This window comes from Mauremys reevesii, linkage group 2, assembly GCF_016161935.1.
Source record: "Mauremys reevesii isolate NIE-2019 linkage group 2, ASM1616193v1, whole genome shotgun sequence".
Lineage (NCBI taxonomy): Eukaryota > Metazoa > Chordata > Testudines > Geoemydidae > Mauremys > Mauremys reevesii.
In genome coordinates this window covers 160,590,183-160,878,540 of record NC_052624.1, presented here as the reverse complement: position 1 = coordinate 160,878,540, position 288,358 = coordinate 160,590,183, and the positions used below count along the sequence as shown (strand labels likewise).

The window sequence follows — 288,358 nt, the reverse complement described above, 5'->3', positions numbered from 1 at the left end:
TGAATTTCCATGGGGCAGCGCTGCGCAACTTCCATGGATTTCTGATTTCATTTAGTGCCATTGGAAGTCTGTAGATGTGCAGTGATTAAATTCACTGGTGATTTGATGACCTTGGAAAAACTGCCATAATGCAGCTGACCTAGGGACCTAAAAGAGAAGTGTCAGTGCTTGGAGCACTGTTCAGAGTATTCTAAACTCGCTCCATTGCTTAACCCTTCGCATAGCAGCAAATCAGTAACTTCACATTGCTGTCACTTTGCGAATGACTGAAATTCTCCCTTGGCATTGTGCTGTAGCAAAGTGAAGTGATAATGGTGCAATATTAAGTCACCCAAGCTGCTATGGGCAGCCCGCTAGCAATGATCAGTGCTTCTTCCCCAGTGCAAGTGCACCGCATGTCCCAGTGGAGAGAGACACGCTCGCTGTTGGGATACATTGTGAGAGGAGCCGGTAGGGGGCAGGGGAAGGAGATGCAAAGGTATTTCTGAGGTGATCTCCCCAAAGCAGGAGCATTGTTGTTCTCTGGAATTCCTTGTGATTCCACACACTTGTCAATTCTGCAGTCATTTTGTGAACATTTTGACAAATGTTCCTCTTCTCTTTTCAACGCTCCCAAAATGACAGCGGGGAAGGGATTGCAGCACTTCGGCGTGGCTGAGAAACCTGCAGCCTCTTCATAAACCTCCTTAAAGAAAAGGTTACCTGCAACCTACCAAAAGGAGGAAACAGCCCTCCATGTGGTTTCATGCCACACTGCATATCCTGCTGCCATCCCTCCCTAGATAATGAGAAAAGAACAAAGCAGCAAGAGTGTATTTGGTTAGCTCCTCACTGGAGTTCCTTTCCTAAAATGGGGGGTGCTCTGAGCCCTGGGGTGACTGAGCAAGCAACCATGATCTGCCTTGATCTCCTGGTGCTTACATTAGAGATGCAGACAGCAGAGTTCAGTGACAACACGTGTAAATGCTATAGCTTGCCACGTTTCATCACACACATGTGCACCAGCAGCACAGTAAGCATGCACTGAAAGTCAGCCAAACTTCAGCTAATCAGAAATACACGGGGCTGCAGAGACAAAAATCATTTGGTTGCTTGTACAACCAAAGGCCCCGTGTCAAGACTCTAGGTTCCAGAGCACTGAGCAGTGCTGAACAAGGTACGCAGGAAATGCTGAAAAGAGGAGTCTTTATCCTAATGAGTAACAGAGAAGTGGTAGCCAGGAAGACCTAGGTTTCTGATCTGGGCTACTGTAGTTTGCTGGTTAAGCAGTGGCCCTATTAGGAAATATTAATGGAGTGTTAAACTATGAAAACCAAATGAACGCTTCTTTCCCGAAACAAAGATCTGGTGGCTGTACAGGTATTGGGGCGCAGTGCTTGTGTCATGTGGTGCTTTGCTTTGGAGGTCAACAGTTTACTAATATATTTAGCATCATAATAAGGAGCACCTGTATCGCACTTCTCACGTTTAAATTGCTTTGGAGACATGATCTTGTCGTCACCACGCCTCCCGGAGGACAGGATTATTACCCTCATTTTTCAGATGGGGTGAGTGGGTGGGTGGCAAACTGAGGTTCTAATTCAGATGGAATGGGCACGTGGAGCCAGTAGCCATGTGACAACGAAGTGGCTCTTTTGGTGATGAAGGATTTGCGGGATGAGTGAATTTGAGAGGGCAGCATTAGCGCAGTCGCGAGAACAAGGGCTGCGAACCCTCTGAGCTGGAGGGAAGGTGGTGAATGAAAGGGGAAAGCCAGCTCTGTGAATGAACAGAAATGCTCTGTGTGAGACGCCCCCGTGACGTCTGTTAGTCCTATGCACAGTGTGCTGGGGCTTTGGCCCTTTGCATGGATTTTTGATCAGTTTGCAAGTAGCTTGGCCTGGGGTTGTCATTTTGGTGTCAGGCATTTTGTGCAGTGTTTTATTTGTCAGCTTTTCTCTTTCCACAAACAGGCATCCTTGCTCCTGGGGCAATAAAAATGCCCCAATAAACCCAACAAGTGGAACACTGCATCCACAGCAGGGAGCAACTAACGAGTAATAATGAGGCTCCTTCCTGTTGCCTGCAGACAGAAATGCAGTTGAGGTGCTCGTTGCTCTGTCAGTGAGGGAAGCGGACTGTGCTGTCAGAGAGTAAGAGGAATCCCACGGCTGCATCACTAAGGAGACAGTCTGTGTTGGAGATGAGCTTGGAAGGAAGAGAAGCGACCTTTCCTTAAGGGAGTGCTGGATCTCTTCCAAAGACTCCATCTCACACCAGATCCCAAGGGGTCATTTTCTAACCCAAACTCAAGATGCTCTGTTCCAAAGGACCACCACTTCTTGTCTTGTATTGGCTGCTTCTAACCCACTCACTGTGCCGTGTCGAATACTCCCGAGAAGGACGCATACGCTAAAGCCAAACTCCAGTCCAAGCTGGTGGTGGAGTTTAGAAACCATTGACACCTGAGCTAGGGTTTCTGGTACTTCTGCTACATTTGGGAACTGGGAAGCCAAGTCTCTCACAGGCAGCTGCACTGGATATGCACCTTCCTAGGGCCAGCTGTATGGAGAGACATTCATTAGATCAAGTGGAAAAAATATCCTTGTATCACCAGCAAGTAGATTTAACCAATCTCTCTCTCTCTCTCCTCTGTTTTGTAAGGCGCTGATTATCATAGATTGTGACCCCATAGTATTTCCTCATTATTTTTTTCACTGAGCTCCATTTGAGAAAGCAAGAGGCTTGCTAACCGGTTCCTTCTTGATTAGCCTTGGATGTCCAACTCAAGCTGGAACATACATCTTGAAAAGGGCAGGGGTAAGTCCGCTGTCTCTGTGGCTGAGTAACCATTGCTGTCAGAGCTCTTGCATGTGTTACAAAGCAGATGCACATGTCGGTTTCAGAGAATCCGCAGCAAAGGGATTCCAGAGGCAAAGCCACAGCCCATAGATCCGTGAGCCGGGCCATGTAAATCAACCTGCCAGGGGAGCCTGCTTCACAACAAGACCCACCCAATGCTTGGAAAATGAGAGTCTTGTTCCAAGAGCCTTCTCAAGGAAAAGTGGAATCTCTTCTGGATGAGCCGAATGCCACAAGAATGTTGTCTTCATTAGGAAAGCAGAGTCTGTTACATCCCTGCAGTTTATGTGCAGGACGTGCCAGAGACCACGGGCACCATTAGGAGGCTTGGGCCTGTCTCCTAACCATGCATTCAGAGCGATGAATTTGGCTTCTCCAAGCAGTGCAGGGGCATCTGTGCTTTGCTGCACAGAGGGGCCTGCTCAGAGCTTGCCAGATAGCTGCACTTCTTGGCATGAATGTGCACAGCCTGGTAGCCACTTGTGTCAGTAACGAGGAGAAGATACTTGTCACATCATTTCATTAGCATGGAGGTTAGGGAAAGCCAAGGCACAGATGGGAAAGGCCATTTGCAGGAGCAGCCAGTGTGTGCTGCGTGTTGCTAGAGTCACTGGGGCCACGGGTCACTCCTTCATAGTGGAGATGCAGAAAACTGCTGCACTGTAGACCCTTTGGGGCCTGCTTTGTACTCCTGCATGCTGGTCCTTCAAAGGAGCCCAACACTAACAATGCCCCGGTGCCTCACCTCATGGAGTGGAAGTCTGCCTGGCGTAATAGGCTGGGTTTGACCGTGGGGGTGAGTACAAATGATACATTTACGTGGTTTCTCCATGTGTCCTGCTGCAGTTCTTTGTGTTGTGAAAGGAGGTGGTAACTTGGAAAGATATCTTGGGTGCCCACAGCTGCCTATTCCAATTGCCTACTGAGAGCCCATAGTGTGGTCCAGAAAGATTATCTCCGGCAATGTGTGTGCAAGAAAGGCACTAACTGTGGACATGCACCTTCACGTGCCTATTTCCTAAGTGATAACCAGGAAGCTGAAAATATATTCTGCTCAGTGCAGGAAATACCTCTCCCAATGCAGATCGGTCACTGGAAAATGTTATCCTTAGGATAGAGAATAGTACTGAATGCTGAAACGGCAATAATCCTACCATAACCTTATTCCTACCCACCCCTGCTCCATGCCAGACCCACGTCATGCTTTGCAGAGCTGATCTCCTAACTCACAGCTTTGGGGGCCTATCCATACAAATCTAGATTACTCGACTTTTTTGTAATGCCGGAGTGGGCAAGGAAGGCTAGAATTAAGATGATTTATTCTGACCTGCATACTGAACAGGCCAGAGAAATCCAGAACACAGGCCATAGACTAGATACTGCAGTAGCACCTTTATCTGTCTCATTATAAAACTCTCTTCTTCCTGGAATAGTCTGGATTCTTGGCGATAGGAACTATTTGGGGGAACTTCCATGGCCTGTGATATACAGGTCAGGCTAGATGATCACAATGGTGCCTTCTTGCCTTGGAATCTATGATTCTCTATTTAGATCTGGGCTTGCGTGCAAACTTTCCTGTCTCCTGTTCTCTTTCCTGTTCCTACTTCCCCTTCAGGAATCTGGAGTTTGAATGGTACTCTTTTGACAGTTACTAATATTAAAGACTTTTCCTCTTCCATCTTCTTAGTTCAACTAGGGTGACATGATGTTGTGAGCAAGCCATTGCTTTCACAGTTTATGATCTCAACCTGGCTCTCCCCGAGCTCTTGGGTTATTAATGTGGCAGTGAGGTTAATTTACTATGAGTTCCAGTGTAGGTTATCAATAAGTAATTGCCCCAGAAGGATGATGGGAAGTGAATATCTCATCTGACTGCCACTTTGCTGCTATCTAGGAAGTAATGACAAGTCTGGGTGAATCTTTCTTCTAAAATCCTTTGGAAACCACACCACAGCATCTCGTGTCTGATATTTATAATTGCACTAAACCAAAACAAGTTATGAACTATATATTGTGTATAACCAAACACATATGTGATGCCTTCACACAGCCATCTTCAGGGGTGGGTAAACACACAAAGACCAAATGTTCTCTTTAGTCATTGTCATTTAAGAAGTATAAAAATAGCTTTGATTTGGAAAGGATTGAATCTTGGTTTTTGGAAGCTGTTAACTATTTCAACATGTAATGAGGTGTGGGTTTAAATGGGAGTTTAGCTCAGCCAGAACAGACATTAGATCAGGGATCGCCAACGTTTGGCATGCGGCCCTCCAGGGTAAGCCCTATGGAGAGCCAGGCCAGTTTGTTTACTTGCCGCGTCCGCAGGTTTGGCCAAACGTGGCTCCCACTGGTTGCGGTTCGCCGCTCCAGGCCAATGGGGGCTGCGGGAAGCCACGGCCAGCACATCCCTTGTCCCGCGCCGCTTCCCACAGCCCCCATTGGCCTGGAGCAGCAAACCGCAGCCATTGGGAGCCGCGATCGGCCAAACCTGCGGACGCGGCAAGTAAACAAACCGGCCCAGCCCACCAGGGGGCTTACTCTGGAGGGCCACATGCCAAATGATGCTGATCCCTGCATTAGACAAAGCCTTAGTTCAGGGTAGAAGAGTCATTGTGAAACTGGGATGAATTCTAGGGCCATCGGGAGGCATAGGGGGTCATTTGAAACTATTCTTATTGGTTTAGACAGGGTGTCTGATGTTATGCACACAGGTTTACAGACCAGGGCTGGATTTGTTTTATAAGTAAAAAGTTGTTGTATGTTAGATTTCTGGGCAATTAATTCTGCATCAAAGGGATCTCTGGGCAAGCGTGTAGAGTCAGTGATGGTACTGAGTGATTCCATGGACTACTGAATTCAAGCTCTGTCTTGAGAACACCAAAGCCTCTCCTAGAGCGGCAGCAGAGGGATCTCAGGATAAACCCAAAGCTGCTTCAGAACAGGGTAGTCTGAAGCTCCTCTGCCTGGTGACTGAGTGGGGTTTAATAAATCAGTCCAATCCACAGTGGACTGGCTGAATCTGCCAATAGTGAAGGAAAGATGCTTTAGACAGAGGGGGATGAGCTGGGATCAGCTGTGAACTTTCTATGTGTTCTTGGTCTATGGGTGACTGGAAGGGAGATAATGGAAGAACCTGAAGAGAGACCTCTTAGAAGAGGCTAAAGATCTAATCATTGGGCAGCATAATGCGACAGCCTGTCCCTGGTGGCAAGCAGCCTCAGGGGCCCAGATTTCCCCTTTGAAGCCCTAGATATGCTAGAGTTTTCTCAAGTACTCGGCATTCAGTGTGCACCCACTGGGCCATACGCCTTGAAAGTTACCATGCCCCATGTTGTGATACTGGTGACAGCAGTGCTAGTGCTGCCAGCACTGAATGAATCAGCCAGTGGGTGATGCCCTCCCAATATCTGTAGCAAATAATTCAGACCCATCCCCAGCCATCCAGAAAGTGTGGCCTTCCATCAGCTTCTCCGGCACTGCGGGGCTGCAGTGTGCAGCTCTCATGCTGATCTGGCTTATTTTGCTCACATGGTCTTTGAACAAACTGCCGTTGAGAGACTTCTGTGAACCTGATCCATCCATTCAAAGACAACATGCTTCCTGGTGCAGCTGGAATGGGCTCCTAGCTTTCCCAGCACCACTGTGCTGCTAGCTTTGATGTGAATCCTGCATCCTGCCCCGGGGTCAGAAATCCTGCATCTTGGCAGGGGGTTAGACTAGGTGATCCTTATGGTCCCTCCTCTTATGGTGCTAACTGCATAACTGTTAGATCCAACTGCAGGTTTAACAGCTGTGCTCTCTGCTTCAGAGGTCTGGAGGAGACAGGCCCTGCCAAGGCCTCCCCATGATTCTTAGTTTAAAGAGCCAGCACGCTGCAGTTCCAGCAAGGCTGAGATGACATGTTTAACGTTTCTTGTTAAATGAACTTAATAAAATGTTAATATCAAGCTAAATGTTTATACGAGTCTTTCCCCCATATTAATACTTCCCAGACATTGCAGATGTAATTACTGATGATCCTTATTTAAAAATTAAATGCCCTGCTGCCCCTTTGCATTAGTACAACCCCTAACCACCCGGCCCAGAGTGTTTACACGTTCTTTGCTATTTCATATCTTTTCCTCTCACTCATCCTAAATGTTTATTTAATAATCCTGAAAGACCTTTTAAGCTTCCTAGGTTTAATGTTTGCTAAACACCCTGTCACTTCCACTTCTAGTGATAATTCCCTGGCTGCTGCAGAATAGCCGAGACTTTATGTTTTGTCTGAAAGCCCTTCAGAGAGAGATGGGAACGTCGCCTGCTGCAGAGCAGTTAGCTCCATCCACGCAGCCTCGGGAGCCCCCAGGTCAGTCATGAGGGACAAAATTAATGAGGAGGCTTAAAGATGCCAAATCAGCCCTGGATTAACAGCTCCAAGACACTTGGTTTAAATTCTGCGTGCCAGTTTTAGCTGGGAGCATGTGTGTGTGTGATTGGCTGATCCCATGACCCCAGTGCACGCTACAGGGTCCTTGTTCTGGCCATGGGGCTCGGCCCTGCTTAGGCATAGCATTCAGAAAGGAACACACTGGTCCTGGTGTACACATGTCCTTGGCGAACTGGCATTTGACTCCCACTCCCTATCTGACTGCCTCCCCTTATCCTCCCAGCCCACCTGCCCATGATTTCACCCTCGTTTCTGCCCTGGGCACAGTCAGTCCCCAAACAGGTGAGAGGCCCCTGTAAGTGGCTATAGCAGTGGCATTGGGGCAGCTGTCACTAAGGATTCTGAGATAAGTGTGGGAGCTAAGGGTCCCTGCTGCTTGTGGCTGGGTCATGATCATGACTCCCTTTGGAGGGGTGAGCTGGCAGGCAGGGTGGCATGGAGCAGCTGGGAGCTGGCCTGTGGGTGGGCCACAAGGCTGTTCCACTGTCCCATTGCAAAGAGCCCATTGCCCATCAATACAGCTGATGGGGCATTTTGGGCTAGGCCTAAAAAGCTAGCCGTGGTGCATCCGGGAGCCCTCACTCATGATGAGGAGTCAGTTTAGTGCTCAGTGTGCAATATTCTCAGGGACAGCTCTAGGCATTTTGCCACCCCAAGCACGGCAGGCAGGCTGCCTTCGGCGGCTTGCCCGCGGGATGTCCGCTGGTCCCGCGGCTTCGGCGGACCTCCTGCAGCCATGCCTGCGGGAGGTCCAGAAGCCGCGGGACCAGCGGACCTCCCGCAGGCAAGCCGCCGAAGGCACCCTGCCTGCCGCCCCTGCGGCGCCAGCAGAGTGCCCCCTGCGGCTTGCTGCCCCAAGCACGCGCTTGGCGTGCTGGGGCCTGGAGCCACCCCTGAATCTTCTAATGCCCCCGGGCCCATGGCTAGAGCCAGCACCATGTTCCCTATCAACTGGGCCACTGCCCCACCTGAACGCAGAGCTCACTATGGAGGGGCAGCAGCATGGCTGGAGTGAGAGGCATTGGCCAGACTGTGCGGAGGACCCAGAACTGTGGCAGCACAGAGCTGCATAAGCAGAGCTGTCCGTGGGGAGCTTGCACTGCACTGCACTGCCTGGCTCCAGCCTGCACTCTCAGACCTTCTGTGAAGGGCTGTCTGCTCCACACAGGTGAATAAAGGGTTAACAAGAGTCTGAGTTCTTAATGAGCCCACCTAGCTGCACCTGGAGAGTGACTCAGGCTTGATTTGTGATTAGATCCTGCTGAGGAGGGAGGGAAAGCTGCAGTCGGGAGCCAGGAGAGAGGTGGAAGGGGCTCTCTGGGAAGGCAGTTGGAAGAAGGCCTCAGGGATGGAATTAACCCCCTGTGGGAGGCCCTGGAGAGGGGACCAGGTACAAAAAGGCAGCCCTGAGGGGTTGGCATTCAGCAAAGAAAGGGGGAGCTGGGAAAGTCTAGGGAGAAGCTGGGGCCAGGGCACCAGAGGAGAGGTTGTGTTAAGCACAGTCCACAGGGAAGCAGCACAAGGGGCTTGGAGGTAGGAACTGGCCCAGGCAAACTGTAGCATGTCTGAAGCAGCAAACCTAGCTGGTTAGTATGGAGGGCAGAACCCAGAGAACAGAACTGGACTGGGTTCTCCTATAGACCCTGAGTAAGGACTATTGAGGCCTGGGTGGGGCTGAAAGATGGGCTGAGGAACAGCCGAAAGGGCGACAGAAGAATCTTTTATTGTGCTGGGCTCAGTTACCTTGGAAAGGCACTTGGGGCTAAAACAGAACCTGGCCGGAAGGCTTGGCCAGAAGAGGCAGGCCCACCATAGGACCAGAGTGACTCTCAGCAGGGGACGCTAGAGCGGAGACAGCTACCATGCCCAGCCACATGTGGATGCTCCAGCGGTGAGTCACTCTTGGGCACGGTCATTGTCGTCAACAGTAAAGTACAGTAAATCAAAGGGAGGAAGTAGTTACTCAGCTTGCACTGTCTCAAAAACCGAAGCAAAGTTCATAAAAATGGCCATACATGGTCAGGCCAATAGTCCCTCTAGCCCAGTATCCTGTCTTCCGACAGTGGCCAATGCCAGGTTCCCCAGAGGGAATGAACAGAACAGGGAATCATCAAGTGATCCATCCCATCGCCCGTTCCCAGCTTCTGGCAATCCGAGGTGTATGGACACCCAGAGCATGGAATTGCATCTCTGACCATCTTGACTAATAACCATTGATGGCCCTATCCTCCATGAACTTATCTATACTTTTTGCCTCCACAACAGCCCCTAGCAATGAGTGCCACAAGTTGACTCTGTGTTGTATGAAGATGTACTTCCTTATGTTAATTTTAAACCTGCTGCATATTAATTTCATTGGGTGACCCCTGGTCCTTGTGTTATATGAAGGGGTAAATAACACTTCCTTATTCTCTTTCTCCACACCATTCATGATTTTATAGACCTTTATCATATCCCCATTTAGTCATCTTTTCTAAGTTAACCAGTTCCGGTCTTTTTAATTTATCCTCATATGGAAGCTGTTCCACACTCCTAATAATTTTTGTTGCGCTTCTCTGTAATTTTTTTCCATTCCTAATATATCTTTTTTGAGATGGGGCAAGTGGAATGTCATGCAATATTCAAGGCATGGGTGTACTTTGGGTTTATATAGTGGCATTATGATATTTTGTCTGTTTCTTAGCGGTTCCTAACATTGTTAGCTTTTTTTGATTACTGCTGCATATTGAGCAGATGTTTTCAGAGAACTATCTGCAATGACTCAAAGATGTTTCTTGGTAGTGGTAACAGCTGATTTAGACCCCATCTTTTTGTATGTATAGCTGGGATTATGCTTGCCAATGTGCATTACTTTGCATTTATCAACATTGAATTTCATCTGCCATTTTTTTGCCTAGTCAGGCAGTCACCCAGTTTTGTAACTCTTTACAGTCTGCTTTGGACTTAACTATCTTGAGTAATTTTGTATTGTCTGCAAACTTTGCTACCTCACTGTTGCACCTTTTTCCAGAGCATTTATGAGTATGTTGAACAGCACTGGTACAGATTCTTGGGGGACCCTGCTATTTACCTCTCTCCACTGTGAAAACTGACCATTTATTCCTACCCTTTTCCTGTTTTTAACCAGTTACTGATCCATGAGAGGACTTTTCCTCTTATCCCATGACTGCTTACTTTGCTTAAGAGCCTTTGATGAGGCACCTTGTCAAAGGCTTTCTGAAAGTCCAAGTACACTATATTAACTGGATCACCCTTGTCCATATGTTTGTTGACCCCCTCAAAGAATTCTAATAATTTGTAAAGGGAAATCATGCCTCAAAAAAGATGTGTTGACTCTTCCCCAACACATTGTATTCATCTCCGTGTCTGATAATTCTGTTGTTCTTTACTATAGTTTCAACCACTTTGCCTGATACTGAAGTTAGGCTCACTGGCCTGTAATTTCCAGGATCACCTATGGAGCCTCTTAAAAAAAATTGGTGTTACATAAGCTATCCGCCAGTCATCTTCTACAGAAGCTGACTTAACTGGGGTGCTGGAACAATGTGTATAGTGGGGGTGCTGAGAGCCATGGAACCAAATTGTAAACCCTGTATATAATGATACCACTTCAAGTCAGGGGGTGCAGCAGCACCCCTAATTCCAGCACCTATGTTACATACCACACTTAATATCTACAATTTCATAACTAAGTTCCTGCAGAACTCTTGGGTGAATACCGTCTGGCCCTCATGACTTATTACTATTTAATTTATCAATTGGTTCTAAAACCTCCTCTATTGGCACTTCAGCCTGGGACAGTTCCTCAGATTTGTCACCTAAAAAGAACGGCTCAGGTTTGGGAATCTCCCCCCGCATCCTCTGCAGTGAAGACTGATGCAAAGAATTCTGCACAACAGCCCTGTCTTCTATGAGTGCTCCCTTAACATCTTTATTGTCCAGTGGCCTCACTGATTGTTGAGCAGGTTTCTTGCTTCCGATGTACTTTAAAAAATTGCTGTTAGTTTTTGTGTCTTTTGCTAGTTGCTCTTCAAATTCTTTGTTGGCCTGCCGAATTATTCTTTTACCATTGACTTGTCAGAGTTTATGCTCCTTTCTATTTTCTTCAGTAGGATTTGACCTCCAGTTTTTAAAAGAAGCCTTTTTATCCCTAACCACCTCTTTTACTCTGTTGTTTAGCCATCAGGGGCGGCTCTAGGTATTTTGCCGCCCCAAGCACGGCAGGCAGGCTGCCTTCGCTGGCTTGCCTGCGGGAGGACCCCAGTCCTGCGGATTCCGCGGCACACCTGTGGGAGGTCCGCTGAAGCCGCAGGACCAGTGGACCCTCTGCAGGCATGCCGCTGAAGGCAACCTGCCTGCCACCCTCACGGCGAGTGGCAGAGCGCCCCCCGTGGCTTGCCGCCCCAAGCACGCGCTTGGCATGCTGGGGCCTGGAGCTGCCCCAGTTAGCCATGGTGGCATTTGTTTAGCCCTCTTACTGTTTGTTTATTCGGGGTGCATGTATAGTTTGATCCTCTATTATGGTGTCTTTAAGATGTTTCCATGCAGCTTGCAGGCATTTCACTATTGTGACTATTTGTTTTAATTTCCATGTAACTAGCCTCCGCATTTTTGTGTCATTCCCCTTTCAGAAGATAAATGCTACTGTGTTTGGTTTCTGTGGTATTTTCCCGCATTCAAGGATGTTAAATTCAGTTACATTATGGTTGCATGACTGAGTGGTTCAGCTGCATTCACCTCTTGGACCAGATCCTGTGCATCACTTAGGACTAAATCAGGAATTGCTTCTCCCTTTGTGGGTTCTAGGACTAGCTGCTCCAAGAAGCTGTCATTAATGGTGTCTAGAAATGTTATCTCTGCATCCTGTCCTGAGGTGATGTGTACCTCACCAATATAAGGATAGTTGAAATCTGCCACTATTACTGAGTTTTCTGTTTTTGGAACCTCTCATCTCCCTGAGCATTTCACATCCCCTGTCAGATCCTGGTTAGGTGGGGTAGTATATTCTCACTGCTAGACTCTTATTCAAGCATGGAATTTCTATCCCTAGAGTTCCCCAGCTGCAGAAGCAGGGCTGTAGCCACCTCAGCTTCTGCTCCAAGCAGATGCGCTGCAGAATTCCTCTGGGCTCAGCTTGGAGCCTCAGCAGCACTCCATTGTTGCAGCAGGCTCTACCGCTGTCACACTGGACATTTTTCCCTGCTGTCCAGCTGGTCTCTCGTGAACTGTGCCAGGCAGCAGTTGGCTGGATCACCCAGGGCAGTGAGGAGACAAGGGTGGGATGTAGAGCTGTTATCACAGCACATTCCTTTCCCCTGTGTACAAGAGAAACAGCAGGAAGAGAGATTCCATTTCTCTTTCTACCCCAAAGGCACCCAGCCAGCATTCTGAGCATGCTGGCACTGATTTAAAGCTACCAAGCAGGGGCGTTACAAAGCAGAAATCAGCCAAAGCATCCACTTATCTCTGTCCTTCCCCATATCGCCCACCAATCAGCAGCTAGCAAAGCCAGTCGGCCCTCTCAACTGCCACAGCCCCCTGCAATGCTGCTCAGGTGGGTGGGCTTTGCAGTGTGCCCAGAAGATCAACAGGTCCGGGCCATTTTGCACCCGAAGGGGGACAGCTTGCCATGGGAACGGGGCCATGGCTCTCCCAGTAGCGGAGGGCTGGGACACTGCTTGGAGCTCCAGTGCGCACAAAAATGAGTTAGAATTAACCCAAGGTCAGACTTTGTTATAATCAAAACCAGCAACTAAGGGCTCAGATACCTGCTACGTTACCGTTGGTTAGAAGTGCTTGGGCATGGACAAAACCATGTTCTAGCCATCCCCAGAGACTATGAGGGAGAAGACTATGACCTGGAAAGCAGGTTAGCTGGTTCTTTTCATCCCTACCTCTTTGGAGTCTCTGCTTTGTGTTTAATAAAAGCCAAGTATTCTGCTAGTGTCCAAGTGGGTGGTTATACAACATCAGGGAGATGTGCCCTAAACCTGCTGAGCTCTCACGAGAGACTTACTCTGTTAATTCAGGGCTGGGGTTTTTTTCCCTTTGGTTTTTAATGTTCTGTTAAAAGAAAATTACTCCCCCCCATATCTAGTTGTGGAACACCCCAGAATGGCACTGGAGCAAGAGGACCTGATGGGAACTGACCTGATGCTCCAAGCGAACGTGCTGCAATGTAAAACTGGCACTGCCTGGATGCCTGGTGATGCACTAGCCTCTGAAGGAGCCACTTCTCCAGGGTGGGCAGGCCCGAGGTGCAGGAGGGGTCCCAAGCCTGAAGCTAGTTTGAATGGCAGTGGAATGTGGATCACCCACCTCCCAAACAGGGGGAAGGCAGCAGAAGCCCAGATGTTTTTCTCTGGGGAGAGGGTAAATGTACTAGAGATTCTCGCTACAAAGGTTCACCAGGACAATTCACCATGTCTGTTACATGGACAAGTTCTGTCACAATAAACTGTTCACACTGACTAATCCTTGGGTAGCTGGGGGGAGAATGGGTTCTGCTGCTCATTTTTGCTGGGTGGCTGACTCTGAATGGCTTGGCTGCTCTGCATTTCCTGCTAGCTGGAAGGCTCTTAGCAGCCTTTGTTAGAGCAGGACCCAGGGGCTTTTGACAGTCCCTCAGTTACACAGGGTGAGAGGCCGCTCCTGGGTACGGCAGGCTCCCTGGGGCTAGGGGCTGATCCACCTCCTGCACATCTCTTGTTCATGTGGAGGGAGACTTGTCCTGCTTTTATACATGCTCATATAGACATCTGAAAGCCAATAGTGCTTATACAATATATACAGCGAGAGAGAGAGTTAATGCTAAAAAGATGTCAGCCAGATAACCTAACCTTCCCAGTGCATTACCTCAGTTCCAAAGTTTTCCACAGGCCCCGGCCGTATTAATTTCAGCAAATTAATTTTCCTTCACAAAAGCTTTTGGTTAGTTTGGGATTAAGGCCTTTTTCAGAGTTCATTGTTTTTCCAAGCTGCCTTGTTTTGCCATAATGTTTAGATGCCTGGTTCTATAGGAATTTAATCTCCCAGCTCCTCCAGCAGTTCTGTTCTCTGCTTTAGTGCAAATTGATGATGGAAGATAGCAGTGGGCCTTTCTGCTTCTATTTAACATGTCAGCAGGAAAAGCCATCTGTTTGCAATTATGGGTTCGGCCGAGTTGAAGGATCAGCATGGCAGATTTTATAAAATGATAGGAAACCTTTATCAATTCATAACTCCTCGTGTCATACAGAGGGATATATTTCATTTGAAATAATTAGTCTTTTTTACAAAATTAAGGAATAAGCCATGAGATTAATATCCAGAGAGAATGCCCTGTGCTCTCCAAGTAGGGGTCATGCTGTCTCTGTCCAAGGGCTGTAGCAGTGGCTTTGGAAATGTTTTCTGATAGTTTTTGGTTTTGTACAGCACCCTTTAAAGCCCTGCTCCCTGGCGGAGGGTTGATGCCAAATGCATCAGGAACCTTCAAGATGCAGCGCAGAGAAGCCGGCCTAAGAACTGCTCCAACCCGCCAACACATCACCCTGGTGCACATGGGAGTGAACCAAAAGGCAGAGTGGGGCCAATGGCCAGAACCAGAGTGGCCTTCAAGAAACAAGTGTGGTTTTGAAACCAGGATGAGCCTGGGGTTTTGAGAGACGGAGCTTTTGTCTCCCCCCCGCCCCCAATGATTAAAACTGGGTGTTGGAGCAAGGTGCCAGATGGACAGCTCACCCCACCCCCTGGGAACAGGCAACAGCAATGCGAGATTCCTATCCCCTCCCTCCTGCTGCTCAGGTGAGAGAAGCCCAGTCTCCATGGTGCTTTCAGAGCATGGCTAGCCTATGCCGGTTGCAATGGGTGGGTTGTGTGCTGTGGGTGCTAGTCCGCGGGGTCATAGAATCATAGAGAGAGACCCCTGGGGTTAGCCAAGAGCCTGGTGGTTAGGGCATTCACCTGCAAGTGGGAGAGATGGATTCAAGCTCCTGTGGCTCAAACCCAGGAATCCCCCATCTAGGGTGACCAGATGTCCTGATTTTATAGGGACAGTCCTGATTTTTGGATCTTTTTCTTATATAGGCTCCTATTACCCCCCCACCCCGGTCCCGATTTTTCACATTTGCTGTCTGGTCACCCTACTCCCATCCCAGCTGAATGCCCTAACCACCGGACTGCTGGGTAGAAGGGATCACCTCCTCCTCCCGAGCTCTGTGAATCTCAACCTCTGGTTTCCAATTTCATTTCCTTTTTACTAAAACCCAAAAGGGTTAAAATGCCTGAAATCAAACAGAACATTGAGCCGAAATGAGGTTTTTCCAGACTTCTCAAGTCGCCAGAATTCTGGCACAGTTTGGGTTTCGGGCTCTCCCAAAGTGATTTTCAGAACTGTTGGCTCACTCAAAACAGAGTGATGCGCCCAGCTGTATTCCTCCCCTCTGCAGGTCATGCACTGCGGGGACTCACCCACTGGGCCATCAGGGAGCTCACTCTCCTGGTTAGTCTCCTCCCCTGCCCCCATTTCTAAGAGGGGTGGGGAGCTCTTGAGCCAGGCTGAGTAAAAGACTCTATATGCTCCCTCCCTATCCCACCAGTTCTTCTCCTGCTCTTTGAAGGCCATTCCCGGCTGGCTGCAGGCTGCCTTGTAAGTTTGCTCTATAGTATCTCACTGCCTCCCACAACTCATTTAGAACAAAGAGAATTAACTTGAGGGATATGGGGCCACAGGGGCCGTGGTGGCTCAGCTGTATTCAGCAGGAACTGTCTGTCTAATGCTGCTGTAAGCCAGAAATACTCTCCTTGCCTTTTTCCTAGACAATTCTCCGCACTGCTGCTTCCATTCCTTAAAGGAAGGAATTTCTGTTGCCTGCCAGGCTCTTGCTCTTAGTGGTTCTTGAGGGTACTTTTGAGGGTGTAGATTGCCACGGACTCGCAGGGGCGAAAGAAAATGCAGGCCTGTTATTTACCAGGCTGCACGTGGCAACAGACTATATTGGTAAGGGATGCAAGGAGAGTGTGAGTCACGATGCAAACTGCAGACACACACACACACACTAAACTTAATCAATTTAAAAGTTTTATTGGGGATAATTACAAGGGGTAAGGGAGCAGCGTATGATTAGCTAATAAAGTTAATGAAACTTAAAACACACAATGACTAAAATATCTATTAACAATATTTATAAACAAAGATGCAGCATTTAGTAATAACTGATACTTACAAATACAAACCAACGCATAACGACCGGCAAACGTAGAAGCTCTATTTGAAACACGTGAGCTGAGAGAGAGGCTTCGAGGTGATCAGGCTCGGTTACAGGTATACACAGGACACACGGGTATACACAGGATACACGGGTATACACAGGATTCGTTTTCTTTCTCCTCTCCCTGCCTGCACATGGCAGGCAGGCCATTAAGTACCCACTATGACATCATAGAAGTGTCATAGGGGACGGGGCCCAAAACCTGTTTGTGTTAGTTTCTGATTGGCACAAGCGAAGTTAACACCATGTAGGGGAGCAGGTGCCTTAAAGTCTGGCTTCGCCCCCAAAAGGTGAGGAAATGCATATTGCCTTAGAATGGGTTCAACACTGAATGACAAACGAAGAGGCCAGGGCAATACCGGTATGGGCAAGTTTTACAGGATGCAGACACAAACTCATCTCAACAGAGGGTACTCTCCAGATTCCTACATCATGGCAAAGCTCAACATTTGACTCCATGTTGTGGAGCCTCCTTTTCCAAAGTGGTTACTTGGACCAGTCCTTATACGTTATGCATGGTGGTCTGCAGTGGGGCCTCCTCAGTTCTAGCTAGAAGGGAAAGTCATGGTGTGTTGGATTGGACCATGTGTATGTGATTGCTCTGCCGTTGCTGAGTGACTGCATCTCCCTGGGGAGCTGACTCAGGTTGCCTGTGAGAGCTAAAGACCAAGCTCACCGTGCTTACAAACAGATGTAAAGGAATGCAGCATTAGGCTGTTAAAAATAATGTCTCCCCTGTTTCACGTCTGCAGGAGACGAGTATGCTAAGGAAGCCTCATGAAAGGCTAAAGTCAGACACCTGGGACCATGTGCATAATCAGATAAAATTGTATACTAAATCTGTGAGCGCCGATACTGCAGCCATGCTGTAAAGCAAGTCTTTGCCCAGTTTGGGCAAACAGGCCTTGGTTTCTGACTGCTATGGATTATAAGCCCCTCCTCTCGGGCGTCTGGGGATGGATTCCCTATGTGAAAGGCGCGTGCTGTCGCATGCAGAGGTCATCAGCCCAGGATAATACAAACTGCATCTTAGCTAAAAGCAGGGGGCATTAGGCAGCACTGTCTGGTCATATTTTTCCGTAGCTAAACAAAAGGTCGCACCGGGAATGGGCTATGCAGACCCTTCTTATGGGATTGGGTATAAAAACCTCTTAGCTTCCTGTCAGGGCTGGCTCCAGACCCCAGCGCGCCAAGCGCGCGCTTGGGGCGGCATTTTGCCGGCAGGGCAGCAGCCGGCTCCGGCGGATCTTCCGCAGTCATGTCTGCGGGAGGTCCACTGGAGCCGCGGGACCAGTGGACCTCCCGCAGGCATGACTGCGGAGGGTCCGCTGGTACCGCGGCTTCGGTGGACCTCCCGCAGGCATGACTGCGGAGGGTTCCCTGGTCCCGCGGCTCGGGTGGACTTCCCGCAGGCATGCCACCGGATGCTCCACCGGAGCCGCAGGACCAGCGGAACCTCCGCATGCATGTCTGCAAGAGGTCCCCCGGAGCCGCGGGACCGGCGACCACCAGAGCGCGCCCCGCGGCGCGCCGCCCTGCTTGGGGCGGCGGGATTCCTAGAGCCGCCCCTGCTTCCTGTGCTGCAAACTACAGCACTGCAGAGAATTCACCTTGTTTTCAAAGCTCTGAAATGCTGGGTACTCTGTGGGCTGCTGCAGCTACCTGACTACAGAGCTCATCTGTGCCACTGTTGCCAGCAGAAAGCTAGCTCTGCTCTGCTGTGCACTCAATGTAGGATGACCAGACAGCAAGTGTGAAAAAGTGGTATGGGGGTGGAGGGAGTAATTGGTGCCTATACAAGACAAAGCTCCAAATATCGGGACTGTCCCTATAAAATCAGGACATCTGGTCACTCTAGCTCAATGAGCACCGCTCATCTCAATGCATTCCCCTTTTCAGTGGGCTGCTTGGGTCTCCTCCCAGCAGGATTCCATCCAGGGGAGAAGAAACAAGAATCCTGCTTCTCAAAGAGAAGAGGAAACTCACTGCAGCGAGGGCTGGGGGAGAAGCAGCTTCACTGCCTGGCCGAGAGAGAAAGGAGAAGAGCTCACAGGACCCCCTCTGCTGGTGCAAAGGCTGCAAAGCTGGAGGGAGTTTGGTAAGAGGACAATGTCAGGCTGAGAAATCAGCTCTGGGATTCAGTAAGGAAGTTCTAGAAAATAGGGGCCATTCTCTCCTGGAAAAGGTGGGATTTTTAGGAGGCACATGGCAGCATCTGGGAGAGTGAGTGGATATCATTGCTTTGCCAAAGCACCAGTCCACTCTCAGGTTGTAAACCCTCAGCTAATGCCAGCACCACCTAGGGTGACCATAGATAGCAAGTGTGAAAAATTGGGACGGGGATGGGAGGTAAGAGGCCTCTACATAAGAAAAAGCCCCAAATCTCGGGTCTGTCCCTATAAAGTCGGGACATCTGGTCACTCTAGTACCACCACAAATGCTGTAACAAACTCCAGACAATCCCCTTCCACCTAGGAAAAGCCACATACGCAAACATACTAGCGAGAGGGACAGAGACATTAGAGGGGCAAAAGTCCTGGACTAATTGCCAAACTTCATGCCGCTTTGAGTGCTGCTGAAACAGATACAGTGCAGGGGAGCTGAGCCGCAGACTTCCAGAGCGCCATAGATCAGTCTCCAGAGCATCCAACCCTCCTCCACTTCTCCTTCGCTGAGAGGAACCCAGAGGAAAGTAACCACACTTCCCCTGGAGCCTGGGATCACGAACAGAGTGATCCTAGCACCCATCCAGCATCTGGGCCTGCCCACAGATCCTCAGCTCCTATTGAGACAGGCTAGGAAGCTCTTGGCACCTGCTGTTATACTCTGAGGGGCATCTGTCCCTGCAAACCCTCCTCATAACAAAGAGTGATATTGTTCATCGTACTAGCTGCAAGGACTGCATCAGCGTGTCCTTCATCCTGCAAGATAACCCTGTCTCCAAGTTGTTCCTACTTTCCAAGTCCTAGTGGCACATGCAAACCTTACATCATCTGCTTCTGTACCACCCAGGCGCTAACAATGCTACCGCAAAGACCTGTATAGATGTTACACCAGAAACCTGCTTCTCTGCTTGGATGCACACAAATGTTATACTAATTACCTTCACAGCAAATGGTACATAATGAAGGTGCGGCAAAATAAACTGTGCATCGCTTACTCCAGATACCTGCCCGTAGAGGTGTGCATGGGCCTGGGTAATGAACCAACACTGAACGTTGGCCTGAGTGGGCCTGCTCCCAGTGCAGGTGGGGGGCTCTGGGGATGAGGGTAAAGGATGTAGAGTCAGTGGGAAGAAGAACCAGGCACAGGGAAAAGTGACCGTGTGCTTTCTGTGACCAAATCTACCATCATCAGTGTTCTGCAAGATGGAGAGACGGTGGCAATTCCTGCTCCAGGGAGGATTTTTCATGCCCCGGTGGCTGCGGTGGTCAGTTCACATGTGTAATATGGAAGGGCCCATGGCTTTCATTGGCACAGGTAATGTGTGACTCACTCCAGCTGTGAAGCAGGTGGCTGCCGGGCCGCTTGCCACTGAGCCCTGTTGGTATGTTGGGGCGGGTGCGTGGGATGGGACCGCTGGGCTCCCCACGCTGAAGATGTTTGTTCCTAAAGGAGAAGGAATGTTCTGGCTTCATTTAAAACACCACAGCTGTTGGTCACGTTGAAAACATTTATTGTTACCAAAGCAAATTCAAAACATAAAAGAATTTTTTTTTAAAAAGTCTCAGACTTGAGCCCCATAGAGAAGTTCACATCCGCCTGTCTTCCAACTCCTGTGCAGCACTGTGAAGCAAGGGCTGGGGCTATAGGCTAAGCGTGCCGGAGATTCACCTGGGATAGCCCATCTCTCTGGCCAACTGGCCAACCCCACTGCTCTAGGTCTAAAGCAAGCGGTGTGCTCAGTCCATATACTCGACAGCCTTATGTAAAAGGGGGGAGTAGCCCTGCATGTCCATGCAGCGCAAGAGGTGCAAGAGGGCCCAGCTCTCAGACAGGACTGCTAGGTGCCACTGCAGTACAATGAGAAATAATATCGAGGAGAGGAAGATGTGGCTCCTGCCCCCAGGAGCGTAAAGCCGGACTAACCAGCCCCGATGATTCAGACACACAGTGCCTAGGGTGAATGGCAGGAGAGGGTCTGCCTGGCACCATTATGGGTCTGTGAGAGTGACTCTTGCATAGCAGAGTTAGCTGTGGTGGGCTGGCTGGAAGAGGTGAGATGTGAATGAAATGCGGGGTGGGGGGGAGCTGTGTGGGGGGAAAAGGCAGAAGAAGAGACTGGGAGATGGTACAAGGGGAGCAGGCAGTTAGAGCAGCAGCAGGAGGGAATGGGAGCAGAGTTGGGTGGCGGCATGTGCCTGGCACTCACTGGTGACTCCAGTCCGATGCCACAACATTCCTTCTGCAGCGCATCACTGGAGAAATGATGTATTTCTCCCCTGTGATTCTGGCACCCTGAATCCAAAGAGAGAGAGAGACAGAGAGAGAACCCCAGAGGTGCGAGAGGGCAGGAAGCACTAAGTCAAGCCTAGGATCTGGGGCCAGATGAAGGGCCAGAGGCACTGTGAAATAATTTGATACCCCAGAACAAGATGCGGCCTGAGGATGCCCAGCCCCAGCCCAGGCTGCAGTGGGTTCCTGACGTTGGTGGTTACATGAGACTTCGATAAGAAACATATTTCTAGGGCGATTTAGAATCTTTGTTTCCCATTAGCTTTGATCATGACAAAGGAGAGATGAAGCTCATAAAGTTCTCCTGTCTGAATGGGATTAATGGGAACCATCTTTCCATGCTTTTCTGAGGCTTCCCAACAGGCACCCCCAGTCGTTCAGCCAACTCCTGCTTGGCCTGATGCAGCTCTTTGGAGTGATGGGGAAAATAATTTCTCACACCACTTGGAGACAAAACCTGGATTTAATTTCAGTCTGAGCAGAGACTTGGCTTGGGCAGGCTTTGCAAGGAAACTTGAACTGCTTTTGTGTCTGTACAGGGCTGTGGCATTATCAGGTAGCAATGCTGGAGCCAGGAAATCCCCCTGGATGCTGCACCGAGAGGTTCATACAAACCGAGGCCAAAGCCAGTTCATTAGATTTCACACACATGAATGGGCTGATAAACTGCCAGCCCAGCTGTGTGGAGTGATGGAAATTCAGTGTTGGTTTCATGGACTTGTCTGCTGATTATTAATAAGCAATTAGTTTCCATAAGTACTCGACCGCAGGTTTCCTTTGTGGGTTATATCATTTCATGATGTATGACTGTAGAATCTAGTGACCTCAGCTGAGGTCAGGCCCTCACTGCGGCAGTCCCTGTCCTAGAAAGTTTAGTCCGTGCACAGTGTTACAGGAGTGCTCCCTAGCTGTGTATAGGTAAATAGTTCATGGGTAAGATGCCAGTAGATGGTGCTCAGGAATACGTCCCATAGTTGCTGGGTGTTGTAGGACTGATAAAACTTGTAGCTGTGCGCTGGCTCCCTGTGGCAGGGCTCAAGACCCAGGCGGTGCAAAGCACTGCCATCCAGAGCCAGTCGCATTTTACTCCCACTTTGCACAGGTGTAAATGACGAGACAAAGCAGAGGTGAATCAAGCTCTCTGGCCTGGTACTTGGGTGCTGCTGTTCTGAGCTCTGCCACTGATCCGCTGAGCAGCCTTGGGCATCTAGGGGAAGGGTGCTGGGGAAGTGAATTAACAGACTACACCCGCCCTACAGCTGAGGCTGCTGCTCTGACCTGCTCATGTATACAAAGGAAAATCACCCTCTTTTCAAGGCGCTGCCATGATGTGTCCATGTGTGTCTGTAGCCTGAGCTGCTCTCCCCGTCCCCACTTCTCTAACAAACCTCACCTGAGCTCAGGTTGGATCTCCAAATTGTTCCCACTTTCCAAGCCTAGTTGCAGAGCTCACCTTCTCCAGCTGCTGTAGCTAACATCTGTCTACCGGGGGACTTGGACAAGAGCAGCGAGTCGGAATAACCGTGAGTGTTGGTTGGGCTCATCTACGTATGGATACACCCGGCGCATGGGACACTCATCGGGGAAAGCAGCTCCTCATAACTCTTCCCAGGAGAGTGAGTTGGGGTTTGATTTCAGGACAAGGCTGTGTCCATGACAGGCTCTGGTTCACACATGCAGCGGGTAAACTCTCTAGGGCAGGGACAGTCTCTCTCGTTGCTGGCAGTCCTGTAATAAGCAGACCTATCAGGAGAGGGGTTGGTGTGAGTGGGTCCTGTGGCTGCATTTCACAGGACCGTGGTCGGAATGGATCTACTGTCCAAGTGCAATCCCTGGATGTTCCTGCTGAGAAATGGCAGAGGGCTGAGTCATAGGCTCAGAGCTTGGGGGATGTGGGGCGGATGCAATAGCAGAGGTGCTGCATGTCAGAACTGAGGTGCATTGGCAGAACTGGGGGTGGCGGTGAGGTTGAAACTAAGGCTGCAGTAGCAGGAAATGCTGCAGGTGAGGGTGCAGGTGAGCTGTTCTCATAGCACCTGCCCAGGCAGTGCTTTCGAGTGCCTGCCTTCAGCATCACTAGCCTCACTCCCGGTTCGATTGGCTGATACAAGTCGCTCTTCAAACAGGCTCGGAGAGCGGTTCCCAACCCTTACCGGTTCAGCACTTCAGAGCACAACCAGCAGCTGAAAGGAGCTCAGAGCTGGCAGGTTTAGATGTTGAATTCTGTTCCATTGAGGCTTAGTGGGTTCTTTGATCTTGATACCACCAACTCAGCCATGAATCATTCCCCTGTTCTCACGGCAAAGCTGTAAAGTCCCCAAGAGACAGAGCACGACACTGTGGTGTTCAGAGGGATGGGGGGACTTTACCACATCCTCCGGGCCTTCGTGTGCAGCTGGCAGGACTTCTCCTGGGGCACCAAACAAGTCACCTTAGGGCAGATTTTCATTTTTTTTACTATCACGTAAAGACATGAAAATAGTCAAAACAGAAGGTTCAAATTCCCTGAAAACTCCAGCCCCACATGGCTGAACAACCCCTAACCTGCTGCTATGGGCTGTGACTCCCAGGGACCTGTTCTCCCCACTTGCCACGCAGGTAACACCCATTGACTCGTCTCCTGCAGGATGCAGCGCTAGAATGAGGTTGTATGCCCTTTTATTAAACACACTCGGAGACCTGCCAGGCCTCTGCTTCCGTGCCGGTGTGCCCAGCCAGCATCACTCTGCTTCTCACTGCCAGCCCGCATTCACGAGGCACCTTGAGGGTCGTGTGGAGGAGTGTATGACCTAAGAGTTGCTTCCAGTATCCCCTTCAGAGTTCAACAGCATTATCTAGTAAGAGGGCACGGTAGTGACTCCATAGGTAAGTGCAGACCTTGCATTGTTTTCTGCCCACTTTGGCTTTTGACGGAAGGCAGCAATCTGTTGGCTAATTCATGGTGTTAAAGCAGGAGAAGAATTTTTAGTGGGAATTTGGAAACTAGAAGATCGACTCATTCATTTGGTGCCTAGGCTCCAGTTAGCTGGGTTTAATTGTCAACATGCCACTTCATGATCCTGTGCTCCCCTTTTTCTCATCACAGAAAATTTATGAGTGTTTCAAATCTCTCCCATCCACCCCCTCGGAGCACAGGGTGTTTTACACAGAAAGCTCATTCTAAAAAAAGATAGTAATCTCCATTTGCACCTTGCAACTATTGAGTGGTTTGTAACGGGGAAGAGTTAAGGCTGCTTGGGTGCGAGTCAGTGATAACCTTGAATGGTCTCTGTGTGTGTGAGGGCAGAGTGTTAAGACTGGTGTCAAGACGGCTTGTGTCCCTTTGGCTTGTGACTTCCTATAGTGTTTTACAATGTATTTAATGTAACAGTGTCTTGCACTTGTCAGCCCAGCCTGTTACCCAGGAAAGGTTTCATTTTGGAATAAGCATTAGAACTGCACACACTGGCTTGTAGGTTCTCGCTGATGTTCCTTAAGCAAACCTGCTTTCCAGAAGAAACCTGAAATCACCTGTTCAGATAAGAGCAAACAAGAGGGTGAGAATAAAGTGCAAGAGGAGAATGGGAGGCTGTGTAGTAGGATAGTTAAGGCAATGAACCAATTCAATTGACCGGAATTCAATTCCTATCTCTGCTGTGTCACCCTGGCTTTTTGCCTTCTGTCTCCTATCTTTTGTCAGTTTAGAGTTTTAGACTCAGCTCCTCAGTGCATGGACTGTCTTTTGCCTTCTTTGAGTAAAGAATGGAGCACTGAGCTGGGTTGGGACCTTTGGGCACTACCATACCAATGCTAATAGAAGAATGTGCTTGAGGCACTAGTGCCTCTTTGAGGCGTGATATTCCCCATGAGATCTCGGTGCCTGGTAGGGTGACCAGACAGCAAGTGTAAAAAAATCAGGATGGGGGGGGGGGGGTAATAGGAGCCTATATAAGAAAAAGCCCCGAAAATTGGGACTGTCCCTATAAAATCGGGACATCTGGCCACCCTAGTGCCTGGGGTGGGGGCAGATCCTCCTCTGATGCTGTTCCTATGCTGGTGCAGTTCTGCTGACTTCAGTGGAGTTACCCCAACTTGCTGTCTAAGTACTTCTATGGCCTCCACTGTAGCAGTGTCTGAGCAAGGAATTGAATTCACATCTCCTGCACCCTAGCGGAGCACCCTAACCACTAGATATTCCTTCCCTCAGGCCCCACTCTAAGTAAGAGAAGAGCTGGCCCCGTGCTCTTCTCTGGTGGGCTGCACAGAGGCTGAAGGGGGAGTCCATTCACACGTATGTGTGCAGCTCTCTGCACAATGAAAGGGGGTCAAGAAAAAGGGCCAGTGCCGGGGGGGTGGGGCAGGGGCAGGGAGAGCGGCATAGGGCTTTAGACAGGACCGGGTGGTGGGGGCCAGCTGAAACCAACGTGGGTGAAAAGCTCTGTGTGCTCACAGGTCGTACTGACCCCCTGCAGTATTGGGAGCCTCCTGTTGCTCCTGGGCAGCTACCTCTAGCTCGCACTGTGTGGGGTGAAGGAGAGAGCAAGGGTCTGTTGTAGGTGGTCACTGACCCAACCGGGCTCCTCTCCCTATGTCAGGACTGTGATGATCGCTGCAAATATCTGGCTGTGTCTGTGCTAAATCCACCCCTGCAGGGCCAGATGTAGCCGCTCGATCCATGTCCCTTGCGGATACCGCCCTCCCCACCCAGACATGGCCTTACTCTGTGTGGAGTGTGGAAGGGGGGCTCCTGGCAACTGTGAGTGCTGAGGCTGGGGGTGGGGGGCTTTCTTGTGTCATTCACACACCTCAGCCCTCCTACCTTGGTCTCTCCCTGCCCAGCTGACCGATTTGTTTACTCACTCCGATTTTCAGTCCCTGATGTTACCTGCCTCACGCTGGTAACAACTTTTATTTTGAATGTATGAGTTCATGCTCGTTAATCACTTCCAAATGCCCTTGTCTAAGGGCTATATTGTTTCAGCATTCAGCCACTAATTTTTGAAATCTCTGAAATAAGACTCTGTTTTCAAACATGTGCCGGAGAGTTGTTTCTTTCCACTATATTTTTAACATATACATGTGGTTTAATTCAACAAGAGAACTGAAGGGGACATTTTTCCATCAGGTTGTGTCCATCCTCCCCGCCCCTCCTTTCTTTAGTGTTGTCTCTGCCAAACTACCTGGCTGGATGCCACCAGCAGCCCAGTGGCTGGTACCAGATGTGACTGGAGGTTCGAGCATGCTTTCAGTATAGTCCAGAATTGCTGCCTTGCAATATCCGGATAAAAGCCCCAGATGGCCCATTCATGCTCACCTGTTGGCTAAGGACAAATGTGTCTTGGATACAGATATCAAAGAGAAACTAGGAAAGAGATTTGAAGCTGGGGGCACAAGTCTCAGCAGCTACGGAGCTCCAGGATACACCCTGCCTTCTGAGCTACCTGGCTAATACACAATTAGCTGCAAAACACACCCTGACAAACACCTCCACAGCCATATGTTGGGGATGGGTTTCAGTGGCTTTTGAGCAGCCTTAGTCAGGGACTCGCTATGAACAATGACAGCTGACAGCACTGGGCAGCTGCCTGCCCTACAAAGGGCAGATTAATTCTTATCCTTTTCATTTTCTGAGCACAGAATGAAGCCATGTTTTAGTGTTAAGTGCCTCCAGATTAAAAGTCTGAGCCATTTTTGCTTTCCCGTAAGGAAAGCATTGTGCAGGGGTTTGGGTCTGTGGGGTTGTCAGGTTTTTTGCAAGGTGGTAACCAAGTCACCATAAACAAATGAGGAGTCCTTGTGGCACCTTAGAGACTAACAAATTTATTTGGGCATAAGCTTTCATGGGCTAGAACCCACTTCTTCAGATGCATGAAGTGAAAAATACAGGAGCAGGTAAGGTGCCACAAGGACTCCTTGTTGTTTTTGCTGATACAGCTAACACAGCTACCCCTCTGAAACAAGTCACCTCCAAACACTCAGTGCTTCTCTCTGTTGCTCCAGTGCCTGCTGAACTCAATGGAGTAGCATGTATTTAAAGTCGGTGGCAGTGACAGAGAATCTAGCTCCAAGATTTTTGACACAGCTAGAGATTGCTGCCTTTGAAATGGTACCTCCAGACCAAAACCAGCTCCGGCTTTAATGCATTCAGGCAGACGTGGGAAATCACTGTACAGATTATCCATTTATATTGATAATTCAGAACAATGGATGATTACAACTCAGAGATATGCAGTACGGAAAGGATACCTGCTAGCTACCGCACCTCCAAGGCCTTGATTAGGTCTGCGCTCAGGATTCCCAACGAAACATTTTTCTGTGATTTAAGTTGCTTTTGTGTTGTTTAGCTTTGGTAGAACTCTTTAAAACCACTGAATGCTCTTTACTGTCTAGCAGATAAAATAATTATTCCAAACTCACAAGATTTCAGTCCGAAAGGGTTCTGTGCTCCAAGCACAAATGGCCAGTTTCAAAAATAAATAAGTAAATAAAACAGATTAAAAAAGAAAAGAAAAAGCCGTCAGAGGAGCATGTGGTAAAAATAGATTTTTGGGAAGGAGTTGTGCACAAATTCAACACTCAACTAGCTGGAACAGCTGCTCTTCTGACCTGACTTTGAGAAGAGATGGGAATTCTTCTTCATATCATGGCAGGTCCTAGTGACCTCAACCCAGGACGGGGCTCTGATGTAGCAAGAGACTGTCCCTCCCCCAAACAGTTAACAATCTAACAGGGAAGATGGACAAATGGGGGGAGAAGGGAAACTTTACTATCCTCATTTACAGATGGGGAAAGTGAAGCATAAGGGGATTAAGAGCCGGATTATCAGCAGAGTCTGGCATGCTGTGTGCTGAGCTGGCTGTAAGGAGCCCAATGGAAGTTGCTGGGAGCTGAGCACTTTGGAAAATCTGGACCCAATTGTGGGTGGGAAGCTCTGGGAAATCTACCCCCTGTGACTTGCCTATGGAGGCTGTAGCTGAGCTAGGCATTGAACCCAGAGGTCCTGATTCCCGGTTCAGCACCCTCACCACAAAACCCATTCCTTCTCCTTTACTGTGCAAAGCATCTCTGTCCCAGGCACTTGGAAGCAGGGCTGGCTTTAGCAAGTGCGGGCCGATTCGTGGGGCTTGTACTCTGGGGTTGCGGGGCTGCGGGGCTTGCCACACTCCAGGCCGGGGGGCTTGCCCTGCTCCGGCTGAGGTTGCGGGGCCACGGAACTTGCCCAGCTTGGGCCAGGGTTGCGGGGCCGCGGGACTTGCCGCGCTCCAGGCCGGAGGAGCGGGGCCACGGGACTTGTCGTGCTCCGGCTGGGGTCGCGGGGCTTGCAGTGCTCTGTCTGGGCTCGGGGCCCTCTTAGGCATGGGGCCCGATTCCGGGGAACTGGGGAAACGGCCTAAAGCCGGTCCTGCTTGGAAGTGTCTGGGCTCTTCTCTCCTGCACTAGGTGAGTGTGAAATGGATTTCCATTGGCCAAGAGCTATTGTTTCTATTAGAGACAGTGAACCTGGGGTGGTTAAATCCCATTGGACTGTGTCCTTCCTAGTGGCCTGGCTGTTCCCGGAGCTATCCACCTCTCTAGAACTCTTTGGATTACTGCACTCTACCCTGGCCAGTCATGCCACTCTCTGTAGCGGAAGCTTTGGAGTTACCTGCCCCTGGGACTGCTCCATTCTGTGGACAGGACCCATGTTAACAGGTATTCATACGCTGCCATAGTTGTGTCTCTCTCTGTGCTTCTCTATTTCAGAGCGCTTTAAAGGGGGCCCTTACATGGCACTGCCTGTGTGATTAAGGGCTATCCCCCTTCCCCTCAAGTAGCACAGAGTCAGAGAAGAAAAGCCCATTACTTCATCTCTAGTCCACCCCCTGGGAAAAGAGTACAATCAGAGGAAGGGACCTTGAGAGGTCATCTAGCCCAGTCCCCGGCACTCATGGCAGGACTATGTATTATCTAGACCATCCCTGTCAGGTGTTTGTCTAACCTGCTCTTAAAAATCCCCAATGATGGAGATTCCACAACTTCCCTAGACAATTTATTCCCGTGCTTAACTACCCTGACAGTTAGGAAGTTTTTCCTAATGTTCAATCTAGGATTCTTCTTTCAGTGATATTTACTTCTTCATTGCTGTAGTGCTGATAACCTCCAACCTGAGACCTGTTCCCTCAGGACTCTATTGACAATACATCCAATCATCCACTCTGACCTGGGGCTTTTGTTGATTCTGCTGTGTGGTAATTAACACTTTCAGAAACGTTGTTGTTTTTGTTGCAGGTTGGTGCTTTGCACTGGCCAGAGGGCTTGCATCAGGGTGCCTGAAGTCAGCACCTAGATACAGACCTGGGCATCTTCATGCATGCCCTGGTTTTGAGAGGGGCCGGGCAGCTCTGGTGGCAGGGCTGGCTCCAGGCACCAGCAGAGGAAGCACGTGCCTGGGGGGGCACATGCTAAAGGGGCGGCATTCTGTCCATTCTTGGGGTGGCACAGTCCGGGCGGCTTTTTTTTTTTTTTTTGCTTCAGCAGTTCGGGTGGCAGTCCGAGTGGCTTGTTTTGTTTTTGTTTTTTGCTTGGGGTGGCAAAAATGGTAGAGCCGGCCCTGTCTGGTGGGTGCGTCTGGAATGCAGAGCACATTTAAGTGCAGAGCTTTTACACGCCCAAGTCTGAATTTTTTGTCCATAGCACATTCCACAGAAGTAAAATCAATGGCGCTCAGCCCCTTTCTTCTGTGTTATTCCATGGAGCCAGATTACACTCAGCAGCAATGCTATTTTCCAGGGCACTGGTGTGGAGAATGCAGGCAGGAGACATTAGCTGGTTCGGATGGAAGGAATGCAGGTTCTGTGGGAAAAGCCACTCTGGCTCTGATAATGACACATGCAGCCAGAACACCTAGAGTGGCTGAATCTTTTCTCAGCTTTAATTTAGCTTTCCTTGTCTGGAGGAGCGAGATAAATCACTCTGCCAGAGCCTCAAGGCCCCTGCATGGTGTGGGAAAGATTCCCACCAGCACAGCTCAGGACAGCAGGAGGAGGGCTCAGGGCAGGCTCAGCACCAGCATGCTCAGTGCCATGAACATAGTCATTATACACTTCTTTTGTGAAGCGAATGCTGTGTGAGAGCAATATAGGCCTGGGCCCAGCTGTCAATGCTCAGCACAGGCCACGTAAACCCAGATTAAAATCAAGTAGCTGTGTGGAGTGTCTGGGGAGATGTTTCGGTACAGGGATCCCAGTGCTGTGCCTTCTGCATCGTTGGAGGTGGGGGGAGTCCTAGCACAGAGATACTCCTCCTCCTGGGGAAAATCCTTACCACATGCCAGCTCAAGGGGCAGGAAAGCACTGTCACTCATGATGTCTTAAGGGGCAGCTCAGAGCTGTGTGTGCTAAGCCACATCATGCACATTACATTCCCCTTCCTTGCCAGACAGCAACACGGCCAGGGCGAAGAGAAGGCCACAAGCTGCAGAAGTCAGATGTAATGAGGGCAGAGAGACACCAGAGGGCTTGGTGGCTGGAAATCTGACCCGGAGAAGACCCAGACTCTGACTAGGAGCCGACCACTGTTGAAGACCAAGTGGTCAGCCCAAGGGGAGCCCTGAAGTCCCCAAGCTAGGTAGAGAAAGGGGAGGAGGGTATTCAGTGAGGCGATGATGGACCTGACCCCTAAGGAGTTACTCACTCCAAGACAGAAGGGGCAGTGGGGGAAATCACGTGCTCTCTCTTTCTCCGTTCTCCTGCAGAGCCAATGTGTGGTGTGAATGGAGAAAGCAGATGCCACTTTCCAGGGGCTGGCTCATTTGTTGATTCCCCAATGTCTCCTCCTTCCTGGCTGGTGTCATGCAGGTTTGCTTCTCTGACCAGAGCCTCAGGACACTTCTGAGCTTTTCCCAGCTCTTCGATTATTTTACCAACACCTCCTTGCTGCCTCCACCTGGGATTTATTAGCCAGGAACATTAATAGAATCTGTCACTGAAAAGTATTTACACTAAAACACAGTGGAATCTCCTGGCAGGAATCTCTGCTCTTGAAGCCAAACGTACTGCTATGGCTTATATCATCCAATTGGTATTGAAATGAAAGCAGAACCTGGGTCTCCTGATGAATCTAACAGGGCCATGTGCCCTTTGAGGCTCCCCAGGAAATGGCTACAGAGCCTGCAAACAAGTTCTACTCATGCAGTGAACTCCTGGGCGGGATGGTCTCTGCTCCGTGCGCACAACAGACACTCTTGCTGTGTGTTCATGTGACTGTAGAATGGGCCTGGGTTGTGAGGGATCGGCGCTCACAGGAATCCTTTCAACCCAGCAGGGAACTGGAGGGTCTTCCACCTCCTCTGAACAGAAATGGGTCACAGCCCGAGCTGCTTGTGGAGATGGATGGGGCTGTCTCAAGGAAGCTGGTGTCAAGTTTGTGTATAAGACAGGGGTGAGTAGGGCCAATTTACACCAGGACAGGGGTCAAGATCCATGCTGAAAACGAGTGAGTTTGGAGCACAAATGGAAGAGCAGAGGGTAGGGTGCTCGTTACTGAGGTTGTGGGATGGAGGAGCAGGTCAGAAGGTCACGCACGGACTCGCCAGAGACTGCCTGTGCCTGTCTGCCTGCACAAAGTGGGGTATTTTTAAAGTCTTGGTTGTTCTCTCCTTTGATGGGTATGAAATTGTAAATGGAGCAAACAATGGACCAATTTGAAATGAGTTGTCCAACATGACAAGCCTGTCAAGTGCATTTCCCCCTCCACCTGCTTCTAGAGCATCACCAAAATATTACCCACAACGCCTGAGCAGTCAGCGCAGGCCCCAAGCGGTCAGAACTCCCTCTCAGGATCCGAGGTAATTCAATCCACTGGCTGAGCCCTGGGTGACTCCTGCCACTCTTAGCAAAACAGGTGGCAGCTCCGTAGCTTTTCAGACTCACTCAGCTCAGTCGCCGGCACTTGATGGATGCTGTGGTTCCTACAGCTGAGGAGACCTTTGGAAGCAGCACTTTTATTTGACAAGCACGTAACCCTTTGGGAGACTTAATCAGTGTTTCAGTGGCACACTGAATGGCTCTGCCAGTTCGGTCTGGCTCACACCAGCAGCTGGGCACCAAGTGGCAGTGAATGGTGAGCGAGCCGGCATCCTGGGTCCATGCTCAAGCTTTCCGGCTCTGGCTCAGCTTCGCCTCCTGCTTGAGGTCAGGAGTGAGAATGACCTTGGTGTTTCCCAGCTTGTTGCTCCCTGGCCTCGCGCCCTCATCCCCCTCGCTCACCAGCTGGGTGGGCTCAGGCAAACTCCAGCACGAGAATGGCTGGAGGCTCTCTGGGTGGAGATCCAGGCCTGGAAAAGCAGGTGATGATTCAGGCTAGGGACAAGAGGACCTGGGCAGGACCCGATGGGGGCTTTGGTCTGCATGATAAGGGCTGGTGCAGGAGAGAACTGAGGTGCCGTGGCACAGATTTCCACTTATTCTGGTCTGATCCTGAAGTCAATGGGGTTTAATGGTGCTCTGAGCTCTGCTAATCCTAATGCTACTGAGGTCATTAGTAAAAATCCTATTGACTTTAATAGGAGCAGGGCTCGGCCCTATGCCTGGGGCCTCAGGAGAGCACCTGCTTGCTGCATGTCTTGTAAGTGTTAGCAGTACTAACTGGCCAGGTGCACAATACGTTCCCACACTCCCATTATTGATCAAATGAGAAAGGAAAACAAAGGGTGGAGGAAGGGGTGGCTGCTGCCCTGCCAGGAAGGAGATTTACAACCTGCATGTGGGGAAGTCTACACCACGCAGAGGAAAGGAAAATTCAGCGGCCCTTAAGTGGCATTTATTTATTAAGATGAGAGTGGTTTTTGAGGGAGAGATTTATGGTGGAATCTGCCTGTAAAAGTGCTAGGAGTGAAATGTTGCTCAGAGCATGTGTGGTCTTCATATCCTTTCCCCCTCTTTGCTGAAACGAAGTCTGCGGCCATAAAACTGCCTTCCCGCCAGCTGGTCTTCATGAAGCCACTACTTGCGGTATTAATATGCATGAGAGAGGCTGCTCCAGCCCAGAGCTGGCAGTGTGTCCCAGCCTCTGATTTGGAGGTCAATCGAGTCAGCCTCCTTGCTGGTGACTCCTTCTGGTCATGCCTATGACACGCTCTAGACAGACAACATACTCTTCCACAGGGCAACATGAGAACCTTCACCCATTGCTTTTTACCAAGGAAGGGGGACGGGCATTCTCCAGCTCTGCCCTGGGGCTATTAAGGGTATGTCTACACATAGCCAGGAGCATGTCTCCAAACATGAGTTGACCTACATCCACTAGCTCTGCTCAAGCTAGAGTGCTAAAAATAGCAATGTGGCCACAGCAGCACAGGTGCTGTCTCAGGCTAGCCAGCTGAGAATGTACCTGAGGGGGTGGGCAGGATTGGACTCAGCCTGTGCCATCACGGCTACACTGTTGTTTTTATCGCGCTGGCTAGCGTCTATCTACCTGCACTGGGAAGCACCCTCCCAGCTGCTGGTAGTCTTTCCTTAGCCTGTATGTGTAATTGCTTTGTGATGGCAGCATGGAGTGGCCCCACAATTGATAACACAGACTGACTCTATCAGTCCACACTGTGACAAGTCTTCTGTGCGCTGCAGAAAGCCCCTGGGTTGGATCCCATTGGCAAAGGATGACAGCCTGGTGTAAGAAAACTGATAAAAATCCTGCTCTCCATAGTGCTCCTTTCACCTTCTTAAATTGCAGCTTCTCATGCATAATATGGCAATGAGCTAGTGGAGGTTCTTTCTAGCAGTAATCCTGACAACCTTCTTCATTACCCACTTCCAAAGGAATATATTTTTTGTGATGTAAACGGAGTTAGAGCCATAAATCCTCATGGACCAAGATGACAGCATGCGCCTCTGGAATCACTAGTTCCTTGTATATAATATGTCCAGCTTCTATATAACATTGATTTGCGATTTGCTGGGCATAATTGCTTCTGTTCAACATCACTGAGCTGTTTTCAATACACATCGTAATGCCATCCTCTTACAAGAAATACAGAGAGAAGTCAGAGTATGCATGACTCTCAGTCAATCAGCCAGCTTCCTATAACGAAGCCAAGTAGCATAAAGTAGAAAAGCGAAGTGGTACTTTTTGATCTTTTTCTTTGGTAATTTCAGTTGAGACTCATTGGAATCATTCGACAGTGACTGGTAGTTCTGTTCCCTTATGCAGGGCTCGGGCTCTGAGCAATGTGTGTTCTACCTTTTCTTTTTCTGTGGCTTGAGTTTGCTCTGCTGCTTTAGGGACTAAAGCCCCAGGCCATTGGAATAGGGCTGGCAGTATTTAACCACAGGTCTGGAAGAAAAGGCAGGAGGGGGAGGCAGTTTCTGGAACAAATGTATTTCCACATCACCAGGCCCAGACCCAACACCATCTTTGAGAGTGGGTTTCCTGCACCTTCCTAAAATCACTCTGCTATAAACTTGGCAGGAAAAGCTTCCTCCAGGTGTTGTGGATAGTCAGCTTCGGGTGAGCATGGCCTCCGCACAGACCCCTCGCTGCTCACCAGAGTTTGGTAGATTTTTGCCATTTCTGACATGCCATCCAGGAGCTCTCAGGCCCAAAGTCCACATATGGCTCCACCAGGGCAGTTCTTTCCCCATTCCCAATGGACTTTTCTGGCTTTACTGAGTCTTGTGGTGGATGCAAATGTAGCTGTCTGATTCATTCATGCTGAACCTCCCATTGAGGTAATTTAATATATTTCTGCCTGGTGCTATTTGGCAGGGGCTCCTGCGCTGGCGCAGTGCTCTAGACAGCACGGCATTCAAAGGTCAGCATCTCAACCTGCAGGCAGCTTGCCTGCCTTTCTGCCTCCTCGCTCTGGCATTTTAGCTTTGGGAGTCACTGTCCTGGGATTCTTACGGCTTGGGGTAAAGACCTCCAGCCCCCAGGATTTGCTTGTACATGCCCTTAAAGCACACGCCACCTGGAGCTGATGTTTGCTACCTGTGCCAACAGCCCAGCTTACCGACTGTGATGCTGGCACAGTGTGTCTGGAAACACCCCCTTCCAAAGGCGGTGCTACATTGCATTTTTACCCCACGTTAAGACATTTCTAACCCGTGCTCGGACCTAGGGCTCTGGTGTCCACACTGCAGTGCCCAGACCTGGGTCAAAGTAACCATGTCTCAGAGTCCCAAGTGCTCTCCCACCCTGGAATGTGGCCGCTCTAGCCATGGGACCTGGTGCACTGTGGGAAAAGTTTACTGCCCGCCCTGGGTCTGAGCCCTGGGTCAGCGCAATTGCAGTGTAGACGCAAGCGTGGGCTCATGTTGCAGTGTAGACATACTCAGCATCTCTCTCCCAAAAGAGGGGTGTGGCCCTGGACAACCCAGTGTGTGACAGCGAGTGAGGAGGAAAGAGCAATTGTTACGGAGAAGCAGGCCCAGCAGAGGCAGGTCTGGAGCAATGGAGCAGACCCCACAGCCAGACCTGCTCTTCAGGAGGACCACTGATCCCATCCAGGAGATGTGTGACTGCAGCTGCCACCAACAGGGAAACTGGCTCTGTTTGGACGAAAACGCCTATTGACCCACTTCCAGCGGAGGAGCCTCTTCCCTCCACATGCTCGGCCTGTCACACCCCCACTATCCTCAGCCAGCAGCTGGGACAGAGAAGCAGCCCCCACCTGTCTGTGCAGATCTCTCCTTTCTCCTCTGAGCTACTGGAAGGCCTCTGTGAAATCCATCAAATGTTAACTAATGATTTCCCCAAATGCGGGGCAAGCTGGTGCAACCATTGTAATCAGAATCGGAAGCCAGAATAAGCAAATTACCATTAGCTGCTGCTGGAGAAACAATAAACAAGGGGATTAAGTGGTCCTGTGTGGGGACAGCATGTCAGGCTCCAGGATTCCTTTGGGACATCTTGTAATGTGAGGCAGCTGGAATGGTTTAAAGTTCTAGTGGCAACTGTGAGACTTTGAGGCTTGACTGTGTTATTGATATTTGCAGGACCTGGGGTTCTGCTGCTTGCGTCCTTGCTCTGGACACAAAGGACCTGTCGACTGCATGGCTAGTGTGTGCGTGAAAAGACACGCATTGCAACTGGTGCTGTAGGAAGTCCAGGGTGTGCAGAGGAGCCAGCGTGGCGACGTTGGCCTGGTGCAGAGAGCTGTGTGGGCAGTGCAGTGAGGGTGGCGGTGACCCTCTGCATTTAGGGCTCAAAGTGCCTTGCAAAGGAGCTGGGGAGTGGCAGCGTCGTCTCTGATGTCACAGCTGGGGAAGGTGAGCACAGCAAGTCAGGGGTTCACCCAAGAAAGCGACGGTGCTACATGTGTAAGTGCTGGGCTCCAGCCACCAGACTGCAGATGCCTGGGGGTTGGGTGCAGAGAACCAGAAGGTGGGGGATGCCAGTGGCCTTGGGAAGGAGCAGTGGCACAGTGTGGGAATAGCGTGAGGTGTCCCGGAAAGTGCTTCTGGCAGCTCCATGGTGATAGTACATCAGGAGAAGGCAGAGTGTCTCCTGCTGGTCAGATGCACAAACCCAGCCACCTGCCCACAGTGTGTTAACGGAAATCTCTGGGCGGAGTGCTCTCAGTTCCAGTTATTGGTCTTGGGTCCTATGTGGCGCTTGTTCTCTCTGCAGGGGGAAATGTGTGTTTGCTGCCCAAGCTTAGCTTTGCTAGGGAGTTGAAATCATTATCTTGCAGTGTGGGTTTTGCTAGTGTTTCAAGCCTAGAACTATATTGCATTATAGTTATATTAACTCATCTGGCACTTGGCAGTTATTCCAGTGCAGCAGTGTCCTTCCAAGCCATTCAGATCTCTAATCAGTCACTCCAGCTGCCCAGCGTGGCTGATAGAAATGTGTTATTTTAGGCACAAAGAAAGAGTGTCCCCTTTCTCATCAGTGTGCTCTAATCTTGCACCCTGCAAAGTCCCCTGCTGGCCCTATGTGCAGGTCCTGATCCCTGGAGACTTCAGCGGGGAAGGCATAACAGGCTGGCTTATGATGTGAGCACTATGCTGTAAGAAGCTCCTGCCTGGAGAGCTCTCGCTAATGGGCCATGGTGGTTGTGCTAACATAGACGGAGTGTCCTTTCCTTGCACATGTGAACACGGCACCTCTGCCACAATGGTTGATGTTCCCCAGAAGATGCCTCAGCTGCTGTTTCTGTTGCTGCCAGCTATGCTCAAGGTCCGTATCCTCTGCTCCCACTACCACATTTATCAGCATGGTATTCTGTGGCTGCACACTCACCTCCTGGACTGTGAGCATTTGGCATGAGATGTGAAGGCACAGCTAGTGGGTCCTGTGCATGCTTTGGAGCATCTCATCTCAACAGGACAACAGGGGCCAAAGAAAACCAGACTGAGAGTGGTTGAAACTGAGACCTGCGAATGTTGCTCCTCGCTGTGTGTAGGAGGGATGTTCATTTCACTGAGTAGGATTCCAGGTGCCCACTGGGGTGGTAGCAGCAGAGAACCAGAGCTCCAGGCATTTCAGCAACAGCATGTACACTGAAGCACTCTGGGGAAAGAGCTGGACTGTGCTTTCCACTTCTGCCACCATCTCCACGTCCCCATCAGCAGCGGTGGGATACTGGTGCCATCTCATGGTGAAGGAAGGGAATGGGCTGTGGAGCAAGTACGGAGAGGAGAGAGGAGCCAGGAATGCCCTGCTGAGAACCTCTCTGAGAAAACAGCTCTCCAGGAGCTGAGGCAGCGATTAGCCTCTTGATAAGCCCTTGACAATGGTTAGCCCACTCCTCTTCAACACCTCCTTTTCCAAGTGCTCTGGGGATCTGCTGCCCCTGTGGCCTCCTTTTCTCTACCACCCTTACAGCAGAGCATCGAGCTGAGGGGCAAAGTTCGCTACATAACGGAGCTGGTGCCATGCGCTCACTCACCGAATGATCCTCCCCACATACCTGCAAGCCCAAAAGGAGCTGAGGCTAGCCCCACAGCTCTGAATCCAGCCCTTCCTCTTTCTGCAGTCACAGGATGCACAATACAGCACAATTCAGGAGAGATGTGGACAAATTGGAGAAAGTCCAGAGAAAAGCAACAAAAATGAGTCAAGGTCTAGAAAACATGACCTAGGAGGGAAGATTGGAAAAAATTGGGTTTGTTTAGTCTGGAGAAGAGACGCCTGAGAAGGGACATGATAACAGTTTTCAAGTACATAAAAGGTTGTTACAAGGAGGAGGGAGAAAAATTGTTCTCGTTAACCTCTGAGGATAGGACAAGAAGCAGCGGGCTTAAATTGCAGCAATTTCAATCTATTTTCAGCACCTTTGCTGTCATCCCGCTCTGGTCACTCAACTCCCATTACCGATTGGTCCTTGGCCCATTCTTCCTTCCTGGAGGAGAGCTGTATCTGTGCTGAATCTGACAAACCTACTGAGTTTTGGGAACCAGTCTATGACCTCCTGAGGTCTCTTCCAACCTCATCTTCTATGATTCTATGATTCATGGCCGTGTTCCCAGTGAGTACTGCATGTGCTCCCCAGAGATCTTATCCCGGGTGTATATGATAATCCCTGACTAAGAGATGGTTCCATATTTGCATAGCAGCATGTGGTCAAGGGAAGTGTGCAGGTGTGTCAGTGATCATGGCTGGGACTGGGGTGGGTCTGTCCTTAATGTCCCTTTGAGTTCTCTGACATGAAGCTCTCACATTGAAGACTCCATATCTCCAACCCCCTTAGTTCTCTGGTGTAAAACACGAGTGGAATGAGTCCAATTCTCACCTCCACTAATGTCCACTGCATTGGACCCGCTCACACGAGGTCTGCATTTGGTCCAAGGAATGGAAACCTCTCCATTCAGAGGGATTTCTTCTGTCCCTCCTGAAGCACTTTTAATGTTGCAGAAGCTCAAACTCTGTGTTACTTAGTTGATTTCCATAGGTTTCAGAGAGGGCACCTGCACTTTATTAAACCAGACCTGAAGAAGAGCTCTGTGTAAGCTGGAAAGCTTGTGTCTCCCACCAACAGAAGCCGGTCCAATAAAAGGTGTTCCCTCGCCCACCTTGTCCGTCTAACCCCCAGTACTGACATTTCTACCCTATGGGATTTGGCTGGATGATGTTAATGGGCTCCTTGCACGTTGGTGCAAAGCTCCTTCCTTGTGCTTTGTGCTCTTACACCCTCTGTTTGTGACCAGGCCTCACTCCACTTCAGGGTTAAGTGATCCCTAGGGGAATTGGGCAGGATCCCCTGGGAAAATAACATGAGGGGGAAAGGAGTCTGGGAGAGCTGGCTGTATTTTAAAGAATCCTTATTGAGGTTGCAGGAAAAAAACATCCCAATGTGTAGGAAGAATAGTAAATATGGCAGGCGACCAGCTTGGTATAACAGTGAAATCCTTGCTGATCTTAAACACAAAAAAGAAGCTTACAAGAAGTGGAAGATTGGACAATTGACCAGGGAGGAATATAAAAATATTGCTCAGGCATGCAGGAGTGAAATCAGGAAGGCCAAATCACACTTGGAGTTGCAAATAGCAAGAGATGTTAAGAGTAACAAGAAGGGTTTCTTCAGGTATGTTAGCAACAAGAAGAAAGTCAAGGAAAGTGTGGGCCCCTTACTGAATGAGGGAGGCAACCTAGGATATGGAAAAAGCTAATGTACTCAATGCTTTTTTTGCCTCTGTCTTCACAAACAAGGTCAGCTCCCAGACTACTGCACTGGGCAGCACAGTATGGGGAGGAGGTGACCAGCCCTCTGTGGAGAAAGAAGTGGGCACAGAGTCCTGCACTTAGGACAGAAGAATCCCATGCACTATTACAGACTAGGGACCGAATGGCTAGGAAGCAGTTCTGCAGAAAAGGACCTAGGGGTTACAGTGGACGAGAAGCTGGATATGAGTCAACAGTGTGCCCTTGTTGCCAAGAAGGCTAATGGCATTTTGGGCTGTATAAGTAGGAGCATTGCCAGCAGATTGAGGGATGTGATCATTCCCCTCTATTCGACATTGGTGAGGCCTCATCTGGAGTACTGTGTCCAGTTTTGGGCCCCACACTACAAGAAGGATGTGGAAAAATTGGAAAGAGTCCAGCAGAGGGCAACAAAAATGATTAGGGGGCTGGAACACATGACTTATGAGGAGAGGCTGAGGGAACTGGGATTGTTTAGTCTGTAGAAGAGAAGGATGAGGAGGGATTTGATAGCTGCTTTCAACTACCTGAAAGGGGGTTCCAAAGAGGATGGATCTAGACTGTTTTCAGTGGTAGAAGATGACAGAACAAGGAGTAATGGTCTCAAGTTGCAGTGGGGGAGGTTTAGGTTGGATATTAGGAAAAGCTTTTTTGCTCAGAGAGTGGTGAAGCACTGGAATGGGTTACCTAGGGAGGTGGTGGAATCTCCTTCCTTGGAGGTTTTTAAGGTCAGGCTTGACAAAGCCCTGGCTGGGATGATTTAGTTGGGAATTGGTCCTGCTTTGAGCAGGGGGTTGGACTAGATGACCTCCTGAGGTCCCTTCCAACCCTGATATTCTATGATTCTATGATGACTTGGGGGCCCCCAGAGGGGGCTATTTCTGTAGGCTGGGACAGTGTCAGCCTGTGGGTTTGGTACTGGTGCCACTTGCTTCTCATGGGCAGTACTAAGGATCTGTAGTTTGTATCAAGGGGGAACTGGACCCTTGATTTACCAGGTGGAAACTTTACTGTAACTTTAAATGAAAAATACGCAGCTTTCAATAAATCTTAGTCACACGCTGCCCGCTCGCACTACACTGCCAGGCTTCTAAGTGCTGAGTACACAGCGTAGAAGAGCTGCTGTGTGGTGCTAGCTCCTTTTATCATGTATGTTTACACTAACATGCCAGCTAATAACATGTCTGAAATGAAACAAAACCATCTGAAGGAGACTAAATGGAGGAACCAGCTGACCAGTTCAGTGAAGCTGTTTCCATTCTCTGAAAAAACCTCAAACCAAACACTCAGTGCGCTGTGGTGATTGAATCCAGACCCCGTTGATTTGGGAAGGAGAAAACACACTGACAGGTTAAAACAAATATTACAAGAGGGGAACTGTGGTCCGAAGGCCCTGATGGCTCAGGCTGAATGTGGCTTCTTCCTACAGCTCTGGTTAGAGGCGGTTTCTTCCCCAGCCTCTCCCACATGCAGGCTTGGAGCTGTAACACAGCAGCACTGCCATCTTTGGGGCTCTGCAGCAAATATCCTGAAGACCAACTGTCTTTTGAGTGATATTTAATTGGAGAGTTTGTTCCACTTTAGTGCAATCCCAGCAGAGATTTAGCACCAGGGTAGTAGGTACATATCTAGCAACGGAGTCTTTCCAGGTCTTGCTCTAGGAATCCGGCCCATGTAATCCCAGCACCATCTCCTTCATTGATTTTATGCTACTCCTCATTCTGGGCTAACTTCATTAGCTTCCTATCCATCCCCTCCATCTTAAGCCACCTACTGGGCTCCCTTTCCTCTGTCTCTTTTGCTAAAGATTTTCCCCGCTGGGCTTCCAATCTGCCTTCAAGACGGGCACCACCAGATATTGTTGTGTCCAGACTTGGGGTTTATTTTGCAGAGGGTTCCATGGAGCAGTGAGTGAAGCAGCTGTCCCAACCTGGGCCCAGGGGCCATGGCTGAAAAGGGCTCTGCTCTCCAAGTGAAAGCTGGATCCAAACTGAAGGAAAACAGATGGTTTCAAGTTCAAGCCCATAACATGGATGAAAAGTCAAACAGATGAGCAATGGGGCAGTCTTCAGCTCAGGCAGGGAGCCAAATTCAATGGTGTCCTTCCCAAATTGCACTGACAACTGGCAACCAGAGCGCTTGTCTGGCCCGGTTCAGAACTGGCTGGAGACATGGAGTATGATCTGGCAACAGGGATGGCTGTGGTGTCTTTGCCCTTCAACTCAATCTACTGCATCATCAGCTGTTCCTGTACAGCAAACCCCTTCCATGTATTGCTCTAGCATGGAGCCTCAGTCATGACTCTGTAGTTAAGTCTGACAGACCTTCTTTCTTCTAATTCTAAATCTGTTTAATTCTTTTTATCTCCCTCTGCAGCTCCAGCCCAGAACAAAACCATGCTCTTGCTGGGGAAGGTGGTACTCAGCGCAGTGCAATATATGTACAAGACTCACGCGATGACAAGAGGTTAGTTTTGCATAATTTTGGCCTCTGTTCAGACAGTTTTAGTTAGAATTAGAAATGCATGCGAGAGTATGGGACGGCTTATGCCAAGAATTTTTCTGTAGAAAGAGGATTGAAACAATGGGCCCATTTCAGGACTGAATGTCAGTGGAGCTGAGACACTGTCTAGGGAGATCAGATTCTGACAAGAAATGACTGGCTGTGTCTCTGGCTCTGTGCACTGTGTCCCGTGACCTCCTGCCAGGGGATGTGCTTCTGCTTTTCATTGTCTGATTGTACCAGAGCATTTTGCATTCATGTCTGAAAAATCAAAGTATTACAGATTGGGGAGAACACAAAGAAGGTGTTGCTGCAGTTAGGAGGGAAAGAGCCCGTTTAGGGACAGGGATGAGTCCCTCCATCAGCAGCCAGTGTCCTTAGAGTGTATTTCCTGGGACACTGAGAGGCCTGCGGTAAGGTGCAGGATGCTTGAAAGTGTTTTGCTCAATCTGGCTTCAAATGTAATTGGGGAATGGAACGTCGACCATGTCCTTCTGGAGACTCGTCCACATCTCATCGTCAAATAGCTTTTTCTTATATTTACAGCTCTGTCTAAATTCCCCTTGTCTCAGATTCATCCCATTATTTGTAGGTCTATAAAGCCCCCTGAGCTAAGCTGAATAGACAGAGAATTTGACTTCAAACCCTCTAGGGTAGAAGGCAGATTTCAGGAAGTTTTTGCTGGAACCACTGCCGTTTTTAGAGTTCCTCTGGGTCATGTGGGTGCACACACTCACACCCCCTTTAACTAACTGGGTACAGTCTGTACATTAATATGTTTGGCATTTGTGCTTTATAGAACAGAATGTATTTCCTGAAGAATTCATTTGGAGGGATGATTCCAGCTGAAATATTTCCCTCTTCCCCTCCCCTGCAGATGATCACTGCACGTATCTGCAGCCTCTCCAACATGCTAGACAATAGGTGCCCACATTGTAAAACCGACACTATCTGTGCTAAATAGGGTGGCTGCCCTGAATGATCTGTGAGTTCTGGGCTGATGTTAGAAGAAGATGTAAGTGCCCTGATGCTTTACCTCCATGGCACATTGCAAGGTGGTTCAGAGAGCCATGGAGCGTAAGACCAGAAGGGACCATGCTGATCATTTAGTCTGAGCTCCTGCAGAACACAGACCCTAGAATTTCACCCTGTGATTTCTGCCCCACACCCAGTAGTCCCGGCTGAGCGACAGCATCTCTTGTAGACACACAGCCAGTTGTGATGTAAATGTTTCAAGTGATGGAGAGTCCAGCACATCTCTAAGGAAGTCGTTTCAATGGTGAATTACCCTCACTTAAAAATCTGCGCCTTATGTCAGGCTCTAACTTCCAGCCATTGGATCTCCTTCTCTCTTTGTCAGCTAAACTACAGGGCTCCCTGCTCTCAGAAATCTTCTCCTCATGTAGGTATTTATGGACTGTGATCAAGTCACCTCTGAGCTGTCTCTTCAATAAGCCAAGTGTGACTGACAGCCATGTGATGGAAGGGAAATAGCTGCACTCCTCCCTCCCTCTGTTCCGACTCAGATACTCCCTTCACTTTGCAACACTGGGCTGGACGTGCTCAGCCTCGGCAGCTTCACTCTTAGCCAAAGCGACTGGTGAGTCCTTGAGAGCAACAGGGGCTGAGAACCCTCAGGAAAGCTACCTTGGGGCCTGTGCTTGGACATGCTCAGATTGAAGGTGCATTGGGACCGCAGTGTAGGAGAGTAATTAGCCCATTCCAAAATGGTTGGGGGGAGGGGCTACAATAGGTCAAATTCTCCCTGGTGCATGCCGGCACAGACTGGCTGTGATGCATCCCCTAAAGCCAAAGCGGGACATGCCCAGTGTCTTACATTACAATATACTTGAGGCAGTGCCATTTGTAACAACGATTATTTAAACTCAGCAGATCACAAATATAATCCATTGTACGTGTCCTGTGATCTCACCACAAGGCGCGTTCATAAAACCTACCACCACGATTTGACATTATTACACTATTCTGACCTGCAGGGAGACTTCGACCAAGCAGAGATGCCTCCTGCTGTGCTGCACAAATGGGTAGATTCAGCCTTGTCCTCAGCTTGTAGCTTCAGGAAAAGGGGTGTGATGGCTAGTGTACCCCATTGGCTCAGGGCCGCCCAGAGTGGGGGGACAAGTGGGGCAGTTTGCCCCGGATCCCGCAGGGGCCCCCACGAGAATATAGTATTGTATAGTATTGTAACTTTTTTTTATGGAAGGGGACCCAAAATTGCTTTGCCCCAGGCCCCCTGAATCCTCTGGGCGGCCCTGCATTGGCTGCTTCGCAGGTCTCTTGGGCAGAGGCTTTGGATGGCGCCAGATGAAACATTGGCATTAAAAGGACAGGCAAAGAAAGGAGCGATTTCAACATGCAAAGAGGTTAGTGTGATGCACCAGGCTCCTAGACCCCATGCTGCTGTCATACAGCTGGTACTCCTGCTGGGCTTTGGGTCAGGCCTCAAGGAAGAGGTGGATGGCTCTGTTCTGAAGAACACCAGACATCACACATGGGACACGTGACGCTGGCAGACCAGGTGCCAGCTCATGCCAGGTCCCCAGCCATGTCTCTACCGCACACTGACAAATCCATCGGTGGAGCGAGTCTGGCTCACCTGCGTGTTGATATTGCTACGATAGGTGTTAGGATTATAAGAATGTGTTTAGTATTTAGACTTTATCGAATGCTGGTGAGTGGCTGCCTGCATTGATCTCACTTGTAGCATCTGTATCCCAAATTGTACGGTAATCTCTGAGCATTTGTATTGTGAGCCTTGGTAGCTGTGTAAATCACTGGGCAGGAGAGGGATTAACGAGTATGAAATGCTGGTCTCCAACAGAAGGTGTCATGTCCTGCTCATGGACATCAGACCGACTAGTGTGGAACTTTAAAAAGGACAAAAGACTTCACTGTTTTCTCTCCCCCATCCATGAAGAGGGGATGTGCAAGTGAATTCCTCCCATTAACTGAGTTTGCAGCTCAGAGCAGAAGGAGGGAAGGGAATAAAAACCCCTAACAAGAAAGAAGTGGATATTTATGCTGCTTGGACTCTGAGAGGCAAGGATTACTAGGCATAAGCAAAAGATTCCCAGTGGTTAGCCTGGGTTAGATCCAAAGGACGTATAGAGCTTGCTTATTATAGAAGCTTTTATTACCTTTTGAAACTCATTGTGTATCTATGTTTACCCACTTGAACCCTGTAAATAACTCTCGTTTCCTTTTCCTATGCAATATATCTTTATATCGTTTATTACAGGACTGACTACAAGCATTGGCTTTGGCGTGAGCTCTGAGGTGCAACTGACCTGGGGCAAGTGACTGGCTCTTTAGGACTGAGAGTGACCTGCATTGCTGTGATCCTGGGTGCGAGGGACCATCTATCACAATGGCAGGCGCCCCTGGGTAGCGGACAGATTGGAGTACCCAAGGGAACTGTCTCTGATGCCAGGTTTAGGCTGTTACAGTGCCAAGAAGTTTACACTTGATATCTGGTTGGTGAAATCTAAGTATAGAACTCACTGCCAATTTGGGTTTTGTGCCTTGGGTCTTAAGTCTGCCCTGAATTTGGACTCATGCTCCTCCTGAGTCACTGAAGGACAGCTGACAACATGCAGCCAAGGTCCCCTAGCACATCTCTGCAGAAAGGATTAGGCTATTGTGAAGGCACTCAGAGAGGCGCTGGAGAGAGGTTCCAAGAAGAGTAAAATAATTGTTTAATTCAATGCAGAGCCTGGCTGTTTTTCTGCTTCCCACATGCCAAAGCAATTAGCGTGCACCGGGCTGCTCTCAGCAGCTCCCCGATGGTGGGGAAGACACGTGATAACTCGGGAGGAAGGCACAGGAAACTCTGTGTATTAGGGCAAGGTTATTTCATCTACAAGGAGCAAAGCGACTTACAACAAATTCCAATGAATGCAAACTTTTTAATGGAAGCTGTGGTGTGAAATGCAGCGACATGGTCGCAGGGCTTGACTGACCCCAGACATATGGGGACCGATGACACCCTACCTTCTGCAGCCCAGGGGTGCAGCATGGCCCTGCACCTCTCTGATCTCCCTATCCTGGGCAAGGGAACATCCCATGAGCACAGGTGACACCCTGTCACAGGGGGCACAGTCCCTGTAGGAGGGGTGCAGTGACCAGCTCGACAGGGCTGCCAGCTTAGCCTGAAAGGGGATGCACTTGTGGCTGATGAACTGAGCTGATGAGCTGGGGAAAGCAGCTGAGAGGGTAATATAGCACAAACAGGGCCCTAGGCAGGGGGAGCCTGGCCAGCTCTTTTTGGGCTGGAGTGATAATGCTCACTGCAGCGGGGCTCAGGCAGGGACAGCCAGAGGAGGCTGCCAGAAGGAAGCTGCCTGAGGCAAGAGGCTCCAGCAAAGTTGGGCGTTTGGTGCTAAGCCTCAGTTGGCAAGGACTGTGGAAAGGTCTAACTAGCTAAGCAGACACCAGGGAGTGGAGGACCTGGGGGTCTCCCTCTCCTCAGGGTCAGACGAGCACAAGGCTGTGGCACGCCCGGGACAAACCAGGGTGGAAAAGACTCAGGTGAGGCTGTTTCACGTTATTCCTTGTGGGCTGTCAGTTGACTGGGTGCGGGGGCTGAAGTGAGAACCCTGTGAGCCAGTAAAGGAGCCATCGGTGGGGTGGTATTTGAGTTGAAGGGACAGTGGATGTGGTGGCTGGTGGGACCTGCAGGCTGTGCCCCTGGCTCTCGGTTCTGTGCTGATAGGGGTGTGTTCCCCCCACCCTTTAGTTGTCTGGCTCTGGCTGTTGTTTGTTCTGCTCTAGAGAAAGAAGAGTGGCCTAGCGAGTGTGAGAGCCCCTAGTGGCTACAGACCAACAAGTGGGAGGTTCTCTAACAGGGACGGCTGCCCCATGTCCCATGCCCATCTGCGGAGTGCGTGATCCTTGCCTCCCTTCCCCTGCTGCTACAGGGGGTCCCCTTTGCTAATCAAGTTGTCACTGTAAAAGGTTCCCTCTGTGCCCGGGTGTTTCTGGAGAGGGTCACCTTCCTCCCAGGCCTCCTCCCTGCAAGCTGCTTATGGCAGAAAGCATGTGGTCTTGGTGCCGCTGTGCCGGGGGCAGAGGGTAGCAGAGTCAGTACTCACATCATCTGTGGCTGTAGCGGGCATTATTATTCCTTCCCAGCCATGTCATGGACTCACCACTCATGCAACCCCAGCTCGATTGTGAGGAGTTGAGCTGGAAGGATAAAGTCAGTGCAGAATCTGAGCTGCTCTAACTGCTTAATGCACTTCACATTGTTGTGTGCAGTGTCACTGTAGGCGTGTCAGTCCCAAGATGTTAGTTAGAGGGACAAGGTGGGTGAGGTAATATCTCTTATTGGACCAACTCTCACCAACAGATGTTAGTCCAGTAGAAAGTATTACCTCACCTGCCTTGTCTCTCTAACACTTCACAGCAAAGCGTCAGTCGGAGTTGTCAGAGCACCAGCCCTGGCTGACAGATGAACCTTGCTGCCACCTACACTGGAGGAACTCTGCAGCAGTCAGACTGGATTTATACTGGTGTAATGAAGAGCTGAGCACAGGTCAGAGTGTTGACGACATGGGATAATGCAGAGCGCTATTATTGTGATTTATATTGCAGTAGCAGCTTCCAGCCCCACTCCATGGTCCCACCGTGCTAGGTGGTGCACAGACCTAGCGAAAGACAGTACCTGTCCCACAGAGCTCAGCCATGCACAGAGGAGATTACATTGCCCACAATGCAGTAACCAGGGATTCCCAGTGGCTGAGGCACTGCTGAATTCCCACTGAAGGCTGCAGGCCCATCCCATCAGCCTTGTGCTGGCTGGCCCCTCTGTTCAGGGGTGAATCTCGCCCAGTATAACAAGGCTCGTTTTCAATAATAAGCCCTCCACTCTCTCCTTATGGCAAGGGCTTCTTGATTAGAAAATGGAATCCTGAATTAGCCATTTGTACAGATCCGAGCTGCTGCTGCAATCCCTTCTCTGTGCTGCCTGCAATTTGCACATCAATGCACTCTCCCTGGCAGGGTGAATTCAGAAAAGCCCCATTTGCACTTGAATATCCAGTTAACATATGGGTAGGCAGTTGATGTCTCAATCAATTTCCAAGGCTCACCACTGCAAGCACTGAAGTAAGTGTGTGTGTGTGTGTGTGTGTGTGTGTGTGTGTGTGTGAGAGGTGCTGTGCATAAAAGATGAAATTGCACAGGGTGGAATGTGTTAGAATTGGCACATTGGAAAAAGCACACTCTTCTGGAATGTGCAAACATCCCGCTCACATATAAAGTAATTAACTCTATTTATGTTCCTGAGATTGAGTCTAAACCCAGCCTCTGAAAGCAGCTCACTCACATTTAAGGCTTTATAATCATTATGCTAACATATTTCTTTTGAAAACATTTTCAGTTTCTTAAACAGAATATTTATAAAATATGGCATCAGTTACTACATAGTTCTTTATTCTTGCTGATTATACAGCCTCTAATTATACTTAATGCTGCCATGATATACAAATAAGAGGCTTAAGAAAAGCTCTGTGATTTGTCTGTGTTATTCTTTTCAAGTAGTAGATTGCAGAAATCTCTCTCTCTCTCCTGGAAGAGAATTAGGTTAGTTAGGCTGCCTAAACTACAGTACTCCATGCGCTCTCCTCACTCCAGCCAGCACCTCACCAACCACGTTGGTCAAGGCTAACAATTTATGACAGGTAACATTCAGCTTCATGTTATTTGGACTCCAAACGCTGTGTTTTCAGCCAGCTTTATGCAATCATTTAAAGACAGGGAAACGTTTTCCTGGATCCTTCTTACTGGCTGTAAAACAGCCATTGTTGGAATAACTGAACTCCTGTGGTTGGTCACTAATAAGAGTAACACAGGCTTACACTATAAATGGCAATACTGTTGTAGTTGTAGCCCTGTGACATCATTCATTTGCACTCCGTTAGCATCTCATAATGATGATGATCAGCTCCATTAGGGAGTCCAGGTTGGGGCCCCCAAATATCTAGAATTTGATGAATGCAAATCAGAGAGGGGGAGTGGGGTGGGGAAATTTTCTGTTGTCTTAAGTCAAAATGATGAAATCCCAGCCCTCCAAAGCCATCTATCATAAGTGATAAGAGCCCTGTTTGAATTAGACAGGACATTAAAAGTTGGCTGATGCGGACTGGGCCCTTAGGAAAACAAAAAATACTTGGCCTGGAATGTCTTGGCTCTTAACTTCTGTTACAATTTCCCTGGCTATTTAAACCTTATTGTTTGTATATAATTCCCTGTTTGCAAAACTGCTTATTATAGACTAGACAGGCCCCCTCCAGCGCCTCTGAGTTACAGCAGCCTGTTGAGCAAACTCATCTCTGGTATTGCAGAGACTCGCAGGGGGCCTGGGGAGATGGAGGGTAAAGTGTAAGTCAAACCTGCTGCTAGCAAGAACTGAGCTGAAAGGATTCTCACCAGTGGGGGAACCATGCAAAATCCGCTGCTCTCTCTCTGATCTGCTAGAGCAAACGGCAGCTGCCCTTTCTCAATAAGTGGAAAGAGTTTCTCAGGTGGCCTTGTCAGTGCTGGGAATTCCTTCCTACAGGGCTCCCTCACAGCTCCCTAGGGAGTGGCTTATTTCAAAAGGGTCGCCAGAGGTTTCAAAGTCAGGGCCCAGTCCTGCCGAAGCTGTGTGCAGCACTCCGGGCTGACTCCAGCAAGAGCAGGCACAGGCTGTAGGACTAAGAGCATGGTGTGATGGACCCCTGCATCCTGGAATTCAATGGGACCTTGTGTGGGTGCAGGGGCCTGTCCACATGGCTCTCCATGTAGGACTGAGTGCTTAGTTTAGAGTTGAGAGTCTCAGCCTCAGATCCCAGGGAGCAGCATGAAAAGGAAGCTCCGAAAGAAGCCAGAGGCCCCTACCCTGCAGAGGGAAGAGAACTTCATAGATACAGGTTAACAGCCCCTCCCTCCCCCATTCATTTTTCTTTCTGCCAAGGGAGTGGGAGAGGCAGCGGGTTGGGCACCTCATACACTGCAGGCTACCTGCTGAGTGCTCTGGACAAATTTCAGAATCGTTCTTTGCAAACCTGGGAGATGAATCCCTCTCTGATTAGTGGCCACCTTCCCCAGTGCCAAAGTCAGCAGTGAGCTCACAGCGGGGCCGTGTTGCTGCAGGAGGAAGGAGCTGCTGGAGCTTTATTTTCTCTGACTGAAATACAGTCCCTCCAGAAAACCTGGACCTATATTTGCAGCTTGGGCGACAGCAATGTTTTTCTTTCTCTCCCGCCGCCAAAGAACACTTTGGACTCAGCCCAAGGCCAATGTTGTTCCACCATGGATAGCCAGCCAAATCCCCTCCTCCTTCATGGGGTGGGACCCTGTCAGTGACAGTGGGGCCTGACAGGAGTCTCGCCTGCCTCCCATTAGCCAGGGCTGGCAAGCTAATCTGCTCAATGGCTCAGCGTTTGAGAGGAAGCGACTCTCACTTCTCATGACCAGAGGTGGGGGAAAGCTGACAGCGCTGAGGTTATAGATGACCTCCAAGCCCTGCCAAAAAGGCAGTGTTCCTGCGTGAGTTTTCTGCTGCAGAGTCCTTGGGGAAAGCTATTAACTCACCTTTCCTGAGGGTAAAGCACCGTTAGCCCCTAGGGAGGCAGGACTGTCTGGAGGAAGGTGCTCGCCAGTGACTCAAGAGCTGCGGGTTAACTCCTGGCATGGCTGGGCCAGACCTTTCAAAAGAAACCCACATGGGTACCGAGCTCTCGTGAAACCCTGGCCCCTGCTATTTCCTCACTGCAGCTCCTTCTGTATCAAACCACCCTGTGTCCAGTTAGACTGAGCTCTCTGGGATAGGGACGGTCTCTCGCTGCAGGTGGGATCGGTGCCAGCACACCAGGGCCCTGATCTGAGCTGGGGTCTCTGTTATGACTAATAGTGATTCATGTCACGCCATTATGGCGTGGGACTTGGAGGAACGGCTCAAGGGGAACAGAAACCTCTTCCCCCAAACAAACCCAGGGATGCACTTTCCCCATGGGGGCCGTGGCAGGGCCCAATCCTCTTCACCTTGAAACCATTCTGTGAAACCTCCCTCAGTCCAGTCCCTGTTGAGGTCCAAGGAGGTGGGAGGGTGCTCTGCAGCGCCTAGGATCAGCCCAACACTGTGACCAAGGGGAAGGGGTAGCACAGAGGGGACAAGGAACTTGCACAGATCAGGAAAACAAACCTTTGCTGCTTACAAACACATCTGTTGGAGTCTGTCCTTTACTAACAGTGACAAACTCCCTCCGAGAAGTGCCAAGGAGACAGCGTGTGCAAGGAAAGTTTGCAATAATAATTCTACTAACTATGCCCATATATTATATTAAACAATTCCCCCGTGGCCTCAGAAACCAGCTTGTTTCCCAAATTGTGGGGAGCAAGTCGTTCTTTAATCAAATATTGAACACAAGTCTGGCCAGGTCCCCAGCAGGCATGGCTGGAGCACAGAGGATATTGCTGGCACGGGGAGAGCTCACACTGGGTCACATTTGGAGTGGGTACAGATGGTGGGATCTCCTTTGACGACAATGGAGTTCCACCAATTTATACCAGCTGCAAATGTGGCCCCGTGGTTCTGTGCTCCTGGCCCCCTCTTTCCTTATTAGATGATTACCATGGTGCTGTCTTGCAGTGTGACTCAAAAGCACTTTGAATTTTAAAGAAATCGAATACTAGAACTGGGCAAAAAATGTCACAAAGATGAAAATTTGAAAATTGTTGCCAATTTTTGAAGAAACCCTTTTGTTTTGCAACCCGCTTGTAGATTAGCTAAAATTTTTCAAAGTTTGGGGGAAACATTTGTTCTAAATCTTTTTTCTGCCCTTTTTGACCTAAAGTTGGGTGCAGCACAACAACCAGTGGCTGAGCTAATAGCTTTCGTTAGCTGGTACTTCTGTCTCGGAGGGCTAGTCTACACTAGTCTACACCATAAGGGATAGCCAGTGATTTGAGCATTAGCCTGCTAAACCCAGGGTTGTGAGTTCAATCCTTGAGGGGGCCACTTAGGGATCTGGGGCAAAAATTGGTCCTGCTAGTGAAGGCAGGAGGCTGGACTCGATGACCTTTCAAGGTCCCTTCCAGTTCTAGGAGATTGGTATTGTTACTGGCTATGTTAATTGTGTAGTCGTGGCAGAGCGCTGGGGGAGAGATATCTCCCAGTGCTCTTAAAAAAAACCCACCTCCACGAGGGGTGTAGCTCCTAGCTCTTGTGCTTTACAGTGCTGAAACTTGCTGCACTCAGCGGTGTGTTTGTGTAGACAAGCCCTTAGTAAGACAACTGGGGCAGTCAGTAAACAGGTACTTCCAGATAGTGCCAGGAGGAGCTTGGAGATGTGTCCTGGCTACAGGAACTCTGCTAGCTCTCAATCCATGGCTGAGAGGGCAGAACAGGGTAGTTGATGCAATGAGGCCCAGTAAAGCCACTGCATCATCTTCTGAGTTTTGAAAGTGCCAAACCCATCATGCCTGTGTGGTATTGATGACAAATGCTCGACACTGGTGAGGGCTGCCTTTGTTACATGATCACACGGTGCCTAGCACAGTGGGACCTCGATCCCCAGACTGCGGCCTCTGGGTGCTACCACAATCCCAGTAATTACACTGACAGTCACGAGAGCTGGGCATGTGGTTGGAATGTTTCTTAAACAAAGAACAGCTTGTCCACCCAAACAAACATTGCGTGGAGAGCTGCTTAATTTGATTTTTCCAATGGAAAAAAGAGAACCAAAACATTTTTGGATCTCTGTTTTTATCCCCTCCCTGCTGCTTTTTTCCCCTCTCCCAGTGAACAGAATGGGGTGGGGGAGGCGAGGAGGAGAGGGGGGACAGAAAAGGAAAAAAACAAAAGCAAAAAAGAAACTGGAAACAAAGATTCTATTTCTGTTTTTTTTTTTTAAAAATCCAGTTGTTCAATGAAATTGAACTGAAAATACGTAGCATTTCTTAGTAAAAAACACTCCTCATTCAGGAAAGGTGCCTGATACCTGAACCGAGTGTGGCAGCTTTGTGTGGGTTGGTGCTGTGGGCATCTGCCGGTGACGGGCAGTAGTGACTGAATTTATTTGCTGGGGTCCTTTAAGAAAAGTTTTCCCTTTACCCTGATCCTGGGAGGATGCTGAGCACCATACAGATTGTGGGCCAGAGCTGCGTCAGCGCTGCCCTCCCTGGTGTGTGTATTGCTTTCCCAGAGAAGAAGCCAGGCTTTAGGCAAGGAGCACGTGTGAGCTGAGCAGTTACAGTGACTTCAGGTTGATTACACAGGTCGGATTAGGTGCACTGGAGATGGCATGGAGAGTTGGAATGATTGGGCGAGATGGGCCATCTGGCCGAGGACTCTGCCGTTTTAGCTCAATGAATGAACTAGATTTTTCTGCAGGTTCCATCTGCGAAGGTTTCAGGTGTGAACCTGGTGGCTGTATGACACCCACCTTTCTGCTGAGGCAGCCCCTAAAGTGAGACCCAGCGTCTCCTTCCTCTTCTCTTGCTCCTGCTCACATCACGTGCCTTGTGCACGTGAACAGCAGTGCAAGGGTTAAGAGACAAAGCCTGAGTGAAGCACTGAAATTTCACTGCATAATGGAACTCCCTTGAACTGGGTAAGCATCGACACAGCTCCCCTTGTTATGCTTGACAGATGTGCAACAATAGACAATGAGTCAAAGTTGGGAGCCAGAAAATAGCTAAGAAAAAATGTTGCTGAGAATTAGCTGCTTTGGCCGGGAGAGTGGAGCTCTCCTATAACAGTGCATTGTTCTCTGGGATATAAATCTCAATTGAAATATGAACACCAAGACATCTAAAACTTTTCTAACTAGAATGTGCATCAATAAAAACAGCCTCCTACTTATCAGCTTCACAGTGAGGCACCAAGCTGAAATCCCATGCTCCAAGGCCGGGTTAAGAGACTGACTTACAAATGGACCCTGTAATCCAGGCCAAGTACTGTACAGAGTAGAGCTAGGGAAAGCAGCTGATGCAGGCTGCTCAGCAGAGCAAGTGCTGGGCTGCTGGCTGACAGCCAGCATGTGTTCCAAAGGGGACCCGGTTAGTGGGGGACCTAGGCTTAGACGTGGGTGTCTGGAAGAACAGGGCCTTACGAACACAGTGTCCTTGATTGAGAGGTTCTGTATCAGTGTCATCACTGACCTGTTGTGTGGGCCAGAAACCCGAACTTCAGAGATAAAAATGGTCTCGTCATTAAAGTATCAGACGGGGGCGAGAAGGGCTGGATTCCTCTTCGTCCTGAGTGACCTGGGGCAAGTCATTTGATATCTGTGCCTCCGTTCTGTCTCTCTCAAACTGGGAGAGTGGCACTAGTACTTCCTTTCTGTTGCCCCTCTGCCTGGCCAGTCTACTCAGATTGTCACTCTTTGGGGCAGGGACAGGGACGCTGGCTGGGAGAGGGAAGCCCTCCTGTAGTAGTTTTGTTCTCTTGGTCAGGTGAAATATAAGCCCCAACTACTAAATAAGCTTTTCAGAGGGATATTTATAAATTGTTTTTCTTCCTCCCTTTGGCTGGGAGAAGGGACCCCTAATTTTGTCCCAAGAGGAGCAGAGGGTGTTTCCTGTAACTTGGGTCTTTCACGCAGGGCTGAGTGAATAATCAAGAACAAACTGGGCAGAATGTGAAATTCCCAAACACAGCCGTCCTCCAAAATGATTTGTGAATATTTTCAGGGAACAATTCTTGGTCTGTAGATCATTTGCACGTGGTTCATTGTGGCTATTCCCAGCTGACAACTGGGAATTCGCTAGGTGCTATTGTTTCTGTTCCTGATCGGATTGCTGGCATCCCTCACCAGCACACCTACTCATGTGGATTTGCCGGTGGTATATCTGCTTGTAAAATGTTGCGTTCACTTTCTGCAGATATTCCCGTGTTTGAGTGTGAACTGTGATTTCACTCTAATCAGACTCAAGCTTGTGAATGTTCAGTGGAGGCAAATGCGAGAGGGTCTCACTAGGGGGAAACTGGCTTTTTTTTATGTGACTAAATATTCACAAACGGTTTTTCCTTCAGTGCTCCCTTGGCTCCATTCACAATGGTGACAATACGCAGGTTGGTAATTGATTTAATAGGGGCATCTAAACGAGTACAACTGTCAAGATTTTCACAAGCTCCGGAGTCTGAGCACCTTGCTTGGTTGCTTGAAATCTGCTGGCTATTTCCAGAGCCCTCTCCCCTCTTTAAGATGAGGCAGTAGGTAGGTTTTCTTTGTCTATAATCAACCTCTCCCACTTCAAGCTTCTCCTGAGCAACTTCCAAATGTACATTCAGCTCCTGCTGTGCATGTTTAATGGCCATCGAGACACTTCTGGAAAGACTATGGGCAACTCCTGCTCATAAAGCCAGTTAAAAAAGTGACTTTCACCAGATAATTGAGATTTCTGCTTCCCCAGACAGAACGGTTTCCCTTTGAACACAATTCATTTGTAAACCTGACGGTCCCTCTCTTTAATTGATTAGCATCTAATAATACATGCTCTGTTTTCTCAAAGTAAAACTGACTTAATGGCAGGATACTTGTGTCACTTTTATGCAAGTATTAAATTGCAGTCTAGAAGCCAAATCCTCTGCTATTACAACATGGAATTAAGAGCAGGGCAGACAGCAGCAGGTAAATTATGAACAAGAGCCATTGTTTGCCTGCAGATATTAAAGTTTCTTCAGCTCAGTCCTAGAAAAGCACTGCTGTGCCTTCCAGAGCTAGATAAAAATTTAATCTGCTCCTAGTTTTAGCTTTAGGACGGGACCCAAGACAAACTCTATGCAGATCATCTTACTTTGCTCATGAATAGGAATAGCTACTCCAGCAGTGCACCTGTCCCTGGAAAAAGGTATTGGAAGAAGCCGGTGGAGCTACATAAAACCAACCACAATGCAGTTGCTGAACTAGACTAGAGGGCCTTTCTTCCTGGCTTACAGAGATCTCTCCACTCTCCCTCCTTGTGAGGGGTCCCCGTCCCTCCCTTCTCTGCTCCATCCACCAGCACAGCAGAGATGCGCCTGATGTGCACTATTGTCAGAGTCGAGGAAGGAGCCGACAGGATGCCACGTGTTAATGCATTGCATGTCCTAGGGAGGGTCCTGTGTTCTTTACACTCCGATCTCCTCACTGAGTGTCCTGGTCCCACATTCAACTCTGCAGGAATCATCTTGCCAAGAATGCAGAGAGGAGCGAGGTGGGTTGGGAGCCAGTGCAGAGTCACAGATTTTCTGTTTTCCCCCAAGATCTCAAGAGAGTCTCTGGTTTTGAGGGCTGAAACCCCAGCCACATCCATGGGCAGCCCCACCCATCCCAGAAACTTTGAGTTTCTAACACAAGCGAAAATGTGTGAATGTTGGTGGGAATTTCCCACATGGGAATAACATGGCCCGTAACATGCAAGATCTTTGGAGTAGGGACCTTGTCTTCCTACCTGTTTGCAAAGTCCCCTGCCCACCTGTGGAGCTGTGTGACTGACAGTGAGCAGCAGAGGAGTCTACTGAGCATAACCAAGTTGTGATCGCTGGCAGCTCGACATGGGCTGGGTCGGTGCACTGGTGACGGGGGGTGGGAGAGAATTGATTTTCAAATAAATACCTATAAATTATCAAGTTGGGTGCTGTGCCCTTTGGCAACCTGGCCCTAAGTGTCCCAATGGGAGCTGAGCACTGATGAAAATCTGCTCCTTGCTATTGAGGGGCCTAAGTGGGCACTGAACGCTTTTAAAAACTGTTTTTTCCTTTTGAAAACATTCCTGCGTTATCAATGTATACCACTGGGTGGCACATTTTGCACAAAAACAATCTTTTTAATTGGGGACATGTGCAGTCAGTGTGCTAGGAAATGGTCCTCCAGAATAATGTTCCTTGACAAATGCACCGTAATTTATATTGATTGTTTTGTTAATGTTTCAGTAACAATGTTTGTGTTGCATCAGCTCTGAGAGTGGTCTTGTGCTTTTTATTTTAAGGACATTATAAATATTGTAACCATGGCCTTGTTGATCCTGGTCCATCCAAATCCCTGGAGTTAAAACTTCCCAAGCTAAACCAAAGGAGATGCCCTGATTATCACGGGCAGAATGTTGGAGTGGATACCTGCAGTCTGGATGCTTCTAAAATTGCTTCTTTCTTCAACTCTGGGCCCTTTTTACAATCATCTCTCTTGACCGATTTTGTAAGATTGAATTTGCTTTAAATATTGGCTTGGTTTAAATAAGTCAGAAGGCTGGAAGCAGCTTTTGGGTTCCTAGCTGGTACAGGCTGAGAATTGTCATTGCTTTGGTGAGAATATGCCATCTGATTTGCTCACGTTTCTCATTGAACGGTGGTAGGCGAAGCACTCAAAAGATTCCATTTCAGTCCAATTACAGGGGAATCTCTTCACTGTGTAGCCAATCTGGAGCGCACAAGCTGGTTCATTATGTGTTTCTCTAATTGCTTGCTGCTTTTAGAGTTCTCTTTTTAGAGATGAAAAGGTAAAAGTTGGTCCCTAGAAAATTCAGAAATTGACGAGTCTCTGGGCTGTGAGGCATGGTGATGAGATGACTCTTTGATTCATAATTTGCAGACTAATAAACTAATTAAGAAGGAACAAAAAATAAAAGCTTTGCTTTTTTGTTTAGCTTCTTAAAATCTAAGTCAGTTAATTTTTGCTTTGTGGCTGTGAATGCTAATTGCATTGTAAGTGGAGACCTCCCTGTCAGCCAGTCAGAACCTTCAGTGATAGTAAATAAGGATTGGTTTCAGAGTAGCAGCCGTGTTAGTCTGTATTCGCAAAAAGAACAGGAGTACTTGTGGCGCCTTAGAGACTAACAAATTTATTTGAGCATAAGCTTTCGTGGGCATCCAGGTTGCATCCGATGAAGTGGGCTGTAGCCCACGAAAGCTTCTGCTCAAATAAGTTTGTTAGTCTCTAAGGTGCCACAAGTACTCCTGTTCTTTAAACAAGGATTGGTTGCGTATAAAGTGCCTTCCTCAGGAAGCATCTGAAACTTGGACACACCAGGAGATGCCTTTAAGGCACAAGGACCCCCAGGGAATGCACATTCAACAGACGGTAGGAAAAGATTTCTGTTGTCTTGCCTGGAATTTTGATCAAGATGACTCATCGCAGCATCAGGATAAGCAGAGGGATGCAAGAGAGCAAGGTCAAACCACATCGACTCACTGTGATCAGTGTCATTTTCAGGGGCCATAGAAATGATGTTGTAGATGCATCTGTTCAGTGCTGGTTCTGCCAGCCAGGGCAAGAGGCAGCCCCCTGTGGCACCAGCCTATGACCGACCACAAGCCATTCAGTCACTACATGTGACCATAGGCAGGCCGCTGTAGGGCAGTCAAGCCCACAGAGCTGGCTCCGTAGCCTAACTTCCTCAGATGTAAACTGAACGGAGTGAGGAGCTGAGGGTAAAGCCTGAAGCAGAATATGTAGAGCTGGAATTTTAGGGCAAGTTTTAATTAGATAATTGGATAAAATGGTAAACCCCAGGGAATGTTCCTCTCCCCCCACCCTTTTTTACTATAATCTCCATACTAGGGTCTGCTCTGCGATTGATACTTCGCTACCCCTTATGCAGTGGAGAGACGCATCACACCATCCCTTTTCCTAGGGCCTTGTGGTTATTTGCTTAGCACAGAGAAGGGCCTTTCTCACCTATGTGGGCACACTGAGGTTATTGTCGTTCATCATTTTACAGTACTTGAGTGCTTGAGGTACGCGCACATGCACACGCACAGCCCAGTCCCTGCCCTACAGACCTAGCTGCTGGGGAAGTACTACTATAACTGTGATAGGCACTACAGAGACCTGGCTGGCGTGTCCAATTGAGGGCTAAGTGAGGTGCTGTTTCACACACGGCAAGTGAGAGCTCCGACAACTCTCCAGGAAAGATCCTGGTCTGATTCTGCTCCCACTTTACACCAGCATTACAGTGCTGCAGTTCACTGATGATGGTCGGTCACTCCTGCTGTACACTGGTCTCACTGAAGAGAGAATCAAGCCCTTTCTCTTAATTCTGATCTAGTCACAGCACCTGCTTTGGGGCCGTGTACACGTTGTCTAAAGTCGTACGTTGCTGTAGCATTAAGCTGAGGTTCTTCACTAACTGCTTCCCCAGAGGCTGAAACCCAGGGTCTCAGAGTACTTCCCCTCTGATTTCAAGGTGGTTTGAAATTGTATCCAGGGCCTTGCCTTGGTTGGGAGCATGGCTCGCTGGAGGCTTCACAGACTTTAATTTTGCAGGTGGATGGGCTGGCTGAAGAGGTTTTGCATATTGGTGTTTAACTGACAGTGCAGCTAAAATGCCCCGGTGCTCTAGGAGACTTTGGATGGCTGGGAGGCTTCTAGGGACAGGGAAGGGACCTGCCTTTGTGTTTGCTAACTGCCTAGCTGAGCTGGGTGTGCTGTAGATAAACAATGCCAAGAGGTTTCTGTAATGTCAAGGTGGCATGGCAGGGCAGCGAGCCTGAGAAGGGTTGGGATGCAGCCTAGAAGGCGACATTCAGCACCTCTTGGGCGGATAGCCCGGTGCTGTTCTATTTGTAACTTACCGGGACTGCCGTAGATGTTCAATAAAGAATACCCTGATCATTGGCTGTAAATGAATTCTCAGATAAGTGTTACCCTGGGATACCCCATCTGCCTCCTTGCAGAGAGTGCCTTGAGCCACCTCCTTGTGTTTCTATCATGCAGCCATGCCAACTCGAGGATTAGTTTGCTTAATGATTTAGAAGTTCCCAGGGAGGCTTCCAAGGGAACAGTGTGAAGCAGTTGCAATTATCCAGCAAGCAACATTCCATTTTATGGTTTCAATTCTACCCAAAAGTGTAAGGAGGAAACTGGTACCATCTGTTTGAGTCTACAGGTCTCTCCTTAGTAAAGTTATTGTGACACTGGCAAAGCAGGTGCCAGCTCATGCCAAGGTCCCCAGGGCTCAGTGGAACACTGACAAATACATGGCTGGAATCCGTCTGGCTCACCTGGGTGTTAGTACTGTTAAAATAGGGATTAGAGATAAGAATATCAGAGGGGTAGCTGTGTTAGTCTGGTTCTGTAAAAGCAGCAAAGAATCCTGTGGCACCTTATAGACTAACAGACGTTTTGCAGCATGAGCTTTCGTGGGTGAATGCCCACTTCGTCGGATGCAAGAGTGGAAATTTCCAGGGGCAGGTAAATATAAGCAAGCAAGAAGCAAACTAGAGATAACGAGGTTAGATCAATCAGGGAGGATGAGGCCCTGTTCTAGCAGTTGAGGTGTGAAAACCAAGGGAGGAGAAACTGGTTCTGTAGTTGGCAAGCCAGTTGGCAAGCCAACTACAGAACCAGTTTCTCCTCCCTTGGTTTTCACACCTCAACTGCTAGAACAGGGCCTCATCCTCCCTGATTGATCTAATCTCGTTATCTCTAGCTTGCTTCTTGCTTGCTTATATTTACCTGCCCCTGGAAATTTCCACTCTTGCATCCGACGAAGTGGGCATTCACCCACGAAAGCTCATGCTGCAAAACGTCTGTTAGTCTATAAGGTGCCACAGGATTCGTTGCTGCTTTTAGAGATAAGAATGTGCTTAGTGTTTATTGAATGCTTGTGAGTTGCTGCTGGCATTGATCTCACTTATAACATCTCTATCTCCATTATAAAGGAATACTTGAGCATCCGTGTTGTGAGCCTCTAACTATGTAACTCACCAGACAGGAAATGCTGCTCTCCAACAGAACATAGGTCCTGTCCCACAAGGAAGGCCCATCCACACCAGACGGAGTGGAAGATTAAAGAGGACAAAAGACTGTTTACTGCCCCCAGCCACCTTTCCTGAAGAGGAGATGTGCAAGTGAATTCCTCTAGTCAGCTGAGTTAGCATTTCAGAGCAGAAGTGGGAAAGGGAATAAAACCCCCTAACCAGAAGGAACTGGATCTTTATGCTGCTTAGGCTCTGGGGAGCAAGGATTACCAGGAATAAGCAAAAGATCTCCCAGTGTATTGTCTGGGTTTGCCCTAAAGGATGTGTAGAGCTTGCTTGTTATAGAAGCATCTGTTACTTTTTGAAATTTAAGATTAGAAGTGTGTGTGTGTGTGTGTGTGTGTGTGTGTGCGCGCACACATATATTCTTATAAAATTGTGTGTTTACACCTGCTTTAACTTTGTAAATAACTCTCTGGTTGTCTTTGGTGTGCGCTCTACTGGGCAAGTGACTGACGCTGTGGGACTGGGAGTAACCTGAATATTGCTGTGATTCATGGTGCCTGGGAGCATCTGTCACAAAGGCAGGCTAACTGTGTGGAATACCCCATGTCTGACTCCATGTTAAGGCTGTTGTGTGGGTGACAGTGTACCCCATAAGGCTTTATGGAGGGTGCTTATAAAGGTATATATGATGTAACTGGAATAGTTTTGCTACATATGCCATGTAACATATCTATGTAAAGGTTATGATCTACTGGTTATGTTCATCCTAGTTGTATGCAGGCACCATTTGTGTGTTCAGAGTTATGAACACTGGCTGTATAATTGCTTGATTTCTAAGTAGCCTTAGTTAGAACATTTGGTCACTTCTTGGGAAAGGAATGTGCTCAATCAGGAAGCATTTAACAGACAAAAGAACTTGGAAGACTCCAATCAACATAAGAAGTCTACCTGAGGACATTCAAGGTAGCATGTGGGTAATGGCTGCTCCCTGCAAGTCCTGAGTCATGCATGGGCAGGTGACTTGCCCATGTGGTTCCAAATCTCCGTTTTGTGACTGGATTCTACACTGGGGGAGGACGGAGTCTCCACCCACGAGAGAGTCTATTTAAATCATTGGGAGACCTCTGCAGGTGGTCTTCAGATGGCTAAAGAAGGAGCCTCTCCACCCCCTCCCCCCAGGATACTGAAAGGAAACTGAAACAAAGGACAGTGTGCAAGGGGTGTGAGTGATTGCTGGACCCAGGGTAAAAGGAGATTAGCCTGTAAAAGGGAGCATTCTGGAACTGGTGAGGAACTTATCTGTATTTAGTCTGATTAGACATAGATTTGTGCATTTTATTTTCTTTTGCTTGGTGACTTACTTTGTTCTGTATGTTACTACTTGGAACCACTTAAATCCAACTTTCTGTATTTAATAACATCACTTTTTACTTTTTAATTAACTCAGAGTATGTATTAATACCTGGGGGGGGGCAAACAACTGTGCATATCTCTCTATCAGTGTTATAGAGGGTGGGCAATTTATGAGTTTATCCTGCATAAGCTTTATGCAGGGTAAAACGGATTTATTTGGATTTAGACCCCATTGGGAGTTGGGCATCTGAGTGCTAAAGACAAGCACACTTCTGTGAGCTGCTTTCAGGTAAACCTGCAGCTTTGGGGCAGGTAATTCAGACCCTGTGTTGTTGTTGGAGCAGAAAGGAGTGTCTGGCTCAGCAAAACAGGGTGCTGGAGTCCTGAGCTGGCAGGGAAAACAGGAATAGAAGTAGTCTTGGCACATCGGGTGGCAGCTCCCAAGGGGGTTTCTGTGATCCAACCCGTCACAGTGTGCCTTAGAATTTCACGCTCAATAACTGGCTGGTGAAATCTAAGTACAGAGCCCACAGCCAGTGTGGGGTTTGTGCCAGGGTTCCTTGCAGTCTGCCCTGAGGTTGGTCCTTGTGCTCTTGAGCCACTGCAGGACAGCTCAGGTCTGACTAGTTTTGACGGGAGTTCTAGATTGGAATGGGGTTTTGATGCCTAAATAGGCTATTTCCTTCAATATCCTCCGTGATTATTGCTGAATGTGCTGATCTCCAAGTGCCCCTCAGCATACACGGAGGGGTTGGGCGTGGGCTCCTGCCAGACCCAGGTATTTCCCCATGTCCTGAGAGGGACTGGCAGTATAATTAGTATGTGATTCAGGCAAGGGGCTGTTTGTGTTGCTTCATTTTCTGATGGTGACGCTCTGATCTGCATGGCTAAAAGCCGTAGAACTGAGTGAAAGCAGCAGCCGGAACTGAAGCCTGGTCATCCTCTCTCCACCCGAGATGCTGACAGCACATGCTGTTAAAGATGTGCAAGGGACAGCACATGAAGCAAGGAGTTGATCACAAATTCTTTCTATGCCCCTGAAGCTGACAGTGGCTCTTTTCCTGGACCCCTTCTGATGCTCCATGTTCTCCCAGCTGCTCTCATTGTCCGGCCTGTAAGGAGAAAGTTGTCTCAGTGCGTTTGTGCCCAAAACTCTGTGTCTGACAATGGGGGTGGGCCCCTGTCAGTTCAGACTCCTGTGCATTACAGAGAATTGTGCAGTTGCATAACTGGGGCCGGCTGCAGGGCCCTTTGTATCTTAATTCAAAGCCAGCTTGCCGGAGGTTCTTCCCAGAGCAGCAATGCCCTTTCTCAAGCCCAGGGGGCAGCCTGAGCGAGCTAGTTGGAGAAAAAGCGAGACTAATGAAATAAAGGAAGATCTAATTATCCGTGAGGAAAGCCGGCTCCTGAGGTGGGCTGGGATCTTGATTATCTGTTGGCTCCAATGCGCTGTTTCCATTTATCCTGTCTCTGATATAAATGAGTTCTTAATTTCTTCTTTTGCAGAAAGCAGGTTATCATACCCACATTCATTAAGTAGTGCTTAATGACCGTCTAAATTAGCAAACTGATCCATGGCATCCTAATACTGAAGTTAAGAGTCTAATTCGGAACGTAGTACATTCCCTGTCACCCATCCTGGTTTTAGATCTTTTAATGGCAAGCCTCTTTCCCAAAACACCATCCTTTCCAAGTTTCCTTCTCATCTGGGTCATGTTGCTCTACTTTGCAGGTGGCTCAGTACAGAACCTGCATATTTTTTTTTTTTTTGTCAAAGCTGAAGTGTCTTTGAAATATGACTTTCCTCATTACCTTCCATGTTAGATGCAGACTTTAAAGAGCTACTGACGCCTCATGGAAAACAGAAAAACATTCTGTTCAGGAACACTTCTGCCTGGCTGTCTTACCTGCTCTCCTCTTTGCTCATGTTCAGTTGCAAGGGGCACGACGATAAATATACAGAGATAAACATCAAAATGAGAAACCTTGGAAACCAAATGGGAGTTGAGTTGTTTGTTCACCATGGAGCAGCTGTGGAAAGGGAAAGGTAGTTTGTCCGCCGGTATCTCAGTTCTATGGCTACTGTGGATTGCACGAGGACCTGAGTTGGTAGCTGTGCACTCTGGGCAGTGCTACTGAAGGGGGATCATGTAGCATTTAATTACCTTTCCTGGGCCACTTGTTAGCTCTTAAAAATAGTTATGGCAGCTTGCGAGGCACTGGGAAAAGTCCAGGGTTCAATGGAACAGAAATGTAAGGTAAGCATTACAAGGGGAATATAGGCTAGGCAGTGCTATACTGGTACTCAGGAGACCTGGCTTCTACCTAGCTCACCATGGAGGAGCTGCTTCCTTCCCTTGTGCCTCAGTTTTCCCATCTGTAAAGCGGGACTAAGGATGCAGACCTCCTTTGGGAAGCACTTTGAGATTCACCGATGACATGTTATATACGGGCATGGTGGTGGTAACTGCTATATCAGACTCGGGCCATCTAGGCCAGGAACCTGGCTCATGACCATGGCTAGTACACCTCTACCCCAATATAACACGGTCCTCTGGAGCCAAAAATCCCTCCTGCGTTATAAGTGCTACCTCATTATATCAGGGTAGCGGCAGCAGGGCTTCGACAGTGATTTTAAAGGGCCCGGGGCTCCCTGCAGCAGCCGGAGCCCCGGGCCCTTTAAATCACCGGCCGAGCCCTGCTGCCGGAGCCCCGGGGTTACCGCGCTATATGCGAACCCATGTTATATCAGGTCGTGTTATATCGGGGTAGAGGTGTACTAGGTGCTTCAATGGAAGGGTCAGGACACCCTGAAATGGGTAATTAGGGAAGACCCTGCCCCTAAGGAGTTGCTTTCTAAAGCTCATATCCCCTGAAGCATGAGGCATCCTTTCCCAACTGTATACAGCCTGTCTAACGTAACTGGGGCTGTTCTTATTATCCATAGATAGGTCCATGCTAGCTTGGACATAACATCCTTGGAGGGCACAGGAACAGAAAGGGGCCTAGGACCATAAGGTCTTGGCTAAAATAGGCAGACTCATTTGCCAGTAGCTGCTGTCTCCAAGCATCTGAAGCAAAAGGTCCTATTTTGTTCCCCTATAAATCCTGAATTGGTTTGAGGACTCTTAATCTCATTTTTGCACATCTTGTTAAGTTGTGCAACTTGTTCCAAGATCTGTCCTCAAACAACGTATTTATCGTGGCATAAGAAACTTTTTTTAAAAGTGGAAATGTGGGGATGAAGAGAAATTATTTAGGGAGGTACATGGAGCTGTGGGATGGAATTAAGAAAGGGAACATTTAGGCAGAATACAAAGAAAACCACAAGAGAATCCAACCACTAATTGCCTGGGGTTAGGAAGAGACTTTCCTCTTAGGCATGCCATTGTATAACTGTCCATTCTGATCATTTTACACCTCATTCTAGCCATAGGTGGAGACAGGATACTGAACTGGATGGACTGTTGTTCTGGTCCTGATCCACAGCAATTCCTATGTCCCTGACAGAGCTAAAATCTTGCTTAGCAATCTTCCACAGAGTCTTTGTCTGGTTTAATTGTAGGTCTCTCAAGTGATAAAGCACTAAATGTGCTGTAGGGAGCAATCCTATACTGCCCTCCCTAGGATGGACAAAATGTGATCTATATGAAGGGACGATCTCCAATGTTTATTTATTGTTCTCTTTGCTTTTGCAGTGAAACCAGAAAAAGAAAAGTTTTTGCCCAAGACACATTATTCTGCAACTCCAGGAAAGTCTAATGGGTGCTGCTTAGTGCAATAGACAGATGAGAGAGAGAGTCATTCTTGGAAATCAAGGTTGGGAAGGCACCAGGACAGTATAAGGAAGTTGCATTGTCTGTCTCTGCAGCGTATCTGGATAACCTGCAGACTTAGGTTTGCAGTGCAGCCAGTTTCTGAACAAAACATTCCTTTGCCACTGAGTTAAGCTTTGCAGTAAGTTTCCCAGGCAAGTGACACAGCTGCCGTGTTCTCAGTACAAAACATTTGTTGCCATAGCCCTAGGCCATTCATTAGATGGAGAATTATTTTGGCACCAAAATACGATACTTGACTTTCCTCTGAAACTACATCTTACCTGTGCTTGTCATAATAGGAAAACTGAAAATGCAAAAGGCAGTTGGGAGATTGTTACCAGCTGAGTGTTGCCAGTGCTACATCCCTGCTAATAGCATTTTTAAAATTAGCCTCTGCTACAGAAATTCTTCAGTGCACTATTAACAAGGCATACGGAAAAGAAATGCAGACATTTGACAAAGGACAATTAGGTTTTACAGCTCCTGTGTGTAAGAAGCTGGCGGAAGGCAGGTGGGTGAGTGAAGATGTGAGATTCAATCTCATTGCAGATCAATCAGTGCAAAAATGTGAAAAATGCTTCCTCTCATTACTCGGGCAAATTGAAACAAACGACGTGTAGGTCAAAGCAAATGCATACCTAGCAAACAAGGCAAGCCAATTTAGCAGAGAGGGCTAAATGGGAGGCTGATCTGAAACTGGGCTTTCATAAGCTCAGGAGGAGAAACCAATTGGGCCTGACTTAATGCAAATCATAGCTGGTATTTATCTGGAAATGCTGCTCCAGGAGATGCCCTCTGGAATTGATAGGATTAGTTTCTGGCAGTCTTGGAATAAATAGGAATTCCAGGCTTGACTCACTCGATGTTAATAAGCACATTTTTTTTTCTTACTACTGCAGGCTTGAAGTTCCTTGAAACTGAAAATGATGCACATCTACTATATTGCACATAGCAATTCAGCAGCATGCCAGATGAATGGGCTTAGATATAGCTGAGCAATAACCAGTCCTCTTGGTAGCCAACTGATAGTGATATAATTAGCAAAGCCATTAATCCTTGCTCAGCGTTACTATAAACGTCATGTAATTTATATCAAGGCAGACAAATAGCATGTCGCATTCTGGGGGGCAGTTAGTATGGAAGATGCTAAATAAAACTCTTTCTGCTACTGATTTGTACCATATGGCCACAATACAGAACCCACAGAAAAGGCACTTGTTCCCTTGGGCAGAGAAACTAATTGCAATTGTACCACAGAAACACACGGTGACTGCTCTGACTCCTCATTCATGCAAATATCTTCATTGTCACCTTGTCTTGCCACTTCTTGTTTGTCTTTGGATGTGTCTGTTTCATCCTTTCATAATTGGACCGAGACCTCTTTTGGGTCAGTCTCTTTGCTTCACTCTGTCAGTGCAGCGCCCAGGCCATTGGGCCCTGACCCCTGAATGGAGCTTTTTGGCACTACTGCAACATGAATAAATGACAGCTACATTGATGTAGCTAACACAACAGTGCAAATAACTAGAGTGAGGCAAATAATTTTATTTTTGCTTCACAGTCAATTTGGAAAAATAAAAAAAATCTGTTTGGGACAACCTGAAAATAATTTTTAATAAACTTTTCATGAATTGAAAAGTTGATTATTTTTATGGTTTTGACCATCTAAAACATTTTTGATTCTTTTTAAGACGGAAGGAAATTTTGAAACAGTTGTTTAGAGTAAAAAAGTCAATGTTTTTTGTTTTTCCTAAATCTTTGAGGGTTTTTCCAACCAAAACAACTTGGCACAACAGACACATCTGCAAAATATTTAGCTGTCACTGAAGCTTCATTGGTGTGTGTGTGTTTTGGTTTTTTTTCTTTTTCCTGGAAGAAAAAATTTCAGTCAACTGTGCAGGTAACAGCCATAAAACCAGAACACTTCATCCTGATGACTGACACAGGGCCGTAGTTTACCAGGTTTCTGTTGCATAGCAATAATTAAATGACCCAACTCTCACCTCTCCCTTTCTCTAATGTCGTTTGATAAGGGTGTTCAGGCCAATCAGAGGGGCCTCTTGGTAACAGTCAGCCCCTGCTGCTGTTCGGATTCTGGGACAAGGCTGGTTATGAGAGACACAAAGGGGGGGGGGAATATCTTTTATTGAACCAATTTCTGTTGGTGAGAGACAAGATTTTGAGCTTACACAGCGCTCTTCTTCAGGTCTGGGACATGTACTCACTGTCACTGCTAAATACAAGGTGGAACAGATTGACATGTGTGTTAAACTACTTATGCTAAACAAAGGACTTTTCAAGATGAAGTGGCCCCCAACACCCCATCAGTCATAGGGGGGAAAGGTGGGATGGGAAGGATGATTATTGGCTATTGCTCGTTAATCTCTTCTCCATGGAGCTAGGAAGCCCTGATCCACTGGATTAAACTGTCACATCGCCATCCAGCATGTGCCACAAGGCGTAGACTGAAGACACCAGCTGGGTGTCAGACTGAGGCTGGTTCTGGAGGGGCTGCACTCTCTCCCTTGTTCCAAGAGGCTGCCCTGAGTCAGTCCTAGGGTGACCAGACAGCAAGTGTGAAAAATCGGGACGGGGGTAGGGGGTTATAGGATCCTGTATAAGAAAAAGACCCCCAAATTGGGACTGTCCCTATAAAATGGGGACATCTGGGCACATGAGTCAGTCCAGTACAGACAGCACTTGCACTGAGCCCCCCACATGCCAAGTGCTACACTTCTCCTTCCCAGGCAGGGCACCCGCAGCCCCCCAGCAGCAGAGGGGGCTTGGGATTAGGGCCCTCGCCCTGAAGAGCCGCCTGTGTGTGCTGGTCCCATGGCAGTTCCTGTGGCTGGCCCCTTTAGCAGGACTGGTGCTATTCTCGCTAGTTCTATAGCCTAGCAGAGACCCATTTGAATAATTCACATCTGAGCTTGGGCTGGGCCCACCCTCCTTTTATGTCTCAAACACCCAGGGCAGGTCGGTAGCGCAGCCATGCACCTGCTCTCATCGGCGTGTGACTCCTCATCCTGCTGGGCTTATTCCTCATATTTCTGGAGTTGTGACAGCAGCAGTATCCCTGCACAGTGAGCCCACAGCAGAAGGGCAGCTATGGGCTCGTGACCTACCGGGCCATCGCAGCGCTGGTCCTCTGAGACCGGGCCCGGCACTACAGCTGTTTGTGCATATTGGGCTTGTGCTGCCAGCAGGTTTGCTCCCGTCTTTGCTGAATCCCTCCCAGCCCCCACCTCCAAAAAGGAGACCAAGGAGCCGTGTTGGTGGTGACTGGCTGGCCCAGCAAGCCGTGTTCAGGAGGAGAAAGCAGAGCTTCTAGGCCAGTCCCTTCGGCTCCTGGGACAATCCCAGACTGAATGGTGGCTGGGGAGACTCCAGTGACTGCAAGGAGCTACTGAGCTGTATGGCAGCCTGTCTGCTGCCGGGGCACGAGCCTTCGCATACCTTGGCCGTGGCCTTTCAGGGGCGTCTCTAGGGCACAGCTGCATCATGCTGTCCCCTTCAGGCTGCACAGCGGGGGCGCCGGGTGCCCTTTCAGGAGCTGTGGTACAAAAGCGAAGTGTGAGCTGTCCGCCGGGCTGCACGGGAAGCCACGCACTCGCCTGGCACTCGGTTTCTCCTTTCCTGCGGGAGGTGCCCAGGCCCCGCCCCTTCACCCAGCTGGCTCCCGTGTCTCACGAAGGAGGGGTCACATCATGATTGGCACCCGGATTTAACGACAAACCCACCCTCTCTCCGTGGCCGTGCCCCAGCAGCAGGCCAGCGCTCGGCCTCTCGGCTGCTGCTTACTCAACAGGAAGCCCTGGGGTCAGAGGCAGAGGATCTCCCCTTGGTTTAGCCAGAGGCTTCCCCACTCCGGGCGTCAGAGCAGTGCCTTTATTCACCAGTCTGTAACTGCAAGTCGTGCTAAAGGTCCCCCTACCCCCTTTGGCGATAGTCACTTGAAATTGGAAGTGACTTCACTTTGGGTGAGCTCGGTTGCTCCCCTTAGTGTTCACACTCCCCATGAAGATTCAAGAGGCTGATGAGTTTTGATGGTGCTGATTCATAGACTTTAAACCTTGGGGATCATTTATAATCCTCTGAGCTGCATAACACAGGATTTCACTCAGTGATTCCTGCCTCAAGTCCAGCAACTTGTGGGTGCTTGTGCATGCTAGTGTCCCCAGAAAGCACAAGCCACATGTACCTGGAACCCAGCTTTTCAGTGTGTGGGCACTTGCTTGCTCAATCAATAACAGAACTCCTCTGGAGCTTTTCATCTCTAGATCCCAAAGTGCCTGACGGAGGTCGGTAAACAGCACCACCTCCATCTTACAGATGCGGAGATGGGCATATAACGGCATGTCACCCATCTAGCCACTCACAACTAACAAACCCAGTCTGGAGAGTTACTGCTCGGCACTAGTCACATAGGACACCTTGCACTCGGTGCACAGAGACTAATGCATTGCAGAAGACTTAATTCACCGTATAATTATGAATGCATCTGAGAAATTCACAGCCTGGTCACGGACACCCAGCCAGCAGAGAGAGTGACTCTATTCTATTTTACTCTCACTGCCTAGGCACTTCCCGGAGGAGACAACACTCTGTCTGCCCTAAGGAGCTCCTTGTCTAAAGACAGATAAGTGAACAAATAGAGAGCAGGCAGGGGAAAACAGCAACAGCTACCCAGGGGAGGGGGTAGGATATGTACATTGTACAATCTCAATGAACAAGCTTCTTGCAGGTACCACAACAGAGGCAGGTGTTCAGAAAGGACCAGAATGCATTACATAAATTACTCATTTGCTTCAGGTCTATTTAAAAGGCAGAAAATATTGCTGTTTCTTTTTGCATCTGTCCTATCCCCCCAGTGTTGATACAGGGTTTATACCATTCTGATATTTGTTTAGATTTATACCCTTGTGAAAAATTACCTCTCCTAGGCTGTAGACTCTCTCCTGATCACATTGCAGGTAGATCAGGGTCTGATCTCCCCATTGCTGCAGCTATTCCTGACTGATATCATGGCTCCCTTTGCTCCATTGCTGAATTCTTCTGGGACTTACAAAATTGTCCCTAGTAGTTACTTTGGATTCTTCCTTCCCAAACTGCTCTGTGAATAGCTCCTCCTTGTCATCTAGCCACACAGCTTCCCATTTCTCTAAGTGAGGTAGAGGAAAGCAGGGCCTTGCTAGTGGAGGCAATTTAATTAAATAAGCATGTGCTGTGTTGAGGACTGTGTTGGTGCCATTAGGCATATCCCTAGATAACTCAGGAGGGTAGAAAAACACAGTGTTAATGAAGCTTTTCTGTACCAGGCCTAAATGGACCAAAGTTATTTTATGCTGGTCTAAGAGTCCCTTTATGTTAAACTCTAGTTGAATTCCTAAGTCAGCATTAGAAATGAAATGATGCTCCTTGTTCATCAGTGTAAGACAGAGAGAAGATAGCCCCCCTTTACTATCTCCTTTTTATTTAGAAGAGAGGAGGGGAGGAGGAGGTAATAAATTCAAAGTAAAAAGGTAGTAACAGCCTTGTTAAATGAATGAAGTTAATTGTTTGCTGTTGATGATTTCTGTTTGATGTAATGTAACTGTTACAAATATTAAAGTGCCTATTATGGGAGGGGAGGAGAGGAGGGGGGGGTGGGGGGCAGGGGGGGTATGAGAATGCCTTGTTGAAATCATGTATAAGAAGTACACACACACACACAGTGCAGGATTAGTATTAGGATTAGCTGTGTGCAGGATGCTCCTTACACCTTACTCAAATAAAAATTTCTGCTCTGCATTCTTCTGGTGTGATAATTAGTGCGACGCGGCCGGCGGCAAACCAACGACCTTTGCCTGCTGCCTCAGGCCTTTTGCGGCAACAGTGGGCGCCCTGGGTGGGCTCGAGGGCAAAATTATGCCTTGCGGACCTCCCCTGCCGGCCGAGCCAGCGACAGCCGAGCCGATGCAGCCGCGGGCGGTTTACCGGGGCGGGGGGGGACGTGGCGGAGACGACCCAGACGGCACAACGGTGCAACGCACTCAGATAGATAGTGGCGAAGCAGCGCGGTGGAGAAGAAGGTCCGGAAGGTCCTGTTGGAAAGGTAGAGGTTTGTTAAGTTGTGTTAACCTTTTGTTTGCCTGACCTGGGCTGGGGACGCCAGGATAGATAGGGGGGGGCAGGGGGAGGGAGCAGGCAGGGGGCACAGGTATGCCCCAGCAAGAAATTGGTTTGGAGCAAATTTTGGATCAAAGGGTAAATTAAAAATGGATAAAACTAGTAAGGTAAAGGTTACAGTAGACTGACTTACTTATCCATCAACTATGAGACCAGGAAGAGGAACCAGGAATTAATCTTGAATACAACATTTTCCTTCAATTTTGTTTGTTAGCTTTTGGGTAGCTTTGTTAAGAAACTTTGTGTAAAGAGCTCTTGTAAAAATCCCCCCATAGGCATATGCCCCAGGAGTGCCCCAGGGCTGAGGTGGTGTGAGTGTGGTGTGTGTGTGTGTGTGTGTGTGTGTGTGTGGTGTGTGTATTAACCTGGTTGAAAGAAGCCTATGAATGATCCTGACTAGCACTACGCTAAGCCCAGTAATTAGTCTAACGCAAGCCCAGTAATTAGTGGACTTAGCAGAGATCCACTACATCCGGGACGAGGCTGGCTGCAGCGTCCTAGCAGGAAACCGCCCATCTTCTCCCCTACCCCCTGAGAGAGACCTCCCCCCTGTGAGAGAGATTCTTAGGGACCCCCTCTTCTTGTGTGTAGTAAGTGGGAAAAGGGGGGTGGACAGTCAAGGGATAATCCACTCCCTAATACCTCACCCCTAAGCTAAACATACTTACGCATAGTATATGTGAAACAGCTTATGGTCCTGGAATATTTACACGTGGAAAATCCAAAATCCATCTGTCCATTAGAAGGTATCCACAATCTAGATTCTAGATAAGATCATATATCATATCTTCAGGAGCTTTTAATTAAGGAAAGCCTTTGACACGGTGTGAGCAATGGAACTAGGAATTTTGAAACTCAGCTAAGCTGGAGAGAAAAGGAAGAGCTAAAGCCCAGGAAGCCCAGAGATAAGAGAGAAGAAAAGAAAAACTGCTTTATCCCCACTGAGAAAAAATATAATATAAAGCTAGATAATTAAAATATATATTACAGAACTGTATGAAGTATTTGCAAAGGCTAAAGAACTGTTTTGCAACAAAGCTTAACTGTTCAGTGAGATTTCCCAGAGTGAGTATGGCTTGGTGACCTGAAGAGACACTGCTGAAGAGAGAAGAGGGAGAGAAGGAAGAACAGAGAACCCAAAGAAAAGAGCTCTCCCAGAGTGGAGAAGCTTGTATATAGTTGGTATATGTTGTCCACTAATTTCCCTTCTCTTCTATTTCCCCTTCTCAGAGATTATATCTATATATATGTGTGTCTAATATGTAAGTTGGTAAGAAATTGGTAGGTTTTGGGGAGGGTTTGTGGGTCCTCTGTTTGCTGTGGGGTTTTAAATTAGTAACAGATTTGTTTACAGTTTGGTTGTAGATATTTGTTACAGAGCCCTATAGAGTTTTACAGAATTATTTGTTTTATTTTGTTTATGTGTGTTATTTGTTTTTTTTTGTTATTGGTTGTTTATATGTTGTTTGATGCATGATTAGGTATGCTGTTACTTGTAAGATTAAGCAGTGAGGTTCTGGAGCCTGAAGTAGAGACATGAGAACTGGACAACTGGAGACCCCCAGTTGGAGCAGAAAGAACAAATAGAGCAGTTAAAGAGGAATTGAGCAATTAGAGCATAGATCAAATAAAGAGATGAACTAGAGAAGCGCTCAGGGGCAAGTTGCAGGCTTTGAGACAGGATTTCCGCAGGAAAAAGGGCTCAGTGGCAAGTAGTAGTCCTTCAGGGGAAGGAAGAATTTAACTATTTGTGCTGCCAATACACCGTAATAGCAGGCTGTTTGCTATAAAGAATAGTATGTGTTTTACATAAAGTGAAATGTGTTTTTGGAAATTAAAGGGCTTTGTGTTTTGCCCAGGTGGTGGTGTGGTGTTAGTCAAAGGACGGGAAAGGAGGAGAAAAAGGACCATTGGTGATGCTAAAACCAAAAGGACCAGAAAGGTGGAACTTGGGGGCAGTGGGTGAAAGTAGAAAGTGGAAAAAGGTGGAGGCAGGTAGAAAAAGGATGGAGGCAAACAAAGAATGAGGAGAAGAAAGAGGATGGAAAACTAAGTTAGGAGAGATTGGAAAACGTGGAAGAAACTTTGAGGGTCTAGGGGAAGAAAGGGATTTATATTTATAAACACGGGGATTTCAAATACCCAGGAGGATACTTGTAATAGTGATTTAAGTTGAGAAAAGTGGTTAAGTTGGAAGGTGTGTGTGAGTGATGAAAAGTTAAAAAAAATAAAGAAAGTGTCTGTGAAATGTTGAAAAAGTAAATTCAAAATGTGAGCAAAAAAATTTAATTCTTGTTCAATGTAAATTGTTATGTTTATAGGCAAAGAAATTATTAGATTGCATATTTTTGGTTATGAATTATTATTAGGTTTTAATCAAATGTGTATGGTGAGGTCTAAATAAGTATGTAATTAGTTTAGTTTCAAGTAAAACTATAGCTGGTGAAAAAGTCTAGATGTGTTAAAGCAGTGGTAAAAAAGTTAAAGCATGAGTTAAAAAAGGTGTATGACTATATAGAATGTGAATGAGAAAAAGTATATCTTGAGATTGCCTAACCTATGAAACATATATTATATATAAAAATAATATGTTTTGTTTGTTTTGCCTTGAACAGTATTGTTATGTTCACTTAATTGATGAAGAATTGATTAGAAGAATTTCACTTTCTTTGTCTTTCAGATTGAACAGTCAACTAATGCTTGATGCAAGATGCTCAGTGAACATTGGCTTTGATATTTTGTGGTTGGAATAATCTTGTTTTTTATGAATTGATTGGTTTTGTTTTGTTGTGTTTACAAAGTTATTGTGTAAATTGGGAAAAAATTTGAATACAGATAAATTGTTTAAATACAAATAAATACAAAAAAGATTGGAAAACAGGGAAAAATAAAAAATTAGAAGAAAATGTAATTTAAATAAGTTTGGAAAATAAACTTAGTTCTTAAGATTAAATATGGAGTTAACCTAAGTAAAAAAATTTTATTTGGATCTTGGAAGGCTAAGTCAACCCACTCCCCAGAGGTGGGGGGAATTGGGAAACTATTTTTCAGATTTTCTATGAGAGGGCTGGCTATCAGTGGAACTGTGTTTAACCTAACTTGTTGTCCCAAAGCTCTGGAAAAGTTATTTTAGTAAAAGGATAGATGTGACAAAACTTAATAAGGCTTATTAATGTACTGTATAGTAAAGACACAAACTTGTAAGGTTAAAGAAAAATAATGTATAAAGGCAATTGTAATAAGTAGTTGTAAGAAAAAAGAGTAACAGAAGAAGAAGAGAAGTTTCCTAAGTAGGTTAAAAAAGCTCTAACAGGGTTTAAAGATAGAAACTGGCAAACTTTCAGAGAACTGCTGATGCTGACAGCAAGAAGAACTATTAAAAGCAAGAAGGGGGCTGCTGTAACACAGCACACTGCTAGCAAAAAATTCAACACATGAGAATGAAGCATAATTGACACTCTGTTTTCACAAAGATGGACAATACAGGCAACAGCTGAGAATGGCACTTCCAGGAACCAACAGGTAAGTAAAGAATTAATGTCCAAAATTTGCAAAAAGAAAGCTTGGCTCTGCTGGAATAGGGGTGACCACCAAGCAAAAGACCCAGCAACAGATGCTTTGAAAGACCTGAATTAATTTCCTGACCACACCAAGTGACCATGTAGGATGTCCTGTGTGAAGAATACCTGAATTACAGGAAAACTGGTTTTGAGACTGCAGTATTACCTGAGAACAGGGTTGGTTAGATTAGTTGGTTTGACTGCCCTTGGTGAGCCTTGTGTTTTGGTATTTTGGCCCAGCATGTTGTGCTCACAAGGGGCCTGATTAGATTGATTAGAGCCTCCAGAAGGCTGCTAATTGAGGCTGCCATTAGATTAGTACAATTGCTCTCTCTCAATGTTATTAATTATATAGCAAAAATTTGAAATATTCAAAAGAGCCTGGGTGTAATAGATAAGCAAGCCACCTAAATTCTAATCTAAGCTGGGAAGCAACAAAGAAATTATCTAAAAAGTTGGGAACAACTTAACTTTTCAAATCATACTAGCAGTTATTTCACTGAGAAGCTGTTGCCAGCAGATCTGAGACACCATCAGAAAGGGTTTGAAGGTATTGCAGTGATATTATTTAGGAGGATCTTGAGCAGAAGGATGGGGCCCTCACACTACTGAGATGGATCAATGGACCGATCTGGGTGCTTGGAGTTGCCCATGGACCCTTGGACACTTGAATGATCTGATGACACTCACAATACGGGACCAGCGGAATGACGACAGATGGGTGGAAGTAGATACTCCTTCCAGGCATCCTCCATAGGGGGGGGAAGATGAAAAGGAATGTGGTGGCCCCCCTACTCCTTTTAGGTGTTGTTTGTGGAGAAGTATGAGAAGTGAGATCCCAGCTCCTGAGTTTTTGTTCAGTAGGGAGGAGTGATGTTATGCCAATCCATTAGTTTTATTCTGTTATAATTCAAAAGATAGAAAATGTTAGCCTAATGTACTCATTCTGTATTAGGAAACAATGGATTAAAGAAGCCTTTGGTAACTGTTATGTTAAACTCAAATTTAAGTTTTAAGACAAAAGAGAGGTCTAATGTTATTAAACTCTGTTTAAATTAACAAGTCAGCATTTAGAATTGTTTAAGTAAAACTGTTTTTTAGTTTAGTGCTGAGTGAGGAGGAAGAGGTCCTTTACTATCTCCTGTTTAGTTTAGGTAGGAGGAGGTATGAGATAAATTGTTTGCTGTCAAAAATGATTTAATCTGTTTGATGTAAATGTGTTTGAAATGTAGTTGTAAATTGTATGGATTGAAAGGTGTGATAGGATGTTTGGTTAAGAATAGAGGGGGTAGGTGGGGATGGGATGTTTGGAGAAGGAATGTAATTGGCAATGTAGGTGTGGGAACCTGTGATATGGATGAGGTAGGAAGAAGGGAAGTACAGACCTTACTGGATGTCTGTATTGAAAATTCTCCACCACTGTGTCCTAACCTGCAACTTACTTACGCTACTTCGAGTCACCTTGTGCATCCCTAAAGCTTTTGTGCCGGGCCCAACTGTTAAAGCAAGAGAGATGCTTTCAGCAGTGGGCTAAAGCTCACACGACCCAGCAGGCTTTCTGAATCACTTGTAACATCTCATACCTGCACTGTCTCTGTAGTGTGTGGGTTTCCCCTCTCTGGGCCAGACGCAGGGCTTCGCTCACAATAGGTATTATTACAGTAGAAATGAGCGTGCGCTTTCTTGGGGTGGGCGAGGATTGAATTTTCCAAAGCTGCACAGTGATGAGGTGAGGGGAACTGGCTGTGGGTGATAAATATTTCAAGAGGTACCTACACAGTACAGTCAAGGAGAAAATTCCCAATGAAATATATTGATGCAAAGAAAGAGTTGTTGAGGCCGGTTCAGAACAAAGCCGTTTTCTGGTGCTTTATAGAAGGTGCTCCCTGGGGGTTCTGTGCTATGGCTCTGAGGCCCACTTGAGCTGGTGTTGCTTAACGACACCGCTAATGTAATAAGATAAAACAATTCAGCAGGTTCTTGTCTGGTGATGCACAAACTGGAGGTTTTCAGGCTGTCGGCCAAACTCCTTTTCAGCCCCACAGGAACTGTGTATCCATCTAACTGCATTTTTCCTGGCTTCATTGTAATGATTTCCTAAATGAAAATGTAACATGTTGCCATCCATGAGATCAGCTGCCCCCGCCTCCACCCTCTGCAGCCTGGGAATTGCATTAACCTCATCCCTTTCCAGAGAGTCCTGATGGGCGATAACTGAGTCTCCCCCAGAGCTTGGCAGCATGGGGTCCACCAGAGGTCAGGGTGGACTCAGCATCTATGTACAACCTCTAGGGTCCATCGTGACATGGCATGAAGTATGATGCACTGACCACACCCATCTAGCAGACTTCCCACCTTGCTCTTCCCAGGAGAGCCTGGCTCTGGCTGAACCCAGGAAGGGATGAAATGAAGTGAGCTAGGGAAAGGCACCACCCCGGTCAGAGCGTGCGCCCCTTGAAGAAGGGATTGTCTTGTTCAAGGTGTGTAGAGCACCCTGCACCTTGGGGCCCTGAGCTTGCCCGGGGTCTCCAGACACCGTAACATAAATAACAATCACTGAGCACACCCAGAGCTGCCGATAGAAGGTTTGGGCTCCGGTGAAAACTTTTTTTGGGGCCCCCCAGCAAGGGCAGACTGGCTAAACAGGGCCGACGAGAGGGGTGGGGGAAGCCAGGGAAGCTGTGCCTGGAATTTTTTCAGGTCCCCCAGCAAGGGTGAACCGCCTAAACAGGCCCCCTTCCAGAGCGCCGGGCCCCGGTAATTTGTACCGGCTCCCCCCCGCCCCTCTCATCGGCCCTGAGCACACCTGCCTCTGCAGTAATTCAGACAGTTCCTGGCTTGGGGAGATGCTGGACTTGACCACTCAAGCACCAAAAGAGCCTTCTGACATCTCTGCTGCACTCACTCCTCTCCATGGTCTGGCTGTTCTGTCTGTCTTCCATTATTGTAACTTACGCTGCCTGGGCCAAGATAAGACATTCCCGAAGAAGCCTCAGCTGCTCCCCCAGGTGCTGGCATGTCACCTAAGCAGGGTGTCCCAACAATCTGCCATAGCATGCTGGTGCTCTGCAACCTGCGCTGACGTCTTCCTCACAACTGGATCTACTTCGAGCTGGGGTCCTGGAGCTACGGGTGCAGGGGGTGCAGCAGCAGCACCCCCTGGCTCGAAGGGTTTGCAGTTTGGTTCAGTGACTCTCAGTGCCCCCACTACGCACATTGTTCCAATGCCCCTGACTTTGAGGTTCTGGGGCAGGCTCAGAAACCTCCTGTCCTTCAGGGGCCCACTGTGGCAGCTGTGATCATCCAGGGGCCAGATGCAAAGTCCTACCACCTGGGTGTTTTGACACAGATACAAGCAGGTGTTTGTTCTCCAGTGAAGCTGTGGGGTGGGAGATGACACCATTATGGGATGTGATCTGGGGCTGACCCCTTTGGGCAATGCCTTCAGCAACAGCACCAGGTGTGTTGGCATGGGGCGTGCAGGCAGTGTGACTCCTGGGCAGCTCCCAGAATGCTCCGTACATCCGATGGTGGCAGGGGCCTCTTGGCCAGTGCTCTGCAGGGTCTGATTAAGTGGCTTTGGCAGTGCAAACGAGCCCCATGGGGTGAACAAACCAATCAGGACGTTGCTCCTAGTTTTGCTTTCCCCTCTCTGCTCATGTGCCTGGGGCTTGCTGCCCTGCACTGGACTGGAGTGATGAGGCACCTTGTCATGTGGTGGGAAGCTCTGACAGCTGGGAGGGGCATTTTATAAAACCCCCTCTTAAATCGTCCCCTTTTCCCCAGTTCCCGCTGAACCAAATGGACATTTCTCTGCTACTTCCTTTGTGCTGGGGAGTTACACATATCAGAGCTTTAAAGGGGGAGTTGAGGGGCGTGTGTGTGTGTGTATGAGTGTGTGTGTGCTTTCTCAGAAACTGGCCTCCTCTGCTCAAAGAGAAGCCTGGTCTACACTACGCGTTTAAACCGGTTTTAGGAGCGTAAAACCGATTTAACGCCACAACCGTCCACACTAAGAGGCCCTTTATATCGGTATAAAGGGCTCTTTAAACCGGTTTCTGTACTCCTCCCTAACGAGAGGAGTAGGGCTAATATCGGTATTACCATATCGGATTGGGGTTAGTGTGGCCACAGATCGACGGTATTGGCCTCCGGTCAGTATCCCACAGTGCACCACTGACCGCTCTGGACAGCAATCTGAACTCGGATGCAGTGGCCAGGTAGACAGGAAAAGCCCCGCGAACTTTTGAATATTTCCTGTTTGCCCAGCGTGGAGCTCTGATCAGCACGGGTGCTGATGCAGTTAAAAATCAAAATAAAGAAAGAGCTCCCGCATGGACGATGCGGACGTGATCGCTGTAAGGGCAGGCAAATCTGTTCTATCAGTGCTCCGTTACAGAAGACGAAATTCAAAATCATTTTTTAAATATCTCCAGACAGATGCCATAGCAGGGACTCAGCGCACTGCTGCGTGACAAGCGTAACGGAAAGCCCAAGAATCAAATGGACGCTCATGGACTGGAGGACTCAAGCTATCCCACAGTTCCTGCAGTCTCTGAAAAGCATTTGCATTCTTGGCTGAGCTCCAAATGCTTCTAGGGTCAAAAACAGTGTCCGCGGTGGGTCAGGGCATAGCTTGGCAATTTACGCACCCCCCCACCCACCCCCAGAAGTGAAAGGGAAAACAATCCTCTCTTGACTCTTTTACATGTCACCCTATCTTTACTGAATGCTGCAGATAGATGCGATGCTGCAGCACTCAACACCAACATCCTTGCTCCCCCCACGCTATGGCTGGCTGATGGTACAATACGACTGGTATCTGTCCTCGTCATCAGCCTATTGGCACATGGGGCAGTGCAAAAGGACTGGTAACCATGATGACTAGCATCTGTGAGGTCGATCAAGGGCGCCTGGTCCTAATTTTTCCTGGTAGATGGTCCAATATGGCTGATAACCATCGTCGTCATAGCAACAGGGGGCTGAGCTCCATCAGCCCCCACCCTTCATGTGTAAAGAAAAGATTCAAGTGCCCCTGAACTAGCAGAGGGATGCTGGGCTCCTCTCCTACACACTCCTTACTGTCCTGTCTGGACTATCATAGCAGCTGGAGGCTGCCTTCCACTCATATCTCACTAACAAGTCACTGTGTCTTATTCCTGCATTCTTTATTACTTCATCACACAAGTGGGGGGACAATGCTACGGTAGCCCAGGAAGGCTGAGGGAAGAATGGAATCAACAGGTGGGGTTGTTGCAGGAGCACCCCCTGTGAATAGAATACAGCTCATAATTTCTGCAGGATCTGACACAGAGCAGCTGTGCTCTCTGATACAGTGGTTCTCTAGTACACTTGCCCATATTCTAGGCAGGACTGATTCTATTTTTAGATACCAAAAAGGAGGGATTGACTCAGGGAGTCATTCCCAATTTTGGCTTTTGCGCCCCTGGCTAAGAGCAGCCAGGGGCACTTATGACAGCAGCAAATGGAACAGTGCAAAAGGACTGGTAGCCAAGATCATCTTATTACCAATTTATGGTATGGTAGATGGTACAATATGGCTGATAACCATCTCTGCTATCATGCAAAAGCAAAAGCATGTTGCTGTGTAGCGCTGCTGAATCGCCTCTGTGAGCGGCATCTAGTACACATACGGTGACAGTCACAAAAGGCGAAACAGGCTCCATGATTGCCATGCTATGGCATCTTCCAGGGCAATCCAGGGAAAAAAGGCATTAAATGCTTGTCTGCCGTTGCTTTCCCAGCGGAAGGAGTGACTGACGACATTTACCCAGAACCACCCGCGACAATGATTTTTGCCGCATTAGGCACTGGGATCTCAATCCGGAAATTCAAAGGGGCGGGGGAGGCTGCGGGAACTATGGGATAGCTATGGAGTAGCTACCCACAGTGCAATGCTCCAGAAATCAACGCTAGCCTCGGACCGTGGACGCACACCACCGATTTAATGTGTTTAGTGTGGCCGCGCACACTCGATTTTATACAATCTGTTTGGTTAAACCGGTTTATGTAAATTCGGAATAATCCCGTAGTGTTGACGTACCCAGAGAGACCCAATCACTGTGGAGCAAAGGGCTCCGCTGCACAGGTGCAGGGGTTTCGAGCTCCAGTCCTGGGCAAAGTTCAATGAAAAGCCCTTTCTACTTCATTTGCTGTGACAAGCTAAGGCGGGCGAGTGCCCGCTGCCTCTTTGGGGGAAGCCCCTCTGGGAGGACAAACTGAATCCTCAGCACTTTCCAAATGTTACTAAATACCAAAAGCACTACACAGTGTCAAATAAACTCTGCTGACATTTCCAGTGTGCCAGCGTAGCCTGGCTGCCGGCGTTCCCTGATTACAATGCCAGGACTGCTTTGCGAGAACAAAGCAGGCCGACTATTTAAATGCTAATTGAGCTGAAGAACCTTATGAAAACTTTCCGAGAATTCGAGCTCCTGACTTGTGAGTTAGCTGAGATTCCCTGCCAGCTCCTCCTGCAGCCCTCTGCTCTGTGACTTCTCCTTCGCCTTGGAACAGGGAGCTCTGTTTTGCAGAGCTGTGTGTGTGTCTGTTGCTGCTACTGGCGAATTAATGTTTAAAAGCAACCCCCAGTGCAATATAAAAGCCAATTATAGGGAAGGTAAATCATTTAAAAGGAAAAGCTTTAAGTCTTAAATGTAATAAAAAAATCAGGATTAGCAATTAATCCGGGAGCTGCCATTTGAACATCCTGGAGCTAGAGATGGGCTGGAAGCTCCACCATCAGGAACTCTGGGGCGGCTTCACATCTTTCCCAGGCTCTGCGTAAGGCTGAGCCAAACTCCTGGATCAAAGCTCTCCCATGGGCAGAGGGCTCTTGAAATACCTTGGTTCTGGGTTTCAGCTTGGCCCTTCCTTTCTGCTGTTGCTGGGGCAGGTTATGCCTGCCCTGAAGCCCTGAAATCAGAGTTCAAATTGCTGGAAGAGACAGTTAAGTTAAAAACCATGACAGTTAAACAAACACCCAGGTAACTCCATTGCTCACTGGTTTACAAGTTGGAGTGGCTCCTACAGCAACTGGAGAATGCTCCGGCTTCTGATGTTTTCACATCACTTCTCTCCATCCCATGTCTGAGCAGCACAACGAGCCCAAACTCATGAACCAGGAACTCCACCAGCTCCCTACCTGCTTCCATTCTGAATTCAGAGTCGTCCTACGTCTCCATCCATGCCCCATCTGTGCCACATTGCACAGGGCTGCAGCAGCTAGGCAGGTGCAGGGGAATGCTCTCATGGGAAAAAGAGGTCAAGATTTTCTACTGGCAGAAACGCTTAGAGGTCAGACTAAGCCCCAAACCCGGCCACATATAGACATGTCTTCACCAGGGTGATTAACACCAGCTCCTCTTGCCGTGGGATCCAGGGAGGAAGAAACAAAGAGACCACGGAGAGATGGGCAGCACAGTGTTACTCTGCTATCTCCAGCTGTTTGCTTCTTAGAACCCAAGGCAATAGATGGCTTAGAAAGGCCTCTGCCAGTCACAGACCTGCAGCCATGTCAGTGCACCAAACCTCAGTGGCCTCTTGGCAGGTCCTCTGTGCATTGCTACCAAAGGAACATCCCCTCTCCATCTTTTGCCTGTGATGTTTATGGGCACCTTTCCAGAGTTCTGTGGCAGGCAGGGAAGGGGAGGAAGCTGCCTGTGGAAAGTCTGCGGTGCTGCAATATGGAAATGAAACCAGACCTTCCATCCATCCTCTTGTTTGGCTTTTGACTTGTAATGAAAATAATTTTCTTTTTTTGACGTGATGTTAAGGGAGACTATAAATAACTCTTAGGAAAGAGCAAATAAAACACCTTGAAAGAGTATAAAATATTTATTAATTTGTAAGTAATTTATAAAATGTTTTGCCTAGATGTGCCCATTGCAGGAGTAAATCTGAGAGCTGAAGACATCTATTGTTGCTGTGAGTTATGTAACCCTAGAACTAGTTAAAAGTTGGGAAGAGCTTTAACGTCTCCCCTGCTGCCACCCCCTCTATAAGGTGCCACCAAGACCCTTTGTTGCTTTTTGCAGATCCAGACTAACACGGCTACCCCTCTGATACAAATATTTTGTCTGATCTGCCCTTCTCAGCACTAAAGTAGCTGAGGCCTTAGGAGGCAGTTCTAAAGAGCTTGTGTCAATTTCAAAGGCTTAGGTGCATGGCTTAAATACTCTTTAACAGTTTTTTAATAGCCAAAGAGCCAAGCTGGATCATGAAGTAGAACAGCTCAAATAGTTTGTAAAACTGCTGTCAAGCAGCCTGCCAGCAGTCTTTCCACTTCAGACAGTCTTTTCCCAGTGTTTGGGGGCAGGGCTGTGCTTTTAAAGAGATTTCCGCATCTTCCTTTCCCTGCCTTCCCCTGCCCCCGTCTAAGGATAGCAGTGTGACCGTGGTTAACAAGCAGGTGCAGGAGACAGGAGCAGACAGCTGCTCTTGCCCTGGCCAAGATCTCTGGAATGGTCAGTGAGGCATATTTAATAGAAACCAATTACACTAAATAAACATGAAGTTCCTAGATTCACTTTTTGTTAGGAAACCTAAGTGCTCCCACGTTGTCATAACCATCGGTTATAGCTCAGCCGTGAATCCTTGGAAAGCTTCAAACCCAGCTTCCCAGTCAGTAATTTGCTCTTACTCACTTATTTATGTAACACATTGTTTGCAAGAGAAGAGATTGCCTGGTAGACAACATTTCTCTCATACTCCGACCGATGAGCCTGTTTGCCAGAATACAGGTGGGGGCTGTAGGTTAACCTGGATTACTGAAGTGCTTTAGGGGGGCAGGGAAAGAAGCAACTACAGATTTACCTGGCAGCAAGAGGGCAGGAGTCAAGGCTTATTTGTTCATTCCAGTCTGAAAACTGAAAATGCTGCTAAATATCCTCCAGCGTCCCTAGGGGCTACGTTGCTTTATGGGCTTTAGAAGCACTGACCACCTTTAAAAGAGCTCTCCTAGACCGGTGGTTCTCAACCAGGGGTCCGGGCCCCTGAGGGGGTTGCAAGCAGGTTTCAGGGGGGCCGCCAAGCATGGCTGGCATTAGAAGCGGTAGGGCCCAGGGAAGAAAGCTGAAGCCTCGCCACGCAGGACTGCAGCCCGGGGCCCTGAGCCCCACCACCCAGGGCTGAGCAACTTAGCTTCACAGTGCTGCCTGTGGCATGGGACACCGGGCAATTGCCCGGCTTGCTACCTCTTAATGCCAACCCTGGCTTTTAGATGCAGAAAAACAGTTGTGGCACAGCTGGGCGGTGGAGTTTTTATAGCATGTTGGGGGGTGGTGTGGGGGGTTTCAGAAAGAAAAAAGTTGAGAACCCCAATCCAAGACACCCACCCCTTTAAGGGAAGGGAAGTAGGAGATGCCCTCAGCAGGTGTGATAGAGAAGAGAGAATTACCTAGATGGATTGACTTTCTCCTGGGAATTTCTATCAAATCTATCACAGGCAGTAAATATCCAGGCATAGGAACACCCTGCCCATTGATTAACTCCCCCCAAAGCAATAACAGGCACAGCAGCAACACCCTGGTGCATTGGCCCCTGAGCTATTGTGCTGTTGTCCATTGTCTTTTCCTTAATCTGTGACATTTCTAACCTTCCCCCTATGATGAACGAGTGTGTGAGTGTGTGTGTGTTTGCACTTAACTCATGTGTCAGTCCTTTCTTGAAATACAATGTTTGTAGTTTAAGCATCTTCATTAGTTTTTCAGCCCTGTGTTAATGGGACTCTTCCACTTCACTGCCCTGCCGAGGCAACATGGCTGGGTGGGGGCTTCTGAAAAGATGTATCATCCACCCAATGGTGACTCCAGGGAATGCTGCTAACAAAGGTTTTTTGCCATACTCATACTGGCATCTTCCTCAGAGATGCCCCAGACAATCCTTTCATTATTTCTTATTTTTAATCAATGCTTGTTCCTTGTCCCATCCCGTGTCTCTCACTCCATGGACAGGACACCAGTTGGGGTTTAATAAAGACTTTTCAAAGTGTAGTGGAAAGAGATGCATAAACAGTAAAATAACTTAATAAATTGGTGTTTTGGTTTATGATTAGCAGGGATCCCAAGAAGGTGATATCTGATGTTACTGACTACAATATTGTATATGATTCAGAAATAGCACTTTTAAACCGAGTGAATGAATTCATCCAAACAGCATAGAACTCCTCCAGTCCCTAAATTCTCTAAAATAGGTGAGCTAACAAGCCTCTGTTCAGCCGTAATGGATAACTTTGTCTAGCCCTGCTAGCAGAAGTGGTATTTTACAAAACAGTTTGTACAGAAATGAATGATGATGCTCTCCAAATAAATAATCATATTAATAGTGACTATCTGGAGAGCTCTCATTTAACATACAAATCAAAACAGTAGTGGAATTTCAATAGTTCAAAAAATGTTTTTTTGAACTCACCAAAGTAATGTGTCTATGGAACACAAAAAGAATTATTATGCCATCAAAGAGAATATTTATGAGCATCTGAGAAGGCGCTGGAATAAACAACAGTTTAGAGGACCCAGCCTCGCCTCTGTAATCCTCATCACAAAACCAAACACATGCAGTGTCTGATTAAAGCAGATGAGGCTCCAGTTGCGGGGGGAAGGAGTTTGAAATGCTCCCCTATTTGGTCACCTGTTTGGGGGACCATCTGCTGTCCCAGGAATGGTGGATGTTGCTGTACCTAAAACCTTACAATTTCAAGGAGCTACAGCTTTGTGTCTTCAGCTCTGAAGTGCAGGGAGACCAAGCAGGCCAGTGCTCGCTTACAGACAGCCCCCTAACCTGAAGCAAATACTCACCAGCAACTGCACACCGCACAACAGAAACACTAACTCAGGAACCAACCCCTGAAACAAACCCCGTTGTTGACTCTGTCCACATATCTATTCAGGGGACACCATCATAGGACCCAGCCACATCAGCCACACCATCAGGGGCTCGTTCACCTGCACATCTACCAATGTGATATATGACATCATGTGCCAGCAATGCCTCTCTGCCATGTACATTGGCCAAACCAAACAGTCTCTACGCAAAAGAATAAATAGACACAAATCTGTCATCAGGAATCGTAACATTCAAAAACCAGTAGGAGAACACTTCAATCTCCCTGAACATTCAATAACAAATTTAAAAGTGGCCATTCTTCAACAAAAAAGCTTCAAAGAGAAACTGCAGAACTGGAATTAATTTGCAAACTGAACACCATCAGATTAGGCCTGAATAAAGACTGGGAGTGGCTGGGTCACTACAAAAAATAATTTTCCCTCTGTTGATATTCACCCCTTCTTGTCAGCTGTTGGGAATGGGCCACATCCACCCTAATTGAATTGGCCTCGTTAGCACTGACCCCTCACTTGGTAAGGCAACTCCCATCTTTTCATGTGCTGTATATTTATACCTGCTTACTGTATTTTCCACTCCATGCATCTGATGAAGTGGGTTATATCCCATGAAAGCTTATACCCAAATAAATTTGTTAGTCTCTAAGGTGCCACAAGGACTCCTTGTTGTTTTTTCAAGGATTTTGTATCCACTCTCCTAACTGCATTTCTGGGCTGTGTGGTTTGGCGTGACCACAGTTTATCTTGAAGGTAAAGCATGTTCTCTCCCCTGGTGCCAGGTAGGCATGAAAAGCAAACGGGCTGCAACTCAGCCCAGAGAAGATGGGAATGATACTCGTTGAAAGAGGTACAAGAACTGCCTTCTCTGCATCATCAGATGAGGGTGTCTGGGGGACCTCGATCCTACTGGACTCGTTGCTGGTCATGGGTTTTCTGATGACAGCAGTGTTTCTCGATGACAGCCAACCAGGGCTGCATACATTCCTCTCTTTTGGGGATTTGCAACAGCCGGCCAGGGTTGTTTCAGCTTCCAACTAGTCTATAGCAATGCACTGTACTTCAGGCCAGGCTGGAAGCTTCAGCGTCAGGCCAGGCTGGAAGCTTCAGCGTCTGCCCATCTCCGGAGCGAGGAAAGCTGCCTCAAGCATGACACTTGTGCTCCAGTCTGTGCCCTGACTTCCTGTGTGCTCCCAAGAGCTGAGTGCTCTGGGACTCACCCTGCTCCACTCCCTGGGCTCCATCATGGCAGCTAAGATCAGTTTGGAGGCTCTTGTTGTGGTCCATGCTGTATGTTGGACAGCAGAGTTTTCAAGGGGGATGGGGGGTGGTGCTACTATCCAAGGCAATCCATAATAGCCAGAACATAGTGAGCTGCAAAACAGCACAGGAAGCTTTCTGGTTTTTGGCTAGTGCTTTAGTTTTGTTTGTGTTTGGTTAATTTGTAAATATATTACAGAGCCCCCCGGAATGGGCACTCTGAAGCCACTGTCCTTGTGTGAGGATAAATAGAGACAAACACCAGCTGCCTGACCGCTACAGCAGCAAGGGAATTACAGAGAATAAAAACTTTCTGTTCCCTGCTTTCTAGTGTATAATGGGACTGAGGTAAGTGTTTGCATCCTGTCGGCCTATTCAGTGAATAATACAGCCCCTGAGATGAGCCCCTTGTAGTGCTGCTGGGAAAGCTACTGCTCTGCAAGCCAGAAGGACAGAGATTGGAAACAGGTTTCAGAGGGGCAGCCCTGTTAGTCTGTATCAGCAAAAAGAACGAGGAGCCCTTGTGGCACCTTAGAGACAAATTTATTTGGGCATAAGCTTTCATGGGCTACAGCCCACTTCATCAGATGCATGCAGTGGAAAATACAGTAGGAAGATATATATACAGAGAACGTGAAAAAATGGGTGTTGCTATACCACCTCTTATGAGACTAATTGATTAAGGTGGGCTATTAGCAGGAGAAAAAAATGTTTTGTAGTGATGATCAGGATGGCCCATTTCAAACAGTTGACAAGAAGGTGTGAGTAACAGTATGGGGAAAATTAGCATGGGGAAATAGTTTAGTTTGTGTAATGATTCATTCACTCCCAGTCTTTATTCAAGCCTAATTTAATGGTGTCCAGTTTGCAAATTAATTCCAGTTCTGCAGTTTCTCATTAGAGTCTGTTTTTGAAGTTTTTTTTGTTGAATAATTGCGACTTTAGGTCTGTAATAGAGTGACCAGGGAGGTTGAAGTGTTCTCCGACTGGTTTTTGAATGTTATAATTCTTGATGTTTGATTTGTGTCCATTTATTCTTTTGCATAGAGACTGTCTGGTTTGGCCAATGTACATGGCAGAGGGGCATTGCTGGCACATGATGGCATATATCACATTGGTAGATGTGCAGGTGAACGAGCCTCTGATAGTGTGGCTGATATGATTAGGTCCTATGATGGTGTCCCTTGAATAGATATGTGGACAGAGTTGGCATTGGGCTTTGTTGCAAGGATAGGTTCCTGGGTTAGTGTTTTTGTTCTGTGGTGTGTGGTTGCTGGTGAGTATTTGCTTCAGGTTGGGGGGCTGTCTATAAAAGCAGACTGGCCTGTCTCCCAAGATCTGGGAGAGTGAGGGATCATCTTTCAGGATAGGTTGTAGATCCTTGATGAAGCTCTGGAGAGGTTTTAGTTGGGGGCTGAATGTGATGGCTAGTGGTGTTACTTTCTTTGTTGGGCCTGTCCTGTAGTAGGTGATTTCTGGGTACTCTTATGGCTCTGTTAATCTGTTTCTTCACTACATCATTCATCATCATCATCCATGCCCGTCAGCAGGTGGATATTGTAGTTGTAAGAACGCTTGATAGAGATCTTGTAGGTGTTTGTCTCTGTCTGAGGGGTTGGAGCAAATGCGGTTGTAGCTTAGAGCTTGGCTGTAGACTATGGATCGCATGATGTGGTCTGGATGAAAGCTGGAGGCATGTAGGTAAGTATAGCGGTCAGTAGGTTTCCGGTATAGGGTGGTGTTTATGTGACCATTGCTTATTAGCACTGTAGTGTCCAAGAAGTGGACTGGTTGATGGTGGGATGGAAATTGTTGAAATCATGGTGGAATTCCTCATGGGCTTTTTTTCCATGGGTCCAGATGATGAAGATGTCATCAATGTAGGGCAAATAGAGTAGGGGTGTTAAGGGACGAGAGCTAAGGAAGCGTTGTTCTAAGTCAGCCATAAAAATGTTGGCATACGGTGGGGTTATGCGGGTACCCATAGCAGTGCCGCTGACTTGAAGGTATACATTGTCCCCAAATGTGAAATAGTTGTGGGTGAGGACAAGATTAGAAAGGGCTTCCTAGCCTGGACTCCCTGAGCCAGCATATCCCTGAGATTCTGGAGAAAGGAATAGCAGGGCTCATGGGGCAGGGTGAACCAGTCCAGGTAAACAAAGACCTGGCCCAAACTGTGACCGTAAATGTAGAGTGACCCTAAAGCTGTTGCCAAGGTCTGTAAAAGTCCCTGTCACCTTTTGTTGCTTTCCGGTTTTATAGCTCTCTGCCTGCCCTGGATTCACATGGCAGAGGAAATGCCAAATTCCCCCCTGTGAAGGCTCTGGTCCGAGTATGCCAGCCTGGCTAGAGCTAGGAAAACCTGAGTGGAGAGATACTGATCCCCGTTTCCAAACCGATTGGTCCAGCAAAGCATCACATGAACAGCTAAAGTTTAGGAGACGTTCCCGAAGTGAATCTCTCTCCTCAGCTTCTCTTGGGGGTGTGTGACAATGATTCTATCCCATCCTGATGCACATTTGGGGTTTTGAGCTGGTAGAGGGGCATGGCATGTCCTTGATTTCATCTCATTCAAATAGCCCTAATAACATGAGAGCATTAGGGCAGAGAAATGACAAATGGGAGTTCTCTTTTCTTACTCTAGAGCTGTGTTGTAAGCACTCGAGTTCAGGAATTTGTGTACAATCACTGGATTGTGCCACAGAGTCATGCTGCCCTCACTTCTGGACTTAGATGACAAAAATGTTTTTCCTTTAACAAATGTTTAATTGCTCTCAGATGCTATTTTGTTTTGGTTTAACATGTTCTGTTGTTTGCCCAGTGGTGCACACATGTGCAATGGCATATTGATAACCTCACCCTGAGCAAGTTCAGCAGAACTCTGCACCACCCTACCTATCCATCCTCCGTCAAGCTTCAAGTGTCCATTGTCCTGCCAGTGCTCCCAGCCTGGTGCACCTGTTTATCAGCTTATTGCACAACCATCTCTGTCTTCTTCCACACGGCCCCCTAGGCATGGTGTGAGCTCCCTAAGCTTGTCCAGGCAGCCCCCACGCTGCCCAGAGTGACCCACTTCTGCCATGCTGCCTACAGTGAGTCACATTGTCTTGTATTTAAATAGCCTGCTATTGTCTCCCTTCCTCTGTCTGTTTGGCTGTCTCTTCTTGGGGTGTGAGCAACTTGAGTGGCAACTGTCTTCCTAAAATTGGGAAGCGTGGGACCCAGGGGTGCTACGACAGACTCCTCCCATTACTAATAGCGTCCGTCGTATGCTGTAGTAGGGTTATTTTCAGTGTACTAGTATTTTTTCTTTCTCTGTTTATATGCATAATGTGAGTGTATAATGTAGATATACACCATATGTGAACAGCCTTCAGACAATCTTGTACATTGCAGTTATTGTAACAACACAGCCTGTGACTGATTTGTGTGTGTGTATGATCCATAAAGCCACCACCCTATCTTCCAAGCAACCCCTCAAACCTCACTGCAACCGGGACGCATCTGGTAAGCAGCCAGCTGGTGATGGCTGGGCATGTAATGAATTGCGATTGCTGCTCCCACCTGGCAAAGAATGGAGCACGTCCCATTACTTTTGTTATCCTGTCTCTCCCCCTGCCAGTCCGGCCAAATTTGTGTCTGTTAGACTGGAGGCTCTTCGGGGTGGGCACTGTCACTTACTGTATGTGCTTAGCACAATGGGGTCTGACCTGGCTTGCAGCAGGGCGCTGCTGGGATGTAAGACCTGCTTTCTACAGTAAACTCCATCTATCAGAATAAGTGTGTCATCTGTAATGTCTGCAGCTGGAAGTAAGTCTGCTCCTCCTTTCCCAGCCTTTGATAACTACCCTAACTGTCAGGGTGGTGAAGCACTGGATGGTTTAGCACTTTGATAACTACCTGAACTGGCAGGGTGGTTAAGAGCAGGTTAGACAAACACCTGTCAGGGATGGTCTAGATAATATGTAGTCCTGCCATGAGTGCCGGGGATGGGACTGGACAACCTCTCCAGGTCCCTTCCAGTCCTACACTTGTATGAGTCTATGATACCCATCTCAGTCTGTACCCTTTAAATCAGACTCGTACATCCTTTTACTAACACCATAAGAAATATAATTTCAAGGTGCTTTTGACTTAGTCTCTGCTCTGTGTGAGTCAGTCTCTTCTCTCCTCCCCCCCAACCTGTCACGTTCACCCCAATACCCCTTATCTGTGGGACATAGAATTCAGTTCTTTTGAGGCTCTGGATAATAGTAGATTGACTGAAACCAATGCAGACTTGCACAGGGCCAGAGGACCAATCAGAGCTGTTGGGGGCGGAGCCTGGTCTCTTGCAGATAATTACTAAGTGCATTTCCAGCACAGTGGGTCTGGGCTGCTGAAAGATCTGGTCGCAGAGCGGGGAAAGCTGTAATCGTAACTCCAGAGTGCTTCTATCTCAGCAGCATCACTGGCACAGCTCTGTTATCCTCTAGCGCCAGCCCAGCCAGCAATAGAAAGGTACTGCCCGCATCCCTCCTTGTTTTGCTTATTGTTTGAATCTGTCTAGCTTGTCGTTAGAAAAGTTTAGGGGGAAATCAGAGCTGTTTAATAGCAGAATGTTTGTTTGTGTGAAGGGAGGAAGATGGTTTCAGAAACTTCTCAGGCTCAGGAACCAGGTTTGTTTATATTGCTGTTATTTCAGGGTCCTTGTGTGTACCAGTGCCACGGTATCCATTGCATGGAGAGCTGCAAGGGGGGGGTGTGTGTGTATAAATGGGGCAAGGATTCTTGAACCAGCCATTGGACTACTGAGGATTCTGTGCCAGGTGTGTGTAGGTAGTACATACGCCATCATACCTGCAGGAGGGGGTGGCAGGGGACCAGAATACATTATCAGTATTACCCACCCCACTTCTCCCTGTCAGCCTTTTAAAATACTTCCCCTGTTATTGTTAATAAGCATTGCATTTTGTTGGTTAATCGGGGCCGAAGGCTTCAAAGGCCTCAGAGTCAGACCAGCCTACCAGCTGCAGAGGCTTTCACCAGATTGACTCCTCTAGGTTGACCCAAACACCACGGGAAGTTACGTTCCGAGGGCCGTGAGTCTTGACAGCCAGTGCTGGTACCTGTAGGAAAATAACTTAGTTCTCCCCATTGCAGGCAAGTCTGGAAAACTTTCCAACCTGGCGCTGGTTCGATAAAGTGAAGGCACATTTCTAGAAATCCCATCGTTCCTGTAAAGATTGGAGCCGCCTTTCCATGGGGCAGCTCTGACCAAACTCATCACAGCAGCTCAGGTTGCAGAGACCAGTCTTGTGAAAGCAACTCCAGGTCTTTACAGGTTGTCATGCTAGTGGAAGTGAGCGGAATTAATGGCTCATTGGGGCTGACCGCACGCATTTCACCGTATTAATCTGTATGTGAGAGTATGAAACAAAAGCCAAATCCTTGGATAGTACAAGCTGGGTTATCAGTGGTTCAGGCTGAGCAAAACATTTGATTCTGATGAGACATTGGAATTGTTGGTGATCTGTCTCCACTGAATGAAAATACCTGACCTGATCCATGGCCAGTCATCCCCTGAGTGTAAATGTGTTCTCAACCTTACCCACAAGCCGGTGCCCCCCTCCTCCGATGCTGGAGTAACATAGCGCATGGGGTCAGGTAGGAGCGTGTTTTGTAAAGCTGCGCTGTGGCAGTTAAAAATCTGCAGTTTGCCCTTTCTGTGTGTGACTATGCAGCTGACTCTCCCATGAACACGTGTTATCTGTCCGCAAAACAAAACAGCCAGCCCTGAAATACAATTCCAGACACAAACAGGGCTTTAAAGCACATAATGAGCTCACAGGCCCCCTGTGTCCCTACTTGATGGGCACTAAATGAGTTGCTAGACAAGGTACGGTGGGGTAAAAGATTTATGCCAAGCAGGATTCCTGCTTTAAGGCTCTTTGTTTTCATGCAGCAGATCAACAGTATCCTAGGGCTTCTGCTCCCAGCTCCCCTGTGCTGGCTGTGGACTAGAAATGCTTGTGATTTGATACAGAATTTTAGAAGAGCTGGTTTGAAAAAGGTTCGCAGACAATGACTCATTCTCTATAGCAAGGGGATGGGGCAAGGGGAAGAGAGGAGCCTCTGAAAATGAAAAATGGATCTCTCCCTCATTTTATTGGAAATAGTAAAAACAATAAATCATTGTTAAAAATAGTAAATAGCAGGGCACGGTCAGAGAAAGCCGATCTGGAAAGCTATCCCCTGCAGCAGTCCCTGCAGTGCATGTACCAGGTCTGTGTTCGGTGTCCCAGGCAGCAGGGCTTCCACCACTTCCCTTGGGAGACATCCCTGCAGTCTGAGCTCTCTCACCATCAGGGAGCTGGTCCTGGTAATCAGACTTGTATTTCCCTCCTCTTAGTCTCATGTGATCAGTCCTACTCCTCTTTCAGTCCCTCCTGCTCAGACATTTGCACCGCACCTCTGCATACACCTTCCTCCAACTCAGCACTCACTTGTCTTAGCTATAGACATAGTTATGTCAAATATTTCCTCAACTCAAACCGTCCCACCCCTTGGTCATTTCTGGCCTTCCCTGGACTTCGGATTAACAAAGTGGCCGGATACGACACAGTGTGGTGGGTACAGTCTCACCAGTGTACTGAACACAGCGTGCTCCCCTCCTAGCACTTGTCTGCCCCATGGGGCAGACAGCTAGTCCTGATAACGTCTCCTGATCCTGTTTATTTGTAGCTGGTTGTGCTCTGTTGATTAGCCCACCTGAAAAGAGAACTGGGTTGTCTATAAACAGGAGTGTTATTAATACTTCCTGGGACCAGGTGTAGTTTGCTGCTTCCAGCTAGTAATGGAATTGACCCAGCCAGATGGACCCTGCTGACGTAGCATCCTACCACCACCACCAGAGTTCTCTCAGGATGGTTTTACAGCCCTGTCTTATGCTAAACTGCTTCCATCCTGCCTGCTGGCCCCAGAGATTCAGATTAATGGCTCCTCATTCCTCTGTACCCGCTACCAATCTCTCTGTGAACTTGTCATCCCTGCCTGCAGGACTCTGGCTGATTTAAACTACCCCATTCCCCCAACCAAAGTGCAATGGTCAAATGTAGATGATCATCACAGACATAATTTTTTTAAAGGTTTGTCCTTGTGTAACAAGCAAACTGGAGCCTTTTTTAGTCCATTAATTTCTAATTATGTTTTGTTTCCATTATTAAATACTTTCAGGGTCAGGAGGACTCCAGGAAGGCAGGGTATTTAATTTAAACTGGTCAGGAGGACTCCAGGAAGGCAGGGTATTTAATTTAAACTGGCCAGGAGTTCTTTTGAGAGTATAGAGGACAGTGTGTATGGTCCAGGGGTTAGGGAATTGGGACTCCTGGGTTCTATTTTTGTCTGTGGTCACCATGTCCCAGACTGTCACACTTGGGTGTCCAACGTTCGGTACCAAAACTCTGATAGTTAAACTCTGTGATGGAGTGTGCACCCCACAGAGCCCTGGCAGGATTAACAAGGGCCCGAGTGGCCAAGTGGGCACCTCGAGTCACCTGAGAGGAAGGCCAGGGTTAGCTGAGTGTGAAGCCCAGCTGGGGAAGTGCTGGGCCAGCACTATAAAGCCAAGGTCCCTGAAGAGAGGTCACAGAGGGAGCAGACAGCAGAAGGGGGCACCTGGTGTTGTGAGAGCCACTTTCCCAAACCTAGACACAAGGAGGTGCCCTGGTGGTGAGTGGAAACCCCATTGCAGGCTCTAAATAAAAATGAGGCCTGAGATCCAGCAGTGTCATGCGTGCTCAGCACCTGTGAAAATCAGCCCAGTTACTGTGAGCCTAATTAAGGATTTAGAGGCCTGATTAGAACTAGCCAAGTTTGAAGACTTTGGTCCTAACTTGCAGTGTCTCAATTTCCCCCTCTGTGTAATGGGTATAGTTCTACACAGGGTGCTAACTAACAGGGGGTAGGGGATGGAGTCTTAATTAATATTTGCAAAGTGTGAAGACCCCCTTTGCTGACAGGTGCAGAGGCTGGGCACATTGATTAACAGGCATGCAGATTACTGAAAGGAAGGGCCGCAGCGTAACAAACAGAAGGCTGAAGTTTTCTCACCTGGGGTAGAGAATCTTTTTCTCTGATCTGAATATTTATCTTATTCCTTTTTATTCTTTATCATCCACTAAGGGAAGTTGAAGATGACCTGGCCACATGCCAGGACTTTTGGGCACAGCGTGGGTGCAGCTCAGGAGATGCTTTGGCTCCATGTAACTTAGTATCTTTGTCCCCTTCATTTAAGTTTTCTCTAGGGCTTTTCAGGGCATCTCCTTGGTGCCCCAGCGAGCTCAGTGGGATTCAGATGGCTTTTGGAGGCTACAAACCAGATTCTCCTTATTCAAAGGGCTGCATACTGCTGTAATGGAGGGATGCAGCTAGTCTGTGGTGAGAGAGGACTTTAGGAGGCCTTGAACCAGTATTTCCAGACATCGTGCAGTAACAAAATGCACCGGCCACGCAGGTCACATGTTAGAGAAACGACCCTGAGATCAGGAGAGCACTCGACATGTTCTCACACTCGATTGCACAAAGTGATTTTGTCTGCAGTTATTCTCAATGTGGAGACAGCTCCAGTGACCAAGGGCATCTGTGCCAGACAGTGGTCCTGAAATGTACCTCTGGGAGCTGAACACACCTGGAAACATCCTGCACCAGTCTAGCACTGGTTGAATACTAGGGATTCTGGTATAAAATGGGAGCAAGCACTTGTTCCCAAAGACCCACTGGGCCTGCCAACCCTTACCCTGCTTAGATGTCTTTCTATAATGGGTTTCTGCATTATGGTCACAAACCAGGAGAGCACTTGAGCAGGTGCTTAACTTTAAGCATATATATATAAGCAAACTGAAGTCAATTAAACACATGCTTAAAGTGAAGCATGTGCTTAAGTGCTTTCCTGAGTCAAGGCCTAACACTAGGATTTCAATAAGAGGGAAGTGAGTTTCATGAGGTTAGAACGTGTGATTGTACCAAAGCACTGAGCATTGCCTGGCTGCACAAGCGGTGGTGATGGGACATCTTCAGAGCGTGCGACTGGGTACCACACTGTTGTTACTTTTCTGAGCTGTAACACGAGCTCAGACTATATCCACCTGGAAGGGGACTTGTTGCTTCCAGTCTGTGCCACTTGGGAGGAGCAAGTTTGTTTTAGCATCTTTAAGACCGGAGTAGAGCTGGTTTTCCAAGGGTGATGTTGAACCCAGGAGTCTGACTCCATAATCAATGTGTTCCCTGCACAGGGTCACTCAGGAGTGGAGGCCAGGCAGCCTCAGGCCCAGCTGGTGATGTCGGCACTCTGCCTCCCAGATTGTGCTGGTGAACATGAATACTGCAAGGGCCCTCAGAGGGGAGGGGAGCAGAAACAGCATCGTGCTATGTAGGAACCTGCCTCTGGATGCACAATGGGCAGTAATGACAAACAGTCACAGGGGTCACTTCTCCAGCTCAGGGTGGGTCCCCGCTGTCGGTGGGTCAGAGCTGCCCTGACAGGCTCTGCTTTTTTGGCAATGCTTGTCTAGCTTGTCAGGCCAGTCACCCTCAATTCAGTGAGGCTTATCCTGGTCCCTCCTCTCCCAGGCAGAACTTCCCTGGGCGGGTGGTCAAGCCCTGGCCAATGGGGTTAGCTCCAAATGGGCCTTGCTTAATTAACTTGGCCACTGAAGCTGCTCTCTCCTCACTCATACGTGGCTGCTGGTCTGGGAGAGCCAGTCTCTGATCAAAGTATTTCACCTGCTCAAGGAAAGGCAGGTTAGAAAGAGCAGGCATTGCACCTGGTCTGTCTGCATGGGCCATTGAGCTTCCCCACTTAATTCCTAGAGCAGATCGGTCAGAAAAACAGCCAGTCTTGAGTTTAAAATGTCCAGTGATGGAGAATCCATCACAGCCCTTGGTAAATTGTTCCCATGGTTAATTATTCTCACTGTTAAAAATTTACGCTGAATTTGTCTAGCTTCAGTTTCCAGCCCTTGGATCGTGTCACACTGGTCTCTGAAGAGCCCGTTACTGAATATTTGTTCCCCATGTAAGGACTTACAGACTGTGATCACGTCACCCCTTGACCTTCTTTTTGTTAGGCTCTTGCATGTTAGCACGAGATGCCTTCCCCCTTCGGTCACCTTGTAACAGACGCTCATGCAGGAACTTCTGTTTTCGCAGCCTTTGCCATTCATTCTGCTGACAGTGGGATTTCTCTGAGTTGAAGGTGTGCACACTTCTACCTGCCACCAGCTCTGCCCTTCTGTGTTATCGAACACAGACAGAAAGCTCTTGTTCAGAGAGGACCGGGGGAGCCATCTCCCTTCTAGGAACCACACCGTTTACTTACCCGTTTATTAATTAGAAGGAAATAAAGTTGCTGGGAATGATCAAATTTTGAGAAAGACCTTGGGCTCTGAAATGCTCCCAGAGGAGCGATGCCTAATCTCTCCCTAATTGTATTGGTGTTTAATTTGTTGCTGTTTTTACTGTAATGTTCGCATTTTTCCAGATAGTTTGTTTTGTTTCATTAACTATAGATGGTTGGAGAGGAATATTCTTGATATTAACACTTGCCTGTTGTGTAATATTAACATCTTGTAGCAGCTTCATGTGCTGGCAGGAGAAGAAGCAGGCTCAGCTGGTTTGGCTCTTGTGCTTTCCATGTAGAGTGCATGCGAATTCGTACGCACGGTGCGGCGCTCTGGGCACGTGATAGCCAGCGCCAGTGTTTTGCTCTGATCTTTGCAGGGGCACAGGGATCTGCTCACACGGTGCACTGCAGGATCAGTGCCATAGAAAGTCTGTGTTTCCAGCGGTGGCTGTGTGACACACAGGGTCCGGGGAGCTAAGTATAGTCCTGACAGCCTGCTATAAAGACCTGGGGACTGAGTGGCACAGAGACAATAGGTGCTGATTGCTGCCTTAGATCAGCCACGTTTACCTGAAGCCAGGTCATGTGACTGGAGTCAGGAAACACATCCAGTGTCAAAGCCAGATCCTTTCCTGGTGTAAAGCGGCGTAGCTCCATTGAAATGCAATCGGTTTCCTACCAGCTCAGGCTCCAGCCATCGACTCCTGGCCAGCACTCCTGTATGTCAGAGCTTAACTGTGTGTGTGTGTGTGTGTGTGTGTGTGTGTGTGTGTGTGTGTGTGACACAGGACCCTGGGGTGCAGCCTGGAACTCTGGGACCATGGTACCCTCTTTACTCCCTATTCTGGGTTTTCTCTCACAATGCCTTACCAGTGGCAAGCAGCAACCCCCCCCCAGGTGCTGTTACCACTCAGTACAACCATGTGTGGAGCTCCCAGAGCTACTCATGAATCTCAGAGAAAGGCACCAGCCAAATCCCCCCAGCTCCCAGCCTTGTACCCTAAGAATATACCATCTTGCACTGCTTACGACCCTTTCTTGAGCAATGCACGTTTATTAATTGGTTTACCACTGCATCAATGAAAAGTGGATATACACCAGCCTTTGTAAACCTAGCAGATTTACCAGACACTTCGGGCAAACTCACTGGTAAAGATAAACAGTAAAACAAGTTTATAGATTTTAAGTGATTATAAGTGATAGGCAAAAAGTCAGAGTGGTTACCAAAAAATAAAATAAAATGTAAGTTTGCAGTCTAAACCATAACCCTTATCACACTAGACAGTATTGAGATTAAGCAATGTTCTCACCCCACTGGATCTTACAGTCCTTAATATACAGGTATCTCCCTTAAACCTGGGCCACTCTCCTCTGTTGAAATCACCAGTCTTCTGAGCATCCTTGTTGCTTGCAGCATAGGTGTGGGGAAGAGAAAAGGCCAAGCATGGGGCCCCTGTGTTAGTCCCATGTGCTTGGAGAACATAAGTCCAGGCATGACTGGGGGGGGGGCAAGGTTGAGCAATTCCCCAGATGTGGCCTTGTGCAAGTGAGTTATTGAATTGTAGCTCCCTTGCTGGACAATGGTTGTTGGTGGTTGTTTGACACCCGCCCGGGTGTTGGTTAGCTCCCTTGTCCTTGTGTCTGGAAATCTAATATCTGGGAGATTCCCTAACTCCCAGCATATTTTAGTGACAACCATACAACATATTCTCATAACTTCCTATGCATTAATGATATACATATTTATACGGAACAGTGGTTTTCAGCAGATCATAACCTTTCCCCTGATACCTCACATGGCATGCTTTATATGCAGTATCACAATTATATACAGATGAGGAATATGGGGCTTACAGGATGCTCCTCCAAGGTATAGAGTGTCACAGGGGGGGTTCAGAAATATCCAAACTTTGCGAGACCTGGGTGCAAATCCCACAATTTATCTTCCATGTCTGTTGCTCAAAGGCTGGTTCCTAGTGGATACGTATCACTAAGCCTGCCATGCAGCTAAACATTGGGGAACATTTTCAAAAGCGCTGAAGTCATTTAGGAGCCTGGCACCTTTGACAATGTTACACATGTGATGGTTTTATTGCAGCAGGCCCTAGAGGCCACAGCCCCGTTGTACCAGGCACAGTCTAAGCGCACACCATAAAGTTAATCCCTGCATTCAAAGGAGCTGACTGTCCTGCTCAAGAGATCCAGAAATGCTGCATATCCAGACTCAAGTGAGTGGGCAGAGCTGAGTGTGGGAAGCCTATCACCATTCTGTGCTTGGTCCTATTCAATGTCATTGGTCCTTCATTTTCATGATTAAGTGACACCATCTTTTAACCAATTCCTGATCCATGAGAGGACCTTCCCTCTTATTCTATGATGGCTTGCTTTGCTTAAGAGCCTTTGGTGAGGGACCTTGTCAAAGGCTTTCCCAAAGTCCAAGTACACTATATCCACTGGATCACCCTTGTCCATATGCTGGTTGGCTCCCTCCAAAAGATAATGAGACATCACTGGTGCCCCATGTGGGCTGGGGAAATGCCTTGATTTATGAGAATGCTGCTTGATAACCCTGAGCTTTGAGGCATAAGCAAAGGCACATCATTCAATCCACAAAAACAACAAGGAGTCCGGTGGCACCTTAACGGCTAACAGATTTATTTGGGCATAAGCTTTCGTGGGTAAAAAAACCCCACTTCTTCAGATGCATGGAGTGAAAATTACAGAGGCTGGCATTATATAATGGCACATGAAGAGAAGGGAGTTACCTCACAAGTGGAGAACCAATCCAGGAGCCCCAGCTCTTCTGTTAGTGCATCCCTTGCCCAACATAGCCCTTGTGCTGATAGTAAAGGAGCTGTCAAGCCGGGCCTTTCTACCAAAGTGATAAAATGGTGCAGGATCCATGTACAGGATATGATGGCTGCAGGGTATGTATACATCTACAGGATACATGGAAGCCCTGAGGCAGCCCTCCCAGCAAAGATATAAAGCAGTCATGTAATGTGGAAGTTGAGAGAGGCCTGTATTTCAAACCCAGGGGATGTACTGTATGACTCCAACTTTCTTATGGCTTTAAGTCTGCAGGGAGAAGACTAGATGACAGGGAAATCAAGAGGGAAATGGCATTTATCCTCCCTCCAGTACTTGAGAAGCGCAGAGCTGAGCCAGTCTCCAAACAGTTCACAAATGCCGACACTTCAAAGGACTTGTTTTAATCCATTTCGCCAGTGAACTGACAGAGAGCAGGTCTAGAAATCCACACAAGAGGCTTCACAAAGGATTTTAAAGAACCTAATTTAAAAGCGCAGAGAGAGAGAGAGAGAGAGAGAGAGAAATATTAGGTTTTTTAAAAGAATTTTTTTTTCCAAAGCAAAGATAGATTAGTCTGACTTCTTAATAGGGAAATGGGGCATCAAATGTGGTTAAGCCAGGTCCTGCTTTTTGCCAATAAGCATTTATTGGTGGAATGATTCCTGGATGGAGGGGAGAATGAATGAACCACTCTGGTTTATATCAGCAGCTTGACTTGAAGCTGGGAAGGTGTCATCCCCCTCTCCCTGATGTTTGCTTTTAAAAGTATGTCTATTACTGAAGGCTAGCTATGGGTTGAGGGCTGCAAATCCCTAGTGAACTGGGAGCTCTGCTGGAACAACTGGCAGAAGCTGCTGTTCCCAGTTATTGCAAAAGTCTGATTTGCCCTTCAAGAACACTGGACACTTTGCAGCTGGTGAGAAAGGACAACACAGTAGGGTGACCAGATGTCCCGATTTTATAGGGACAGTCCTGATTTTGGGGTCTTTTTCTTATATAGGCTCCTATTACCCCCCCACCCCCGTCCCGATTTTTCACATTTGCTGTCTGGTCACCCTACAACACTGGGATGTTTAAAAACACCCTGAAAAATGCAACAACAGATGCAAAAACCAGCAATTGTCTCCTAGCTCCCAGCACTCCCAGCTCTGCAATGTTACAATGAAAGAAAATGGAAAAGCTCTGAATAGTGCATATTCTACACCCAGAGCAGCTTGTCAGAAACCCCAGAAATAGAAGGGAAACTAACACCCACTGCTTTTAAAGCAGTAAATTAATCAACCAATTGAAATCCTGCTGAATAGGCTGCTGCAAACCCTCCATCGTTTGAAATATACCAAGCACATGTGAACAGACTGCTCACTAGTAAACAAAACAAAAACTTACAGGGTTTTTTGAAGGAACTTGGTATGATGAGCAGTATGTTCAGCATGGTGCAGCCTGACCAGCCAGCCTGGCTGTGTGACGCTGTGAATGAGAACTGAGGGGAGGGAGATCGTAGCACAGGCAGCATTGGATTTAATGTTACCTTGCAATCTTTTCTGAGGACCGGCTGCTTTAAGGGATTCTGCATATCTCTCTGCCGTGTGAAAACAAACGGGAGACAATGTCGGAGGATCAACTAAAATAGGAGATAGTGTGTGTGTGTGTACTTTGAAATATTTTATGGTGGCGAGAGCTCCATTGTCCAGTTATGGAATATGGGAATTGCCATATAGGGTCAAAACCCAGATCCATCTATTCCAGTGTCCTCTCTCTGGCCAGCCCCAGCAATATCAGAGGAAGATGGCAGTGCGCAGATGTGCATTAACCTGCTCTGCATCAAAGTCTTATCCCCAGTGGTTAGTCTAGCTTGAGTCTGAAATACCTGGTTTTATCTCCTTTGTAAATTTTATGTTAGCATCAACTCTTTTAAATTGCATATTTGTGTTTCCCATATTAATATCCAGTCCCTCTTTAAATCTGTCTGGTTCTTGGCCTCAACAAACATAATGTGGCAGTGAGTTCCAATGTTTAATTACACTTCAGGTAAAAAAAAAATCTTTTAAGAGGTGGCAAACTCAAAACTGACAATTTCACTGAATTGTCCCTTATTCTTGTGTTCTGAGGGAGCCCCCAATCTCCCTTCTCTATCCCATTCATTCTTTTAAATACTTTTATCAGTCATGTCTCCCTGTATTTATCTTCTTTCTGAGGTAAACAATCCCAATCTTTTCAATCTCTCTTCATTTGAGACTTTTTCCATTCCCTAATCATTCTTGCTGCCTTCCACTGACCCCCCCTGCTCCCCATTTCTGCAGTATCTTTTTTGAGGCAGGGTGAACAATACTGCACACAGTATTCCCGAAAGGCCACCCAGTTTGCTTATATAATGGCATTATAAGATTCTCTGTATTATCCTCCATCTTAATTCCTTATGCAGCCTAACATCTTGTTTGCGTTTTTAAAAAAAAAAATTAATACAACCTCACTGCACATTGAGCAGAGGTCTTCCATAAGGTGTCCACAGTTTTACTTAATTTTCTGTCAGAAAACATTGTGATGGACAATATTCAGCAAGTCCAAGTCTTTGAAGTTTGTAAGCCACATCTTGTAACTTCTCCCAAACATATTTTTTTCTCTCATATGATGAAAGCAATGCTTGCATTTAGTTTGCATCTTAGGAGAAGATTTTGATCCAGTTGTGGATGCTGCAAAAGCATTTCCCACTGGCTCAGGGATTTTCTGAGGAAGTAACACAATTGGGAACTTGAACTGTCATGGATAACAAACTTCACTTAACCAAAATGATCCCCTCGTCTAAAATTGACACATGGTTGTGAACTCTCCTAACCCTTCACCTTGTCACAATGGAGAATGAAGAAATGGCAGCTGTTTCCAAAATAGGCCTACAAAGGCATAAAGTTAGTTATTGTAGATCTGACTATTGGAAAATATCAAGCAATTAGACAATTTTATGACATTATTTCCGGCCACTGGAGATGCTGCATGGTACTGGTAATTATAACAACAACAGTTAATCATTCTAATTCTCCAATGTGGCAGCTGTAGCTCAAATCTGACAGGGCTTTAAGTTGTGTTGATGATGGAATTGTTAATTTCTCTTGGCTGTTTTTTTTCCTCTCTCTTTAATCTTCCGTATTTTTGTTGCAGTTCTAACCACTTTGCTGACATTTCAAGCCTTCAACAGTCTAGGAATCTGCTCTCTGAGAGGCCCCACTTCCTGCTGATTTACTCGCCTCACTAGACCTTGCACTCATTCTCAAACCACTGTTGCATGGTACCATTGGCTGTCTTACATTGGCAGTAGAGCATGCACTTGCAGTTGGGCTCCAGAATATGGATAAGGCTGTTGGGAGCTCTGTGACGAGAGCTGCATGCAAACAGTGCATAATGCTGACAAGTTTTATTGGTCTTACAAGGCAAAACCTGGGCAGTAACTATGCTATGTATTCTCAAGCAGCATCTGCTGGCAACTTAACTATTTACCTATGTACAAGACATCTCAGGTGCTCTTGTAACATCTCTCTTCCTGTAATGGAAACTGAGTAATGTCAATTAACGATATAGCCTTTGAAATTATGAGGCTACTTTACTAGTCTTCCATTTGGTGTTGCTTTAAATTGAATCCCTTCTTTCTCTTGCTGTTTGCCCTATGGCTGTCAACTCATGAGGGTGACCATCAGCTACTCCTTGCCACTTGTCCTTGTCATTCCATTTCAGTCTTAAAACATTAAAGACACGTTTGTTCTGCAGATGCGATGGTGCTTGAGAAATTCCTTAGTTTGGGGTTTTATTATAACTTGGGGGGCGGGGGGGCTATTCTAGATCTCAGGGCTTCTCAGACTTTTTTTTGACCATAGAACCAAGATCCCCTGCTCTCATCTGAGTGAGTACAGCCCTGTATGACTTGTTGAAAACAGATGTTGTATCTTACTGTAGCTTTAGTTTTTAATTACCTTCCCACCATCCTCAAGCACTTTGGCAGGAATGTCTGAAACAGTAAAATGATGATAAACCGAATCAGACTGTGTAAAGAAATTCTAGTGTCACAGAGGTGACCTCTCAAGGGCATACTTAGCACTCAGCATGGTGTGGGCATGGTGCTGGGCATTTTGCAGCTTATCAAGGGATGTCTAATACTTTGCATTCGGTAGCACCTTTCACCCGAGGAACTCAAATAACATAATAAAAATTAATGAACTAGACTCCGACCCATCCATTGGTAGGGGGAAGGGATGGTGGTGTTATCCTAGGAAAAGAAGCATGGAAAGACCGTGTGCCTTGCTGAAGTGCACCCATAAATCATGGCAGTGGTGGAATAGAACCCAGGAGCCTTGGCTCTAAGCACATAAGACAACTACTGCCTCTCTGACCCACAGACGCAGGAAATAAAAATTAGTGATTTTTAAAAAGAGCAATAATCAAGGGACAATGTTTGGAAAGAAGGGGATGCTGGGATGTAAGCGCCTTATGCTTTGTGGGAAAGCACCTTGTTGCCTGCTGTTGCTGATGAGACTAATATACAGATTACATGATAACATAGAGAGGTTTAATGAAATCTGCTGGCCCCTTTTAGACCATGTGGAGACAGCACATGGAATTATATTAAAAGAACAAAGACTGAGATGCTCAAAGCTGACTAGGAGATTTAGGCACACAGCAGTAGTGGTAATGGGGGGTTCTTTCTCTAAACCCTTTAGCCAGCTATGAAAATCTCAGCTATTACCTCTAAGGTTCTGCTGTGTAGTGAAGGCTGGGAAAGTTACCTGTCCTATACTGCTCTGACTAGCTGGGGAACGGGGCCAGAGCCCCCCCACACTCTGTCAGCATCTCAAACTGCCTCCCAGTAGAGAAGTGGGAGCGGAATTGTTCTGATCCTTGTGAAAAGGGACAAGAGAGAATCTCGATGCACTGAGATACAGAATGGGAAGAGACTTCACACATACAGAATGGGAAGAGATTGTCTAGGAAGGAGTACAGCAGAAAGGGATCTAGGGGTTATAGTGGACCACAAGCTAAATGAGAGTCAACAGTGTGATGCTGTTGCAAAAAAAGCAAACGTGATTCTGGGATGCATTAACAGGTGTGTTGTGAGCAAGACACGAGAAGTCATTCTTCCGCTCTACTCTGCGCTGGTTAGGCCTCAACTGGAGTATTGTGTCCAGTTCTGGGCACCACATTTCAAGAAAGATGTGGAGAAATTGGAGAGGGTCCAGAGAAGAGCCTCAAGAACAATTAAAGGTCTTGAGAACATGACCTATGAAGGAAGGCTGAAAGAATTGGGTTTGTTTAGTTTGGAAAAGAGAAGACTGAGAGGGGACATGATAGCAGTTTTCAGGTATCTAAAAGGGTGTCATAAGGAGGAGGGAGAAAACTTGTTCACCTTAGCCTCTAAGGATAGAACAAGAAGCAATGGGCTTAAACTGCAGCAAGGGAGGTTTAGGTTGGACATTAGGAAAAAGTTCTTAACTGTCAGGGTGGTTAAACACTGGAATAAATTGCTTAGGGAGGTTGTGGAATCTCCATCTCTGGAGATATTTAAGAGTAGTTTAGATAAATGTCTGTCAGGGATGGTCTAGACAGTATTTGGTCCTGCCATGAGGGCAGGGGACTGGACTCGATGACCTCTCAAGGTCCCTTCCAGCCCTACAATCTATGAGAAGGGTGACTGTGATCTGCAATGATCTGCTCTCCAGGGTGGGAGGAGAGAGAAATTCCCAGTGGGCTCTCACTGACATGGTTCACACTGTGGGCCAGATCCTGCTTCCTAACGTACCTGACCTGATTCCAGTGCCGTTGATTGCCTGAATAGAACACGCAGGATTTGACCTTTTCTCTCTATTTGAGGATGACAGAATTTGATTATAATTCTACAGCAAGGCCTTGCAAGCCCTGTTGGTATTACAGTTGCACGAGGGACCCCCTCTCCCCACGGAGATCAGGGCCCTGTTGTGTTGGGTGCTGCACAAACGTGGCACTTCCAGTCTAAACAGCCAAGACAAAGGAGAGGATGAAAGGAGAATGATACTCCCTGCCTTACAAAGAGGAACTGGGGCCCTGAGAGGTTAAGTGACTCACCCAGGTCCCAGAAGACATCTGTGGAGCAGCCAGTAACTGATCCCAGGTCTGTTCAGTGTCTCGGCCACAAAGGCCATCCCCATCACTCTTCTGGTGTGGGGACCAAGGGTAACTCGGAACCATACAGGAGAGAGAGCAGCCCCCGTGCCTTCCCGAGCAGCCCCACACTTCTGGTGCCATCTGTGAGTGGAATTCACCCAGACAGAGTGACCACACAAGGCCTCAGCAACACTCATTGGCTAATTGACACTTGCCTGACTGCCTGGCAGGGCCATGCACATCATGGCTAATACATTCATATTTAATGAATAAAGGCTCAAGGGAGCTTTTCATTATGAGCATTTCCTGGTCATGCTCCTTCATAATCCTAGATGGAATTGGGTTACATTTCTCTTCTCATGTATAAATGTGTTTTCTCTGAGTCATAAAGTGCAGAGATTAACTCATAAACTCATCCCATTCTCATTATAACGTATGGTGGGCAGTGATGTGACTCTGTATTTTGGATTCCCCTGGCCGACGCTGCTCTGTAGCCAGCACAATGCATCAGAGAGGGCTGCGATGTGTAATTCCATCCAGCCTTTTGTGAGGAGCAAATAAAACTCGACATCCCCTACAAAACGCTGCGGTGTGTCTGTCAGATCTTCAGGTGGCATAAATAATCCTGGTGCCATTGACTGGAATGGAGCGGGGCCAGGTTACGGTAGCAGCTGAGTTAGCCTTCCGTGTATGGGATGGTGAAAGAAACTTCACTGTGCTTCTGTATGGGTGGCCAGGGTATTTAGGGATTATTATTTTTTTTAAATTACTGTAATTCAGATGTTCACCCTTTTAATTTTCTGTGGTACAACATTGGATTGTTCTGTTAAACCCACCCCGTTTGAGAAGGGGACACTGGGTAATAGCTATAGCCGGCTTTACACGTAGTGCTGGTATCCATGTGCTGATGCATGCGATGTGCTGTGATGCCACTTATGGTTATGGGGGTGGAACTAGGAGTGCTGCTGGAACTAGGGGTGCTGGGGGTGCGGCAGCACCCCCTGGTTTGAAGTGGCTTCCATCACATGCAGGGTTTACAGTTGGGTTCAATGGCTCTCGTCCCCCATTATTCCAGCGCCCCTGGAACTAACTGTCCCCCATGTCTGGCTGTCGGCGAGTTGGTGGCTAGAGCACCTCAGCCGCGCAGGGTAGCGTGTTTGGGGGAAGATCACTGTGATTGCTGCTGCTGACGGGCTCTGTATTACACACACAGCTAGTCTGTGCAGAAACAGCCTCTTGTCTCCCAGCACCCCCCAGCCTGCTGGTGTCTCACCCACCTGCTTGGTTTTGTCTTTTAGAATGTAAGATCTTTGGGACAGGGATTTCCATTTACTGCAAGTTTGTACAGCACCTACCACAGGGGCCCCCGACCCTGGTTGAGGCCTCTGGGTTTGACGGGAATACGAATGTTAAATAAGGAAGGGGGACTAGCTATGTGCACGTGGAGAACTCAGCTGTTTGGGTTGGAGTGGCATACAGCTCTTCTCTGCACAAGGACTGAGCTTGCCCTCACCTGCAGGGTTTGTAATACACTGTGACTCATTACAGGCAAAAGGAAAAAAAAAAGCAGCCATAAACTGAGCTTTCTCTTTGATCTGTATCGCTAACTAAGCAGCCGACTCCTTGGGATTTACCGCAATCAGAATGAAGTAAAATAGATCATGGCAGAGGAGATATAATAATGGAAATAACCCTTAAGCAAACCCAGTGTTCATTACCAAACACAGAAGAGCATGGAATTCTCTCTGCACTTTGCTTAAAGCAGGAAGAGAAGGAAATTAGACACACGACTCCTTCTAGAATAAAACATCATGGATACAGGCTCTCTCTTTCCTGGAAGGCATCTACCGATGGGAAAATCCGAAGTTTTGTTAGTGACCCTTCTGGCTGCAGCAGGTGATCAGTATAATGTAAAATGGAGTATCAGTCTGGTGTCTGTGGATCCATAGATAATTTTGGAGTGTGTTGTGTACATGTACCTACTATCCATGCTATGTGAGCCCTCGGCTCTGCTACTTGCTGCCGGCAGTGCGACATGGAGAGCACCTTCTAAATGAATTATCAGCAGAAGTCCCACTGAAATAAGCAGGGCCATTCGCTCCAGTGAGGGGAGGGAAAATCTGGCCACTCTTTGAGCACCATTCAATTCTAGCTGTAGCTAGAGCCCTCCCAACAGTCCCTGTTATACTCGAGTCCCTTTGCTGGTCTTGTGAACTCCTCTGGCGATGGAGTTTTTAGCTGCCATAATACACCAGCTAAAATATTGAAATAAACAGGGATCATCTCTCAGTTGTACATCTGCCAAAGTGACCAGGTGCTGAGGGTGTTTCCCAAAAGAAATGCTTTTGATTTATCCAGCTAGGCTTATATGGGAGGTTTTTATCCAGGAATCCAATATTAAAATAATCTCCCAAACACTACTAGTCACGTTCGTTCTCCAGAGGATTCTTCATCTAAGCTCATTGCCACCTAACATGGCTTTGCCTCTTGGGTTTCTGAACTGATGCTGATTGGGGATGACAAGCTCTGATTATGCAAACTACCAGAGGCTGAGTTGTGTTTTAATGGTAGGCACAGAATTCAGCTTGATTCACTTCCTACCGTTTTAAACATTATTAGGGATCCACAGGAAAAAGTAGGTCCCGTTTCTCCAAAAATAAACATTGCATCCTGAGGGTAATGGTACTGAAATTCTCACACATGAAATATTTACAGACATTTCCTTTTAACGTATGTTCTTTGCAGCAGGGAGAACCTGTCCTGTGTGCCCCGCCTGAGACAGATGAGATTCCAGGGGCTGGGGCAGCCACAAAGGGAGAGGTCTAGACAGCACGGAGAGGAAGGTGTTCTGGTTACTGCAGCCTGGCAGCAAGGAACTCAAATTCCAGGGAGGCTTTTACAAGACTATTTATGCCTCTATTCATGAGAAACCACTGTTACCATAGCAACTGACACGTCACATGACAAGCGTAGTTTGGCTGTAGCTGAACTACAAAGCCCCTTCATGCTGTAAGCGCACATTCCCCGCAAGCGGAGAACTTTGGTTTGGTTCCTTCAGCACCGGGGTGTCCCTTTCCCAGTGGCTGCCAGGGTGTCACGCTGGCCTCCATGGCGGCATTGGGGAGAGATTGGCAGCAGGGAAAGGTGGATGCACGTGACTGGATTTTTAGTAGAGTTCAGCATGTTGCTGCATGGTGGGTGCTGAGCTGTCTTGAAAATCTGTCCACAAGAGTCACCGTGGGAGCTGCTGGGAAATCTGGCCTTTGGGGCACAGGCAGCGGGAGGCTGCTCTTAATGAAGAGGGTGGCACAAAACAGGATGCAAGTGAGAAGGAGAGAAAGGGAGGAAATAAAGGGCAAGGACTTTCTACCATGGTTTCATTACTAGGGTGTCAGATCAGCTCGTCTTCCCAAGGGGTGTGGGGCTTGCCAGGTTTCAGTACAAGTGGAATGCATTACTGCAGGGACAGAGCCAGGCGCTGGGCCGGAATGCACAAACAGCAATACCCTTCCCTTATACTAATCAGTCCTCCTCTCCCAGCACTTTAAGTGTACCAGTGTGTCTGTGTTCCTTTCCTCTGCCATTTAACTGCATCAAGCCAAATCCTAAGCAGAGCGCGCCGCCTGTCTCAGCCTTGAGAGCAGTTTGAGGTTTGCTCCTCTTGGTCATAAGCGTCTTCATTCTTTCCTGCTTGGACAATGCACGCGTGAGGCATCAGTGGGGATTTCAGCATGGCTCTGGAGTTTTATGCACTGACATGTTGCCCCCTCTCCTGTGCTCCCAGTGAGCTTGTAAAGCTGTCATTGTAGCCAAGGACTGCTTTATTATTGTATCCTGTCTGGTGAGCTGCATGCACAGATTGGACTCTATTAGCTAGGCTCATATATCACAACCCCCCTCCCCCCCTTGGAGTGCAAAGGGGCTCTTGTATTGCAAATACACCCTAGTAAATGGGGGAAAAGATCATGGATCATTTTCCTGGGGATTTAACATGGGCGGCCACAGATTTTTAGTTCATGTTTGCTGAACCCGCTGGGAAAATCCATTCCTGTGCAGATGGCCAACGTGGGGCTGAGGCATCAGCCCTAGTTTGTGGGCTCAAGTGGGGCTTAAGTAGTGCACAGAACTTGTACTTTCTGTCTGCATGGAGGTGCAACTGACCATCCCCCTTTTTCTTTTAATCTTAATACTGGCATTTCCACGGTGGTGTTTCTTCTAGATCTAGGCAGTTGTTGGTTGCCTCCCAACATCCATAGTTGTTTTTGTTTACAACAAAACCAACAATAATATTAGCCACAGTGGTGAGAAGCAAAGTAAAATACACGCCTCAGTCACATGTTTTTGCCAGTGTTACAGTTGCATTCTTCTGCAGTTTGTGTACCAGCACCCTGGCGGCAGAGATTCCTCTGAGCCAAGCTCCTCTCACTGACTGACAAGAGGAGCATTCACAGTCAGGAAGAGGGGTTGGAAGCTGTAGTGCATCGGGCCCCATCCCTGCTGGTACCACTGACACACGTAAAACAAACATCCAGTAAGAGAGATGAGCTGCGAATGGGCAGTGGTCAGAAATCGCTTGGAATGGATCCGTTTGTAGTCACAGGTACCCCAGTGGGAGTGGCCGTGTGTTGCCGAACATGCTGTTAGTGGCCGTGCTATGAGCTGTGCATGTTTGCTCACCCACAGGGAGCCAACTGTTTGCCTTCCTAGTGGAAATCCTGAATAGTCCTGTTGGGAGAGAGAAAGAACTGTGGTAACTGTAGGTTAACCTCCGGCTGTGTAGTAACAATATGCTATTCAATTCAGTGGAGTGATTTGCCATACCCAAACAGACCATTGGTCCATCAAATCGGGTATCTTGCTTTTGGCTGTGGGCAATGCCCACTGCTTGCAAGGAAGACAGATCTTCCCACCTGGCTTGGTGCACAATTCTGCTCTGGGGCAGGTGCCTGGGATTCCTTCCTGTCCCCTGCAGGGATTAGTTTATATCCTGAGACATGGAATCTGATTATCCTTAGTTCCATAACACAAACTTCAGTACAATAGCCATACAATTATTAGGCCACTATTCAAAATATATTTTTATTCAAGATAGCAAATGTTTGCAATTAAGATTTGACATACGCTGTCTAGATTATTTAAATATGTCAGTTAGTTGGACACACTTTGGTGCTATTTTATGTACACACACACACACACACAGATTGTGCCACTTTAAAAGGAACTGGATTCCCTGGAATTTTGTTAAAAGTCAGCTATAGAGTTTGAACTCAACGACCTTGCACGGAAATAAATGTCACAGCCTGGCAATCTGCTCTGTGTGAACAGTTCTTTCCTTTATATGTTCTAAATTTACCTGCCTCTAATTTTATCAATTGACCCTTTGTTCCTGTATTATATGAGGCAGTGAGTAAAGGAGGCACTGCTTAGTTTTTACTACCATTCGTAATCGTAAATCTCCCAGTCATGCACTCACTATGTCGTCCTTTTGCCATTCCACACCACACACTGCTATTTAGGGGATGCGCGCACACGCATGCACACACACTCCATGAACTTTTGGTTTCACTCCTATTCTGTCTGGAAGGCATAATCTACAGGAGTGACTCCTGCTCCTCTTTGGCTCAGGCACTGTGCATTTTATTTTACATACACAAATTGTTACTTCCTTGGTTCTCGCTCTTTGTAGAACTAGGTAAAAGGTTGGAAGGTGCATTTGGCTATTATCCTAAATCCTCATTTATTAGTATCACTGGAATTCAGTGGGAGGCTGACAAATCGCCTGCTTGGCTAATCCCCACTCTCAGTACAGTAGCATGTTAAACCAGTCACTTTCTTTGGGGATCTTGCAGAATAATAGGGCCCCCTCCCTGTCTGATATGGCATTCCTAGTCCTGTGCTAGGTGAGATGTTCTCCTAGCAATTCTTTATTCACAATGAGCCAGACCCATCCCATGTGTGACTCTATCAAAGGTGGAGGAGTTACAGGAGGGGGACACTTGGTCTCTGCTCTCCACGAAGAATAGGAACACAGGAATTGCTAGATTGGATCAGATCCGTGGCCCATGTCGCCGGGTATCCTGTCTGTGACAGCAGCAAAGAATCCTGTGGCACCTTATAGACTAACAGACGTTTTGCAGCATGAGCTTTCGTGGGTGAATGCCCACTTGGTCGGATGCAAGAGTGGAAATTTCCAGGGACAGGTAAATATAAGCAAGCAAGAAGCAAGCTAGAGATAACGAGGTTAGATCAATCAGGGAGGATGATTTAATTAAATTAATTTAATTTAATTTAAACATCAGTTTAGGATTAAACAAAGACTGTGAATGGCTTGCCAACTACAGAACCAGTTTCTCCTCCCTTGGTTTTCACACCTCAACTGCTAGAACAGGGCCTCATCCTCCCTGATTGAACTAACCTCGTTATCTCTAGCTTGCTTCTTGCTTGCTTATATTTACCTGCCCCTGGAAATTTCCACTCTTGCATCCGACGAAGTGGGCATTCACCCACGAAAGCTCATGCTGCAAAACGTCTGTTAGTCTATAAGGTGCCACAGGATTCTTTGCTGCTTTTACAGAACCAGACTAACACAGCTACCTCTCTGATACTGTCTGTGACAGTGACCCATTGCAGATGCTTCAGAGAAAGGCTGTGAAAACCCGACAGTTGCAGCTATGGGATAATTCTTCTTTCTTCCCCCACACCCCAGTCCTTGTCTCTAATATTTAGAGATTGGTTTAAACCCTGAAGCAGGAAGTTTAATATTCCTTGACATTTTTTGTCATTGTTAAAGATGACCGGATATCTATGTAACTACCCAGTCCCTTGCTGAATGTTGATAAGCATGTAGCAGTGGCTTGGTGCAAAGGAGTAGTTTGGCGGCTTGTGTTAGTCAGTTTGTCCAGGATTCAATATTTTTGGAAGTTCAGTACAAGCCCATTGTAAATATTGAAACTTCATCCCCTCCCACTCTGCTGCATTCCCGTCTCAGCCTTTGAGATGTTTTGACACATGCAGCTCAGCTGTGCGGGAGACGCACGCAGAATCCCTCCTGCTCCCTGGCTTGTGCCACACTCTCTCGCTCAGAAATATGCGAATATTTGTCAAAATGCATCGAAAGCTGAAAACAGGAGTGAAGCCAATTGAGTCTGAAGAGAATGTGACAGTTCAGGGAGAGGGGGGATAAACCCCAGTTTGGGTGGCAGAGCTTTGAGGAAATGAGAGGGAAAGGCCAGCAGAGGGAGACCACCCAGCCCTGGAAGTGTGGAGGGGAGCAGGGGGCCAGCTTCAGAGAGTGAGGAAGTTCTCCCTGCTCCCAGCAGCATTTACTGGCTCTGAAAGCCAGTCTGAGTAGGAGCTCCTCGGCTAGGAGGGGGGCGTCTGCAATGCAGCACTTCAGGAATGAGTAGGGAGGTGTGGGATTAGCCATAGTGAATCACATCGCTGGTCCAGAGAGGCCAGGGTCCTGGCTGCGGCTGGTAGCTGGTGCTTCAGAGGAATTTCACCTGGCTAGCTGGGCACTGCTGAGATGCCCTGGGGCGAGTCCCTGCCTGGCCTGAGACTGGCTTAGCCTTTCCTTGCTTGCAAAGGGAAGGGTTTTCAGGAATGCCTTCTCCACCAGACTTGCAGGTGCCTCCCCTCCTCGAGGCTGGCTTCTCCTTGAGGGCCACAAGCAGCCAAGACGTGTCTATTTGCGTAAGACTTTTTAAATATTTCATTTAAATACTTTTATCAAAACTGCTGCGACGAGTCATTCAGCCATGTAGCACCCTAGATATCGAGTGACTAATATATTACTGCAACCCCACCACGTCACTCCCGTCCCCTCTGCCCAGGGGCTTTGCTGTGCTGCTCGACTGAAAGCTCTAAGGCAGGGACTGTGCCACCTTATTTGCACCGTCAGGCGCCTAGCACACTTTGGGGCACTGTACATGCGAAAAGAGCCATTACTACAGTCACAGCTCAGCAACAGCAAAGACATTCTGCAGGGCGGCCAGCTGGCATGATTGACTCAGATCCGCTGGCATGCAGCATGTAGATCCTCAAACAGCAGGAAGCTCTCTGCCCATGAAGCTGTGTCCACCCCAGCCACAAGGGCTCCCTTAGCAGCCTTGGCGGATGTCTGGACCCAGGGTGGGCTGCATTGTGTGACAGCTGATTTTGAACCATAAAAAATAAAATACTGCAATTATGACTCTCGGCCGGTTTCCTTTGTGCAATAGTGAGGGTTGCATGCTCTGCCCTGCGTGCTGCCCTGCCAGTGTGCAAGGGGATACTGCTGGGATAGGAGTCTATGATTTCAAATGCCGGTCATAAGAATGTTTTACCACTGTCCTTACAGGGACCAGCGTGCACTGGAAGCATTAACCTTCCAGACAACTGTTAGGTGGCACTCTGTGCACTGCAGTAGACAGCTCTGAGCCTGGACTCCTCTGCTCAGAATCCCTTTGGAGAAGGGAACAAGTGAACGTATTCCAAATTTAGTTTCTGGCAAGTCAGCATCCTGTGGTCAGGGGGTTTCTGTAATGGCAAAGCCCAGCAGGTTTGGAACTGCTGCCATCCAATTCTCCATAGATTGGGGTCAAAACCAGCCCCTCCTGGAGATGGTGACCCCAAGCTGGACTCACACCAGCACTACCCAGCTCGGAGGTCAGGCCATGCATTTCATAGGAGAAATTCTTGAGCCCCGGCTTCAGTCTTGCTCTCTGTGTCAGGCGAGAAGGCCTCACTTCAGCAATCACCCCTCTGCTTTTTGCACCCTTTCCCCTGAGCTCCTCTTATCAGTAGGATCTTAGTTTTGCTTTATTCATTGTAATGGTGGTTTCCAACATTTTATGGGGAGTGGGAATCCACTGCCCAGGGCTCCACCCGACAAACCCCTTCTCCTCTCCAGCGTTCATCAGCCTGGAGTTCTGAGAGCCCGCTGCAGTCTGTACTGCAAGCCTGCTAACTCCGTTAGCATTGCCCTACTGCCAGCGGGAGGTGCTAGAGCTCACATTAGCAACGCGAGGTCGGATGTTTCTCTGCTCTCCATTTCCTTCTGCTTATTTGGTCCTTCTCCCACTTTGTTATGCTGGTGACCTCGCCACGCGATCTCCACACACACAAACCCTGTTGTTCCCTTGCACTGCTGAAACACCACCTACCCCATGGCAGTAAAAACATACAAAAAACATTAACTCATGAAATGGGCCCAGCCATCCATCACGCTGACTAGTCTGCGAAAGGAGCCACTTCAAAAGGCAATAGTTTGCATTTCTTCAAATGCCTTGTTATAACTGTAGCATATGCAGACAATTGCTGAAAGCACATTCATTATTAATACAGGAATTTTTTACTCTTGATTGCAAAATAAACTAAACAACTTGAGAAAGCAGGCTGTGTTACTCATGATCATGAGTCACAAAAGAACACAAATAATTCCTAACACCGATCAGAATCCTGGCCCTTAATTTCTGGATTGTTGCTCCCATTTGTCATTCATCCCAATGCTCACTTGTCACCTATCCTTTGAATGTAACCATTGGATATCTCTGGCCTTTATTTCTGGAGAAGGTGGATAAGGTGTCTGAGAATAAATTGGATAAGGGACTGAAAAGTGAGGATCCCTTCCCCCAACTGGAGCAAACACAAGAAGGGACAACTTTGTGCTTTATCTTGTTAGTGCTCTTTGTCGTTGATCAAATGAGATGAAAAATTCAGCCAGTGCAGCAGTTCTAATTACACGTCCTCGAGCAGGTGATCAAGTGGGTGACTTTAATTATGAGGCCTGGAAATGTGCTAGCAGTACAAGGCTTTCTGAATTCCAGCTTAACGCCGCCGTGGCCAGTGCCACCTGTAAGTAACCATGAGCCGCAGGATGCGTGCTGGTTTTGAGAAAAAACGTGCCAAAGTGTGTGCCAAGTCCAAACTGCTGCCCTTCCTTCCAGGCTTAGACAATTGCGATTAGAAAAGCGTTGTTCACTTTGAGTGGAGAGAATAAATGTGTAGCTCAGAACTACTTACCCTTCCAGAGCTGATGTGCACAGGCATGAGGTCTGGGACTGGAGCTAGCCAATCAAACTGATCCCTGCTATCCCACTGGTCTGTGATTTTCATCCTTTTATCTAGATAATGAAACAGTTTTGCATGTACAGTTAGCTGCTCTGCAGTCACCCATCACAGGTATATTATCTTTTTTGGCATTCGCTGTAGCTTTTACACTTGTACCTGTGCAGTGTGTTCTAGGATTTGGACAACAGTGGCTAAGGGACTCAGCTTTGATCTCAAAAATGTGTATCTTTCATTTCCAGTCTCCACCTAGTACTCCTCCCCCGCCTCCCTCCTTCGGCATTGTTCTAAGTGCATTCGGATTTACCTTTGTGGGCATTATCAAACAGAGTGTAGAAGTAGCCTTCTGAAAGTAGCAAGGCCACAAACTGACTGTCTCTAAAAGCATGATCTTTGTACTAAAGTTTGTGTGTATTTTTAAAATCCCTATGACGTTAGTTGTTTTCTGCTGATTGTTGTCTGCCAAAATGTAGAAATAACAAATCACGAAACCCAAAATGTGAACTGTGAAATAAAAGAGAGAATGTGTATGAAAACAGTTTCTGGAGGTGTAGAGTTGCCGAAGCTGGTGGGTAGAATGGTAGCCATATGGCACAAGATATTTAAAATAGTCTCTCATGACACAATTTACTATTGCTGAGGATGCTGAACTGACATGCAGAGAGGATACTGATCCAGAAAGGGGAGGTTTGGCACTGAAAAAAGGAAATCTTCAATAAATAATAAGCCTCTGTGAAATAGCAGCAGACAAAATGACCATTGTTTGCAGTGGAGACGGGGAAAGAGAACGATGAGTTTGAAATATTTAGAACTTGCAGCGCACTCTAAGTGCTTTCGCTCAGCTGAATGGTTTGAGTCCAGCTGGCAGAGACAGTGGCTGTGCATTAATTCTTCAAGCCTTTTAAGAAGGTGCAGAAATTGAATCCCTTCATGTCTCAGCTTCTGCGTTTCTTATCAAGCACCCAAAGTGCAAACGTTGTTTTGCAACAATATTATCTAGGAGGCTGACTGCTTGCTGGCAGAGGTGGAAGAGGGAATGTCCAGGTTACTTTTTGCATGCTTCTTGATAGTAGGTTCTGAGATACCTTCCAAAAGCAATTCTGCAGCCATGTATCTTTTTAAAAATCCAGGTTAGTTACTGAAGATGAGCCAAGGACTAACCAATTGTGGGCTCAATAATTGCTAAGGTACGTCTATACAAGGACAGCAGACCTGTGGCATGGCAGTGGCTGGCTTGAGTCAGCTGACACGGGTTGGGGGGCTAAAAATCGCTGTGTAGACATTTGGACTTGGACTGAAGCCTGAGTTTGGGGACCCTCCACCCTCCCAGTGCTCGGATTGGTGCCTGAGCCCAAATGTCTACACAGTGATTTTTTTCAGCCCCTGAACCTAAGCCCGAGTCAGCTGACCCAGGCCAGCCATGAGTTTGGTTTTTTCCTTGTGCAGCCATATCCTTAGATTTTTCAAGACAAAGAGCATTAAAGTGGAATTAAGTGATTAGAAGTGTCTGATTGCTTTTGAACTCCCTGCACCTACAGGTGTCATAAAGGGAGTTAATAAATGCACTGCTTGTATTTAACTCACAAAAGCAATAAACCAGAGAGCCCCTGTGGCAAAATCAGATGGGAGAAAGCTTGGAACTTGCTTTTTTCCATGGGCAGAAAAGGAGTTTGGATTAGGGTTGAATAGAATCATAGAACTGTAGGGCTGAAAGGGACCTCGAGAAGTGGGTGCTCGACACATCCCCCCCCCCCGGCCCTGCCCTTGCCCTGTCTCTTCCCGCTCCTGCACTGCCCTCGCCCCACCCCCATTCCACCCCTTCCCCAAAGTCCCTGCCCACCCTGCCTTTTTTCACCTCAGCCCCACCCCCTTCCCACCCCCATTCCGACCCCTTCCCCCAAGTCCCCGTCCCTGCCCTGCCTCTTCTCCGCCTCCTCCCCAGAGCGTGCCGCGTCCCCGCTCCTCCCCCACCTTCCTGGAAAGTCCTAAGCGCCGCCAAACAGCTGTTAGGTGGCGGGGGGGAGGAAGCACTGGGAGGGGGAGGAGCAGGGACGTGGCACGCTGGGGAGGATGGGGGGGAGAAGGAGGTGAGGAGGGCGGAGCTTGGCTGCTGGTGGGTGCGGAGCACCTGTTCATTTTTCTCTGTGGGTGCTCCAGCCCCAGAGCACCCAGGGAGTCGGCGCCTACGGCCAGGACCAAGTAAACCCAGACCATCCCTGACAGGTGTTTGTCCAGCCTGTTCTTAAAACCTGCAATGATAGGGATTCCGCCACCTCCTTTGGAAGCCTGATCCAGAGCTTAACTACCCTGAGAGTTAGAAAGTTTTTCCTAACATCTAACCTCAATGCAGATTAAGCCCATTACTTCTTGTCCGACCTTCATGGACATGAAGAACAATTGATCCCCATCCCCAGGTCCCCCTTCAGCCTTCTTTTCTCAGAACTAAACATGCCCAGTTTCCTCAAACTTTTCTCACAGGTCAGGTTTTCTAAACCTTTGATCACTTTTGTTGCTCTCCTCTGAACTCTCCAATTTGTCCACATCTTGCCTAAAGGGTGGTGCTCAGAACAGGACACAGAACTCTAGCTGAGGCCTCATCAGTGCTGAGTGGAGCAAGGCAATTACCTCCCTTGTCTGATATATGACACTCCTGTTTTAACACCCCAGAATGATAATAGCCCTTTTTCCATCTGCATCATGTTGTTGACTCGTATTCAGTTTGTGATCCACTGTAACCCCCAGAGCCTTTTCCCCAGTACGACCAACTAGCCAGGTAGTCCCCATTTTGTAGTTGTGTGTTTGATTTTTCCTTCCTATGTGAAGTGCTTTGCACTTGTCTTTATTGAATTTCATCTTGTTGAATTCAGACCAATTCTCCAATTTGTCAAGGTCTTTTTGAATTCTAATCCTGTTCTTCAAAGTGCTTGTAACCCCTCCCAGCTTTGAGTCATCTGCAAATTTTGTAACCCTACTTTCCACTCCATTATCCAAGTCGTTAATGAAAATATTGAGTAGTACCGGACCCAAGACTGACCCCTGTGGGACCCCACTAAATATACGCCCTCCTCGTTTGACAGCAAACCATTGATAACTATTCTTTGAGTACAGTCTTTCAACTAGTTGTGCACCCACCTGATAGTAATTTCATCTAGACTGCATTAACCTCATTTGCTTATGAGACAGTCATGTGGGACTGTGTCAAAAACCTTATTGAAATCAAGATGTATGACATCTACGGCTTCCCCCCATCCACTAGGCCAGTGACCCTGTCAAAGAAGGAAATGAGGCTGGTTTGACATGATTTGTTCTTGACAAATCCATGCTGGCTGTTCCTTATAATGCTATTATCCTCCAGGTGCTTAGAAATTATTTGTTTAATAATTTGTTCCAGTATCTTTCTAGGTATTGACGTTAGACTGACTGGTCTATAATTCTCCGGGTCCTCTTTGTTCCCCTTCTCCAGTCTTCTGGAACCTCACCAGTCCTACAGGAGTTCTCTAAGATAATTGCTAATGGTTCTGAGATTTCTTCATCTAGTTCCTTAAGCTCTCTAGGATGAATTTCATTAAGCCATGCTGAATGGTATACATCTAACTTATCTAAATATCCTTTAACCTGTTCTTTCCCTGTTTTGGCTTGCATTCCTTCCCCCTTGTTAATCTGTGTGTTGAGTATCTGGTCATCTTCGCCTTTGTAGTGAAGACTGAAGCAAAATGGGCAATGAACACCTCAACTTTTTGTTGTCCCCAGTTATTAGCTCTCCTTCCCTGCTAAGAAGAGAACCTAAACTGTCCTTCGTCTTTCTCGCACCTACTTTATTTAAAGAACCTCTTCTTATTGCTTAAATAATGAAGTATCTTGCCCTGTTCTTGGGATTTGTACCTAGAATATGCCTATTAAAGATTAAAGACCTTGTACATTATCTACAGATGCTGTGATTGGGATAGCTACAGTGATACAGCTGCTTATTGACCGACCCTTCTAGAAGGATGCAGGAAGCTTCCCCTCTTGGTTCTATGCATCATGGCAGGGCCTAAAAACGTTCCAAATACCTGAGGGTGATATAGACTGACTGCCCTACGGTGTGAGTGTGTAGGACCCAGCCCACTTGGGGCCTGTGGCCATGACACTAGCACAAAAATAATCATTGCTGGATTTAGGTAGCTGCACTGAGAACTTCAGGGTGCAAAATTTGGAGGCAGATTCATTTTAGCAGCATGGAAACTTCTCAAAAGTCAGTGCTCATTTAAAAAAACACTGCCCTGCCCCTACGCTGTTCCCTGGAAGTCACGGTGCATAACTGCAGCCCAGGAGAGTCTCTGCCTTCATTGCCTAGGGAAACACAGGGTCAATATATATATAAAATACTCCCGTGAGGCAGCTTAGCTCTGCAGTAAGCAAGAGGGAACCAGTTCAGAGCACAGGCAGTGCTTCTGCCTCCATGCTCCAGAGACCAACCTCTGGGGCAGCTTCGAAACACAGCAGGAGTTCTGCCAGCAGGAGCATCTGAGAAGGAGGCTCTGAATCATTGCCTTCTCTAGATAGCCCCTCGGCCCCACCCCATGTATTCCCTGGGACCCATCATCTCCAGAGAGGGTTGTCAGGTGCCTGGTCAAAAAGGGACCCTTTTAAAAGTCTGGTCAGCAGTGCAGCGGAGGCTTGGGGCTAAACTCCCTACCTGCCCTGGTTCCGTGCAGCTCCTGGAAGCAGCCGCCAGGTCCCTGCGGCGCATGGGCAGCCAGAGAGGGTCCACACGCTGGATGGAGCAAGTGGAGGGCGGGGCAGGGGTCAGGCCTCAGGGCAGGAGTGTTGGGTTTTGTGTGATTAGAAAGTTGGCGACCCTCCCTCCAGAAGTGCCCTAGTGCTGAGTGGGCTGCACGCTTCCCAATAGTGCCGTCACCAAGCTCTGCTTGTGAGATCACCTTCTGCAAGGTGCAGGCACGTTGGGAATGTCCTCTTCCACCAGGGCTGGCCAGATTAGGGCTGCTTCAGCTTTTGGAACAGGAGAAGCCATCGTTAAAAACAAGGCAACTTTCTTCACTTCCCATGAGCCTGGTGCCCGCCCACACCACTGCTGGCCCCGACAGTCTGTTCTGTGAGAACATGGCATTGCCCTTAGGGAGAAACACAACAAAGGTAAAGGAAGTAGGAAGGCAGCTGCACCATACAGCAGCCAAATGTAAAATGGCCACGTTAGGGATGCAGCTGTTTGTATCAGCCAAATTTAAAGAGCCAGTCCTCAGAAAGGCATGCTGGGAATAAGAAGGCAACACCACCCCTCCCCTCCAGACCCTGAGTAACAGCCAGGGAGTTCCTGAGAAAGCTGCTTCTGAGAGAGATGGTGCTTTTGTGGTACATGCTGCAGTGCTGACTTGGTGTGGTAGGAAATGTCTTAGCAACTTACAAGGGAAACTTGAATAAGTACCTTTGCAAGTGTGTTCCCTGAGACTAGCGTTGTACCAACGTTTTAGCCTTTACTTCAGGCTAGCAGTAGCCTCTTCTCTTTTAACCTGTTCACACTACAGACTAGAAATGGTGAGAGAACTTTTGTGAAAAATGCAATTTCAATGAAAGTGTGTGTGTGTGAGAGAGAGAGATTGTATTGATTTGATGAAATTTTGTTTGCAAAAATAATGGGGAAAATAAAAATTCAAAAATGCCAAAATGAGACCACTTTTATATGTTTGGAATGAATGGGTTGATTTATCATTTCAAAATTTACTTTATTTTATTTTAAGAGTAAAAAAAAACATTTTGATTGACTCAAAATTATTTTTGAAATTTTGTTTTGTAAACAATGTTGTGGGAGAGAAAATCCATTTTGTGACTGTTCTGTAAAGGAACTGATGAGTGGGATTTGCCTAGAGACAAAAATAAGCAAGGCCAAATAATTTATTTTAATAGGGATCTGGACTAGGTTCCCAGTAAACAATTCATAGCCCATCAAACCTTGTGATCATCCTATTATCTTAAGTTGTATTAAGGAGTGGCCAGTGCTCTCAGTCTGTATTATTGCTTCCAGGACGCATTAGGTGGAAAGCAAGAACTTTTAAATGTTACTGTTTATGCTGACCCTTACATCTCCATGTATCACTGATCTGGGGTCCTATTACCATAGGACTCAATACTCTCATATAGGAGTTGAAAACCTAGTAACCCGGAATGACTGGATCAGCGTCCCCAGCTCTTTGCAATTGTTACCTCCAGTTCCCATCACCAGTCTGGCTTTAGGTTTAATTTAACAGAACAGAAAATATTATTTTATTTCATTGTACATATAGCAGGGCAGGAAGAGGAGAACTTGAATCTAGTTTTCCGTAAAGATCAAAGTTCTGTTTAATAGCAAAGCTTCAGTATTCCTCTGTTTAGCTTTTGCACCCAGACAAATGATTCAGAATGAGAAGTTGTCAGATGGAGAAGTGTTCTGGGATTCATGGGTGGCCCTCCACAGGGAGCACCCAGCGCTGGCTGGTGTGTCGTTCATTCTATTGCTTTTCTTATCACCCTGTGAAATACTAAATCCTGATTAATTTGAGCTGAAATAAATGCCCTGAGTGTGATTATGGTCTCTCACCTGTTTTATATCAATCTATTGACTTAAGTGAAGTTACTCCTGATTTACGCAGGTGTAAGTGAAAGGAGAATCAGGCCTTTTATGTAATTTGTGTGTGTTTAGGAGGGGATCTGAAAGTGAATCCAGCTTGGAGTAGGAGTGATGACAGATCTTCCTGAGTACACATCCATCTATCATCTTATCCTATGATCTTATATGCATACCCAGCACAGCACCTGCTAATAGGACCATTCTGGACCTGAGTCCAGTCCCTTATACTCCAAAGTGCAGCATGCACTGTTTACAGGATCTTGCCGGTCTGCTTGGGAAGCACAGGGACCAGTCTGTTATGGGTTTGTAAAGGGGAATATCTAGGACAGGTAGAGTGATGCTTTGATGCCGGATAGAAGCCACATTCTTGCTTGGGGGTGGGTGTGCGGACTGGTTCGGGTGGAAATAGGAGCCACTGTCACACTAGTCTCTCAAGTTAGACTCACCCCAGATGTTTATTGTGGTCCCCCCAAAAGTCAGTTTTTAAATTCTTTGGCTGCTGAGCTACTTGTGTCACCCAGAAACAGAAATATCTGACCTGCCACTGTGGAGACAGCTTGGGAGGTGTTCTCAGCCCATTCAGAATGAGCATGTGGTCCTGTGAAGGAGTTTCTCTTGCATGATTCAGAGCCCATAAAGGGACAGCATTCACCCAGGCTTGGGGAAACCCTTACTGATGTTTCAGGAGCAATAGATTCTCTTGTCCAGGAGAAAGACATCCTGGATAATCTGATTGATTGTCTTCCCTCTCCCGTCCCTCATATTCTCCCTTCCCTATTCTAACAGCCTGTATTTTTAGTACTATCCGCTTGGGTCTGTATGTTGTTACTGAACAGGTGAGTGGGTGTCTTGTGTATGGTAATATGCAAAAGAAAGCTCAATCAAAATACTGCCTTAGCACCAAGTGAAGTTTGCATTTATGCCATAGTTTGTTGCTGAGGAGAAATCCAGTTGAAAATGAATGTTTATTTCTGCTGTCGTTCGGCAAACTACAACAGAAATAAAGTGATACTATGTCTGCAGCTGTTGCTCTAGGTACAGTACCTTTTAGCTATTGACCATTTTTTGCAAGATTTATGTGGGATAGATAAAGGACTCTGTTTTCTCCTTGTCAGTGCTTGATACTTGAATTTAAATCTGTCCTCAATCTGTCTGGCTTCATAGTGGTGTTTTTGTGAGGATTATTTATTTAAATGGGTACAGGTAATGCAGTGTTTTCTATGGAAATCTTCCTTTAATGGAGGTAGCTCACATTCTAATATATAAGATCCCTTTGCTGAGATGACTATTTTTTTCTCAGACACTTTGTAATAAATTGCACCCTAAACAGTTATTGTTGCCAAAAGCTTCCTAATTTTTTTTTAATTGCAGAGGCTTTACGTATGACTGAGTCTTCTGCATGCTTTAGTCTAATACAAAGACTTCAAGAGATGGCATAAAGGAGGCTTTGGTTCCATTTATTCTCCTCTACCCTCTAATCTCTCTGTCCCTCACTCTTCTTCCTCTTTAACATTGTGTCTCTATTAAAAAGCAATAAAGCCCTTTAAAATGCAAAGGCAGTCAGCGAGCCCTCAGGGCAGCATTCTTAGTGTGATTAGGGCACTGGGTTCTCTCTGCTCCCTGTCACTGTGACCTTGGGAGCCTGCACCCGGCTTTGCCTGCCAGTGCACAGACTAGCTGTGGGCTCCCCCTCCCCTCCCTGGTGGGAGCCATCGCTGTGGATAGTGTTTTCATGTGACTGCATCTACTGCTTCCCAGCATTAGAGAGACTCGACTGAACCAAGGTGAAATGCTGAGCCCTGAATTGTGCCTGGGGAGAGAGACAATGGCAGGCCCCATCCATGCTACTGAAAGAGGTCTGAGCAATTTGGTGTCCCTCTGCTCTGCTGTTGGAAGCTGAGAGTGGGTAAGTCCTTAGAAGCTACCTGCTGGGAGGCTGGAAACATGGAGGCTTGGGCAAAGTGCACTGTGATTCCTTCAGGAGGGGAAGCCAGGACAAGAATGATCTCTGTATGTATAAATATCTTTTGTCTGTGTGTTCCGTTCTATGCATCCGAGGAAGTGAGCTGTAGCCCACGAAAGCTTATGCTGAAATAAATTTTAGTCTCTAAGGTGCCACAAGTACTCTTGTTCTTTTTGCGGATACAGACTAACACGGCTGCTACTCTGAAACCTGGATTAAATGTTCCCCAGGAGTGTGGGGGGAGGCTGGTCCTGTGAGCAATTGGAGCAGGAAAATGTACCGAATGCACCTGTGCCTCCAAGAGGCTTGCTGTGCAATGGAGTAGGGCGACCACGTGTCCTGATTTTATAGGGACAGTCCTGATATTTGGGGCTTCATCTTGTATAGATGCCCATCACCCCCTACCCCATCCTGCTTTTCACACTGGCTGTCTGGTCACCCTCCGTGAGAGAAGTGGTATCAGTAAGCGACAGGTGTTCAGTTTTTCAGTAATGAATTGTGGCTAATCAGTAAAAGAGATGTGAAGCCTCTTATAATACTCCCCACAGATTTAATGTCTTCAGCTCAGCCACATCCAGCTGGCATGCAGGAGCTCTCCCACGCTGAGTGAGGCTGGGCTGAGTCAGTGTGTGGAGGGGAGCTCTCTAGGGGAAATCCAGGGTCTTGCAGGTGTGCTGCGTGCTGCAGTGGGTGGCACTCGTGCCCCTGAGTCAGTGCTGAGTCAGTGCCCAGAAGGGAGAGCTCAGCAATGCTGTCTTGCTCAAGGTCCTGGCCTTTGCACACCCCAGGTCAATAAGGATCCCATGGTACACCTGACCAGAGCAGGGGTGTTAACTCGGGTGGTCTGACATAGGGAGTCAAAATATAATGACTTAAATCCCTGTGGCATTTTAATTGGAGAAGTTATTGTTTGTTTTGGTACCAGTGGTCCTTGGGGTGTCGCAGGACTGGGCCTTTCCTGCCCTGCCCTGTTAACATAGCATTCCTGTGTGATGATAAACAATTGCCATATTTCACTCCAGAAGAGGCTGCACCTTCATGGCTGATGAAGTGGTCCCTGTATAGAAAATGCACATTTTCGGTTAGTTTGCATGGCATTTCGGGATCCGCTGGTACCAAAGGTATTACAAAAACACACAACATGTTGGCAATGCTTTGGTTGTGCATGGTCTGTAACTACGTCCCTGATGTATTTTAGCACACATTATGAGAAGTGGCTCTATTAGTTAGTTTGAACAGGACCACACATGAATCTTTCCATAATGCCTGTAATATGTAACATTCTGCTTACATATTCCCAGCATAATAACTGGACCCACCCACCGAGATGTATTAGATCAATGTGCAATAACAGTAGCACATGAAATGTAGCTAATGGATGATATTGACCTGTAACAATCTTACTCACACCTCTTCAGGTCTCAGGCCTGTAGAGTCAATACACAGAGAGCCACTGTATATATGGAAAACATTAGGTTCTCTTCCTTTAATGGGAATCATACAGGTTTATCCATAAAGGACTGAGGTTGTGCTTTATGTGCTTTAAAATAGGCTTAGGATCTGTTTTTCATAATGTAAAGGGATGAGCTAATGCTGCGGCTCCACCTCATGTGCCCTACAGTGGTTAGCTGTTGCAGGGTTCCTATGATGTTAGAGTACATACCACTTGTAAGCAAACTAGAATTAACACCCTTAGCTACTTGATTTCTGGCTTGAGATCCTTAAATTTGATGCAAAACTAATCTGTTAGATTTAAGTGAGACTATTTTCTTGCATTTTCAGTCTGTGCTTGACAGGATTTCACAATGAAATTTTTGGGTACCTGAAATACCTGCTGGAATATTGGGAATAGTTTCTCAATACATCATTTTCCAGAGAATAAAAATGGAGGTGAAACCTAGAGCAGGTAGCAAAAGTGAGTGAGCATACTGTGAAACCCAGTAATTAGCTATCAGAAACACAGCTTTCTGCACATGGTAATTTTTCTGCCTACACTGTTCTGTAGCCTTTTATTTTCCACATTATTTATTTTCCATCACAATCAATTGACTTAGATCAGTGCTAAAGAAGCTGTATTGTTTACCACCTTAGACTGCACATGGGGTTGTTGTGACTGATATACAAATAGAAAATGGATCTTGATCAGGACACAGATTTGTATATGCTGCTTCTAAAGTTATTTCTGCTGCTCTGTTGCTTTGCTAGGGTTCACTTCCTTGCCAGCCTTGCTCTTCCTGACTTGTACCTTGGATATCTTTTCATAACCTTTGATTTCTGCAGTCACTTCCATAATGAGAAAGGAGTGTGCAGTGGATTTAGAGATTCCTATTAGCCAGGTCACTCATTTAATCTATTTTTGTGAATTTCCTTATAGTAAATTGCAGGGAATACAAAAATATTTAAATAGCTCTCTGAGAACAGCAAAACCTAGTAAATCACCAGGGCTGTTTCCCTTGGGGTCTGGAATACAGCTGCAAAACACTATCATGTCAAACTGCATGTCCATCACATTTTATAATAAAATTACATGTTCAGATAATCATTGATTAACTGTTTATAAACTAACAGGTGTTATAAGCATGTTTCAGGTATGAGTAATACATGTTATAAATGGTTATGCACATGAGTATTTATATATTTGGAGGATAATTAAGATGGAAAAGAGTTTGCAATCTTAATTCATACACTTAAAATAGTAAAACAGAGCTGTGAGGAGGTAGTCTGCTACTGAGGGCAGTAAAGCCTAATGGGCAGCCCGCCCTGGTGCCTGACTTAGACTTTTAAGGGTTTGGAAGGTCTCATAAATACATATGGAGACCTAAGGGTCCGGGGAAGGAATCTGAGACTGGAAGCAGAGAAGGCAGGGCAAGGCTTCTTTGTCACACAACCAGTTGGGAAAATATTGGGAGAAGGGGAGCAGCGTAAAAGCTGGTGCTGCCTCCTCCCTCCCAGCAGACAGATACTGACAGGAGAAGGCTGGGCTGCTGACCCCTTCAGATTGGAAGGCTAATCGGGGAGGGTGCTCAGCTGAAGAGAGCTGGCTAAAGCCTTGCAACTGAGTAAGCTAAGGCAAAGTGGCAGGGAATGAATACAAACCCAGTCCCAGAGAGAGGGCTGAGGGGGAGCACCTGTTTAAGGGAGAGAGATACTGACTTGCAGTACAAAGGGCAGAGAGCTGCTGGCAGTACAATCCAGCTGCTACAGGGAAGAGCTGAGACTGGCTTTTAGGAAATGCTTCTGTAGCTGGCCCCAGAAGAAGCTGAGGAACCACCAATTCAAGGCAGGGGCTGCAGATCTTGTGAAGATGCTGATGACTGAGGTACAGGCAGGAGCAGCCCAGAGAAAATTGGGGAAGGATGGAAGGAATGGTCCTTAGCTGCCTAAACAGGGTCCCTGGGCTGGAACCCAAGGAATAGAGGGCTGGGCGTGGGTCCCTCTATCTCTTCCCCACCTCCACCCCAGGCAGAGCTGGTGCTAGGCATAAGCTTACTTAGGGCATGTCTACACTGGCACTTTACAGCACTGCAACTTTCTCACTCAAGGATGTGAAAAAACACCCCTCTGAGTGCTGCAAGTTTCAGCTCCGTAAAGCACCAGTGGAGACAGTGCACCAGCGTTGGGAGCTATGCCCCTCATGGCGGTAGGTTTCCCAGTGCTGTGCTGCGACTACACAAGCCATGTTAAAGCACTTTAGCATTGCTAGTGAAGACGTGCCCCAAGCAGCTCAAGGGGTCCCCTATTAATTATTAGTATGTGGTGTGTGTGTGTGTGTGGTGGTGGTGGGGTGACTGGTTTCCCCACCTGGAACTGGGGTACCACTGAGCCCTCTCACCCACCCATCCAGGCTCCCTCTCACACTGTGATGCTCACAAGCTGCATTTCTGCTCCTGGTCCTACACTTCCACCAGCATTCACACAGGTAGGGGCACACCCAGCTGCAGTTACATGCAGGCTCTCTGACCATCCACTGCATGAACCAACAGTAGAAAGGCTGCAGCCAAGGTAACTCTCAGCTCCCCAGGCACGCATTCCCTCTGGATCATAAACCCCAAATTATACTGTCTTGCACTGCACAGGGATTTGTACAGTGTAAGCTCGTAGTTTACCCCGCTACGATTTCCCATGCATTTCACTGGTTTAGATAAAGCAAAAAGAAGTTTATTAACTACAGAAGATCCCTTTTAAGTTATTATAAGGGATAGCAAACAGATCAAAGCAGATTGCCTAGCAAATAAACAAAAATGCAAACTAAGCTTAAGACACTAGTTAGATTGCCTATTAATTAGCAGTTCTTTTTCGAGTGCTTGCTCATGTCCAGTCCATATTAGGTGTGCATGCTCGCCAGATGCACTGGTGCTGGAAGTTTTTTCCCTCCACAGTATCTGTAGGCTACCGGCTCTGGTGCCCTCTGGAGTGGAGTGCATGTGCTGCAGTATATGGGGCACTGCCAGCTCCCCCCACCCTCAGTTCCTTCTTGCCACCAGTGATGGTGCTGGAACATCTGCTGCTTTGGCTAGCGTTGGTTTTGTTCTCCGTTCTTGCGAACATTATAAAACCTATAATATAGTTGTATATAGTTAGTAGTCGAATTAGTTACCCTTAGTAGTAGTTCTTAAAGTCTTCATTTGTCCCGAACGGGACTCAGCTGGGGGATGGGGCATTCCCTGGTCCTGAGGATTTAAGCCTTGTGATCATTGCAAACAGCCCGGGCCCATCAGAGATCCACATAGTAGCTGCCTGAGGTGGTTGGGCAAAGGACACATAAGCGACAAGTGTTGTATTTGTAAGTCCTTCAAACCCAGGCTGAAAAAGGAGCGTGACAACCGCCTGAAAGCACCCCTGATGGAGTCGGCACTCACTCCGGCACTGGAGCAATGGTCTGACTCCACACTGAGCACCACGGCGTCGGTGCGCAGTGTTTCACCAGCGCCATCCATGAGCCGGCACCGATCCCCCTCCATAGCTCCAGCCAAGATGCCGAAGAAGACAGTGAGGGGAAGATCTCCTACTTCCCGCAAGGGAAAGGAGAGGGCTGGGGGCGAGTCAAGACCTGTATTGGGCAGCTCAACGCCCCCTTCTGGAAGTCAGGCCCCAGCTCAGGTTGAGCCGTGCGGTGCAGCCCATCCCATACCTTGCCTGTGCCTCTGGATAGCAGTGCAGGCCTCTGTCAGCTTCAGGTGCCATCGATGCCCAAAGCCCTACAGGCAGCTCAGGCAATCCTGACCCTTTGCCCCAAACCCTCAGTTTGTGGCAAAACACTGACATCGCAAGATGGAGTTCAGAGTCAGGTGGTCTGGTCACAGCCCCTTGCATACCTTGCTGAGTCATAGCAGCCATTACTTACAAGCATCTGGAGCATTCTCAGGAAGGCTCACCTGGTGCAGGATAATCTTCTCTTAAGGCCTATTGTTCCCACTAATGGCCAATTACCCCAAATAGGCCCTTCCCCACCCACAACCTAGACTGAAAGCATCTTGCCTAGTGAGCATCACTCAGATGTAACTACATGTGAAATACAGATATATAGTCAATATTCATAACTTCAGATTCAAAAATGATACATGCACACAAACAGGCTAACTGTATTCAGCAAATCATAACTTTTCCAATGACATCTTACATGACCCATCTTGCATAAAATCCATCATAATTATGCCATAATCATATCTCATATAATAATATCACTATGAAGAATATGGGGTGCAGTGTCATGGGGGGAATATTCCTGCGTAGGGCTCCCAATGGGGTAGTGTCGGCCCTGCCCCAGGCCAAGAAGAGAGAGGCTGGGGTCAAAAAGAAAAGACGTGAAGAACAGAAAGGGCCAGATAGAGGCTGGGAGATGGGCTGAATGGGATGGGCTTGACAGGAGGGATGGGCTGAATGGGAGCTGGCCGGAGGGAGAGGCTGCCCACATCAGGAGACTTTTGTGGTACTAGGATAATTGCAGGTGGTGCTGTGCTGAGAAAATCCCTGTAACGTTGTACCTGGCCACTAGGATGCGCTCTGGAGGCAAGAGGCATGATGACACATGGTAAAAATCCATATATCTAAAATGGGAGGTGCAGTGGGTCAATTCCCTGTCTTGTCCTGACTTTGGAGACAAATCTTCAAGTCCTGCTCACACCCCAAGGAAGAGGGACTTTGGATCACTTAAAGGATCCATCAGTCCTAAGTAGGTCTTGAACACATGCCTCCTGTGTTGTTGTGTCTCTAGGTGTTTCTTAGAAATGTTTTCACAGCACTTCTGGTCATCAGACTGAAACATGTCACCATACACTGCAGCAAGCAGAGCAAGGTGTGTGTGGGTACGGGTGGGTCTTTTGTAATTAATTCCATGTCTGGCTTTTCATTGTGGAAATCCGGAAATAATACCAGCAATAATTAATTATGTTTATTAAAAAGGCAAATGTTTTTAGGTCTGGATTTTCTTTTACAGGCTGAGAACATTTTATTTGCTTTCTGCTGTTTCCTTTGAGTCCTTTATTATTATTATATTTATTACATTGTAATGGAAACCAGAAGGCCAAGCCCATAGTGGGACTCTATTGTATTACAGGGTATCATGGTTCTTGTCCTAAAGTTTATTTATGATCCAATGTAAGAAAGACAGCAAGTAAATGTAACAGACAGTTAGAAGGTGGAGAAGGGAGGGTATCAGCAATAAGAACGTGTATTTACATAGGCTAGTTGTGTGCATAACTTGATGGTTCCAAATCATTCAAGAATAGAAATAAATAGATTATCCGCAGTCCCTGCTGGATGCACAACTCACCATTTATTTGAGAATTGCATACAATGGTATCTAGCTGGGGTTGCCAACGTTCTCCATACTTACAGAATTTAAGATGCTACAGCTTTGTTCGCTTGTAATGACATTTTGGAGAACATCCAACTTCCTCGGAATGTTGGTTTGCTCCACTCTTCATGGATCATTGTGAAATTTAACTATTCTATATTGTCCGTGGTATGTGCTAGCACTGAAAATAATCATTCGTTCTGTTCTGTTGTCTGTTTGTATCACTGTAAGCAGATGAAGTCGTCTGATATTGACCAGGAATTATTCACTGAAAGCTATTGCAAAGTGTGCAGTGCTCAGCTAATATCAGAATCTCAGAGGGTGGCACATTATGAGGTAAGATCTTTGTTACTCAGAGCCTGAATTTGTTAGAATGAAGTTTTGCAATGGCTATAATATATTGCTGGAAACTGCAGAATTCTTCTGTTATGGTGGAATCACTTTTTGGGCTATCATTGAATATTGATACAGAAATGTAGAGACTATTCTTTAAAATTCCCATGCTTAGAGAACAGCAAAACAAGTCCCTGCGCTACATCCACTCAATATATGGCCTGGACTTGATTTTCTAAGTTTTTTCTTTGGCACTTAGGAATGTCTGGTAATGCTACCCCAATGTATGGAACATTTGTTGTTCTGCTTGGTCTCATTACGTTAATACCTTGTGGATAAAACGTGTCCTTTATAAGATTATTGAACCAATCCATCATAGAAAGGCAATGCATGAAAAGAAGAAACCTTTGCAGCTGATTTTGTAACTGGCCAAGTAGTATTTAAAATGGGACAATGCAATCAAAAATGTAAATGCAGAACAACGGGGTTTAAATTAAAAATAATTTTATTGCTGGTTATATTGCTCTCTCATTGTGTATCCAATGGTTAAATAACGCCATTGTAACATTGCCTGCTGCATCTCTTCATGCTGCTGTCTAAACTTGCAAAGTCAGTTCTGCAATTTGAAGACTATATTGAAAAACTAGGTTTCAAAAAGAATGTAGTTAGTGAGCTCAATTAAGAGTTCAGCAATTTGAACTCAAGTTTTCATATTAAATGTGCTGTGCTATCCATTGCTGCGAAGAAATTTCTAATTTTGCAGCAAATAGATTAATATTTGAATGTATTTAAGCACTTAAGAGGTAGGCAAGCTATAAACAATTAGGAAGGATATATCATTAGAGATGTTAGAACAGCAATTAACAGCACTGCACATCATCAAAACAAAATTAAATAAATTCCCATTAAACAGGGAGGGAATAGCAGAAGGATATCTCATTGTATAATGCTAGTAAGAGGAAAATAATACAGTACATACCCCGCCTTGACATCAGAGACCAGAGCATACACTCTTTGAGCTGTAGGGAATATGCTGCATGGAATTCCGGAGGAAAGAGGTGTAAATGATTATAAATGTGAGGCTGGCTTGGTGTCAGTCAGATATATGGGAGTCAGAAATGAATACTGTACGCAGATTGCTGGTGTGGCTACTGTGTGGGGCTGTGCTGGGATCAATGGAAGGTGAACGCATTAGCACTAGAGGACAGGCTGTGGAGTATTAATCACAAATGGACTTCAGTCATACTCTCTCATATCCACCCCGGCTGTGCTGTTAGTAATCAGTGACAGGAGTGAATCTGAAATGGGACCCGTCTTTCCCAAACTAGAACACTGGAAAGCTCTAGGGGGAAGGGAATTTTTACAGGCAGCTTGAGGATGGGGGCTCTTTTGTGCATGGGTTTTAATGATTTAGTGAACATGAAACTCAACGCAAAACTCAGCTGATGCCATCAAGGTTTGCATTGTTTTCAACAAAATGACAATTCTGTCAATCCTCAGGACCCATCGGAACAGATTGCTTTGCCCAAACCTCAGCTCTGGTTTACATGAATGTTTTGCCATGGGTGTAAATTTGACAGAGAATTTGTCCCACTGTTGGCAGTGGAAACAGACAAAAGCCTTGATTGGTGCATGGTAGACGAGGACATGTCGTTAATAAATAAGGACAATAATAACAGCACATATTTATTTATAAGGAACTTGTCAAAAGAGCCTAGCCCTGGCCTGTATATACTACCTTGGCTTCCCTAGAGATTGAAACGGACATTCCCAGCAGCTACTGCCAACTCTAAGGCAGCAACCTTCCCGCTCTTGATAATGCTGAAAGAGGAAGCCAAATTTCAGTCCGCAGGAGACGGAGGCACTAGTGCAGAAAATAGGAACTGTTACCTGTGAGCAATGGGGTATGCTAGCAGCCTCGTTTCGTCTGTCCGTGTAATTGCTGGTGCAAGCTGAGTTGTTAATTCACAGCAGATGTTTTGGAAATGGGGAAAACAACCTGGTTTTATGTTGTATATTTCTGGAGCGATGTGTCAGGCTAGTTTGTCATACCTATGCAATCCCAGCAGACACTGCTGACATCAGGCACAGCAGCTCCAGTATGTAACCATGCCTACCAGGCTCTGTGACGCAATGCGTGCAGTGAGCTGGAAATCTGAGGGGACAAGCCAAACATGCCCGTCCACCTCAAGAAATTGGAGTGGCAAAGACCCAACCTGGAGCTTCCTTCCGGTACAGCAAAGATGTTGAGCTGCTTGCGAGAAGCAGGTGCTGTGCTAATGGCGCCAATAGCTAGGAGAGATCTTCAGCTTGCTCCCCCAGCATATTGGAGCCAGCAGACTACCCTTCATCCACCTCAATATTTGTTCCTCTTCCTCTTCGGCTGGCTCTGAGCTGCTCTTCCAACAGACACAGCAGTGTTTGTTCTCCTGGCAGCCCAGACCCCTTCTGTCTTTGTTTCTTTGCGCTCCAGTGTAGAATGTTACCTTCTGACACAGCCCGTATAAAACACAATGCCTCCCAGGTATTTGGGTGCTTTTGAATATGGGAGAGACCATGTCTGCTCCATAGACCGTTCTATTCCCTGGATTAACCTACTGCTGAGTGCAGGCGGGAGAACATAAGCCCTGTAGTGTAGCTCTTGGTGATACCTCCATTCTGAGACAATCTTTTAGACCAAGCAATACTGGCACAGATGGCTCTTCCGGGAATGTTGCTACGGGGAATGGAAATGGCAGGGGGAAGAGGCATAGCTGTGCAATTGATTCATTTTATTTGATTTTTACCTTCTGGTTGTATCTTGCATTTGTCTTTGATATTAAAAAAAAACACTTAAAAAATCTCTTGGATTCTGTACGCTGTGAAGTGCGGCACACGTACCCTTTGGCCATGTTGTACCTGCTGTGGTCTCCGCTGCCATTGCAGGAGATGGATTCTTTGATGCAAAATTTCGGAAGGAATTTTCTGGGACAGATTTTAGTTTTTCTCCTACATTTGTAGCTATTGAACAAAGACCATTTATGTCCCAATTTAGAAGAAACTCCAAAAACAGCCTTTGCTCCAAGAGCATACTCCCTGCAGAGCTGGTATTTTTAAAGAAAAACCCTCTTTTCCTGTGGAAATAGCCGTCTGTCTGTCACTAAAGTCTCATGTTTCAGCCCCATAAGAAAAGATTAATTGTGCAAAAATGGGTTATGACCTTCCCAGGGCTCATCCCTGTTCCCTTTAAGATACCATACGTGGTGCCAGTGAGCCAGATTTTCATAAGTTCTCAACACCCAGCAGCCAGGGGTGGCTCCAGGCACCAGAGCAGCAAGCACATGCCTAGGGCAGGAAGCCAGGGAGGTGCTGCTGGTCCCTGTTAGGGCGGCAGTCAGGCTGCTTTCAGCAGCATGCCTGCGGGAGGTCCACTGGTCCCACAGCTTCGCCGGCAATTCGGTGGTGGGTACGCCGAAGCTGCGGGACCGGCGGACCTCCCGCAGAAACGCTGCCGAATCGGCATGACCAGCGGACCACCCGGAGGCGCGCTGCTGAAAGCTGCCTGACTGCCGTGCTTGGGGCCAGGGCCGGCTCCAGACCCCAGCGCATCAAGCGCGCGCTTGGGGCGGCGTCCCGTGGGAGGGCGGCAGGCAGCTCCGGTGGACCTCCTGCAGACGTGCCTGCGGAGGGTCCGCTGGTCCCGCGGCTCCGGTGGACCTCCCGCAGACGTGCCTGTGGGAGGTCCACCGCAGCCGCAGGACCAGCGGACCCTCCGCAGGCACGTCTGCAGGAGATTCACCGCAGCCACGGGACCAGCGACCGCCAGAGTGCCCCCTGCGGCGTGCCACCATGCTTGGGGCAGCGGAAATCCTAGAGCCGCCCCTGCTTGGGGCCGCAAAACACGCCCCTGCCAGCATCTCCCACAATGGGAGCTGAGCCCATTTTGAAATCAAGCCCCAACTCTGGAGGCTGAGCATGTCTGACAATCTGGCGACGAGTCTTGTACTGCAGCGTGTCCAGGATCAAACTTGCGCGTGTTCTTGGGCTTTGGAGATTGGATAGTTTGCTAACTCTCTCACTGAGTATTTTTCTCTCTGTACTGTAGACTCGTCTTGTAACTCTTAGACTGACTCACAGGCAAGTTCATCACTGATCTTTGCCGCGTTAACTTGCTTTCTGTGGAGTCTGATTCTTTGGAAAACAGATGCAATGGAGAACTGCTTCTATCCCAGACGTCTATAGGAAATCTTCATACATCTATCTCCTTCTCTTTCCCAATATACAATGGCTGTGGTTTAATGAAACCTGAGCAAATAATTTGTAGTGAATAATTTATTGCATGAACTTAGCTTCTTTTTTTTGTTCTGAGATGGAGCGAGCAGTGTGTGACTTACCCAGAGATCTCAGTCATTCAGAATGATTGAACACCTCATTTCTGTGAATAATTCTGAGTTTCCGATAGCTGAGTTGGGATGGTTCGTTTTTAATTGGACGCTGGAGTCACAAGGTGTTTGTTGCCTGGCTGGATGAACACGTCAGGTTTCCAGTGAGAGTATTTGCCTTTTACAAGTTCAAAATTCGCTTTCCACAAATATTCTCTAATATGTTCATTCAGCAGCTATCACAATGGAGCCCTATCCTTACCCAACCCTAGATGCTGCTGTAAAATAAATGATAAATAATGACATTTAAAGTTCACGGTTTCCTACAACGAATAAATGTATGGTCAAATACATACCAATAAATCTCAATGCCAATAAATGTATGGTCAAATATTGTTTTGGTCAGAACTGAAACTTTTCACAGAAAAAAGTAAATTCAGACAAAAAAAACTCCTGCAGGAAATGTTGAAACTAAAATTTTTGTTTCATTTCCACTTCAAATGATGCTTTGTTTTTGATTTTTAAGAAGCTGAAACAAAATGACATTTTGATACAACGTCTTTCTAAAGCATTATTCAAAATGAAATGGAAATGACCATTTTACTTTGAATTGTCCATTTGAAATAACTGTTCATTTCAAATTGGTCTGAAACTTCCTACAGGAAAACTGAGATTTGTTTCAACTGATTTCAATTTCTATGATTCTCTCCCTTCCATCCCCCCCAAAAAACTTCTCCTAGGGGAAAAAAAAATCTATTTTTCTAACCAGTTCTAGTAATAAATTTGTTCACTAAAATGTTCCGAGAAAACACACACGGGGGGGGGTTAGGTAGGGGATCAAATCTTCCCCTAGCACAGTGGGGCCCTGATTCTGATTGGGCTCTTTTGGATCTGACTGCAGCACAAATAAACAGAAACAGCAGGGGTCTGAACACAGCCATCGCACACTCTAATGGTCAATGGAGTGATATTTGCAGGGTTTTCTGAGGCGTGCACCAAGCTCAGTTTTTCAGTGGAAATACCCAGAAAGGGCCTTAAATGGACACAACAATGAATTTTCTGTGCCCAAACCACGTTTCATTTGTCTGTCTTTGTGTCAGGTCTTATAGGAACCGGGTCCCTGCACAACCATGAGACAAGGCTGTTTATAACCATATGCACGTCTCTGCATGGGATAATAATGTCTAGGCATGGATGCCAATATGCAGAGAAGAGATTTGGACCAAAGCTACATCTGGTTCCCTGGAGAGCTACGGAGGGTTAGCAGCAGCCTGCAGTCTCCTCTAGCTCTGTAATAGGATTAGGACCCTGATGGGCCTTGGGCTGAACTGAAGCACTGGCACATAGGATGGTCTTGTGCTGCTCTGTCCTTCATTTTTTTGTTTGTTTTGAGGCTCCCGGTGTGTGGGTCAGCTGCTGTTGCAATGCAGTGTGGGTGTGGCTGCAGTGGCCAAAGGTGGTGGTTTGTTTTGGAAGACGGAGTGATTGCAGAGGAAGGTAGAACAGACTGGGGCAGGCTGCATTTTACAGCTGGCTCCCATTGCTGTTCTGTAACGTTCAAATAAAAATAATCCAATTGTTCCTTTCACAAGCTGTCTGTGCCTTAATAATCACAACCCCACATCCACCACTTGGAAGCATGGCAGGATGACTTCACAGCTCCTGATATTTGGGGGCTTGATCCTTCTCCAGTCATTGTCTTCAATAGTGCAAGATCAGGTTCTGGGCATGTAATTCTGCATATACCACACCCCCAAGTTAGATCCAGGCATCTGATGGTTTGGTTTATAGCCACTAACACGTTACAATTTATTTTGAGTAGCCTCTTCCATGCAAAGATCTAGATTATATGTAGATAGAGAGAGACAGAGAAACCTTGACACTACCACCATATGATCTATCCTTGAGCGCTGACGTTAGTGCAGTGGGAATAGTCTGCACCTCTAGGCCATGGAGTGAAATCTCAGCTGCACTCTGCATATAAAATTAGACATTTCTCTGTGAGAAAATGGGGGAGAGAGGGGAAGGCATATGAAATGAGGAGGTTTTAATCTTGCCAAACAGGAATAGTCAGTTTCACTTAGTTTCTCTTCTCCATCTCTGAGACATCAGCAATAACTCTTTTATTTCTTGCTTTCTTTCACACTATTTTGCCAGGGAATAAAAAAAGCCCGAACAACTTGTTGACAATTCTGCAGATACTGAGCGATATTATTTCCAAGGGCAAGAGTAGTAGGAAAAATGACAAAAGAATCTGAATGTTTGCAGCATATCTTCACTTGCAAATAGACATGCAACAAAAAGTGCGCTCATTTTGTCTGTTACAATTCTCTCCCCTCTGCTGCTCTGTGTCTCCCATATACAGCTCCTGTACCTCAGCTCTCGTCTGCATTAAAATCCACAAATACCATCTCCTTTCTCTAACGCTGCTTTTAATCCAGGATGCAGCTCATGAGCGCACTGAAGTGTGTAGCCGGAGTTGGGGTATTTGCTTGCAATGAAGCTGCATTTATCCAAATGCAGAAAATAGGCTAGCAAGGTCCATTCACATTGTGGTGTTGAGCTGCACAGGATGTTGCTTTAGAGATGTCAATTAGTTTACAAATGGAGATAAGAAGATGATGAGTAGGGTGACCAGATGTCCCGATTTTATGTGGACAGTCCTGATATTCAGGGCTTGGACTTATATAGGTGCCTATTACCCCCGACCCCTGTCCCGATTTTTCATACTTGCTATCTGTGATGAGTCATCTGAATACCACTTACCAAAACTGAGGGAGACCAAGCATTTGAATTACAACTAGAATTGTAATCCCAAGATGATAGCTTTAGGGACACTTGTGTGAACTCTTTCCATTACAATACGTTATCAGAGAAATCTGGTCTCTTCCATTTTCTGTCATTGTTACCGTTTGTGCCACTGCAATGAATTATCCAAATCTGGATGCCTGATAAATTCACTGCTCGGTAACAACATGCTGCACTGCTTTGATCTGACAAGCATTCTGCATTGTGGTTGGCTCACCTGTTTTTCTCTCTGTGGGAGAATCAAGGAAGAAACAGAATGACTGGATAAGCAGATGAAGAAACACTAAATAGGACAAAGTAGTACAGTGCACGCCAGGTGTTTTCAGGCTGTCTGCAGCATGTGGTGACAAAGGAGCCCATGCACATTAGAAAATAGAAAGCAAAATTCCTAGAGAAAGGGGGTGGGAGTAAAAGGATAGAAACCTCACGTTCACTAAAATCATTATGCATATGGGGTGTAATCTCGGTTGGTTTTGGATAAAACCAGGCTGGCTTACATATATGATGGCATTTGACCTGCATGGGGTTCAGCCCCTCCTCCTCCTCCTATCTACTTCTAGGTATTAGGAGTTTCTTGCACCTTCCTCTGAAGCATCGGGTGCTGGACAATATTGGAGACAGGGCACTGGGCTAGACGGGCCATGAATCTGCTCCTGTGTTCCTAACTCTGATGTGAAGTGCGAGTGCTGAGCGCCCACCCAGTGCAGAGCTCCTACTCTGCATGGCATTTACGTAATGGAATGTCAGAGAGACTTGGAAAGTCTTTTAACACGCAGTGGGTTTTCAATGGCATGTTTTAAGGACACCTTTCTTCACTGGGCTTGTTTCTCGGCTGGACGTAAAGCCAAGCGACTTCTAAAGGCAGGTGACCTTTTCATCCAGCTCTGACTGCACTGAATACTCAGTGGCCTTCAAGCACAATTTGAAATGGTGGGATTGATTTATATATATATATATATATATATATAAAAAATCTGTGGGTGGGGAAAAATGCAGAAGTAGGTGGCCTGAGTAGGTAACCCTGAGCACAGAGCCCTTTGCAAGGCCTGGCTCTGCCCCTTGGAGATCCTGGGGATTCAGAGCAGAAGAACTGTGCTACATGAACAATGTGCTAAATCGTGTTCCCAAGGCTTTTGTCAACAAAGCTTCGCTATTAAAATGTCTTTCTCCCTTCAAAGGTGCAATTGCTTTTCCGTCTGTGCCAGAAACCACTTTGCAGGGAAATCCTTGTGAAACTCTCCTGTAAGCGAAGTCCATTGCAGCTATGGGGTCACTTGATTCTCTGGTTAATGCACACAGAGGTCACTGCAATGTACTAGTGAGGGGTGAATACAAAACACACACCATGCTGGAAGGGAGGCTGAGGGGAGGGGAGCGGAGGTAGGAAGAGAGGTTTTTACCCCTAGCCTGGAGAATGATGCTGGAAGGATGTGGGGATAGCAGTTGGAGATGGGCGTTTTGTAGCTGAGCTCCCTGAACAAATGTGGCACCGGGGGCCAGGTGAAACCTCTGCATGCAGAGTAGTCATGGCCCACTCATGGAGAGATACTGTGGGGATGAGGGCCACGTAAGTACCTAGATTGATGCATTGTTCAGCTGAACATGGCTATCGGGGCTTGGAGGAAGCAAGAAATGACTCAAAGCTGATGCAAGGGTCAGAAAAGCTTGTTTTTTATTTTTCCTTTGTGTGCTTCTGCTGCTCAGCTGTGCTACTTACATGACAAGCTCGACAAGCAGCATCCCTGTTGTATGTCTGTACAGCACAAGCCATCACAGGGCTCTGGGCGCTACAGCAAGACAAATAGTAGTAATAATCCTGGGTGAAGTCTCCTTGTGCGCTCCTGAGTCAGACCCATCTTGAAGCCAGAGGAACTGGAAATCTCAGAGAAACTCCCCTCATGTGATTTCCAAACCAAAGAGTTTGGGATAAATGCAGATGAACGCTGGTTTACCTGAATGAATCTCTTGGAGTTTTCTCCTCCAATGTCATTTAAATCCATGTTTAGAGCAGGCGCTCTCTCTCTGGTTCTTTGTCTCACCTTCCCTCTGAGTAACGAGCCCATTTGCCCTTAGATAGCTGCTAGCTCTCACAGCTCGCATCTGTAATGCAGCTCTTCCTTCCAGCTGTCTCCGTGCAGAGAGCTGCAGCAGTTCCTTTGGGGGATTTACACTGTAAATTAAATATCGGCTTTTTCGAGAAGTCCTGGTGAGTTTTCAGCTCCATACAGAAGCACTTGCAGCCGTTTGAAAGACATTCACATTTATTTGCAAGTTTATCCTTGAAAATCCCGCAGTAAAATTACTGAATATGCAGTCGCCTTCAGATTCCACCTTGAGCTGCATATTCATTAATCAAAAAGAACAGGAGTACTTGTGGCACCTTAGAGACTAACACATTTATTTCAGCATAAGCCCGCAAAAGCTTATGCTCAAATAAATCTGTTAGTCTCTAAGGTGCCACAAGTTCTCCTGTTCTTTTTGCGGATACAGACTAACACGGCTGCTACTCTGAAACCTGTCATATTTGTTACTGCATTTGCTCTTGAAGCAGCTATAACACTTTTCTTCAGTGTAAACTTTATGGCTTCAGGTGCTTGAACAATATTTTATTTTTTTATCTAAAATAAAGAAATATGTTGGGTTTTTAAGAGAAGCCCAGGAAGGTGCAGTTGGAATGTGGTGTTATTGACTCCCCTCATAAACAAGGCAATGAATAACCAAATGTTTGCTATGGAGACCGAAATGTGGGGAATAGCAGAGACAAGCTGATTACAATTCTGATGTTGAGAAAACTAAGGGAAAGAAAGAAAGTACCATGTCCTTTGGCTTGGGCTCTAGGAACTGAGGGCTCTTTGGAATCTCTTGCCTTGTCATAGACAAGTGATTCTCATGAACGGTATTGACAGCCTCATCAATATTCTTTTTCCGTGGATAGATTGAATGCTCCTAATGTTAACCTGCTGCCACTCAGGCTGTCCAGTTGTAGGGAATTTTGTGCCAAATGTCTCCTGTCTGAAGGAATAATAGGCATTGTTTACTATCAGTACAGTAAAAGACCACAATGTGTTTGCCCAGAAAAGCAATCCTGTATCTGAAATATTAATGTGGAGGAAGAGCACACATGCCATTCAATAAATGCTAGGACCGAAGGTGCTAGGATAGACTTTGAGCATCTGAAGAGAGCTCCTATATGTGATGCTACAGGCTAGAATGTATACCTGCAAAATCATTTTTCTCTCTCCTATTACCTGTTCCTTGACTTCCAATCCACAGCAGGGAAGTCATTCATTAAATGCCCTGTGCTTCTGATTTTCTCCGTGGGCTAATTTTCCTTTGACATATCGTCGAGCGTCTCTATCCCAAAAGCAGTTTTTCACTGACGGATTAAGATTATGCTGCCGTTACTGCGCTAGGCATGCTTATTGCTAAAGGCTCCAAGTGGGTCTTTAGCTTCCATTCCTAAGGAGCGAATATATAGCAACACAGCAGAGATTTGGAAAATGTATGGCAATAAAACAGTCATCCTGAAAGATTGTGCAACATGAGGGACAAATTACTGATCAAGCTGTGGAGCAGAATGGGCAGAGTTGAGCAGGAAACTGACGGCAGAATAATCTGAAATGACTGTGTCATACAGATCCAGATACTGTATATTCAGACCTCCTCATCATCTCAAGAGGCTGAAGGCCCCTGAGCAGTTGTGCTGTACTAACTACAAGTCATTTTCAGTGGCAGAACCATACCTAATGCACTGACCTTACTACCCCTATGTCCCACGGGTGCAGACCCCTGCAGCAAGGACTGAGCATGGGAGGCGAAGTTCAACACTTCTGCATATTTTGAATATTTTTTGTGTTAATGTTACAAGGAGCAGTAAAGAAAAATAAACTGATGTGCATGAGAATGTGTGCATGGTCCTGCATTAGCCTTTGTGTACACGTATGTGTGTCATGCTCAGATACCACAACAAAACAACCACTTTCTAAAGTACAGTTTAACAGCAGAAGGGAAAATTGGTCTAGGTAAATATAGCCTTGTATGTTGTACTAAAGAAACACATCGACAGATAGTTTAGGATGAGATGGTTACTACCTCGCTTTTTCCCATTTTCTGCATACAGTAAGTAGAGTCACTAGGATAGCATTAACCACTAGATCACATTGCTCTCTATAAAACCAATTTAGATTAAACTGGTTCTTTACAAGACTACTTATTAGCACATTGTTGTCAACATTAATGGCCAAACATAATGTCTAATGCACTCCCAGTGCCAAAATCTATTGTTGAGGAGAAGTAGCAGCAACAGCAGAATAGACAGAGCCTGATCTAATTTGACTTTATTCCAGGACTCCTTTCAAACAACATCACATTTCTGGAGGAAAATAGTTTAAGCTATAGAGGTTTCTTTCAGAAAACCAGAGAAATACACCAAGGGTGAGACCCCGAAGTTCGTGTTCCGCTGACGCTAACAGTGATTGAAAGTCAGTAGGGATGCCAGCATTGTTACCAGCAATACATGTATATTGCTCTTGAATTAATAGTGAGCATAATTAAGATGATAAATCAGTTAGTCAGGACAGATCCAGTGAGGCGTGAGGGGACACTCGTTTCTTTCAAAGTCTTCATTGTTGCTTTTCACTAAGGTTTTTAAGCTTGCAACTTTCACTTTTGATTTAGATTTCAGGTATTGGTGAGATGAAGGATTAGCTGTCTCCATGAGTTCTGACAAAATCCACCCACACTTTGTGCACTGGGGCCCTACTGAAACTGTCACACTGACATACTTTTACAACAATTTGGTTCAAATACACGATACTAAATAAAACCTACACAGCAATATGTGTGTGTGTGTGTGTGTGTGTGTGTGTATATATATAATAGAATCATAGAATAGGGTTGGAAGGGACCTCAGGAGGTCATCTAGTCCAACCCCCTCCTCAAAGCAGGACCAATCCCCAACTAAATCATCCCAGCCAGGGCTTAGTCAAGTCTGACCTTGAAAACCTCTAAGGAAGGAGATTCCACCACCTCCCTAGGTAACTCATTCCACTGCTTTTCCAATTTGGTATTGCAATTCCAGTATCAGTAGTTAAGTTAATACACACCTTGAAAGTCTACAGTCATCCTGTTAACTGACTCTGGGCTCAGATGCACCAGCTATATCTGCTCAAAATACTTGTTTGTGATATCTCAGTGGGCTTTGCTTTTAAAAGGAACATGTAGGAAGAGCTGTAGGTTACACAAATCCAAAGTTGAAGCAAAACTTCCATCAAGGTGGCAATTAGCAATGTGAAAGTATGTGCTGATGCAGATTTGCCTGCACTGTATCTTCATGCTCCCTGGGTTGGCCTGCCATTGCTCACAGGCCTAGTGATGTAGCATTGTGCCTGACAAGGAACAAATAGCATATGTTTGTTAATACACTTTCCCTCTGTCACACCTTGCTGAAATTTGCAGCCAAGGTAGAATGGCCCATAGGGAGGAGCATTCCTTTCCCTCCTAGGAGCATTCCCTGCATGCGCTGGATGAGGCATGTTGTCAGCAGGTGGCATAGAGAAGCTTGTGCAATGCTGACCTGTTCTGTGGCTAGACAGGAGACGTCAGTATGTAGGGCGGGTCTGTCAATGGGGCACCTTTGATGAGCACTACAGAGGGGAGAGATCAAATGAGTAGAATTGTTAAAGAAAGCCACATTGGCTTTTTAAGGGAAGAAATATTTAAAAGGGCAGGGTACACAGAATGCGATATGCATGGAAGCCGTGCAGGATAGCTCCTCTCTTGGGTGATGACAGCAGCAGCTGCCATGAGGCTAAAACTTCTAATTCGACAAAAAATAAATAGAACTACTGTAGGTCTGCAGGCTTAAAGAATTTAAAATGCCACTGAGACGTTGATAAAGGGCTTGGGTGCAATCAGAAAGTTTGTGGCTGACAAACCACACATATAAAAGTTGCAGTGAGAAGCAGATATTCCACAGCGACTCTTCCCCTGCTCTAAGTGATTTTCTCCCTGTGCTTGGAGCTGCACGGAAAATCGTCCTGAAATACAGATTGAAGCACAAACTTCCCATTTTTAATATCAACCCATGTGCAAGATTTGCCTGGAGCAAAGGACCAGAGAAGGTCTGAAGGGGAAAGAGGTCTTTAAATGTACTCAGTCTCATAGCCAAAAAATCCTCTGGTCTGCTCTGCTAGCATATGGCACCAGTCACAGCGCTCAGTCTCTCTGGTAATACAACTGTGTTCAAGCCTCATGGAGTGTAGAATGAAACATTTCCCTCCTTGCAGGATATGTTCAGTTTGTGGTGTTAGATAGGAGGTACTTGGACTGCAGGTATCACTGAGGTTAAAGATTTCCTCTTAGAATGTGTGACTCCTAAAACAGAAAGTTCATACCTTGGGGTTCCAAATTTTCCAACCTGTAAATCAATACGCAGAACACGATGGGCCAAAGCTGCTCCCTTTTAACTCCAATGGGCGTTTTGCCATTGGCTTCAGTGGGACCAGGATTTGGACCATAGTGTGGATATTCTAAATATGGAAGAAATCCTATAGAGAAACAAGAACAGCATGGATTCCCGAGAGCCTCACTCCTCTCTCCCACCACTGGACACACTGGTGTAATTCCATTGCCTTCATTGGCCCTAATCCTGATTTAAACTAGTGAAGTGAAGAAAGAAAGAGGAAAAGCTGGTAGGGTTTGCAAAACTTTCCCAGCCAGAACCATGTAACCAGACAGCTCCTGCAAAGGTTAGGAGATCCGGTCTTGCCTGACCTTGTGCGTAACTCTCATTGGCATGAGGAGAAGATGTGTGTGTATCCAGAGAGAAGTCTCTCTTCTTGCATACATAGCTACTCGCCAGGCAGAGGGATGTCAAAAGGGCATAGTGGGGTCTGACAACAAGAACGCTGATACTAGAATTGATGTACAGTAGTCAGAGTACTATAAAGACATCAATCCGTGAATCCTAACACACTGGTACAAATTATTATCCACATTGTACCAATAGGGAAACTGAAGCACAAAGTGGTTAGGTGACTTGACCAAGTTGACACAGTTGGGAGCAGAACTCCGTTATTCCTGGATTGCATGTGGAGTCCACCAGATAACAGCTCTTAGCTAGAGCCACAGAATGAACTCTGCAAGGGTAGGAAGTATGTCAGTGCTTTAAACAAGATGCAAGTCTCTCTGCAGTGTCATCCTTATACAGGGGTGAAAGTAACTTAAAGGACTTACCGGTACTCCAGAGTCCTGAAGAGGGGGAGGGGCCTCAACCAGAAGAGGCGTGGCCTCTATTGGAAGAGGTGGGGCCTTTAAATCCCGGGGCTTTTAAATCAGGATTTAAAGGGCTTGGGGATTCGGCTGAAGCTAGGAGCCGGGCCCTTTAAATCACCCCCAGAGCTACCAGCTGCAGAGGCGACTGGGAGCCCTGGGGTTTGGGCAGGGTTGAAAGTAATTTACATTTCTTACCCATATGGTCCAATCGCAAGCAACCCACCTCTCCTACGTACTTCATGGATCCCTCCCATTGCATGACAGATAGAGAAAATAAAGCTACTATTACTACTACCAGTACTGTCTGTAATAAAACTTTACTATTGGAATAAGCCTGAAAAAGTGAAAACTCACTGTCACATTTTTCGCCGTGTCTTCCCTCCTCCTCCAGCCAGGCTGCCGACACTAGGCTCTGTGCTTTCTCCCTGCCTGGCACTCAGCAGCTGCAGGGGCTTCCCTCTAGCTTGCAGCAGGGAGACTGGCTAAGGGAGGGAGAAGCCTGCCTCCTGCATAAGAACAGTTTAAACTCAGCCCATTCCTGCGCAGTTCAGTAACATTTCAAAGAGGATCTGCAAGCAGTTTGGACATCACAACCATGATCCTCTGATGGGGAGGGAATGGGATAGATTTGAACTTGGAAATGGCTCCTGATTTTGTTTTTTGTATATAGGAGATCCCCCTCATCCCAGGGAAAGAAAAGAACTGCCCCTGCCATGGTCACACACACCCTCCCCCTCCCCCCCCCCCAACAACAACAACTGGGAATGAAATTAACAAGGATGCCAGAAATGGCTCCTAACTCTGGGGATTGAACTGCGCAGGGAACAGCTGAGTTTAAACTCTTCTTATGCAGCAGGCATTTCAGCCAGTCTCCCTACTGCAAGCTAGAGCCTAGAGGAGAACCCCTGCTGGGGGTGGGGTGGGGGAGGAATGCAGAGCCTTTTCTGCAGTCTGGCTGGAGGAGGGGGAGGGAGGAGACGAGAAACCAATGTGACAGTGAGTTTTCCCGTTCTACCTGCTTTTATTAGCTCTGGATTTAAGCTATGCAGCCAAATGCTTGTATTTGTTGTGTATCGGCGAGATCCTCTCATCCCGGGGGCAGACAAGGACTGCCCCTGCCATGGTCAAACAAACCCTCCCCCCAAATACTGTGAGTGAAATTAACAAGGATGCCAGAAATCACTCCTAACCCCCAGGGGCTGAACCACTCAGGGAACAGCTGAGTTTAAACTATTCTTATGCAGGGGGCAGGCTTCTCCCTCCCTCAGGCAGTCTCCTTTTCTTACCGGTCCTCCGTAACCGCCCATACCGGCTTACTTTCACCTCTGTCCTTATATATGGTGTATGTGTGTGTGTGTGGGAGCTGCTATGTCCTGAGGGACTTCATCCTGAGTGACATGCTGAAGGTCTCATGCTGCCAGAATTAAAACGTCCTTGACATTTCTAAAGAGTATAGATGATCATTTCCTAACTCCAAAAGTGTTGCATCCACCACAGGGAAGTCTGTATTGGACCCTGTCTTGACAGATAAGGAGGGATTGATTGTAGAACTAAAAATTACTGATTGTGTACGTGCAAGTGTTCATGACTTAACCATTCTGTTTGCACAGAACAAATGTAAAGTCCAAACCAATAAATATATACTTGGTGCTTTGAAAGGACCAATTTCACAACGCTGAAAACAATTGTAAGCAAAATGAGATGGGAGAAGGAATTGAAACTGAAAAAGTGAAGAACATTTCCCTAGCTGCTCAAAAAGCCACAATTGAGAAAGAAGGCTGTGGTAGTTAAAATAGCAACCTGGCTTAGCGAGGAAATGAAAGCTGCTATAACATTTATAGATATACAAGTAAAATATGGGGGGAAAGAAGTTGATAGCAGTGAATATAAACTAGAAGCTAGGAACTGATGCCAAAAGGACACCAGGAGAAATCTATAGCTCGTATGGTTAAAGACAATAAGAAGCCATTTCCATTTACCAAGGATCATGGTGGATTCTCCATCACTGATCCATTTTAAATTAAAATTGAATGTTTTTCTAAAAGATATATGCCTTAGGAATTATTTTGGGGAAGTTCTATGTCCTGTTTTGTACAGACTAGATCGGGGTAGGCAACCTATGGCACGCGTGCCGAAGGCGGCACGTAAGCTGATTTTCAGTGGCACTCACACTGCCTGGGTCCTGGCCACCCGTTCTGGGGGCTCTGCATTTTAATTTAATTTTAAATGAAGTTTCTTAAACATTTTAAAAACCTTAATTACTTTACTTACAGCAATAGTTTAGTTATATATTATAGACTTATAGAAAGAGTCTATAGACTTCTAAAAATGTTAAAATGTATTACTGGCACATGAAACCTTAAATTAGAGTGAATAAATGAAGACTTGGCACACCACTTCTCAAAGGTTGCCGACCCCTGGACTAGATGGTCACAGTGGTCCCTTCTGTCTTTGGAATCCATGAATGTCTAAATCTATTAATTCTTTAAGTGTATTAGGAATAAAAGGAACCAAAACAAACCGTTCCTGGATGGGAATGGTAGAATTGTCAATAACAATGCTGAAAAGGCAGGAGTGTTCCACACATATTTCTGTTCTGCATTTGGGAAAAGGCCAGATGATGTATTCATCATATGATGCTGATGAAATACTTTCCATTCCAAGAGTAACTCAGTATGATATTACACAGCATCTTCTCAAGTCAGACATTTTTAAATAATCAGGTCTGGATAACTTGCATCCAACAATTTTAAAGGAGCTGACTCAGGTGCTGTGTAGATTATGAATGTTGATGTTCAATAAAAGTCTTGAAACACCGGGGAAGTTCCAGACGTCTTGGAGAAACTAATGTTGTGCCAATATTTAATACGGCTAAACTGGACAACCCAGGAATGATAAACATACCAGCGTGACACAGATCCCAGATAACATAATGGAATGGCTGATAATGGGGGTACGTCTACACTACGGGATTATTCCGAATTTGCATAAACCGGTTTTGTAAAACAGAATTTATAAAATCGGGTGGAGCGCGGCCATACTAAGCACATTAAATCGGTGGTGTGCGTCCATGGTCCGTGGCTAGCGTCGATTTCTGGAGCGTTGCACTGTGGGTAGCTATTCCCTAGCTATCCCATAGTTCCCGCAGCCTCCCCCGCCCCTTGGAACTTCCGGGTTGAGATCCCAGTGCCTGATGGGGCAAAAATCATTGTCGCGGGTGGTTCTGGGTAAATGTCGTCAGTCACTCCTTCGTCTGGGAAAGCAACGGCAGACAAGCATTTCGCGACTTTTTCCCCTGGATTGCCCTGGCAGATGCCATAGCATGGCAATCATGGAGCTTGTTTTGCCGTTTGTGACTCTCACCGTATGTGTACTAGATGCCGCTCACAGAGGCGGTTCAGCAGCGCTACACAGAAGCATGCTTTTGCTTTTGCATGACAGCAGAGATGGCTACTAGCCATATTGCACCATCCAAACCCTTCCATAAATTGGAACTGAGGATGATCATGGCTACCAGTCCTTTTGTACCATTTGCTGCTAGTGCCCCTGGCCAATCAGCCAGCGCAAAAGCCAAGATTGGTTACTAGCCATATTGCACCTTCCATCGTTTTGTACCATTAGCTGCTGTCATAAGTGCCCCTGGCCGATCAGCCAGGGGCAAAGCAAAATTGGGAATGACTCCCTGAGTCAATCCCTCCTTTTTGGTATCTAAAAATAGAATCAGTGCTGCCTAATATAGGCAAGTGTGCTAGAGAACCACCGTATCATAGAACCAGAGAGCACAGCTGCTCTGTGTCAGAGCCTGCAGAAATTATTATCTGTATGCTATTCACAGGGGGTGCTCCTGTAACAACCCCACCTGTTGATTCCATTCTTCCCCCAGCCTTTCTTGGCTACCGTAGCATTGTCCCCCCACTTGTGTGATGAATTAATAAAGAATGCAGGAATAAGACACACTGACTTGTTAGTGAGAAATGAGTGGAAGGCAGCCTCCAGCTGCTATGATAGTCCGGACAGGACATTAAGCAGTGTGTAGGAGAGAAGCCCAGCATCCCACTGCTAGTCCAGGGGCAACTGAATCTTTTCTTTACACATGAAGGGTGGGGGCTGATGGAGCTCAGCCCCCTGTTGCTATGATGAGGATGGTTACCAGCCATATTGCACCATCCATCCACCAGAAAAAATTAGGGCCAATAGGCTGATGACGAGGACGGTTACCAGTCCTTTTGTACCATCAGCTGAGGCTGATGATGAGGATGGATTTCCATCTTTTTGTATGATCAGCTTATGCTGATGATGAGGATGGATTGCCATCGTATTGTACCATCAGCCGCCCATGGCGGGGGGGAGCAAGGATGTTGGTGTTGAGTGCTGCACTATCGCGTCTATCTGCAGCATTCAGTAAAGATAGGGTGACATGTAAAAGAGTCAGAGGATTGTTTTACCTTTCGCTTCTGGGGTGGGTGGGGTGGGTGAGTAGATTGCCAAGCTATGCCCTGACCCGCGGACACTGTGTTTGACCCTAGAAGCATTTGGAGCTCAGCCAAGAATGCAAATAATTTTCGGAGGCTGCAGGAACTGTGGGATAGCTTCAGTCCTCCAGTCCATGCGCATCCATTTGATTCTTTGGCTTTCCGTTACGCTTGTCACGCTGCAGTGCGCTGAGTCCCTGCTATGGCGTCTGTCTGGAGATTTTTAAAAAAGGATTCTGAATTTCATCTTCTGTAACGGAGCGCTGATAGAACGGATTTGCCTGCCCTTACAGCGATCACATCCGCATGGTCCATGCGGGAGCTCTTTTTTTATTTTGATTTCGGACTGCATCGCCACCCGTGCTGATCGGAGCTCCACGCTGGGCAAACAGGAAATATTCAAAAGTTCGCGGGGCTTTTCCTGTTTACCTGACCACTGCATCCGAGTTCAGATTGCGGTCCAGAGCGGTCACTGGTGCACTGTGGGATAGCTCCCGGAGGCCAATACCGTCGATCAGCGTCCACACTAACCCTAATCCGATATGTTAATACCGATACTAGCGCATTCTCTCGGTAGGGAGGAGTACATAAACCTGTTTAAAGAGCCATTAAAATCGATATAAGGTGCCTCCTAGTGTGGACGGTTTTGGCGTTAAATCGGTTTTACGCTCCTAAAACCGATTTAAACGCCTAGTGTAGACCAGGCCTGGGACTCAATTTAGTAAAGAATTGAAGGAGGGTAATATAATTTATGCCAGTCCACATGGGTTTGTGGAAAATAGATCTTGTCAAACTAACTTAATATCTTTGATGCTCAAGTAGGAGTAAGGACATTATTTTAGCTGGGTATTTGGCACTGATGTTGCTGTGCCCCATTTGGGTGTTCAAGAAATCCCTTGCAGGATTGGGAGATATTTCGCACTGTCAGGTCAGTTTAAATCGGTGGAGTAAAGTAGCAATGGATCACATTCCTGTTCCTGGCTTGTGGCATGCTGATTGGCTGGAAGAAAGCTTGTTGTGTGCTGCAGCCAATTAGACCATGGAAATAAGGGTTTGAGTATTTTTTTAAAAAATGTACAGAACATCACTCCCATCACCCCTCCACCCAGTATAAACAAAACAAACCATTACCCCAAACAGAGGTCTGACATGCCAGAGACTCCATGAAATCCAGTAGGGACATGGCTGTTGCTATTGATTTTGCACAGAAAGTGCCCAGATACTATGGTGATGGGCGGCAGGATAAAACTCTAAGACCGATCGATCAATAGAACTTTCGTCAACAAAAAGCAAAATAGCTCCTGTCCCAGGTCCCTCCCAGCATCAGAGACAAAATGTTTCCTATCTGAACAAGCAGAGCTACTCTGCCTGAAACGACCATTGTCTTTAATTTCCTGGGACCTGCTTGCTGCTATTATCCAGCAGAGAATGTAATTGTATAATCTCACCTATGGTGCTGCACTCTCTCAAAATAAAAGCCTGTTGCAGAACTGTGATTTATAACGCCAGCCTCAAGAGGATGAGTCTGGCTTTGTGCTGCAAGTTTGGCTCCTGTTTGTCCTACATTAAATAATCACTGCTGTTTTGCTTCTGTATCACCTTTTCTGTATTAAAGAAATTTAAAGTAGGTAGAGAATTATCTATCTGGACAGGTATTTATTTGATCTAATCTAATCTATTTGGTTCTATGGCTCTTATTGCCGTAGTACCCGAACTCTGACCTAGCAGATCTCTGCAGTTGCAGAAGGAAAACAGCCCCTTTCCTAGCTCATTTCATTGGAGAAAGTTGTCTTTAAACTGCATTGCATTAAGTGGAGTTTTTTTCCCATTTGAAGATGGTTCCTTTAGTACAGAGACTAGAAATACAAATGTCTAGTGCATAACACTTGATTAAACCACTGAAGAAGTATTCAGACACAGAGAAACACAGCGCAGTCTGAGGACAACTTTTGGGACTACAGGAGATGAATCAGTAGATTTCTTCTGGATGAGGATTCTTGTTCCCGAGCTGGTAGTCTGATAGATGTGCCTGTTTTTATTTTTTAGAGTGAATAAATGAATCAGGGGTCCAGGCCTAGGTCCCATTTTATCCAAATACCTCCAAATTCAGGTAAATGGTTCTGGTTTAGGCTCTTTTCCCCTGACATCTACAAGAACTTGGTTGCAAACTGTCAGATGAGGCAGAGTTATATCAACCTACCATGGTTCTCATTTAGTTTGGAGTGATCTCCTACAGCATCTTTGTACACAGAACTGACTCAAAGTATGTAACGAGGAGGAAATGGGGCACTTTGTATGTATTTATTAGCATCGACAGTACTCACTGCTGTAGTATCTGAATGTCTTCATGCCCCTTTGTTCTCTGAAACGTGGTGAAGGGATAGAAACTGTTCAACTGGGCCCCCAAGTTCGATTCAAAACACTTTTGTCCTGAAGAAATTTGTTCTGCTCAGTGGCATTTTAAGTTCTTTGCAGAGCACAGTACAGCAGAGAAGCTGTCAGCCAGTGCCATATCACCACCTCTCTTAACACTTACCCTTCCCAACACCTCCAAGCTGCAGATTTCAAGTCTGCAGCTTGGAAGGACCAGCAGGACTGTTTGCAAGCAGGATGTTGTAAATAATCACTTTGCTCTTGACAGGTTGTTAAGGTGATAAATACACATGTAAATGCAGGAAGTACCACAGATAAAGTGGGTTGACAAATCTGCCCCACTATCTCCTAGCCCTTACAGTAAATGAGAGGCTTACTAAATACCTGCAAAGGTTTGGGATAGGTCCTGAGTTCTAGGCTAGCAGCAAAGCTCTGCTGGATAATATTAGCTGCAGTTCATTTATGTGAGGGATCTTAATTGATCTAGATTTTGAAGTTACGCCTAGAGCCTATAATCTCCCTTTTTCAGCACGTATAAATCTAAAGATATAATAAAGGTGTTTTACATAGAGATGGAGCTTTGGTTGCCTTTTAATGATGATGTTTTGAGATCACTTATTGCACAGCACTTTGTCTCATCTAGAAAAGAACACTTAAAATGATTTACTAAAATCTTGTCTTTTAATCTTTAAAAATAATTTTTCTGTACTGCATATAAACTGAGCCAGATAGCAGAATTTAGCTACATACAGCTAGACTGCACAAAGCGTAGAACTAAACAGACCAAAATAGAAAAGCCACATTGTCCTAGTAAGAATGCTTTGCACTCACAGCTCTTTCCATGTGATGATGACAAAGTGTTCTAAATAACAAATTTTACAATGGATGTAACAGTCTATATTAGGGGTTAGGCTGAAACCTCCATGGGGGCAGATTTTCCCACACCTACTACTGCCGGGTTCTTATACCTTCCTCTCAAGCCTCTGGTGCTGGGCATCGTCAGAGAGAGGGTGCTGAATTACACCTCTACCCCAATATAACGCGACCCGATATAACACGAATGCGGATATAACGTGGTAAAGCAGTGCTGTGGGGGAGAGGGGGAGGCTGCACACTCTGGCAGATCAAAGCAAGTTCGATATAATGTGGTAAGATTTTTTGGCTCCTGAGGACAGCGTTATATCGGGGTGGAGGTGTAGCTGGATTTGGAGTCTGATCTAAGCTGGCAGGGTCTGTGTTCCTAACACGGGATCAAACCTCGCCACTCCCAAGTGAGGCTGGTGAGAATCAATATCCCCATTTAGAGCAGGGGAGCTGAGGCGTTCCCAAGGTCACCCAGGGAGTGTGTGGTACAGCTGTGATGGAACTCAGAATTCTGAGAGTGAAGTCCCAGGTTTTAACCACAGGAACTACCTGGCTGCATCACATCTGTACAGTATGACGCTGGCCAAGCCCCTTGGGGTTGGACCCCATGAGGAGCAGAGTCCTCTCTGTACCCGGTGACTTCAGGCCATTAACTGCTAGGTGCATCCCTGCCCTAGCTGTGAAATGGGGATATTCTCCTCCTGACGGGGGATGTGAGGGTTCATCGATTAATTACTTAACATCTTCAGAGCGTCATAACAACACTGGGCCTGATTTTCTTTTGTTCGTACCACTCTCAGTGCAAAGGGGTCTGACAGTGGCTGTGCATTACACTCATGCTCACTGGCAGTCCTCTTTTAAACTGCCAGTGCAGTGCAAAGCACCTGTGCCCCACAGTGCAGCTGAGAACAAGGCCCATTCAATGCTATGTACTGCGTCCAAATGCGAAGTATCAGTGTCACTCTCAATACAGTCGAACCCATTTATCTCGACCTCGGTTAACTTGCCAATCCTGTTAAGTCGACGTTTTAGAAGTGGAACCGCCAAACTCCCTCTTTGTCTTATGGGTTTCTCATCCGTTATGTCGATTCTTTAATCTCGCCGAACCCTAATATCTCGAGCCCGGCTCCCTGCGTCCCCGACCCACCGTGTCCCCAGCCACCTGCTCCCCAGCTTTCCAGCCGCGTGGTTCCCCAGCCGCCCGCTCCCCGCGTCCCCAGCCGCCCAGCTCCCCGCGTCCCCGACCCACCGTGTCCCCAGCCGCCCGCTCCCGGCTCCCCAGCCGCACGGTTCCCAGCCGCCCGCTCCCGCGTCCCCAGCCGCCCGGCTCCCCGCGTCCCCGACCCACCGTGTCCCCTGCCCCCCGCTCCCCGGCTCCCCAGCCCCGCGGTTCCCACGCCGCCCGCTCCCCAGCCGCGCGGTTCCCCAGCCGCCCGCTCCCCGCGTCCCCAGCCGCCCGGCTCCCGCGTCCCGACCCACCATGTCCCCAGCCGCCCGCTCCCGGCTCCCAGCCGCGCGGTTCCCAGCCGCCCGCTCTCGCGTCCCCAGCCGCCCGGCTCCCGCGTCCCGACCCACCGTGTCCCCAGCCGCCCGCTCCCGGCTCCCCAGCCGCGCGGTTCCCAGCCGCCCGCTCCCGCGTCCCCAGCCGCCCGGCTCCCGCGTCCCGACCCACCGTGTCCCCAGCCGCCCGCTCCCGGCTCCCAGCCGCGCGGTTCCCCAGCCGCCCGCTCCCACGTCCCCAGCCGCCTGGCTCCCCGCGTCCCCGACCCACCGTGTCCCCAGCCGCCCGCCCCCCGCGTCCCCAGCCGCCCGGCTCCCCGCGTCCCTTGCCGCCCGCTCCCCGGCTCCCCAGCCCCGCGGTTCCCCGCGTACCCGCCCGCCCGGCCCCGCTTGCCCAGTCCCCGCTTCGCCTGCCGCCCGCCCGGCCCCGCATACCCAGTCCCGCCGCTGCCCGCCCGTCCGCCCGGCCCGCCGCGCCACCCGCCCGGCCCCGCATACCCGGTCCCGCCGCCTGCCGCCCGCCCGCCCGGCCCGCTTACCCAGTCCCGCCGCCGCCGCCCGTCCGCCGGCCCGCCGCGCCCGCCCCGCCCGCCCCGCATACCGGTCCCCGCCGCCTGCCGTCCGCCCGCCCGGCCCGCATACCCGGTCCCCGCTTCGCCTGCCGCCCGCCCGGCCCCGCTTACCCGGTCCCCGCTTCGCCGCCCGGCCCCGCTTCGCCGGTCCCCCCCGCAAAAAGCAACAAAGCATTTTAGACTTTGTAAAGAAACCATAGTAACCGCGTGTACGATACTTTTCAGAGCTGTGTCAGAGTGAAATGACTCGCAAATTTAATTTTGACACTGGTTAGCTTTTTGTAAAAACGAACTACACCCCGCACGTTTTTTGTGATTTTGTGATTTTGTGAGCGATCTTTGTGTTTGCAATGTTGGAGAATATAATAAAGGTTTGTATCGAGAATCAACGGTGGTTTGTATTGTCTACTGGTAAACAAAAAAAACTGCGCTCCAAAAAAACTGAATGCAAAGACCTACGAGAAGGTCTCCAAAGCCATGATACAGACATGTAAACTTTTATTCTTAATATACTGGTAAATCTCTGCTGTTAGTTGGTGCACATATGCCTTTTGTTGTTAGCAAACATGTATGTACATTTTTATAGCATGCCGATCGCTTCATCAAACAAATCGCGGCAACGCTGTTGTGTAAAAAAACCTCCAAAAACATGTGCATGTACATTCTCATTTATTAATGCACATCATGTACATAAAGAAATTTCAAGCACATGTTAATGTATTGCCGCCATATTGGTTTTTGTTTATCTCAATCATCGGTTATCTCGACGCTTTTTGGCAAACCCCTAGGCCAGCGACATAACAGGGTTCAACTGTACTTCCTGCCCAGTTCGGGCCCAATCCAAAGCCCACTGAAATCATTGAGAGCCTTTGCACTGACTTTACTGAGCGCTGGAGCAGGCCCCAGGTTTCCAGTTATGCAGATCTCTAGTGAGTGAAACACAAAGAAAAGTTCATATGCTATTGCTACAAGTTCAAGGAAAAAACTCGGTGGGACCAGTGACATATGGGACTGACTTGCTCAGCTCAATCCTTTAAAATTCAAATGGATTAACTCTGTCATTTTTAAATTGCTTAATCATGTGTCTTGATTTTTAATCTTTGATAGTACAGGCATTTGGATTTTCCTCTATTTCGCTCTAACCACACTGGTTTTAGACAGATTTGAGATCTGTCAGGGAAAATCCATTTTCTGAAGCCTTATAAGAAGAGGAGGTGGGGAAAGATATGTGACACTATTTATCTGCACTGATTTGTTCCATCTTTTTATTTGTTTGTTTTGATTTATTGCATGATCCTGCTTAAAATGCACAGTCACATTTACGCATACAAATTTAGCTCCACGTTCACACCATGGAAAAACTGTTCCACCACTCTTTAATGGTAATTTATTTTTTTAAAATTGCAAATCTGTGATCTGAAATTATAATATAGTGGTGCGGTTGTTCTGCAGGGCACTCAAAAATGGAGATTCAGAGCAAACTTGTTTGCATAATAATAGCTGCTGTGCATGTCTGGATTTTGTCTGCGTGTCTGTTAGCTGCAGATTTCTCCCCTTAGATCTACAGGAAGACAAGGACTCTGATTCTGATTAAGCGATGCCCTAAAAACTTGACTGCAGCAATTTAGGGTTCTTGCTGTGGAAGCTTTAATCCTTCTTTATATATTAAAAATCACAGGGTTTTTACTAATATGAGGAGTACATTTAATTTTCCCTTTTCAGCTGTCCAGAACACAGTGTGGAACTAGCATTTACTAGCTCCCTCCTATGAGGTTGGAAAAAGAATTATCCCACCTAGGCACCTCCAAACGTTTCTGTCTCTTCTGCACAAAAACAAGCCCTTTGAAAACTTTGCTGCAGCATGAATAATTTGGGAATGCTGGGTGCCTGCTCAGCAGATCCTGCTGGGGTGGACCGACGTTCCTTGCTCTGGGTTAACACAGGATTTCAAGGAGACGCATATTTGATGTATGACTTTGCCGGAAGAACTTGATAATGTAGGAGATTTATTAAAGCATTACATAAAGTGTGTTCTCTGTCACAAATTAGACAGCTCTTCTGCATCCCTGCTGTAGAGTCTCTCTCTTTGAAGGCCTTGGGGTTCTGTCAGACATAAAAATAAATGTGGGAAGGAGCCTTGTCTCTAGCAGAATTGCGAGCACTAAGGGGCAAGGGGCTTAATTAACCAAGAGGGAGGTTGGTACTGGCCACTCCTAGAAGCATGAACCAAATGCAGTTTGAATCACAGTAATGACTTTGCTTAAAATGCAGAATTGTTAATGCAAGAAATAGCATGAAACTGACCCTCAATGCAATTTCAAGTAATTGTTATTTCCAGTTTTCTTTTTGCCTCAATGGCACTTTTCTTGTAACTGAAACTGAAATAACCAGGTCTGGAGTTTAACTGCTCTCAGTGTTGTTTATTTTCAGCCACTAAAAACTGGAATATTTATATTGCTAAATACTTGCCATCAGAGGATGTTATTTAATTATTTTGTATATATAACACAATGCTGATGCTACTCTCTCTCTTCCTGAGCTAACCTAAGACAGTTGGTAGAGATACTGTCGCTTACAGACAGCCCCCCAACCTGAAGCAAATACTCACCAGCAACCACACACCACACAACAAAAACGCCAACCCAGAACCTGTCCTTGCAACAAAGCCAATTGCCAACTCTGTCCACATATCTATTCAAGGGACACCATAGGACCTAATCACATCAGCCACACCATCAGGGGCTTGTTCACCTGCACATCTACCAATGTGACATGTGCCAGCAATGCCCCTCTGCCATGTACATTGGCCAAACCGGACAGTCTCTACACAAAAGAATAAATCAGACGTCAAGAATTATAACATTCAAAAACCAGTCGGAGAACACTTCAACCTCCCTGGTCACTCGATTACAGACCTAAAGTCGCAAAAAAACTTGAAAAACAGACTCCAACGAGAAACTGCAGAACTGGAATTAATTTGCAAACTGGACACCATTAAATTAGGCTTGAATAAAGAATGAGAGTGGATGGGTCATTACACAAAGTAAAAACTATTTCCCCATGCTAATTTTTCCCCTATTGTTACTCATACCTTCTTGTCAACTGTTGGAAATGGGCCATCCTGATTATCACTACAAAAGATTTTTTTCTCCTGCTGATAATAGCCCACCTTAATGGATTACTCTCGTTATAGTTGGTATGACAACACCCATTTTTTCATGTTCTTTGTGTATATATATATCTTCCTACTGTATTTTCCACTCCATGCATCTGATGAAGTGGGTTTTAGCCCACAAAAGCTTATGCTCAAATAAATTTGTTAGTCTCTAAGGTGCCACAAGGACTCCTCGTTCTTTTTGCTGTTACAGACTAACACGGCTGCTACTCTGAAACCTGTCACAGTGACTAATCGCTATTATCTCTCTCTCTCTCTCTAACCATCTGATCTTTGCCATGGGCCTATTATCATAGTATTTAGGCACCCTGTCACCTCCGGTCTGTGTCTTAGCTGGTCAGCATGCTGGTTTCCTGGTGCCACTGGCACGTGTACTGTATTGTTCACTTGCATTTGACTGACCTGAGGACCAAGCAGGTCCTTCACCCTTCAGCACTCGTCCTGATTTCTCATTCTGTTTCCTGCCTGAGAGCATGAAGCACAGGTAGTGCTGGGGCCAGCTCCAGGCACCAGTGCAGCAAGCAGGAGCTTGGGGCGGCCAAGGGGAAGGGGCGGCACGTCGGGCTCTTAGGCGGTGGTTGCTGCTGTGTTTATGCACATATTGATTGATTCCTGGCTCGACTCTTTGGGAAAGTTACTGAGCAAGCAAAGCAACTGTCCTAAATATTCTTGGGGGAGGGAAAACAGCCCCCAAGTTGCTAACCTGGGAAGAGTTCATTCCTTGGAAGTGTATTTTATTGTGGAGCAATTAGTGCCCCACATGGAACTTGGGCCTGTGGGCGATGGGCGTCTCTCTTCTTTAAGTCCACAGATCTTTTATTCCCACTTCCTAATAGGTTGATGGCTGTTATCAAACAAAACAGAGCATTAGCACTTGGGAGCGGGGGGTGGGAGGGTTGTTTTTTTAATAACTATGGAATTAACTTGGGCCTTTTTCCTGCCAGTGGAGCTTAGTTCCAGGAACAATCAACCTCCCAGATTTTCAGAGTATTGGGCAAGGTTTATCTGAGACTACCACTAAAAAAAAGGAGAGGAGGAGAATCAGGATTTCTCTGCTAGCTCAGACCAAGGTCCATCTAGTCCAGTATGCTGTTTCTGGCAGTGGACACCACCGGATGCTTCAGAGGAAGGCATAAAAGCTCTATAATGCACAATTATCTGATAATTTGCCCATAGGGGAAGTTTTGCCCTAACCCTATGCAGTTATTGATTTACTTATTTCCTGAAGCATTAGGTTTTATATCCCTTATACATTTTTATCCTATCTTAAGTACAGCAATTGTGGAAGTTCCAGTTGTTCATATAAATGTTGAATCCTTTGTTATTAAATCTTTCCTGGGATGGAAATCTTTCTTTGCCTCTAATAATTTGTGTTGCCATTCTCTGAACCTTTTCCGTTTCTGCTCGATCTTCATGGAGCTGGGCAACCAGGACTGAAGGCAGCATTCAAGATGAAGTTGTACCATTTATCTCTATATCTGATGGCTTTACAATATCTCCAGGATTACACTCTGTTCCGCAGTCATGGTGAAAGCTCTGTGAAATGTTCTCTGCATGTAGGAGTTACTCACTAAGGGTTTCCCCCTCTCGCATTCCAGGATTGATATTTATCAAGGGGGCTGATAAATCTCATTCAAGTTTTGGTTTTCTCTGCTGTCCAGTAAGAATGTTTTGCTTGTTGCCTCACCAGTTTTTGCTCTTCCTTCACAGAGTCGGAAACATGCGAGCAAAGTGAGACTTTACTACATGCTACATCCCATAGATGGAGGCTGCCCGGCCAAGAAGCTCCGATCAGAAAACGTGAGTATGTTTCAGAGCCCTATTCTGCGCTGCTTTGTGAATCTGTGACCCTGTGCAAAGGCATGTACCACCTGTGACAGCATCAGATAATCACATACCCAGAGGTACCAGTTGGGGTAGCTGAAATGCTAAGTTACTGAAAACAGTTTTCCATAAATGATACAGAAAATATGACATGCGTCAGTAGCAGTAATTGAATTTTTAGTTTTTACTTGTCTTTGTTGTAGAAAAGACAGAAAAAAAGGTAGTCTCGTGACACAAATCTAGTATGCATTCAGTCCATTCAGAGCCAGACCAAACTGTCTGAAAGACATTTAGTTTGTTCCTATTGGAATCCAGGACCCGCCCGCTGCTAAAAGACCTCCCCCGAGCCTAAGGGGAGGATCCACAGGACCTGGGAACTAAATGATTATGGGGGACAACTAATGAGATAACAGGGACAGGAGTGAGATCAAAGAGTCAACGAAGGGAACATTTAGTCTGTTGGCTGGTGAACTGCAGTGGAAACGACTGAAAGGCTAATGACTACGTGGATGATTGCACTTTCAGTCAAGTTCCCTTTCAATTTGGGGTAGTAAAAACTGCTCTTTAATTGTGGTGGTTAAAGTTCTGTAACTGTTCCACTGGAAGTCTGGATTGAAGTCATTTCAAGTTCCATACATTCAGATGATATTTGTGCACAACTTTCTTACCCCATGGTAGAAAACATCAGGGAGAGAACCAGTGACAGCAGAGGGAAGCACTTTGTTAGAGAGGCAGCTAGAGAGCGATTCATGGGGGGAGAGTAACTAGTCAAAGGAAAATGAGGAAGGAAGAAATACACGTCAGTGAGCAATTTCCATTCTAGTGTGTCCTGTAACCCTGATTCCACTCTTCCTTATGGCCTTTGAATGTATCAACTTCAATTTCTTGGCAATTCTCTGTGTACTTGGCTGTGACAGCTGCTCTCTTTGCCCATCTCAAGATCCTTTCACTTAGGTCCATTTTGTATTGCCCTCATTGATATCTCTCTCTTCCTGGTTTAGATCACTTGGCACGAACAGTTCAGTGTGGGAGATTTAATATTCATGGGAGCTGGGCAGCAAAAGCCATGGTCATCACACTAAAAATATTTCTTACTGTGAAACAATCCGCTCTTCAGATCTGGGTCTTGTTCAAAGCTCCTTCCTGGGGTCTCTCACTTCATCCCTTGGTGCCTCCAACCTGCTTTCTAATTCCATCCAACCCTTCCTTGCACATTGCTCAGCATCCAGACACTCACCCTTTTTGCTTCTGGAGCCCATTTGACTTCCTGTTTTCTCCTGCTAATAAGAAACCAGCCTGAGTTTGCTCTGACAGCTCTGTGCCTGCCCTTCACCTGCACACCCAGCGAGTGTATATGCTCTGTGGCTATGTAATACATCATATCCCCCATCTGTCCATTAGGTGATCGCCATGTGACAATTTTGCTTCCTTTCTATATCCTTTGGCTCTCCCAAGCTCAGAGTGTTGTTCCAGCACAACAGAGCCTGTTTCAGTCTGTTATGATTGTCCTCTCCCTGGCCTTCCAAGGAGGAATATGCTTTGCTTGTCCCTGCTCAGATATTATCCAGTCCTTTGTATTCATGTGTAGCCAACAGAGTTGAGATATTTAGACCGTTTCTTGAAGGCAGCATAATAACATCATACTGCTCATTTCAGCTTGATGGTAGTGTTATTGAAGCCACGGCATAGTGACTTTAATGAATATTAAAAATGCAGTTACTTGAATATGATGTTACTGCAGCCCAGTTATGTTTCTCTGTAAAAACATATGTTACCAAAAAGGTTACCTTGGCCTCCTTGCAGAGAAAATGGTATATTTATGTGACTCTAGAGTGTATCCTACCACTTGTAAACTTTTAACTATGAAAGTAAATGCTTGTCTTCCAAAGGTTTCAAGGAAGCAATGCCTGTTTCAGCTGTACATTTCTGATGACACAGGCCTTTCCAACTGTACATGATCAACATCGTTTTCCAGCTGACCTTTAAATAACAAGGAGGATAATATTTGCCATTATCTCATGCTTATGAAAATATGCTCCATTCCTTAAGCGGCCATTAAGCCTTCATCCTAAAAAGCACTGAATTTACACAACCCAATTATTAGGCAGCCTTTTGTTATTTTAATTTTTTTGTAAAACAAACCTGATGCCTTTGGCATACTGACTGGTTGTTGACCTTTTCTTTTAAATGTGTGCTTAACATTTCAGACGAAAGTAATTTGAGAAGGTCGCAGGCTGGGACCAGGTCACAATTTGAGAAGGTCACAGGCTCTGAAATTTGAAGTCAATCATGACTTGACTTGGCAAATTTAGTTTTCATCAGGATTTCCCTATCACCTGTAAATAGGGAATGGGGCCTGTTTAAGACTGATAGAGACTATGGAATCTTTTTGTACGCTTTGGGGCAGAGGTTGGGATGGGGAGAAATCCATTCGTACTTTCTTCCTGGTCCCGTTTGTACTATTAGGTACTGTTAAGAAGTATAGCAGCCCTAGTCGGCGACCACACTTATTGAAGGGGAGGAGAGATGCTATTAAAGCATGAATTGCCTGAGGGAGCATAAGAAATGATATCAAAACATATATTGCAAAGAGTACTATATGCCTTGTAAGGAATGCTACAGACAGTTAAACAAAGGAGCTAATACTGTTGGTATCTGTGAAAGAAGTATAAAGGATATAGGCTTCTTTGTTTTGAAGCTCATATTCTGAATCAGCAGATAAGTTATCAGTACATCATTTTTGTACTATAAATATTTTTTTTCGTTCCCGGTGAAAGCTTTAATAGATGCTTTAATTCACATGTGGAATAATTATACACAAATTAAAGAAAAATGCTCGGTTTTAAAGCCTAAATACTTCTAATAATGTGCATATCTTGTACCCGAGCAGTGCTTTTAACTGAAATTTCCAACTAGCTATAAACTGCTTGGCGTAAAGGAATTGGTGTTGGGTGACTACAATTTCTTCTTTTGCCACAATAGAGCAAAGAAGTGCAGAGATGTTGCCATCCTGTGTTACCACACTCTACTTCTACAGCGTTTCTAAAGCAAGGTCCCTGTGTGCATCCCCCTCCATTCCTGTCTGAGCGGAATCCTCTTGTTAGTTCGTCACATGGCACAAAGTCGTCATGCATGCGGCTCCCCCTCATCAGGGTTGTCATTTCTGAGTTTAGTCTACTGCAGTTCTGAGCTGTGGGGCTGCTACCTCCATAACTGGAGGCAAGAAAGTTCCTGAAACCTAAGTCAGACTACTGCAAGGTCTGCATGTCTGCAGCCTGCAATTGTGCCTTCGGTGGATATGGCTAAGGGCATGATCCTATCATACTCTTGTATATACACCCCTGTGTTGTTAAATGATAAAATGCCCAAATGAACTAGTGCCTGGGTGGTGTCCTGGCTGTGATGATTAGATGCATCTCGTGGTTATTGCTAAGTGGTCCAGGGTTCTTTCTCATGGATGGACTCCTTAATAATCACACACGTGATGTAAACTTTCTGGATGGGGTTTTCAAAAGTACTTAAGTATCAGAGGGGTAGCCGTGTTAGTCTGGATCTGTAAAAGCAGCAAAGAATCCTGTGGCACCTTATAGACTAACAGACGTTTTGGAGCATGAGCTTTCGTGGGTGAATACCCACTTGGTCGGATGCATGTCTTAAGTGAGATATTAACATGAAGTTTATACTTAGGCACTGCCTTTTTGTTCTGTCTTTGTACAGTGCCTAGCACTATGGGATCTTGGGCCATGACTGGGACTCCTAGACACTACAATAATATAGATAATAATAATAAGATGTATTGACTTTCAGTTGGACTTGTGTCCCTATGTTACTTAGGCATTCTTGGAAAAAACAAAAAAACCAAAGTCAGTCTCTTTCTCCCTTTCTGCCTCTCTCTTTCTCTCTACTTACACATGATGGGGGATGGGGTGGGATTGCGTGTTACAAAACCAGCTTTCCTTCTAGAATTCTTTTCTTAAATGATGTTGAAAATATTACTTGGGTGGCAACCAACCATTCTCAGCTGACTTACAAAACTACTGATATCTCTGTGGGAAAATGACTTAATAAAACATAGAGGGGAAAATAAGCTTCTATTTTAACAGTCGGTAGGTGCAGGAAGAGTTCAGAAGTCAGGTTGGAAGGCTGGGTTGGAACCCAGGTCCAGTTGTCAGAGGAAGTTTCTGTCTCTCTCCTGGTGGTGGGAGCCAGCCTGGATGGCATCAGATGAGCAGACAAAGACTAACCCAGGACTGGGAACATTATTAAACCCAAGAATATTGACCTGGGAGTCAACAGGCTTTACACCCATGAGACTCACAACTTACGGGGCGGGGAGAGAACCCAATTAAAGGCAGCGACCAAGGCCCCCTTCCTCATCACTCTGGGTTTTATACTTTCTCAGCCCACCAAAAACTACCCAGACTGCCTATAGCAGCCCTTTCTATTTTAGCCTGAACAATATCAGCTTATAAATAAAGCTGCTTTGGACACAGCCTCAGAAGATGCTCCAGTGTCCTGTTTTGATAATGGATGCTGCATTTGACACCACGTTTCTCTGTGACATGAGGGATCTATTATCGACCACCTGACCAGGACAGTGATAGTGACTATGAAATGCTAAGGGAGATTAGAGAGGCTATCAAAATAAAGAACTCAATAATAGTGGGGGATTTCAATTATCCCCATATTGGCTGGGTACATGTCACCTGAGGACGAAATGCAGAGACAGAATTTCTCGATACTTTAAATGATTGCTTCTTGGAGCAGCTAGTACAGGAACCCACAAGGGGAGAGGCAATTCTTGATTTAGTCCTGAGTGGGGTGCAGGATCTGGTCCAAGAAGTAACTGTAACAGGACTGCTTGGAAATAGTGACCATAATATAATGACATTTAACATTCCTGTGGTGGGAAGAACACCTCAACAGCCCAACGCCGTGGCATTTAATTTCAGAAAGGGGAACTATGCAAAAATGAGGTGATTAGTTAAACAGAAAATAAAAGGTACAGTGACTAGAGTGAAATCCCTGCAAGATGCATGGACGCTTTTCAAAGACACCATAATAGAGGCCCAACTTAAATGTATATCCCAAATTAAAATACACAGTAAAAGAACTAAAAAATAGCCACCGTGGCTTAACAACCATGTAAAAGAAGCAGTGAGAGATAAAAAGGCATCTTTTAAAAAGTGGAAGTCAAATCCTAGTGAGGTAAATAGAAAGGAGCATAAACACTGCCAAATTAAGTGTAAAAATGTAATAAGAAACACCAAAAAGGAGTTTCAAGAACAGCTAGCCAAAAATTCAAAAGGTAATAATTTTTTTTTAAGTACATCAGAAGTAGGAAGCCTTCTAAACAACTGGTGGGGCCCTGGACGATGGAGATACAAAAGGAGCACTTAAAGATGATAAAGTCATTGCGGAGAAACTAAATGAATTCTTTGCTGCAGTCTTCACAGCTGAGGATGTTAGGGAGATTCCCAAACCTGAGCCATCCTTTATAGGTAACAAGTCTGAAGAATTGTCACAGATTGAAGTGTCATTAGAGGAGGTTTTGGAATTAATTGATAAACTTAACAGTAACAAGTCACCAGGACCAGATGACATTCACCCAAGAGTTCTGAAAGAATTCAAATGTGAAGTTGCGGAACTATTAACTATGGTTTGTAATCTGTCCTTTAAATCGGCTTCTGTACCCGACGACTGGAAGATAGCTAAGGTAATGCCAATATTTAAAAAGGGCTCTAGAGGTGATCCTGGCAATTACAGACCGGTAAGTCTAACGTCAGTACCAGGCAAATTAGTTGAAACAATAGTAAAGAATAAAATTGTCAGATACATAGACGAACATAAATTGTTGGGCAAAAGTCAACATGGTTTCTGTAAAGGGAAATCATGTCTTACTTATCTATTAGGGTCTCTGAAGGGGTCAACAAACATGTGGACAAGGGGGATCCAGTGTACTTAGATTTCCAGAAAGCCTTTGACAAGGTCCCTCACCAAAGGCTCTTGCATAAATTAAGTTGTCATGGGATAAGAGGGTTTAAGAGAAGGCACCCAGCTGGGTTTAAGAGAAGGTACCTGGACTGTGTGAAAAGGAGACAGATAATGTCAGGGGAGAGCTGCCTGAGGAGGAGAGGAGAGAATCAGAGACAGGAAAACATCAGGGGAGAGCAGCTGGAGACAGAGAAGGGCGGGGGCTGCCTGACCAGGAGAGGAGAGAGGCAGGAGCAGCACAGGAGAGCTGGACCAGAGAGCTGCTGGGGAGAACAAAAGGTGAAGACTGTTGTTGGTGAGGACTGGCCCCGGCTGGGGAAACCCACTGAGTCATAGGAGAGCTCATGCAGAGGCTCCTGGGGACATGGAGAAGAGCCAGCCTAGTTAAGGGAAGCTGAGCCCAAAACAAGAGGGTTGATGCTGGAGGGTGGCTCCCAGGAGCAGGGGTTGGATTCACAACCAGTGATGCCTGGGTGCGTAGAACGCTGTGGGAAGGCCCTTTGCAGCAGGCCTGAGTAGAGGGCTGTGCGAAATGGAGCCCAAGGAGAAGGGGTTGGTCCTGGAGGGAGGTTCCCTGAGCAGGAGTAGGACTTTCTGGTGAGGAGGCCTGTGGGGTGGATCAGTGCAGGGAGCCCTCGTTCAGGGGACCTGACCTGGGGCCAAGGGAGAAGAGGAACGATGGGAAAGAAGTGGATCTGGGAATGCTCACATGGATGGCCTAGATAGTGAGGCCCAGGAACAGGTCCAAGAGTGGCACCAGGCTGGAGACAGATTCTTGGGAGGGTGATCTGGAAATGATGTCCCTGACAGTGGTAGGGATAACTGTGGCGAGTCGGTTGTCCTTTAGGGTTTGGGGAAGACTGGTTTTATCATGAGGGTTCTGCAGATTATTTCTTGTGTACCTGAATAAATTATGTCTAAGGGTGGGGTTTCAAATGGACACAGACTGTGTTCCTTTATATGAGTGAATGAAGGGGAAACTGAGGCAGGCATACTGGTGGTACCATGGACTGCCACAGGGGTCCACTCAAGGTGAGGCTGCCCTGCTACAGATCCATTGTTACAGTAGTGCTAACTACATCTGAGTTTACTCTCATTTGGTAACTGGCCCTTTGTCACAAGGGGCAGATCCTCTGTGTGAGATTCTTGCCACTGTGCATTCCCTTTCTCCTAGAGCAGTGGTTCCCAAACTCCTGGAGTTTCACAAAATTTTATAGGGGGTTCTCGGGGAAAAAAATTCCCTAATGGCGGACAGAGCTCTCGCTAGGGACTCCTTATAAGAAATGGAAAGGGGGATGGATATTTTTGCTATTTTTAAAATTAAACAGGCAGCTAGTATTGTTTTTAAAATTATTATGAAGAACAAGTTTAAGCTTTGTTGTAATGTGCATTGTTTGTCTGGAGTGCTCAAGACCTGAATGCTTGTGTAGGAGGAACTCTTTGAGTTGGCTTCTTAAATACCTTCATGCTGTTTCACATCTGATGCTCCTTGATGAAACATAGGAGACTTGTCTTACAGGCTTATTCAAAGTGGTACAAGCTACGAAAGTGAAATCTTGGAAGAGTGTTGCCGTTTTCATAATGTAATAAAATACTGTAATGATAAATAATAATTAATAATAGTGTGTAATAAGCATGTCATAAAAACAAATTTTATGTTTCCAAGATCACTGCTTTCATAATTTATACTCAGGTAAAGGAGAAAATCCCTGGAAATACTCATTTTTAGGAGGGGGTTTGCAAGACTTGACATTTTAGTGAAAGGAGTTCACAGTTGTTAAAGTTTGAATATGTCCTAGAGAATATGGTGACTGTTCTGACCTGTGGCTTGGAAGTTGGACATAGTCGTTCAGCTATAGCAAAGTCATGGGTCCAAGGCTCTCACACACAGATATTCTAGGATCGGCAAGTGCAGAGTTCAGTCTCCCTGCATTGTGTGTTGGCCCTTCGAGCAGGTGGTACAATAAACTTGGAGAAGGTTCTGAGCTGTTTCAGTTGGGAGACTTGATCCTGGAGACAGGGCGGGGACTGAAAGTGGAAAAAACTGGCAGCCTGGAATGAAGCGAGAGAAGCCTGTGAATGAGTCAAAAGCTGGACACCAATTTGAAAAGGGTGATTTCCCGGCTTTACGTTTCCTAGCTTGGGGACAAGCTCCATCATCTCTGTTCCCCTTTCAAGCCATGAAACAAAGAAACACAGACATTGAAAAGACTCGTTCCTTTCACTATATTCTCCAGTGCTTTGTCATGCTAGTTTTAAATAGATGCTTGGGAAGCCTGGTAGCTACGTCTTTGACTGAAGCCAAAAGCAGGGATCCAAGCTTTAAGCCTAAGGGCAAATCCGTTATTTCCCTCCTGAATTAGGAGAGAGTTATGCCATTGTCAGAGCTGCAGAACTTGGATTATTTTATTTTGTGGACTATGGCCCTTAGTCTAACATTGTTCATTCAAAGTAATGTGCTGGATGTAAGATATTCTGAGGTGCAACAAATCTTTCAGCAGCAGATACAAATCACCATAAATCAGTACTTGCATTTTGCTTAGATGATGATAAAAGCACAGGCTGAAATGAAGGCGATTCAAACCTTACACTTAGCATTATGGAAAATAGCTTTTTAACAGCAGCACTTTCTTGATGCACAGAAATGAACTCCTATTTAAGATGCTTCTCATTGCTTTTGGAGCAGTGTTTTGTATTGTTATATTTCAGGGGGTCATATTATCTTTTATTCTTAGTGAAGACAGGAGGTTCACATTGATTGAATACATTTCTTTGTTTTTCCCTAACATTGCTTAAGGGACATCCAGCAAAGGACTGCAGCTGCATAGTCTCTTGTAAGGATTGTGCCATTTAGCAACTTGTTAACAGGCATCTGAATAACTAAAGTTAATTCTGTTGGATGTACAAGATTCATTTTGAAGTTTATAATGTTATTAAAAGAAGCCCTATGAATTAGCAGCATGGCTAGGCATGAATACAAACTCACAGGAAGATGAACGGTCTTGTCATTGGCGAAAGTGTAACAGAATGAAATCTCAAGTAATCTTTCCGGGGTTAGAAATAAAATATATTCTGCTCTCAATTTATGTAAGGGTGATAGGGCTCACGCCTGAAGACAAAGCGCTTTGTGATGAGTTCCTTTCTGGCGGGATTATTTCATCTTTGGGCTGGCAAAACCAATTTGGATTTTGTGAAACAGCAAAGCGTGGCTCTCTCTGGAAAGGGGGATATTTTCAGGGTCAGTAGCTGACGTCACATGTTAAACTCTGCTCATCATGTCAGAGCTTTGCTGGTCTTACCCATCAAGACTTGGGTGGAGCCACAGTTGGAGGGAGGGTCCACCTGGAGATTTTTTCAAATTAAAGGGTGAAAATGTTCTTTTAAGATGGCTCAAAGATCCATGTTGCAACATGCATGTAACAATTAAGGTCCTAGTCTGGGCACTTGCTCAGTCCCATTTGCATTGCTGGCTTTTTGTTTTGCATTTTTATTTCAGTGAGGCTCCGGAAGACAGCCCTGAGCACTGATGATGTTTCAGGCAGGGCCAGGGGAAATCTAAGTAAAGGCACTCGCTGGTGGGTTGATGCCAGGGCTGGAGGCTTGAACTCTCAGCTTCGAATGAGAAGCTACAGAATCTACCTCCATTGGTCCCTGCCCAGAGCGGCAAACTCTCATGTTTTTATCACCAATCTTACAATATACAAGGGTTTTCTTGAAGCCCCAGCTCCTGGAAATGTAGTGACATGAGAATCTCAGATTCAGGTAAACTAAGCTTCTAGTCTTCGTGGTTGTGGAGAAAAGCTAGAAAATATGACCCTGAGTGTACCCCAAAGGTTCAAAACCCAGAAAGCAAGAACAAATGAATCCCAAAGGTTTCTAAATCTTACAATCTTTAAGCCAGTTTCAAGATTTTGGGGCCTAACTTGAGACTTTTGAACAGTAGGGGTTGGCTATAGTACAACACAACGCTTTCCAGAGAGGATCCAACAACTGTACCCTCACAGGAATCCATGTTCTTAAAAACACTTTACAAAGAAGTATGGCGGCCTAGAAACTCACGAGGTTGTCAAGGAGAACCTAGAGGGAAGACGCTTCCTGCCACCAAGGCTGGCATGACAGAGCTTCCAACAGAGACCAAGACCTTATTTGCACAAAACGTGTACCAGTTAAATAAACGGATTTTAGTTAAGCTGGTTCCACCCCTTGTGTGGACATTATTTGGGTTTAAGAATAGCTTACTGCAGTTTAGCTTAACTTTGTTCCCAGTTGACTTAAGCTCAACTGAAATCAGTGTGTCCACACAAAGGTTTGTTCCTGTTTAGCAGAATTGGTTTAAATTCACACCTTAGTTTAAAGCACTGCAACTCTCTGTGTAGACAAGACTATAGATGGGTGTTTCCATGAGACTTACCCAAACTGTAGTGCTGGTATATGCTGTGCCTTCATTCGCAGAAGAAGACTATCTCCTGAACAATGGCAGTGCCATACTGTGAGCAGACCAGCAGGTGTGGGGTGTGCACGTGTGTGTGTGGGTATGTGTGTGTTTCACCCTTGCTGATGTGAGATGTACATCCTGGAAGGGGCAGATTGCCTTTCCCTAAGCAGGATGTCACCTTTGCAGAGCATCTAAACTCCCCTGGCCTGCATTCCTTCCTAAACCCAGCCTTTGGCAAGGCAGTCCATTGGAACGTTGCCAAAACCCCAGACTGGCTTATTAATAGCATTTGTCCAGGTTGTCTTGATATACAAGGAATGTTATTTTACCAGTTGGTTACACAATGCTGTCATCTTCATGTCACTCAACCAGTGACGAAAGGAACCTAGATCAGGTCTCTATAGGCCATCTGTTTACACACAGAACCATCTCCCGACAAAGTGACAAAAGGAATAATTACTCCTCAGGGTTAGAGCAAGGCTCTGAGCATCTGGACACTTTTGTGCAGGGAATTTACCCTTAGGGAAGAAATAAGGAAGGCAATGCTACTGACAAAATGCTGCAGACTTGTATATTTAATTAATAATGCTTTAGCCAAAACATTTCCCCTACTGCTGGTGCTTATTAGCATTATAAACATAAGAAAAATGGATAGAGGGAATTAACAGGGAAGGTGTGTTTGCATTATGCATGGATGTTGAGACTTTCAAAGCCAACTAGGGATTTAGCTATGAAACTCCCATTTGAAATTAATGGGAGCTGTGTGACTGAATTCCCCAGTAGGCTTTGAAACTCTCAACCAGAAACTTTAGTGGCCAGTAGAAAAAAGAGGAATAGTTTGAGTGATCTGAGAATCAGTGAAAAAGAAAGAGCTGACGTTGTAAATACAGTATAAGTAAGATGCATAAGTCTGAGGCGTTTTTTTTAAACTGTGCACCATTCATAAAAGCAGGTTGAAATGAAACAATGTCACTGAAGCGCAGAGGCAAGGTGGGTGAGGTACCATCTTTTATTGGATACCATATCACCCATAGGCAAACACTTTTCACAAAATGTTCACTCCATATCTTGTCTCTCAGTCCTCATCCTCAAAGCAAAACTGCACAACGCCATCAAAAGATGAGCCTGGAAACTTAAATTCATAACTTTGCTAGACGCTAAAAATCATGGCCTTAATAAGGACACTGGAATTATGGTTTATTACAACAATCTGTAACCACTAAGCCCCCTTTTTTTTGTCCTGTGACTGCAGAGGTGTTAATGGACCACTTTTGGTCCTTCAGAATATGTGTTAACTACTTGTGCTAAACTATCTTTTTCACCTCAGCTGTGACACTTTTATACTTTCTCCAGGCCTGAAGCTCTGTGTGGCTCAAAAGCTTCTCTTTCACCAACAGAAGTTAGTCGGATAAAAGATATTACCTCACCCACCTTGTGTCTCTAATATGCTGAGACCAACACGGCTACAACAACACTGCAAACAAATTAAAGCACACATGCACACAGATCCAGGTTCATAAACACCTCAGTATATAAGGTTGTCAGACAAGAACTCAGGTGGTGGTTCTTTATGTATTGCAGCCACTGATGATCAATGAATTCTGAGCATTTTTCACTGTGCACTTGACTTTCAAGTAATTCCTCTTTGAAGACATGTAAAATATCTTGAATCCCATTTCACAGAAGTGTGAGTTGCACTCAGAATAGAAAATATCAGAGGGGTAGCCGACGAAGTGGGTATTCACCCACGAAAGCTCATGCTCCAAAACGTCTGTTAGTCTATAAGGTGCCACAGGACTCAGAATAGAAAATATACTTCTGTGGGATTTCCCCCAGGGGCTACAACTGATTTAGATTAATTAAGGAAAAAATCAGCAAAGGAATGAAAATTAGGCTACGTCTACACGAGCACTTTTGTTGGCAAAAAACTTTTGTCCATCGGGGTGTGAAAAAAACACCCTCCTCCCCCGACTGACATCAGTTTCACTGACAAAAGCGCTGGTGTGGATAGCGCTATGTTGGAGGGAGATGCTCTCCTTCTGATATAGCTACCACCACTCACTGGGGGTGACAGGAGAGCTCTCTCCCATTGGCACAAAGCGGCTGCACTGGAGACATTACAACAGCAGAGCTGCAGTGGTATAGCTGTGCTGCAGTAAGGTCTGTAGTGTAGACACAGTCCTTTTTCCAATGGCTCTTTGTGATGAAAAGGAACATGATAGATGGACTAGGTGTGAGCTGCACGAACACTTTGCTGTTCCCTGCTGCTGTCATTCCTCTGACCTAATCCACAAGTGTTTGGATGGACGGTGAACATTTCTAGTGTTGAAAATTGACCTGTTTTTTTGCCTTTGTAGCGGGTTGTGACAAAATGCACATGCTGCTGTCTTACTGACTGTAGATGAAAACATAGTCATTTACAGTAGGTTTCCAACATCCCAAGTTTCCCTACAGCACAAACTTAAATATTCTAGCAAAATCACCAGCACTGCATGGCAAACATATTGCAAGGAGGAATTAATCATCTGAATTTAATCAGTGCATAATGCCAGTAGGTCTGGATAGAACAGAACTGCATGGCTCTTGAAAATGGCTGATTTATATTTTGGTAACGCTTTGCTTGACAAGAGGTGAGCTAGAAGCTAGGCTAGCAAGATGTGTTGTGTGGAGGGGCATGCTGGGTGGGACAGAAATGGATCCCTATTTAGGTTAATTAATAAACCCTGCACACTCTCATGCCCTTAACAATACTATTAATGGGTCATTGTGGTGTACTGGCAGAAGTAAATATTTCTGCCAGGCAAGAGAACTACACCCAGTGGTAACATCACAACTTAAAAATAACTCTGTTATTGAACGCTTCAATCAGACTGTTTCTTCTGTTAATACTGTTCCAGTACTGTGCACCTTGGAGCAGCACAAGATCATCTAGATTGGAGATGGAAAAATCTTATTTGGCTACAGTTGCTGTAAAGTATCCTCCTGCAGGATTGTCCCCGATAGTATTAAATATCAAAAACAATTGGACTCCGCCACTTTCTTTGGAAGACTAATCTGCAGCCCTCATAGAAATGTTTCCAGATATTAAGCCTGCATTTTTCTTTTCCTTAATTTCACCCTCCATTAAAAGTATTTAATGCAGTGGCTTGATGCAGTTAACAAATGCGGGCTTTGTATTCCTTAGACAGTATATAAGGAAGAGATTTTCAAAGTCACAAAAGGGAATTAGGCACGCAACTCCCACTGATTTTCAGTTGGCTTCTAACTGCCCCTTGTGCCTTTGAAAAACTCTCCTCTCTCCTCACTTCTCACCCTCCCAAGAGTAGCGACACTTGCAGCCACAAATGGCTTTTTTCTGTGTTTAAAGGAGCAATCTCAGTAAAAATCACCCCTATGCAGATGATCAGCTCAAGGCTAATACACCAGTTAAATGTCATTCAACCCAGAGAGTGAAGTGGAACTAGAATGGTCTTGCTCTGGCCCTTTGCACCAGTGTGAATGTCACACTAGACGGTTAAAAATTGGGGATAATAATAAACACTTCCATGTAGTTCTATCATGAGTACGCTCCACAGCATAAAGCAAGCAGAGAGTTTAGTTGTGGGGACCGGCTGTCCCTTGTTTTGGCATACAAGAGTGGTGGTGCATCCAAATAAAATGCTATTGTTGGGCTTTTCTTTGGCAATGTTAGAGTGGGATTGAAAGTAGGGCAGGCAGTGGGACCTTGGTCAATACCTTGACGGTGCTGCTATATTAGGAGTTCTGTAATAAAAGAAGATAAGGACAGAGGTTGAAACCTTCCTCCTTTTTAATGAACCCATCCAACACACTCCACAGGACAGAAATTGCTAAAATCCAGACTGTTTCACTGCAGCTCATAAGTGAGACTCTTGTCAATGATGACTATGTACCATCCGCTGTAGGAACAGTAGGGTAAAAAAGTGAACAATGCTGTCTCCAGATGGCTCATTGCTAGAGGGATTTTTACTGTGGGTTGGGGGCCAAACCTGACCAGCTTGCAGAGTGAATGAGCCTAGATAATAAATGCACACACACTGCTAATCTGAGAAAACACACACATTTGGAAAACAGCATATTCAAGGGGGCAATTGGTCAAGTTGCCTCCAGGAGCAGGCTAAAGCTGTAAGTCTTTCGAGTTCTAATCAGAGAGTCTTCATTTGAAATAAATGAAAAGATTGCATTATAGTCCGTGCAGATCACAGGCAAGCAATGTTCTTTTCTTTAGGAACACTAATAAGTGGCTTTAGTATATTTCATGCCTCGTTCAGATCTTTTATTGTCAAGCAGCCTTATTTATCTGTCTCTCTCCCGCTCCATGTGTTTGAACTGTTCTTGTCTTGGATCCCAACATTTCAGTGATCTAGATAGCAGCCATTAGTTTTTGTCAAAGTATCTGTTCATATTCAGTGTCTATATAATCACAGGGAATGAAAATGCCACTTAATGCAAGAGAGAGACCTAAGCCCATGAGGTGTCTGGAGAACTTGGCACACATCCCCTAACATATTACTGCATTGGCAGCATTGCCTAATGATTCATGGGGTGAAAGAATACACATTTGCATATGGTTTGATTCTGGGCACCCTGTTTTGTTATGACTTCACTGTGAACAGCTGTGCATGCATACTCGCAGGAACACAGGGTAGCTGGAAGAGACGTGTGGTTTAAACAATGGCTTTCTACTGATTTCAGGTGGGATAAACAAAAGTAAGAGGCAGAGTCCCTGGCTGTTGGAAAGTTCTTGCTCCAAATAGGGCCAGAAAAGAGTTCTGATCCTATTTAGGCACTTCAATAAGCAGCCAACCCAGCATGCTGAGCTCTTCTGAAAATCTGTCCAACCGGGTACAGCTCTAAATGCACTCATCACGTTTCCTTGTGGTGCTGACTCAAATATCCATTATGACTAATACTTACGACAAATGCAGCCCTTTCGCCCTGTTTGTAAATTGTTGACAACGAGCCCAGTAGCTATGAAAGTGTTTGTTGTTTAGCCTTTGGGTTTTTTGGGAACTTTTTTCTCCACTCATTCACCAGTACTGATGGACAATTATTCCCTACCCTCAACTCACATGATATTGGCTCTGCTCCCTGGTGTTAAACCTACCGTCTCCTTTAAATACACTGAAGAGAAATTGTGTGTGTGTGAAATATCAGTTGAGAGACTGAAAAATCAGAGTAGGTGAGTACTGCACTTGAAAAGTGATGCAGCAATAATGCCAGTTGGGACACACTTTCTGTGAGGGCTTCAGGTGCAGCCTGCTAAGAACCATAGGACCAAAAAATAATAATTAAAAAAAGGTGTTCAGAGATATCCTGGTGATCAGTGCCTGAATAAGAAACAAGGTGGGTAGAGATGGATGTTTGGGAACTGTTAAATGCTTAATTCTCACAGTTTATAAGCAGAAGATTCTCCGGCACAGATGTCTAGCAAAGTTATGAATTTAAGTTTCCAGGTTCGTCTTTTATAATGGTAAACATTCAGAGCGCACTAAAGCCTATATGGCAGTTGAGGAATGCTAGTATTCCTCAACTGCCATGCAGTCTGACTGGCCCTCAGCACTAGCTGGTGCCCCACATGGCCAGATGTGTGAAACTGGTGACTGAAGGGATCACCACATGGAAAGTAAAGGGACTGGCTTACCTGGGAAAGAAATGTAAAGAAATGGAAAAGCTGGACATCACAATAATGGGACTAAGTGAGATGTTCTGGAGAGGTCAAGATGACTTTGTCATAAGCATTACGAGTGGCAAAGAATACAGAGTTATTAGTGCAGGTGGATGGCAAAGTAGGAAAGAAATGGTAATTATAGTAGGTAGGATGTAGCTGGAAGGATCGAATAAGTAAATCTATCTGAACAGTAATGATAATTGTGATAAAAGCACATCCAAAAGATATTATTGAACTACAGATTCTGATGACGTCCAACAGTTCTGTGAAAACATTGAAGAAGCAATGGAAATGAGTGATGGGAAAAAAAAAGACAGAGTGGTAATTCTTATGGGAGACTGGAACACAAAAGTAGGAAGAGGTAGGATATCTGTGACAGTTGGCACATTAGACCTTAGTGGAACAAATGATAGAGGAGAAAGATTTATGGAATTTTGTGAGAAAGATGACCTCATTATCTGCATTACTCATGTTGAAGAGAACCTATTGCAATCAACCATAGTTATAGAAATGGTGTTAGGAAGGTTAAGGTTATGCCAAGTGCAAATTGTGGATCAGATTAGAGATTGGTATTGATGAGACTGATATTAAACTGAAAAAATTTATGGAAAGCCAAACACTATCTAGGGAACCTTGAAGCTCTGGGGAATCAGAAGATACAAAGTCATTACCAAGAAGAAGTGTTGCATATCATTGGTGAAAACAAAGACTCTGTGACTTGAGTACATCTGCAAGATGCTATCAGAGAAGCTGCAGATAAATGTATGGGAAGAAGTTACTAGCTAAGAAAACCCTCTGGATACCAGATGAAATTATTGTTCTGATGGACAAAAGAAGAACAGTAAAAGCACAAAGATCAATAACAGAAAGAGAGGAATATTGAAGACTAAATAGAATGATAAAGAATAAATGCAGATTAGCAAAGTCCGAATGTTTGAATGAGAAATGTAAAGACATTGAACAATTGGATAAAGAGAAGGAACAAGTGAGGTATCAAAAGGTAAGAAACGTTAATTACAGAAAAAAAGATGATCAATATGACACTTAAGGACAAAAATGGGCAATATTTGATGGATCCTAAATACAAGAATGAGAGATAGGGAGAATATATCAAAGAACTATGTAGTGGTAGGCCTGAAAAATCTCAATTTAGAGATCAGTCAAGTAAACCTGCCAATAATGGATGAAGAAATCAAGGCAGCAGTGACTTCTGAATGGAAAAGTGCTAGATTGTGCTTGAATACTGGCTGAATTGTTAAAAAGCATAGAGGATGAAGGCTGAAAGCCCTGTCAGAGGTAATGAAGAATATGTTTAAGACAGGAGAATTGCCAGGAGATTTTACAACCCCACTCTATCCATATCCCCCCAAAAAGAACACTTCTGCAGTCTTTACAATTCATAATCAGCCTGGTATCACATGACTCTCCTATATTTTTGCAAGTTGTTCAAGACTGAATACCCGGAAAGATTGATACAAAAATAAGCGAAAAACAATATAGCTTCAAACATAGAAAAGGCAGGATAAATATCATTATGAACTTGAAGCTCATATTAGAAAGATCAGTTGAAATGAGGAAAACAATATATTTGTGTTCATTGACTTCCAAAAAGCATTTGCCAGAATTCACAATTCCAAATTGCTTCATATATTAAGATCTGTAAGGACTGATGGCTACAAACTCCAAATAATAAAACAATTATTCTGGAATCAGAAGGTGATTATAATGGGAGATGAAAATGAAAATCTAATAGAGATCAAGAGAGGAGTGAGATAAGGTTGTATAATGTCACTAATTCAACATTTATAGTGAGTGATTAATCGAAAAAACAGAAGACAGTATTAAGATGAATGGAAAATAGGTGAATAACATTCACTATGCAGATGACACTGTTGTCGTCTGATTCAGAAGATGGTCTGATGAAGTTAGTGGAGATTATATATCCTTTAGTGTTGAATGTGGACAAGACAAAACTATGGTGGTATGCAAGGATCTTGGGAAAACATGCAAAATTCCAATGAACAACATAGCTGTACAGCAAGTGAAAAATTATTGCTACTTAAGAAGCATCATTACAGAAGATGGAAGATTGGGTGCTGAAATCAGAACCAGAACAGGGAGAGTGAAAGAGACATTTTGGAAGTATAAATATCTGATTAGAAGTGACACAAAACTGAAGACTAAATTCTGACTCTTAAATTTACATTTGATCTATGTTAAATTATGGCTGTGAAACATGGACATTCAAACAAAGAAACTACAATCTTTCAAAGTACAGTGTTATAGAAGAATTCTGAAAGTATCACGGCGAGACCGTGTAATCAGCACAAAAGTATTGGAGATGACTGGAACTCAGCAAACACAAATCAGCCCTCGAGGAGCAAGCCTCCCTGTTACACTGCCCCCACCAAAAAAATCCTTAGTCACCCCAGGGCAAGTTCTAGCTGAGGGAGTACTATTTTTTCTCCCCTTCCCCAGAGCTGGCCATCTCCATGCACCTTGAGAAGGAGAGGGAGCTACCCACGCTGTCCTGGTTTGCCCAATGCTCATCGTCTGGGTGCCCACCTCCCGGCAAGCATCATCTGGGTTCCCACTTCGTGTCCTTTTAGAACCTTTATTTCTTCCATCGCCCCTTTCCAGTCTGCCTTTCTGATGGCCTCTCTGGCTCTCCATTCCTCAGGCTGCTGTCCAAGAGAAACTGCTCTCTCTCTCCTGAGCTCCCTTCCTCTCTGTCACCCGGAACTGAAGCCTGCCCCTCTCATCCACCAGCATATCAGTTTGCCACTCCAAGCCCTGCTTCCCATGGCTGGCTCATCCCTTTCTTGTAGGGCTGGCTGCTTGCTGTCCTTCAGAGCAGCCGTTTGCCTCTAGTACTTTTCCTCTCCAATCAGCTTTGTGTTCATTGATTTGTCAGATGTAGGGGGTGCTGCCGTAATGGTGGCATCAATGTTTGTGCTCCTTCCTTCATGCAGGGTTTCCCAAGTCCTGGTCACCTATTTCCTTTCCAGCACAGTCTCCTTTTTTGACATCCCTAGCTTGGTCTGCTCCCCAGCCCTAAGAGTGACTGTGTGCATCACCACACTGCTTATTCCTCTCACCTCAGGCACTCGGGGATGAGAAACCTCGGAGAGCGTAAAAGGAGCAACCCCCCTGCAACAGGAACGAAAGCAATTTTTTTCAATGTTTGCTTTGGACCTGGCATAGTCCCCCATTAGGCTATTATGCTGTAGGGATGCTTCCATAACCAAGGCAAGGGGAACTGGCTGCAGCGGTAATGGGCACGTTGCTGAGGCAGGTGGAAACGCTTGGGGGATGAGGGATATAAGGAAAGAGGAGTGCTGAATGCAGCGAATTGACAGAGATCTCCACAAGGTTAGATTGTCTCTCGGTCCTGCAGGAATTTCAGCAGTTTGTATTTACAATGCGTTTTTATAATCTCACAAATCTTCTTGATGTGGCTTCCTAATTATTCATGAAATACAAATTAGGCCTTCTGGATGCACTTGTCCTACAGAACTTTACTGGCTCAGAGCAGTAGGGGCCCAGCACATGTGTGCATTTCACTGTGATGTGTGTGTGTTGGGGGTATTTATTTATTTTAAGGAGCACACTGAAAAAAATCACATTACTGGGAGACATTATCACTTATATTCTAAAAGGTGGCCAGAAGCACATTTTTGTTTTAATGGGCTCAATTCAGCAAAAATTAAATTTGCATGGCTGCTGGCCATGGAAACACAGCTTGCATCTGTAGGTTGAGAGAGACAGAGTGAGCTGAATCAGAACTGATTATAGATCATTAGCAGTAACTTATGGAGCATTCACCCTTGTGGAGCAGTATTGGCACTCATATTGTTTGTAGGTGAGCCCATTGGCGGGAGATGCAGTTATACACATTTTTTCCAGCTGTGGCATTCCATCCAATAGGCAGCATGGCTTCTGTACATTGTATGACACTGGCCAGTTACACCAGTATAGAGCATTACTTCAGAGATGATCTCTACGCCAGATAATCATCAGCCAGGATCTACCGCACTTCCAACGTGCTCATATTTCACGCAGCCCGGGGTCCTGTGCAGCTCTTAGGAGGATCTGAGGGCTGCAGTAGTCCTCTGGATACGTAGCAGAATAACTCTCTGTCCATTAGAAAATATATCACCCAACATGATGGAGTCTTCTGCTTGTCTGAAACACCCATTTACCTGAAATGTTATAGTGTACCCCAGAATCTGTTTTTCCTCAATTTCTGTGACAACCAAGTTCATGAAAATACAGAGATTACCAACTCTGGAAAAAATAATGGAAATGCTATGCATGTATGGGGACCTCCTATGCAAGAGCAAGTTACTTATAGTCTGGGTGTCAGAATCACAAGGTCGTTGCCACAGCACTCACAAGGCATCATCCTTGCACCAATATGTTTCATTCCATAGATACCCCGCCCCCAACCCCTCCAGGCAGAGCAGCTGATCGCAGTTTGAGAACCCACTGTATTAGAAGAAGAGTCTCTGGCAGCATCAGTTTTCTAGGCATGTTTTTCACTACCACATGCAAAAAGCCCATCTCTTTGTGGATATCTTTTTTCATATCCGAGTAGTCACCAGGCAGAGTTCAAAAGTTCATCTTCCACAAGGGAAGAAGCAGAAAGTAGCAGATTTTTCCTGGCTGGTGGTTCGGTCTGCTGGGCAAGTTTTGTTGCAGTTATTCCAGTCTTTAGTAGGTGCCATTAGGTTGCTCTTGCCTTCAGGTTTATCTTGTTAGCAGTTGGTAGTAGATAATTGCTGCAAGATAGGTGTTTTGTTCTACAGTACGTGTCAACAGATGAAATGCTGGGGATGGTCGGACACTCTTTACAGGAATTCTCTCTGCAAATGCCAACTAGAATGGGAGCTCAAAATTCCCAGACATGATTAATAGTGGACTATAAATGTTTCTTCATCATACCACATTATTATTTAATATTTTTCAAGCACACCACAAGCCAGGAGAACCACTGTCCCTCATAATAGGATCCTTCCTCTCCAATCTTAGACTTTTGAGCAGTGAAATACTTATCAATGTTGGCATTTAAAGTATCATCATTGAGCATCCGAGTTAGCCCCCATTTAGATGAATGGGGCAGTTTGTGACTCAGAGCTGTTTTTTCTGGCTCTCTGCAAATTTGAGCAGGCATCACTCCATTGGTCCCACTCTGATCACATTAGTGTGGGTTTCTTTGCAGCCACAAGACTAGAGAGTTCTTAAAAAAGAAAAAAAAACCGCTGAGATGCTGTAGGACAAATGAGAGGCCTGTCTGTGAACCCCTGACTAGGCCCTGGCACCTCCCTAAGGCACCTGTTAGAATATAAGTGCTGTATGGGCCTGCTGGGCTTGTTACCCATGGCTCATGTACTGAATAAAGGTCTCCGGGAAGAGTCAGGGGAGTTAGTGATGTGTTGTGCTGGCCAATGGTGCAGTCAGTTAGATTCAGTCAGGATCTAAAGAGGGTGGGAATGATTCTTTGCACTGTGGTGCACTGGGGTTTTTGGAAGGGAAATGGCCAAGGAGGTGTTGTGTTGTTGTTGTTTCTGAATGACCAATAAGCCAAACCCCAGGAAAGGAATGTGTCTGGCCACTAACTCAGGCTCTTCATGGTCTGTTGAGAATGGGGGTGGGGGGACTCACATAGCCAGATCCTAGTTCCTGAATTTCCCCATCTGTTTGATAACTAGGAGTTTGCCTTTAGCGCACCTGGAAAGAGCAGAGAAATTGCTCTGGAGCATCTCAGATATTATTCCCAGCATTGGGTTAGTTAAGGAAACTGGCCTAGGTCTAGCCTGTCCAGTAGGGGCCCTACAGAAGGCTTCACCTTTAGTCCAGCCTGAATTATCAATTTACTAATCTCTGATTGATAACGGAGACCCTGTCTGATCTCTGGTACTGTACAGACTGTAATGAGAGTAATCAGGGGTTGCTTTGCTGACAGTGCCAGACCCACTGCTGCAGAAGTGGCTGGCCATCCATCTGATTGTTCAGTACTCATTTTATTTTTAAAGCCATCTTTTCCCCATCCCCTCTCTGGCCTGTGCCTGAAATGCCTGGCACTCTGCGCTGCAGCATTAAAACAGAAGAGATTTAAAATTATAATGAACCTTCCAGTGATTTTCAAACAGATGATCTGAGGGGCTTTGTGCATTGCTGGGGAGGCTGGGCAGAAACCAAGCCTAGCCACTGGCAGGAGAGAGTCCTCATAAACACAGACCAAACAAGGAACCATCAGCAAAAGGAGCCTGGGGAGATAGCACTCAGCCTTCCTGCAGGCGCCGTTCTCCTGTCTGCAGAAGAGCTCCCCTTGGACACCCATGCAAGGAGAAAGGCAAGGGCACTAAACGTAACCCCTTTAGTGCCCCTGCACCCAGCCACAAGCTCTAGCACACCAAAGAAAGAGGGTCAATAATCTAAACATTTAGGCTGTGATTTCCAGAGATGCCTGCGGGAGTGAAGTGCCCAAATCCCATTGGAATGTGGCGGCATGGCTCCGGTGAAACCCCCCAACCTGGTTGGTTTTTGGGCCCCCATCCTCTAAAGAGGGGCCTGTCCTATTCTAGCTGCTCCTTGGCACATTTTAAAAAATGTTATAAAAGAGACTATCCCTTTGACCAATAAGCAACATCTGTTATAACAACCCAGGTGTCTGATTTCCCAATCCCCCATAGCCAGTGAAAGCAAATACGGGGCGAGCAACGGAGGGAACCCCTTGAGGGGTCATATGAAAGCATGCGGGGGAATGAGCCCTGATAACTGGCAAGGAGCGAGTTACACCCCATGAGGCTTACCACAGCAAAGGAGCAACAGGGAGATCCCCAAAAGCAACTGGCATCAGAGCACGTACCTGTTCATAATCATCAGCGTCTCCTTTCTTTGAGGCCACAGTTGGATAGGGCTGAGGTGATGAACAGATTCCATCCATGTCCTTTTTGAGCCACCATTTGAGCCTGCTAAGGGTTGCCTGAATGGTTTTATATACCATGTAATACCACGGTCTCCTTAGACATCCAAGGCCTCATGCCTACTGGGACTCGTATTAAAGCAGATTATGTGCTGTCATCCATTCCAGGGACACTCGGGGGCAGGGAGCATCAGCAGTGGAGAATAATTCATTAAGCAGAATTAATGCTTGGGCTGCAAACAGGGGGTGCGTTTCAGATAGCGAAGGGAGGGAAAAGCCCCTTTGGATTTCTGGGGTGGTTGTGTCTTTGCAGTGACATCACAGAACTGGATTTCACTCTTCCCTTTCTCTGCGAAGGTCTGTCTGGTTTTACTTGACATCTCTCTTTCTTTTGTCTCCATCCAGGGCAGTGATGCTGACGCAGTGGACAAAAACAAATGCTGCACGCTGTGTAACATGTCCTTCACCTCAGCAGTGGTGGCCGAATCACATTACCAAGGCAAAATCCATGCCAAAAGGTTAAAACTGTTGCTAGGTGAACAGCCAGCACTAAAGGCCACAGGTAGGTCCAGAGACAATGAATATGAGGAGACATTAAAAAGCTGAATCTTCTGTCCATTCAGATTTATGACTATTCACTGCACCAAAGCAGGATTGGGGGGCACCACAGCTCTAATGACTCTGCCGATTCAGAAAGTAAAGGGATAGCTAACTAATAAAGATCAGCAGTAGCAGCTATTCATTTTTCTTGCTGTCATCATAACCTTTTAAAAAAAACCTGCTGATGCCATTATTGCCTGTGTGGTTCACGCAGATTAGTAGTTTATCAGGCAGCATTGGCTGTTATCTCTGCTTCCATGTTTCTGAAAATCATCTGTACATTGGAAGACAATGTCTCCTCCAGGCATGTATAACCAATGTCAAGACTCACTTTCATTATCAGAAATTACTTGACAATTTAGCTAATATGTTTAATAACCCCTTATAGTTACTGCACAGGGCAGAATATAATCTGCTCTCACTGTAGAGGAAAATCTAGACTTTAAAACATTTTGGATCATTGGCCTCTTGATTTTTGCCTACATGACGTTCATGCCATTCTCTGCAGTGATTCCAATAATGCAGGCCCATTAACTTTTACATTTAAAAAAGACAAATGTTGGAATCAGATAATTTAGCCATCTTGTTGTTTGCCTAGCCATAAAATCCTTTCAACTTCTAACATTCTGTGAACCTGAACTTCCACTTCAGTTCAATCTGGACAGAGGATACTAGATTCTAAACGGGCATTAAAATTGGGCTGTAATCCTACAGATAGGTGCAATGTATTTCACTGTTACTACCAGTGGCAATTCCTTTAGAAAGGAATTTAAATTTAGCTGTGCATTTTATATCCCCGTCTAATGAGTCGAGTGTAAATCGTAGGTATAATTAAATAAGGTTTTTCTTGCTTTACAGACTGTAGATGGTAAAGTATAAAATATCACTTGTCTTTTATCCTCTTCCTTGTTGTGCTTAAGAATTGTCACTTCCTTTACCTGGGGGAATAGCAGGGAATCACTTTAAACCATGGCTTACTCATTGTTTTAGTTAAAGAATATCTTCCTATAGGGAATCATTACAGGTCATCATCTATTAAATTACAGAAATATAATAGAAACAGTGGGCATTTGGTGACCAACTGGTGCAGCTTTCTGTCAGAAGACACTATGGGTAAAAATTTCAAAAGCACCTAAGTGGCTCCAGAGACTAAGTCCAATTCATTTTCAATAGGACTTAGGCTCCTAAGTAATTTAAGTGCTTTTGAAAATTTTGCCCTAAGTGGTTTGGGACAGGCCATGAAGATACTGGGGCTGCAGAGGGGCAGCCTGGTGATAGGCAAAGGCAGTAGGTCCTACCCCCTTGCTGATGAAGAGTGGCCATTACAAACTGCAATCTGCCCCAGGGAAAGGGGGCTGGATGACAACTGGCAGTAGCCACTGAGGCAAGGTGGGTTTAGAGGGTTGGGGGTTCCCCTGGGAGGGGAGACCCAGAGCGGGGATTCTGCAGAGGCACATGGGGCCCTGAGGCAAGCGAGACATCGGCCAGCAGAGGGCGCTCCGAGTGCTGGACGAGCTAATTCCCAAGAAGACCAGCAGGAGATGCTGCGCCGGTGAGTCATCTCTTCACTACCGGACCCAAATATGGGAACTCAGACTGGGCATGGAAGTTATGTTTCTGCCCAACCTTTGGGTGCCACGGTGCCCACGACTTCTAACCCCTTACCAATGCTAAGAGAACCAATATGAGATGGCATCATGACTCAATTTAAAGTTGCTTTCTTGCATGGAAGGCCAGTATCAGGCCTTTGTCCTCAGGACATGTATCGCAGGTGGACTCAGATTATGGGAAACATTAAGAAAGGCCCCCGTGGAAAGAATACCTTTGTTTATATGTTTTAGATTGCGAGAATTTCTTTTTAAAGACCAAACTCCTTCGTAAGGAAAATGTTAGAACTTTCCAAGCTTCCCCAAGTTTGTTTTCCAGGATGTAGGCCTGAAGGGCTTGCTCCAAAGCCCGGTGAGTTCAATGAGCTTTGGATCAAGCCTCAAATGCTTGAGTGAATATCTGTTCTCTGAGCCATGTGGAGTGCTTCACATGAAGGTCAACTGTTCAAATCCATAAGCTGTTTTCTGGCCAATGTGAAATTAGTTATTTATTATTTGTATTCCAGTAGCATCTAGGAGTCCTTGTCATGGACCAGGTCCCTGTTGTGCTAGGCGCTGTACAAACACAGAACAAAAAGACAGCCCTTGCCCCAAAGAATGTCCAACTGATGCATAAGATAAGAAGCAACAGCTGGAGACAGATGAGGAGAACAAGGAAACAACGTGACAATATTGGTCATCATGATAGGCTATGGTCTCAGCTCACCAACTGCCTAATCATGATGTCTCTTCCATTCCTAATGAACCATATGTTTGTATAAAAACCTGAAACCCCCACACCCATAAATTAATTGGCCCTAACTAGTCAAGGACTGAATGGACATGGAGACTGACGTTACCTCTCCAGGCTGACGTTGCCTTGCCAGAATGGGGTAAGAGGTTGTGTCGTGGAAACTTGCAGTGGTATTGTCCATGCTGCACCTCTCCTATGTAAAGAGAAAATATTACCCACAGCACTGTCTCAAGCAGTACTGTAAAGAGCCCTGATTTCACATTGTGTTTTCATTTAATTTTGTTAATCTGAATCAAGTGAGCTGAGTCTGTACTACATCTGCACCCCTTGCTGCATATCTCTATGTGTAATGAGCTCTTCAGTTGTAGTAATCACTCGGAAAGAATAACTCAAGTATTCATCAAGTCTTCTAGATACTTGATCTGATGAATCTAAGCAATAGGAATATATTAATCAGCAGTGGCCGTCCTTCTCCAGGAGTTCTCAAGCACTCCCCTTTAAATACAGCTTTTATGTGGGCTCCTTGCAGAACCAGTTTCTTTTGAGATTTCTCTGCTGGAATGGAGACCAGCTCCTTTGTGCTCCACGTAACAGAGGATCTGTCTCATACTCCAGATTGCTGCTTCAAAGATTCTGCTTTCGAGAGTCCTAGGAGTCACGTACAGACAGCTGTGAGTGTAGCAGTTGCTGTGTGTGAAGTAGCATCTCAAGGCCTATTTGATGAGGATTACTCACATTGCATTAACAAATGTGATTTCAGTGCAGGCTTATACAAAAATCTGCTGGTAACTGTGTGCTCTATGGGGTTGGTGGCCCCAAGTTCTAGGGCACAAATACATAACTGAGATTTGTCCCTGGAGTTTTCCTAGAACATCTCCAGGAAGAGCCCCCCAGAGACTTTTTTCTCTATTTTTATAGAAGACATAAATGGTTACAGGAAGACTTAACCTACGCGCATCTCAACCTTCCTATTGAAACTGCTACCTCTGACTCTGGTGGTGGAACTACTGGCTCCAGAAACCTGTATTCTGCTCCTTTCTCTAGACAGTAGGTCCCTTTTATTCAGTGATACTTTGGAGTGTCCTCCAAGGCTGAGAGACTGCTCCAGTGGCTTTTGCCATCTATTCTGTCTCAGGACGAATCTTAGTTGAAGTGTTTTGTGAGAGAAAAAAATAAAGCGCAAAATAACATTTAATATTAGGATTATTTTAATCCACTCAGAAGTAAATCATTGGCTTGTAACAATTCAAGCAGCGATCATTCTTTAAACAAAAGAGCTCAGGCTGCAGATTGAATCAGAGCATATGCCCATTAGACCAGTGGTTTTCAGCCAGGGGTCTATGCAGCGGGTATGCAGAGGCCTTCCAGGGGTACTCAACTCATCTAGATGAAGGTTTCTCAGCCTATGGGTTGCAGCCCCCAGGTGGGTCACGGGCCAGGTTTAGGGGGAATTGCAAGTGCAGGGCTGTCATTGGGGGTGGCAAGCAGGGCAATTGCCTGGGGCCCCATACCACAGGAGACCCCGCAAAGCTAAGTTACATGCTTCAGCCCTGCTGCCTGGGGCTTGGGCTTCAGACAAGGCTCACAAGTGAAAAACAGGCTGAGGTATCACACTGAAATGTAAGTACGATATTTATATTCAAATCGATGTATTTGATCATTATATGGTAAAAATGAGAAAGAAAGCAAGTTTTCAGTAATAGCATGCTCTGACACTTTTGTATTTTTATGTCTGATTTGTAAGCAAGTAGTTTTTAAGTGAGATGAAACTTGAAATCAGACTCCTGAAAGGGGAACAGTAGCCTGGAAAGGTTGAGAGCCACTGCATTAGACTCACCACCAAAGAGAGAAGATGAGAATGAATGAAACCCAAGTCCCCCACCCCCACAACTGCACATATCTGCACAACCCAGTCTTTGATTCGTGGGGGGAAACATCAAATACAAACCCTTTCAAAGTATAATGTTGTTAAGAAGAGATATAAAAGGTACAATTTTAGAGGTGTTGAGCACCTGCAGGCCTCGTTGACTTCAGCTGGCGTTGTAGGGGCCCAGCCTTCCCGATCTCAAATTAGCGAGCAGAGCCAGTGCTCTTGCAAGTGTAAAACACCAAGTATTCTCCTTTGGTCACCCGTCTAACTATTATTCAGGCCCAAATCTGCTTAGCCTTAAAAATTCATGAACATTAGCACTCTTCAGATCAGTACGAGTACTTGTTTGTATGTTTCAGTTGCTTCTCCTTCACTTTCATCCTACTGTGACTCAGACTTTCATCCTGGGATGAATATAAACATGGAAAATCAAAAAAGTGTGCTGAACAGAACTCTCTCAAGTTTAAAAATTGCAAGTTCTTTAGAGGGCATATAAGCAGAGGGGTTAAAAGAGACTGCCACATTAAACTTCACCCATGAGATTGATGAAATCTTTTTGTCTGCAAAGTTAGGAACTAAAGGGATGGCAATGCACAGTGCAGGATGTACACATGAAAACATTTGCAGTCACCTGGAGCACACCATAATATCTGCTGCTATAGGGATTGTCTCTTCTAAAAGCAGTATGTTCAAATGTAGTATAGAAACAAAATACCAAGGGAGATGGTGGATTCTCCAACTCTTGATGTCTTCAAATCACAACTGGATGCCTGTCTGGTAGATATGCTGTAGTCAAACAAAGGTTAATGGGTTCGGTACTGGAGTACCTGCATAAAATTCTTTGTCTGTGTTATACAGGAGGTTAGATTAGATGATCACAATGCCTTAACATTTATGAATCTATTCATAATGTTCTAATTCTTTGTTTTAACATGTAGATGTATTGTGTGCACTTGTTCATGCTAGAGTCAGGCGTACTGTGAGACTGAACTTTTAGCATGAAAGTCATTTTTAATTTATAGGACAAAAGAAATTAGAATTCAAAATCTCCACAAACAGGTAAACTGTTCATAGTCCCCTCATTAAGAAATGCTCCAAAAACTTCCCAAAAAAATTTCATTTGAGCTGAAATTAAGCAATCTTACTTTTTGTCCTACTGATAGGGCCATTGTATGTAAATATCTATAATGAGAATTTAATTAGCACTGTTGATATGCTTGAGAGACAAAAGAATTTATAAACTATATCTGGCTATTCATAAGTCACTTCAGACATGGAGTCATCTCTGGATTGAAGGTAGCAGCTGTTTAAATCATTTAGTAACAACAGCAAAGTTTAGAGGCAAAAATGAAGAATAATGTGTGCAACTGAAACTTCAGGGAAATTTACAGAGATATAATTCTAGAGCTGGTTGAAAACAGCAGAAATTCATCAGTAAAAATAGAATTGAAAAAGTGTGTACTGTTTCACCAAAATCTGAATTTTTTCTACCAGCTCTGCTATCAAAGTTCTGTTCCTCATCACCCAATGTGAACATGGGCTGGAACACCAAAGGTAATACCCCTGCTCTTGCAAAAATTATCTTGGGAGCTTTAATGATCAGAAGCTCTGGTTGACGACTTTTCTGAAAGAGAGCTCCCCCAGAAGCATAACTGAATTTTTGGGTCTGTACTGACTCAGAGGAAAAAGTGCCATCTACTATATTCTAACACCCACTTCTAGTCTTTGTTTTTGTCCCTCTCCCACCTCCCATGGACTCCTCCCATCCAAGTACTTGCCCATCTTGAGCCTGTGAATCTGACATACCTATGAGTCTGAGTACTTTCCCCTGTAAACGAGGTACTGTTAGTGCCCAGCTGGGTACCCTTTGCTGGATAACACCGCTGAGAGGGGTTTAGTCCTTTTGCATGGATTTTCATGCTAGATCCAGACTTGTTGTTTGAGCTCTTTATTGAATTAGTAAAGATCTTCTGAATCAGTGTGAAGTTACATAAACCCTCAACTTTGATTAATGTATGCCCTATATAGGTCAAGCACATTTACATGCAGTACTTACATGTATAATATTCTTTTCCATAGCAGCTTTATCAGCAAAGAAGGATTATCCTTGTACTCCTATCTGGTAATCTAGATGCTTTTCTTGATAGCTTTAAATAACAATTACTCATTACACAGCAGTCTTCCTCTCTGACCAGGGGAATAAAGCAGATACATTTCAATGTATTCTGCATCTCCGCACAAACTCATATTGTATCCTGGATTTGAGAGCTAACTGCTACTTGATATTCTGGTTTTCCTGTGTACTCAGTATCACAGAAAATTTGGGTTGGTTTTCAATTTCTTTCAGAAATATTATACTTCTGAATTTTATCATCTCAGAGTTAACAAAATGCTGATCTTTTATCCTTTCCCAATTGGAGCAGTTAGAAGGTTGGTGATTTGACAATAAGCTTTTTCATTACTGGAAAAAGTGAAGTCTTATCACTGTGGTGAAATATTTCTGATCCTTTCCCATTCCTTTTGCTGTGTGATACTGGCGCCCTCAGAGGCTTCATGTCACCAACACTACTGATGAATTTCTCTAGTCATCTCTAGCATCTTCTGTCAACTTGCATTCAGTCATTAGTGCAAATTATAAAACAGAGAATTGTGGGTAAAATAATAGCTGCTACCCTCATCTATCTAAGTGCTGGGACCTGCCATTTCAGGAAGGTGGAAAATGGTACATCAGCACCAGGAGAGTAGGACAGTTGATGATGAATCATCATTTGAGGAAGTGCCATGTCTCCGGAGCAGTGGTTCCACAGCTGATAGTTAATGTGCAATATAAGACCTAGTCATACTGGGTAAGAAATGATACTACACAGCAAAATGTCAAAGGTATGCATATTTTTAGAGATGTAATAATCTGCACACCACTGCCATCAGGAAACACCATGAACAGCATTTCTTTGGCATTTCACTCCATTGGTGCCTGATTCAGGTTTTCAGTCTCAGATTTGTTGAAAGTGATGGAATAAAATAATTCTCAGAATTTGGTTGGGACTATAAATCCACTCTACAGTCAGGTCAGGGATATGAAAATCCACAACCCTGAGCGACGTAGTTATAACCGACCTAACCCCGCACTCAGACAGTGCTATGTTGATGGGAGAGCTCCCGTTGACATAGCTACTGCCTCTCGGGGAGGTGGATTGACTATGCTAATGGGAGAAGCTCTTCCGTCATCATGGTACAGCAGCGCTGTAGTGCAGGGGTGGGCAAACTTTTTGGACTGAGGGCCGCATCGGGTTTCGTAAATTGTATGGAGGGCTGGTTAGGGAGGGGGTTGTGGCCCAGCCCCCACCTCTTATCTGCCCCCCTCCGGGACTTGTGCCTCATCCAACCCCCACCTGTTCCCTGATGGCTCCCCCAGGATCCCTGCCCCATCCACACACCCCCACTCCCTGTCCCCTGACTGCCCTCGGACCCTCGCCACCCCATCCAAGCACTCTTCTCATTCCTGATGGCCCCCCTGGGACCCCTGCCCCATCCAACCACCCCTTCTTCCTGTCCCCTGACTGCCCTGGGAACCCCTGCCCCTGACTGCCCCCTGCCGCCCCATCCAACCCCTTACTTCCTGACTGCCCCCCGGGGACCTCTGCCCCCATTCAATCCCCTGTTCCTCCCCGACCCCTATCCACACCGCTGCCCCCTGACCACCACCCCGAACTCCCCTGCCCTCTATCCAACCCCCCCCCCACTCCCTGCCCCTTTACTGCGCTGCCTTGAGCACCGGTGGCTGGTGGCGTTACAGCCGCGCCGCCCAGCTGGAGCTGGGCCATGCTGCCGCCGCCACCACCACCACACAGCACAGAACACCGGGTCAGGCCGGGCTCTGCAGCTGCGCTGCCCCAGGAGCTCATAGCCCCACCGCCCAGAGCATTGCGGCGGAGCGAGCTGAGGCTGTGGGGGAGGGAGGACAGCAGGGGAGGGGCTGGGGGCTAGCCTCCCGGGCCAGGAGCTCGGGGGCCGGGCAGGATGGTCCCGCGGGCCAGATGTGGCCCACGGGCCGTAGTTTTCCCACCCCTGCTGTAGTGATTAGTGAAGACAAGCTCTTAGTGTCAACCTTATCTGTGGAATGTCTTCTTTTCTGAGGGAAACTATATTTCCACAATTCCCTTTTGTAATGGTGCAGCTGAGTGGTTAATTTCTTAGTATTGTTATCCTGAGCTCCTCTTGGATAGGGTGAGGAGTTCGGTGCTTTTGTAAGTAGTCCTATGATTAGCAAGCATTGTACACAAGAAATGAGTCAAACTGTTGTCCATCACCAGTGTGCTGAAGTGTTTAACTGTAAATGTTGCTTCACGTCCCTCCTATACCAAAAAAGAATTCAAGACAGACTGTTATAAGTGACGTAACATCTTGCACCAGTAGAACCAGAGTCAAAGGAAGGGAGAACAGTTGTTTTAAAAGTCTGAAGTTTTTTCTAGGGTTAATTATTTTCATGTTGCTGCTGAGGGAATGACATTTTGTCCTGTTTCTGGCTAGAAAGTACTGTATGTCAAACATCTAAATTACCATTTGGAGTGAAGTCAACTTTCATTTATTTCTGTTCAGGAAGATCCTGAGTTCCAGTAGATACGGGATATGTTTCATTAATTGTTGGTTAAATATGGCAAATGTAGTTGTAAACGAGGTCTAAGGGCTGCAACTGTACAAAAATAGATTTTTGCATTACAAATGCATCACTTAGAGGAGGACTAATGCTTCACCACTGTGTTCCTGGTGAAATCATGAACACCTATGCAAAGTGAGCACAGACTAGTGTAAAACACTACCGCTAGTGAGAAAGAGGAGTTGTGGTTTGGTAGCTCAGTACGCTCCCTTCACACAGATACAAGGTGCTATTAAAAGTGCAGTGTAGAGGGAAATCCCTTGGGCTTCACATCTTTTCCTTGCACATCTGAAGCAGCCAATGGCTCTTGGAATGAGTAGAACATTCCACACTGGACTCTTACTAGGATGGAGATTATTGGCTTTGGTAGCACAGAATACCTGTTGGCTTGAGGGAGTGTGATTGCTGCTTTATCCCTAACTACTAAGATCACTTAATGCAGTGTTTCCCAAACTTGGGACACGGCTTGTGTAGGGAAAGCCCCTGGCGGGCCGGTCCGGTTTGTGTACCTGCCGTGTCCACAGGTCCGAGGGACGTACTGGCTGCCACTTCCTGCAGCCCCCATTGGCCTGGAGCGGCGAACCGCAGCCAGTGGGAGCCGCGATTGGCTGGACCTGCGGACACGGCAGGTACACAAACTGGCCCGGCCTGCCAGGGGCTTTCCCTACACAAGCGGCATCTCAAGTTTGGGAAACACTGACTTAATGGAAAAGACAAAGGCCTAATTTTGAGTCCCACTAATGACCTCTCCCCATTAGTTATGTTTTGACTGGCATGCGCTGCGAATCAGTGAAAGAAGAGTTGATGTGAGACAGGCTCTTACATGCAATCTGGAGTTCGCTCTCCCATTTAGCTAACACAGCAGCAAAGGGAATAGTATGCTACAGTCACAATTCTTTAGTGTGTAGCAGACATAAATCCTGAGGACACCACCAGCTATGTGAACTTATGCCACCCCAGTCTCCCTCAAGGCAGCAGCTAACATCTAAACCAGGGCAAACCTGGCCAAAGGAGCCAACATATTTAACTTTATAGCTGGGGCCTAGGCAAGCAGCATGTCCAATATACCACATAACTATAACTCCTGGATCTTGACATGTAATAACTATTTATTTATAAAGTGCCAGATGCCCAAACGTTTCTACAGTTATTGCGAATAATCCCAGCGGTCAAAAATAAAGATAAGAATAGAAAGATTTTTGTCTTATAAGACTCTAGAGGATAATTCTTGTGGCTGAAGCAATTGCAGGTTTTATTCTTGTATTCCCCTTAAAAAAAAGTCAGCCACTAACAACTCTCGTGATACAGTGTGTGTGTGGGAATAGAGGAGGGAAGGCATGAAACACATCTCCAAAGTTTGGCTGACCTGGAATAATCACCCAGACACCGCAATTTACAGCCACACAGCCGTGGAATCTTTGAGACGTGCACACACCATCTACTACACTGGAGAGCATCGAATATCAAAATGGTGTAAAACTGAATGGGCTTCTGCTTTTGGGTTAGCCTTGTGTGTCATCTAGTCCATTCTCCATGATTGGGACATAATACGAATAATCAGGGTTTTAGTAGAATATATAGTGTGTGAGTACACTAAGCAGACAGAGCCACGTGTGCAGGAAGGACTTTTTACCTGAACTTTGCACAATGCAGTAAGGAGGAGTTCCAGTGAATGAGGAGCAGCAGATGCTCCAAATTGCACTTGCTTCCCAGCAGGCAGGGCCAGCATGTACTTAACACTTACTCAAGACTAGACATGGAAGTAATTCTTCTGCTCTACTCTGCGCTGATTAGGCCTCAACTGGAGTATCGTGTCCAGTTCTGGGCGCCACATTTCAGGATGATGTGGACAAATTGGAAAAAGTCCAGAGAAGAGCAACAAAAATGGTTAAAGGTCTAGAAAACATGACCTAGGAGGAAATATTGAAAAAATTGTGTTTGTTTAGTCTGGAGAAGAGAAAACTGAGAGGGGACATGATAACAGTTTTCAAGTACATAAAAGGTTGTTATAAGGAGGAGGGAGAAAAATTGTTGTTCTTAACCTCTGAGGATAGGACAAGAAGCAATGGGCTTAAATTGCAGCAGAGGCGGTTTAGGTTGGACTTTAGGAAAAACTTCCTAACTGTCAGGGTGGTTAAGCACTGGAATAAATTGTCTAGAAAGGTGGTGGAATCTCCATCATTGGGGATTTTTAAGAGCAGGTTAGACAAACACCTGTCAGGGATGGTCTATATAGTACTTAGTCCTGCCTTGAGTGCTGGGGACTCTCAAGGTCCCTTCCAGTTCTATGATTCTATGTTCAAAGCACTGGACAGTTGTTGACACTGATTATTAAGAGTAGAAGAGGATTGTGAGCTGGTAAACTATTAGTATTGGCAATAATACACAAGGAAAGCTACACTTGATTTAATTACAATTCCACACAAAAATACTGCATTAAAAGAACCGTACGCATATTAGGCAATCCATTTCCTGATTTTTTGATTGCTTCACTTTGCAGCCTTAACTCTGCCCTCTTGTGTATATGCATTACAATGCAGTCTTGAATTACATGATCACATATTGTTTTCCTGCCATTTATCTGGATTGTGTTCAGTGCCTATATGGGTTTATTTGTCCTTTTGGAATGCAAGGCACTGAATTTATAGACAGATTGCTTTTATTTGTTGAGAAACAAGTGATTTTATGAGGAAAATGCCATCTGGCCTTTCCTGAGCACTGACTGCTGCATGTGAGTTCTTCTGGAGAAGTAATTTTGTCCTTTAGTTGCATAATAAAAACTGTGAGGCTCAAAAGAAAGAGCAGAGCTAGTTACTATATTTCTGTGGGAGAAAGCACCAAAGCGTCTGGGACCTGAGCTGGAAACATCTCAGCACTGCATATACGGAGTTAGCAAGAAATGTACAGAACAATACAGTGTGTGTAGTACGGCGTGCCTCCAGCAAGGCTTAGGGGGGCATATTGTGCCCAGTCCATGCAAAGCATGAGAGTGTGGGTGGGTTGGGAAAGGTACAAGGAAACTGTCATACCCTCACCTAATTTAGGTGCAAATAAAGGTGGGCATAAATATTGAATATTAAACATCTAACTACATGACTGTGTTTACAAAGCTGGGAGTTATTAGCATTGCACAGAGAATTCTGCACCCTCTGAATTGGAGACCGAGATTTGATTATTAGCAAGTAAATATGCCCAATGGTCTATGATGGGATGTTAGATCGGGTGGGATCTGAGTTACTACAGATAATTCTTTCCTGGGTGCTGGCTGGTGTGTCTTGCCCACATGCTCAGGGTTTAACTAATCGCCATATTTGGGATCGGGAAGGAATTTTTCTCCAGGGAAGATTGGCAGAGGCCCTGGAGGTTTTTTGCCTTCCTCTGCAGTGTGGGGCACGGGTCACTTGTTGGAGGATTCTCTGCACCTTGCGGTCTTTAAGCCATGATTTGAGGACTTCAATAACTCAGACATAGGTTAGGGGTTTGTTACAGGAGTGGGTGGGTGAGGTTCTGTGGCCTGCATTGTGCAGGAGGTCAGACTAGATGATCATAATGGTCCCTTCTGACCTTAAGTCTATGAGTCTATGAGGTTCCTGGTGACAAGCAGAAAGCTCTCGCCTAGGAAGAGCCGCCAGAAGGAACTAAAACGTCACTTCTGAGTGAGAGTCATAAAGTGCAGTTACACTTGTGTATGTGACCCCCTCTGTTTGCTGATGGACGGGACACTAACAGTAGATACTGGACTCAGTGGCCCCTGCCTTGACCCCGGCTGTGAGACGGAGGGTGTGTGATCTTAGTAACCCATATGACAGGGACCAGGAAATGGAGATCGGTCTCGGACAGTTTTCCTGTTTCTCACACCATTATTAGAGATACAAATAAAAGAGCAGCATGTGATGGGATGTGGTCGGAGAGGGACGCTCGGGCTGTTGTACCCAAAGGCTTTGCTCCATGACTGACACAAAGCCATGCATGAAGCTCTGTGTGTGCCAAGCTCTGTGATTGTAACCCAATGGTGAGTGGGTGTGACACTATTTCCTTATGTGGCCTTAGCCAAGCCAATCGAAAGTGAAGGACTTTGAAGCAGTGAGACGTGGATACTGGGTGTCTCTCTGCACAGTCCCTCTCTGCTGGCTCCCATCCAAACCAGATGTCTGGGCAGCACAGGAATGGTGAGGGGATCATTGTCTGCTCAGGGGCGTAGTTGAGACAGGAGCTGGCAGACTAGCCCATCAGATCCCTGTGTGGGCTGTGGAGTGGGTATGTCCCTGTCACAGGGTGACTGGCCCCTTTAAGTGGGAGCAGGGTCTAGTGCACCTGTGGCTGATTGAAGCCCATTTGGGAGGCAGCTAGAGAAGGCAGCTGGGCCATATAAAGGAGAGACCGAGTGTTATAGGAAGGAGTGGGTGAGAGTTGTCTGAGAACAGGGCAAGAGAGAAGGAGCAGCAGAGAGTTGCTGGAGGGAGAAAAGCTGAAGGCGCTCAGTAACCAAACTGCCAGGGATGTTTTCTGTGGAGAGCTGTTGGGAGGACTGGTTGGAGCTGGGGACCCTGCCAACTTGTGGGAACTGAGGAAGGCTTGTGCAGAGGCCCCCAGGAATCCAGGAAAGGACCAGCTTGGTCAGTGTAAGCTGGGCCCAGAAGCAAGAGGAGTTGAGGAGGCAGGAGGATCCTAGGAGCAGAACTAGGACTCACACCACCTTTCAGCAATGGAGGGCTGTGGTCCTGAATGGACGCTTAGTGTGAAGGGTAGGACTCCTATCACTGAAAGGAGACCTGACTGGGGCTACCGGAGAACACTTGTGGGAGAGAAGTGGGTCTTGGCACTGTCAGGGTTGGGCCTGGAGAGGGGCCCTGGAGCCAGCTCAGAATGGCTCTCGGGTGGGTGACCTGGGAATGGTGACCTTTGCATGGGAGAGAGGAGCTGCTGTGTTGTAACCTTGTTTTGCTTTGGGAGGAAGAGCATTTATCAGGAGGCATCTGCAGACTGTGGCATATCATGTGAATAAAAGGGTTTGCGTTTGCTACCGAGAGAGACAATGCTCCTTTTCATGGGTGAGTGAAGGGGGCAGTGAGGCAGGAGCCCTGTTGTGGCGCAGCCTTCTTCCGGGGTGGTGCTTGAGGCAGAGGCTGCCATGCCCCAGGATTTTACCCTGAGGATTTCTCCCTAGAGCGCCCAGAGCTCTCTCCAGTGACGTGGGCTCCTGTCCAGAAGGGAACTGGGGAATTTGCCTGGGGCTGTTGTGCCAAACAAGTGGCCCTGGGCAGCAGAGGGGAGAATGGCCCTGCCGGCAGCTCCCTGCCAGGAGGCTGCTCTGGGCTGCCCGGAGCAGGGCTGGGGTGGATTTATCCCAGCCAGTCCCAAGTTCCTTTCTGAACCCCCAGCACACAGTGTGAATGGATAAGATAGAATAAAATCAGTGAGCTGTATTAGCTTGAGAGTAAGGGTAGCTAGTGTTCCCATGTATTATTTGTACTGGAGAAGCACCTAAAAGCTGTAGTCAGGATTAGGGCTCCATTGTGCTAGGCAGTCTTCAAGCGCACGGGCTTTGCCCCAAAGAGCGAACAGTCTAAGACAAACAATGGATGTGGGAACGGGAGACAGTTTTATTTAGCAGAACTACTCTTTATCTTGTTTGTAACTATACCAGTGAAACAATAGCTATACAGTGAATAGACAACACCATCACTTTGTGGAATGAAATAAATTGAACCAGAGTAAGTGGAAAGTTCGTTAGCCAATACAAAGAGGAGAATAAATGTCTCCACAGAAGAGTCAATTATATAATAATTTTGTTAACCCTAATGCCTAAAGGAGCTCATTTTGTTAATACTTTGTAGTGTATTGCTCTTGTCAGCACATATGAGGTATCAGTCTAGGATATTTTTCTCTTCCTAAGTGGTTCCCCGATCAGGGCTTAGGAAGTAGGAGAACTGTGTTTCAGAATCACCTGTAATTCAGGCAATGAAAATCCAATACCTTTGCCATTGCCAATAAAAAACAATAGACTCTTATAAAACCCTGAAAATTGATAAGGTTGTAAGTAACATTAGAGGCAAGATACAATTTCTTTAAGGAAAGCTAATAGAGATCCTTTCATATACCGGTCAGCTGAAGATTTGCAACTTGTATTAACACTCTTGAACCATGTGGGAGATTACAGAGGGTTCAGGTCATAATTATGTGTCTAAATATATCATTATTTTGATCACTGAGGAACTTCACAGACTCAAATAATGAAGTTGTTTCATCACTTTGTCAGTCCCTACAGCTGCAATCTCATTAGAGTTGAGCTAGAATAGCAGTGAAACCTTTTGATCAGAAGAGCTCTCAAACTGATTTTTAGAGTGCAAATTTTCCTACTCTTATCCCAAGAAGCACATTTCCTGAGAGCATAGTTTTAAGTAATTATTTTGATATTAGAAATTTTATTTAAAATCTAAAAATGGAAAACCACATTAAAAGAATATGTGAGCTGGGTGTGCCAATTAAGTACTAATAAGTGTGTATTCTGGTATTCCAACAGCATCACAATGTTTACCTTTTTATTATAACTTATTTTTTCTTTTATCAGCTGTACTAAATTCAGCAGAGAGGCCACAGCAAACACATGCTGCTCCTGTACGGCATTATGACTAATGATCCATTTTTCTTTTCAAACCTTTTGAATTAGGATCACTTTTTCAAAAGTAGACTGCTAGAGCTTTCTGGTGACTTTGAAGAGGACTGAGGGGCTAAATCAGAAGGTTGACATGTCGATGGCACCTATTAATAGTGTATTAAGATATTTGAGAGAGGGAATTGACTACTGAATACTGTCTTTATTTGTGGCATTTTAAAATTCTTCTGGTTTTTTTTTCTATTATTTTCTAAAACCAAACAAACTGAGAACAAGAATGTTCAGATGACTATAAACCTAACAATTTTGCTACCCTGAGAAATGTTTGGTTTTATACATGGAATGTCCATACATAAGGTTATGCTCTTTGATTGCTATTTTTGATTATTCTTCACCAGTATGTTTATATATAAGTAGCAGTTTTACTAAGAACATTTTAATAGGTAAAGTTTTATGATGAACCATGTAACTACAACTAAAAGAAGCTTTACTTTCTGAGCTGGTGTAATGCAAATAATTGAGGAATAGTTTCATGCTGCCTAAGCGCACTAACATTTCTGTTTTAAGGGCGATGGTAGATTTCCAAGCCATACCATCCAAATATGTATAGCCAGGGCCGGTGCAAGGATGTTTCGCGCCCTAGGCGAAACTTCCACCTTGCGCCCTCCCCCGTCCCCGAGCCCCCGCCCTGAGGCGCCCCCCCATGGCAGCTCCCGCCCTCCGCCATGAGGCTCCCCCCCCGCCCCAGCTCACCCCTGCTCTGCCTCCTCCCTGAGCACACCATCCCTGCTTCACTTCTCCTGCCTCCCAGGCTTGCGGCGCCTAAGCTGATTGGCGCTGCAAGCCTGGGAGGCAGGAGAAGTGAAGCAGCTCACCCCTGCTCCGCCTCCTCCCCAAGCACGCCATCGCTGCTTCACTTCTCCCGCCTCCCAGGCTTGCGGCGCCAATCAGCTTAGGTATCGCAAGCCTGGGAGGCAGGAGAAGTGAAGTGGCCACGATGTGCTCGGGGAGGAGGTGGGGCAGGGGTGAGCTGGGGCAGGGAGTTCCCCTGCATGCCGCCCCCGCCTTACTTGCTGCAGGCAGCCCTCCTCGCGCTCCCCTGCCCCAGCTCCCTCCACCTAAAGGCCGGCGGCGACCAGGTCAGCCGAAGATCCAGCCGCCGTGGTCATTGCCGAAGAAAATGCCACCCCCCAAATCCTAGCGCCCTAGGCGACCACCTAGGTCACCTAAATGGTTGCACCGGCCCTGTGTATAGCAGCAATATTTGCAATGGAAGGTGCTAACTGCTGCTAATTCTTCTTTGTGTCAAATGTGGGGAGTGTCTATGTAAGGTTCTGGTATGGTATGAATAGCGGTTGGGCTGGGAAAACGCCATGTCTGATTGTTTTCTTTTCCAGAAACCACTCTGAGTTCACTAAAGCAGCCACATGCGGATAGTTCTCCTGTGGTGTCTTCACCTCACCAAAGAAGAGACTCAGACAGGTACTGCCAGCTCTGTGCAGCCTGGTTCAATAACCCCATGATGGCACAACAACATTATGATGGCAAAAAGCACAAAAAGAACGCAGCCAGGGCCGACTTATTACAACAACTAGGGAAGACATTGGATCTAGGAGAGCTGCGAGGTAAGAGCCTGCCTTGAACGTAAAGCATCTATGCTTTGAGAAGGAAGATTCATCCTCTGTAGGTTGTAATGTGTTTCCAGCCTAGTCGCTCTCTGTTCACCTTAGTCATTTCAATTAGCAGTTAGCAGATTCCAGCCTTGTCTGGTTGTAGAAGAAAAGGATGCAGTGTTTGGCTCATGCTGCTCATATGCAGCTCTTCATAACGTTCCTTTTCCTAGGATAGTTTATTAATGTAGTGTCGGAGCCTTAGGCCATAGCACACAATACAGTAAATACGTGTTTTAAAATCAGCACAGCTCAGTAAGATGAACACTATTTTTTAAAAATATAAAATTTTAAAACATTAGCTCAGGCCTTCCACCAGGCTCAGTTACATCTTTAAAACCACAACCCCTGAGACAATATTCAAAAACACAGTCACAAGTATATACATTATTTCATTTAGGTTATAAGGAGCCTCCTTTTTTCTTGTTTTTGTGGTCGATAAGGCAAATAGGGCGACAACCTGCACACCTTTCTGTGGGATAACACTCTGCAGTCATAGCAGCATCATTCCGAAGTTGGTCCTTTAGCATATCTTGTGTCCCTCTTTCAAAGAAAGAGGATCTTGGAGATTAGCGCGTGTCGCAATTCCCTGGCAAACATGGGATCACTCTTCTAGGTGCCACGTGACAGAGAGAACGATAGTCTAGTACTTAGCGCAGTGGGACTGGGAGTTGGACTCCAGGGGTCTATTCCCACTTCTGCCACTGACTTGCTGTGTAGCCTTGGGCAAAGGATGTCCTGTGCCTCCACTGAGGCATTTGTAAAATGAGCAGAACATGTATCTCATTCGATGTGTTGTGAGATGTAATTAGTGGCTGTGAAATGATGTGACGTTCCTGGGTGGAAGGCACTAAAAAAGTATAAAGTATTTACTGTGACTGTTCTATGGAGGTTTCTTGCCTTCTCACAGAAGGTATGCTAGGCAACTGTCTCCGATCAGCTAAAGGACCTTCCTTGACCGTGCTCCACTTGCTTAAACAGCAAGTACAGCATCAGACCATGTCAGGGCACCAAAGGAGACAAGTCATAACCTGTCTGTTTTATGTCTAATGTTTGCTTAGAGAGCAAATGTTCCTCGCTGCCTCAGCCTGAGTTATCAGCACTTCAGCTCTTATAGAAATACACATCTTAATGACTTGACCTCTACATTCTTTAGTATTTGAATGGCCTGTATTTTAAACAAATGACAAAAGGGCCGTCCCCATTTGGTAAATGGAATTGACTTGCTCCGCAGCCCATGTAAGGCTATTAGCTCTCAACATTGACCTCACATGCGTCTGATGAAGTGGGTATTCACCCACGAAAGCTTATGCTCCAATACATCTGTCATAGGTCTCACCCCCACTTAGAGCTGTTGGGTTCCAAAATGGGGACCTGCACTGGTTTCCCTCTAAACTAAAAATCCTAGTTTAGATCTGGTAAAAGCTGCCACCACCCAATCAGGTATGTGGATTGGGACACAGTCCTTCCCCAAAATCCTTGGGGATCCCAAGAGCCCCAAATCCATGGAGTTCTTACACCCAGGAGAAATAAACCATTCCCCCCTGCTTCCTCCCCCCTCCCTTTTCCTAGGAGATATACCGGGATCTAACTACAGAGGGATGCCTCCCCCTCCCCTTTCCCTGAGAATCCACCCAAAGAAAGATTAACCAAGTCCTTTACAGAAAAGATTTATTAAAAAAATAAAAGAAATTCACTGTCTCTGTAACCAAGATGGAACAATATACAGGGTCTAAACTTATCAATCTCTGGAGAGAATTCCCCCTCCCTTCTTTCTCAGTAAAAGCAATAACAGTACAGACTTAAAGAAATTCTATAGCAAAACACAGAATTGCAAATACAGAAATAAAAGTATAAGAATACTAGTTCCTTGCTAATACTCACTAGCTTGAATAGAAGAATTTATTGCAGAAACCTGGGAGGACTTGATTAAGATGTCTGGACTCTCTTAATTCCCAAGAGAGACTCCCTAAGAAACAAAGAACAGAAAAAAAAAACTTCCCTCCACAGGGATTTGAAATTATCTTGTCCCTCATTGGTCCTCTGGTCAGGTGTCCACAGGTACTGCTTGTTAACCCTTTACAGGTAGACAAAAATCTTAACCCTTAACTAACTGTTTATGACAACATCTGTTAGTCTTAAAGATGCCACAGGACTCTCTGTTGCTTTTTTACAGATCCAGACTAACGCGGCTACTCCTCTGATACTTAACATTGACCTTGAGTCTTACCTTTGCATTAGTCACAGGTGTGAGCCTCACCCCGAAATTCTTGCTTGGTAACTACACGCTCAAGGCTTAACTATAATTGGTTATGAAAGACAACAAGTGTCTCTGATCCTCCTTTCACTGTCCTGTGTCTGATAAATACTCCGCATAAATATGTCTGAGTGTTTGACTCAGATTCTCCGTTGGTGTAAATCAGTGTAGCTTCATTTAATAGAGCTGTGCCGACTTACCCCAGTGGAGGACATGTCCTAGTATCAAATGCTGAGAAGACTATATCATTAAAGTGTGAGAATTCCTAAAAAAGGGAAAACTATGGAGCTCCTTTTAAGGCATAAGTTTCATTTTGATGTAATATGGCCCAGTATGTGCATACAGGAATAATTAATTGAAATAGACAAAGGAAGAAGTACTAGTTCAGATTTTCAAAGCAGTGCAAGGATTTGGTTTCACAGCAGGACATTCCATATCATTTTCAGTTTTATTCCTTTGAAGGAAATTACTGTCTCCCTTCAATAACTAATAGGCATACTGTAGATTATGAATTTCTAGGCTTCAAATAAAACCTCTAATGCTTTCTCAGATTCTTCGTGTGCTACACAGGGAAAGCCAGTGTGGCTCACAATACGATAAATATGATTCATAGGCTGACTCACTGCCCCTTGCTGAACATATGCAGTGAAGAATAAACTGGGACAGTAATATGGAAGTGCTTGCTACCTTGAACTGTGCTGACCTCATGTGTGGCTGGGAACATTAGTAGCAGTAAATAAATCAATTGTGGAATGTTTTATTCATTTAGTTATTGTCTAGGAGAGTTAGAAATGGAGGAGTTTAAGGTACCTACTGGTCTGTACTGCGTTTTTGAAAATGTGCTGCTGTTCTGACCTCCATAACATAGTTTGGATTTGCAGATAATCTAGTATCAGTAAATCATGCATTAATGGACAATGCAATTTATAGGAGAGAAGGAAACATAAATGTGTGTGCACAGATGCACACAGACATCTGTGAGAGAAAAAGAGGGCACCTTGCTGCTAGTTTTGGGCATTTTGGGGGGTACTTTTTCCAATTTCAGTGATCAAACTTTTCATTTTGGAGGAGAAAACACCTGAATGTACAGTTAATGGACCCAGTTCTGCAACTTCAGTGGCCCCAGAAGGATTCCCCTGCATAGGAGAAGGCTCCGGAAGTACAGGGCCATTTTAGTAGCTCCTCCACCAGCCCTTTGCTGGTTTCTGGTGCAGGAGAAAAGGGGATATTGTTGGGCCATTCTTCAATCCAGGTGACTCCTCCCACTTCCAGCTGGTGTAAATTAGAGTGGGCTAAAGGCTGCTCCACCTGGACATTGTGATTGGGCTGGTTTCCATTCTCTCTGAGAGTGAGGAGCAGTGCTTTGCTCATTCCTCTGGACTTGCACTGAGCGTAGCATAGCTGGCCAGGAGAATCTCGTCCAATATTGACGTAAACTTCCAAATACCATCAAAGACAATCTGCCCAGTTCATTTAAAAGCTCACCTCTGGCCATCTTCTAGCAATCTACTTACAGAAATGTTATCAGAGATTTCATCTGCAAAATGTGTGTGCAGTCCCGACCAAGCTCTTAAGCAAAGCCTATACACTCATAGGATAAGATCCTGCTCCAAGCCTCCTCCAGTCACATGATCACTTTACTGTTTAATTCCCTTTTTTTGGTTGGGTTAAATTGTGCTCTTATTGCTATTAAACATAGTTTTTGTTGCAGTTCTCGCTTGTGAAATTAGTATTTCAAAATCTTCTGAACAGAAAGGAGATGACATTTGTTTAACATTAGTGGCTGCTCACACATGAGGCATGTTATTCACTATTCATTATTCTCTCAGGCATTCAGCAATCATATGTAATTTCAAGTGATTTCACATCATTTTCTACATGTCAGAGGCTTGACATACTACTTGATAAGCATGACATACGATCATAACACCCTAAGGGTCTAACCACAAACAGAAATTCCTCATTTGCTGATCATAACTGTCTGTGATTTCCATTTATAGACTCAATCCAGTGGGGAACGGGCCTGTTTAGCTGGTATAATAATTGCAGAACATCATTTGAATCCACATCACAATCTGAACCAAGTGGTTGATTTTAGGAGTTATTGGAAAAGGATACAGGGCTTGGTTCTGATCTTAAAACTGTATTAACACCAGTGTAACTTGGCTTCCATGGAATTATTCCTGATTTAGGCTCCTTCAGATAAAATGGGACTCAGGACCATTCCAGTAAATCTGCGTTCTGATTGGTTAGAGCTGCTCCTGAATCAGAACCTCAGATCTCCTCACGCTTGAGCTTTGGGGAGATTGGGTGTGAATCCAGATCCTAACTTAGTATCATCCACAATAAATTTTTGTGTAACAAACCAAATTAATATTATTAATACCCCAGAATTACCATTATTAATATAATGAATCCGTTTTTCAAAAGCACCTAAGTTACTTAATCACCTAAATCCCCAATTTCAAAAGTGACTTAGCGCCTTAGGGTCCCTAGTCCTAGTAACTTTCAGTGAGTCTTGGCATCCGAAGTCACTTAGGGGCTTTTGAAAATTGTACCTAGTCTGTATTTTGACACCTGAGTTATTGCATTTGTCCTCCCACCCCCACCTTGTTGGGTAGTTACGTGGCTAAGTGCAGTGAGTTTTGTGGTCACATGTCTCTCCTGCAGGAGGAAATGGTGCCCATAATAAATTAAAATTTGGCAGTTGTTTGATGTTTTCCAGGGGCAGGTGTTTTGTCCCAATTTGTCAGTCCCTGCCCAGAACAAGCACAGAGTTCAGTTCCTGCATCACTCGCAGGGTGGACTTCAGCAAGAGCTCTCGGCCCTGTTTACACTTGCAGCTTCTTATGCTGTGTTCAGTGAAGTGGAATAGCTGCGAAAAGTCCAAGGATTTCACAGCCCCTTTTTGGAAATGCCCATAGCACACACACGAGCCTGAAATAAAAATGAGGCAAAATGTTTTTCTCTTCCAAAGTCCAGAAAGGAAATTTAGAGAATTCAAATTTGCTCCCATCTAGCACCCCCGTTGGGCCTTGGTATCCCCAATATCCACATAGTACTGCAGAGATTAGAGATGGTCGGGAGACTGTTTTCTCATACTACAAGAATTTTCAATTTTTTAAATACATTTCCTGTCCCAATATGGGACAAAAGGTCAAAATCAGATTTTCACAAACTGAAAATCCAGAAAAACTTTAGATTGGATCAATCCAAACAGTAATTTTAAAACATTTTGGTTTAGGTTTTGACCTTTTAAATTTAAATATAAATTAAAATTAACTTAATTTTTAAACAGTTATTTTGATCTGAAAAAATAGAATTTTTCCCTTTGAAAATGTTGAAATGGGCTGTTTCAACAATTTAAAAAGTTTCATTTAAAAAATGTTTCAAAATGGAAAATTAATCAAAACCAACACTTTCCACAGAGGAATCTGCATTTTTGATGAAAAAGATATTTTGACAAAAAATTCCCAACCAGAAATTCTACCAGATATTGTTAGCAATTAAGCCCACAGCAACCATCCTAGTAAACTAGATTAATCCTTTTTTGCTGAAAATGTCAGAATCCACTTATAACACGTTTTCTCCACTGGTGTTGCATTAACAAAGTCATCTTTCAAAAGAAGAGAATTGTCTATAAATTCCCTTCTCAGACCTTACTCTCCAGAACATGAAAAGAAGTGTTGCATGCATGCATGTATATATGTATGCGTGGATAGAAAAAAAGGCCAATTCTTGATTATAACCCCACTCTTTCTACGGACACCCCCAGCTCTGTAAAATCACTGGAATGTAGGACTTTCCATAATGGATCAGATCACTGACCTGCCTGCTAAGTCTAGTATTTTGCCTGTGGAAGTGGCAAACATTTCATGCTTCAGAGGGAGATGGAAATCTGTCACTCTCCATAATTCACTGGACCAGCTGAGTGTTGCTGTACTTGGGACAAAGGACTCCTTCCTGACTCCTGCAGTGATCAGTTTATGCCCTGAAACAGGAGATTTTACTGCTGAGATCCTACTATGCCTAACTAATAACTATTGAGCTACTGAGCATAAAATCACTCAGTCTTTGCAGGAATTACATTGAATGCATAACAGCTCAGTGAGTACAAAGCAGCACTGCAATGTCATTCTAGGAATAACATGGCAGAGCTGCTATAGATAGTGGCAAAGGCAGCAAAACACCTGTGTTTGCATTGATGGCTCAGCAAACACTGCATTGTGCTGCTGTCTGGGCCAGTACTGCCATCAGATTGTGAAGTTGGCAAAGAAATGCTGGTGATGGCCTGAGCCCTTTGGAGACAAATCCACACTGTTGTTGTGGCATTCACACTGCTCTTGCTCATGAGGATTTCTTAGCTGCTGGCTGTCCACACAGGTGGGTGGCAGTCTCAGCGGCGTTTGTCTGCTAGGACTCTAACCTTTGTCTCAGGATGAAGTCCCTGTTTGAGAAGTTTGAAAAAACTTTTGGAGGCAAAAGGATAGTTCTTAATCTAGGTTGCAGGTACGTAACCAGCCCTGACTCTTCAGCCCTTGCCTGTAGGAAGCGAGAGCCTCATGGACGCACAGTTTCCCTTAGGCAAGGAGAAGTGAAGCCAAGTGATCTATTCTATTTAGATACTTGAGGCTGTCAGCCTAATACAGTATCTGTGACTAAAAGCCATCAGACAAATCCTCTGAAGAGTGCTGCCAGCACAGATAAGGAAAAGCACCCTTCCACCCCTGTGTCTGCACTTCTGCATCTAATAAGGAATAGCTGCATCAGGCTTATGCAACTCTCCAAGGCTTTTTGTGTGCCTTGATTGAAGCCTCCTATTGTTCCATCTAAACTAAAGAGCTCGTGTCCTACTTCCCAAAAGGAAAGTGCAGAATCTTTCACTGGGTTTTAGGGATATATACATCATTTACTTTGGCTTCTAAATAGTTCCGTGTCTGGCTAATGGGCCGCATTCATTTTATCTGGCTCCTTCTTCAGAGATGCAAATTCAGCATCAGCGTTAATGCCCTGTCCTGATGCAGATGGAAGGGATTTAAGACTGTTTGTTCTACAAACTGTGCCACAACTCCCAGAAGAATGGTGTAGCCAGAAAATGGTCTTTTTCACATTTTGTATTAAAGACTGACTGTAATACCTTTTCCTCCATGTTGTTAGCTGGGAAGCCAACGGTGTCTTCTGTTAGACAAGAAGAGAGATGAAGGCAGACCTCTGGATTGTAACTTGCTTTAATCAGTGCAAAATTGCCCAGCTTACTCTCTCTCATATTCTTTTTGCATTTGTCAATAAGCTGTGCAGACTGTACTCTCTCATGCTCTCCATTCCTCATAGGTTATATTTTCTCAGTATTCACTGGATGGCAAACTCATTTCCTTTTCAAGTCATCCCAGGTGGCTTGCAACATCATGTTTTAAATATTAATTCTGTTTTGACTACACTGAGAACCTAATGTTTGATGCATTTTATAGTATTGGAGTGAGCAGTGTAGCTTGAAGTACAAAATTCCAGCAATCTTGATTTTCTGATAATGATTATAATAAAACATGTATTGCTAAATATGAATCTGTATTTGGAGAAATAAATGTGGAGTTATAGCTCTGGACAAATGAGATTTATAGAAAGCGAAAGCATCAACTTTTTTTTTTTTGCCAAGTGTTTATTCTGAAACTTTGAAGTCTTATTTTCTTTTCCAAAGTAATAAATAAACACTTTAAAAAGCCTCCTTTATGGTATTATTTCTCTATTCTCTGTGCTCAGATCTAATCTGAGGTATGTGGGATCATGACTGCACAGCCCTGGAAATCAGATGCTTTGCCTGAGCAGAGGAAGCTTTTCATGTTATTCAGGAATGGATGTTCGCATGTCTCAGATTAGAATCCTGCCCAGTGTCTGCCTAAAGTGTCCCACACAGGTGTCAGATGTGCCAACTCGATCTCTTCATAAGATCCAGCTCTGATAGTCAGCAGGTCCAAAAAAAGCTAATGCTGTCATCGGACAGCCTTTTCTACCTGGTGACAAGCTTCAAAGCTTTGTAATGTTCTTTCCATGAGCAATACAAGAACATGGAGTTTTGGTTTTCCCCTAATGATTTGCTGCATTTGAGTGATGTTTGCAGCCCTGGTTATGTTTAGCCATATGTGAAATAGCATACCAGTTTTTCTTCGTGTATGAGGACTTTGTCTGAGCAGGTTATCTTTCTGCAAAATTGACAGAAGATTTCTGTCACACGAATTACCTCTACATTACAGCGGGTGCCTCCAGAGCTTGGTGTGCAGTCTTAGCACAGCTAGTGATTTATCCTGTCTTCCAGTTATGACCCAGTATAACTAACTAAAGAAAGTGAGAGTGGATTGCGGGAGAGTGAGGTGGGTCCCATTCCATGCATTGAATAGGAAAACATACCATGGAAGAGAGAAATTAAAAGCACTTTCCTTCCCCTTAATGAGGTGTTTATTCAGCAGGTTGGCATCCTTCCACGCCATCGAGTTTTGAGTTCTTTGCTTTAAGCAAATAAAGGTTTTCTGGATTTGAGTCAGTATGTTATTTAGGTCTTCATGTGGGGGAAAAAGGCCTTCCAGTACAAATACGATGGAAAATCTGAAAAAGTCTTGTGTTGTGATGCATTTGAGATGGGTGGATATGTGCCAGTATGGGAAGCTATGGTTGTGGCCCTGGTTTTACTGCGTCAGTAAGGGTCCACATGATGATGTTAAGTTGAGAAGTGACAAGTGATATGTGCCTAAGCGGGTGAGCAGTATTCTGGAGCAGAGTACACAAGAGCCAGTGAAGAGGTCGATAGAGTTTTGCATCAGCTCCTCATGTCAGGATGGGGAGCTAGGATTGGTGCTAGGACTTCACTTTGTGGTAGGTAACGACAACCTTCTTGTAATCTTTCCAGTTATGTGCTAAGGCACAATCAATGTCGTCAGATTGGCATACAGATTGCGCTCAGCGATGTCCCTGATTGAACTGCAATGGAGATAGTGAGACTTAGTGGAACCATAAACCGATAAAAGTTTACAAATATAATAACAAGAGTATAAAGTTTGGAATCTTCCTACCCAACATATGTGACTATTCAACAACAGTGAATGGAAGCTGCTGCATTTAGGTATATTGAGTTCCAGTTTGGCAGTTTTAAACTTTCCCCAAACTTCACCAAGCATAAAGCAAATTGCTTTTTGCTCCATCAGGTCACGTTTCACCAGTTTTGCTTCTCATTTGGCACTTTTTCTCACTGATCTCTCTTGTTCCTCCTATAAAGTAGGTGGTCACTGCATGGGCAAAGGCCATGCAGAGAAATTGACAGGTCTTTGAAAGGGTTTTTATGGGGAATTTAATTATGGGTTCTGCTTATTGCTAGCAATGAGCTGAAACTATATATCAAAATACTTTCACTTTGAAAGCTGGTCCAGTCTTTGAAATGTCTGTGTTTCACTGAGTGAGTTGTGTGTCTTTTCCTTTGCTATGTCCTATGTATACCTTTGAATGGAGAGAGTGAGCTGATAATTTAATATAAAGACTTTATCTTGTTGGTATTTATAACCTTAACTTCTATGTACTTCTGTACAATGACAAATTAGCTGCCTCTACATCTCACTTGGTATGATACCAGACCTAGATGCTAAAAAAGAAAATGAGATTTCTAGAAAGCATAAAATCAGGCAGAATTGTCTTTCTAGCCCACTGTTACCAATTCCTTATTTATTTCACCTTTGAGGGAATAGATTGTTTCCCAACGAGAATGCTTAGCACAGTTCTGGGAAATTATTTAACCTTGCCCATAAGGTCTGCAAGAAGAGCCTCATCTGAGGTCTTGCGAAAGGTACACACAAGTCTCAATCACAATTTAGGAAACTGCTCAATAGGGTCCAGCGTCCCAGAAGAACAGCCAAACAGCTCAGGATGGGACTGCTGTGCCAACGTACTCTAATACCAGTGTACCAAGAGGTCTAGGCTGCTGGGAGTGAGAACTTCCCAATTCAAGTATTTAAAAGTTCAGGCAGAATGCCTAACTACTAACACCACCAGAAGCCATAGTGCAACAGAGCCAGTACAACTCTCCATATGCTTCCTAGGCACCAGTCTGTTCTGGTCTTTCCTTTGGATTTCTCTGACTGCCAAGCAGTAAAAACCCTGATTTTTTTTAAAATAGAAAAATGGGGACATAAATTCAGAGACAGTCTTGAATTTCTTGTGCTGGGAAAATGGAATTCTGTAGCTAGCCTCTTGGAACAGGAGCTTTCTGCCAGAGACCATTCAGCTTCCGCATGGAGGAGGAATGCAAAGGTGCAGGGAGAGGTGATGGGATACTGCCTCAGAAAGGAGAATACAACAGTGGTTCTCTAGAATAAAATCTAGTGATTTTTGGTGTCGTCTGGGCTCTAGATTTCGGAATGGAGATGGCTATGAAGGAATGTCATCGCTGGAAAACTCACCTATATTCCCATAGCAACAAAAACCAATAGTGATTAGATGCAGATATATCTTAAAAAATTCTGGCAGAGTTGGATTTATTGTGTGTCCTCAGGCCATAATTTCTCTATATGCAATATAAGAACTTTTGGTTCTATGCTGTCACTTTTATTTAGTGAAAAAGAATTTAACAAGTGTTCCTGTGGAATGTGTTTTAAAGCACTTTATGCAGAATGACATTAATGACTTTATTTATTAATATTTTATTTGCAGGGTATAGGCACTTATTCAATTTTACATGAATATATGTCAGGTTTCATGGAGGGGAACTCTGATGTGTTATGATAGTGCAAAGGTAAACACAAGTGCAGAAAGAACATTAATCTTTAAGTTCTTCCTAATTCTGACTCATTACTTCTCACCCGTATAACTGAAACAAAAACCACTATCAAACTGGGCTCACTTCCCTTTAGAAACCACTTTACCTTCTCCACATCCCATCTATTCCAACTGTCTTGACCAATCCTGTGAAGTTCTATGCCGATGCTCCGACATCTATGCTCTCTGGCAAAGAGTTAGGGAAGGAAAGGCCAACAGTTTTGAAAACAGGTGGCATGTGTTTTGGCATTTGAGGTTTGTACATCTTGGTACATTTTGGTCCAGAGATAAGAGTCCTCCTTTGTCATGTGTCAGTATCAGCAGTGCACTTGTACTTGGTGGGGCTATTGGTGCATTAGAGTTTTGTTTTTTATTGGGATGTCTTGTGTGCAAATGCCCAGATACCCAGGTCAGATAGATAGCCATCCTGCCAAGTATGCTATGCCATGGCATTAGCAGCTGGCAGCTCATGGCAGATTTAAAGCAAGAGTTTCAAAAGATCTCCGCTTCCATTTAGGCACCAAAATGAGAGCCAGATCTTCAGAAAAGCTCAGTATCCATCATACACCTGATAAGCGCTGAGCTCTTTTGAAATCTAGCCATTAACGTTCTGCATGAGCCTAAGCATAAAAGTCAGCTGGTGTCTGAAGGCAGCTAACACTGTTGTGACACAGTTAATGACACCTTCTATCTTCAAGCAGACATATGTCTGTAATAATTTAAACCTGCACCAAATGTGACCCCTATGTAGAGCTTGCCGAAAAATCCAACTGTTCTTCCATAAAAAAACTTTGAACAAAACAATTTCGTTACAATTTTTGTGTGGAAAACTGAGATTTTTCAATGAAAAAATTTGATGTGAAATGAAAAATTCTGTTTAGCCTTGGTGTTTGAGCCACCCTTCTTAGATCCAGCTCAGTGCACAGAGTAATAATCAAAGGCTCGAGATCAGCCTTGCCTGGGATTTCCTCGCTACTGTCAGTTTGGGTCACAGTCTTAGCATTATGATTCTATGATTATTTAAACAGAGCTTTCGGGGACTAGCACAAAAACTCCCAACTTGAGCTGCTCTTACTGATGTGAGCACTTCTCTGTTTGAGTGGCAAAAAGGCCTTCCACGCTAATACTGGATGCTACGTCACTTTGTCCAGACCTCAGTTGATTAGAAGACCTGTATCTTACAAAGTCACCCTTTTAGGCTGGCAGTGTTTATAAGTGAGTCAGCCAGAATATCATTAATTTTGATCTTGTGCCCTGTAGTTCCCATGTTAACTGTTGTCCTTTATTCTCTGTTTAAAGCTGGTTCCATTTTGTAGATTATCCAGAGCTAATTTTATTTCTCTTTGTCATATTCCTATAATTTCACACTTCAATATTTTTAATGTGAAAGTCGGTCTGAAAACATATTTTGGTTAAGAGATTTTGCAGCCTCTTTCCCCTGCAGGAATTGTATCGTTCTCATTTAGCGTCATGGATGCTGTCACAAAAAGGGCTGCTGATGCTGTATGCCAGGAGTGATGCGTTTTACACTGTGTTATATTCTAGTCAAGCAAAGAAAGGGTTAAGTGTGTGTGTGTGTGTGTGTGTGTGTGTGTGCAACCACACTTTGGTTTCTTATGAAATATATTCAAAAGACCAAATAATCAGTATCAGTCAGGTTTATTGCTTTAAGCTAATAACAATGTAACACAGGAAAAAGGTTCTCTCTGGTACCAGTCTCTGGGAGCCTGACTCATGCAGCATTGTTACATTCATCTCACACAGAAGGTGTGCTACAACCGTAAAGCCATCTTTTTATACCCTACCTGTTTACTGGTAAAAGGTAGTGTTGTCATCAGAAACTAGAGTTTAACCAATCTGCTTTCTGCTTTGTTTTGCTGATACCATGGTGTACCCCTTATCTCTTTATTCTGAACGTCTGCTGCACTCCAGGTACCAAGTGTGACGGCACCTTGTAAGCCTTTACTAGGGTAGAACAATCATATGTCTTGTCTTCTTCCTTTGGGACATTCCAGTACTGGCCTGTGAGAGTAACTCCCGGCCTGTTGTTATGATAAAACCTGACAACTTTCCTATCTACTTAAGCCAAAGCTTACTTCATTAAATGCAAGGCGTTTTGGGATATTTAACATAAGGGAACGGGATAAGGCTATGTCTACAATATGAAATTAGCCTGATTTTATAGAAGTTGATTTTTAGAAATCGATTTTATACAGTCAATTGCGTATGTCCCCACTAAGCACATTAAGTCGGCGGAGTGCGTCCTCACTACCATGGCTAGCATTGAGTTATGGATTGGTGCACTGTGGGTAGCTATCCCACAGTCTCCGTCGCCCATTCGAATTCTGGGTTAAGCTCCCAATGCCTGATGGGGCAAAAACATTGTCATGGGTGGTTTTGGGTACATGTCGTCAGTCGCCCCTCCCTCCGTGAAAGCAACAGCAGACCATAGTTTTGCGCCTTTTTTCCTGGGTTACCCGAGCAGATGCCATACCATGGCAAGCATGGAGCCCACTTAGCTCACCGTCACCAGGGCCAGCTTTAGGAAGTGCGGGGCCCAATTCGAACATTTTTGGCACGGCCTCGGCAGGGATGACAAAAAAAACAACGTTAAAAAAAGCCTTTCATTTCTTCCATGTATTAATTACTTTCCATAACTATATAAATAATAAAATTATATATTATATACATTGCATCATATATGCTGTTGATCGGTTATTAATGAGCTCCGTTTCACATGTGTGGGTCCTTGCCACTCCCTGGGGGTGTGCTAGGGTGACCAGATGTCCCGATTTTATAGTGACAGTCCCGATTTTTGGGTCTTTTTCTTTTATAGGTTCCTATTACCTCCCACCCCCATCCTGATTTTTCACACTTGCTGTCTGGTCACCCTAGGGTATGGCCATGTGTGGGTCCCAGCTGCTCCCTGCACCCTCTCATTGAAGCAGGTGTGCAGAGTTACTGCCCTGGGAACTGCAGGACACCAGTGGACATGGGGCTGGATGGAGGCAGGGCAGGGGCTGACTCTGCAGGCAGGGCAAGGGGTGCGGGGCTGGCTGGAGATGGGGGTTTGGGGTGGGCTGGCTGGCTTCAGGCAGGGCCGCAGGGGGGTGCGGCAGGGCTGGAGACAGAGGAGTGCGGGACTGGCTGGCTTCAGGAAGTGGGGGTGCGACAGGGGCTGGCTGCAGGCAGGGGATGCGGGGCTGGTGTGGGCAGGGCAGGGGAGGCAGGGGTGTGTGTGGGGCTGGCTGGCTTCAGGCAGGGTCGCAGGGGTGTGTGGCAGAGGTTGGCTGTTGGCAGGGGGTGCAGTGCTGGCTGCAGGCAGGGTGGGGCTGGTGCGGGCAGGACAGGGGGTGCAGGGCTGGTGTAGGCAGGGGGTGCAGCAGGGGATGGCTGCAGGCAGGGGGTGAAGGGCTGGCTGCAGGCAGGGGCTGGCTGTGGGCAGGGCAGGGAGTGCGGGGCTGGTGCAAGCAGGGGGTGCAGCAGAGGCAGTCAGAGCCCCGGCCCTTTAAATAGCCCCCGAGCCCTCTGCTCTAGGGGCTATTTAAAAAGCCCGGGGCTCCCCTGCTTCTACCACCTCAGCCCTTTAAATAGCCGAGGGAGCCCTAGGGAAGCGGCGGGGCTCCAGCAGCTATTTAAAGGGCTGGGGCAGTAGAAGCAATGGGAGCCCTGGACTTTTTAAATAGCTCCCAGAGCCCCGCAGCCCTACCCCAGGGCTCCAGCAGAGGGGCTCTGGTGGCAATTTAAAGGGCCTGGGGCTCCAGCCCCTGCTGGGAGGCCCAGGCCCTTTAAATTGCCCTGTGGGGAAGCCAGGCCACCCCGCTACAGTGCACCAGCTCTTGGGCGTGGGGCCCAATTCAGGGGAATCGGTTGAATCGGCCTAAAGCTGGCCCTGACCATCACCACTGCTGTTGTGGGCAAGTCTACTGTGGGCTGCTGTGATCCAAGTAGCCAGTGCAATCATTGACGTTCTGTTATCAAAGGTAATGACTCTGGAAATGTGCGGGCCTTTTTAGATTTTAGGTGCATCACATTCCTGTCCTTTGTTGCTGGTGAAGAAGTCTTGCAGCCGTACATTCCAGTCTGGTCGGCGCTGTAACACCCCATAGCACTTCCGTGGTTGACACATGTAACAGCTCCAGGGCTCTTGCTCTTTTGTCTTGGCTGAGGTACCTTGCCCTACCAGGACCTCCAAGCATTCGACACAGAAGCACCTGCAGCAGCTGGCATTGCTACACAGCAGCAGCTCCTTGCCTTCGCAGCAGACGGTGCAGTAGGACTGGTTCCCATCCTCGTCGAACATGTAGCTTGGCCGGGGGCTCTGGGAACGTCTTCCTTGCCCGGCTCCTAGCAACCTCCAGGGTATGGTGTACGGCTCCACCGCTTCTGCTGCAACTCTGCTCTCCTGCTCCCCAGTGGGGAGCTCGGGGGATCTGTTCTGGTCCTCCTGGGTGCTGCTGGCAGACGTGGTACTGCTGCTCTGGGAGGACTCCTTGGAATCCTCCTCAGTGAGGTCAATCAGGGTCGCCTGGACAGACATGGCTATCCTCCTCTTGGAGTACCGAATGGGAGCCAGAGACTCCAGGTCATTCTCTTCTTTAAGTTTTGTCTCACGGAGATTCAGTCCTGCCTGGAATATCATGCGAGCTGGAGGCTTCTGCCTCAGGCTGCTCTCCCAGCTGGCAGCAAGTTCAACTATAGGCTGAGCAAGTGCAGAATGGTGGTAGAATGTGCCTTTGGATGTTTAAAAGCATGCTGGCACTGTTGGTCAGATCTCAGCGCAACAAACATTTCCATTGTTATTGCTGCTTGCTGTGTGCTCCATAATATCTGTGAGAGTAAGAGGTTGAGGCAAATCGCCTGGCATCTGATTTTGAGCAGCCAGACACCCGGGCGATTAGAAGAGCACAGCAAGGCACACTGCGCATCAGAGAGGTTTTGAAAACCAGTTTCATGGCTGGCCAGGCTTCGGTGTGACAGTTGTGTGTGTTTCTCCTTGATGCAAACCTGCTCCCTTTGTTGATTTTAATTCCCTATAAGCCAACCACACTCCCCCCTTCGAAATAAAGTAGCTATTGTTTTGAAATTGTGCATTCTTTCTTTATTAATTTTAAAAAAATGATGAGATAACAGACAAGGTAGCCAAAATCAAACTGTTTGAATGACAGCCTTCTGTTGCTTGATCCATCCTCTGGAGTGGAGTGGCTGGCAATGGAACATGGGGAGAGGGGTAGGTGGTTATACAGTGGATGCAGTGGGGGTCTGTGCTCTTGTTGGCTTTCTTGCAGCTCCAACAGATGCTTCATCATGTCTGTTTGCTCATGTCCATTTGCTCCTCCATTAGCCTCCTGGCCTCTGCCACTGAATGCCTCCATGCATTAAGCTGTGCCCTATCAGTGCGGGTGGACTGCATGAGCTCGGAAAACATGTCATTGTGGGTGCAGTTTTTTTTGCCTTCTAATCTAAACATTCTATGCTCTACAATTCTGGGGGGACTGCATGGTCACCTGTGCTGCTGAGTTCGCCACGCTGACCAAACAGGAAATGAAATTCAAAAGTTCCCGGGGCTTTTCCTGTCTACCTGGCTAGTGCATCGGAGTTCAAAGTGCTGTCCAGAGCGGTCACAATGGAGCATTCTTGGATAGCTCCTCTAAGTAAAGATACAGGCAGTGGTGAGCTGGGAACCGGTTGTCTGGTTCTGCTGATTCATGGGAAGCAGAGCGGCTCTGGCCCAGGCCCTCATCACCGGATACAGGCCAGCTTTTCTGCTTAATGCATACTAATGTATATATGCTGCAGAGAATACATTTTATTGATAGGATATCAATATGGCAGTTGCTCCAGGTTAATCAAGACACGAGCTGAGTGAGAGAGGTGTACTGCTGAGGATTGAGGAGTACACATTATCAGACACCAGGAGAGGGGTCCTGTGTGGGATAAAGTAGGTGTTTGGAGGAGGCCATGGTGAAATAGCCCAGGAGTTGTAGCTGTCATGCAGCAGCACAGGAGGCACTATAGACAGCTGCAATCCACAGGGCCCTGGGCTGGAAAACCTCTCAACTCCTGATCAGACACATATATATATATATAATATGCTTGCCAGCATATATTGGTCAAGAGGCTAAAATGGAATCCCCTATAAATTGCTGTGTTCTTGCTGGCTAGAGGTGCTTTGGTAACCGACAAAAGATGCAACAGTGCAACTAATATGCTGGCACTGACCCAGATCCTCAGCTGATGTAAAGTGGGGTACCTCCATTGATTTGTCTGTACTAATGTCATTATTGGTACACTATTTCAATTGAGCTAATTTATTCCAGCTAGGGATTTGGCCCACTGTGCCTAGTTGATTGGGAGAAAAATGAACAAAATCCTCAGCTCATGTTAAAATCAGGTTCAAGTTTACTGCTTTGAAGAGAGAGAAGTAGAAATTTCTCCAAGCAATGTATGACTCTAGACTTTATCCACAAGGGCTTTACCATTGGATTCCTTAGTTGCTGGGGGAAAAAAAAACAAAGTAAAATTTTAATTTTTGCCTTATTAAGGAATGTGCAAATAACTGATATGAAACACACTTTCAATATTCGTGTCCATGCTGTCCATGTAAACAGTTTCCACAGGATTTTATATGCTATATTCTTGCAGTATTAATTAAGATAATCTGAGTGAAGGAATGGCCATGGTGGAATCTCTGGCATTATTGCTCTGATTTTAAAAGTAGCAGAAAACTGTTCAGAAGCACCTGATAATCACAGGGAATAGCTGGATTTATGTGCACAAACAGCTTGCATATGTAATTCATCAGGTTCACAGGAAGTCTTACTCATTACTTCAAGAACAGAGAAGTAACATATTATAGTCCAAGATGACCTTCCAAAACACTTCAAAGTGTAGAACTTAGACTCAGCATGAGTGAGTCAAACAAATTTGAAAGCATGAGTGAGATTCATCTTTACGGAACTAGACTGCAGAATAAATCAAGCAGTATCCTTTCCGGCATGATTGCCTGCATCATCGACAAGTACTTGGGAGGCTTTTACAGGAGGATGAGTTATGTGACATCACTGACACTATATTTTTATGTGTAAAAATGATGGTTGCATTGCACAAAGGTAATTGCAGCTCAAGACAACTGTGCTAAATGAATGTCTTAAATTAAACAGTTACATGCATTCAAGTGAACACACTAAATAACAAAGAGTAATGGATCTTGGAATCATTTGGTGCATACACAGTAGCAGCTAAATGTACAATATTGCTGCAGACTGCATGTGGCAAAATTCTTGGCTGGATTAAGTTTGAAATTAAGGGGTTTTATTAAAAAATAGAATTGTTATGTAGTGAATATTTCTGCACAATAAATTTTTTATTATGAGAGATTAGCAAATGAGGGATTACCCATGAAATCACACTGCTCGGAATGTAAGCATCTCAAGCCTAAAGCATAGGTGGCGAAGTAGACTTTGCATTCCGGTCCATTGTCTGCTTCCTCAAGAGGAGAGGCAGAATGGAGTAATGGAGGACACACAAGTATTTGTCCAGGACACTATGTCCACTAGCTATGACTCTTAAAGTATCTGGTGAAAATCAAGGCAGGATGAGGCCTCTAAATGATATTTAAAAAGGGAGAATCTTTACGTCAGTCTCACTTTGTATCAGACCTTGCCAGTTCTAGTGAATACATTGGCTTGATTTTAAAAAAATCATAATCCAGCATTATGGAAAACAAACCCATTTGCTAGCATTTTAGCCAGCACACTAGGCATTGTTATCTGATCAGCATATTCGGCACGATGCTGCCCATGAGATGAAGAATTGCACTAAAAAGCTGTGCATTTAACATGTCTGACGGTGTCTGTAACATCCTAGCAGGATCCCAATGATGGTGCAACCTTGTTCTCCCTGTCCAATGTCATTGTTCTCTTGGCTGGAATAACCACCTAGGCAATATTTCCAGTTTTAGGAAAGGACCTCAGTGTGTCATGTCTATTTGTTGGGCTCTTATTTTTGTCAGACTATCTGGTGCTATAATGATCTATTGTTGTAATAAAATCCTATGTGGTTCTAATATTTGCCTAATCCACAGCTGTAAATCATGTGCTAGAGAAGATATGACCCCATATTATCAGGGATACATTTAAAAAGAATAAGCAGCAGGGTGTGTATAATCACACATGTCCCTATAGAGAAACAAATACAGACTAGAAAGGCGCTTGAGCCACAATGAGGTGTATTTGAGAATATCTGTGACAAATACAGTGTCTCTGACTCATTGTGCTAATGTAGACTGCAAAAAGAGTAAAGTTACAAATTGTACTGCCAAATTAGGTGCCACAAGATGGCTGAAAGCTCTGTAGTAAGAGAAGATAGGAGACATGATTGGTCCAAGTAAATAGTCAGCTAGAGCAGAAAGCTTTGAAACTCATCATTAATTAATCTTTGGTGATGTATGGAGAAGGAGATTATTATAAAGAATTGGAATGGTTCTCTAATAATATATGCAGCATTTGGGGGGACTTAAAGTTGCAAACATCAGAAAGTCCTTTTTCACCTGAGTACAGTAGTCTTGTTGATTTTTTAAGTTGGCTACTCACTCACAGAAGAGAGGTCTACTCCTGTGTATAATGCACAAGTTTTAAAAAAATCAGGCCCTAACTCAATATAGGAGGTGCATTTCCCTTCCACGTGGCTTTAAATACGTTTTACAGTGAATAAGTAATTGGTAAGGGCAGCTTCCAGACAGAATTTTATAGGAGTAGGAGAAGCATAGTCATTCCATCACTATGATTATGGAAGCTCCTGAAGAATCTCTCGAGGTCTGAAGATGCTTCTTAGCAACACAGGAATTGTCATAGTGGATCAGTCCAGCCATTCATCTAGTTCTCAACTAGTCCCTGTAACCAGTCAACATCTGAGGAAGGGAGGGACTTGGGCTGGTCCAATAAGCTGTGTCTCATTGCTTCTCTTGTTCACTTTTTACTTGAGAGGCCAGTACTACTCTATTCATTTCCCACACAGTACATACAAGCAATTAGCCCGTGTTTAAAGATTGGAGCATTTCTCTCTTCCCATCTTTGCTTGCTTTAAGAGATGGATTTCTGAAAAGATTTTTTTTTGTGGAGAAATTTGATTTGACATCTGTTGGATCTTACCAATTACCTTCAGCACTTAAACTAGTCTGTCTCAAAGGAGATAATCATAAAATGAGGCGCAGGAGAAGATTGAATGGCTTAGATGGCACAATGAGTGTGTTGTGCTCTTTTGAGTGGTCTGCTGCAGTCACAGTACCTCAAATGCTGATTGACTTAATATTCTTTACAGCAACTTTTACTAAATGTTCTGACACTGCTGGAGTCACTGGAAAATAAATCTGGACCTTTGGATACACGTATATGCTTTTATGTCCTTGAAACTGTCATTTCATCCAGTGTCGAGGACAGAGATATACATACTTGCTGAACTTGCCTCAGACTAATGCAATTACGTAGTCTGGGAAAGCTCTGATTTGTTAACACTGCAAAAGCTAGTGAGTTCCTTTTGTAATTTAAATTACCAATGACCAAGGGTCTTCCAGTTCAATGAACAGGGTAAGGGTTTCTTTTTTTGTGCATTTCCATTTTTGAATCAGACTGCAGTAGAAGGAAAGCTTGACTTTTCTGCCTCTTAGCATCCAAATAATGATTTCCTATTTCCATATATAGAAGAAGCAATTTAAATAGTCAGATGGAATTCCTTATTATTTTAACCCCTTTAAATGTTCTAGAAAGGTCTTATTGCCTTTGAGAAAGATTTGCTTGTTTCAGTGGCCATTCTCTCTCTGTATCACCAGTTTTCACACTTAGATGGTTCTGGGTGATATCGTCAAAAGGTGGCATGCAACTTTTTAAATAAATGGTCATTGAGTTGTAGTAAGGAGGAAAGAGGTGGATCCAGTTATACTTGGCCAAAAAGTGTTAACGTTGTTATGTTGACAGCAAATTTATAACCTCAGAACTGCTAAAGCCTCTGCAGTGGTCTCGCTCCCAGTGAAGACAACCATTTACTTCAGTGGGAGACAGCAGCAGGCCTGTGGTTTGTATTGTGTGCACACGCACCATCAGAACTCTGACTCATGGTATGAGCGTGCTGCTTCATGAGTGATAGGGGAGAGAAATTTGGAAATTGATCTGACACTCACAGCCCGAACACGTATGAAAGGAGCACGCTTCGTATGAAATTTGCCCAATGACGTTTTTAATGTCATTCCAATTCTTTATTTTTCACCAAGTGAATTGTTTGTTTTTATAGCGGTATATCTAAAATGTGTGCACATATATCTAATGCTGAAATGAATATGTATATTAATATAAATCAATCTATTCTTTCTACAATCAAATGTTCTAGCAGGAGGAAAACAAGACATCCCAGCTGTAAATCTCAGCATAGGATGAGATGACACTAAGTACATTAAGAATGCCTTAGGACTTTGGAAACTTCTGCATGCTGGTTGACTGATGTGTAGGACAGGATCCTGCTATTAATCATACTCTATAACTTTGACACAGGACTTTTCCTTCTGGGAAAAAAGCTTTCAGTGTCCCCAGTTAAGAGCTATAATTGCTGGCAATGCTTCCACCTACACAAGTAATTACGATTCAACAAGACTGTTAGTATATGCTGTTCAACTAGCAACGGAGCATTAAAACCTTATTACCTTAATGTAAAGTGTTACCAACTTCCTATCACTGCAGTCCTGATTGCTGACTAAAAGTTTAAAACCTGGCTTCATTGAAAGCCCCAGTTTGCAAAAAGAGGTTTTGAAGAGCATTTGGTGTCAGTAGGGATTATTCAGTCTTGTTGTTCCCCCATCACTGTGACAAGACTATGTTGGTCTCTTTGCCTCCATTTGCAGTGAGGTGGAGAAATAGATACTAATAGCTCCAGAGGGAGCGTTGAGCTATAAATGCAGAACATTGCTTGGTCTTTGCTATGGTGCTGGGAGCAATCTTTGAGAAATAGGAGCATCCATCCATATGTTTGCAGTTTCTGTTCTGCTCCTGACAGCGTCCGGACTATCCTCTTGCATTTAGAAGAGTCGCTGAATCCTTTTATTTTCTATGCTATATAGAAGGGGTTCTCCACATTTTTCTTTCTGAGGCCCCCACAACATGCTATAATGACTCCACAGCCCATTGTGCCACAACTGTTTTTCTGCATATAAAAACCAAGGCTGGCATTAGAGGTAGCAAGCAGGGCAATTGCTCAGGGCCTCACGCCACAGTGGGCCCTGTCCGTGTAGCTAAGCTGTTCAGGCTTCAGCTTCAGGCCCGAGTGGCAGGGCTCAGGGAGGTGGAGCTTTGGCTTTCTGCCCTGGGTCCCAGTGAGTCTAATGCCGGCCCTGCTTGGCGGACCCCTTGAAACTTGCTCACGGCCCACCAGGGGGCCTCGGACCCCTGGTTGAGAACTGCAGTGGTTATTTGGCAGCGTCAGTGTCATCTGCGTGTTTTTAAAAATACCATGAACTTCAAATGAAATATCCTTTAAATATTTGTAAAGAAGATCTTAACATGATATGTGATTATTTTTATATAGACAGAAATAAGAGGAGAAAAGCTACTTGAGAAAAATGGCAAAACGTTAAGTCTAAATTATTACACATGGCAGAAATTTTTAACTTTTGAAGTTCAGGATAGAAAGTTGAATCAGGAAAATCCTCTACCTTGATGTGTTGTCCACTTGGGAGAAAAATGGCCCTATTTCTCAACATTCATTCAATCTGATTCTGTGGGGGACTTTTCATTCCCACTCTGTTTTTCATATCCTGACTAAACCCAAAGCCAACCCTGCCAAATTCATACTTCACATGTCATCCCGGTGTTGAAATTAGAGATGATTCAAGTACTTGACATTTCAGTTTGTATTTTATTCCAAATTCAAAAATGGGCCTGTTTTGCCAGATAATAGCCATATTTTGAGACTATTTTTCCACAAAAATTGGCCGATTTCCAAGTGAAAATTGGCCCTTTGAGTGAAAAGCAAAATAATAAACTATAAGAGTTTTGTTGGTATGTGATAACAGCCATATCACCAGATTTGCCAAAATCAAAATGAATGGGGCAAGAAGTAGTCCATAATTATATGCCCAATCATGACCAAGTTTAGAATCCCATAAGAAATAGCCACTTGTTCAGTAAATTCTATTAACTTTTGGAATATTTAGATTCTCATCCCTACTACTTCTTGTTTTTTAATCTGAAGTAATACTCTCGGTTGTATGTCTACCAACATCATCCCTAGATACTGCAGTGATTAGAAGCCATATAAATAAATTAAAAAACACTAGAGAAAATCAGAACATCGTTATGAACATGTAATAGACAAAAATGAATTTTTTTGTTAGAACTGGTGATTTTATAGGGCTCACAGCAGAGTGGGGGAAAAAAGCCCTATATAATTATATATTAGCCACAAATAGATCAAATTTAAGGATGCCATATATTACATATTCTGACTGAATTACTGCAACTTTTTCTTTTTATAGTTTTAAATATTTGAAGTGCATACTTGTATACCTGTGTCTGTGGGGGAAAAAAATACTGTGGAAAGTTAAGAGGTCACCATTACATGGTAAATTAAAACAGGGCTCAGTCCATAGCTAAAAATTCCACAGCTCTGGCATTTCTAAACAGAGCTCTTCAGTTAAGCTTAAAATGTTCTGTTCAGACCTTCACACAAATGAATCGCTGCAAACCAGAAATCCAACCACCAAGCCTTTCTGAACTTTGCAATTTCATTTTCTTGTTCAAAGAATATAAGTGAAATTACTGTAGCATTAGCAGTTTGCTGTAAGGTCATTGTATAATATCAATGATAGTACAGTCTGAGATACCAGGGAAATTATTAGATGGTTAAAATATATTTTTTTAAAGGGAGGGGAGAGATTAATCCTAGAAAAAGCCCCTCTTACACACACAATTCTAAAGGAGGCCACAAAATAGGGAAATTGTAAGCATGAGGATCTGTATTTAAGTATTTCATTTATGTAGAATTTTGCTTATAGGAAAAAAAGCCTTGGGATTACCATCTCCTTTTCAAGGACAGCCACAAGGGATACAAGCATTTAACATAATATTCAGTTCCTCCCTGCCTTTTCAGTGAAAACATGTTAAATGACTGACATAAGTGACTTTCTGTAATGCTTTTTTGAAACCTGCATGTTGTTTTTTCAAAGAGAAGAATAATGGAGTTGAGTTGTGTGTACTTTTTAAAGAGAAAGGAATCTTCCTTCTGGGACCCAGGCATGCTAAGAATTATATTGTGTCTCATCGTCTCCATGCCTAATTTGCTCCTTTCAAACAAACTAAAGGTTATTTCTTTTTTCTTTTCAGCCCTGCAAACAGTGTAGGAGCTGAAAGCAAGTTGAGTCCTTTCCTTCTCATACATCAGTAATAAGGGCTCTGTAAGCCAAATTATGAGCTGAGTGACTGTAAGAGTAGCCACTAAGAGTCTGGGGATACTGACCCTTGCCATGTAACAGGGTTGTAAACTTGACCAATGCCAACTGACTGGTACCATGAAGTAAAGAGCACTTTCTTGCCAGTACACCTGCGTGTGATTCCTTTACGGCAACACCTGAGTGCCCAGTTTCCTTCAGCAGCTTTGCACAGGTTGAACCTGCTTATACCGTAGGAAACAATATTGTTGACATCGATGCACAAGAGGGAGCAGGATCCAGCTCAGTCTCCTACCTGTGTTGACTGGACACCGGAGTCAGACTGGACTCCATGCACAGGGAGCAGATCTGTTGAGTAAGAAGGTGCCATTATTACCCAGTAACTATTCAGAGCAGTCCCAGGCTTTAAGGGAAAAGCACCTCAGCACTGCAGGCCAAAGAGGGGCGAGAAATTCCTTCCTGCCGCTGGGCAGTGGTCAGCATTACTAGAGGAGCACAGGGCCGCCCAGAGGGGGGGGCAAAGGGGGCAATTTGCCCCGGGCCCCGGGTTCCGCAGGGGCCCCCAAGAGAAGCGCGGAGGCTCCCGCCTCTGCCCCTCTCCTGGAGCCTCAGCGCATCAAGCGCCGAGTCTCCGGCCGAGCCCCTGAGCCCCGCCCCGCTCGAGTCGCATGGTGAGGGGGCGGGGCTGGGAGCTCCAACGGGGCCTGAGCCCCGCCCCGCTCAGAGTCGCGTGGTGAGGGGGCGGGGCAGCTGCCTCCGCTCGGCGTGGAGCTCACAGCCCCGCCCCCTCCCAGGCGGCTTTGAGCGGGACGGAGCTCAGGCCCCGCCGGAGACGCGCTCGGGTAAGAGGCCGGGGCCGGGGCGGGGACCCGCCGCCGCCGAAGCGCAGCCCGGTCTTCGGCGGCGGGGGGGCCCCTTCTGTTCCGGGACCCGCCGCCGAAGTGCCCCGAAGGCCAGCGGCGAGACCCCGCCACCAAATTACCGCCGAAGACCAGGCTGCGCTTCGGCGGTAATTCGGCGGCGGGGGGCTCCCGCCACGGGTCTTCGGGGCACTTTGGCGGCGGGTCCCGGAACGGAAGGGCCCCCCCGCCGCCGAAGACCCCGGGCCCCCGGAATCCTCTGGGCGGCCCTGGAGGAGCATAAATCTCTCCTTACTGGGCTCCTGTCTCCAATGGCTGCAAGAGTGGACGGTAGCCAGATCCCAGAGATAGTGAAGGAATCTGGCTACTTCCTTTCCTCTTTATAGTGAGGGAGGGCGGAGCGGGCCAGGCCAGGCCATAGCCAATTAGGCTGATGTAAAAGGGCTGCTGCCAATCATCCTGCCCTTTTCCTCACCTGAGACTCTGCTGCCTGTCCTGAGCAGTGCTCACAGTCCCACTCTGACTTCCATGAACAGGATCAAGCCCGTGGTTTGCAGCATTCTGTGGCCCTGCAGCAAGGGATCCTGTCTTCTCCCCTCTCCCTTGTCTCTAGGCCTGGGGCTGTGCCACATTCTTTTGCTAGCTCTGCCCACCACTGTACCTAAACTGTTCCAGCAAGGGCCGCTGTGAAAAACTGCACCTTGACTGCTGGGGCAAAACAGCGGAGCTCTCAGCTTGCAGTCAAGCTTTCTTAACGATGGGACCAGGATGCTTTAATTATTATTCAGACATGTAAATGTCTGTGCTTTGTGCGGTTTCATTCGTTACTGTAGCAACTTGAAGCTTTATGTGATATCTCCCTTGTATCCTCAATGGCCTGTCCTCAGTGGCGGCACATTCAGTAAGCCTTTAAACAAAACCTGGATTGCAATTGTCTTTTTGTCCATGTCAACTCAAATAGTTGCAACTGAATTGCCACTCTTACAGGATACTGCCTATTCATATGCATTAGCACTTTCCAAGGTAAACATTGCCTACAAGGGATATTCCTAAAGAGAGAGAATAAAAGGTAGCCCAGTTTCATCCTTGGGGATGTGCCCCCAATGATGATAAGCTGCAAGAGCTTCCTCATTCTGCTACAAGGAGACATTGTTGAGTAGATCACTGAACTGGGAGTTCGGACTCCTGGGTTCTCGTCCTGGTTTTACCAGTGATGTGTTCTGTGACAAGCCACATAACCACTCTGTGTCTCAGCTTATCCTGGTGTAAAACAGATGTACTAAGGGGTGTGGTGAGGCATAGATACCTTTTGTTGAAGTGCTTTGAAATCCTCCAGTGAAACGTATTCTATAAGTGCAAAGAGTGATTGTCATTGTGATTCTTATTCTATAACATAACCTTTTAGTTTCTGCCATGAAAAAAATTAGGAGCCACGCTAAGCCCCCATTTCCTGACCTAGATCACTCATTTATGAAAACAGAACAAGACCAAAAATTAATTGAGCTCTACGTTGTCAGTAGCCTTCTGCAGATCTAAGGAAACTTCTCCAACAATATTGCTTTATTCCATGGTTGTAGAGAATCATTAAAGAATGTTTGGGATGAAAACCTGTCCAATAAGATGAAATGAGAACATTAGTATGTAAATAACTACTTGATCTGTCAGGCACTAAGCAGCCTAACATCTTCTCCAGACAAGGGGGGAGCTCTCCAAGACCCCAAGTCTGAATATCTGGGGTTTGGAACATAAAGCACAGTTTTTTCCATACTGTTGCAAATAAAAATTAATGTAGGGCATTTGGGAAAGACAATAGGCAGCATGCTATCCTAGGAAGTGTATTTTATCACCACCTCTCAGATTACCAGTGCAATTTGTCTTCTAGGGGCCTATTTATAGCTTTTCAGAGCAGGGGCAGTCGTTATTCCTGTGTATTGCACAGCACTGAGCGCCCTGTCAGCATTAAATAATTTTGGCAACAGAGATTTTTACCAGGCCAAAAAATAAAAATAAATTCACTTTCAGAGCAAAGCTTTTGGTACAGGTTACTCTGTATCTTCTTGGAGAGCCCAGGATGACTCTGGTTTTCAAGCTTTATTCCTACTCAGTATCTATTTTCCTTAAACAGCTCTGAAAGCTTATATGTTACTCCTGAACCATTTGAGCCCATTCACTTTAGAAGACAACTTGGAACAATGTTGACTGGAAAGGACAGTATTGGAAGGGACTCTGCAGTACCCCTGCCATTCACAATATCAAGATGCTGTTACAGGATTAAATTTTTATATTAACCGTAGAGCTATTTCAATTTTTCACTGTAAAGTAACCTTTTATGGGGTGCATAGACCAGCTTCCACCTTCTGAACCTGCCTTTTTGTGTTTGTATTGTACATTAGTTGACAAGTTATTTACTATCAGACATGTCTTCAGAAATAAGTTGCAGTAAAATGTAACTCTAGAGCACATCCCTGATGGCCTTTCTCCTCTTTGCATTGCACTTTACATCATCATGTTTATGAAACTGTGCATACTCACAGCAGCGTGTGCATGTACTCTTTGATAAATAAATTCATTTTCTCTATGGTGAGCATCTGAGACCTCATTCAGAGGAATTTTATATGCCCAAATTGCAATTTATTCCAGTTTGAACAGCAAGGCCAGGCCACGCGTTGATTTCCTGGATTTTAGTTAGTTCTTTAGCTCAGACTTTCACATGAAGATGCAGAGAAATTCTCCTTGCAATTTTGCTCATAAATCTTTGTGCATCTCCTACTTTTGTAAATGTGTATGGATCTGTTTAATTGCCTGTTCCCTGCCCTGCAGTCTAAGCCTGGAGGCAAAAACGTGAATTAGATAAACAGTGCAGTTTCAACTAAGCACTTGCCCTGTAGAGGAACAACTTTGTTACAGGAGGAAATAAAGACCATAATGAGTGCTTGTATTTTAAATAGATGAGCAGTTAGTTCGGTGAGGTGGCACATTCCCATGCAGTATCTCCTCTTGCCCTTACTTGCTCATTTAACTGATCTGCTGCACATGCAGAGTATGCCTCCTGTAGTTCACATCATGATAAAATGCTAAACATTTACTTAAGAGACCCCATTTAACTGCAGCAATTGAATAAACAATACAATAGAAAGCAAAAGGCATCAGTTAGCGTTATTTTTTTTTTTTAAAATACATGCTACATGAAAACATTTACACTGGTGAGCCCACTGAGATGTTGTTTCTTGTTCAGTGGTATTCAGCTGACCAGCAGCCAGACGAGCACCTGTATAAATAGCAATTACTGTTATTTTTTGCAACAAAGAACAGGAAAGCTAAAATTAGCATGTCAGGAACTGCTTTGTGTGGAAGAGTAGAACACCATCATCGAGAGCCCTAGACAGATATTGCAACCAACTATAAATGTGTCAGGCATCTTAGCACATAGCTCTGGATTTGATAGGCTACCCTGCAACATGGATCCAATATTCAAGTGATCAGCTCACCCAGCGTGGGACAGATTTTCAAAGGGGCTCAGCAGTCAACATGCACCCTGCGGATCTGGTTGGTTACAGGACAGCTGGTCCCTTTGGAAGATCTGTCCCTGATTGTGTGTGTTGAGCTCTTCTGAACATTCTGTCTATCACTATAATAATAATAATGAGTCACGCTGAACTGTGCCAACTACCAAACAAAATGAGAGAGAGAGAAGCAGAACTTCTCATACCCACCAGTTCACATACAGTCACTTTTGTGGCAAATCATAGGGGAGGGAGACGCCTAGTCTAATAATAATAGTAATAGACAGGAGACTGGTATTTACTCTACTTCATGGGCTGCAGTGATGTTCTCCCTTATTGCTCAGACTCCACTGATGTTTACATTTCAGGATGCTGGATGTTATATAAGGACATAAGTTGGTAGGGAGGGAATCGTTTTGTTGAGAAGAAATTGGAAATGGTAAGAGAGACGTATGGGTTGAGTGTATTCTAATTAATGAGAATTATGCTGGATGTTTTTAAAACAATCCTTATTTTCAACCTTATTCTCTTTGGGGTGAATTTCATACGTGCTTATATTATCCAGCTGCCTTTTTGATTCAAAACATGGTAGGCCATAGAGCCAGTAGGAGTTAATCGCACAGTCTGAAAAGAAATGGATTCTTTTCTCCCTCTGTTCCATGTTCTCTCTGGCTTCATCTGCATTAGGAAGCATTTAGCAATTAAAAGATTAGGCCATTTATATAAAGATGATGATCAAGCCATGTATAGAATGGCGATGGCTGTCTAAGACAATGTGCACAGAGTACAGACAGACAGAGTGTAAGAAGAATAGCAAATTGCATCTGAAAAAACGGGAGCATAAATCTTTAATTTAGTTGCTCATATATGCATTATTTCTTGGGTATTATCATTGTGTTTTCCCAAGTGGTTAGTTGTTGGCAGAACAAGAGAGAGCTCTTCCTGTATTACAACGTACAAAAGAGATTATGCCTAAATGAGCTAGGCCACTTCTACAACAGGTCTCTTCTTGGTCAGCCTTTTTTGCTGTAGCTCCCACTTTAGGACACAAAAATGTACAGCTTGTTCCTAATAACTGCTGGTTTGTGTTATTAATAACATAGTACAACTAACCATGTTGGGTTTTGTTCACAGGTCTGAAGCGTAGTTACACTTGTAACATCTGTAATGTCACTCTAAACTCAATAGAACAGTATCACGCTCATCTGAAGGGCTCCAAACATCAGACCAAGTGAGTACTTTTCCTATTAGTACTTATCTGTCTGTCTGGTGTGGGTGATAGTAGATGTAGATATAAGAAAAACACTATGCACTCCCATAATGCCTTTCATCCAAGGATCCACAAGTGATTTACAAATATAGACACAAAAATATTGGTAGGTACCTGTAGAGAGAGGCAGGGCTGAATATAGATCAGTCTGTCTGCATTCTTTGAACCTGAAATGCAGTGTTTGTTCTTTGTTTACCTGTTCCTCTAGAGCTTTGTTGTGGCAAAGCATTCTGGATATCACTCTTTGGCATGGAAGCCTGATGAGAACAGGCTTTCTCACAAGTTTTGAGCATGTTCTGTTTTCAAATAGGTCACAAATACTTTGGGAAGAAGTGGTATATATGGCACTTATGCGTCTCAGCTCAGCCAAAATCTGTGTGCAGAGATGTGAGAAAATTCAAACAAGGAATGAAATTAGCTGAAAATACAATGAATCTCGTGTTGTGCTGTGCTTTCTACTTCAATCTCTGATTTCACTAAGATTTCATTAGTGGTGGTTGGCTTTGGTCTGGCGCACCAGATGCATGGTAACCTGATGCATCCTCATGGCTCCACCCCAGGCGTAAATCTGCTTTCAGCTTATCATGGTTTCTAGGAAACCAGTTATGCCTTGATGCCGGACACTTAGAATCATAGAATCTCAGGGTTTGAAGGGACCTCAGGAGGTCATCTAGTCCAACCCCCTGCTCAAAGCAGGACCACTTGAACTGATTTTGTGCTTTTCAGTTCTGGCTCAGAGGAGTGTGATCTTCCTGCCAGGTGAGCTGAGTTTGAGGAATTTGTGTAACGATGGTTGTTCGAAGGTTAGCGTATTACAACAATTAAAAGGGATGGAACACTCCCATTGACCTCATCTACTAAACAACTTCCACTTCTCCCTTCAGTACCCATCTGAAGTCACACCTCTGCAGAAAATCCCCCCTTCCTTCATTCGTATCCATCAGACCATCCCTCTCCTGAGCTGTTAGCTATTACTTGCTTTATATTTATCTCATCTTTAGGTTGTAAGCTCCTTGGGCAGGGAATGTTTCTTATCTCTGTTCTCTAAAGTGCTGTGTAAATTTAAAGCACAGCTTGAACGTTTTATACTCATAACTTGCACTTCTCATAGTTTACTCTGGTCTGCATTTTGCCATGTGCAGTCAGTGCTTTAATTTATAAAGAATATTGGACACAGATTAGTCCACTTTAAGTGGCTTTGATAGTATGTATTATCCTTCTGAATACATATATGTTCCCTCTTTAATAAAACTGTATCTGTGTCTTCAGCTCAGCAGGGAGAAAAGGCCAAAAAATAAAAACAATAAATAATGCAAAGAAAAGTTCCTAATCCCAGGCAGGTTCCTTAATATTCATAGGACACAGAGTACAGATGTGGTGCACAGGGGATGACAGGCTGCAGGACAAAAATATGGAACCTGACAAACAGAGTAGCATAATTTTGCCAGAAAGCAAAAGCAGCTATTGAATAGGTTTTATGACTTTCTTTAAAAGAAGAAAGGAAATACCCCGTGTGAGAACTGAGAGCCTTCTGTGGGTTCAGGGAGAAGTTTTTCAAAACTAAAGCAAAAGCCATTGCATAAGATTAGGGCTGAAGTGCGGGTCTGGACTCAGTCACATAATCCCGTTGAAACGTTCTCTCTCCTTAAACACTGAAATATTCTGTATTCGAGACAAACCAGGGAACAGCTGTGAGGTCAGCTTGCCTGTCTGTCCACTTCTCCAGCCTGAAAGATGCATCCTTTTATGTGAAAAACAAATGGACAGCAGTGACCCACCAGGCTGACATGCCAACAATGTCCAGTCCTTGTACAGATGCCACAATCAGTCAAGCTTAAAGGCATTGAGTTTGGAGCTTCTCTTGTGCACTCTCTACGGGAAGGACATTGACTGTAAGGACATTAGATGGTTCCAAGTCAATACGTTTGTTTTGTGATATAAAGTAATTACCTATTAGCCAACTTTCCAAGGGGGATCTGCTCTGCCAATTTGTATAAATTATTAAAATAAAATTATAAAGGTACATAGTACCAAAGAGTAGATGAATGAACTAATCTCTCTTAATATACTTTGAGCTTTGGGAATGGTTCCAGGTACAAGTATTCAATATTACTCTGACATGAAGGATTTAAAAGGTATCATTAGTTTCTGAGACATTTTAGGTGGTTTAAGAGGACTCAGAAGTTTTCAGGAGGATAAATCAGGGCTATGCCAAACCAGAAGGGAGAAGTAATTTCTGAGCCTTGTTTTTTTCTCAAAGAGCAAGCCTAGCCTTTCCCCCTACAATTTCCGCAGCTGATGTGAGCCCTTCTAAGGTGCCTAGTGTGAATCACATTTGCTGTGATCTTATTTATTCATTGTGTGTCTGAATGGCCCCCAAATTAGGGTAATTTTTTTTATATTACATAAATTTAGGCTAAATCCACTGGCCGAACCTAACATCCATTTCTTGCACATTGTCATTCTCCAGTCATTGTCTTAGATGCGTTTATCTTAGCATATTCACTGCATTGCTGTAGGATTTTCCACCTGAAGAACTTGACATCCCTAGATTGATTTGGTTTGCATGAAGTCCATTACATCATGGGCACATCTTCACTAGCAACGTTAAAGCGCTGCTGCAGCATTGCTTTAACATGGCTGGTGTAGTCGTGGCATGGCGCTGGGAGAGAGCTCTCCCAGTGCTATAAAAAACCCACCTCCACGAGGGGCGCAGCTCCCAGCGCTGGGGCTGGTGCACTGTCTACACTGGCACTTTACAGCGCTGTAATTTGCAGCGCTCAGGGGTGTGTTTTTTCACACCCCCGGGTGAGAAAGTTGCAGCGCTGTAAAGTGCCAGTGTAGACAAGCCCTATGTTAGCATGAGCCCTGGCCTATGTCCCCAGTCACTGATAATCCACTGGGAGGGTGACGTTGTAGGAGCACAAAAGAATTGCAACATCTGTGATACCAAAGGGTAGCTGTAAGAACATAAAAACAGCTATACTGGGTTAGACCAATGTTACACCTTCCGACAGTGACCGGTGCCAGATGCTTCAAAGGGAATGAATAGAACAGGGCAATCATTAAGTGATCCATCCCCTGTTGTCCAGTCCCAGCATCTGACAATCAGAGGCTTAGGGACACCCAGAGCATGAGGTTACATCCCTGACAATTTTGGCTGATAGTCATTATTAGATCTATCTTTTGAACCCAGTTATACTTTTGGCCTTCACAAAGGCAAAGAATTACACAGGTTGGCCGTGCATTGTGATAAGAAGTACTTCCTTTTGTTTGTTTTAAACCTGATGCCTATTAATTTCATTGGGTGACCCCTAGTTCTTATAGTATGTGAAGAGTAAATAACACTTCCTTATTCACTTTCTCCTCACCAGCCATGATTTTATAGACCTCTATCATATCCCCCTTCAGTCATCTCTTTTCCAAGCTGAAGAGTTCCAGTCTTTTTAATCTCCTCATATGTATGCTGTTCTATACCCTTAATCATTTTTGTTGCCCTTCTCTGTACCTTTTTCATTTCTAATAAATCTTTTTTGAGATGGAGCGACCAGAACTGCATGCAATATTCAAGGTGTTGGCATATCAGAGATTTATATAGTGGCATTATGATATTTACTGTCTTATTAACAATCCCTTTCCTAATGGTTCCTAACATTATGTTTGCTTTTTTGACTGCCACTGCACACTGAGCAGATGTTTTCAGAGAACTATCCACAATGACTCCAAGTTCTCTTTCTTGACTGGTAATAGCTAATTTAGACTCCATCATTTTTGTATGTATAATTGGGATTATGGTTTCCAATGTGCATTACTTCGCATTTATCAACATTGTATTTCATCTGTCATATTGTTGTCCAATCACCTAGTTTAGTGAGATCCCTTGGTAGCTCTTCACAGTCAGCTTTGGACTTAACTATCTTGAGTAGTTTTGTATCATCTGCAAACTTAGCCACCTCACTGTTTACCCCTTTTCCAGATCACTTATTAATATGTTGACTAGGACTGGTCCCAGTACAGATCCTTGGAGGACCCCGTTACTTACCTCTCTCCATTCTGAAAATTGAGCATTTATTCCTACCCTTTGTTTCCTGTAGTGACCAATGAAGCTCCAAAAATGGGTGGTGTGGAACAGAGGTCACTGCAAGGCAGTTGGTTGATTTAGCACTTCCCCATAGGACCTCCTAATAAGCAAGGACTGGGATTCAGGAGGTCTCAGTTCAGTTCCAGGCTCTGCCCCAGAGCCCTTGTGTGACCGTGCGGGAGTCGCATAATGTCTTGTGCCTCAGCTCTCCATCTGTAAAGCTGGATGATCATATGTCCCTGACCCACAGTGGCATTGTGAGGCTTAGGGTTTGTGTGGCACTCAGCTATTACGTGGACAGGAGCTATATAAGCAGAGCTCTATCTGCCAGAAAACAGAACTGCCCGTCTTTGCCAGCAGAAGGCTGGTCTACACTAAGGGGGAAAATCGATATAAGATACGCAACTTCAGCTACGTTATTCATGTAGCTGAAATTGCGTAAGTATCTTATATCGATCACTTACCCGCCCTCACGGCGCGGGATCGATGTCCGGGGCTCTCCATGTCGACTCCGCCACCGCCGTTCGCGGTGGTGGAGTTCCGGAATCGATAGGAGCGCGTTCGGGGATCGATATATCGCGTCTAGATGAGACGCGATATATCGATCCCTGAAAAATCGATCGCTACCCGCCGATACGGCGGGTAGTGAAGACGTAGCCAGAATCCCAGAAGAACAGCTGTAGCCTTTGGCTGGGATTAGCCCCTGCTCTCTAACGCAGAGAGCTGTCATTTACCCTCCTCCTGCCAGTGCCAGCCTTCCTGAGTCTGCTCCTACATAGGAAAAATCTAGAAGAGCTTTAGGACCCCTCCGACCCCGAGGCTATGACCCAGCACTAATTTCAGAGGCAAGGGTTATTTTCAATAGACTTTTTTTTATTGTTCAGACAGCAAAGGCTAAAGCAAATCATTTGCATAGCAGAATAGCCTCATGGATGTAATTTGAAATAAATTGGATGGTAAATAGAGATCTGCTAAAGAAGCTGTCTCTCATTCTGGCAACATCAGCAAGGTTGCCTTCTGCACAGTTACCTATGTAACATCACATTTTTGATTTTGTATCCATTCCTCATACTTTATTCAGCTCTTCAATCACCAATTGCATATTTTTAGTCATCTGCAATTAGCAAGGTGTCATCTTCAAATCTTAGAGGATTGGTCCTTGCAGAAAGATGTTTCCTCTGTATCCCAGTGTTGTTTTTCTGAATTTTTCCTCCCAACCTGCTCTGATTAAAATTTGAGAGAGAGAGAATCTCTAACCTCTTGGACTGTAGAAGAAACCTAAAGCAGAATGTTTGCACTGCAGAGCTTTGGAATTTCCTCAGCTAGTGCTTATGACCTGGGGAAAGAATTTGCAACATCCAGCTGCAAACTCACTAGCTGGTAACTCTTTCTGATCCTTTTATGTCCCTCACTAGAGGGAACAAAACCGAACAAAAAGATGGAAGGGTTTGAATGGAGCTCAGAATAAAGTTTGGAGAAGTTGGAAGAGCCCTACTTTGTGCCAAGATTGTTTGACTTCTCAGAGTTATTCAAACTCAAGGGCGTCATTTGTTCACAAGAGCAGCATACTGGCAAAACAGGGAACTGGGCCTGTTGCTCCACCTGCTAAAAAGACATCAGGATGGAGGAAAATATTATACAGAACATCAAAGGGAAGTAAGGTGCGTGAGAGAAAATGGCTGCTACCTGCAATTCCTTCCACATCCCCCAGAGAGGAGGAAGACTTGGAACCTTTAAATCCTCCTATTATTTTGGCTGAAGTAACCCTGTCAGAAGGAGATTACAGTTAGTAGTTTGGGCCTAGAAGGCTTCTAATGGTTCATTACCACATCTGGGCACCAGAGAGGCAGGTAGCATTATACCCTTTTAGTGTCAAGACTCGGTGAAATGTTCAAATATTCCCAACGCTTTCTAGAGCTGTGAAAAAAGCATGAATTATTGAGCAGGAGGCCCCTGTCACTTTCATCTTGGCAAAAAGTGAGGACGCCTGCGTTAAGATCACAGTATCACTCACAGTATCACTCACGTGGACAGTTTTTTTCCTTTTTTTTAAAAGGACCTTCTGCTGTTTCACAAATTAATATTCTTATTGCTCCTTCTAAATATAGTGTCTTATCACTTACTCATAATTATTTAAATCTGGTAATGTCTCACGAGTTCTTCATGGGCATTTAATAAGAGGGGAAACCTACTATTATATTCATAGGAAAGTATGTTACAAATGTAATAATAGAATGCCAATTAAAGATGTTCATCTGACCAATTTCTATGGGAAATTGCTTTGATTATTCTATTTCGTCTATTCATTGTTCATTCTTATACCATTTTCTTTGAGGCTAAGTGACTCAGTAGATGAATATAGAATTCTTCATTTCCTATAGCGAAGTGCAGATGTGTAAGACAGAATAGGGTTGGCATTTTGGATTTACACAAAATAAAAACTTCATTTTTATAATTGGTCTGGAACAGATTTTACTCGCTCATTTGAAGAAATTCTTGGGGCTGTGTCCTCTTTTAGATGGAGCTGATGGGGGATGATGCACTAGAAGGGTCTGTTCTAAGATAGACTGTACCAGGCCAACACAGAATTAGTGATAAGATAAAGGGTTCTCAACAATTACTTTTCTCCCCTAATTCCCCCAGTCCAGCACCAAGCTCATCTGGACCAAATCTGTTCCTGGAATACATCTGGCACATTGCTTCATGTAGGAGTCTCTTCTATTTATAGCAAGCAGGCAACTGAACTGAAGCAAGCATTTCTCTGGGGCTTGGATGAGTGTGTAGTATGGGTATTACAGAAATAAGGGCTAAAAGATTTTAGAAAGTTTAAGCATTATGCAGGTCTGCCCTAACACAGATGATGGTCCATGACTATGAAATCAGTGCAGATGGAGGTGTTTGACTTACAAGATCTTTGGCATAAGTGAATAGCACTGGCAAATGTTGTTCTAATCATTTCTCAGCCAGTGAACTTCAGTGATTCAAGACACATCCATTCTTTCAGCAATATACACACCTGTCTATTACAGCATTCTGTTCTTGTGATATTTTATAATCTAGGGCTACTCCTGGTTAGCTGCTTATGCTAAGGCTTTTGGGGCGGCTTGATTAGTTTAACTAAGCTGTTGTCTTACAGGCCTTGAGGCTTGTAGATTCATTGCATTATTGCTTTAATTTATACCTATGTCTTACCTACCCAATTCCTATTCCTATATGCTGCACCCCTTTAAACATTCCTGTTATCTTTGGTTAGTGATGATACTTTCCCCTTATCCTTTCAACACAAAGGGTTTGCTAGGGAACTGCTGTATCCAAGGCAACAAAAAACAATTTATGAACCTGGCACACTTTCAAAAATGTTTCATAAAGGAAAGACATGCCCTCTTGGGACAGATTGGGCATGGAAAGATGATCGCACCCCAAAATTACCCAGCAGATTAGGCTTCTGGAGAGCAGCTGTAAGACAAGAGCCATATAAAACAAGAGTGAACCAAACAATAAATTTCTATTACAGCTACTGAAAGCGTTCCAGAGGGTAACACACAGCCAATCCATCCCCAAATTATGCTTTAAATAACTCACTGAATAGCAGCCTTTGAGCTGCTGCTTAGCAGCCCATGTTATTCTGACCTTCCTTCATTTCTCAGCATCAAAGCTGATGGTCCTGGGGCTCGGTCAGCAAAGCTGGGACTCAAAGTCCATCTAACTGACTCTTCACATTTCCCCTCTTTCCCCCCACCCCACCTTTCATTACAGGACTTTCAAAGTCAGATCTGAATCCTGGATGCCGGTCTGCTGAATTTGGTTGACCAAAGATGGGAAGAAGTGGCAGGGGGAAAGAATTGCTGAAATTGACTAGGTTGATATTTCAGCATTTAATAAGAGATGTAGAAGGATGCAGCTAGCGTTGTCAGCTCTGATTTTCCATTGGCCAGTGAATATGCAAAGCTACATCTAAGAGCCTCTTTATTCCCCCCCTAAAACCATAAATATTTTAAGTTTTATATATAAAAAAGAAAATACAGATCCACTTGAGATCCTATAATGAACCTCGGGATTGAAGGGATTAGAACTAGTTACAGAAGAGGGTTTCTTATAAAAGCAGCAAAAATCTGCGACGCTGCAGAATATGTTCACCCCAGTGGTTGTGTAGTCCTCCTGGCAGGTTTGGTGAGAGTTAGACATTCATGTGCAGGGCTGATGAGTGAGAGCTACTTTTTTAAATTTTACCTTGTGAATCTATAGCTTAGATACATAGTTCTTGCGTGCATGCATGCCCACAAACACACATGCAAATACACAAACATTCTGAAATGAGGCTGGACTCTGGAACATCTGCAGTGCGGGAGGAGAACTAAACCTTTAATTAGGGATTTGTAAACAGTGCCAAGGTGATTGAGTCATTGTCTGACTTGCTTTCCAAAAATAAATGTGTTCTTTTTACACCCCCGCCCCTGCAAAATGAACAACAAGCGAACAGAATGGTTCATGAAGCAGGAGGCATGGCATGGTGTGTGATTGTGAGTGTCCTCTTGCACTGGATCACAGTCACCGTAAGCAGCCTAGTTTCCATGGGGACCGATGGCAAATGGAAGGCAGGATTTGTGCAGGGCTGAAATAACAGGGGGAAGGGTCACATTAACTGGGAACCATTTGAAGACAGTCACATAGACTCATAGACTTTAAGGTCAGAAGGGACCATTATGATCATCTAGTCTGACCTCCTGCACAACGCAGGCCACAGAATCTCACCCACCCACTCTTGTAACAAACCTCTAACCTACGTCTGAATTATTGAAGTCCTCAAATCGTGGTTTAAAGACCTCAAGGTGCAGAGAATCCTCCAGCAAGTGACCTGTGCCCCACGCTGCAGTGCAGAGGAAGGCGAAAAACCTCCAGGGCCTCTGCCAATCCTTCCCGACCCCAAATATGGCGATCAGCTAAATCCTGAGCATGTGGGCAAGACTCACCAGCCAGCACCCAGGAAAGAATTATCAGTAGTAACTCAGATCCCACCCCATCTAACATCCCATCACAGATAATTTGGCATATTTACCTGCTAATAATAATTGGCCTCGCTCTTCATTGTTGATGACAAACAATAAGTGACAAAACTCTTGGCTCTTTTCTGGTTTGTTTCATATAGTCTGGAAAGAGCCAATAAAAATGTTTCTAAAAATAACCCCCAGTTAGGTGAGTAATATCATTCAGTACCTACAGATTCTGGACATGAAGAAATCTTAGCATTCCATATTAATTTGTAAAAATTATTCCTTATTTATTAGCATGCACATACAGTAAACAGGTAAAATAGATTGCATTCATCACCATGTTCAACTAGAAATATCTCTGCTTGGATAAATGAACTTATGGGCCCTGTTGCAGCTCCGGATCAGTTCAGGGGTTTTGCATATAGAAATAAGGCTTGCAGGGTGGGAGTTTAAAAAATGCCAGTGGACCAGAACTTTAACGGTATTTAGATGCGTAAAGATGCGGGCTCCTGGTCTGATTCTCAAAAGCACCTAGGTGCCTAACTCCCATTGGCTAAGTGATTTACAAGCACAGTCCCATTGACCTTCATGCCAAGAGGAAGGATTTTTTTGGTTAAGGCACTGCGCTGGGATTCGACTCCTGGCTCTGTCAGTGTCCCTGTGTGAGCTGGGGTGAGTTACTCAGGCTGCAGCTCCCTTTGGCTTCAGCTGAAGTTATGGCTGCAAAGCACTTATGAAAAATCTGCCCTTTAATCTCCTTGTGCCCCAGTCCCCTCATCTGAGGATACGGGAGGGATTGGGTGTCAGGGCCCTGGATTCTGTTCCTGGCTTAGTTACTGACCTGCTGCGTGACCTTGGGCAAGCTACTGTCCCTCTCTGTGCCTCAGTTTCTCCTCCACCCTTTGTCTGTCTTGTCTGTTTAGATTATGAGCACTTTGGGGCAGGGACTGTCACTAGCTATGTGTGAGTACAGTGCCTAGCACAGGGGAGCCCTGATCTCAGTGCAGGCCTCATGGTGCAACTGTAATACTATTACAACTAATGAGAATCTAGACTTCAGGAAGAAGATTCTGAGATAGAGAAACTGTCCCCTCGTGTGGCTCCAGTTCCATCATTGCAATGCTGTGTCTCTCATTGGTCTCTGCAGCATTTCCCATCTCGCTTTCACTGCCAGACAGACCACAACACACACCCATTTTGCGGTAAAACAGGGCTTTCAAAATCTGTCCCTTGTATTTGTTGTATTCAGATTCCAGCCACTCTGTTGGGCCTCACGTCTGTCTGATGCAACCAGCAACAACTTGGGTGGAAACCATGTTTCTTTTATTATCTTATTTGTAGTTAATAGACCATTGGAGGCCAGCTCCTCAGCTGTTGTAATTTGTTGTAGCTGCATTGGCTGATGTGGAGCTGTCCTGATTTATATCTACCTGAGAGTACTGAGCGCTTGAGATGCGTCTTGGCTGTAGGCGATGAGGGGCAGACACATCAGATTCTCCTCAGCCCCTAGTAGTTAGTGTCTTATGATGTAGCTGATAATGACACCAACTTCCATGAACAGGAACTTTATCTTCCCTCTTTTCAGTTTATGTTCTTTTACCAGCAAAACTTCCCTGTTATCTGCTGGAGCTCTCACATGCTCTCTGTATTTTTATAACCAGTCATTTATCCATTTCCAGGTGCCATTCATGCACCCCACATAATTATAATTCCTTTCTCAAAGGGTTCCGTTATGTTGCAGCCAGGGGTAAGACTGGCAGTTTGTGTAGACACACCTGCACTAGCTACTCCTGGGGGAATTCTGCACCACCGTGCATGCGCACAATTCATGGCCTCCACAGATTTCTTTGCTTCCCTGCAGAAAAATGACTTTCTGAAGGGGAAGCAAAGGGAAGCCTCAGGAGCGGTCATGTGCCCCTCCCCAGCAATGCGAGCGCATCGTTTTGGGTACCTGGAGCAGCTGGCGGAGAGGTAAATCACTGCAGGGAGAGGTGGGGATGTGGAGCTGAGGATGCCTCAGCTGGTGGCTCCTACCCTGCTCAGCTACTAGTCCCGGCTGGGCTGGGAAGGACAAGACTTGCTCTTCTCCTGAAATAGCAGCCTGGGCCAGGTCAGACCCCCCCCCAGCTACAGAAAGCTCTGCCCCTCCCACTACCATTGCTCCTCAGCCATGTGGGGAGGGGTCACTGTATGGGGAGCTGCTCCACTGTCCACGCAATCCCTGCACCCAGAACCCCCCATCAAGCCCTCCCACACCAACCCTCACCCCGCTGAGCCTCACTTCCTACAGTTGGACCCCCTTCCCATCCCTCTTCACCCAGACTACCCCCCTGGTGAGTCCCCCAGCACTCCAACCCCCACCCTGATGAGTCCCTGCACCCACACTCCAACCAGCTGCACCCAGACCCCCCTGCTAAACCTCACACCTAGACCCCCTGCTGAGCCCCAACCACCTTCACCTGGATCCAGGGGCGGCTCTACGAATTCCGCTGCCCCAAGCAGGGCGGCGTGCTGCACCGCTTGCGCTGCCGGGTGCCGGTCCCGCGCCTTCGCGGGACCTCCCGCAGACGTGCCGCTGGTCCCGCGCCTACGGTGAAGCTTCCGCAGTCATGCCTGCAGGAGGTCCGGTCGTCCCGTGGCTCCATTGGATCTCCCGCAGGCATGACTGCGGAAGGTCCGCCGGACCCGCCTGCCGCCCTCCCATTAAAATGCCGCCCCACGCGCGCGCTTGGCGTGCTGGGGTCTGGAGCCGGCCCTTCCTGGATCCCCTGCAGAGTCCCATTGCTCCTGCACCTGGAACCCTGCAACAAGCCCCTGTGCATCCAGATCCCCACCCACCCAGACCTCCCACTGAGCCATCCAGACCCAGATTGCCCCACACAGAACTCTCCCCCCACACACTGGGATCCTGCTGGGCTAAGCCTGCCTGCCTGCCCATGCTTGGTGCGGCTGGCATGGAGGGGCAGGGCCCTGGGACATTTCTAGGGCAGGTCCAGCCCTTGTGCTATATCGGGGTGGGTGCAGCCTCACCACCAAGTCCATGTCCCGTTCAGCCAGTGGCCTGTGCTCCCCACTGCCATGCTGGAGCCTCCACATTTATTATTGATAAATAGATTTTTGCAGAATTTTAAAATACTGTGCACAGAATTTTTAATTTTTTGCTGCAGAATTCCCTCAGGAGTAACTAGTTGTGCTCTAGCTAGCTTGCTAAAATTAGGAATGAGGACGTCTTGGTGCAGGCTTCAGTGCTGGCGGCACAAGTGAGTACGTGCCCTGGGGAGTCTGGTGGGCTTGTGCAGCTACCACTGAAGGCCAAGCCATGGCGTCCTCATTTCTACTGTTAGCAAGCTAGCTAGAGTACAGCTGGCACAGGTCGGTCTACATGAACTGCCATTCACACCCCCGGCTGTAGTGTAGACATACCCCAAACCAGGGCTTTGGAGGAGGAAATCAAATGAGAGAAGATGGGCCCAATCCTGTAGTTGTTACTAAAGTAAAGTTCCCACGGAGCCAATGGGAGATTGTTCCTGAATGAGGAGCGCAGGATGGTGCCCAAATGAACAACTGGAGATTGGCAGTTGCCATGTCATCCTGGACAAGAGTGTTCTGAAGATCATGAACACATGACAGATCATTACCCATGGCTGTTCACCTAATCATTGTGCATCTTCTTGCGAAAGCCCAGGGGATTTATAGCCCACTGAGAAGCAAATTACATGCTTGGTGGCTGTGGGTTTTATTTAGACTGTGAATGCAGATGTCTAATTGGAGTTGGGTATTTATTAACATAAGCTGCTTTGCCATGCAGAAATCTGAGCTAATCAAAATATTGTAAATATCGTGCCTGGAGAAATGTCACTCTTCGCCATGATTGCATTTCCATATTCTTTTTCATTCTGTTTAAGATAGTGTAAACAAATACTTACAGCCTGATGGGGTGGAAACATGTGCCTAACTCTAGGATCTAACATAGGCCATGTGCACTTAGAAGGCGCTGAGACAATAATGCATTGCAATAGCTCCCCATTTCCTCTGTTCCTGTGTTATTTGGGCTTCGTAGTTGTAGTTCCCAGGCATTAGCTGCAGGCACAAAGACATGGGATGCCTGTCTGTCCATTTCATCCGATACTGCGGGATGCTGTGCAATTGGATAGATATCTGATGCCACAAGAATCAGGGCATTCATCTTGGCAAAAAGGGGACAGACTCTTTGCTTTCTGTCTGTCTGCACTTATATACTTCTAATCATAGTCGTATCTGAACATCACAGAATTATCTTCTCCTCAGTCTAGTGTTCATGCACCGTCTTGTTGCTTCCCTCCTTACCCGGATGTAGAAGTAGCATTCCCCCCACACACACACCCCAGAACCACCACCCCCATTTTCTATCCTTTGGGCAGGGGATGTGTTGCGAGACAGGTTCTTGGCGTGCCTCTACACCATGCTATTATGATGATTACATTCCATTTGTTTTACGAAGGCATCTAGAGACACTGATTAGGGTCCCATTGTGCTAGATTCTGCACAGACAAGGGTTGCAAAGACAGCTCCTGCCCTAAAGAATTTTGTATTCCAAGATACAAGAGATGGGGAAAAGCAGTAAATGGATGAGGGGCATTCCAATCCGAGTTCCCATATGTTGGCTGCCATGCAAAAGTGTATTTTTTACTCCTCCTGCAATTGTGCAGTTTCACATCTGTAAGTTGCTGTGGAAAAAAATAAGCTTGTCAGCAATTGAGGCTTTTCACATTTTGAGATGCCATTGTTTTTGCAGTCTTTCCTGAGGGAGGCCATTGCTGAGCAAGACATTCTTGTCATCTTTTGATTTCTTTGGAACAGCCTCCTTGATTGGATATGTACGATCCCAAATAATTGAATTCATGAATTGAATCATGATGTCTGCTTGCATCCTATTAATCATGTCAGTGTGCATGCATTTCATTTTCGCCTCATTCAGGTATAGACCATATTCCTTACTACATGTTTTTACAAACTCCAACATTTGTATCGGTGCTTGTAGCAAAGAGCATCATGTCATCGGAGTCTGTGAGGTCGGTTAAGACATGTTCACCAATGGAAGTCGCAGCTCTTTCCACTCTGTCAAAAGCTTCCAGGTCTTGTCATATAATAAATTCTGAGTACATGCTGAAAAGGCTTGGAGACAGAATACACCCATGTTGCACGTCCTGCTCACCGGTAAATCAGTTGTGGTTGCCTGCTCCATGATATCAGTACTGAGGTCACTAATTTCTTTTAACAATTCTACTGGTATGTTATCTACCGCTGGTGCTTTCCCAGGCTTTGTTTTCATAATAGTACGCACCAGTTCCACTCACAGGATTGATGACTCTGGCTCTATGCACTCCTTTCTGTCGTCCTGTATTGTAAGTGGCTCTGCTGAGGCATACAGATTGGCACAGTAATCTGCCCAAGCATGGTTAATATCATCACTTTCAGTGAGGACTCTGCCATCATGATCTTGTATTATGCTTGATTATAGGGGAAACTTTCTGATAAGAAGTCTGACCATTATGAACACACTTACCTTTTGTAGTACTCTCTTTGTGACTCTCAAGTTCCTCACACTTTGCCCTGATGTAGTCACTCTTGTCTGGTCTAGTCTGCTTTCAGATCTGCTTGTTAAGTTCTTCGTACTCTCTCCTAGGTGCTTCAGTCTTCAAGTCACTCTGTCATTCTGCATCATTTTTTGCCAGTCCAAACACTTTTTCTGTTAACCATAGTGTGGTCCAGTGCTGACATTTTGGAACATGTTATTTGGCAGATTTGAGCATGACAGTTGTCATTTCATTCCAAAGTTCATTCGGATTGTTCTCTTCTTTCACCTGTGATAATGCCTCAAACCCATCCCGTGTTAGCCTCAAACTTAAAATTAAAACTTAAAAAGATAAGATGTTTGGCAGGTCCAGTGCATGTGGTCTTGTCCAGAATCAGCAAAGTAAGTGGCAGATTGACTTTAAATTGGCACTCCTGGTTTTCCAAGTCCTACAAGCTCCTGGCACTGGCTTCATTTGAATCCTGCTCCTTGAACCTCACATTGACTGCCCTTAAAAATTACCACCGTCTTGGGAGCTCACCATTGCCTCTCAAGCTGGCAGGCAATAGTATATTCGCTTTGTTATGATGTGGAACTCCATCCCCATCACAGAAACCTTCTCATATCATCCCTCAGCACTTTCAAAAAGCACCATAAACCTTTAGGGGTTTTTTCCGCCCTATAAATGCATTTTTGCAAACAACTTCTAAATTCGACCCCATCATTTTGGTTTTATGTGGTTGCATTTTAGAGGAGTGATATTTTATTATGCTGTATTTGTTTTTATTCTGTTCTACAAGTAGCTTCCATCCTAAGAAAGCTATAGAATAAATTACATTTATCCTTCAGGAATGATCTCTCTCTCTCTAAGGCTAGATTTCCATTACATTTGAGGAGATATCTTTAAATACCTGAGCTACACAGCACATCTGTCTCAAATTAAAAATGTTTTTTTTATCTTGATGACTGCAACATTTGTTAATAGCGATGAAATTTTCCATGTGCTTTTGGTCTTGTGCAGGATACTGACTAAAATACAGAGAAGTTTAGAGCAATAACTATAGCAGATGAACAATTATAAAAGTAGATGGGATTCAAAGGCATTTTAATTTGTCATTGTTTTGCTTCTTCCAGAGATGATCTGAATAATTACACTGCCTATAAAAAGCGAATGTGTAAGATTTCCTCTCAATATTAAATTCTCTCCATTCCCTTTTAATATACGTGAAAATAAGATGTCTCTGATATCCTCTGATGCTTTGATCATAATATGAAAACCACTGAATGGCTTGTGCAATTTGTGTTTTTGTTTGTTTTCTTGGTGTTTGGTGTATGGAGAAATTACTTTGATTTTAAAAAGTAAACATGAGCCCATCTCACAAATTATAAATATTAGATCATGTTATTTTACTGCCTGGAAATTTTCTCAGTTGTCAAAAATATATTGCCTAGTGTGCACAAACTCTAGGTTTATACTGAGGACTTAAAGGAAGGTGACTGTTTAACCCGATGGTACAGTGAAATACCTATGTAAAAAGAAGGGTGGTGCTGCCATGAAGACACTGGTCTGGGATGTAGGTTCAGCTCCAGACTCTGAAACAGACTTTCTCCATGACTATGAGCAAAGATCCTAATTGCTCCATGCCTGAATTCCCCATCCGTAATATGAGGATGCTAATATTTCTTTTCTTCCCGGAAGTGTTTGTGAGGATAAAGCTGCTTGTCAGGTGCTCAGATACTACAGTAATCGTTTGATTGATAGGTTCAGAGAGATTAAGGCCAAAAGAAACCATTGTGATCATCTACTCTGACTTGCTGCATAGCACGGGTCATAGGACTTCTCTGAATTAATTTCTGCTACAAGGCAATAGCTGTGGATGAATTAGAGCATCTCTCTTAGAAAAACATCCAGTCTTGATGTAACTGTGTCCTGTGATGAAGAATCCACCACAAACCTATGGTAAGTTGTTTTAACGGTTAATCACCCTCACTGTTAAAAATGTGTGCCTTATTTCTACTCCAAATTTATCTAGCTTCAACTTCTAATCACTGAATCTTGTTCTACCTTTGTCTCCTAGGAACAATTACAAGATGGTATATAATTGAATAAGCAGTCAGGTACATAGGATGTACTCAAGGTTACCTGGGTAAATGATGGAAATAGGTGCACAGAGAGACTCTTATACAGCAGCAGCAAACAAGCAAAAACAAAAACTAGGAGAAACAAGAAAGAAACTTATCTCTGCTTCCTTTTTGTATTACAGCCTGAAGAATCAATAGTGATTCATCAGTCAAAAGAAGGAAAAAACATCAAGATTTTTTCTGCAAAGAAGAGTCTATTAACCAATAAAAAGGATGCTTTCTTGGACAATGAGCATTTCCTATGTGGATTCATTAATTAACGTATAACTAAATCTTCACTTTGGACAAATACATGGATTTTCTTTTTTAATTTTGTGGTGAGTTAAAATATTTGGATGGATTTTTTTTTTTACCCTTTCAAGATAATATATTCAGCACACGGTCTAACTTATGATAAATATCCTTTAAGAAACAGCATCTAAACATCACTCATCCTCAAAGACAGTGGAAATAAAATATTTTATTTTTTTCATATTTATTCTTAGATTTCTTCTGAGAATATAAAATTGCTCTATTAAATTATCCATGATTGTGATGTAATCAGTCTTCAACCAGAAATAAACATGATTTCTTCACCTTCTTCGGCATGATTTGTGTCAACATATAAAGAAAAAAAATGAATCACGGGGTATGTATAATGGATGAATCTTTTCCTTTCCTCTTTGTCCTCAGAAAAAATACATATGGTTCACTGAACAATGAAAGCTAAAATTAAGGAATAAAACCCTTTTCCTGCCATTCAAGTTTGATTCCTAGAAGCTAGATGAACGCTACCCCCACTATCGACTTTGCTGAATGCTAACCTACAAAAGACATTAGTCTATCCACATGATGTTCCTAGGAAGAAATTGCCTGTTTGGAATGTTTCAAGGCAGTGGAAGGAACAACAACACCTATGCCATGCTAGTGGCACAATGTGATTAGGTGAATTGATGTTTCCTCTATTAAAAAAGATATTTTGCCCAGTGCACCAGGTGTTTTTCTAGAAAGTAAATGACAACAGAGGGAAAATTGTGAAAATAAAGGAAAAGGAACCCAGCTCAGAGGTGAGGTTCATGATGTGAAAGCTGGATTCCCTTATGCTCCCCTGACACCTACTTAATCCCACCTACTGAAGTATAAAGGACTTTGTTAATGTGGTACATGTACTGAGGAGTGGGAAGCAGGCGCAAGAAGGTGAGGGGTGGGAAGGACAGACAGGCATAAATTAGGCCAACTAAGACTCCCTCTGGACTCCGTTAGACTTGCTGAATTTAACCCCAGTGCCTGACGTGTCTTTGAGACGGTTACGTATTCACGTTGCACTGGGGAACTTGACACCACGGCACAAGTCCCGGCCCCTTCTCCATGCATAGAGAGGCCTAGTGCCGAATGGGAGTGAGGGCAGGGGCATCGGGATCACTCCCATGCAGCTCATCCAGCGCCTGTCTGTGCAGCCCACTGCGGTGAGAGGGGGGCCATGCTGCTATTCAGGCACCAATTCAGTCACTCTGAGCATGTGCTTGTGCCCCACAGAAGGGACACACTTGCAGTTAAGCACACGCTGGGCTGAGCAGAGAGAGACTTAAGCACAACTTAAATGCTTTGCTGAATTGGGGCCTACGCTCTTGGGACACAATCGATTCCATGGAGAGTCTCCACTGCTGCTTATTAAAATCAGGCGGGGAGAGCGCCTCACCCTCATTTCTCCCATGTTTCTGCCCAGCACCCAGCCCAGATACTAGCAATGGCTCTTAGGCAAAGGATTTGGGCCTAAATAGTTATCCTATATCACATAATCCACTGTTCATAGCAATGATTGAAAGCAAATGAGTTCACAGGATAATAACTGTCGAGGAGTTCTGGAGCATCTATTTTTAAACCCTTCAAGGCTGGTCCTTTGGTGTTCTGGGGTGGTATCCCTTCAAACTGTGTGCAGTATTCATTCACTAATTTCTGCCTACAACCTGCCTCTGCCATGGGTCTGTAAACGTCCGCTGTTGGAGTTCGCCCCTCTCTGGGGCAGCTGGGAGACGGGCCACCTCACTACACGAGTCCTGTGCACTGGCAAATTAGCCTGGTGGGACAGGGAACAGCCAGGAGCTCAGGCCCTCAGGCAGGGGCTGAGCAAAGCAGTTCAGTAGTTTAAGCCCAGGCTCCTGGGCCTGAGCGTCGGGGCGAGGGAGAGACTGCCACCCGGGAGTGGGGTGGCAGGGGGGATGCAGGTCCGCCCACTCCTCTGCATCCCAGCCCGGGGCCCTAACAGCGGCAGGCAGCCTGCTGCTGTGTCAGTGGGGATCCTGGCCGCAACACACTGACATTGGCTCTGGGTGTGCTGCAGCCAGACTAGGGTCGGCTGCCCCCGGGCCACTTCCGACCTCCCCCTCTACTGGTACCTGTGTGTCAGCGGCGTCTTCCACAGCGTCCCACACCATGGGCTCCTCGGGGTACTGAGCAAGGGGTAAACTGGGCAGCTCCTCGGGGTCCCTTTGTACCGGTCGGCTTAGGGGCTCTTCTAGCGTCTGGTCAGCATCCAGTCTCCACAGGTATGGCCAGTCCTCGGGTCGGTCGCAGGAGTCTCCCCAGCGGGAGCTAGGGCATCAGCGTCTGGCCTCTCCAGCAGCCAGGCAGCTTCTGAGCCCTGGGGCTGGGCTTTTATACTTCCTGCCCTGCGCCTTGACCTCTGAGGGGCGGGCGCAGGCTCCAGTGACTCCGCCCACTTTGGCGTCTGTAAGGGCTCGTCCCTCTCTGGGGCGGCTGGGAGCCAGGCCGCCTCACTACAGGGTCCCATTGGCAGATTGTGCATGCTGAACTGGTGTCACTTACAGGGAGCAAACAGGGTTTGGAGGGAGGAGGGTTCAGCTCAGGAAAAGATCTGAATTTCCAAGATAAAAGCCATTTATCTGGGTGCCCCTTTGTAGATATTGATTATTTATCCACAGGGAAAGCATTTATTGTTCACTGACTTGGTGGTAGATTGATAACAAAAATAACTGGAGCCACTGGCAAGCCATATCCTGCAGTATTCTAAATTTTTCTGCGGCAAAGTCATGCAGCCAGCAGAGAGAGCCCAAGTTAATTACCTAACCGATCTTTAGGAACTGGACTAAATGTTATCAAGTTCCAAGAGATGGAGACAATGCAGAACAAATATGGATTGTATGAGCTATAAAACGCATCTGCATTTAAAAGGTTCTGGGGACTTTGGGATCCTATGAATTCCAATGTAAAGATAAACCTTCTCTGTAGAGGAATGTTCCTGATTGTTTTAAGCATGTGCAATAGTGTGATTCTCTTTGGGCTGCTTCTGTCCTTGCTTTCTGCTGCCTCCTGGATAATAGGCTTTGACGTTTCCTTTCTGTGCACACTCAACTAGAGGCTGCTTCACACTGTCGAAGTGAACAGTGATTCATCAGTTCCTTTACCAGGAGAAGTCACAGCAAGGTGCAAATGGACACTGCAAGGACACTGGCCTGCAGCTACTGGAAATTAGCCAGACACAGGATCAGGGATACTTTTAATTGAATCCACAGGCCACCACAATGCCCTGCAGATTTGTGTGTATGATAGAGAGGCAAACAAATCATGTACAGGTCATTAATCTCTGTCCACCTGGCTACAACTTAATAAAACAAACAAATAAGGTATTGCTCCTGGCACTTAGGTGCTAGGCAGCATGGTGTTCTTGTCAAGCATTTTACATTTAAATTTGGGTAATTACCTGGAAAACTGCAGTTCAGAGGCTAACTTCATTTAATTTTTTATTAATAGCACTGAAATGCTAGTGTTAATTTTATTTATTTGTTATGTGACTGCTTTCTCTTTGAAGTCTTAGATCTAACCACAGCCAAGTACAGGGCACATAGTGACTTCTGTTGTAGCTTCTCCTTCATGCTCTTCAAAAAAAATGATTATACGGGGAAGGAGCTCTTTAGGTTTATCTCTTGCCAGTAATATTTTATTGTACCTCTGGCTTTTGGATTCTCTCAGCCAGAATTGCAAAGACCTCACCATATTGCCACCTGCTTTGCCCTTATGATGAAAACAAGCAAATGTGTACCAGTGGAAATTTTTTCTTTCTCTTGCAAAAATAATTAAAAGTCAAAACTCACCAGTTTCATTTTTACATGAGCATTTTTTTCAATACTGTGGGAGAGAAGTGAGGTGATTATCTGCTAAATTAGGATTAAGATCAATAATAGATGCTGCTCTGTGGAATCCTGCAGAGTTTCTCCTGCCAGCAATGAAGACTAAATAGACCCCTTCCAGGCTAAGAAGTCAGGCTGCTATCTGAATTATAAAATTCTTTGGCATAGCTCAAATGAAATCTGGTGGCAAAATGCTCTACTTAATGGAAAAGCGCCAATATTTTTGGGGGGATTTACCACTATTTTTACTTAGAATTTAAACAGATTTATTAAGGTTCCTTCAATTAATAGTTGGAGTAACTGGCTTGACAAATAGAGAAAAAGAGTCAGTAGTGGCTACATTCATGTCTCAGTAAATAAAAATAGAAATTGAAAGGTCAGGGGGACCATCCCCTTCAAATCACAGACTTTTTAGCTGAGATAGTCAAAGTTGACTAGGGGATTTAGACACAATTCACTTTAAAATTTAGTGAGTTGTCTCTAAATGCCTTTGTCCACTTTGAAAATCTCACCCTTTACAAATGGCCTGTATTTAGTTTTGTTAAAAGCTAATAAAGGAGAGTGAGAGAAATACATGATCTTGCTTGTTTATAATTAGCACAAATGCTTTTAAAAAGTCCTCTCTTCTCCTGGAGTGAGGTGAGTAAAATCAAAGACTGACTGCAAGAGAGCACAATAGCTTTGCTCAAATAACTCTTGATTGCAGCTGGGCACAAACATTTCCATCATCACACCGCTCAGACACAGCTGTCATTACCTATGCAGAGGGGGTATTCAGTTCTTTGCCTGAAATGCATGCACTGTTCGATAGCTGCAGAATGTATACTGTCTATGAAATGGACAGACGAAATAAGTTAGAAGTACTTCTTAATTACAGCCTTTCTGGAACTGATTTTTCTTTCATCACTTTGTTTATATTAGATGGGGAAATGTCTGGTGGAGGAAAATACGATTTAACAGCAAGTAGACCTTAGATGAATCTCTCTCCTGGGTGTTCAGGTAGGAGTAATAATTGGGAAAGTCTCAGTGTACTAACACAGTGCTCCACCTTGTGTGAAAACCTCAACATCTAAGTCACAAACAAGCCTCATTCCCTCATATCATAGAAGGAAGGAGGTACTAGCACACTGTGTTATCATGAAGAAGACAATCTCTTCAGTGCTTTGACCTCTTTACTAACTGATGCTGCTTTCACTTTACATGTTTTAAATAGGATTTCCTAGGCAACTGTAGTGATGGGCTAGGTATGTACATGTTGGTAAAAGTTAAATGGTATGTGACGCACAGGTGGTTATTAGTTCAGTAGCAGTAGTACTTAGACTCCAATGGAAGTTGGGACTACCCTGTGCTAGGCAGTGTATGTCCACGCAGAGACAGTCCTTGCCCCACAGCGTTTATCACCACGACAGCCAAAGGAAGTTGCAGCCTTTCCCACATATACATGCCTGAATTGCACATGGGGATGCAAATTTACACGTGCCTCTCAACATGGAGTAGTCTGACCAATGGGCCAAAACCCATCACTTGCCGCAGCCAGTGCCTCCAACTGGTGTCTAATTCCCTCTTCCTGAGCAAGGTAATCTAAAAACTAGCTGAAAACCACCCTCACCTTTGCTGTTGTGAAGGGCCCTTCCTGTTGTTTTGAATGCTGGCTATGGCACAGAGATGTTATTGCCTGTGCCAGTGGGCAGTCTCCTCTCCATCCCTCAGAGATGCCCCACAGACCCATCAGGGCCTAGAGAATGGCCCTGAACTAGCCCAGGCCAGTTTCTGGGAGCTGTGGAACATCACATGCCAGATCACTGCATGTGGCAGGGCAGATGCCATATTTGGGGTCAGGAAGGAATTTTCCTCCAGGTCAGATTGGCAGAGGTCCTGGAGGTTTTTCACCTTCCTCTGCAGCATGAGGCACAGGTCACTTGCTGGAGGATTCTCTGCAGCTTGAGGTCTTCAAACCACAATTTGAGGACTTCAATAACTCAGACATAGGTTAGGGGTTTGTTACAGGAGTGGGTGAGTGAGATTCTGTGTCCTGCATTGTGCAGGAGGTCAGCCTGGATGATCATAATTGTCCCTTCTGACCTTAAAGTCTATGAGTCCATGAGATGCCCATTATAAGTCTCTATCTAAGGTGCTGAAGAGCGGGCGGGGGGGAGGAGGGGGAAGAGAGGAGGCTTTGGCACTGGTGACAGTCTCTGTATAAAGTCTAAGTAAAACCACTGAGACAACAGCTGGCAGCAGCTTTGCGTCTCCTTCATATCTGATGCAGGCAGAGCCATCTCCTGCTGCCCCAGTGCAGGGATGAACAGCAGGAGCCAGATGGATGTGTCAGTGAGAAGAGGGAAATATTACTGTGCTGCATTGTTCTTTCCTCTGAGGGGCGTCTGACCCCTCATGTTCAAGCTAGACTGCAACCTTAGACTCCTTATTGCCCCTGTACACCTGGATAGTCCTAGTTACTGCTCTGCGGCTGGCCAGGAGGATCTGGCCACAGTGATAAGCACATTCATCACTCCATGTTTGGCTAAACTACTGCAATTCACTGTGTCACTGAAAAGCTGTAGTTGGCTTGGATGGAGCAGAATGCTTGCTTAGCAACACAAACGGCCATAAACAGATTGTTTTGGGAGTGCTGGGACAGTAGGAAATGAGCTTCAAAGTCTTGGGCCTAATCCCCTATAGACTCATAGACTTTAAGGCCAGGAGGGACCATCATGATCATCTAATCTGACCTACTGCACAATGCTGGCCACAGAACGTCACCCACCCCCTCCCTAACCTCTGGCTGAGTTACTGAAGTCCTCAAATCAAAGACTTCAAGTTACAGAGACTCCACCATTTATTCTAGTTTAAACCTGCAAGTGACACATGCCCCACACTGAAAAGGAAGGTGAGAAACCTTCAGGGTCTCTGCCAATCTGATCTGGGGGAAAATTCCTTCCCGACCACAAATATGGTGGTCAGCTGGACCCTGAACATGTGGGCAAGACCCATCAGCCAGACATCAGGAAAGAATTCTCTGTAGTAACTCAGGCTATGTCTATACTACCCGCCCGGGTCGGCGGGTAGCGTTCGACTTCTCAGAGTTCGATATATCACGTCTCATCTAGACGCGATATATCGAACTCCGAACGCGCTCCCGTCGACTCCGGAACTCCACCACCGCGAACGGCGGTGGCGGAGTCGACGGGGGAGCCGTGGACTTTGATCCCGCGGCGTCTGGACGGGTGAGTAGTTCGAACTAAGGTAGTTCGAGTTCAGCTACGCTATTCGCGTAGCTGAACTTGCGTACCTTAGTTCGACCCCCGCCCCCCAGTGTAGACCAGGCCTCAGAGACCTTCCCATTGTAGTGTCCCATCATCGACCATTGGAGATAGTTGCTGCTAGCAGTTGCACATTGGTTACATGCCATTGTACACAGTCCCACCATCCCCTCCCCTCCATAAACTTACCAAGCTCAGTCTTGAAGCCAGTTAGGTTTTTTGCCCCCACTGCTCTCCTTGGAATGTTGTTCCTGAACTTCACTCCTCTGGTGGTTAGAAACCTTCACCTAATTTCAAGCCTATGGGCTTTTAAGCCTCCTTAAAGAACACATCTCACGCTAAGAGCAAGGCCTCCTGCAACAACTGTGCTCACTGGGGCAGTGGAGTTGGGGGAAGCTGGTGAGAACAGGCGACTGAGTTTTTTCAGCATTAGGTGGTTCTTCTAGCCAAACTGTCCTGTTTCTTTAGCCAACTTGCAGCTCATACCTAGGAAGGGTGACATTGAAGAACTCCTTTCAGAACTGTTCATTTTAAGATTTATCTAAACTAATTCCTCCTGTTTTAAAGAAATGGCATAAAACATATAATTCATAAGGGTCTTACCTGTTTCTAATCAGAAAGATTTCAGAGCATGGCTGCGGATGTGACTGCATCTGGTTACACTGCCCAATGCAAGACAAAAGTTGGCAGGAACCTTTTCTCAGTGGGACATAGGCCACTGAGGGTTCAGTGAACTGCAGATGTGAAACGGTCCTGCAAAGGAAAAGGGCTGGGTGCATTGCAGAAACAAATTCTCTGAGGATAGTAAAAATACAGAGCAATCCCTACGTAATTAATTCATGCTCCAGCATTAATAGTGTTCATATAGTTGAGGGAGGAGTGTTCAAAGATGAGTGGGCTGCTTGTTGTGTGGTTTCATGTTTACAGGGATTGTTCAGGTACTGTGTTCTGGGTAAACACATGGGAGGACTTCATGTTTCTAAAGCTAAACTGGCTCTTTATTAAAGAACTATCTGCAGAGGTGCTACAACTGCTGCTAGCATTCCAGCCATGTGCACACAGACGGACTTCCTGGTGCCACCACCAAACTCTTCTGTGACGCTTCCCAGGGTCAGCCAGGCTGTGAGGCACCTCACTATCACCTGCCCTTAGCTTCACTGTCCCTCATGCAGGCTAGTGATAGACACACTCCAATTTCTGAGTCCTCTGAGCGTCCCCCAGCACTGTCTAGCCTCTTATCCACTGGACACACACAGAAATACCAGGCCTGCTGTTGCCAAAAGACCAGTGCCCCACAGCGTAGTAGTTACCCCTTAGAATACAGCTCTGTTGAACACACAGCACTTATACTTGTTTTCTCTAATAACAAATATAAGTGTATTTAACAAAGGATAGAGAGTCATGTGATTGCAAACTGGCGTATTGGAACCAAAGGGTTACCTATACAATAAAATCATAACTTGCATTCTAGAGCCTAAACTCAACTAACAAGACACCCTCTTGCCTAAGAAGGTCCCTGCTTATCCCAAAGTCTTTCCCACTGTGTTTTTAAACCAGGATGGTGAAGACCCTTCTTTCCTGAGCCCAGGCTTGCTGGCAACTTGTCTCCCCTTGAGGATGGATAAGTGAGGGTTCATCTGCATCCCAAATATAGTTCCAAAAGCTCACTGTCTTTTCCTAAACAGGGTAACCCCTGTTATGTTTGGGTTTTTTTCCTGCAGTCTCTGCAGTCCCTGGATTGGCATTTTGCTCAGACTGTAAATGGGCATCCATTGTGAACCATACAATACTCAGTTTGTACACAACCAGCCAGAAAGAGAGATGCATCTCTTCTCCCTGCCTTATATGTGGATCAACTCTTGGTGACCTGCCTTAACTCACAGACCTAGAGAACAGAATTTTGGGGATATATGCATAACTCCTCACATATTCTCCATACATACATCTTGCAATGATTATGATGACCAGTGTGACACAGGCTTTCATTAGAGACCTTACATGACATTCTTTGGCAAACTAGTATGTAGATCCCAGCCCCGGGTGATCCCTATAACTCTCATGCACCCTGTGCCCTCTGCCAGTTGGCACAAAGACCGATTTCCTGATGCCTCCTTCAAACTCTTCCAACTTCCAACCAGACATGCCAAACCCGCAAAAAACCCGCAGAAAATGGGCTTGTTTTTGGCTTAATTGGCTTGTGAGTTGTTTGTTGACTAGTTTTTGGCTTGTAGCTTGTTGCTTCCTTTTTTTTTAATTGGCTCATGGCAAGCAGGGGCAAGGGTGGGAAAGAGTCAGGGGTGCACAGCAGGCCCAACACAGTCCAAGACTGTATGCCGGGGGGATCTAGTCACATAGAGTGTTGGGGTTCTTAGGGATTGGCTTGTTTTGGCCTTGTTTTGAAATAGGATTAGCTTGATTTTTGGCTCATTGTGAAGGTCGGGGTGCTTATTTACCACATGAAAGTTGGCAACTGTGCCTCCAACCTATGCTGCTTTCTCCAAGTTCCATGCAGCTTGCTGCACAGGTGATTTGCCATGGAGAAAAAGTCATCCCCAAAAACTCGGGGGCCTGGATGCTGGTGATCTCTGACAGCTAATCACAATAAATTAATTACAACACAGTTTTTTCCCGTAAAGAACCACATTACAAGCCATTGTAGTGTCAGTATTTGGTGTTTTCAGAGAGACTCACAATCCAGGCAGATGTGTAGACATTGCTTTCCAGCTCTGGAGGCACCGCCGCCACCAGCAGCGGTGCAGAAGTACGAGTAGCAGTACTGCAACCCACCCCTACATTAACCTTGCGACACCCCCCCACACACACACACAACTCTTTTTTGGGTCAGGACCCCTACAATTACAGCACCCTGAAATTTCAGATTTAAATATTTGAAATCATGAAATTTACAATTTTTAAAATACTATGACCATGAAATTGACCAAAATGGAGCATGAATTTGGTAGGGCCCTACTTATAGCCATTCCCAGAGGCATCTGTTCACCCTTCTCCCCAAGAGCACTTATGTGCATGGAGTGGACCATTAACTTGACTCAAACGGCCTGGCCAAAAGCCAGAAGGCCTGATTCTCATTTACGCCACTCTGGCAGCCTTGCACCTTTACACTGCCAGGGTGGTGTGAAGTGGTCTTTGTGTAAAGGACAATCAGGCTCAGAGATTAGTGGGAAGATTGTATAGTGACTGGTGCATCAGGCCAGGCTGCTGTGCACCAGAAAGCAAGAGGTTTGTGATGGGATCGAGATGCCCTGGCACATTCCCCAGCTTAATGCCTGTTTCAAAGTGAAGTAACTAGTGCAACACAAAATTTGCCTTTTAGTTGTCTGTATTGTCCTGGGCCAGTCTATCAGGCTTTTGTCTCCAAATCCTTCTAATCTCTTGCTTTTGCTGAGTTTATTAGGCCTTCAAAGAGAGACATAAAAAGACAAATCTCCTAGTGGGAGCTCACTGATCCCTACAGAACTTCCTTCCAGGCTGTGCACTTTCTGATGTGTTTGTGTTTTCAGAGTCAAGTAGATCACTGCCCTACACTAGGCTTAAACACTATGTATAGATACATTAGTGCCCTTTTGAAATGGAACGCAATAAAACAATTGCATCCCCTAAGGTTACATTAGACTGAAGGGTGAAGACATTTACATTTATTTCCCTCATTAAAAAAATATCCTCTGCATTTTTCATGTGGAACTTCCATAGATTATATAAGCAAATTTAATCTCTTTTAAGGCCAAGCATTTTTCCAGTTTAAAGTTCTATGTGACATACTATAAAGATAACAGATCTGAATAATTCAGTGTCATTTTGTTCATTTATCTCTTGCCATGTATGCAGTTACTGAAGATCTGAATCTAAATGGACCATTGTTAGCACCAGTAGCTACCTAGAAGTCTAATAATAAAAGATGAAACCTTGATCCTTTAGAGAAGCGCTGTAAGAGAACTTTGTGGCATGTACTAGCACAGCTGTTTAGACACTGGCACGGCTACTGGAAGGAAAGCTCTAGCAAAGCAAAACACTGCTGTTGTTTTGCAGTGTTTTTAAGCTTAGGTATTATACAGCAGATATAATACATGTGTTCTTGTTAACTGGCTTCATAGATAAAACTCTATGACAACGATGTACGAAGCACTTGGTACATTCTGATGGCATTCTTTTCCTATGATTAATTTCTCTTTAACAACTATTTCAGGCACTGCTTTCTTTATCTTGCCATTGCATCAACTTAATTAGCAACTCCTGACCTTAAAAACCTCATTCTATAATCTCCAAATTATGTATGCAAGAATCTATTTTTGTCTCCTCTTCTGACTATAAGTAGCAGTCTTCTGCCGTTCTCTGGGTTCATTCTGAATCAGCTGATGACAGCTCATCAAATGCGACTGTGTCGCTAAATCCCACTGAAAGTCCACTCACACCCCCACAGAATTTCACTAGGAAGATCCAGGGCCATTGTGTTGTAAGATAAGAACAATATACAGGCTGGCTGGTAAATGTTTCTCTCTCTTGTGCAGTGGTTCCCAAACTTTTAAAGTTGTGCCCCCCCCCTTACCCCTGTCCATGCTCCCCACCCGCAGCCACAGCTGGAAGCTGGGGACAGAAGCAGGGCCATAGTAGGGACTGGAGCAGCCTGCGGCTGGGAGTGGGGCTGTGGTCGGGGCTGGGGCTGGAGCCATGGGCAGGCCAGGAGCTGAGGCCATGGCTGTGGCAATGGGCAGGTCTGGGGCTGGGAGGGGGGCCGAGGCCGGGAGCCAAGGCTGAGGGCTGGAGCGGGGAGTGGAGCTGCAGTCAGGCCACGGCTGGGTGCGGAGCTGTGGCTGGGCCAGGAGCCAAGGCTGGGGCCTCAGCTGGGAGCAGGGCCGGAGCAGAGCTGAGTCCCCGCCTCTCCCAGTGTTCGTCCATGCCCCAATAGGGGGATCACTGCTCTAGTGTGTCCCCCATTTGCATTATTGCAATAAGATCAATTTCTAGGCTGCAGGGTAAATATTCTACTCTAATTCCCTCCTTCAGATGACAGAATGTCAGGACAGAGATGATGATGGAACCATTGACCCTGACAAAGTGAAGTTTGTGTTGATCTAGCCTTCAAGAGCTAGGCCTTGAGGCGCTGCAGCCCTGTTAAGAATGAAGAACGCTCTGCTTTTCTAATCTCATTCCCATGTATTACTGTATCTTGGTTCAGGAGTTCGATAAAATGCCTCCACTGTAGCAGTTCCCAGGCCATTTCCCCTACACTGTAATGCAAACCACGATCCTGTCAGCGCTCCACAAAAGCAGCACTTGATACAACAGACCTCTTTGACTAACCAGGATCCAGCCTTACATTGCTTAGCATGCTAACAGAGCAGCTTGCCAAGGGGCCACTCCACGTAGGCACTGTCTAAGGACATGGAGCAGAGAATATGGAGCAGGTAGCACTGACAGGCTAACTTGGCCATGAACATTTGTGATGCTGTGTATATACCCCACCCTGGCAGAGGAAGGGTTAACAGGAGCTTGAGCACTCAATTAGCCCACACGGTTGCACCTGGAGTGGCATTAGGCACAATTAGTTACCAGATGCAGCTGGAGCTCAGAGCAGTGGAAGGAGAGAACCAGCAGGGAGGTGAGCTAGGGGAGAAGGGGTATGGGATTTCCTCTCTTAGGGAGAAGGCCCCCGGGGGAGCTAGTCCTGTGATGGGACTGAGGTGGGGGCTAAGCTCCAGTGAGGCAGACCTGTGGATTGGTGATCTAGAAGAGGAACAGACAGCTGGGATGAGCTCAGAGGGACTAAAGCATCAAGCCTAGGGCAGGCAGGAGCAGCAGAAGTTGTTTAGTTTCATTGGGGGGTTTGATTTCTGCTAGGGTGAAGCAGCCAGCTCTCTGAAAGAAGAGCAGCTCAGGAGGGCTGGATGGTGTTGTGTGGGTGACCAGTATTGTATGGGAGTGTGATGATCCCAAAGGGGGAACTCTAGTGGGACCTGGCCTGAGACCTCAATCACCAGACTGCAGCAGCCTGAGGATGAAAGGAGGCAGAAGTGTCCCAGTGCTGAGTCTTGCTACGAGGAGTTGCTCCAGGATGGTGAGTCTGTCACAACATCCATATATGTTCCTATGCTTGGCTTCTGCACAGCTCTTGATATGGTTGACTATGGAATCCTGTTGTCCTGCCTCAGAGGTGTTTCTTTTTCTGATTGATGAGATGCGTTGTGTCTGACTGCTGGCATATGTTGCGTGGTACATTATCCCCTTGGCAAATGGGTGCTATCATCAGAGCCAAAGCCACAGTATTTCCTTTGCATTGTCCCTACCACATCTATAAGCTGGTGCTACATCCCTAATTAAGCCTCCTCTGAAGGCTGATGTGCAACAGAACTATTTTCTCTAGGACACCCCTACCTTTAGAAGAATGACTCTTTCACTTGTCTTGTAACTGTTATCATTCAAAGCCATACGTTTCCCTGGTGGTGCTGGGGAATATAGAGCGCTCTCTCTCTCTCTCTCTCTCTTTTTATTTTTTTTTTAAACTACTAAAGATGGAAAGCATTTCATTTGGAAATAAGTACCTACTGGCTTTGCTTATATTAGTTTAGTATATGTGGTAGCAGGGGCTCATTTCCCTGAATAGCAGAGATGGGTTTGTCATACCAATCAGTGCAGGTGCTTGAAGGGAAGCACTTTAAACATACTCTTTCTACACAGTCCACTGCTCACTAATCAAGCTTTGTAACAAGCGCATAGATCTTTGCCAATAGCCTTTGTCTAATATGTTTTTAATCAATGTGTGGGCTTCTAATTTGCATATTAATGGCAATGAGGCACTGTCAGAAGCTGGTGTTGATGAGCTGGTTATCATGTTTATGTAGCTAGTTCAGGCAGAAAAAGAAAAGCTATTTTGCATAACTAAGAAATAGCAGGAGTTGCATCTCTTTTACAAGACCCACTGGTGTCTATCAAGAGGTGACTAAAATGATGGTGATAACACACAAAATAATGCAGCCATTAGTCTTTTGTTTTTGTTCCTTGGTTCTGAAACAGGGACAATTTAAGTGCAGAATGAGACATGACTGATGACTGTTGGGATATGTCTAAGCAGCTATTGTCACATTTTCAATGGGCAGTTGTGAGTCATAAAATACCAAAGACAGAGTCTGACCTGATGGAAGTAGCAACTTATTGCACCTGACCCCACCAAAATAATTGGAAGTGACAACAATAAATAGCAAAATAGAATGGTGCAGTTCACTCCCCTGGTTGCTGGTATTTTAAAGTTTCCCCTCAGTGTAGTTAAGGTCTAATCAGCCCGACTTCTGTAATTTCTCAGGAGGCTAAAATAGAGAGAGGGATAGCTCAGTGGTTTGAGCACTGGCCTGCTAAACCCAGGGTTGTGAGTTCAATCCTTGAGGGGGCCATTTAGGGATCTGGGGATGGGTCCTGCTTTGAGCAGGGGGTTGGACTAGATAACCTCCTGAGATCCCTTCCAACCCTGATAGTCTATGACTAGTGATGTTAGAGCCATTTGGTCTGAAATGTGATTGGTGGTTTAAGAAGGTTGGTTTTATTATTTTTTCTCTTCTGTGAGAACTTTCTACCCTGAGAGATTTTGTGTATTGCTAGCAAGGCTGCTTACATAAGAAGCATACATACAATAGCATTCAACATCCCTGTGGTGGGAAGAACATCCCAACTGCCCAACACTGTGGCCTTTAATTTCAAAAGGGGGAACTATACAAAAAAAAGGGGTTTTAGACAAAAAAGTAAAAAAGGTACACTGAAGTGAAATCCTGCAAGTCAAGTTATGGCTTTTAAAGACACCATAATAGATGCCCAAACTCATGTATACCCCAAAATTAAGAAAAAAAAAAAAAGAAAAAAAAAGCCACCATGGCTTAACCATGCCATAAAAGAGAAGCAGTGAGAATAAAAAAGTTTCTTAAAAAAAGTGGAAAATCTTGAGTGAAATAGAAAGAGAGCACAAGCGCTGCCAACTTATGCAGAGTGCAAAAAGAAAGCCAAAAGAGGAGTTTGAAAGAACAGCTAGCCAAAAAAAAAGCAGGTAAAAAAAATGTTTTTTTAATAAATAAAGAAAAGGAAAGCACAAGCAAAGAGAAGTGGGCCCATGAAAATACAAAAGGCGCTACAAAGATGATAAAGTCAAAAGGATCTGATGAGAAACTAAATTTGCCTCAGCCTTCACTCATCATTTGTGGGGATTCCACGGCTGATTCCCAAACCTGAGCTGGCAACCTGGAGGAAACTTTTGAAGAGTCAGTCACAGATTGAAGTGTCAGAGGAGGTTTGAAATTGATTAACAAAACATTATACTGAAATAACCATTAAACCAGTTTGTCACTTCAGAGAGAGATCAGAAAGAAACTCAAAACTATTAACTATATTAACTAAACTACTTTTAAAAACCTCCGTATGTAACCTGTCCTGGAAATAACGATGTAACCTAAATGTAACGCCAATATTTAAAAGGGAATGGGAGACCGGGGACCGTAGGGACCGTACCGGCAATTAGAAAACAAGTCAAGTTAGTGAAAACAATAGTAAAGAATAAAATAAAACATAAACAAAGAAAAAACATAAACTCAAAAGCTAGTCAACATGCTTTCTGCAAAGGGGAAATCGGTTCTAATAATCTATTAGAGTTTGAAGAAGGGGGACACAAGTTGAAGGGACAAAGGGATGGACATAGGGGATCAGACTCTCATGGTCCACTTAGCCAAGGTCAGCCTTTGACAAGGAAAGGCATAAAAGGAAGGCTCTTAAATGGATAAGCTGTCATGGGATATGGTAAAAGAACTGGTTAAAGGACAGGGAACAAAGGACAGGAAATTAATGGTAAATTCTCTAAATTCTCAGGGGGAGAGTAACTAGTGGTCCAAGGGGTCAGTCCTCCTAGGACCAATCCAATTAATTTCAAAACATCTGATCTGAAGAAAGGGTAAAACTGGTGGCAAAGTTTGCAGATGATACTAAACTACTAAGATAAAGACTAAAGAAGATTGATTAGATTGTGAAGAGAAAGAAAAAACTAAAAAAAAATAAACAAAAAAAAATGGCAAATGCAAAATGAAAAATAAAAAATACAATACATGCAAAAATGAAAAAACTATACATACAAAAAAATAACCCCAACTATACATACAACATGATGGGGGCTAATTTACAAACAGGTCTGGAGAAATCGTGGATAAGATAGAGAAGATGTTTGAGAATATATTAAAGTGTAATGTAAAGAGCAAACAGGATAAAGGAAATAAGGGATAGAGAATAAGACTTAGAATATCAAAATATATTGTTGCCTAATATAAAGTACATAAAAGAATCCATGTACTGTGTACAGATGTGGAAGGTCACCTCAAATGAAAAAAGATTAAAAGAAAAAGAAAAGGGTTCAAAAAAAGAGAAATGAAAAAGGAAAATGGAGAGGGAGGTATATAAGGAAGAGAAAGAGGAGGAGAAGAAGATTTCAGTTGAAAGAAGAGAAGACTAAGGACATGATAGAAGGATAAGTTATTGAATTGATTTATGATGTTGAGAAAGAAAATAAAAAAAAGTTATCTTTAATAAAAAGCACAACAAAACAAATAAAAAAAAAAAATAAGGGTTGTGGTTTAAAATTAAAAAAAAAATTCTTCAGGCAGCTCACAGTCAACTTGGGCTACTTGTGGAATGGGAACTCCTGAGGAGGTTAGGAAGGAGGACTATAACAATGTAACTGGCTAAAATGATAAATTCATGTCCAAATGGTCCATAAATGGGCTATGGCCAGGATGGGAGTGATCAGTTGATGATTAGCCTGTTGAGATGAGATGATAGGGGATGGCAGGCATGAGATCATTTGATAGCTGCACCTGGCAGGCACTCCTTATGGGCACCTGTGGCTGGCCAGAGACAGATACTGGCTGACCCGGCTAAGCTAATTGAGAATGGCTTAATGTACTTTGCCATGGATACTGTTTATTACCATAACCCCTGAAATCATAAATGACGTGTTAGCCAAAGGTACAGACAGAATCAGAGCTGGGATTAGGGCTATGGAGCTCCCAGTCTTGTAATCAGACCCTGAGGCCTGGAGGGTGAGCTGATGTACACTGGCTGGCCTTCCCTCCTCCTATATAAACGTCCTTGCTATGCTGCCTAGCAAAAAAACTATAGGGAACCAGAAGAAGAGATGAAAGGAGGGAATACAGAAGTGGGGGGAGTGCCAGCACCATTGTGAGTCTTCTGAGTGCTATTGTATTTCTCTGGTAGAAAAGGAGTGACAGGAAAAGCAGAGTCTCTGGGCTAGCAAGGGCTTGGAGGAGGTGGAGCAAATTAGCACTTCCAGTGTTCGTCCTAGCTCTAAACCTACTCCACTCTCTAGACCAGTGTAAGTAAATTTTAAACATGCTCTCCTACCTGGAGACCAAAGAACATAGCTAATAATGCACATATGGAGATGGAACAAAGGTGTTTCTCTTTTCTTAATTCCATGCTGTGAACAAAGCAGGCAGTGCAGTTTCCCTTCGGGAGTGATCAGCCCAGGGGAAGGGAGAATTAGTGAAGGGGCAGCCAAGATTTCCAACAGGATCCCAGTTATTATACTGGAAAGAAGCAACTATTGGTGAGCATTACCCCACATTCCACTCGGAAAGAGCACACTGGATAAGAATATAAAGGCGGTCACTGTTAACCTTCTACCCCAAAATCTCATTTGCTGTGCAAGTTGCCTGAAGCAGGGGAGTGAGCTGAAAGCCAGGGTAGGCAGTGTTCATGTATCTAATGCATAAATATTAAAAGTGACAAGACTTTTTTTTTAAAAGAACTGCTTACAACTTCATGAGCAGAGACACCCAGTGTGGTGAATTATGGGCTTTCAATCACATCAGTTCCATAAGAATAGACTCACTGTGGCTGATCTTAAATCACAGTCTGCAGCTCCTGAAACTGCCTTTTGTGTACTGTATGGGACAAAGAAGAATAGAATAAATACAAAAAAAACACAAACCAATAAAAACCCATGAATATTCGTTATAAAGAAAGCGGCTGGAGTAATAGCACAAAGCAAAGACGTAGGATGTATGTTTTGCTCCAGGATTAAAATGCATTTATATAATCATAGTTGTTAGCATAGAAAATGTAAGTAACTGGATGCGTTTAAATTGAATATTTTACAACAGTGAGGTTTTGTGAGTACACACTGAATTCTTGCAAAAAGCCCTTATTTTGTTAGGAGATATAACAGTATTTCAAATAACTCTTTCGGTCTCTTAGTTGGGACAATATTTTATCTGTTTCTCACTGCTGGAGGTGGAGACTGCATCCATCTAAGCAAAAACCCCTTACAAGTTGGTTATGGGTGATTACTTGAGACAATCTTCTACATAATTGAGAAGTTTGGCAACCTGCCCATTATCACATTGGCATATTCAGCGGTAATGTTGAAGAGACAATATTATGAAGTTGCCTCCCACTCCTTTGACACAAGACGACACGCATACAAGATAACCTTCAATTATTATATATGGCTTGTAATGCCAACCCCCCCCCCCCCAATGGGATCAGAGCCTAGTACCTTAAATGTACCTTCAATACTATTTGAGCTAACAGAGCAATCCTTAGCTGGTAGCAGTGGTAGGCTGTTATCCTGGAATAGGAGCAGCCTCTATAGTAAGATGCAACACACTGAGTGAGGGGAAGTTTGTCCTGAGTTCTATAGGTGTTCAAATTCCCCATATGAGCCTCTGCTGTGCTATGTACAACTATCACACAGCATGGGAAGAAAGTGGCCTTTGCAATCCTTTGATCCACGGTAGGCTGTGTTAGGCTGATCCCTCTGCTTTAATCAGACCAGCCCCAGAGCCTGCCAACAGCCTCAAGAGGCCAATTTCATAACCAGGGAGCACCTGAGCATAAGGAACCCATGGTCATGCATGCCCCCTATGTTCTGGTCATGCCCTTGAGCAAGGGGTGGGAGTTGTGGAGGAGCCATTATGATGGGCAGTCAAGCCCCTCATACCTTTGAAAATCTCCCTGTTGGTGTGTTTCTTTAGCTGGTATTAGAATTATTTTTTTAGGGCTTCTTTTTGAGCATTTCCATCCTGAAGAGCAAAAAAGGTGAAAATCTAGTTCAAAAAGGCATCCTCCTCCATCTTTCTCTGCCTCTTAAGTGAAGGCAGCGCTGGGGTCACAGTTCTGGTGCTGCCAGCCAAATAGCCTTAATTCTCTTTTCTGTTTTATACAGTAACATACACTTAGGTCTATCAAGTAAGTTAGTATTTGTACTGGTGGATGTAGAAAATATAACTGTTCACAGCACTTGTGTAACTTTCTCCTTTCTTTATTTCACATTCCGAAGGCATACAAGATGAGTACACCTGTGCAAAACAAATGGCAGGATTGGGCCCTAGTGTGGGATCTGTACAGATATATTGCCACCTCTGTGTGGTCATGCAAAATGTGCAGCCAACAATGTGTGTGGTGCTCTTGGTAGTGCCATGTGTTTTGGAGTAAGCAGTCACCGGGGTGTGTCTCTCACCCGTGGCATTTGCATCCTGATCTTTGGGTCTCTAGTTGAAGGTAATTAGAGGCCCAGACTTCTCAGATCTGTGCTTGAAGCTCATTCCACAGGTGTAAACTGCACCTGCAATTGGAGAGGCCTGGCCTGTGCCGGCTGAGATTATACCTCTAAACTACCACAATGTGTCATACATGCCTTCACTTCTTGATAGAGATTTGTAATTGTTCATGGCTTAGTGCATTAAAGGGAACTCTCAGCTCGAGGTGATATTGATAAAACAGCCCCAAAGTGAAACCTCAGAAATGTTCATTGCCATTGACTTAGTATTCTTCTCCCAGATGCTGAACCACAAAGACCTGCACAAAAGCCCAGCCCAGACCCTGCGGTGAGTTCTGTGTGGCTGGATTTGTGTCATTACACCAGTGCAGCTCCTTCTTGGCATAGCGGCGCGTCTGTGCCGAGCGAGGTGTAGGACTGGGGCCGTCACGTCGAATCTGTACAGGAGTATTGCATTAGGCTCCTGTGGCTTATCCCATAAACACTCAATTGAAGTTAACCACCCAGTCCTTCTGTATACAGTACTGGCAGGAAGGGAGGTTAGAAATATAGCAGAGAGCAGCTCTCACGTGGGAGAGGCCGTCTATATTTACTCAGTCAGGACAGGGCTAAAGGATGGCTTTTCAGCTGATTGTGCCCATTGGACAGTGAAGCACAGTTGATGAGCAGGACACTATTAATCAGCAAAGTCTGTGAAATATTCCAGCCTTGAGCTGATGTGACCTTGAGAGTTCCCTAAACCAAACTATTGATTCATTCTCTGTGCAAATGATTTCAATCTCCTAGAAATCACAAATCAGCTCTTCCTTAAAACTAGTCTCCTGTCGATGTTGCCATATGGTGTCCTAATAGTAAGCACTTGCGAGCTCTGAAAACAGCAAAGGAGGCAAAGTCACACAGATGTCATGCTGTCATTACTGAAGACTTGCTGGTTTCATACTTCAAATAACCTAGCTTTGGCTTTTCCCTTCCACTTCTTGCTTAGGACTCAGCAACTATACTTGTAACAGTGAATTCTAGCGCTCAAAGGATCTGTCGGGCAGTCAGTGCACGTCTATAGAAGCCTGTTATCTGCAGAGGGGCTCACCCATTATCACAGACCAGCTGACAGTCAGTGAATTGCTCACAACATTTAAAATGAGGTAAAGCTAGAGAATTGACCCTGTAGGGCATTCCTAGACTCCAACAGCCGTAGAAGTACACGTGCAGGATGAATCCTAGGATGATGACAATAATGAAATGACTTGGCACTTTTGTAGCACTTTCCATTTGAAGGTGTCAGCATTTTACAAATATGAATAAATTAAAACTTCCCAACCCACAAGTGAAGGAGTTCAGTATCCTATCCCATGCTACAGATGGGGAAACTGAGGCACAGAGCAGTCACTCGACCTGATACAGATCAGACAGTGGGGCAGTGGCAGAGCTGGAATTGGAACCAAGAGGTTCCTTGTGACTTCCATTTCCTCAATGTATCTACTAGGCCAATGAACTAACATGCCAGGTGGGTCAGAAGCCATCTCCCCCAGGATTTGTCATCTTTGTCCACTTTACTTGGGATTGATAGATTTCCCCAACCACTCTGGGTTCCGATCCTCATAAATCCCAGTTTTATAGTATAACACGGTGTGTCTTGCTCTTGTGCCAAAACAGAAAGCATGTTCCAAAATGCCTGGAAGTCTCTTTTCTCTGAAACAAAATGGGCATGTCAGGCACTGAGCGTTTCTTTTCAGGTGGGCTAAAGCTTCTAAACCTGGGAGAGCCCTTGGGATCAGCACGATACATCTGTGTAGGACTGAGTGTCCTTCTGCTCATGACAACTAGAAGCAGCCGCCACACGGTGATTTTCCCCCACCAGAAGCTCGGCACAGTCAGATTCTTCATGAGACTGGCACTGAGTAATGCTACCTACTGCTTGATCCCTGGAGTGACTCAACCCACTATGTTTCTAAGAATCAAACAGCCTGGCCCTTGGGTGCCAGTGGCTGGACACACACCATCTGGGGATTACTCATGTCTGTGGCATGATGTTTTCCCAAATCAGATGCAATGTGAAGAGGGCCGCCTCCTCTCCTGTTAAAAGGCCAAGCATGGATTGGTATTGGGGAAGCTTGCCAAGGCCAGCTGCTTATTAATAGGTGTAGATCAAATCTGCCCTCTCTTTTGTACTAGACCAAATGTTAGCAGACTAAAAATCCCTCTGCGGAATTCAAACAAACTGTCAGAAACCTGCATCCTCAGCAAAGGGCAGATCCAAACCCACAGTAAACCTTCCTCTGGTCCAAAACCAGCACAGAGAGAGATGTCACCAGGGTCCCCCATTCTAGCAACATGTTTCTGAAATAAGTTAGCTCTACGTGGAGATCATTTGCCAGGGTGGCATTCATGCTGGTGGTTTTTCCCTTCTACTTATAAATAATGTGTTTGTGACTTGGTTTGGCTATTGAAAAAACAAGTGTTCTGTACTTGAAATCGGAGCGCTTTTAAAAGTTACTAAAACCAATCTGTCTTTACAGTATTTGAAATATCTAAATATATTGCTCTGCATTTAACAAAACAACAACCCCCCATTGTGTGTGCTGGGCATGTTGGTGCTGCATTACATAGATATGTATTATACACCGTGCAATCAGTGTCCCAATTTTTCATGCAAGAGGCAGTGGTTGCATTCTGTATGTGAAAAAGCCCAGCCCGGTAACTTCTCTTCATGGGTGGCAAGTTTGTAAAAATTTTGGTGGGGCCCAGACCCCCCCACCGCCCCCCCCCCCCTCCCCCCCTGCCTCTGGCTCTGGGAGGGGGGGGCAGGGGAGGTCTGTTTGGGGTTGGGAAGGGGTGTGTGGGAAGGGGGGGAGAGTTTGGGAGGGGCGGTGGGCAGGCACTAGGACCCCTGCGGCAGTCAGGCAGGGACGCAACACAACGCGGCGAGGGGGACGCGGAGGGGTCAGGCAGGGTCGCGGCGGGGGGGGGGCGTGGGGCGGGGGCCGATCCAGGCAGGACCGGGGGCGGGGGGAAAGAGACCAGCTCCAACTATTGCTGGAGCAGGGCAGCCCAGCCCTGAATATTGCTGGGGCCCCCTCTCTTCTAAGCACAGCTCGCTTGTGTATGCGCCATTTGTAATGTGAGTATATTTAAAAGCAATAGCAGTGCTAGAAATAAACCATCTTGAAATCTGACTCCTTTGGGGTTTGTGTTGTCAATTACATGTAGGCCACACAAGGTGTTTGATCTGTTTGAGAGATGGGAGGGCTGGTCTGTTTGTTTAGGCAAGTAACTCCCCTCTCCCCTTCCCGCCATACAAGCCCCCCTCCCCAGTAAAGGTGACCTACAAATCACAGCATTGTACCTGGTTACTAGGACAAAAATATGAATCTCTTATCCTTAAATGGAAGCTGAGTGTTGTGTTTAATCACAGACACAGTGTGTAAGGAATAGGAAATGATAGAATCAATGCCAGTAATGCCTTTGTGGTCTACAACCAGCATAAGAATGATAGGTATTGAGAAATCCCACCTGCCAAGTCCCAGCCCAGGGAGAGTGTTCAAGCTGCACTCCCAACAATCCTTTCTGTAATGAATTCATTAGAATGACACAGAGGATGTATTCGCTCATGGGCAGGGGCGGCAGACGTGCCTGCGGATGCTCCACCGAAGCCGCGGGACCAGCGGGAGGTCCACCGTAGCCACCTGCCGCCCTCCCGGCAACCGGCAGAGCGCCCCCCGCGGCTTGCCGCCCCAAGCACGTGCTTGGCGTGCTGGGGCCTGGAGCCGCCCCTGCTCATGGGGGGAGGAGCAGGGATGCCAGGCTTAGCTTCCCCACCCAGGGGCCAACAGGCTCCTAAGGCCTTGGCTACGCCAGGCTTAGCTTCCCCACCCAGGGGCCAACAGGCTCCTAAGGCCTTGGCTACGCTTGCCTGGGTGCACTAGGTTGCTCCCCGTCCACACTGGCAAGGCATGTAGAGTGCTCTGACTCCACGGCTACAGCGCTGCTGGTGGTCCACCTCGGCGAGAGGAATAACGTTTGCTGCGCCTTGGCTACAATGCTCAGGGGTCAGTGTGAACGAGGTGTTGCGTTACTGCGCTGTGATCAGCCTCCAGAAATGTCCCATAATCCCCTTAAGTCAAGTGGCCACTCTTGTCATTGTTTTGAATTCCTTTAGGAATGCGGAAATGCCCTTTCAAAGCTCCGTTTCTGACAGCCGGCATGCAAGCTGTTACTGTGGAATGCTGGGGGTGGGGGGAGGTGCTGCTGTCTGAACTTACAAGAGAGCATGCTGACATGCTCTCACCTCTGAAAAAATCCACTCTCTTCCCCCCCCACATACACACAACACACTCCCTGTCATGCTCCACCCCACCCCTCCCATTTTAAAAGCACGTTGCAGTCACTTGCATGCTGGGATAGCTGCCCATAATGCACCACTCCCAATGCCACTGCAAGTGCTGCAAATGTGGCCACGCCAGTGCGCAAGCAGCTGTCAGTGTGGACAGACTGCAGCGCTTTCCCTACTGCGCTCTACAATGGCCGCTTTAACTCAAAGCGCTCTACATCTGCAAGTGTAGCCATGCCCTTAGTCACATGCTTGGAATTTCCAGCCTCAGACAGACTCATTCTTTGCTCAGATCAGTGTGAAGAAAGAAGGGATTGGTGAATACCCCAGCATCTGAATCCAAATTATAGTCCTCTTCAGGAGCCTGTTATCTGGCTGATGCAAAATACTCAGGATCCAGCATAGAAATGGAGAGGCACAAAAGGTGACCTGAGTCAGGGGGAGAGGGCGACATAGTCATAGGAATATGCAGAGGGACACTTGGATGCTGTGGTGATGAGTGTGGTGTGGCAGCCTGGATGGATGAGAACTGAGATTGCTTTGATTATCAGGATATATCTTGTGTATGGAATGAGTGAGGAGTGACCGAAATGGCTGTCATGTAGTCGTATGACTAATACTCTGTATTGACTGGCTAGAATGCTCTTGTGAGATTGTAAAGCTCTCTGCCATCCCTGCCAGGTCAGTCTGGGCACAGGCAAATATTTTCTGACTCCTGTTTGGAAGCATTTGGCTTGCCCAATAGCGCCAAGATTCAAGCTGCTTGGGAAAGGAGATAATTGGTTCACCAAACCATGGAAGAAAAGCACCGAAGCCCAGTATTGCAGCCTTAAAATGAATTTCCTGGCTTCACTGGTGGTGATCCGGTGTTGGATACTATACTGATGGAGCCAGAGAAGTCTCTAGGTAGGTAGACTCTATACTTGGTTGCTATGGGTGCTTTAATAGAAATGTAGGCCTGGAAGGGGCCTCAAGAGATCCTCATGTCCAGGTGCCTGTCCTGAGCCAGGACCAAGTAAACCTAGACCGTCCCTGACAGGTGTTTGTCCAGCCTGTTCTTAAAAACCTGCAGTCACAGGGATTCCACCACCTCCCTTGGAAGCCTGATCCAGAGCTTAACTAGCCTTATAGGTAGAAAGTTTTTCCTAATATCTAACCTCAATCTCCCTTGCTGTAGATAAAGCCCATTACTACTTATTCTACCTTCAGTGAACATGGAGCACAATTGATCCCCATCCTTTTTATAACCGCCCTTAACATATTGAAGACTATTATGAGGTCTCTTTCCTCTTTGCCCCCCCATCCCCACCCCTTGCCAACTCTCCAGGATTGGCCTGATGTCTCCAGGAATTAAAGATTAATCTTTAATTAAAGATTAATATGTCGTGATGAAATCTCCAGGAATACATCCAATGAAAATTGGCAACCCTAGTCCCCCCTCAGACAGCTTTTCTCAAGACTAAACAGACCCCTCCTTTTTTTTTTTTTTTTTTTTTCCTCACAGGTCAGGGTTTTTTACTTTTTATTTTTTTTTCATTTTTTTTTTTTTTGATGATCAATACCACTCTGATGCTCCGACGAAGTGAGTATTCACCCACGAAAGCTCATGCTTCCAAATGACTGTGAGTCTATAAGGTGCCAAAGGACACTCTGCTGCTTTTACAGATCCAGACTAACATGGCTACCCCTCTGATACTTGACATCATTTTTATTGCTCTCCTCTGGACTCTCCAATTTATCCAAATCTCTCCTAAAGCTGGGCACCCAGAATTGGATACAGTAATCCAGCTGCAGCCTCACCATTGCTGAGCAGAGCAGGACAATTATCTCCCTTATCTTACATATGACATTCCTGTTAATACGTCTCAGAATATATAGTTTGTTTTTAGCAACTGCATCAGATTTACTCTGATTCAATTTGTGATCCACTGTAACCCCTAGATCTTTCAGCACTACTACCACCTAACCAGCTTCTAGTTGTGCATTTGATTTCCCCCACCTTCCCAAGTGTAGTACTTTGCACTTGTCCTTACTGAATTTCACCTTGTTGATTTCAGACCAATTATCTAATTTGTCTAGGTCATTTTGAATTCGAATCCTGTCCTCCAAAGCACTTGCAACCCCTCCCAGCTTGGTGTCATCTGCAAATTTGATAAGCATGGTCTCCATTCCATTATCAAGTCATTAATAAAAATATTGCATAGTACCACAGCCCCGACAGAACCCTACTCATACACCCTCCCACTCTATTTAATGTTCTTGTCTCTTTTTTTTTTTCTTTACGCTTTCTTAGAAGGTTCTCCTTAGAAGTGCACAGGTTGCCTGGGGTCCTGGAAGTGGTTCTATTGTAGGGGTCACAAACATGGATTTGAGCATAACAGGAAAAAGAAATGGACCCAGGAAGATCCATAACTGCGGGCTCCCTGGCCAGTAACGAAATGAACTTCTATTTGATTTGTCCCTGTGAGGGAAATGAATTCAGTGTCCCAGATCCCATGGATTACCAAGGTCTTATTTCCAAGGGGGCACAGGCTTAAACTTCCAGTTACTTGCCCAAATAGAGCCTTTGCATTCGCCTTGACATGCCAGCACTATCTCTGGTGCAGTGTTTTCTTCCAGCTGGGCTGGCACGGGCAGTGGCCCCCACACAAGTTCTGGGTAATTGGTGTGTATGGCTGTAAGCAGAGTTTATGGTTCAATATCACTTTGGCTCAGTCACACTAGCCCAGGGCAGATTTTAATCAATTACAGAGGAGTAATTGCCTCCCTCTTGTTTTCTCCTGTGGGGTTGCTGTATAACTCGGCTGTGTTGGAGTGCGCACATGCACTTTCTAGTGAAGAACCCAGGGTTTAGCGTGGGATGCTCGTGAAGCAGAAAAACACAGAAGGAAATCTGCAGCCTATCACTTACCTGCCACCAAAGTGTCGATTGTGTGACAAATGTGAGGAAACTTCTGCACTATGGCTATGAAAATTGTGTGACTCAGTTTACCTGCCTACTTTTGCCCATTGCCACCTATTGGATCCAGAGACACTCTCACTGGGAATGGGGAATGTTAAGATTGGTATGAATGAGCTATCAAGGACTGTCAACATGTATCTCCAAGATAACTATTGACAGTGGAGACGAATGACCAGATCATTAACTTAGAATGACTGCTGGCCAAGGGGATTTTTTGGAATATGGATGCGCGATTACCCATCACAATCCCCGGCCCCATCTGAACTGAGGTGAGGGGGCAGTACAGTGGAAGGGGGCACAGCGTGACTGGGAATTGAAACAATGGACACAAGTGTTATGGGGCTTGTATAAGAAAATTGCTCTCCCCATGGGCCATTGGCCAGGGCCAGGAAGACTGGCTGCAGGCTTGCAGTCTGTCTTCCATGCCGGGAGTAAGATGGAATCCCCTAAACAAACAAGGGGAACTGACCGGGTAGGTGACAGTTGTGTCTAGGCTTTTCTTTATAGCCCCATATCCCTATACGCCAGAGGTGGGCAAACTATGGCCCGGGGGCCACATCCGGCCCTCCAGATGTTTTAATCCAGCCCTCGAGCTCCCGCCGGGGAGCAGGGTCTGGGGCTTGCCTCACTCAATGTGGCTCTCGGAAGCAACAGCATGTCTTCCCCCGGCCCCCACACGTAGGGGCAGCCAGGGGGCTCCGCACGCTGCCCCCACCCCAAGCGCTGCCCCCACAGCTCCCATTGGCCAGGAACCATGGCCAGTGGGAGCTGCAAGGGCGGCACCTGCAGACAGGGGAGTGCGCAGAGCCACCTGGCCACGCCTCCGTGTAGAGCCGGAGAAGGGACATGCCGCTGCTTCTGGGAGCTGCTTGAGGTAAGCACCGCCCAGAGCCTGCACCCCTGACCCCCTCCCATGTCCCTGCCCCAGCCTGGAGCACCTTCCTCCACTGGCAACCCCTCATCCCCAGAGCTCACACCTCCAGCCAGAGCTCGCATCCCACCCTCCTGCCCCAGCTTGGAGCCCCCTCCTGCACCCTGAAGTCCTCATTTCTGGCAACACGCCAGAGCCCGCACTCAACCCCCAATTTCATGAACATTCATTTCCCACCATACAATTTCCATACCCAGATGTGGCCCTCAGGCTGAAAAGTTTGCCCAACCCTGCTATACACTCTATTCCTGCTGACTAATAGATGCTGGCTTGTTGTGTGTGTCTGCTGATTGCCTAGTTCCCAGGAAGGGAAGTCTCCTACAGAGTCTGAGCTCCTTTGGACCTGTTGCAGGAGCCACAGCAAGAAACAGATGCTGACCCCCTGGGCCCAGGAATGGAGTAGTGGAGCAACAGGACCCCGCTTTGAGCAAAGCGGAGGCCCAGGAGAAGATGCTCCCAGAGGGACAGTGGATGGGTCTGAGGCAAAGCGCGTGCTGTAATGTCAGACAGTGTCTTATAAGACGAAGAAAGTAAAACAGAGTGTCAAGTATCAGAGGGGTAGCCGTGTTAGTCTGGATCTGTAAAAGCAGCAAAGAGTCCTGTGGCACCTTATAGACTAACTGACGTTTTGCAGCATGAGCTTTCGTGGGTGAATATGAAGAAGTGGGTATTCACCCACGAAAGCTCATGCTGCAAAACGTCAGTCTATAAGGTGCCACAGGATTCTTTGCTGCTAAAACAGAGTGGAGAATTCAATTCCCAGAGTTCTTTTCCTTGAGCCCTATGTGGCTAGCAGGGCTCCCGGTGGGCTTAACAAGGTTCCTGGCTCTGTGTGCCATTCACACAATGGTTTTGGCCTTTGCTTGCTCATTCTCAGTGACTAGCTACACCTCTACCTCGATATAACGCTGTCTCCGGGAGCCAAAAAATCTTACCGTGTTATAGGTGAAACCACATTATATCGAACTTGCTTTGATCCACCGGAGTGCACAGCCCTACCCCCCTGGAGCACTGCTTTACCGCATTATATCCGAATTCACTTTATATCGGGTCACGTTATGTCGGGGTAGAAGTGTATATGCAAGGAAGTCACATGACCAATTCTCAAGTGTGACCCCCAGAATCAGTGTTCTGATTTCACTGGCCTCCTTGTGGTTGTGCCTAGGAACCCACCAGTCCCTGGTGCAGATAGCGTGGCAGTGTGATTGTGGTCCCTGACGATCCCAGCCCACGCACGTGCACATGCTCGCTCTCTCAGGCAACAGCGCAGTGCAGAGGACAATAGACTCCTACAATTAAATATCGCATTCGCTTGTTTCTCTTTCACAATTATAGCCATTCTGAGAATGTTGGCTTCTTTCCCACCAAATAAATAAACATACAGCTTACTTTTTTGCCCTTTAAAAAAAAAAAACAACCAAAAAAATTTTCTATAAAAAACATTGAGGCTAATGCAGAAGGGAGCTAAGGAAGCAAACATTAATTGATTCTTTGCCAACAAACACCACTGTTTACCACCCATTAATAATGGAAAATCCCAGCACACAGACTCCAGAACAACCTGATCTTGGCAATGGTGTTTACATTTGGACCTTTTCACCTTTCTGAGGATTTAGTGTTCTGGCTTTGTCACTGGGTCCCTCTTGCTATTTTAATGAGCTAACATTTATTTAGGTGGATAGAAGATGCATACTATCTGTCATGTGTTCTGTCCTGGTTCAAGTTAACACACCCCTCCTGCTTCTACATGAGACAGCTTCAGTGGCTGAGGTGCTAGTAACTGTGACAGAAGGTGTGCTATGATTTCTTATCGAACGTGATTATCTTTGCATTTCAACTGTCACTCCAACTGGATTTCATGCTGAGGTTGTATGGGAAGGACATGCTGTTCCAAAAATCTGTCATTTCACAAGACTTAACGCCCAAGGAGGAATAGTTGCCACTCAACTTCCATTAACGTCCTCTGTTTTCACTCACTCGTAACTCCAGAGCTTTCTCAAAACACTCCCTTTTGGACTAAAACTTTCTACGTTTGGTCTCAGCAGAAGCAGGGGCGGCTCTAGCCATTTTGCCGCCTGAAGCACGGCGGCACGCAGCGGGGGGCGCTCTGCCGGTCGCCGGTCCCGCGGCTCTGGTGGATCGGGAGGTCCACTGAAGCCACCTGCCGCCCTCCCGGTGACTGGTAGAGCACCCCCCACTGCATACCGCCACAAGCACGCGCTTGGCGTGCTGGGGCCTGGAGCCGCCCCTGAGCAGAAGGATAATTTCTTTTTGGACTGGACAGGACAAGAATACGTCACTCAGATACTTTCCTTCTAACTCGGAGACGTCTTAAGCTTTTTAAAGTGCATAAGAATATAGTGCAAAAAGGCTGCATTTCGATGATTCAGAAAAGGCTTCAATGAGGGTTAAATACTAGTAAATCTGGTATTAAAATTATAAGCAATTCAAAAATTGTTTTGGCAAACATGCATAGCATAAAAATGTTATGAAACTTTTAGGGTTATTAACACAACTCCTTAGCACAGAGAGGGATTACTTACACACACACACACACACACACACACACACACACACACACACACACACACACAGAGGCTGATCTTCCCTGTTTGTGTACGCATGCTTGTACTAACTTGATGAGAGCAAGTGCAAGAATAAATAATGGTGTAGCCACAGTAGCACAGATAGGCACAGCGGAGCCATGCAAGGTACAAACCTGCCTGAAAGCAGTGGGTGTGTTCTCAGCATGGCTCAGCCATGATTCCACCCCATGCATGCAAACACTGTCTGTGTGTGTCACTCACTCTCTCACACTGGCAAGGTAAATGCCACCTTCTCCCTTGATGGAGCAAACCTGGACTCTCACCCATTCTTGTACATATTTGCCATGTAGATTTTTACAGGCACCATTCAGCCTTAGTGGTAGCAGGGTGCAGCTTGTGTTATGCTTCCACCTGGTTATGAGAGAAGTTAAGTTTTCAGTTCACCGAGCCTGAAGAGGTATCACTATTCAGTTTCAGATCAGTAATGTACACACTGTAATCCTCAATGAGACAGAACCGTAGGTAATCATGGATAAAAACAATTGCTTTGCTACTGGGCACCATCAAGGGGTTTCTTCTCTTAAATGCTGATCAAATATTTTCTTTGTAGAAGCAGCGCAAAGAATGGGGGAACATAGCTAGTTAAGACGAGTTACTTGTTTTGTGGACAAAAAACCCCAAGCGCAGAAAACTGAAAAGTTTGGGGTTCTGTCTTTTGATGAAAACACTAACATTTGTGAAAACTTAGCCTTTTTGATTGCATTTTGTTCAAAAAATGCAGTCTTCCATCAAAAATCATTATCATGGAAATTATTTGACCTGCCCTAGTTAGAGCACAGTTTGGGAGTGAGGCCTTGTGTTTTATTCCCAGTTCTGCCTGCAACGTACTAGATGAAGCTGGCCAAATCCCATAACTTCGGTCCGTTTTCCTGTCTGTAAAATGGGGATGAAATTACTCTCAAACTCCCAGGAGGAGGGTTGTGAGATACTATTTATTATAATGCCAAGGAACTCCAGTCAAAGATGAAGATGCCATTTTCCTGGGCATAGTTCAGAACGGTAACACAGCAGACTGTCCCAGCTCTGGAGAGCTCAGTCTAAGGAGTGTTTGTTTGTAAAACTCTGAGATTCTCAGATGAAAAGTGCCTGGGAAGTGGAAAAGGAAAAGGAGTGAAGGTGATAAGTGGCCTTCAGAGAGCAATGTCATCCTGCCAGTGGGGATGGGCACAACATTACCGGCCTTTCATGTCTGCCTTTCTCCACCTTTTTAGCCAGTGGCTTCAGTACATTCTCGGTGGAAAATGAAGTCATGCTTTTATGTGTGGTGTTTTTGTTAACGTGAGGGGGTGGGGGGAAATCTGGATATCCAGTTTCACTTTGCATATCAACATCAGTACACCTGTCTCAGGAGGTTCGTTTGGAAAAGCCTCAAAGCACTCCAGACAGAGCTTGCTGTGGAAAGTTTAGCTACATAAAGCCCTGGAGCCATTCCGCAGCTGGTAGACATCAATATATGTTTTTAATAATCAGTTGATGTGTTTTTAATATAAAGAACAAATATTCTATTTAATAAGATGTGGTCTTAAGGAATATTTACAATGCTACGAGTGATACTCGGTGGCTTTCCTCTCGGCTAATAGAACACCAGGGTATTGTTCTCTGCATGCTAAGTAACTAACATTGGGAAGTAACAGTCCATAACATCAATGCTAAATATTCTGTATAAACTTTCATACAGGGAATATATTAGAAAGCCGCCCTCTGTACAGGATTCTTCAAGCTAATCAAATATGCCAAACAGTTCAGCTGCGTTCACCTTTGTACCAGATCCTGTGAACCAGTTAGGACTGAATCAAGACTTGCCTTTCCCCTTGTGCTTTCCAGGGCTAGTTGCTCCAAGAAACAGTCACTAATGGTGTCTAGAAAATGTATTTCTGCATTCCGTCCTGAGGTGATGTGTTCCCAGTCAACATAGGGATACCTGAAATCCCCCATTATTAGGTTTTCTTGTGTGGGGCTGGTTTTTTTTGTGTGTGGTAGGTGGGTTTTTTAAACCTCTCTAATCTCCCTGAACATTTCACGATTATCACTGTCCTGGCCAGGTGGCTGGTAGTATATTCTTGCTGCTATACTCTTTTTTATTATTCAAGCATGGAATCTCTGTCTATAACGATTCTGCGGGATATTTGGTTCCCTTAAGATTTTTACTATATTTGACTCCATATTTGGTTCTCTCAATTGTATCAGAAGGGTGACTGCATTGTGCTCTATTCTGTTGAGGTTTTTATAACATGTCTATTTGTGACCTACTGTGGTTTAATCCAGACTAGTGAGCAGCTGTGTCACCCATGCCCTGAAACCCTGGTGCCTTACCATGCCTTGCTGAAGTAATGAGGCATGTCAGAAATGGTTACAAGGAAAATCTTAACTTTACACGCAGTGTTGCTACACATTTTATCAAGACAATATTGACCAGCAAATTGAGCTCTCAAATGATCTCTTACAAATCATACTTTTGTACAAAGATCATTACAATAGTGTGTAGGGTGTGAACACAGGGGAGGACTCTGTCACACCATTATTGTACCTTGTTTATTGGATTGATTCATTTTACACTTTAAAATTTTTCCAACACCCAGTCCCAGGCTCAGCCCATTTTTATGGGGATTGCAACTAGAAATTGCTAAGGCATGACTGGAGACCCAGGGTAAACAGGTCTGTACCACTCCTTCCCTAATGCACCCCGTTGTGATGAAGGAACCCAATACCAACACCAAGCATCATTGTCTCCTAGCCCTGGTCCTAATGCCCTCCCATCACAGCCTCCTGACTGTTCTTGCTGGCCACATTCGCATGCACAGGACTCTCGGTGCCCTCATAGAACTGCGAGGGCAGAAGATTGGAAGGTATCATCCTGGCCCTTAGGAACACGTCTCCGAGTCAACCAACACTAGTTCCAGCCATTGAATCCTTCTCCCCAAGATGCACAGAGGTCACTCTGGGAAGCCACAATGCAAGTGCTGGGCGGTGTCTGTAACAAAAGCCCTGTGCTGTGGGAAGTACAGCACCAAACACGCAGGCCACTGCCACATGTGCTAAAGGATTCACTCCATTAGCTGGCAACAGTTCCAGGCTCTTATCCCCCCTGGGGTCCAACAACTAAAGGGGAAAGCAATACACTTATTCAGTGTGTAATGTGCCCCTGACACCAACTTTTCCTAGTGCATAATTCTGATACCTTCCCAGATGCTGCTGCAGAGGGGTGCCCTGCTGCTGCGCCCAGAAAGCAATACCTTCACACCATATTCGAATTGGAGAAGCGTTTCCTGAGACGATGCTTCTGCTGTGCTGTACTGAGTCAGAAGATGGCCATGCTGCCCTGTGTCCTAGCATTGGTAAGTTGGCTTTGTTTCTTCCCAGACAGTTCTATTTGACCCTCCTATGTGTGTCTTACTGTGCATAGCAAAGTTATCTAGCCAACTTTGCCACTTCGGCATTCTCTCTAGGCTGGTAACCACCTCTCCATCCTCATCACCTTCATCAGAAACAGGGAGATTTTTGCTCAATGGTTTAAGACCAGGGCAGATTGAGAAGCCGTCAGCCTGGCAGCATTAAAGACAATGGGTCACAGACTGATTGCTCTCTACAAACAGAGCAGCTGTGGAGAAGGATGAGGTGCTGTACCAGCTTGGAGGGGTAGAGAGTGTTCTTTGTGCTTCCTATCTATCCATGAGACACAGGTGTGATGGGGGGTGCTCCTTGTTCATACTACCCAAATGATAGGATGGTGTCTTGGTCCCCAATTCCTCCACTGGAGCAGGCATGGGGCAAGTGCTTGATGATGACTCTACATGGAACCTGCCTTTTGCTCTTAGCCCTCGTATGGTACTTTACTTGAGGAAAAAATACGTTAATTTATCATTGATACAGTAACTGAGTCCATAAAAATAGTCAGTCAATATCCCTGTTCTCCTTATTATTGATGTAAATATTAATGATCTACAATAAAAAATGAATGTCAAGGGCATTTCAGGAGACAACCAGAATCTCCATCTACTGAGAACGTTAATGGTGTTTTCTTTCTTTTCCAGCATGCCTAGCCCCAGGGTTGCATGGGCAAGGGGACTAGTGAGGGTAGAGAAGAGTTGGATTCCATGAGGTACGCTGGAGCAAACCACAGAGGGTTTTAGAAACAGGTCAGTTTGAGTAGGACCCTGGAGTGAAGGCCCACTGCACTCATACAGGAACAGGAGTGATGGGGTTGCACTTGCACGCATGTGAGAAAGCGGGCACAAGCACAACAGGTGCAGGACTCAGCACAGGGAAGCTGCAGAAAGTCCCCATTGAGATGAGAGCTGGTGGTGATGGAGGCTGGCAGTGGGAAGGTGTATGTGAAGGGATCTGTGAGTCTAGAGGGGGCATTCAGAAAAGGGCAAATGGAGCATGTGGGGCAGACAGCCTCCTTTCCCACCCCACCTGCTGCTCTGGGGTAGTACTGAGGCAGAGGGGCCTGCGTTTTGTCAAGCGTTCTGGGCAGGCCTGTGGCTTAGAAACAGCTGAGTTGATAGTGCATTTTAATTTTGAAAACTTGTGTTTTTAAAAAAATCTTGTATAGTTGGGAAGTGTCAGCACGAAGCCAGTTTTCATGGCTACGTTATAGATTGTACCCTCAGGCTTGTAATGGAGGCCCTTAACCCTTCTAGCGCTTCCTGAAAGTCCCATTCATCTATTTGTGCATAAATGGCCTTTCAGCTATGGAGCCCTGGGGTTTGCTGTTGTGACCAAGCTCCAGGCTTTGTGTTGGCTGGATATCTAGACTTCAAGTGCAAGACCAGACCCAGACTTCTGTTTTTGTACTCGAACCATTTAAATTATTAAGGCCCAGCTCATCCCCGCTGAGAGAATAGCCAGGAGGATCTGCAGGGGAGAAGAATTCTGTGAGAATCCCTGCATGTAGGACTCCTGACATGGCCCAACAAGGGGGAGGAGTTGCATACGCACATGTGTGAACATCCCACTCCCCCAGAGTAAAGGCTCTGAAACCTGTCCCCTAGTCATGGAGATGCAACTGGCTATGGTTCCTAGAACTTCCCACCCCCTGCTGCCGGTTTCCCAGTCCCCTAGAACAGGCTGAGACTGCACTCTCTTTGACTAATTTCTGCAGAGCTGCAGGCGGGGGGAATGTGCATCTCTAGCTCACCCTGTACCCCATCAGGGATCTAGGGAGGAGGGATAGCTCAGTGGTTTGAGCACTGGCCTGCTAAACCCAGGGTTGTGAGTTCAATCCTTGAGGGGGCCACTTAAGGATCTGGGGCAAAATCAGTACTTGGTCCTGCTAGTGAAGGCAGGGGGCTGGACTTGATGACTTTTCAGGGTCCCTTCCAGTTCTATGAGAGAGGTGTATCTCCATATATTGTATTTAATATCACATAGGCGGCGGCAGGGGTGGTGCTGGAGTGAGGGCTGAACCTAGGCAGGCCACTTGTCTGGTGTTAAACCCGACAGCCCTGCTTTTTCAGGGTTCATCTCCTGTCCAGTGACTGGGACTCCGACAAAGTTGGACCAGGTTACCCCTGGTATTGGACAGGGGAGCTCCACTGTGCCGCTCCGCCCCTGTTGGTGGGACCTTACCCTCCAGGCTGCACTGGTGGGAGCAGAGCATTCTGGGAATGTGAGAGTGGCCACCTTGGCTTGGCCCCCCTTTTGCAGAGTGTGTGTGGGTCTGCAGGGGGCACGTGGTCTGGCCCTCAGTTATTTCTGTACTAACAAGGACTGTTAGGATCCCATTATCCAATGGCTGAAAAGTCTTTACTCGCTATGCGGCAGTGCAGTGTGTATTCAGTATCTGAAGTGGCTCTGACCTCTAAGCCACCTCTACCACAATCCTCTTGCGGAACTGAAAGCCTTGCCAACAAGAAACAGCGATCCTCACACCCTTCGTGTGGCCAGGCCGGGGCTCCTCCATCTCAGCCCATCTGAGAGCAACTCACCCTCCTCTTGAATACTGGGGTTCAGTGCATGGGGCCAACAGCAAGAGCCTTCTAGCCAGCTGCAATTTCATGGGCACCATGGTGATCGTTAATGGTGATAGTTTGCAAGTGAATTCAGCAAATCTCCTCCTGCAAAGTCACCTTGTAATGTAGCCTTTTATGGTGCAATATCTGTCTGTTACAGCAGGTGCATGACTTAACAAGATCTTTGTCTCAAGGGTGGGCAGGTAAATTACATGTTACAATGTCACCAAGCTTATCCTGATAGGAAATGTTAACACATGTCTGGTAACTCTGAAGGAAAACATCTGTGGATCACTCAACATAAGGGCTGCTCTGAGTTATCTGGGATGAAGATGGCACTTCATGGGCTTGATGCAGGCAACTACCGTATTGCCTGAGAGAAGGAATGGACTCCAGTCCGTCTGTGCTCACAGAGGAAATGAGCTCCTGGGGTCCCATGCTAGTCCTTAGAGCTCATTAGCCTAAACTGAAAATCAAATTAAGCTTCTGCCCTGTGTGCATGCCCAATTCTTCATCGCTTCAAGGCTGGAGACATGCCATTAAGTAAGGCTGGGTTCAGCCATTTGCACAGTAGAAGTAACGGAGCCCAATCTATTGTCTCGACAGCCTTCCTGTAGGGAGACCCTGTTACTGAGTCCAGTGACTGGCCTCCTAGGAACAATGCTGACTCCTGGTTTTTCACCTCTTGGAGTAAGGGGAAATAGTACTTCCACAGTGTGCTTTGGGGTGATTCTTGTGTCCCGGATCCTCCAGCTCAGCCCAGTCCCAGCAGCCGGGAGCAAGAGCTGTCATCCCCAGCTCACATGCCTGACGTACATTGACTGGCATGTGTGGTCAGTGGCAGGAAATGCTCATTTGATAACAGCAAAGTCAGGGAGTGGGGAAGCTCAAGAAAACACAAGCCAGACAATAGTTATTTTAAAATTAAACTTCTAAAATAGCTGGGGACTGTCACCTGGCAGGTGCAGCGTGTCTCTCTGAGCCCCTGAGGATGGACCACTGTTCATGAACAGCATCCATCTGTTTCCACAGGGCTTTGTGGAATGTAAGTGTCTGTCTCCTCTGCCCTTATGCTCCCATCACTCCTTTGCTGACCTCTCGGTTTCCCAGACACACAGCAGACTCCTGCCTGCCATTAATAAGCAAAATCAGCGGCGCTCTTGTCACTCTGTGAGAACGCTGGTCACATCCAGTACCCCAGAGTTATAAAACCTTGCCAGGATAAACCTTGCCAATATAATCACTCATCACAATTACTTGGCAAGGGAGACAGAGCAGTAGATGAAATCACTGGGTTGTGTGTGGCTGTGAATCGGAAAGACGCTGTAGGGAATGCAGCACTGTGAAATCTCAGTGATTAAATAGTACTGTTAAGTGCTGCCAATTTTGAGAAAGTTTGTGATAAATTCAGTTCTATTGACCTCTATTAGTTAGCCTCTGTCTATCTTTGAGTCTGCACAATGCATGGTCCTGGGGGTGTCTCGGACCTGCCTACTCCTTTTAAAAAAATAAATCGTTTTATTGTTCCTAATGGCAAAACCATAGTGGAAGCTGCCCAGTGGAAAACACAAAATCCTTTGTTTTCCAGAGCTATTTTCATAATGTGTGTCTAGCTCATTTCAGTTTGTGCGCTGATGTAATACAAGGCATGTCATGTGGGTGGAAACTTCAGAAGCTCCCAGGCTCCTAAGTCACTCTTGAAAATGGAACTTTTGGTCCCGTTGACATCCATGATATTTAGCCTCCTAAGTCATTGTTGGAAATAGGACGAGGGCTCCTAACATTAGTCTTTTTTTGAATCTCTGACCCACATCATAATCTGTGTGGCACTCTTCCCCCTGTATCAGTGCTGAGCCCAATGCTCCAGCACGATCTGGGGGATCT

General features: G+C 45.8%; 1 protein-coding gene and 2 long non-coding RNA genes across 7 annotated transcripts; 1 reads left to right on the top strand and 2 right to left on the bottom strand.

Annotated features, from left to right (window-relative positions):
* Window positions 1-68,422: 68,422 nt before the first annotated feature.
* On the bottom strand, window positions 68,423-71,157 carry LOC120397070. The gene is made up of 3 exons (XR_005593653.1): window positions 70,872-71,157; window positions 69,394-69,490; window positions 68,423-68,491 (listed from the first exon to the last, which is right to left on the bottom strand). It is a non-coding gene; the product is annotated as an uncharacterized LOC120397070 (long non-coding RNA).
* A 21,005-nt stretch (window positions 71,158-92,162) lies between these two features.
* ZMAT4 (zinc finger matrin-type 4) lies at window positions 92,163-254,854 on the top strand. Of its 5 annotated transcripts, none has more exons than XM_039521792.1 (9): window positions 128,838-129,029; window positions 131,925-132,005; window positions 132,738-132,842; window positions 161,950-162,039; window positions 185,515-185,671; window positions 191,414-191,473; window positions 202,590-202,817; window positions 232,842-232,938; window positions 234,651-234,933. In XM_039521792.1, the coding sequence occupies exons 1-9, from the start codon at window positions 129,015-129,017 to the stop codon at window positions 234,670-234,672; spliced, it is 855 nt and encodes a 284-aa protein (XP_039377726.1). In that variant the 5' UTR covers window positions 128,838-129,014; the 3' UTR covers window positions 234,673-234,933. The 5 variants fall into 5 exon arrangements, with proteins under 5 accessions (XP_039377729.1, XP_039377728.1, XP_039377730.1 ...); XM_039521793.1 differs by lacking the exon at window positions 234,651-234,933 and adding an exon at window positions 249,868-250,317 and having other exon boundaries at window positions 128,842-129,029; XM_039521795.1 differs by lacking the exons at window positions 128,838-129,029; window positions 131,925-132,005; window positions 234,651-234,933 and adding exons at window positions 92,163-92,284; window positions 254,794-254,854 and having other exon boundaries at window positions 132,741-132,842.
* On the bottom strand, window positions 241,448-252,332 carry LOC120396752. Its single transcript, XR_005593342.1, has 3 exons — window positions 252,121-252,332; window positions 242,115-242,205; window positions 241,448-241,670 (listed from the first exon to the last, which is right to left on the bottom strand). It is a non-coding gene; the product is annotated as an uncharacterized LOC120396752 (long non-coding RNA).
* Window positions 254,855-288,358: the final 33,504 nt, after the last annotated feature.

Bases quoted from the DNA above. Each gene is read 5' to 3' on its own strand.
- ZMAT4 (XM_039521792.1), top strand. The intron at 162,040-185,514 runs GTGAGTATGTTT...GTCTCCATCCAG, and splicing joins AGAAGCTCCGATCAGAAAAC to GGCAGTGATGCTGACGCAGT. The intron at 191,474-202,589 runs GTAATACCCCTG...TTTCTTTTCCAG, and splicing joins CATGGGCTGGAACACCAAAG to AAACCACTCTGAGTTCACTA.